General features: G+C 38.3%; 11 protein-coding genes across 24 annotated transcripts in view; 7 read left to right on the plus strand and 4 right to left on the minus strand.

Moving 5' to 3' along the window:
* The window catches only part of LOC129242895 (cationic amino acid transporter 3), a 27,175-nt gene extending 3,233 nt beyond the window's left edge, over positions 1 to 23,942 (minus strand). Inside the window, exons 1-8 of one of the 11 annotated variants that reach the window (XM_054879802.1) lie at positions 23,707 to 23,942; positions 20,224 to 20,549; positions 12,873 to 13,070; positions 1,564 to 1,933; positions 1,206 to 1,490; positions 1,037 to 1,141; positions 138 to 665; positions 1 to 44 (exon numbers count right to left, since the gene is read on the minus strand). The exon at positions 1 to 44 is cut by the window's left edge and continues 59 nt beyond it. In XM_054879802.1, the coding sequence (XP_054735777.1) occupies positions 1 to 44; positions 138 to 665; positions 1,037 to 1,141; positions 1,206 to 1,490; positions 1,564 to 1,804 (1,203 nt within the window). In that variant the 5' untranslated portion in view covers positions 1,805 to 1,933; positions 12,873 to 13,070; positions 20,224 to 20,549; positions 23,707 to 23,942. Of the gene's footprint in view, positions 45 to 137; positions 666 to 1,036; positions 1,142 to 1,205; positions 1,491 to 1,563; positions 1,955 to 12,872; positions 13,071 to 20,223; positions 20,550 to 23,542 lie in introns of all 11 variants that reach the window. The other 10 variants (XM_054879801.1, XM_054879798.1, XM_054879807.1 and 7 more) reach the window with 10 other exon arrangements.
* Positions 23,943 to 31,731: 7,789 nt separating this feature from the next.
* Positions 31,732 to 44,314, minus strand: LOC129242896 (cationic amino acid transporter 2). 3 transcript variants are annotated; one of them, XM_054879811.1, is made up of 5 exons: positions 44,011 to 44,314; positions 34,937 to 35,304; positions 33,917 to 34,177; positions 33,065 to 33,850; positions 31,732 to 32,997 (listed from the first exon to the last, which is right to left on the minus strand). In XM_054879811.1, the coding sequence occupies exons 1-5, from the start codon at positions 44,034 to 44,036 to the stop codon at positions 32,561 to 32,563; spliced, it is 1,878 nt and encodes a 625-aa protein (XP_054735786.1). In that variant the 5' UTR covers positions 44,037 to 44,314; the 3' UTR covers positions 31,732 to 32,560. The 3 variants fall into 3 exon arrangements, with proteins under 3 accessions (XP_054735786.1, XP_054735787.1, XP_054735788.1); XM_054879812.1 differs by lacking the exon at positions 44,011 to 44,314 and adding an exon at positions 38,132 to 38,367; XM_054879813.1 differs by lacking the exon at positions 44,011 to 44,314 and adding an exon at positions 37,427 to 37,574.
* A 3,174-nt stretch (positions 44,315 to 47,488) lies between these two features.
* On the plus strand, positions 47,489 to 181,602 carry LOC129242283 (beta-1-syntrophin). 2 transcript variants are annotated; one of them, XM_054878848.1, is made up of 10 exons: positions 47,489 to 48,374; positions 93,961 to 94,503; positions 94,694 to 94,913; positions 94,990 to 95,224; positions 152,326 to 152,535; positions 161,477 to 161,802; positions 162,089 to 162,174; positions 173,962 to 174,070; positions 177,206 to 177,580; positions 180,125 to 181,602. In XM_054878848.1, exons 2-10 carry the CDS (start codon positions 94,247 to 94,249, stop codon positions 180,206 to 180,208), a joined length of 1,902 nt encoding a protein of 633 aa, XP_054734823.1. In that variant the 5' UTR covers positions 47,489 to 48,374; positions 93,961 to 94,246; the 3' UTR covers positions 180,209 to 181,602. The 2 variants fall into 2 exon arrangements, with proteins under 2 accessions (XP_054734823.1, XP_054734824.1); XM_054878849.1 differs by having other exon boundaries at positions 94,697 to 94,913.
* Positions 181,603 to 200,886: 19,284 nt separating this feature from the next.
* LOC129241858 (300 kDa antigen AG231) lies at positions 200,887 to 202,139 on the plus strand. The gene has a single exon (XM_054878399.1). It carries the CDS (start codon positions 200,925 to 200,927, stop codon positions 202,038 to 202,040), a length of 1,116 nt encoding a protein of 371 aa, XP_054734374.1. The 5' UTR covers positions 200,887 to 200,924; the 3' UTR covers positions 202,041 to 202,139.
* Positions 202,140 to 211,912: 9,773 nt separating this feature from the next.
* On the plus strand, positions 211,913 to 214,963 carry LOC129242230 (tigger transposable element-derived protein 4-like). Its single transcript, XM_054878785.1, has 4 exons — positions 211,913 to 211,939; positions 212,017 to 212,225; positions 212,287 to 212,570; positions 214,818 to 214,963. The coding sequence occupies exons 1-4, from the start codon at positions 211,913 to 211,915 to the stop codon at positions 214,961 to 214,963; spliced, it is 666 nt and encodes a 221-aa protein (XP_054734760.1).
* Positions 214,964 to 227,391: 12,428 nt separating this feature from the next.
* LOC129243037 (uncharacterized) lies at positions 227,392 to 228,132 on the plus strand. The gene has a single exon (XM_054880089.1). It carries the CDS (start codon positions 227,392 to 227,394, stop codon positions 228,130 to 228,132), a length of 741 nt encoding a protein of 246 aa, XP_054736064.1.
* Positions 228,133 to 235,489: 7,357 nt separating this feature from the next.
* Positions 235,490 to 236,264, plus strand: LOC129240236 (uncharacterized). The gene has a single exon (XM_054875908.1). It carries the CDS (start codon positions 235,524 to 235,526, stop codon positions 236,262 to 236,264), a length of 741 nt encoding a protein of 246 aa, XP_054731883.1. The 5' UTR covers positions 235,490 to 235,523.
* A 5,332-nt stretch (positions 236,265 to 241,596) lies between these two features.
* Positions 241,597 to 242,337, plus strand: LOC129240440 (uncharacterized). The gene has a single exon (XM_054876226.1). It carries the CDS (start codon positions 241,597 to 241,599, stop codon positions 242,335 to 242,337), a length of 741 nt encoding a protein of 246 aa, XP_054732201.1.
* Positions 242,338 to 253,366: 11,029 nt separating this feature from the next.
* Positions 253,367 to 254,825, minus strand: LOC129241091 (uncharacterized). The gene has a single exon (XM_054877251.1). It carries the CDS (start codon positions 254,562 to 254,564, stop codon positions 253,512 to 253,514), a length of 1,053 nt encoding a protein of 350 aa, XP_054733226.1. The 5' UTR covers positions 254,565 to 254,825; the 3' UTR covers positions 253,367 to 253,511.
* Positions 254,826 to 262,191: 7,366 nt separating this feature from the next.
* LOC129243091 (translation initiation factor IF-2-like) lies at positions 262,192 to 262,755 on the minus strand. The gene has a single exon (XM_054880207.1). The coding sequence runs from the start codon at positions 262,753 to 262,755 to the stop codon at positions 262,192 to 262,194; it is 564 nt and encodes a 187-aa protein (XP_054736182.1).
* A 22,119-nt stretch (positions 262,756 to 284,874) lies between these two features.
* On the plus strand, positions 284,875 to 285,687 carry LOC129242231 (uncharacterized). Its single transcript, XM_054878786.1, has 4 exons — positions 284,875 to 285,018; positions 285,079 to 285,372; positions 285,431 to 285,501; positions 285,607 to 285,687. The coding sequence occupies exons 1-4, from the start codon at positions 284,913 to 284,915 to the stop codon at positions 285,685 to 285,687; spliced, it is 552 nt and encodes a 183-aa protein (XP_054734761.1). The 5' UTR covers positions 284,875 to 284,912.
* Positions 285,688 to 288,358: the final 2,671 nt, after the last annotated feature.

The following is a 288,358-nucleotide window of genomic DNA, read 5'->3' on the forward strand; positions in this document are numbered from 1 at the left end:
AAGACTGACTAGCTGTTGGAGACTAAACAATCCTGCCATTAAAGCTGAAAAGAAGAAATATTAAGTGCGTGAAACATTTCATTGGAAATGTTTTGGTATTTGTTGTTGTCAAGTGCTTAAAACGGAAATTCGCTTACATGTGAACAATGCCGCAAAGATGGAACCATGCACCGGCACACGAAAGCGTGGACTGATCTTGCCTAAAAAGCGAAACAGCAATCCGTCTTCAGCCATGGAGTACATGACTCGAGGCAATGGAAACAAAGCGCCGAATAAGCTGGCAAATAAGCCGATGAGGCCACCAATAGCCACCACCCACATGGCAAATGTCCATCCGACTTGCTTGAAGGCGAACGGAAGCGGAGCATTTGCATCTTGCTCGTAATAAGGCACCATGAGTGTGAGCACCGTTGAGACGCCGAAATAGCAAAGAAAAATTATCAAGAGCGAGAGCAAAATGGAACGCGGAATGTTCCGCCGTGGATTGCGCACCTCCTCGCCGGTGGTGGCGATGCAGTCGAAGCCGACAAATCCAAAGAAGCAGGTCGCAGCACCTTTTAGAGTACCCGCAAACCCGAACGGGAAGAAACCACCGGACCCGATGTCATTTGTTATGATAGTGGCATTAACGGTCTGCGGATCAATGGACCAGTTCGCGAAGTTGGCTGAAAAAAAACGGATGTAATTTAAATTCCCTCACAACGCAGAAAGCTTTTTGGCTTTTTAATGCAAAATACCACAAGCCACATCATTAGGGGGATTCCCGCAGTCTTGCATATTTGCAGAGTGGCAAGAAATCTAAAGATTCTATACTAAAATATGCAAAAGCACGAAACACACACTTGCAGATTTGTAGCAACCGTAAAAGAAATAACAATAAACAGTTAGTACAGAGTCGGATTTGTCTGTCTACGATTCGTTGCAAGGGAATCTGCATGTTCTGGAAATATATTCTTGCATGTGCTGCCCTTTTTGCGCGACATAGAGAACCCCCCCATGGCAACTGTTTAAGGTGTATACTAAAGTCATAACCAACCTTTGATTGCACCAGCTACAATCACAAACATCAGTATAAAAATATTAAGGCTCGTACAGAAATTGTTCGCAAAAGCCGAAGTCTCTACGCCAAAAGCCAAGGCCACTAAAAGAAAAAAAGAAAAGTTGAAGAGAAGTAGTGGAAATGGCTGTCAGTTGTATACACCTACCACCAAATATGATGACCAGCCCGAAGGCGAAGAAGTCGAAATAACTTCCCAAGAAACTGACATTAATCGGCGCTATCTCGGCAAAGGTGTTTTTAAGCGTATCATTTATTAAAGTGTCCAAGTAGAGGCTTATGCCGCGACAAACGCTCGCCGTGCCAATAATATACTCCAACATCAGATTCCAGCCGATCACAAAGGCAACAAACTCGCCTATGCAAACATAGCTGTATACATAGGCGGAACCGGCCTTCGGTACACGCGCACCAAACTCCGCGTAGCAGATGCCTGTCATGAAATGTTAATATGCGATAAGATGAAAGGTGTTTCCATAAAAATATATTCCAAATATGTATATTACCAGCTAGTAAAGATGCCAAAGCGGCAATCGCGAAGGACAGCATCACAGATGGGCCCGCTTGATCGCGCGCTATTTGGCCGGCTAACACATAGACGCCGGCACCCAATGTCGAACCAACTCCCAAAGTGGTGAGATCGAATAGACCGAGCACACGATTAAGCTTGGTGTCGCCCTCCACACCCTCGGCTTGTAAAATTTTCCGGCGTGTCAGCACTTTCCAATAAGTTGGATGCGGCGCCATTGTGCTGGCAAAACTCGTGTATCACAGATGACCGGCAACAGGCTTAAACTTAATATGAGCTTTGTTGAAGCGGCTCGTTCGGTCAGTGGGCTCTTAAGTGGTACTGCTCTTCGTGGTACTGCGAGTAAACTGGAATAAAATGGAAATAAGCTATTTTCATCTAAATTATTTCTTTTATAAATTTTGATTTGCATCAAATATATAGAAGTACAAGGTGGCGCAAAATGTATTACCCTATCGGAAGATTTATAATTTTTGCAAATGGCGCCGTGCTTCAAGCATATTTGACTCTCCTGAATTACACAGCTGCAGCATACAAACAGGCAAGCAAAGGAGCACGGGAAGTTTAAAATAAAGCTCTTCATCACTCCAAATCAGTTTTCTTATTTAGTAAAAAAGTTATTGAAAAACAAATCGCCAGCTTGTGTATGGCATACACTCATGGAAAGAATAATGAATGGAGTGGTGTGTGTCTGCATTGTTTCGTTGATCGTTTTCTTATCAGCTGTCTCAGAGTTTAATTGTTCTTTTCTTAATTGCATTTGTTGACTCTGCGCTAAGACATGGACTGCTGATAAGAAGAGTTTGTGGAAGTATAAACAGTCTTTAGACAATATTAGTTCAGAGCATTGAGAAAGAAGCCTAGACTTTTTTGTTCTGCAGAACACTGAAGCAATTGATTTAGTTATGGAATTGAGGTCGCATATTATATCAAATATTTCTATCCTAATTCAGCTACCATTTATGTAAGACCATTGCCCCAAAATCGATTCATAGGAGCGGAAATTCTTTCCACAAAAAGCAGGAATAAAACTGGAGAATTTCACAAAAATTAAAAATTAAAGTAGCTGTCGAATTAGCGCATGTGGCCGATGAGGTGAGTAGGTGAGGAGAGTTCTCGGTTAGCGGCTGATTACCACTTTCACAATCCGCACCATCTGAGTAGGCCATGCACCTTTCAATGATAAAGAAGCACGAAAAATGTCCACTCACTATTCCATACCTTTTAGGCCACCCACTGAAATCAGCCGCACTCGATGTGTCAAAAGCAATGGGTATTTTTATTGGAAATACCAATCAAAGCGAATGATGAACGGCAGCTACGTGAATATAAAGAAAGCAATTAAAATTCTTATCAGTATTTTTGGAATCAATGGAGCGGCAATTAATTGTATTTTTATGCAGCTTTCTAGCCGTAAAAGGCGGTTGAGCTCCATATATGAAAATTACGCACCCCCTACAATGAAGTATTTAAAAGCATTCCGTGAGTGAGAGTAGGCTTTAAATTGAAATATTACGAAAACACAAACATCTACGACTTTTATTGTATGCCAAATACTTTGTATAAGTATGGGTGTCTACATTGCCATGGACATAAACAATTACATTACAACAATAAATTTATTAATAACATTTAAATCAGTTTTATAAGCGTGCAGCACAAAGTCAAATTGAACTGCTTACAAAATATGCACTCTTGAGTATGCCACTCAGCCAAGCTTATGCAGTAATCTCTACTGACGTTTTCTTATTTGTGTGTTATGCTTGACAAGTAATTATCCTATTTTAAAGTATGTCAGTTCACAAGGCTCACATTTAACGCTCAGTTTCTTTACGTCTGGATTGAGTTGATAGCCCTTTACAGTTGCACATAGAAAATCTTTGTTAATTTGCTGGACTTTTTCACGCCTTCAAAGAGTTCAAGCGCCCATCCAAGAGACTAAAATCCATTACAATTATTTAATCTGAGGTTTTGGGGTAATTCTTACGAAAAACCTTTTCTACGAACGCTCAAAGTTATTCTTCATTAGGTCTGATCAAAATCTATGCTTTTGTACCTTAAAAACGCCTACAATGGATTAAATGAGCGAATATAGAGAACGATCCCTGTTCGTTGAGAGATCAAACTGGGATTAACGAAACCACGTGAAGGGAGTTCTCGCCTAACCGTTACTTCATTTCTATTGATAGCAGACCTTTTAGTGCTATTCGAATATCGCCCTATGCAAGTAGTACTGCTGTGGTATTTGACAGAAACCTGATTGATCGTAGGTTAACCAAAGCGTTTTTTGTATTTCTTTTCAGCGCACGACTGAAGTGAGGCTGTGTGGCGCTTTTTTCTGCAGAAGTAATACGTCTTCCCAACAGGAGATTGGAGAATTCATTTACTGTCGCCGCGGCAATTACTCTACCACATGAACAGTTGAACACTAGGAGGGTGAAGATTATTAGGCACATTACGAATTTATGCGATGCGTCATCAGAAAATAAAAATTCTTTTTTTTTACTCCATTTTCAAGTAGATGGCTCTGAAATTTCGAAATATATCATGACTATTTATTTCCATGAGTTAGCTATAGTTTAATAAAAAAAGATAATATGTAACATCACTGATCGGACAACGTACATGTTTATATAAATTAGTACGTATACTACTGTGGGCAAAAAGTAAGGGGAATTTGGTTGTAAAATGAAAAATCTTTATTTATTCTTGTAAATCAATTTCAATCCCTTCAAAATAATCCTCTCTCGATGAAATACACTTATGCCAACGATTTTTCCAATCCCCGAAACAAGCCAAATAGTCCATTTCCGGTATAGCCATCAGCACCTTCTGCGATTCAGCTTTTATCTCCTCAATCGACTCGAAACGCGTTCCCCGGAGTGGTCTCTTGAGTTTTGGGAATAGCCAGAAGTCACACGGAGCCTAATCAGGCGAATACGGTGGTTGCGGAACGATATGCGTGGAATTGTTGGCGAAATGGTCACGAAGAACGAGTGCAGTGTGAGACGGTGCATTATCGTGGCCCATACTTCTGGTCTTTTTAGACGAATTGCTTCACGTAAACGACGCATAACGCTCAAATAATATTCCTTATTAACAGTTTGGCCAGGTGGAAGGAATTCATAGTGCACCACACCACGAAAATCGAAAAAAACTGTCATCATGACCTTTATTTTTGAACGACTTTGACGTGCTCTTTTCGGTCTGGCATCGCCTTTAGCACGATATTCGCTTGATTGGTCGGTTGTTTCAGGGTCGTAAGCATAAATCCAAGTCTCATCTCCCGTAATGATGCATTTGAGCTTGTCCTGATAGTCTGAAAGCATTGTTTCACACACATCAATGCGACGACTTTTTTCCAAGAAATTGAGAGTTTTCGGTACCAAACGAGATTTGACTTTTCGTAGGCACAAATGGTCTTTCAAAATGGTTTTCACAGATCCTTCTGATATTCCGATCATATCAGTAAGGTCTTTAACAGTCAACCGACGATTTTTGAGCACTCTTTGAAGTCTTTGTAGCACTTATAAACATTTTTCTGCGACATGGTCGAATCACTAAATGCCTTCTGCAATATGCTAAACGTTTCCGCAGCCGAAATTTCATTCCGCAAACAAAATTTGATGGCATTTTTCTGCTCAATCAAATCAGACATTGTAAAAATCGAAAAATGCACTCTTGGTCGTTTGGTAAACACAATCGTAAATATATTACTGATAATGACATTCACATGAAAATTGGCCCAGATGTTATTAACACTGCTGCCAACTCATGAAAAAAATAACTAGAGCGAAATTTTAATCCCGCGAAGTTTGACAAATAAATTCACCTTACTTATTGCCCACAGTAGTATATGTATGTATTAGGCCGGGTCGATTTGTGGGGAGGCAAAAAAATCGCCCATTGCTCTGTGAAAATCATATTTTAGGGATCAAAATAAGAAACTTTGCCGAAGGAACCATACCTCTAAAACGAATTCTGATGTCCCCCAATTTGGGTCGAACTTTTTAGTTTCTTTTCTATAACTCACTTAAATTAATTTTTTCATTTACATATGTTCTGACTAAATAAATTTCTTAAGAGAAAAAATAGATATTATTATAAATAAAGAAAAAACATAGCCATTTAGCTGATTTTTTCATGTAAAGGCCAAAAATGGTGATATTTTTAAATTGGGGGACATCAGAATTCGTTTTAGAGGTATGGTTCCTTCGGCAAAGTTTCTTATTTTGATCCCTAGAATGCGATTTTCACAGAGAAATGAGCGATTTTTAAATCGAGCCGCCCTAGTATGTATGTATGTGCGGGCATGCGTTCTTTCAAAAGCGAATTAAAAATTGATATACGGGTCTTATCAACAATTAGACTTATCAATGAGATAATAGATTTAACAAAACACAGTTACGACAGTTTAAATAACAATTACATAGAATTAGGAGTAGAGCATAGCCCAAGTGCCGCGATTAAATTCCAGAACAAACAAATAAGTGAGTGTCAAAATTCGGGCATAACTGAACTTTACATAACTGAACGGCGTGCGTTTTTAGTGAAATGTTAGCAGAGTAAAATCACACTTAATCTATATTTTCATTTTTAAAGCTGTTATATGTTGACATTGTGAAGTTGACCTTAATAGAACTAGATATAAAATATAAATAACGAAATTTAAAATAGAAACTCAAGGCTGAGCGTCGAAAACAAACTCAGGTTCTTAAACCAGTATGGACCTATGGCGCCCAGCTGTGGGGATGCACAGCGAAATGTACTGTTGAGATGTTACACCGCTTTCAAATATAAATATAATTAATTTTTACTGTAAAAAAATAGTCCTATATATATATAGAAGTACAAATCACATCTTATGGAGGGGCTGCTCTTTGATTTCAACAACTACTTAGGGGTTCCTTCAACCAGTAGCTGGTTTGCTTATGGGAAGCTTTTCATCGTAGCAGTAATTACTATAGCAATATCGCATTTAAATATATCGATTTTATAAAAGGTACTTAAATCCATTTTCAGCGTTTTGTTCCAATACAGATAAAAAATTGTTTTTGTAAAAAATGCTTCTTTCGCACCGCATAACAGAGTAGACTCCCAGGTTTATGATTGCTTTTGAAGGGCAACCGCAGTTAGAGAGAAAGTTCTTATAGTCTCATATTTTCCGTCTGTTCTGTGAGCATCAAACCATCAAACCAACAGAATGTTGTCACGCACAATCCTATTCCCTCTCGAAATGCTGAGAATTTTGTGCAAAAAAATTGCGGTGCTCAACTGCTCTAGCAATGAGAAACAGTAAGTAAAGGGTCTTTTAAAGGACGCGCCTAGTTGTTTTTTAAGGTTTAAGGTTTCACTATTTTTATTCCACTATTAAAAATACTGCTCTTGACAATTAAAAGGTTGTTAAAAAAGTTTTGCGGTTCGATAAGTGAGGGCGTTGCTACTAGCCTAAATTTCTTTTGCTATGTTGCGCATTTTCTGCAATGAAAAAAGCAAGAATCGTACAGTGATTGAATTTTTTATTTTTGGAAGGTTTAATAGCAAAGCAAATTTATGAATCAATGTTGAACGTGTATAAGTACTTTTCGCCGCAATTAGTACAGTAGAAAGATGGGTTGCTGAATTTAAATGTGATCGTACAAGTCTTGAAGACAGTCCACGCCAAGCACGTCCAAAAACAGCAACAACACCAAAAATCTTAGGAAATATACAGGATATCGTATTGGAAAATCCTTTGGTGACCGAAAGTGATTTAGTACAAGCCCTAGGCATCTCATTGGGCATAGTAAGAAATATTTTGATTGAAGTATTAAGTTTCAGAAAGCTGTGTGCACTATGGGTGCCGCATTCGTTACCAATGGAGCAAAAACACATTCGAATGTGACTTTCTCAGCAACATTTAAAGTGTTTTTGAAAGTATAAAGTGTATTTTGTAGGTCGATTCATCACTACAGATGAGACTTGAGTCTATCACCATGATTCTAATCCAAAACTAGAAGCTAAAGATTGGTATGAAACTGGTTCTTGGGCCCTGAAATGAGTTCGTGTCCAGAAATCGGTCAAGAAGATGTTATCATTTGTTTTTGGAGATGCGAAAGTAATTTTTTCTTTACATGCAAACTGGTAAAACAATAAATTCTGAATATTATTGTAACCTCTTAGACCAGTTGAAGGAGAAAACGCGTGAAAAAAGATCCAGTTTTTCACAAGAGCATTTCGCCAGTGGCTAAAGTCCATGGGTTGAAGTTCGAATTGTTGGAGCACCCACCGTTTTCACCAGATTTGGCCCTAGTCGACTTTTATATTTTTTCGCCAATCTTTGAATTGCCAACTCATTAGGATGATTATTTAAACCAAAAAAATCACGAATTTTACGATTTGTAGTTCCTAAAGATCGACCATTTATTCTTACGCGCTTTTCTAACGCTGCATTGCTCATCTGTCTACTTAACAAATATCAAAGATGACCAATTATATGAATGAAAAAGCTATCGTCGCGGAATTATTCACTACTGACATCTGGGCGTTGCCTTTGAAAAACTCTTTATGTATATCACATGACCTTCTTTGTTTTGATTTGAAGTCGTTTCTTAATACATTTCCATTATTGTGAATAAGTTTTGAATTTTGGGAAAGTAATGCGAGATCAGTGGTCACAAGCAATAACCGCCTAAGTCGAAAAATGATACTCGCGAGGAAAATAACTTTACACATTAGTATGTATGTATGTATATGTGTAAAGCTAAATATGAGTTTAAAAAAACTTGGTTTTGGCGGTACGGATTCCATGTAAATACATATCGCCTATTTTCTTCAGGAGTGTCAAACCCCAAATACATAATATTTACACACACAAACTATGTATGTAGCTTCGCTGTAAATTTGTTTATCTACATACAGTCAGCAGCGCGATAAATCCAGAAAATCGTATTTAATTGCTGATAGAGCGCACTTATTTTAATGGATGAGCGAGAACTTGGCAGCCACGTATTACTAAAATATTCGTCAAACTGAAAAGTCTACTCTTAGGTATGTAAGTAGTGAGAGTGACGGTTCATTCACTGAGATCGATGATGATGAATTGCTTACATATCCATATGGATGTGGGGGGGGGGAGGGGGGAGGGAATGGGTTGTCTCTCGTTGGTGACGCGAGCGAAATTAAATCAAAGCGAAATGCGTTGTGAAATGTTCCATAACATAGCGTAGCAATTATACAAGTATATACTATGCACATACATACATACATACATACAGGTGCTAATAAGACTTGTGCACTTAAGTACCAAATAAACTGTGGCTATTGACTAATTCGATGGATGAGTCATGAGTGTTTTTTAGGTATGTACAAAAATACGGCCAATCAAATGGGGAAATACCTTTAATATTTTATAAAAGCTCCACGTACATACAAATGCACTACATAACTACATATACAAGTTTTTATTAAAATATAATGAGAAATTCATTTAAAATTTAGTTTATCGCCCTTGCTAATGCCATAACTGGCCATTTGTAGCACTGAATTCGTCAATCTATCAAAGGTCTATTATTTTTTTCTAACTGTACACTTTTAAAGCCCATGCGCCAATAAAAATTCTCATAGTTGATTGCTGACTGATACATTTCGTGATTTATTGAAGAGGTCAATAAATTTTATTAAAACTGTGATTTGAATTCGAGAAGCGAATAAAGTTGTACACCGATCAATGCGTCAAATTGTATGGTAAAAAAATAAAATAATTCAACGAAACAAATTGATTTTTCATTATTATTGTAGAATATGCAATGTCTTTGTATGGTTGAGTTTTTGTAACGAAAACTTTGTAAATTGGGTGATACGGGCGTACTCAGTTATAGAAATGTGTTGATCAAAATTTGACTGCTGCCAGCAATTACTCGCCTGATACTCATACGCCGTGCTATCCGCCTACATGAACCGCGCAGGGTTGTGAGTGAGAGTGAGAGTTAAAAAAGCAAAAACTAATGAAGCACTTTACATTGACGTAAATGAGGAGAGGCTCCCGTTTGAGGTGCGTTTTGAAATATCTTAAAAAGAACCTTTTTCATAAAAATAGATTGCATGACACATTTGCTTGCACGTTTGACGACAAGCATTTATATTAAATAAATATACCTATAATATACATTTTATACAAGTGTACACTTGTATGTGCATATGTGTGAGTGTATGAGTGGGTATTTTACGCATTTGAATGTGTGTACTTTAAATTCTGCAAGCAAAAGCTGAATCAGTGCACACGTATGAAATCAAGTCAATAACCGCAGTTGCCACCTAAAAAAACATTTCTTGCTGTACTGGCTCTGCTTGCTCAACATGCTAATATTGATTACCTTTATATTATATTATTTTATACAAAAGTACATAAATTGCGTGGGGAGGAAAGCTTTGTTGATCAAAGATCTTACAAAGACCTTAAAAAAGCTAGATAAAGTGGGAGCATGGATGTGCGCTCGTGCGAATGCAATTCAATCTGTGATCTGCGAGAGACGCAGATGGGATATGCAGATATACTCGGGGGTACATTTCCAGGTGCTGTTTCTTCTGTTTGTATGTCCCGATTAACGCAGCGAAGTTTTTAGAAGGAAAACGTTTTGTGCGTGGGAGAAAGACGGGCAGGGAAGAGAGAAGGGTTTTGTTTCCCGTACTGGCGACACGCTTTGCGCTTCTTATTCGTATTTTCAAACTTAAAGTTAGCTGCCAAACGATTTTTCACGGTTGTTTTATTCGTTTTTCTCATTTGTATGGGAAAGTTCTATGTTCTGTGCTGGTTTTCAATGAAATGGAAGAAATCGACGATGACAAATAACAGAACGCTACTTGGGCAATACAGGATGACTTTTGCTAGCAAAGTTGGTAAGATTTAAAAACTTATAGCATATGCTTATGTTGAATTCTAAATTTGTTTTTCCATTTCTAGATACTCGAGTTCATTTTAAGTTAAGTATCTGTATATAAAGTATTTTTGAAATATTTTTCTTTATTCAAGTACAAAAATGTATATAAATAAGTAATAAAAAAAAATATTTATTATTTAACTAATGCAGTTTGCCTTATTCATTGAAATATTTCAGAAACTGTTGACGAACGTTCTCCGTTTTACATTTTAACGGATTGTGGAATATATCTGACCCAGAAGATGTAAAAGGCGTAAAAGACAAAAAAGAAAACAAACAACGAATGTTGCTGAAAATAATTTTGTGACCGCGCAAAGCAAACATCAAAAAAGAATGTCTTTGTGTGTAAATCGGGACTATGAGCATTAGGCCGGGCCGATTTGTGGGGAGGCAAAAAAATCGCCCATTGCTCTGTGAAAATCATATTCTAGGGATCAAAATAAAAAACTTTGCCGAAGGAACCATACCTCTAAAACGAATTCTGATGTCCCCCAATTTGGTTCGAACTTTTTAGTTTCTTTTCTCATGTAAAGGCCAAAAATGGTGATATTTTGAAATGATTGTATGGGGGACCCCCAGGGGAGTTCCAGGGGGTGTGCCACTGGCATGGGTAGATCGGCCGTCCAAAGTTAGTGGGGGTCGGTCATACATTTGGACTCGATTGGAGCACTCTAAATGGGTCAAAATGGGATTTTTCGTTCGACCCAAATTGGGGAACATCAGAATTCGTTTTAGAGGTATGGCTCCTTCGGCAAAGTTTCTTATTTTGATCCCTAGAATACGATTTTCACAGAGCAATGAGCGATTTTTAAATCGACCCGCCCTAATGAGCATGGAACTAGTCACGATCAGTTATTTGCACTGCAACAATGGTCGGAGGGCCTACAATTTAGATAAGAAAATAGGATATTTGATATGTCATACATACACGAGTATTGTAGAGGGTGGTCCATCTACTGTTTGGAGACAATTGCATACGAATTATTTCCATAATTGCCTTATCCGCAGATCCCTTTATTACAGAAATTACCACCAATCTCATTTCCTTTAACATATTGAAGAGGAAATCAACAACAACAACAAGAGATTTCATATGCTAAAAAGCAAAAATTGAGGAAAGGTTGCACCACCATAAATATTGTTAAATGGTTATTAGATTTTTTTTAATGCTTTTTAGAATTTTTTCTTTTAATTCGAATGTTTTTAATATATGGTAATATTTCCCGATTTCTCATATGTCTTATCGTAACTTGAATTTATGGCACATCACGCACTTTATTTTTGCTTTAAAATACAATAAAATCGTTAGTACGAGTTCCGAGCCCTAAATGAACCACCCTGTATGTTTGTATGCACAAATACTAAATACAGCACATGCGTTGGCACATTTTTACTTTCAAATGCAATTAATCAATTTTTTTTTGTTTTTTTTTTCAAACGACTTTGGCGTTAATGCCAATAAATGTTTGCTTAACGTCCAATTAACACACAATAACTATTTGTATACATGGCTTGTATGTGCAGTTAGTTTTCCTGTGCTGCTTGTTTTATGAATTTGAGGCAAACAAGGCGGTAGTTTGCTAAGCTTCACAAATAGCCTAGCGGAAGGAGATAAGATGGGATTAGTATAATGCATTACCGCCTGCTCCAAATACCGCTACAAGCATTGCTTTCAATTTTACAAAGAATCTCAAAAAGTGCTCCATTGGACATCGGATTCTGGCCAGACTTTTTCGACTTTGGACGTGAATTTAAAATATTTCTATTATAGCTAACGACTTGAGCTTCCAGGTATCTTCTTAAAAATCAATCGATTTCCGGATTAACCTTTTAAAAAGGATACTCGAACAGGACGAAAAAAGGCCAGGTCTGTGTGACCAACCGAAGGTTTTAAAAAAGGTGTCCAACGGAGGGTTAATTATGCGACCACAACTATCGCGGCGTGATCTAGTACGTTGTTGTGTTGGACTGTGAAGATCACTCGACTTCTCCAATACAACCGAATGCCAAACACAAAGAAATGCACCGATCTGGCTGAAACCTGGTGTTTATTCTTCGAAGAGAAGCTATTGTACTAACTAAAGATAACTTCCATACGTGCTCTCTGACTTTAGAAGTACACTTAAAACGACCCTTGTAGTCCATAAATTAAATTTTATTTTAATTTAATGTAATTAAAATTAAATTTATGGACTGTTCGGGTTTTCAGCACTAATTGCCATTCTTAAGGATATACATACATATATACGTAAAATATATTGCTACATATTGAGGTTCATAGTTTTTATATTTTATTTATGCTACTTACATTTAAAAATGTATTTATGTGTATATAAAATATTGTCTGTGTCGCTTTTGCTGCACTTACCAATTTTTGTAGGTTGTTGTCTGGCTGTGAATATTGAGAGGGCTAACTATTTTTTGCTCAAGTTGTGCTTTATATGTGTGTATGTATGTATGCAGTGTAAATATTTCCACTGATTTTTTCTGCTTTCATGATCTCATTATAAAATCGTTTATCTCTTTGCATCATTTAAATTCCATAATTAAAATTATTTTTAAAGTCCTTCGAAAATAAAACAAATAAAGCAAAATAAATCACGTATCTCCGAGTGCACGCATATGAGTGTGTTTGCAGGTACTTGAAATACAATAAACACAAATAAATCGATTCGCTTAGCCACACCGCACTCTGACGTTTTCCCCGCCAGCTCAAACGCAATTTGCAACCTGTTGCCGATCTTTCACTTATTGACTACTGCTGCCGTCGGTGTTCCCGTCTCAACTGTCACTCGATCTGTGTGAATTCGCGTGCTGCTGTTCCATATACCGACATATCGAATTACGCATCAATTACGAACTCAGTCTCAGACCCAGACTCCTCCCGATAGAAGCGACTATCGAATGGAGTGGGCACAAGTTATAACAACAAATCGAAAAAATAGCAACAAAATACAACAAAATAAAAGCATAATCAAATGAGGAAAGGCTAAGGAACATTGTAAGCGTTCTCCTACATTCAAGACTGTGCACGCACACTCATGCAAATGCATTAAAGTAGGTAACCAGACAGGCATTTGAAGAAAAAAGATGCGAAAAATCAACAAACCGAAAAGTAAACAACTAAAACAATGGGACCCCAGATAAGATGCAGCAAATGTAGGGAGCGAAGCATTGTTGTAATTAAGCGGTGCACCAGAAGGAATCAATTTGTATGCGAGCTCTGAAAGCGCGTCGTATCGCACAGTACTGATAAAACACACTCACACACATGCAACAGAAATTGACGGTGTGGTTTCCTGAAATCAACTAGTTTTAAACCACACATTTTGGGACTGGTACAGAAGAGTTGCAAATATTTCAGCTTTTAAAAGTAGTTTGCCGAAAGTATTCGCCTTGCATTCAACACAGACTGTTAATGTGCCTAAATAGCCCAGTTCTGATGCAGTCTGGGAATAGTGCGATTTACTGCGGCGCTGTAACGCCAATTTTTATAGCGGCATGTATGTGTGTGTATGAGTGTGCGACAGGTACAGAAACTGTAAACAGGGAAAGGAAAACAAATTGAAACTTAAGAATACTATAATTAGTATAAACAACAGCAACAACAAAAACAGCATACTGAAGTGCAGTAAAGCGATAATAAAGCAACAACAAAACGAATTGTTTGTCAATCACCTCATGAATCGCCGAGTAAAGATCGCCCGTTCAGGTATTGTCACGCTGTTTGATATAATTTTTTCAGGAAGTCAGTATAACTTCTTTCCATTAGTCGGTTTGTAAGTAGCACTGAATATGAATGCTTGCCAGCACATTACTATACATTTGTACATGCATACATGGGTATGTACATATGTCCGTATGTATGCATGTACGCTAATGTGTTTTCGAGTTGATTTATATTTTATTTCTGCTATGCATTTGTCACATTCTACAAATTATTTACACTTAGACTTATTTTTGCTTACTGGTATATTGCAATACATATATACATACATACATACTAGGCCGGGTCGATTTGTGGGGAGGCAAAAAAATCGCCCATTGCTCTGTGAAAATCATATTCTAGGGATCAAAATAAGAAACTTTGCCGAAGGAACCATACCTCTAAAACGAATTCTGATGTCCCCCAATTTGGGTCGAACTTTTTAGTTTCTTTTCTATAACTCACTTAAATTAATTTTTTCATTTACATATGTTCTGACTAAATAAATTTCTTAAGAGAAAAAATAGATATTATTATAAATAAATAATAAATATTATTATAAATAAATAAAAATAAAGAAAAAACATAGCCATTTAGCTGATTTTTTCATGTAAAGGCCAAAAATGGTGATATTTTTAAATTGGGGGACATCAGAATTCGTTTTAGAGGTATGGTTCCTTCGGCAAAGTTTCTTATTTTGATCCCTAGAATACGATTTTCACAGAGCAATGAGCGATTTTTAAATCGACCCGCCCTAATACATACATATGCCTATATGTACAGATGTACATATATAAAACTTCGTTATAATTTATTGGCGATACATAAATTATCAATACGAAAATCATTCTGTGCAAAATTTTAATTTTTGAAATAATATTATAAATAAATATATTTACTGCTTCCACATCTCGATCAATTGCTTAAGTCTGGCTATTCTATAGTTCAAGACAGTTTCTAATAAAGGGTTTTCCAATAAAAGGTGTTATGAATCGCTATCGAGGCATGATAAACGATTTTTTATGGCCGGAATTGGATGGTATTGATCTGGACAACGTTTACTTTCAACAAGACGGCGCTACGTGCCCCACACGCAACGAAACCAATGATCTTTTACCGGAAAAGTTTCCGGACCGTGTTATCTCTTGAAGAGGTGATCAGAATTGGTCACCGAAATCTTGTGATCTAACACCTTGCGACTTTTTTCTTTGGGGCCACGTGAAAGAGAAGGTCTACGCCAACAGCCCAGGGTCGATTCAAGACCTCAAAGATGGAATTCGTGAGGCTATCGAGGACATAGGGCAGCCACTTTGCAATTTGGATATGTAAAATTTCATGAAAAGCATATTGTTCTGTAAGCGTGGCCTTGGTGGTCATTTGCCTGATGTTATTTTCCACTATTTACGCCATACTTTTCTCTTTATAATGAAATAAACATCCGATCATATACATATGTACATATATTAAAAAATATAATTTTTGGAAATCCCTTTATTTCCCAAAAGCTTATTGTTTTTGAGTGTCTAATCGTGTCTTGAAAATTGTGAAAAGTCATTCCGCTGGCCTAAGATATTATCTCGTTTTTAATTGATTCCAAATCGCTCACAAACTACTCAGAACAGCTGCGTACTCTATGACTAAATTGCTATCGGTGCACATTTTTTACTATGATTACTTATAGGCAAACCTAATTAAATTGGGCTAATAGAAGCAGGTTGTTGGCTTAAAAAGCCGAAATTTACTAAATTGACATCAATTACCGGTTATCAGAAACAATCAGTTTACGATAGTTTCCATACTGCAAGGCATTCATTTCCAGCGTTGTAATGACCATGTTGAGAAACGTGGTCTATGGCGAAATTGTTTTAAGGAGCGTTAAACTCTATTTTCATGTATCATCAAAGAGGTGATGCAAATTCAATTAAACAAATTTTTTTAATCACTAATTTTCAACAAAAAGCAGCATAAGGTGTGGGTATATAAGTACGTAAAAAGTAGCCGGAGTTATAGCAGAGGTCGAGAAATACTGGTCATAATTTGAGGTGCTTTCGCTTTGTTGCGAGACAGGTTCGGGGAGTGTAAAATCAGCATCAGAATCATAGAAATCATCCACGTGTGATTGCAATGTTGGCTAGAAAAAACCTAGTTTCAAGTAAATCCCATTTTAATTTTTAGTATACGTTCAATTAAGTGCCAACCATTTCGAATAGATTATTATTTGTATCGCCTTTGAATAATTACACTGAAATATGTTTTCGCGTGCCTTATTGAAAACTGCATTATTAATTGCACATTTACACAAACTATTTTCTGACATTCTACCACACTCTCCAACCCCTGCAGCTGCTTTTCAAGCGGGTACTTAGCTTGAGAAAAATGCGCATTGCGCACGTAAATAAAATTACAGGTATTCGTTGCATCATTACTTAATTAAAAAGCGGGCATTTCAATTAAGCTGGCTTTTTGCTGTTAATACAAATAGGCCAGCCGAAGGAGAATAGTTTGAATCTTATTCGGTTTTGGCGCTTTTTTCTAACTACAACAAACTCGTTTGTTTAGCTGGTAATCACGTGCCAAGTGTTGTTCTAGCACTCAGTAAGAAATATCTTAAACTACTCGCCCTTTGAGCTTCAAATTAAACACCGGAAATATCTACTAAACTGCTTTACAGCGTTGTGAATTTTTAAGCCAAAACAAAAATAATCATTTATGGCCTACTCGCTTCAGAATGGGCACGAGCGTTATGTGCATACATATATGTATATGAATAGAGAGTTTAAATATGCACATGACGCCTTCTGAAATGGAATTTTGTTACATGGTGTTGCTTAGTGGAACAGGCATATGGTGTGTGTATGTACTACATACTACGTACACACATATCGCTCGTACATTAAAAAATGTTGTAGCTCAAAACAAATTTTGTGTTAGCCGATTGCTTTTCAAATATAAGTTCTGCAATTAGTGGTGCGTCGCCATAAAGCCGTAACCGTAACCTTAACCATTGCCGCAACATTACAGCATTTATCGAATAGTCATGCCGTAACCATGAACAGCTGATATTGAGTAGAATTAATGCCAACATTTGCATTTTGTCATAAAAATACGGCTAATTTTCCACTAAGTCAATTAAATTTTCGTCGTTCCTTTCTAATATTAAATCTTTTATCGCAAATATCAAAACATATGTAAAGTATTTCACAGCTGCCTACGGTTACGGGGAAGTATCAAAATTCAAAAGATTCATACGGCTAGGGTTATGGTTATGGCTAAGGTATGGCACCCCTAACTGCAGTCTTAAGCAGGCATTACGTTCTCTACGATTTGCATCCCCTGTCCCACCCTATGGTAGGTAGGTAGGTAAGATGGCAAGAGTACCCCAGGTATACTATAAGGAGCACTTACGTGCCGTTTTGATACCATAATGTGGACCACTACCTGTGAACGGATTAGGGGGGAGATAAAACCGTCTACAGCCATCCAGTGCTGTTGATGTAGCGGAGGAGAGAAAAGGGATCTAGGCTGGAGAATTTCATCAAGTCATCCCTAAAGGGGACGCTGAGGAATCTAAAGCGCCTAGCCGCCAGAGCCGGACATTTGCAGAGAAAGTGTTCCACAGTCTCTTTCTCTGCAGGATCCCCACAGCTTCTGCAATGGGGGTTGTACGGAATTCCAAGCTTCTCCGCATGAGTGCCGATCACCCAGTGACCCGTGATCACCGCAATGAGTTTGAAAATTGAATGGCGGGGGGTTCCCATCACCTCAAGCGTTCTGTTTATACACTATATTCCATAGTGCTTTTGAAATGGCACACAATTAGACGGACCTCCATCTGTCTTGCGCTTTTCTTAGAAAGAAGTTGTGTAGTTTCCCTTTAACGACGGCCAAGGGGATACCGATGTCTGAGAAGGGGGCAGCTGGATGCGGTTCTGCCGCCCCCTTCCTGGCAAGCTCATCGGCAATTTCATTTCCCTCTATATTCCTGTGCCCAGGAACCCAGATGAGGGAAATGTTTCCTGCACGTCCGAGACGTTTAAGTTCCTCCTTACAGGAGTTCACGAGAAGAGAGCTGCAATACGGCGACGACAGTGCCTTGATTGCAGCTTGGCTATCGGAAAAAATATTAATGTCTCCCTCCTAACAGCGATCCCGAAGCATTTTGCATGCCTGCACGATCGCAAAACCTCTGCTTGAAAGACGTTGCTTGTCTCCGGCAGTTTATAGGAGACCGAAATGCTGGCTGATTTAGAGTAGAGACCCCCGCTACCACTCCAGACTCCATTTTGGATCCGTCAGTGAAAACAGAGGTACCTATATCCGTACCGACTCTCCCCTCCTTCCAGTCTTGTCTGCTCGGAAAGATAGCCCTAGCACAACCCTCAAAACACAGATTGCGAATGGAGAAATCAGTGCGAAGAACAAAGAGGGAAGGGCAGATCTGCTTCAAGATGCTACTATGTCTCCAAAGGCCAAGCTTCTTCAACAATGCAATGAATTTAACCTGCAAATCCACAGGAAGTAAGTGCAGAATAACGTTGAGCGCAGCAGTAGGGTATGTTCTACAAGCACTAGCGATGCCCACACATACAGTTCTCTGCACTCTCTCTAATTTAGTGAAGTTGTAGCCCTTCTGAAGAGCTACCCACCAAACTAGGCAATCGTATGTCAAAATTGGCAGAACCACTAAGTTGTACATCCAAAGTACGACACGTGTCTTGAGACCCCATTTTTTGCCGAACATAGATTTACAGGCGTAGAAGGCTATATTGGCCTTCTTAACTCGATTTCCTATGTGCAGCTTCCAGTGGAGCTTGGGGTCAAGTATTACACCAAGATATTTGACTTCCGATGAAAGTGTAAGACACTCGTTGTTAAGTCTAGGAAGCTTAAAAGGTGGATGCTTGTATTTTCTGGTGAATAGCATCAACTCCGTTTTGTCAGAGTTGACTCTGAGACCGCTACTGGCGGCCCATCTGCTGAGTGTAGCCAGTGCACCTTCCAAAATTTCAGCCATTACTGATGGGAAGGGACCTGAGACCACCCTATAATTCTCGGCTAAATCTAATTAATTTAGAATCTCCAAAAAGAGAAGGACAGTTCTTTCACTTTCGTTTATTTTCAGTCTTGTTAATGCCGTCGTTGACTGTCCAGTTCTACTTGAGCGGATGAGATGAATTCCAGCCTGCTTGATTTCGCTTTATCTAAATCTAATTTTGCAAAAATTTTAAATTCGGTTGCTTAATATTGTATTTACAGGTATATTGATTGCTAATATTTTAGTTCCCAAATTTGGTTTGCTTTTCTTTGTTTTTGTGTAGCCTGCAAGGTAATTTGTACTGTAGATTATTAAAAGTGAATAAAAAAAAACTAATCTGGCTGCTAGCCCAGAGTATATGAACAGGTTTTTTCTAACAGCGGCTCGTTTTTGGTATTCCGTGGCAAATCCTCTCACCAAGTGGGAAGTACTACCTCTGGTATGCAAAAATCGAGGCGCGAACTAGAGCCTGTTGCTCGACCTAAATTTGTATAATATATTAGACATTTGTATTTGTATGTTAGACATTAGGCGTTTTCTAGGATAATAGATTATCAGGTTCGCTATTTAGCTATGGTGCAAAAGAAATTTGTGAGGATAACTTTGGCTGCCACGTCACTTGGGATTCGGCTGCACGACCAATTAGTTGTTCCTCAGACTACAACGAAGTGTCATTGGTTGATTTGTTTCGTATATCATTAACGAAATCTAAGTTTTTTTTTGTAAACCCATCCCAAGTGACGTTAATCCATCAGCTGATTCTGTCAAACTCGCTCAGAGCGGAATAACGGTCTGTAAAGAGCTCACCTTTAAAATCTTTTCCCCATGAACAATTTTAAAAACATTTTATTGCTTTTTTTTTAATTCGAATTCGCTAAAGCCAAAGCGCTACTTTAAATATTGTTTTGTTTTTGTTGTTTTTTTATTGTATTTGTTATTATTAGTGTGTTTGATTTCTGTCGCTGTTGTTGTACATACCTAGCTCAGCTGCCTCGTTAAGTCGCTGGCGTTTCATGTGCGCAACGATTTCTCGCTTTTTATTCGTCTATGTGGTTGTTGTTTATTTTTAATTATTTGCGTGTGTTTGTTGTTGTTCTTATTATTATTGCTTCTCTCGTTGCTCGTTTTTTCCCCTGTTGCTCGTGCTCACTTGCCACCACCCGGTGTCACTTACATACTAACTGGTTGACTGATCGACAGGCTAAGTAACTGATCGTTCAGTGTCTCCCGGTCATTTCAGCGCCAAGATGCATTTGTAAATATTTTCGAAGCATACAGGTACGTACACTCATACATGCAATGTGCTTTTGCGAAAAAAAATTAATAATTGTGCAGTCGTAAAATATTTAACAGCGGAGTGAAGCTTAGCAGTTGTGACGTCCACAAATATCAAAAGGTTAATACGTAAGTACGCGCATGCATACATAGATACATACATACATACATACATACACGTGTAACTGCAAAATTTTTTTATTTGGTTTCTCACAACATTCTGCACGTTTGGAATTTCTGAGGCGTGTATTTGTATCGATTGTTGACGATGTTGTTTTTGTGGCTGTGTGCGAATATGCAAATGCTAATTTCTGCGAATTAATTGAATTTTGATTGAAATTCGCTTGCTGAAAATGCTTCAATTATAAAGCTAACAATTGTTGTCTGATTTGAGAGTGGCTCTGCCGGCTGGCAGGTGCTGGCATACATACATATGTATGTATATACTGCCAGCGTCAAAAGAAAGTGTACACTGCTCATTGATAAGTTTTGATTATTTACTTATATTTTTTTGCAATTTTAATTATTTTTTCAGAAAAATATCGTGCATACTACAACAAAAACCACATAAAGCAAAGTTTCCAACTTTGTATAAAAATGGTGAAAATTTGGCAAAATTTTTTTCAAAATTTCAAATTTTTACTCAGAATTTCGAGAAAAATTCCAAGTGTGCTCATTAAATTTTAATATGATTTTTGAGAATTTTTTTCAGTCGTGTTCTTGATCTTTTCTCCATTTAACGCCTACTCCACACATTTTTTATATTAAAACAAACACCCACCACTGTTGGCATAAAAAATTGTAAAAAACTAACGCGATTTTTGAACTACTTGAAACTGGCACTTTATTATATCAAAATTTAATAAGCTGTAAAACTGCATTCCTTATTTTGTTTTTATTTTTGGTTTTTATAAAAGAATAATTGAAATAAATCAAAACTTGTCAACATATGGTGTATACTTTCTTTTGACGTTAACTGTATAATTGGGCATGAAATCTCGGTTAGTGATCTTTTGGTCGGTACAAAGAAATGCAAAAAATTACATCAATCATCAATTTATCTTTTCGCTGGGAAATGAGGATTGCAAATGATTTTTTGCTGCGTGTAAAAGAACTCTTCAAGGAAGATTGGAAATTTTAGTTTGCAAAGTTAGTCAAATACCAGTTCTATTTATTATTGCGGTCAAGAATTTTAGTCAAAAGTTATGTTCTGTTATTTTGACTTCCAGGCCACATGCTCATATATTTATTTACTCGCATGTATGCGTGCATGTATGTATGTATATATGTATATGTACGTATGTATGTATATTATTAAGTTATGGTCATCAACTTTAGGCCAACTTAACTTAGGTTAATTGCCGGGCCCATATAGGAAAAGATTGCCAGTAATATTTCATTGAATTCCAGTTTTTGATATTTATAAAATTAGCCCCCCCCCAACACACCCACATACACACACACACACACATCTACCTATATTCCAGATCTTTATTCAAGTTGACTTTTAATTTTTGCAAATGTTTAAATTTACACATCTGAAAAAGTAATAAACACATTTTAATTTTAACCTGCGTCAATGGCAGTGAAGTATTTGTAAATAAAACTACCGGTAACACCTGACAGCTGAGTATGAAAATGGTAATATACTATTGCAAATTGTTTATGCTTGCGGCTTAGAGGTTATGTTAAATAATTTCTTTATGTATTACGAAATATTTAAAGTAGTGTCAACTTTCACATACACACATACACTATGCCACTTAAAAAGGATTGGAAATGCGTGAGGTTCTTACGCTTTTGTGAAGAAGAGAGTTTGCCGAATGAGTTGTCAGAATTTGCAAAACTATCTGAAACTATGTTTTTAGGATTTGCAAATGTCTAATAAAATATTTAGGTTTGGCTACATTTTCTTCATGTATTACAGTTAAATATTTCATGGTTTTGTTTCCTGCTTCCTTCAACGCCTCGGAAAAGTTTGAAAATTTCTTATGGAGTTTCGTTGAACATTTTCCACTAAAAAACATACTAAAATTATCTACATACAAGCATAAATATATATGTATGTATATATACATAAATTGGCACGTAAGTCCTCTGTTGTTTATTTGACCGAGCTTCTCCTTCCATTTGTGGGAGTTGTTCCACAAATAATGTGATCTACAGTTCTATGCCGCTTCCGAACGGCATATGAAGAGGTGAGTTTTCATGGTAGAAATACACTCAACGGCTTGGCATTGCCTGCCGAGGGCGACCGCTGTTAGAACAAACCTTTTCCACATTCAGCACTTCCTGCGCACAGTGGGTTTCGATCTGGTGCGCTACTGCGGCCGCCACTTCTATACATACATATGTACGTATAGAACGTTCTTCTTATGCTATCTATGTGTGTGCAGAGGCTCAATTAAGCACACCTTATATACATATGTATATAGCTCGCATGTGCATACAAATTAAAAAAAAAAATAAAGTCATCAATATTTATGCGATTTGTTTGCAAATGTTAATTATTCTCACTTTCAATGGGTAATACGAAACTTATTGTAGTGTGACAAAATTAATGGCGTGCGATCAAAGTTCCACAGGGGTTATAAGAGCAACCCCGCCTCACAAGTCCACATTTACTCTACTCCAGTTCTACTCAGCTGTGCGAAGTAGCGAAAAATTACTTAATGCGAGCATAACCCCGTAATTGGCGTGACTTAGCGCCATCAAACATGTAGCTGTCTCAATAGGCACAAACACACACACGCGCACGAATACTCTTGAACTATACGCGCTTCAACTACACTCTTACATCTGCATAGCGCACAGCCACCACAATTGCAAATCGTCACAATCAGCCTATTAGCTGATAAGGGAGATAAGGATAATCTGGAGAGTTCTTTTCACACTCTTCCACGCTTCTTATCTTCGCTCGCAGTGTTTTCTTGCCACCCATGCATATATGCGTATGCATGTAAGTCCGCATAAGTCAAACATACAAACACACACGACGCCGTTAATACATATTTCTACATACAGATAATATTTATATTTCAGCTTTATTTATTTTATTAGTTTCCTTTGTTTGCAGAAAATATTTACATTTCAGTTCTATTTTAGTTTCAGTTTCAGTTCCAGTTAACAAAAATGTTAATTGCGGCTCAAATGAAGAAACCATCAAAAACAAACAAAAACAACAACCATATATATATGCGAGCAATCCCTGTCTCGAGAAACGACTATCTGTGTGATATCTGAGCGATTTAAAGCTGGCCGAAGCCGAAACTGAAATTGCCACGAACTAACTTTTTTTGTTATAAAACAAAGTACGAATTCATTCGTGTGAGAATTTACGCAATGAAAGTTGAACCGGTAAACCCGATACCGAGACCTCCGATGCTTTCAAACGCTGTGATTGCTGATGTACGACTAACTGATGCCTGCTGCCGAGCACCTGTTGGCGCATGCAGCTCGCTCGCCGCTACATGACGCTAGCGTCACCTGTAATCAAATGGGGCGCGCGTAGTAGTGGCGGCGCTCGCTCCAGATAGGCGCACTTGTGTTGGTGCTTACGCTTGTGCTCGTATTGCTATTGTGGCTGCTCTGGCGTTGTATAAGTAACGGGCGGAGGGCAACAAACGTTAGCGGTGCTGAGGTTTTAATAATTCTGAACAATTTCCGTTCTCTGTTCACCAGTGCGCGCTTATTTGTTGACCTTTTGCATCCTCGGTGAAGAGTTTTGAAGTGGGTTCTGTTGTTTTATCAAAAAAATTAGCAATGATATTTCCCGAATGAGCTACATTACTTCGAAGCTTCAGGGGTAGGAAATACTTGTGTGAGTGTTTATGTGCGTTTCAAAGTCAACAGTTAGCAGTTGTGTTTACCTGTTTATGTGTGTATGTGTGTAGTACTTCTCAGCTCTGCTCTACGTTGCTGTATTCTGCGCTTCTTCGTCTCTTTGTCAGCAGCGATAAGATACGGGTATCCGCCGCTGCTGACTGGCTGCGGGAACAAAAGTGGGAGCTTATCAGCTGCTACGAAAATACCGCATCATTTATTGTTGGCTCGTACTTAGAAATTCATACAAATAAACAAACGTGAACCCACAAACAGGCAATCACATACTAGATGTGAGTTTAAGTAGTTCGAATCTACATACATATGCATGTGTATATATGTATGTGTGAAAAAAAACTACTTTAGAGTCTTGGCAGAATTTGACAATAAATGAAAAAGTGTCATTCACTTAACTTTATTTTTGCAGAAAAAATGTTCTGAAAATTACAAACAAACATGCGGTCGAAATGGGAGTCTGAAGGCTCACCCTTAATTATGTTAATGCATTGAGCAAACATTGCAATGAGTTGCTTGAAATCCCGTAGCTAGTAATTGGATTTTTTTTTTAATTTGCTTGGCGATTCTAAATAAAAATGCTATCATTTGTGTTATCGCAGATTTCAGTTTTTATTCAACAAGTAGACAACAGCTTATCACAGAAAAGTTCAAGTGCCTTCTATTGTTTTATGGGAAATGTACAAATGTAAGTATGTATGCAAATCGACAAAATGGTGCGATATCTTTTTCGGTGATTCATATACAGTCTAATTATATTTATAATACCTTATTTTATTATAATTTGTTACGTGAAAAGAAATAATAATATTTTTTTAAACTTTAAACATTTAATTAATAAACTTGACAGATTTAAATACAGAACCTTCCCATGCAGTGTGTTGCAAAGGTTTTATTTATATTTTTAGGCATCTTGAATGACCTTCGTTTGCGCACATGAGCACCAGTGGCTTGTGAGTCTGAATCAGCCGCCTGTGGCATATCGAAGTGCTCTCCATGAGGTTGCGTAAGATTTCGATTGGGTCTAACCAGGCTTAAGCGGTTTACCTGCAAGTATTTACCTGTATCTTTCGAGCCATCATTCACAGTACGGAAAAGAGGTTTTATTTGATTCTTTGGTTCAATACCAAGTGGATTTTGGTTTTATCAGACCAAAAAACCAAATATTGGAAATGAAAATGTACGAAAATATTATTTCACAATGCATTCTTGAACACTCCCCATATCTCAAATGGCAATGGTTTTGAGGACAAATGTAAGAAAATATGACATCCATAACAAATCTGGCTTTAAAAAGGAGACATTTGTAGAGTGGAACCAAATTAGTCCAGAATGCATACCCAAATTGAGTAGACGTAGACTTCAAGCTGTATTTAGATAATAATAAAGGATGCGCAACAAAGTACTTATAGCTTAAAATTTAAAAAATTAGAAATAAATAGTTGCTTGTTTTAACTGCATCATTTAAGCTGCGCCGTGAATTCTCTGTGTTTTTTTTTTTGTTTTTCTTGTGCATTATAATTAAATGGGTGACACTTTTTTATATTTTATATTGAGAAATGAAATAAAGCAAATTAAATAAGATGCCTGCATACTGTCTTTTTCCATTTTTGGAAGATATTATGAAATATAGAACACTTTACAAAAAAATCGTAACTGCATCAAATAAGGTGTGAGTGACTGTATACATTTTTTTGATACACTGTGAAAATCTGGTTGATGGCATTTTGAACAGGCCTTAGACCGCTAAACGCCAAGCAGTATATTTACTCTCGTTAGAGCTTTGCATCCAATATTAAGCAGGCTTAGTGCGCGATAATTAGCTTTCAGTATCCATTTCAGTACCATTCGATGATATTCTGTATATGAATGGATGACCACGCAAACTCCGTGGCATCATATTTGAAAAGCTCAGTTAGCCCCCACCGCTTCTTCAGTCGCTTTGCTATACACTTTTCTTCATTGTCGTGCAATGAAATCTCGTCAACGATTGGGGATCGGGGTCTTCATCGCGTCCGTGGTTTTCACTTCAGCAGTTGGAAGAAGTATTGCCTCCAAAATGTTAACATACTTTGGACGTCAGCTATACGAAATCGCCACCCTGAAATGCTGACATTTTGCCTACACCCAAGAGTAGTTTAGACCAAGTTCTGCGCTGCAGTAGGTGAAATGGAAGTGTTATTGAATTTAATAATTGGCGGAATATGTGAAACAGGACAAAAAGGACAAAAATTTCCAAAATACAAATCATTTTTTTTGAAACAACAAAATCATATCCCAATGATTTACTTCATTTTCATTTGCGAATGAACCGATCCACTTTTGATATAAGTTTTGATCTTAAGTTTCTTGAAGTGCAGTACTTATTTAGTGCTTTTCTTAGCGAAAAGTTTTTTAAATGCAGACTTTAAAAAATGTTTTACAACCACTATTATCCTTTACTGTTTAGTTTTTTATTTTAATTTCTTCTACAACTTTACAAAATATCTCTTTTCTTCCGTCCAGCAGCGAACTCCTTCCTCATATTAGGTCTAACTCTGATAAGAGCATTAAGATATAAAATAAATAGACACCCAAAAAATGCTTGCTATAAAAATCAAAACCATAAATGTTTTTACTCACTTTTCTTCTGACAAGTTTCATGCGTCAAAGGCCTTTTCTTGTATGGTTTCCTTCAAGCAGCGGAGAAAATATGTAGTGGAGCGCCCGGGGGTTTTGACCTCGGATCTCATGGGGATTGAATGAATTGCCATGTAACCAACAGGATTTTCTTTTGTATGCTTTAAATTGTAACTTCTACCAATATTATATATATATATTGTGCAATTAATTTTTTCATTGTTTAAACAAAAAAATATGAAAAATTAATATATTGGAGCATAATATTTAGTTGGAAATAATTTTTTTTTAGTTCTACGTTAAATTTTACTTAAATAGATAAAGACAAACATCTTCCCAACGTTCCATTTTATTTGAAGGGCCGAAGAGACCTTGAGCAGGTAGTCAAACTTTTCTGGTATTGCAAGTGATCAGACTATTGAGCAGACTTTAATGAAAGGAATGAGCGTGGAAGGGGGTCCTTTTAAACGAGGTGCCACTGAAAGTGTAGTTTATAAATGGATCAGAGGAGTTATTTATAGTAAAGATATTATTGAAAGCATAGACAATTTTTGTGACATATCTTTCAATAAAAGTCATCAACACAGTGATTCTACAGATGCTAGAATAGAAAGGGATGGTATCGATGTAAAAAGATTGGTAGACTTTTTCAAAGAACACAGTCCTTTTCCTGATATAGATGCAATTATGTCAATTGCCACTGGAATTACCGGTGATAAAAGTATACATTTTTACAGTGCTTTTGCAGAAGGTTTAAAAGTTATGAAGAAAATCGAAGGGAAAAATGTACGCGAATTGAAGTTATTAAGGAAAGATAAAATAAATTCTCTATTGGCTAAAAATAATAAAATAAAAATTCATGATCCATTGTTGCTGTTTCAACGTATTTGTGTGTTGAAAAAAACAGATGATGAACTAAAAACTTATATGAATTATGAACTGGCACCATATCCACTTGCTCTGTTTGAAGATAGCCAACTACGAAAGACAAAAAAATCAACTTTCTACGAATTATTCCCAGAAATTCAGATTAATTTGAAAGGCTTAGAAAATGTTCATTATGTTATTGACGGAGGCATGTTGTTATATCGTTGCAAATGGCAATTAAATGAAACATTCAAAATGATATGCGAACATTACGTAAGATATTTGAGGAATAATTATAATAACGCATACGTGGTATTTGATGGATATAAGAAGGACGGTATTAAATCTGCTGAAAGGAATCGTCGCGCACTAAAAAATATAAGTACAGATATTGAATTTGATGAAAATGTGCCGTTAAAAATCGCTCAAGATAAATTTCTAACGAATAAAAAAAATTATTCTCGCCTAATCGAAATGTTAAGAATAAAATTAGCTGATAACAATATTTTTACATGCCAAGCGGAAAGCGATGCAGATAAATTAATTGTTGATACAGCAGTTAGTTTAGAATCTCAAAATATTGTTGTAATTTCTGAAGACATTGTCGTCTTGGTTGTGTTAATGGCATTGGCGCCTACTGATCGTGAAATATATTTTTTAAAACCACCCCGAGGCAAAGTTAACCAACAAATATTTTCATCGAAAAGTTTAGAAAAATCTCTACCAGCATGTAAAGAACATGTTCTATTTTTACATGCTTTCACGGGCTGTGATACTACTTCTGCGTTTTACAATAAAGGAAAAATTAAGTTTATCAAAAATTTTGAGAAGCGGAATGATCTACATGACTCAGCAGCAGTATTTAAAAATGTACATGAAGATGCAAATAATATATTTCAAGCTGGTATTACAAGTATTTTGGGACTGTATGGTGCTTCGGCAAAAATGACAGAATACATTCAGGTTCAATTCTTTCATCAAAGCAACTGCCAAAGACACAAGTGTTCTTTTATCTTCGTTACCTCCCACATCTGATGCAGCATTTTGAACACTTAAGGGGGGGGTAGGGTCACAAAATCGAAATTTTTTTTCTTCACTCATCTTATAGTAAATCATTTCAAGAATGTTGTGTCAAAATTTTAAGTAGATCGGAGCAGAACTCTCAAAGTTATAGCCTTTGTAGGCACTCTACCTCGAATGCGGTAGTTTCAGATGATTCTACGACGAATGCCGATTGGCACCGCAGAGCACCTCTCGAAAAACATATCTCCAAAAAAACTCTGTCATGGGCTTATTTGTCAATATTTTATTATTAATATTTTTTAAAAACTTATTGAAAAGATGTACAATAACATGTAACTGATTTTATTAAAGTATCTTAAGCCATATTTCTGTAAAAAATTCACAAAAAAAGTGTTTTTTTTTAGCGCTAAACCCTACCTCCCCCTTAAAACGGGTTTACCTACAAATCCAGATGTGGTTAGCGAATGATTTAATCATCGAAAAATGGGGATGGAACTATTCCAATAATACCTATCATCCAATATTTACGAATCAATTACCTGCTCCGGAAAATTTATTAAGAATGTTATTTTGCAATTGCAAAAAAGGATGTGGAGCTGCATGCGGATGCCGAAAAAGTGGATTATACTGCAGTGTATCATGCCTACAGTGCAACGACGACAGCTGTCTAAATGTAGCGCCTATGATTAACATCAGTGAAATTGAAGATGATATTTGAAAAAATGTAAATTTTTCAATAGACACAATTTTTTGTTAATTATTTTTTGTTTTTTAAATAGTCATACTTTTTTTGTTTTTAATAATTAATTCGATTTTACTCTTATGCTATAATAACAGAAAATAGTTTTTTATTTTTGTTTTCTATGCTAATTATTTAAATAAACAAATAATTTACATAATATTTTTTTTTTTACATTTAATTATCTATCATCTATTTATTTTTTCAGTTGTTTCCACTTCTGTTACAAAAAAGATAAATTCTACAACGTTATTTGCATTATAGCACATAAGTTATTGCAATCATAAATTGTTGCTATTTAAAAATCAAATGCACAACTTTTAAATAGGTAGAGATTATTATTTATGTTATTCACAACACATTTTCGCAAAGATAATTTAATTTCATCTAGTCCCTAAGGTTCAAGGTCCTAGGTTTTAATGTTTTTAACGCTCCAGACGCTCCACTATTGATAAATTGTGCTTTGCTCCCAAATGGAGGCGTGGCTACGGCTTCTACCCCATAAAGATGTGTAAGGTGTATATACCAAAGGCTGCACATCTGCACCAAATACAGAGATAGAGCAAATGTGCAAAGAGATAACCTGAAACTACTGTAAGTACTTCATAAATATCGGTTGAGTACTTTTGAGCCTATAAAGGACACCCACATAAGTTTTTGTTTGATGCACCAGTATGAAGCAATTACATTTAGATAGGTAGGAAGGTAAGGTGGATGTCGAATTGAAACACTTAGACCTGTCGTAGAGCCATTATACAGATACTCGTGGGACTTTTCCTTACACTATGAGCCATTCTGTAGCTTTTATAAACGAGTAAAAGTTTGCTTAGTTCGCATGTAATCAGGTTTTGACAGTTTGTATTTACCAAGTTGATGGTTTCCCTGTCTATTAGTAATGTACAAGTGGTTATGGGCATAGGTATCTACGCTTTATCCAATTGGACGTCAAGAGTTGTACCTACTCTAAGAAGTTCATCTGCTTTGCAGTTTCCTGCTATATTCCTATGACCCAGTACCCAGATTAAGTTTACTTTAGGTTTATCTGCTTTACTGTCTGAGTAAGAGAAGACTTCATTTGTGGATCATACTCTCGTTTTTGTCGCTGTAAGTTCCTCTTTTATAGCCGCAACTTCTGCTTGAAACACATTGCAATGATCAGGTAGACGAAATGATTGGTTAACACTAAGTTTAACGGAGTAAATTCCTCCATCTCCCCAGAAGGACGGGAGGGATTGTTTTAGTGGCCACGCCACTCGATGCAGTAACCGAAACAGACATCTACTGAACCAGACAGTGTTTAGACAGACAATAAACTACATTTTTCGGGAGACCCTTACCCCCTTCTTAAGCTCCCGACCACTGAATGCCGTAATCGGAGTCCAACCACCAACTACAGCAGATGAAGAGCTCCAGCTTCCCCGTGAGACCCACGTAACACTGGCCCAATTACGTTCTGGATATTGTAGCAGGTTAAACTCCTACTTATCCAGAATTGACCCCGACATACTAAACATATGTCTTGCATGTGAAGGCTCCACTAAACCCACTCATCTAACACCCTTCAACCTCTGGATCCAAGTTTCCTGGGCCCACCTTTAGATGAGTTAGACGAAGACGACCGGTGATATACATTACACGGACAGGGCTTAATATTGCTGCTACAACAACAACAACAACAACAACACCGTAGTAGACGACGGTCGCTGTAAGTGCGAGTGCATTTTGAACCCTACTTCATCCGCCTCTGTAGGTGTCGTCCTAAGTGCCCCGCAGAAGCAAAGACTGGCCATCCTTTGTAAATATTCTATAGCCTTTTTGATATATTTCGTATCTAAAGCCTGCCACCAGACAAGTACACCGTAGTCCTAATATCGCTGGGTCAAGCCAATGTACGATAAATGGGAAAACCCCAAACTTAATCCGATTAACTTTCTGCAAGAGTGGAGTGCCATTGTACCTATTCTACTCCACCTTCGACATTAGACTTCCATCTGAGTATTCTGTCTAATGTTAGTCCTATGTTGCGGGTAGTTACATTTGGGAACTGATAGACATTTTTTTTCAGTAGCGATGCTGGCTGCTTTCTAACAACTGAGCTGAAGGTGAATACGAATAAAAAAAAGCAGTTTCCTTAACATAAATTACAAGTATGTTTTATTGTATGAATTATTACAGGATATTTAGCTTTTCAAAAGCGTAGGAGAATTTGAATAATTTTTCTTTTTAAAATCTAACATATCGTGTAAATAAACTTAGGCTTTCTAAAGTTACTGAGTGAATAAATATTTTCGCTTCACTTAGGCAATCATTAAATACATATTGGCATAAGATTTCCGAATAAGTACTAGTTGGTTGCAAGTAGCCGAGACTTACTGTAGATAATAATAGTAACTTTAACCAAAAAATGTATATGTAACTACATTTTATATCAATTCTATATCCAAACCGCACTCAAACAGTTAAAAAATAGGTGAAATAGTTTTTTTTCATATGTTACAATATTACACAAAAGTGCACTTGAGAGTTTAGCTTGAAGGGAGGTAGGTGTAAGAGTGGTCGTCCTGAGATTCCCTAAAATACGTGCCGGTTAATGAGTCACAATGACTTTTCCATGATAATACTACAAATGTATGTCTAGAACTTAAAACTACGCAATGGGGAGTAGATGCGCACATTTGCGCTTTCGGCTTTTCACTTAATTTTCAAAGTTTTGGTTCTTCTCCCTACTCTTGGTGGTCTCCGCGCTCGTGCGGCTCAATGAGTACATCTTCGCAGCTATTCAACATAACTTAATACTAGGCTTTTAAATAATAACTGTTTCATACACAGGCATCTTCTTTTAAAAATGAAATATCGGTTTGTACTTAGTATTAAAAATTAGTTAATTACTTTAAGATTCTTAATTCTTTTTGCACTCGCTTTCGCTCTTATCTCCACTCGTTCGCTAGTTTCCCTTTAACTTGTATTATTCATGATGATAAGCGGCACCTCATTGTAGTCATGGTGCAGCGGCAGTCCGGATTCGCTGCTCTCGGCTGTGTCGGATAATACTAGACGGGTTTCACGCTTACGTTGCCGGCTATTGCGAATACCGTAACTAAAGTAGATCAGCAAGCCGATGACAATCCATACGCCGAACCGTACCCAGGTCATCACATCCAGGCGCACCATCAGATATACGTTGATGAAAATAGAGAGACCTGGCAACCAGGGCACCAATGGCACTTTGAATGCCAACTGGGTACTGGAGCGTGGCTGACGCGAAATTATGAGCAGTATCAGCGGTAACGGCAAGCCTGTGGCTGCTAGCAGGACAATGTAAGGCGGTGTTATGCTGGCGGGTTCGATTTCCACCTTCTGCAGGAAATGTGAAAAGACAAAGCACCAGCAGACTGAAAGTGCATAAAGCGGAGGTCATCTTCATATAATTATATAATATATAGAATTACAACAACTCACAGTATAGCGTTATCATACAAGTCACCAGTCTGCTGCTCCTCTTGTTGGCCATTGTTATGCTTCCAGTATTGAACAATTGTCGCCAAAGAAAACATTTCGTCTGTCCGTAATCTACTAAAGGGCGCCCATTTCCAATAGAACGACCTTCCCTACGATCATCACCATCGTAGCGCAAGATTAGCACACAACTTGCAACCATCGAGTAGGCCAAGAGTGTACCGATCGACATGATGCTCACTAGCTGACTGAGCTTGAAAATGGCTGCTAGCAGGCCGGTCAGCACGCCCGTCAGCAATGTGCCTTTAAAGGGTGTTTTAAACCGCTGGCTGATGTCGCCCATGCACTTGAAGAGTAGTCCATCCGAAGCCATGGCGAAAACTATGCGTGGCAGTGGGAACATCGCGCCCATCATACTGGCACAGAGGCCGCAAAGCGCACCGATTGTTACCAAATACTCGGCCACCCACCAGCCATAACGACTGAAGACATGTGGAAGTGGCGCTTGCTCGTCCTGCTCGAAGTAGGGCAGCATCATGGTAAGTACAGTTGAGACGCCGAAGTAGGCGAGGAAGACCATTGCGAGCGACGTGACGACGGCAAACGGAATGGATTTTTTGGGATTTTTGGCCTCTTCGCCGGCTGTGGCGATGCAATCGAAGCCGATGAAACCATAGAAACACACTGCCGCACCACGTATAATGCCCGTGAGGCCATACGGACTGAAGCCGCCATTGCCGTAGCCCTCGGGTACTTCTGATTTCGGAATATACCAGTTGCTGAGTGAAACTGTGAAGGGCAGAAAACACTTGTAAATTGGCAATATCTTAGCAGAAGCAACTAATTAAAAATTACCTTTGAAGAGTCCAGCAACAATCACGAAAAGCACTACACTCAGATTGAGGAATGTGAAGACATTATTCAAGCGCGTGGATTCCTTGGCACCCACCGCAATGGCCAAAGCGAAGAGCACCGTAACGATAAGTGCAAAAAAGTCCGGATAGTCTCCAAGGCCCTCGATGTTCATGGCGAAATTCTTACTCAGATAATCACGCATTGCATAGTTCAGTAGTTTGTCCAGATAGGTGCTCAGACCTTTGACGACACTGGCGCCACCTAAGCGTTCAAATAGACGAGTTAGTTGAAATAATTTAAAATTGATTTAGATTTCAGTGAAAAAAGATAAACAAATTTTATGCTTTATATATGTATGTATGTGTACTTGCTGTAATTTGATGAGCCACTAAAACTCGCTCACAAATGAAAAGAATACTTCTTTACCGCATATTTTCGCTCCATAGCCAGATAGTGTTGGCGAAAACCGCTAAGAAACCTGTACATACTCAATATCGCGGGCAGAAATTGTTGTTGGTATAAATGTATGAGTGGGTTGTTGTTGTGAATATGTTTGTACGTATGTATGTACATACATATCTGTCAATTGAGTCTCAAAGATCGAAGTAAGAAGCTGATGCCGGGGAGCACCAATGCGTGCACGGCAGAATAAAACCTAAGGCATTTTCTCATATACATTTAGCTATATAAAATAATACATATGTACAACAGTACTGTATATATGTAAAATCAAATTGACAAACGCGACATAAATTACAATCAATTAAGGGTACGACAAAGTCGATTGAGTATCAGAATCAAATTACGGAAAGGAGTGAAAATGTGCGTGCAAGCTTAGCTAGCGGGAGGGCTAAGGGAAGAAGCTCAAAAAGTAATAATTTATTTCACAGTCATATGAAAAATTTGCTTAACAGCAAAGCTTATTTCTAGTAGAACTATTTTAGAGCGATTCATTTTAGTCTATTTGTACAGCAAAAAAGGCTATCGAACGCAAAAAATACATCTCATCACTTCACTTACCAATGGCATATTCTAATATCAGATTCCAGCCAATAATAAAGGCCATAAATTCACCGATGGTCACATAACTGTAGATGTATGCTGAGCCAGCTTTCGGTACGCGCGCGCCAAACTCGGCATAGCATAGACCGGCGAATATCGAAGCGATGGCCGCGATGAGAAAACTTATGACTACGGCGGGGCCAGCGTACAACTTCGAGACCTCGCCGGCGAGCACATAAACGCCAACACCCAACGTCGAGCCGATACCGAGCGCTGTTAAATCGAAGGCCGAGAGGACTTTGGCTAATTTTGATTCCGTTGTATCCTCCATGGGTTTGCGACGTGTGAGCACATGATATGCACCGGATATGCTGAGCGAGGGCATTCTGATGAAAATGGAGTGGAAATAAGAAAATGAAGGTAAGACATGTTTTGTAAGGAAATAATTCTATGACTAAAATGTAAATTTTTTTTTGCTTATGCGACACCACTAAAAGATAGGGCACGTTCGCTAGGCAAACAAAAATGTTACGTATTTTTAACAAATATTAATATTAATGATGTAAGGGAGGCAGACAATTGCGTAAAAATTGCCTTTTTGTGTAGTTATTTTTTATTATTATTGCAGTTTGTATAAAAGGGTGCTATTAGTGTGCTTTTATTAAAAAATCATCTGAAGTTAAAGAGACACCCGGCGCTGGCTTCCCAACTGAATTAGTTAACTATTCTTTCAACCATCCCTCAGCCCTTTTGCAGCCCACTGTGCACTACAAATACAATTAAAAGGCAGTTGGAAAAGTTGTCTTTTTTTATTGGTTTTTTGATAAATATACCCAATATGAGCATTTTAGCACGTTTTCATGTAAGCGTGAAATTTGCGGCGTTAGCGCGCAGTGTTGGGTAACTGCACTAATATGCAATAAAAGCAAAACGACATGAATTCTAAGTAGCTTCTGCTCAAATATGAACGAGACGGTATTAATAAAACGGTCCGCGGATGACATATGGCAAAAATAAATTTTTTGTTTTTTGGTAGGACTGTTATAAGCTTACATGGCAAATTTCAGCGTGATATGTCACATAGTTTGTTTTCTGTGCTACTGTAAACAAGTCAAGCTCGAGTGTGTTCTTCGAATTCTCTTTTATGACTTCAATTGTCTCAAAATGTTTTCCACGGAGCGGCAACTTGAGCTTGGGAAACAGGAAAAAGTCACATGGAGCCATATCAGGCGAATACGGTGCTTGCGGAACGATATTAACATTATTTTTGTTCAAATAATCGCGAACAAGACGTGATGTGTGAGCTGGTGCATTATCGTGATGCCAGAACCATGACTTGTTGTCCCACAATTCCTTCCTTTTAAGACGAATGTTGTCGCGCAAACGCTTTAAAACGTCTAGATAATATTCAGCGTTAACCCATCGGCCTTGCGGAAGGAACTCCGAGTGCACCACACCTTCGTAATCGAAAAAAAAAACAGTCAGCATAACCTTAATTTTTGAGCGACTTTGGCGTGGTTTTTTGGGTTGATGTACGGCCCTCTTTGAACGATTTGTACCACTGGAAAACACGTGCACGCGATAGAGCAGAGTCCCCATAGGTTGTCTGCAACATTTTTAAGGCGTCTGAAGCCGAAATTTTGTTGGAATAACAAAATTTCAAACAAATTCTTTGTTCAACTTGAATTTCCATCGTTAAATTCGAAGAACACACTCGAGCTTGACTTGTTTACAGTAGCACAGAAAACAAACTATGTGACATATCACGCTGAAATTTGCCATGTAAGCTTATAACAGTTCTACCAAAAAACAAAAAATTTATTTTTGCCATATGTCATCCGCGGACCGTTTTATTAATACCGTCTCGTTCATATTTGAGCAGAAGATATGAACTATGAAAAGCAAAGTAAATAAAATTGCAATTAGTAGCTACGGCTGAACTGAATGATATTGATTTTAAGTAGAATAAAGAGACATCCTACAGAATTATCTGTCGTCACATACATTGACACACATACATAATGATTTATATTGTCTTTATATTTCTACAAATACAACCAAGCGTTTGACCGCAATTATAAAATTTTTTGGATCACAAGATGCGGTGCCAGTTGAAAACAGAGAAAAAAATTCAAAAATTAAACAAATAGCAATAAATTTTCGACCATTCTTCAATTAGCACTTTTGGCAAAAGTTTCGGCACAAAACAGTGAAGTTATTAATTGTAAATTAATATTTAAAAAATTTTGATGCTATAAATAAAATGTGGCCTAATTAGAGAATGGTCGAGTTTCGAATTAATGATCGGCTTATTTGATAAGTCCGAAGACGTCCTCTGAGGTGCTAATAAGTGTCAACTGTACGTGTGTGCGTGGCTGTTCGAAGGAATGCTAATACAATTTTGCTGAGGTAGGGAACTACAACAATCGAGACTAAAACCGAAATACTAAGCAACGCAAAGAAATAGGAAAAAAAAACGCTAATATAAAACGCTGCAAATATACTCACAAGCCGTCGCCATACTTGCGGAAAAATGCAACTCTCTGCGCTATAGGCCTTCAAGAAGTTCTCACGGCCACTACTTTTGGTTGATTTATAAACTTATTTTATTTGGTATTGCATTTACTTTGTACGAATTCCGCTTCTGCTTGGTTGGTTTGGAAGATGTATAACACTTTTGCGCAGTGTATAACACAATACAGATGCATTTAATAAAAAAATCGTATGAAATAATTTTAATTAATTCCAGAAGAATACCCTAAGTATTGGTTTGTTGGTATATTGACGACTTAAAAAGTTTAAAATTTCAGATGCTTGAATAATTTCTCAGTCACTCGGCAGATGTTGGCGTACATTTTTGAACCAGATTTTCGAAAGTGGCTTCTATTGCGAAATTATAGGAATTGGTTTTGAATTCAACGTTTCTTTGTAAATAAACGATAATTTAGTTAAAAGTTACACATAACAGAAAGCATGAAATTAACACGGAAAATAAATGTTTATACACAATTTAGTATTGGAAATGGGCTTAGAGTACAAAGCCGTTTTAAAATATGATATTTTAAATGCCACCGCTTTCATCATAATGTACTTTCATCTAATTCTCAGATTCGTTGGTTGTCCCCAAAACAAAACTTCACCCACTCAGTTCAACATTTTTAAACGCCCCATTTAATTGTTTTTACTTAGTTATTTTATACACCTCAGTCATACCTTTCTTTATATATCAAAAAAGAAAAATTTGCTCTCCCGCACTATTTGCTCTATTTTCGCTTGAATCGCACTACTACACCACGCAAAGTATAAAACGTTTCTGTGGGCGCTTCAGATTTGAGCGTTACTTAAATAGTACGAACAAATGGCGCGCGTTCAAATTCCGAAGCACAACTCTTTTTAATTTTTTCACGATGAATTACAATGTGAAAATGCGATGCTGGCGTATATACGGCTTAGCTTTTGAACGACTGTGAAGATCTGATGTGCAAGCGGCCCAGCTGCCATTCATATTTATATGTAAATTACTGAAAATTTAAAATGTTTGCGCGCAAACTTGTAACTCTACACTTCGCATCGAAAGCTCAGAGTATATGAAAGCTTTTACATGCTTGGATGTGTTTGTGTATGTGTAGAGAAATATGCAAGTACAAATAAATTCAAAATTAAAGGGATGAAAGTTTGAATTTCCTGAAAGGTAAAACGGGATGGTGTTGGTAATTTAAAATTAAAATCAAGGCCAACCGTTAAGTAGGAGTATAAAGAATGGATGACTTCAGAGATGTAGTAAATTTTTAAGTTGCACATTCTATTTTTTCTAACACTCGTTTTTTATTTTAACCAAATGGATGATAAGCATTTACATATATATGTATAATTGGCACGTACACCCTTTTTGGGTGTTTGGCCGAGCTCCTCCTCCTATTTGTGGTGAGCGTCTTGATGTTGTTCCACAAATGGAGGGACCTACAGTTTCAAGCCGACTCCGAACGGCAGATATTTTTATGCCATTGCCTGCCGAGGGGCAACCGCTATTAGGAAAATGTTTAATTAATTTTGGTTTCACCGAGATTCGAACGAACGTTCTCTCTGTGAATTACGAATGGTAATCACGCACCAACCCATTTGTCTACGGCGGCGCATTTACCTGCTCCGTGGTTCTATCGGATGTGTGTGGTTGGCTTAGTCTTCTGTGCCCAGAAGTTCACTCAATATTTATAATGTGCTTAAGGGAGGGAGGAAAGGTATTTAAAGTTGTTTTACCTTTTAAATGAACGCAAATCACAAGATAATTCATAAAGTTATGAGCATTTGACTGCCCGCTGTTTTGGGCCCGCTTTCACTTGCTCGACTGTGAAAAGTTTTTCTGAAACATTTTTCTTTGAAGGCCGTGTACGCCCTAACCAATAATGTACTGAACCAATCGTTTTGAAATTTTGCACAGTACTTCTCATTCACTAGGTATCCCTGTTTTTAGTAATTATTAATCTTAAAATAACAAATTAGCCGATTTCTTTTTAACCAAAATCGTTATCTTGGCTTGCAAGTGTTGCGAAAAATTGAAGAATTGGGAAAAAGTCTTCATGAATGAATTTTCCCTTTTGTGCTTCAAATGATTCTGTTGCAAATTATGATGCATACTGCAGGAGCCGCTTCCGGAGTTTTGCCGCCACTCGCTTAATTACACTGCGTTACAAAAACGAACTTTTTATGAACTATGAACTAAATGTACTTTTTCGGAAAGGGGAGAAGAAATAAAAATAAATGTGTATCGGCGATTTTCATGTACACGTCAGCATTTTTTTTATGTATAAAATATAGAGCTCGTAGTCCGCCTGTGTGAAAAACTTTGGATCAATTTTTAACCCTTTTTCCGTGACCCAATCGCGCTGAATTTCTGCAGGCAGACTCGTGGAAATGTTTTTATTATGTAAAATTAAAAAAAAAAAAATTATCAATTCTCAGATTTTCTTGAATTTTTTTTTTTTCTAAAAAAAAATTTTTTTTCTAAATTTTCGGCATTACTTGAAGAGACACCAAATTTTTAAACAACTTATTAACCTTTAATTTATTGTTTCATACAACACACTCTGTGCCGTTTGTGTGTTTGTTACAGTTCCGGAAGTTCCGCTCATTTGACAGTTGCGCTACTAGGAGACGTATACTTTGACAATTGTTTTAAGTTCTGTTGCGCGAAAACGTCTTTCTGTATATTTCATCTTACGAAAAATGCAGTGCCCGACTCGAAATAACTTTTGTTACGTTTGTGGCTTATTCGCACCAAGTAAAAATTTTAAAAATATTACGAAAACAGTGGTTAATTCCTTTCAGAAAATATTCAAGACTGCTTATGTTCCTTACTTGTGGTATACTCCGGAAGTCGTGTGCGACTATTACTATAGAAATTTATGCAAGTTTACTGATGGAAGGTCAACAATAAAGTACTCTGTACCAACAATTTGGCTACCACGTACGGAGCACTGCAGTGAACTGTGCTACTTTTGCGTAACTTTTACTCAAACTAAAGGATACCAATACTTTCGCCGCAACAAAATTCGCTACGCTAATGCAGAATCGGTTATTCCAGCGGTTCTGTACTCACCAGAAGAACGTATAGCTGCTTCAATGGAGATTTTTGATGATGTTCCCGAATTAAGGGATGGAGAACCAACAGTAGCACCAACAATTTTATCAACATTTCTTGCATCGAATGCGAAATGCGGGGAACCAGAAGTATCGGAATTTGTACCAACACCCAGTGAACTTGGGACTGCAGTGCCGCATTTAGTAACGCAAGCCGACTTCAATGACCTTGTACGAGAAGGAAATTTGTCAAAGAGAACAGCCGAACTCTTTGCATCACGCTTTAAGCAAATGCTTACAAACGCAAAAATAAAAGGCCTAAGTTTCTTTAAAAGCATTAAAATTTTTAATGCAACAATTTTTAATTTTAATATAATAAAATTAATAAAAATATTCGGGGTTTTATATCTCTATTGTAATGCGGAGTGAAATACCTTTCTTTTGACACCCACATCGGCATATCTCATGCAATTTTTTTTTTAATTTCGAACAGGTGGCAACCCTGTGAAACATTGTCAGTGGCAACACCTAGGTGAAAAGTCTAGAAATGTGATACCGTTAAGCTCCTCAAATCCGTTAAGCTAATCCTGAGATCGTGTGGCTATACAGATATGCATACAAGAATTGCTCGTTTAAAGTTATAAAATACAAAAAAAAAAAAATTTTTACGTGTACATGAAAATCGCCGATAAACGTTATTTTTTTTTTTATCCCCTTTCCGAAAAAGTATATTTGGTTCATAGGACAGAATGTGTGTAACGCGGTGTTATCAATATTATGCAATAAAAATTTACGAAAAATTGCTCAATTATCATACGAAAATTGACTGAATAAGCTAACACCATCGTCAAAAAAAAAAAGTATTAAGAAGCGTACTTTTTAATTAACCTTGCATGAAATGCACGACATTTTTTTTATATGAGGAAAATGCGCAACACCGTCAGCGAAAAAAAATGATGAGAAGTCAACGAAAATTTAGAAGCACTTCGAATTTTACTTTATTCTACTAAAATTTAGTGAGCTGTAAAACTGCGAACGCAATGATGTTTGTTTTTTTAGTTCGGATTAAATAGTTTGAAATTTTGATGAAAAATTGCCGAATGTTTATAGTTCTTGTACAGAGTTTGAAACTTTGATTTAAATAATATTTGTTGTAGAGCAAATTTTAATCTAATAAAATATTAATTAAAAGAAAAAACAAAAGGAAATTCGTTAAAACTTGTCAATATATCGCGTTTATAATTAGCTGACCCGGGATGTATGCAGTCATTCACTACAAATGGAAAAATCAGCTGCGTGAGTTTCTAATAAAAATTCAGGATCTTTAAAATTAAATACGATTTCGAAAGCATCAGAGGAACCTATTCCTTAAACAGGCCTTATGTTCCCTACGACTTGAAAGTATAATTCATTATCCAATTCCAGCCTGCTTGATTGCGCTCAGAAAGCCTTAGAGAGGTCGGTATAAACGGTGGCGGAAAGCTTTGAAATAGGCCTATAGTTGCTAATATCATATTTATTACGTGAAACGAAAGTCAATTTCCAGGCGACAATAAAAGTAATTATTAATTAAGGCAGGCAATGGCAATCCTCCGAGTGTATTTCTGCCATGAAAAAGCACCTCATAAAAATATCTGCCGTTCGGAGTCGGCTTGAAATTGTAGGTCCCTCCATTTGTGGACAACATCAAGACGCACACCACAAATAGGAGGAGGAGGTCGGCCAAACACTCAAAAAGGGTGTACGCGCCAATTATATTATTATTATAATTAAGAAAACAGCAGATACTTGAGAACATTTTGATTGAAGTTCATTATAATTAAAATTAAATTAAATTTAAAAATGTGGCGTATGATACATTTTAAAATACTTATGTTTGGACTAGATTTTTTTATTGCTACTTAAATTTTACCAAATAAACATACTTTGATATCGTAAGAGAAATATCTATTAGGCATATGTGTGTGCATCTAGAAACACAGAAACTACGATTTGTTAAAAAAATGCGTTTTCAAACCTCAATGTGATGTTGACATGTAAAATATATTCGAATGTGTCTTAATATTTATTTGTGATGCTGTATGTAGCATATCGTTCGTCATTTTATTTATATATTCATTAAATTTATTTGGTTATAAGAGGAGGCCCATTGCATTAAGTGCAATTATAGAAATTGATAAGCTATTTAGGTGGCTTAATTCATTTCTCAAATAGGTTTAATGAATATTTATTGTTTTTGTTTTTTGTACATAAGTATATTCTATAAGTTATTATCTTTTTAACTTTTTTAATGATAACCAAAACAAAAAATATTAGCTTTATTTTCTTGATATGAATATAAAATAATTGTGAGCAATTTGAATTTGAAATGACCACCCAAGTTGAATATACATACATACGCACATAGATGCAATGTTTTTGAAAGTAACTATAGCCTTTTATAAGCTTTTTTCAGGACATGCAACTGCCAAAGGGTTGAAAAGATCCGCTGGAGAGCAACTAAATTGCAGATTTAAAAACACGCAACGTAGAAGATCACGTTTGTAGTTCGAAATACATATGCATGCTTTTATATTGTAACATATGCGTATATACATATATGCATATGTAAGTATGTATGTACATTTCTCACACCCTTAAAAGTATTGCTATACCAGCGATACCATTTCTGAAGCGTTTGCTAAACACAAATGTATATTCAAGGTCGGAGAAACCACAGGCATATTCTTACGCACATACGTATATACATACATAAGAGTGAACAAAATTTGTAAAGCACTAAATTTATAAATTAATTAGTTTGCATTTTTGAATCTGAATATTTTTACTTTTAAAATTATCATTTATGTGATTACAATAAAAATGTTTAGACTGAAACCCATTCTGAAATTATGTAGTTAATTTTTATAAAATATCTCTATTTATTAATATTTATATTTTTCTTGTTGTCGGTCCGTTGTATGTGCATACATATATATATTACTTATGCACTCTGCATTAGAGAACAAGACACGGCAACTCTGCAAAGCAAAAAACTGCCAACAAAACATTTGATATGCTAACGCAAGCTCTTTACTTCTCTCTTTCTCTGTTCGCTCACTCGTGGGGGCTTACTATGTTGTTGTAGTTGTAGCAGTTCAATGTGGGGCTCACTATGGCTTTCATTGCTTTTTGGTAAAATCATTAGTGTATGACTAAGTTAATTCATCTAAAAATATTGAGTTTTATGCCTACTGTTTACATGGCATAGCAATCATAGGTATGAATGGGAATGGGGAATACGAATTGTAGTTTTTGTTGTTGAAGAGTATACGTCATAGAGACTAAATTGAATTTGACGCGTGCGTAAAAATAGCTACCGTCCCGCATTTTGTACTTGACTGATAATTTTTCCTCGACTACTTGTGGATATGAATGTGCTGATGTATGTACATACATACATATATTTGCGACAACGTGGGCAATTTGATATCCACTAAATTCGCTGAATAGGACTGACGTTTCTTTAAACTCACCCGCAACTTTCTAAGAACTCCTCCATCGTGCAATTTTTTTTGAAATTCAGCAAAACGAAAACACTTTAATTAAATTAAATTTTTACAATACACTTTATTGTTAAAACCGCAGGCTTTTTGTCACATAAAACCATGTATAGATTTCTATTGATTAAGTAATGGATTGTTCACTAAACACGCGACAGCCGGCATTGAGTTCAGCGTTCTCATACTGTGTTTCTACTGTTGGACGGTTCACAAACGAATACCGATTCTATAAGGCAGGCGGCTGTTATGTACGTATGCACGATGTGTGGCAAAGGTGGTGCGTATGTATGTACGTAATACACAGAACAACAAACAGCAGGCGCAGTTACTACCAATTGGATAAATGTGCGACCACAGGCCGTAATGTTGAAGAGAGCTGCGTAAGAGCACGTGTGTGGCGAACAGCTGACGAGTGTCGATTGAAGAGCGTGGCAACATATGAGCGTCAGAGCTACCACACCAACCTAAATTATAGAATATATTAATTTATGTGATATTAATACACTAAATTAAATACAAAAAATTAATGAAATTAAAAATGAAATGTAAAAATTAAATATTATAGAGATCAGCTGAATTTTATTGCATAAAAATATTTGGTTAGTAGTCAAGTGTTTCAGGTTTACATGCACTTTTATATTTACAGCCTTTGGTTCAAATATTCTGTGCCGTTGGCCACTCTTCTTTGTTATGTTCTCTTGTAAATGGCTATCCCTTGCAAAATTCTCTCTGACTACGTAGATATACGTTTTTCTTGAAGTCAATTAACTAATTTGCCATTTGAGGCCATGCAAGAGTTTTGTTTCGGTTGATGATTTATTGGCGGGAATTGCATCAGCAAATGTTGGAAGTGTTGGTGCATATGCTTCATGAATAGTAAATGTTTCTGTGGGAACGAATTACATTGAAATTTGACTAAAGCCTCAAAAAAATTTAAATCGAGAATCTCACTGTCCCATTTGATTGTGAGGACGGCTTAAGTTCTGTTTCTCTCATTATTGATATTTGATTTGGTTGGGGTTATTATTCGTAATTACGATTCGTATACGATTTTCATGCAGTTTTGATTTCTCTGTTATATGAATTTATTTGACATTACTTTTATATACACCACACGAAAAAATTATAATACCAAGTAAATTTCTTATTATTTTAATATCATTTCGGACTAACGATTTATGTTTTTACTCTTTAAACCTTTAGCGGTAACTGTTTTAAAAATATATCCCGAAGGAAGCACACATTTTACGAAACTTAAATCATTTATTAAAAAAAGTAAAATCTATAGAACGAAAGGCCATTGTTTTTTTTTTTAATAAATAAATAAATTATATTAAATGTAAAATAAATAGGTAAATAAACTATATTTAAAATAATAAATAAATTACTACATTTAAAAGAAATAAATAGAATTCTTGGGGTTAGCTAAAATTTTAAAACTTAGTAATTTTGCTGAAGTCATCGTATAATCGATTTAATTAATTTTTTTTAACATTTTGATCAATTTTGACCATTCAACATTAATCGCAATTTTTGGGGCTTTAGCGCTATTAAACTGTCTTCTGAAACTGTCTTTTTTGGAAATCGATAGAGAAAATATTGCCCATACATTTTCGATTGGGTTTAGATCAAGGCCTGCATTATAAATCTGGCATTTTTTTCGCTGCCGAGAACTCATTTGCTTCTTTGGGAGCATGAAAGGCTGCGTTGTTATGCCTGAAGTTCTATATACTTGACACTATTCATTTTTGTGGATATGAAACATGTAGGCGTTTTACCTCTGACACTAATGGCGGCATAAGCCATCACAGAACCTTCTCTGAAATTGAGAGCCATTCCCTCTTCCTTTTTCTTCCGTTTATTATGCCAATACACTTGGGAGCCCCTGCTCCGTGCAGTTTGAATTCTTTTTCATCGGGAAAATATTCTATTTCCAATTCATCATCCCAAAATTGGTACTTTTCTGTAAATATCAATCTAACCTGTTTGTGTGGTGTGGTTACCATGGGTTTAAATACTCGCTTTACATATTCCAGACTAGAGTCCGCTTGCAAAATTTGTTGCTTACGACGTGTAGTACCTTCAATTAAGGGTATGTTTATTTTCAGCAGGGCTATTTGATTTATTTATAGCTAAACGTTTGGTTTCCCGAACATCTCCGGCGCTAAGTTTTGGGTTTCTACCACTTCTCTTGGTACATTCGTACTTTTCTTTCAAGTGGAAGTAATGCAAAGCCACAGTTTCGCTTGTTTTTAATTTTAAAGCAATCTCTCGCATTGTAAGGCCTTTCTACCTCTTCGTGCTGAAATATGTCCCAGCTAAAATTCACAGGAAGCTTTTCCGTGTGACATATTTTTTGCCTTTAAACCAAAAAAACCACATAAATATGAGAGCGATCGAAAGCCGTTATAATATTGTATAATAATTTTAACGTAATAACTAACAGTGCGCATTTTTACATTAAAAACGGACGCCTACTAACCTCTTTGAAGAAAAGGTGTCTTTGCTTTTACTTGGGGCTTACTAAAGTGTTTGACTTTTACAGTTGTGACATCGGGCTGCCGATGTTATCTATGGTAGCCAAATATTGGCTATTCACATGGGTTGTGGCGCCGGCAATCGGGTTCACCATTTCCAGCTGCATACTTAACACCTTGAACACCTTTTTACCAACTGCTAAAATTAAGTTATGGGACTTAATTTTTGCGAAAATGAGTTCGTCCAGAGCGATGTATATGCATGCAGCGAAGCGAATGCTAGGGTACTATGGAACACCTACTTTGCCACTGCCCGGCTCTTTGTAGAGCTCGGCAAATCTATCTCGGATCAACATATTTTTAATCCTTGAACGATATAGCTGACAAAAGGCTGAACGGCTTGTTAAAACTCGCAAAGACGTGCATTGAGAATTACATAAAATAAAATATCCGACTCCAAACACATATCACTGGCAAAGAAAAGGACCGTAGAAGTCTAAGGGAGGTCTTTTTACTGATCAGTCAACATTACATAACCTAACCTACCTTCAACACCGCTGTATTTTCGAGCCGATATTAGCTGAAGGTTGGAATTTTACATTATTGGATACTTTTTGAGAAGATGCCAGAGTTTTCCAGTGCCTCTAGGGATGCCTGACTGTTGAGCTTACACGAATGCTTCTCTGTGGCTGTTCTTCATCGAAACTGTGGAATTAACGCCCTGGTCTTCTTCAATCTGTCGTTTTCAAAAAACACTAACGTGAATTTATGTACCCTTGAAAACTCTATTGGGTAAGCTCCGGATATGTGAGAGCGCCATCAAAAGTCTACAAACTCTGATGTCTCATGTGAAAGCGAATCCAATACTTTCCACTAAAGCTTTCACAAGTGAAGGGATGACTGTAGGAGATTTAAAATCAAACGCACTGGCTCGGCAAGAGCTCAGTAGTAAGCGAACATTCGCGGACCAAAGATGTGCGACTGTATTCGTTTCCATCGCGTCGGGGATTTAATAGTCCAATTAAGTCACATATACATAAACATATATTGACAGGTGGTGCTATGTGTACGCTTGAATGCGAGGCGGGGGCGTGAGCGCCGTTTGGGATCCCTGCACTTAGAGAGCAAATCAGTGGCGATGTAAGCGTTCGTTCGTGCGTGTAACAAAAAACAAAAAAAAAAAAAAACAGAAATAGAAATAGAAGTGAAAAAGTTTAACATTTTGTTGCATTTGTGAAATTAAATGAAAAGTGTGCGAATTTGCATATTTAATGAAGCAACAAAACGGCGTCGCGAGACTTCCGGAAAAATACGAGCTGGTGAAAAGCAAAGAGTGTAGCCATAGTTGTTAGCGTTTAGTTTATTGTGGGCGAAGGCAGCTAGACGCGCGACAGGCTATACGTACAAGTATAAATTGGCATACCAATACATGCAAATATTCTTCATACACACGTACATATGTATGTAGTAACGCGGCGAAACCCATACAAATCGTACTTCAACTTGGAAGCGGCTGAAAGTGGAGGAGTGTGAAAAATTGCGCACGCGCTGTATGAGGCATGACCGCTGCGGTAATTTATGACAAAATAATAATAATATGCGGCAAGAGCAAAGGAAACAAAAAAAAATACAAACAAAATTCATATGAAAATAACCCGAAATTGAAAACTTTAAAAATAAAGTAGAAATCTATGAGAAAACAGTGCTTATGAACCAGTGGAATGTATAAAAATGAAGCCCGTTTGTTACTGGTTAAGTTTAACAGATTAACTGAAGACGTCTAAGAAGTAGAAGAAGCAGCATTGAATTTGACGAGACACTGACGCAAGCTGTAAACAACGAATGCTTAATGAATGAAATGTAAGTAAAGAGTGGAGAAAACAAGTAAAACATTTTTAGTAATGCAGAGAAGTACTTCAGACAGAAAAAGTTAAATTGTGAAGTACAAAATAAGTGAGCGGCTTGTGACAAATTTTAGGAATTTTCGATTAGTGCTAGTTGCTTTTACGATTTTTTTTATTAGGTTCGAGGGCGGCCGGATCTTAGTCGAGAATGTACGACTTGTTTTGAATTGCTGGTTTGAATTTATGTTAGGGAAGGTATTTTTTCTATGAAAACATTAATAGATTACTTGAATAGAATACTTGAAGTACTGGCTTTACAGCTTCTTTTAATCAGAATATTAAAAACTAGAAAATCACAAGTCTTAGCTAAAAATAGCCCAAAGTCCTTGACCATTCAGTTCCACTCCCCCTCTTGAACGTTACCATCCTGCCTGTAATTTAACATATTTTACTCAGCCTTCCGGCTATTGGTCGTCTGCGGCTAATATCGCTTCAATTCTTCATTTATTCATTTATTTTCTCCGCCCCCACCATTTGCCTTATCTATAGCTACATTCCGAAGTATTGTATTTTAAGTTCCTTGAGGCTATTCCACAGTCTGCCAACCACCACCAGTCTACCACAACTGCTGGCTTTTTAATCGTTGAATGCAAATTGCCACAAGCTCGGAGTAGATTTGTTGGCATTTGATGTGTGGGTAGTGGGCGGTAATAGTAGCAGTGTAATAGTGTTGACGGTGGCAGAGCAAAACTCTCCAAAGAGCGCCGCTCCTCAAGCTCTCCAGTAGATGAGTACTATGGCCGCGTGCTGATGGTCGGGCTCCGGAGAAAATACAAATACATACAAATGCTTCCTCGGTCCTTGCGCTCATATTTTTCTCTCACTTGCACACATACATACGTATGTGACTTCGTGCTGGCACTCAAACAAGCGCACAGTTACAGCAGAGCTTTTCATTCAAAATTATTTAGTTGTCGTTGGTGTGCTTACACTGCGTAATTTAGCGTGAAGTCCCTTGGTGGTACTGATTCTGTCTCTACAGTTGTTGTTATTGTTGTTGTTTTATACAAATCCTTCCACCCACTGAAACAGCAATCAAAACTACGCCATGCGGCAGAAACTAAAACAAAACAAACGAATATATTCCTCATTTACTCATGCGAACCACGTTCGGTTGCATCTGCTTTCTGTTCGTCCCTATGCGTTTATGTATGTCCTTGTATAATGTTTTTTTTTACTTATTTTACTCTTCACATGTTTCTTCATTCACTTGCATCGCTTTCCATTACCCGTGAGCGTTTGCCGTTTATACATATGTATGTGGGTTTTCATATTTTACATGCCTCCCGCTATGACTTGGATCCTTGCATTCTTGGCCGTCCACACTCACAGGCGCAGCTTTGACTTCGTCGAAACCTATCTCGTTGCTGATTCTTGCATTGTTTTTTCGCTACCGCTTCAACCTCACTCACCTATAGAGAAGCTGGCAGGAAATGGTAATGGTTGCAGCTGCGTCTGACTGACGGCTTTTGTCCTCGTCGCCGGCATTGCGTTCGTTGACATTTTTCTTTCGCTCTTACGCCTTCAATTCCTTTCCGTCCTTCATCCGTTGTTCGCTTTGTCTCGTCTTCTGCTGCACTTGTCCATAGGTGGAAAGTGAGGGAAGCGGAAAATACGAGACTTGGTGCAATTTTCCATGTGATAGCCGGTTAGTGATTGTTTGGGAAGTCGGGATTGTAGGAGCAGGAGCGAAGGCGCATGTGGGTGGGCTAAATGAGTTGTGTTATTGCGAAAATATGGCCAAGGTTTGGAAGAGTTGTAGGCGATATTTCCATTTGCTGTTGGCCTTGAGCGTTGTTTAGGTATCAATTACTCAGAAAATGCACATTAATTGCTCTACTTCGGTAATGAAAGGCATAATTTCTGTGTTCAATCATTTCGCTTTTTATTGAAAATCAGCACAAGCACTGAAATTCCGATAAGTAGAAGCAGACAATTTGCAGTTCAAATACCTTGAAATTATTGGAAAATAAAAGTGTCTTTTTCGAGTTTCGAAATCGGTTAAGAAGCTGATTTTCAGGAACGGTTAAACCCATATGTCGGGCGAGAAAAGTAAAGAGCACAACCAAAAAACAAAAAGGAAGTTAGTAATTTTTGTCATTTAGTATTTTAGTGCTAATAATATTCCAAGCCCCTATAAATTGGTTTGAATGATCTCTTATACACATAAAGGACTCACTTGGACTGGAATCCTGAGTTTGGCCATTGCGGTGCCATTGAAGGGAAAGAGCAGAGAAAAGTAAATAGAGTAAAATCTCTACGACTGCGGTTATCTCTTCTTGCTAACATCCAGGTTTTCTATTTTCGCTGGCGTTTCTATCTAAGCGGTGAAAGCCAAGTTGCCTGAATTCTAGGTCCGCTACAACAGGGCTAAGAGGTAGGAGATGATTCCACCTCGTCCTCCAGACAGTTGTCGAAGTAATGTCAAGTTTAGCGAACTGTAAACTGCCGAATGCCGCTAGCATTTTTCAGGCAGAAGACTTTACGATCCTGTAGTCATTCAGTATGCTTGGGGAACGCGGGAGCGAGGGAGATGTCAAAATATTTTCCTATAGTCAAGCTGGGATTAAGGCTCTGACGACCAAATATGTACATTTTTGCGCTAAATTCTCGTCATTTGCGGGAAATTTAGATTTCCATTTCCTTCGATTCGAAGAAAACTGACGCTGAAGCTCATCGAATGCTCTTAAGGAAAGACCGTGTCTTGAGTGATATGAACGCTTCAGAGGCGGTGGCTTTGATGTCGAAGAGCGGCATACTCTACATTTCTGTTCTGATCTATTATGTATTATGAACTACCTGTATTTATTAAAATCTTGCGAACTCGCCATAGAGTATCAGTATTAGTATGTTTGAGCTGGGCACCGAAGAAAGGCATGAAAAGAGAGACATGACAAAGTAATCCGGCAGGAAGATAACTCTCACAGTATCCGCTAGACGTTGCCCTTTCTGACTGTCAAAAACAAATAATTTAAAATTTTTAGAAAAAAACGGGAATGCACAGGCGTAGTTCTACAATTATTTTGTTTTTGAACGTATTTGAAATGTACAAAATACTTATTCAAATATTATAAAAAGGAAACGCTTTACTAAAAGCAAAAATAATTAAAAATTCAGACACTTTTTGTTTCACATTGCGCGCTATTATTATGGAATGGTGTCTTATATATCCTTTGTTGACTGAGTGACTCAGCAAAAGTGCTTTTTATGCGCGTAAACACAGGAGGATTTTCTAGTAGCGCAGTAAGCACTGGAATTAAAACTAAATATATGACGCAGCTGCTAAGCAGTAAAGGACAGTTAAGAATGAAAGATTTTAGATTTTAAATACCCCAACATTGCGCAGATGTATTGGTGCATAGTATGCATAAGTATGTGGATATGTAAGCACAAATATATAAGTGTGCATTTTCCGAAAGTAAGCACACTGCAATGCAGTGATGCTGAAGCGCTGGCTAAAAATAGAAATATCACAACGAACGCAAATGCAAATGGATATAGAAACAATGAAACTGAAAAGATTTGGACGACAGTGGAGAAAAAATTGTCGGAGTATGACAAAAACTGTACGAAATAAAATAATGACTGCGACTTAGCATTTAGGGCGCACAGCTGGCTGACCCAAAAGCGAAAGGGGGGGCCAGCGCAACAAATAATGGCAGCGAAATAATTGGAGTTAGGCGCTCCCGCTGCACTGGGTTAAGTATTTTCCATATCCGAGTTATGATATATTTGGGCAGCTTTAGTAGCAGTGTGAGCTAGGAGAAACGGGCGAACGTAAGTCACAGGGTAGTATGAAAGGATTATGCGCTTAAATAATCCGACTCGCAAACGACACTTGGAGAGACAGACTGACAGATGGACAGTGAAATGCACGAATCTTCTAATGCAGTATTTAACTGTTGTTGTATGCCAAATATGTAGATGCCTGTACATACATTTATAAGTATCTAGATAATTTTTGTAATTTAAGTATTGCCATCCAAGTAATGGGAGGGTGACCAAAGTGAGCGGAGGGTGTCTTTGATTGTCGGCGTAAAAATGCAGAAATCAGCAGAAACAGCAGAGTGGCAGTGAATTAGTAACGATTGCGTGGGTTCTTTCTTTATTGTGTGCCAACTGTTGCAGCTATCCTCTTAATTCTCTTGCACCAATAATGATTTGGACAACACTTTGGCTGTAATTATTTGAATAGTAATTGTACTTGGACTACAGCTTTGAAATAAATTTCAATTTGCTATTTACGAATAAACATTAAGGCATACGTTTAGGAGGATTAGAAGCTTTTCAGCTAGGCCATATAATGAAAAGCAAGGAGTCTTATAAAAGGAGCATCTGAGAATGATCTCTGGCTAGCACTAATTTGTGGATGGCTTTGTAAAGGGCTTTTCAATAAGGGCGGGTACATATTGAAATGGAATAAAACAAGCTGTGTGTGAGTTATTGACAAAATTATTTTTTTACTTGAAAGACGCATATATGCCATTAAGTGTGGAATATGACATCATTTAAATACCCGCCTCGGCTTCTTACGGTGGAACGGATCCGAGTGGTCCAATTTTCAATGACTCTTCCGCATAGATCCGGTTGAATTTGAGCGATGGCCTGTGTTATGTTCACCTTTAGAGCATCGGTCGATTGTGGTTTATTTGCATAGACCTGAGACTTCAAGAAACCCCACAGGAAAAAGTCTAGCGGGGTCAAATCGCATGACCTTGGTGGCCAATTCACATCACCCCTGCGAGAGATAACCTTACCCTCAAATCGTTCATGCAGAATGTCAATCGTGGCGTTTGCTGTGTGGCACGTAGCGCCGTCCTGCTGGAACCACATGTCGTCTAGGTCCATATGGTTCAATATGGGCCATAAGAAATTGGTTATCATCGTTGTGTAGCGACCGCCTCACCAAGGTCCTTTTCAAAAAAGTATGCCGCCGGCCCAAAATCCACACCAAACGCTAACTTTTTGAGGATGCATTATCACCAGGTGAACCTCGTGTGGATTGGTGTTGTCTCGTATACGGCAATTTTGTTTGTTAACACAGCCATTCATCCGAAAATGCGCCTCGTCACTAAAGATAATTTTTCGCCCAAAACTGGGGTTCTCTTCCAAACGGATCGAAGCCCAGTCAGCGAACAAACGGTGTTGTCTATGGTTATCAACTTTGAGCTCCTGGGTCAGTTGGATCTTGTGCGGGTGTAGGCTCAAGTTCCGATGCAAAATTCGCCAAGTTGAAGTCCGCGAAAGGCCAAGTTCTTGTGCACGGCGAGGAATAGACTGCCTCGGGTTCTGCTGTACACTTTCACGGACCGCGGCAATGTTCTCGGCTGATCTTGCGTTCCTTGAACGTACGGGTGTTGGCTGATTGTTTACTGACCCGGTCGTCTCAAATTTGGCCACCAAACGTTGAAGAGTCGACTTTGAAAGGCCACCACGTCTACCGAAAAATGGGCGCAATGCGCGCAACGTTTGCGTTAATGAACACTCATTTTGATAATAAAGTTTTATCATTTGAACGTGCTGTTCAATCGTGTAATTTGCCATGATGTTTTGGCATAAACAACTGAATAATAAACAAAAGATTTGACAGATGTCACCAAAACAAAATGGCTGCCACAGGGCGCCAAAATCGACCCGCGCCAATTGAAAAACCCTTTAGTATACGGAAATAATGATGTGAAAAAAGCGTTGATGAGAATTAGCGTTTGAAAAACTTGCAGCATAATAGCAGCAGAAACTTTGTAGGCCCTTTCTTTTAAAGTGATGAGTTTTAAAAACAACTTAAGAATATTTGCGATCATTTTCTAGCACAAAAGTAAGGCAAAGTAGTTAAATCTGCAGTTGTGGCAGCAGTTATGGTAGAAAAACGACAGTAAATATGAAAGCAATACGACAGCAGTAGCCACAGCAAAACTTTAGCTTCTTCTTAATCACTGTTGCTACGCTGTCGTACTCTAATCTTCGCTGTAAAGCGACAGCATAGCACAGCTTCGGATTGCTTTGGCATTGCTTTGCTTTCGCTGCGGAATCTCAACTTTCTTAGCTAAAGTAAAATCGAAAAAACTGAAATGAAAAATTGAAAGCAATTTCAAACGCTGACGCGAATAAAAGAAGCAGCGCCGCACCATTGAACTAGAAACTTTCCATAGAGTAAATTATGCAAATTTAAAATATTTTTTTTAGTTTCTGTATCTGAGTTGGTTTTTTTCATGATAGAAATACACTCGGAGGTGTGCCATTGCCTGCAGAGGGGCGACCGCTATTAGAAAAAACTTGTTTCTTCATTTTGGCCTTTTACCGAGATTCGAACCTACGTTCTTTCTGAATTCCGAATGGTAGTCACGTACCGACCCATTCGGCTAGCGGCCGCGGTTTCGGATATATAGACTAATATATTTTACTATGGCTACCGAATGCTTGCTTTTCATAAAATTTTATTCTAGTTCCCATTTATTAAAAAAAAAAACCATGCCGTTGTGCTGTTATATCTATGAAAATTTATGAAAATGCTGCATACTTTGTGGCGTGGCCCCTCGGCAGACAATGACAAGTGTATTTCTGCCATGAAAAAGCTGATCATAAAGCACCATTTGCCGTTCGGAGTCAGCTGGAAACTGTACGTCTATACGCAGCAATTATTTATTGGATTTTTCACTACATTTTTTTATCCAGAAAAACCCCAATAATTTTTTTAAATTTTACAACAATCAGCTATGTTGCACAGTGATTACCTTGAAGAAGTAAATTGCAATCAATTATTGGAGAACATTCCGCTTTAAGAATTCAATGCGGCTAACTAATTCAAGGGAGAATAATAAAACCTTCACTAACTTTTAAACGACCCACAAACTTGTTTTTGCACATAACAAAAACAAACAGACACCAATAGGTAGTAGTTGCCACAACTCATTTCAAGTGCAATTTCATTAGTCATTTAGTGTCACACTTAAAATTCCTTAAATGAAAAAGGAAAGTAATTCCTGCCGATATCATTACTGCTACGAGCCCTAAAATTACACCCAAGCAAGACACACATCCTCATGGCCGTGGAAGTCGGCAGAAAAATGCGAAACCAGCGAAAAGGACGAGGTATGCTATCTCTTTCCCTCCTCAAAGCCATACACTTAAATATCTGAAGAAGCCATGCATGGGCGAATACGCAAGTCATTGGCAACTAAATAAGTTTCTTGCCACCTACAAAGCTAATGTGGAAGCGCAAAATCCTGCAGAGAAAAATTAAAGCAGAAGTGTTGCAAGGGTCAGAGCGAACTTGCCAACTGGAAGTCACTGTACGGCGTTCTAGACGGCTATCATGTCATACAAAAATGCAGTATGAGAAATCCTCTAGGTTATTTATTTGTTTATCATTTACACGCTGTCCAGCGTTGATTAAATTTATGCGCTGATCTCGTTGTTGAATATACAAAAGAAATTGCATAGTTTTGACTTTTCGAAAGAAACAAAGAGTTCATATATCGAATCTGAAAAACAAATATCGAATCCCTCACTCTGTTAGTCCAAACAAAATGTGATTGGAAAATGAAAGGTGTGTTCTAATTTGCACTTGTTCCCAATTTCCTGTTAAATTGAATATCACCATTGTCTACAAATATTGAAGATGTATTGCCAGGGCATTTGGGCTCACATCCATATGTACGTACTTGAGTGTGTATGTATAAGTATTTAGAATTGCGCTCGAACCCTCGCGTGTATGTAGAAATATGTTCTGATGCTTTCTTGGTGTTTTTGTATGCCAATGCTGCCTCCGATGGCGTAGACATGTGGTTCAGTTGCCTCAGTGTTGATATTTTGAGAGTAAACAAATTATTCATAGTTGATTAATTATGGAAATATGCGAATGCTTACGTACACCTGCATATGTATGTGTTTATGAGCGCGCTGTGCTTACAATCACTTCTGCTACAAATGAGCTTGTGTTTGTTCGGATTATTGTTAATACATACAAACATGCAGATATTCAATCATTCACTGATTCGCACAAGCATAATTGGGTGCTTACTCTTGCATGTTTATGTGCCGTTACTCATACGCCCTGTAGTGCTGAATTGTGTGAGTTCAGCAACACAGCGCCTCACAGACTATAAACAGACATATCTAAGCATGCACGTTTGTGTGCGTACTATATTTAAGTTGACGTTTAGCGCCTATAGTTATGCAACAGTAATTAGACATTAAATGTTTTGCAGCTGGAAATACATTCCTCTCTCACGCTTTCCTTGCTTATGAATGGTAGTTTTGCGCAATTCCATTTTGTTCGTTCAGGTTATGCAGCGCACGTTCACCTTCATACTCGCTGTTCTCTCGCTACATTCCTCTTCTTACGCATTTGATTGTGTCAACACTTTACCCCAGGATTTGCTTAAAATGCCTTCAAGCTGTGAGGTGGCTTTCTGTTGGAATAAGGACCCCTCTAAAGGACTATACGTGGCACTTCACTCTGTGATCGATGTTTATTGTTGCTTGTAATGACGTTTACATGAGTTTTGAATTATTGATAATTACCAGCAGCGTGATTGATTACTTGTGCGTGGCTGAATGCGTACAACTATAAGAGCCGCCGAAAGGAGCAGTCAAAGTAATTGGGGTGACACCTCTGAGTGTTCCGGCGGTTAGAGGTTGTGGTGTAACGCTCGTATTAATCGCCACAGCCACGTCTGAAGTGTCGATATGTTGACGAAAATCGCTGACTAATCTAGGCATTGTGTAGTAGTAAATTTGGAAAGCTTAGCGAAAATTTGAAGGGGTGTGATACGAATTTCGATGAAATTATATTATATTAATATTTGCTTACTTGTATATATAACAAAGCAGGCTTGAAAGTTCGTTATGTGCTTGGCCGAGCTCCGCCATTTGTAGCTTACCGTTTTATGCCGCCTCCGAACAATAGTTGATGTGAATGAGAATTGTTTTCATTGCAGAGATACACTCGAGGGTTTATCAATTAGAAGAAATATTTGACGTTTCGCTGTGCACCAACCCCCGAATCTATTGAATGATAGTCACAAACAACAACACCATTCTTACAACAACAACACCATTCTTACTCCGTATTTTCTTGTCCTGGGAGTTAGAGCTCACCTCATTCCATTCGTTTCAAATCCCAATTCTCCCTAACCGGATAAATGCAACGACCGCTGTACGCAGGTTTCACTTTTCGTAGAATTCCTCGTCAATGTAATAAAAATATATCTACTTATATATCCTCTCACTGAGCTACGAGCTACCGATATTTTGCGTTAAAAGGAGAAATAAGAGTGTACTCATAAAGAAATAGAGACCCCGTAAAACGTGAGCGTGAAAAGCCAATGGAAGATCATTTGACTAAATAAGACAAACAGAAATTTTCTTTTTTTAGAATCCAAAACAAATTAATTGAAAAGTTCGGTCCTTCAAGCATACTTTCTTTTATTTAAAAGTAAACCAACAAGTAAACTTATTTAGAAAATGAAAACTCTATATTTATTATCTTAAAAGGTTCAACAATTTCATTAAAATATTCCGAGTAAACTTGACACGTAATTGCATATCAAACAATAATTTAATTGAGAAGTCCAAAACGTCTAGTCAAAGTGTTTGCTTCAATGCCGAGATGGCAAATGAGTATTTAAGTGCACTAAGCGAATCAAAAAATACGAAAGGCAAAACTGATGTTTGCAGAGTCCATTTTAGATTTAATCTTACTCATAGACAACATTTTTACAAGTTTAAAATAATTTCCTCCTGAGCTACACACCCAATAAACTTGAATGCCTGACATATCAAAAGCGCTCCCACTAACCCAAATTTGGTCAGAGTGCAATAAGAAGAAGACACGAGCGAACAATAAAATAAGAGGAGTCGAATAATATGCTCAGCTTACAACAAACGACCTTCATACATTTTTAATATATTGACAAGTTGTAGCAAGTCAGTTGAACATTCAACATTCAAGGAGGTGAGGGGTTGGTATGTTATGAAGTGGAAGTCTTTGCGCCGAAGGTAAAATACGGGCCTCATTGAAATGCTGGCGAGTCGGGCATAAAAGTCAACTTGCAAAGCTATCAGTAATAATATGATTTATACACATACACACACAATGGGAAGGGAATGAATACAACCGTAGCTGAAAATCGTGTTGTACATTTCGTCACGTATACGCCATGTAGACCGACGCTGGTTTAGTCACACTTACATACACAGAGGCAATATTCATTTGATTTGCTACTTTATGTTTGTATATGCACGGGATTTCGCTGTTGTTTTTGTTTTTATAGCTGCCATTGTATTATGTTGTCAAATGCAAATGGATATGAAATGACAAACACTAAACCGTTAATATGGCATTGAGAACTAAGCGGCGTTCAAGTGAGGCAAGTGAAGCAAGGCTAAGTCAGAAATGATTGGTTGTGTGTGCAAATATTAAAGTTCCCTGACAAATGGAAAATTAATGAGCAAATGCAACTAGGGGCGATTTGTGAAATGGAATAAGAATTGAGAAGAAATATTGATTACCGTGGCGAGCTGGTGGCGATGCTGCTCCAAGCGAGCTGCCGATGAACCAAGTGAATAATTGTAAGCAATGAAATAATAACAAAGACCATTTCCGAGACTGCCGTCAAAGTATTTTTGGCAATATTAAGTAAATTTTCCCGGAGTAGCAAATCGTCAAAGAAGAATAAAGCACACACCTTCTGTTGAAAGTTTGCTGACAAGTCTGAAACGAAATCAAAAAGCTGAGGAAAGGCGTCGCAAAAGCTAATGATTAATGCATCAGCAACAATCAGTAAGTTTTTTTTTGCTGAAAATATTTTGTGCTATTGTATATTTGGACATTTCGGATCAACATTGACAACTGACAAATAATTATGTATGTACGTCATACAATATTCATAACTTAGGTCGCCTCGAAATGTAAATGTCAAATTTCAACTGATATGGAGTGGCATGTGGTGGTTGGTGAAAGGCGAGCTAGTGTGAATTTGCAGCGAAGAGGATAAAAAATGTGCTCAAATATGTCAAAATAGTTATTATGTGCAAGCAGAATGCCAAGTGGGAGAGTGGAGTATGACGAACTGCGATAAAGTAAAAGAAAATGCGGAGAATGCGGAGAAAAACTTCATCGGTAATGTTTATAAGAGACATAGTTACGAATCATATCAAATGTCACTTCTTGCTGGAGCTAATACTCTTTAATTGTCCCACTCGTAACCTAAGACTCAACAATATGTTCTATTTACCTTATCACAAGACCAATTTTAGTCGAAATGAACCGCTTGCACGTTGTATAAGACAGTCTAACCAATTATGCAAACATTTGGATATATTCTCTAACTCACGAGAGACTTTCAAATCAAGACTTAATCTGGAGATACACTTTTTGAATTGTGACTAATGTATCTCACAGTATTGTTATTATATATTATATTTAAGCTTTAATATTAGTAATCTATTTAAGTTATACTTTAATTGATGAATAAATAAATATAAAATGAAAATGAAAATGAAAAGGAAGAACTAAAAGAAAAGGAACTGAAATTGTATGGGAAACATCTAATTGCATAGGCGCCGCATAAAAAATATTAAAGAATTTATTAATTTATTTATTTAAATATAAAGTCTATAAACAACAAATTAAATAGAAATAGAAATTAAATAAGATTATCTACAAGATTTCAGAAGGTTAACGAAGACAATATTAGACCAAGAAAAATCAAGCTCTTTAAGAGATCTGGTTGAACTCATTAAGTGCGCGGGCAATTGGCGCGTTTCGGGTATAATTTGCTAAATTTTGCGCATAAAAAGGGTAGGAATTTCGAAGTTCTTTTGTTGGAAGAGCAAAGTTTATTTCTTCTGGGATGGCAAATCTCTCTTTTTAATGCCATATACAATAATTCGGGAGATAACAGATCTTCTATTTTCTAGGGATTTGAGATTTAAAAGAAGTAAACGAGGGTTTTAAAATGGAAGAGGTGCAGTAAATCGTAAATGCCGCAGAGCATACTTAAGAAAAACCTTTTGAATGTTTCGGTTCTGCTGTCTAAGAATTGTCGTTCAAGAGGCCCAAACCCATACTAAGGTGAGTGGGTCTGAGAACTACGAACTATGCCCGGAATGAAACCAAGCGTCGCATAAGATTTAGAAATGATAAAGTTAATGTGGAGAAGAAAAAAGTTAATGTGGCTACTGAAGGTAAATTTCATATAAAAAAAAAATACCGACGTCTTTTATTTGATTAGCAGTCTGCAGGACATTGCTGGCAATACCTTAGGAGCTTTCAAAAATAAGACGCGATTCTGAGTTAATGACGGGAGAGCATTCAATGCAGTATTTGAAAAAATTTTGCAATACCTATTACCAGCCACCACCATAGCCGAATGGATTGGTGCGGGTCTACCATCCGTTAGTGTCGGGGCTCGAAACCCGAAGCTCATGAACCACCAAATGCTGCCAATGGCAAACCTCCGGCTACATTTCCGGCATGAAAAAGTTCTTCATAAAAACTATCTGCTCTTCGAAGGCAGCAAAACTGTAGGTCAGAGTTGCCAATTTGACGCAAAGTTTGAGCATTACCATTCAAAAATATAAAACATGTGAAAGAATTAGTGAAAAATGTGCCAAGACTTCTGGCAAAGAGGCTAATCAGCTAAATTGAGAGCTCAGAAGTGAAGTTGCACAAATTAAAATAAATAAATATTTATGACTGGAGAACCACATTCAGAATTTTCTAATCTTCGTATACATAGTATAGTTCTCTTTCGGATTTAATGCCTTTCAGTTTGTTAATATATCTTCCCATGCCTTTGGACATGCACAAGGTGGAACGTTTATGTTCACTTCGCAATATTTACACAGCAGATAAGCGCACATACATACCTACGAATATTTATATATCTGTGTGTGTGTGTATCTTCGTGTACAAACCTATTTTTACTGTCACTGCTTTGTTTCCCTTGCTTGGCCAAATTTATTACACATACACATATAATTGCACACACATACACACCCTTAGATGCTTTTCAATATTTCATAAGCGGACATAAATGAATAATGATACAAATTGCAGTCAGCGCCGATGGAAGACAACCGAAGCGATGTTGCCAGACGAGTAGATTGGCAAATATTTGCATGAAAGGTACACCTACCAGTGCGGCTATGCACTCAAACGCAGTCCAATATGTCTGCATGTATGTGTGTACATTTTGTTGCTTACACATGACATGTGGCTATGAGCGCTTGGATGTATTATATAATCAAACAGATAAACGCCATCATATATACACATACATATACATAATGCATAGAATGACGGATTGTTGTTGTGGTTTGTATTGGTGTCTTTATTATCATTGCACCAGTTGCTGTCATCGCTGCTGATGTTTACTGCCATGGCTGCACCAGCAGGCTGTATATCTATGTTCGTGGTTCTTGTTGTTGCACTGGTGTTTTTATTATTACTTTTACATGTCAGCAGTCAACAGTCAAATGAAATAAATGCAAACTTACAACAAATCACAGCTAACAGCAGCCACAGTGGCAGTCGCACACATGCCAGTCAAAAAGTCAACGCCCAAGCTGGGCTGACAGCCGAGGCGCAAGGCGGCCAAGTTGACAAACAGCCAAATAATGCAACTCGAAAGAAGCTTGTGTGTGTGCGGCAAAGAGCTGGCTTGATGTGACAATGAGCAGAGACTGTGCATTTGGCTGGAGTTCGCTCGAAGTATCATTTGCAACAATCCGACAAAAGTCGACAACTAAAAGCCAAGAGCAACAGAAGCCACAAAAAAGATAATAAAGAAAAAGTAAAAACAATGCAACACCAACAAATATTGCCTCTTCCTGCCGACAGTTTCGCCCAGTTTGTGGTTGTCGCCTGTCTCTCCATTGTTGGCTATTGCTGTTGCTGCTGCTGCTGCTGCTCTCTGTCAGTTGTGGCGTTCGACGACGAATCGTTGCTGTGTTTTTCCAAAACAAATTTGCTGCTTAGGCTTAGTAAGTGTGTATAGATGTATGAGTATGCATGTATGTATGTAGCCGTATGTAGCACTTGAGGCTGTGTGAATTATTCTACTGGTACTAGACGCTTTTTCTTACACTACACTTTTTGCTGCTATTGTTGTTTCATTTGCAATGCAAATTTTTTACTGATAGTTTGGTATTCTTTTCTGTGCTATCTCGGTAAGCTGGCCAAAAAAGCTGACTCTGAAGTATAAATGTTTCGTATTTTTTCGTATATTTAAAGAATTATGAATTTCAGTCATTTCGTTTACTTCTGTGCACGCTTGAGAGCCCAAAGATGTCCCAAACCATTGAAAAATTTCCCTATAAATTTCATAGATACTCTTATTTAAGGAGGTATTGTCGTGCCTTCATATAAATTAATTTTCTCTTCGCTTTGGATTTGGCGAAGTTTCAAAAAAAGCCATTCCTTCCTGCAATCCTCTCCTCGTTTAAACAAAATCTTTTTCCCGCCAGCCATTTCTTCAAATTGGGCGGCAAATAGTAGTCCGAGAGATCTGAGGGAGCCAAGCCTGAAGAATGGATGGGATGAGAAACAAGTTGGAACTCTATTTCCATTAATTTTGCGGCAACAAATGCTGAGGAGCAAACTGGTAGTAGTGCCATCTCTCTGACTTTACCCAGGCTTTTCAAACGACCCTCGTAAGTTAGATATTTCCTTCATTCCGCACTTCAAAGGAGTCGCAGCAAACTGCGTTTAGCCCGTTGTTTGTTTCGAAAGTTGAATATTTTTATTTGATGCACAATCCGCTATAAATTACTTTAAAAACGAAAATCATACGGAGTTGTCAGCAGAAGCAATTGCTTTTGGATGTGCCTGTTTTTACTATGAAAACAGTGATGCATTGCGAGGTTAACGCCTGACTCAACAAAAACTTAGAGCCTGGCATTAGTGTTAGCAACACACACACATTACTCATTACTCAATACAAGCTGACCAGAAAGTAACTGGTAGTTGGCCACCTACGCAGGCAGGCAGATGTGTGCGCGCGGTCTGCATACATGTCTTTTGACCCGCAAATGCTAGCGCCAGAACTCAAAATTCTCACATCCAACCAGTATTACCTCGTCTGCATTGCTGCTGCGTGCACTCCGCGCGCTTTGTTTCGCTATTTGCCATTTTTCCACATATTTCACACAAATAGGGCAAATTTGTTCAGCGCTTTGCACGGCATTTTTCACCATCCACCATACACCGTACGTACCCATATACAATTTTCCTGGGCTGACTGGTTGTTTGCATCTGCACAGCCCCCGCTTGTGCCTTGCCACTTGCCGTGCATGTACGCTAACTGCGGCACGTCGACTGTTGTTCGCCACAACTCCCCTAGCGTCTGCAGGCAAAATGAAATGGAATCGTGGAAATTGTTGGTGTGGCAGCTCCAGTAGCAGCGACAATTGAAGCTAGGTGTATTACTCCACTCTTTTGCAACTACCTGAGTATTCATGTTTGTATGCAGTTTGCTCATCTGTTGTTGTTTCGTTGGCTTTGAAATTCTTCGGCTCGCCATTCATTCAAATATTAGACATCGCCTCCATCAACTGAGCTACTTGTATTTAGCCGATGTTGAACGGCAAGCTTCGTCAGCACGGCCGTCGACTGGCATTCATGTTGGGTAGACAGGAAGGAAACGGAAGCGTCTTCGGCACGACACATGAGCTGCACGCAGCAGTGGCGAGCAGCAAATAGGAACTACCAACCACCACATGAGCGGTTGAAGAGGAAATGCTTTTGCATATTATGCGCTGCCATCAAAAAGTCATAAAATCATAATTTGTTTCCGGCTCTTATTTCAAATTTATTTTACAAAATTGTTCTGGCTGCCAATGCCACTCTCGACGTAGCCACCACGCCGTACCTACCACTCTGTGTACAAGACTGTGCTCGCTTGTAGTTTGTTGCTGCTTTTGTGAATTTATTGCGGTTGGCTGGCATATGAAAACTTTATAGAGGGTCTGTGTCTATATTTGCGTCAGTGGCTGTGTATTTTCTAAGGGGAATGGGCAGTTAAGTGCATAAATGGCATTCGTTTTTCATTTCTGCTTATCGGTATTGTTATAACGCCTTGGCATACTTTAAGCAGCTGCAGCGGAATGCGACGAAGAATTGGAATTTCGTTTGTCAACTCAATTTGATGAGAAATTTTATATTGCTCTTAGTAATTTAAGGCTGATGTACAGGAAATCCTTTATCGTTTTATTAAGGTAATATTTGTAAACAATAAAAATTAAAGGTTTCAGCCGAACTTCTTCTCAAATTTTAAATGTGAGCTTAAATTTTGTCTGAGTTATAAAACCTGCAATTTAATGCTGCAGCCGAATGAGATGCAGATTTTTCGATGAGCAGCTCTTTCACGAAATAAGTCCCTTGGAGGTTGGCCATTGTTTGCGTAGGATGCGGCAATCAACGCGGGGATCAGAGCCAAGGAAATGCCGCAAAAAATAAATACATACACTCGTAAAGTGGCAAATCGCAAATACAAAAAGCCCACATTCGAAGAGAAGAGAGCGGCAGCATGAGAAGAGACAGAGATGAATATGGTTTTTATTGCTTTTGCCCCGTCTTCAGCAATTTGTGCAACTTGTTAGTGCACCGTTATGTTGAGCATGTGCAATTTCCAAATTGGAGTGTGTGTGTAGCAAGAGTGTGCGGGTGATTTCCCACTCATGCATGCGTAGTTTTGTTTCAAGTCTGTTTACTTGCAATTATAAGTGCGTCTCAAGCATTCATTTTACTCCCACGCATTCTACTCCTTGCCGTTAAGCACTTTTGCATGTCAGCGTCTTTGCCCTGCGTATTTGCTGTAGCGTCGATAAATTCCCCTTTATTTTTTTAATGCGTTTTGCTTCGCCGTCACAATTTGCAATTCACGCATACAGACTGAACTGAGTACGTACAAGTCGTAAATGCAACACTGTAGTAATTATAAATGTTGCCCAAGAGTGTGTGTGGAATAAGAAGTGACAGCTGCAACAACTACGATAAGTGGAGAAAATAACAGCAGAAATGTGAAGAGACTACGAGTAACAGTAAATAGCTGCGTTCGAAATTTATGGCAAGTTTGAGTTAGGATATGCTGAAGTTTGGCTACTTTCTACGTGTAGACCTAATGAGGTAGTCAAGATTTACACAATTTTTTTTGCGATGCCTTTTAAAAAATATTCCTCTTACAAATTGTTGGAAATAATTGTTTGGTAATTTTTGAAAAACATTAAAAAAAATTTTTTTTTCGAAAGAAATAATATTTTTTGGAAATTACGATGTAGAATAGTGCAAGTAGTTAGAATGTACAGTAGTTTTTTTAAGGTAAATATCTTCAGTTTTTTTAACACTTTTATAATTTTTGTTTTGTTAATTTTTTACGCGTTTATAAAAAATATTCTTGCTCAAAATTTTTTAAATAAAACGCGTTTTTAAACAATTTTTTAGTAGGTTTGCTTTGAACTATAAAGATCACCTGATTCCAAAACGCTCTTTTCTGTAATATAATAGTTAAATTTCATAGAAAAAAAGTCTGAAAAATGTCATACAAATTTGAGATATTTCGCAATAAAAAGGATTATAGGTAAGAAATTTATTAAAACTGTTCGTTATTGTAAATTTTCAAAGTCAAGGATATTATTTTCTGTTTTTTACCGATCTTCTATTGTTTTTAATGTGACCATAAAATTCTAATTTGGCATAGCCACCCCACCAATACACTCACACCATGACACACCTAGGTGTCTGTCAAAAAAGAGGTTGTCTGTAAAGTCGGTTTACTGACGATAGTTTAACGTGATAACGTCATAAGAAAATACTGATTGAATGGTTGCATTTTTCAAAAGAAAATTTTAATTTTATTTGTTTGATAGATATTTTGTATGGATATAGAGAATGAGTTAACATTAACATAACATAACATAACATAACATAACATAACATAACATAACATAACATAACATAACATAACATAACATAACATAACATAACATAACATAACATAACATAACATAACATAACATAACATAACATAACATAACATAACATAACATAACATAACATAACATAACATAACATAACATAACATAACATAACATAACATAACATAACATAACATAACATAACATAACATAACATAACATAACATAACATAACATAACATAACATAACATAACATAACATAACATAACATAACATAACATAACATAACATAACATAACATAACATAACATAACATAACATAACATAACATAACATAACATAACATAACATAACATAACATAACATAACATAACATAACATAACATAACATAACATAACATAACATAACATAACAGAACATAACAGAACATAACATAACATAACATAACAGAACATAACATAACATAACATAACATAACATTACATAACAAATTACCCCGTATTAAAGCACTTATCAACAGCTTTCATTTGATACCCATATTGTACATACACAACCAAAGGTTACCCGGGTCCACGTTTTGACCTATATCTCGAGACCCCAGTCACGGAGCGGCATGAAAAATACTCTGTACTAAAGCATTCACCAACAGCATTCATTTGATACCCATATTGTACATACACGTCCGAAGGTTACCCGGGTCCACGTTTTGACCTATATCTTGAGACCCTATCTACCAATAGGTATTCAAACTATACGGAAATCATCTTCAATACCTACTTAACAATGTGTGTAAGTTTGGTTTAATTCGGTGCAAAGACACGGCGGGTCCACGTTTTGGCATATATTTCGAGACCCTAGTCATCAATATGTATGAAAATTACCCCGTATTAAAGCACTTATCAACAGCTTTCATTTGATATCCATATTGTACAAACACATTCTAGGGCCGCGTTTTGGTCTCTATCTCGAGACCCTAGTCACGGAGCGGATAGAAATACTCTGAACTAAAGTATTCACCAACAGCTTCCATTTGATACCCATATTGTACATATACATCCGAAGGTTACCCTGGTCCACGTTTTGACCTATATCTCGAGACCCTATCTACCAATAGGTATCCAAACTATACGGAAACCATCTTCAATACCTCCTTAACAATGTGTGTAAGTTTGGTTTAATTCGGTGCACAGACACGGCGGGTCCACGTTTTGGCATATATTTCGAGACCCTAGTCATCAATAGGTATGAAAATTACCCCGTATTAAAGCACTTATCAACAGCTTTCATTTGATACCCATATTGTACATACACAACCAAAGGTTACCCGGGTCCACGTTTTGACCTATATCTCGAGACCCCAGTCACGGAGCGGCATGAAAAATACTATGTACTAAAGCATTCACCAACAGCTTCAATTTGATATCCATATTGTACAAACACATTCTAGGGTCCACGTTTTGGTCTCTATCTCGAGACCCTAGTCACGGAGCGGCATGAAAAATACTCTGGACTAAAGCATTCACCAACAGCTTCCATTTGATACCTATATTGTACATACACATCCGAAGGTTACCCGGGTCCACGTTTTGACCTATATCTCGAGCCCTATTTCCAAAATAAAATATAATCCATGTTACTCGTGGATGATGTAGCTTTCGAATGGTGAAAGAATTTTTAAAATCGGTCCAATAGTTTGGAGCCTATTCATTACAAACAAACAAAGTTTTCCTCTTTATAATATTAGTATAGGCAACATATCTTATAAGGTATATGGTAAATATTACCATACATTTTTTCCTTCATATATAATAAAATAAAAAAATTAATAATTATAACATTAAAACAACAGGTATTATTAACAAACTTGGTTTTATTTTAAATTCTTCAAGTGAATCAAATTAATAATAATCAATGAGAAGGCATATGCAAATACAAATACGTGAATTTATATATGTACATTTGCGCATATACATACATACATATATACGCTCACTTAAGTAGGAGAGAGCAAGATATCGAACGTTGCCGTTCGTTTGCTTTGTTTGCTTTGTCGTTCGTTCCGCCCTTTCGCTTGCAGTTCATTCAATGCAATGAGCAAGGTAACGGCAATGAGCAAGGTAACACTAATATGAGCAAGGTAACACTAATGAGCAAGGTAACACTAATATGAGCAAGGTAACACTAATATGAGCAAGGTAACACTAATGAGCAAGGTAACACTAATATGAGCAAGGTAACACTAATGAGCAAGGTAACTACATATGAGCAAGGTAACGACACATTTTTTCGTGCGTGCAGCCTGTTAAATCGAATTATAAGACGTTATCACGTCAAAAAATAGGAAGAAGAACAGTGTTTTTACTTGTAATTTTGCGCAATGGCCATACCACCGTGTGCTCGGCAGCAGAATTGCGCCTGCTCATTTCACTCGTATTCGCACACTCGTGCAATCAGTCGTTGTTCAGACGGCACCGAAGGGAAGCTTCTTTGATTTTTTTCGTATACCACCAACACGATCACATGACCCCGATTGCGTCAGCCAATCAGCTAATTTTTTCAAAATCGCTGAGCGCTGGTTAACAGCAAACAGCTTCTAAATTTTTTTCACCTCAATTGAATGGTTACTGTCAAATAAAAATAAAAGAAATAGTCTACATTATCTATCTATCTATCTCTACCTCTCCCTAAAAATTTTATGGATACAATTTTTTCATCAAAGTTGAAATATATCCCTATTCATATTTCTTATTTTTCAAGTTATATTCAAATACAAAAAAATATTTCTCCCTGCTCAATCTCGCATGCTATCTGCTATAGATTCACCGAAATTAGCCTTCGCCCACCTTTTTGATTACTTTCAACAGAATTATTGACATATTGGCTTTTCGGAACGTTATGTGAGTTTTTTCATGTTTCAGGAGGAAAATAGTTTTATTTTGTAGCCCAAACCTCCATTTGCTTGCTTACATCAATTCTAGTAACGCCCCAGGAAGATACCATTAAGACAAAGTGCTTGATTAAGACTCAACCTTTGCTGTAACCTTCCCTATTTTCTTTTCGGCGCATCAGTACAGGGTGGGTAAAATTTGCTTTTTGAATCGGCTATATAAAAAACTAATCAATATTTTTTCAAACGTTTTTTTCTTTATTTTGAAGATTGAACATTGTCATTCATGAATGAAAAATAATATCGTTCAAATGACTGCCACGACTGGCTTTACAGTAGGCCATTCGATCAACCCAATTTTTAAGCACATTTTCGATTGTTTGGGCTCCAATTTCATGAATGGCAACTTCGATTTCGTGTTTTAAAGCATCAATCGTCTCTGGATGGTTCGCATAGCATTTGTCCGAAACGCCTCCCCTTCGAGTGTAACTTTGGCAGTGTGACACCGTTACATCACCGTCCTGTTGAAACCAAATGTCGTCCGTGGAAGAAGAAGAAGACTCACCACTTTGGAAATAGGTTTTCAATATTTCCCAATTTTGTTCAAGCTTATAGCGTATCATTTCGTAAACTTCAAACCTTTAAGTAAATTATGAACACATTTGACATGCCATTTGTGTTACCATTCTCAAAAAAATAGGTGGTTCAAGACGCAAACCCTGTAGTTCTGTGGCTCAGTAAATTACAAATTCTTCGGTTGAACTAAGTCCTCAATAAAGAATAAACAAATAACCAAAGTTAGTTGAGCAAAAACTGCCAAGTTGAAATATTCGTAGACAACATTTTTATTTTATATTAAACGGAAAAGTGATGAGGCAGCACAAAAAGAAACACGCACACGCACAGTTAGCGATTACGATGTGTGGTGTGTGAATAGGGCAAGGATGCAGCCTGCAGCAGTCGTGTGCGTCTCATGCGAATGTTTTTGCATTCATTTGCATATTGCAATATTTTCATTTGTCATGCTAACTGACTGTTTGTCTGTCTCACGCTCAGCAGACGCTTCGACACTCTGCAGGCTTACACTCACACATACATATGTATGTCTACGTGAGTTTGTATGCAATATTTACGCATGTATTTGTTTTGCGTGTGTGAGCCAAAGTGCTTGCACTTGCAAGTGTTTTTCTTCATTTGCGGCATTTATTGTCATAATCAGGCAACCCACAATATGGAACGCTTGATTGTGGTATTGTTTGCTAGAACTCTCCTAAAATTCTGTTTCGTTGCTTTTCTTGCCATTCAGTCATACGAAGTCGGCTGCCTTTCCCCGCAGTTGAGTTGCAGCTGTGGAAAAACATGACAAGCGTAATTCTACTTGCTTTTGTAATTTCGTGCTTGCTTTTGTTTCATAATTATTATTATTACTCTTGTCTACTGCATGTTTTCAACGCCTTGGTATGCATGAGACACGCTCTTTCATTTGTGGGCATAGGCACTCTTCTTCTTCTTTTTCTTAAACATTTCCCTTTGCATCTCTTGAAATTATTTCCAACTTGTATATGAAAATTAGTCTGCCTGTCTGCTGATACTAAATATGCCGCGTACGGTTGTTGTACTGTGAAATATCGCAGTCCTGTAAGAGCCTTTTTAATTTCCCTGCTGGTGGCATCAATATAAAACCAGTGCTTCAGGGCATACGAAACTATACTCAAATCTGAAACTCCGATTCGGTTTCTTGCGTTTTGCAGAAGGTGAGCATTCCACGAGTTGGAAACGGTAATCTTCTCGTGGGGACCTATGGTTTGCGACACGAAGAAGGTGAATTTTAGACATATTTGCTTTAAGCCAGTGTTGCTTTTGTGTAAGTAGCAGTAGAAATGTGGCTGAGAAAACCTGTTATGAGATCGTACCTGGGCTCAAGTGTCGCTATGTAAGGAACAAGTATTTTTAAATTTTCAATTAAAATTTTCAATTAAAATATGTGAGGCGAGGCCTTAAGCCTTACTGGTCATCGGTTGTATCAGGTCAGTCAGAGTTACCCCACGGGTGGGCCTCTCTTCGGCGAGATTATTCGATAGAGGGTATATTTACCCTTCCTCATTCTTCAGCAATCTTCGGAAGGAAAGATGGTTGTGAGTTATGAGCTCTGCCATCGCCATGGTGACACAAAATTTCTTTCTGTGCTCCTTTGCTGTGAAACCATTTTAGAAGATTCAACGCCGATCGACTTCTAAATAAATTTTTGGTCATTTCGACATGCTCTTTGTACGGAAAGGCGGAATTGAGGAAGCTTGAGTAAATTAAAAATCGGAAAATTATGCAAATTCCAAGTGAAGTGCGTTGAAATACCGAAAACATTTATATATAATATTTAAAATTAAATTTTTATACTATACTTTAAAATTAAGCATAACCGCTTATGAGTATTTACTTTTCTTTTCTGAGATAAAAGAGAAAAAAAGATAAAACTGAGATTTCAAAAATCAAAAAATTCCTTTGGTGACTCTGTGCGTTTTTGTGCTACGTTTCAAGCAGAGCTTATTTTGTGTTCGCAGAGCGCATTACTCAGCTTAAAGCGCAAAATATTCAGTTGCAAAATACTGCTTATTTCTTCCTTTGCGGATTTCTTATTTTCCGCCTCGTTGGTGCGAACACTCCTGTATTAGGGTACTAATTTGTATGCGGCTACGAGTACGAGGGGTGCCTTTTATATTTCGGGATTAGAGAACAAAAACAAATTTTAATCATCACTTTATTGTTTTTCAAAATATTCTCCATGAAGATCTATACACTTTTGCATGCGTTTGAACCAATTGTCGAAGCACTTTTGCCACTCTGAATGAGGTACCTCCAAAACATGCATTCTGAATGCCGCAACCGCTTCTTCAGGTGTCGAAGAACGTTGACCTCTCAGTTTGTTTTTTACGTACAGGAATAAAAAGAAGTCATTCGGTGCCAAGTTAGGACTATACGGCGGATGACCCATTAATTCGATGTTTTGGGTGCTCAAATATGCAGTTGCTTGAGCCGATGTGTGAGAGCTCGCGGTGTCCTGGTGAAGAGTGATCCGTCTTTGGCGATTGGTTTTGCTAATTTCTTGGAAGACAACTGGCAAGCAAATGATTGTGTACCACTCAGAATTTACTCTTCTGCGTTGTTCTAGTGGTACGGTTGCGACATGTCCAGTTTTTCCGAAAAAACGGGCGACCATTTGCTTGGAAGTGCTTCGTGCGCGAACAACTTTTGTTGGATTTGGCTCATCTTGAAACTCCCATACAGTCGACTGCTGTTTACTTTCGGGCTCATACGCGTATATCCATGATTCATCACCTGTCACGATGTCATAGACGTGTTTCGAAGCCCCGCGATCGTATTTTTGAGCGTTTCCTTCGACCAATCGACACGAGCCTTTTTTTGAGCGATTGACAAATTGTGTGGGATCCAACGCGAACAAATTTTTTTGACAGTCAAATGTTTATGCAATATTGAATGTATGCTGGTCCCACTAATGCCTAAGATTGTTTCCATCTCACGATAGGTCACATGACGATCTTGCAATATCAGTTCGCGCACAGCATCAATGGTTTTCGGAACAACAACTGATTTTGGACGACCTTCACGAAATTCGTCTTGAAGTGAACTATGACCACGATTGAATTCACCATACCATCGATAAACACTGGTTCTTGATGGAGCTTCATCGCCAAAAAATGAATTAAGTTCATCCATGCAATGTTGCTGAGTTAATCCACGTCGAAAGTTGTAAAAAATAATCGCACGAAAATGTTCACGATTTAATTCCATTTTGGACCGAGATAAATCTTTTAAGTTACTGTAAACAACACAAATAGCGCTGGTATTTCAAAACGTTCTGCGTACGTAAAAGCTAAAAAATGTCAAACTTTGCGATACAGCTGTCAGTTGCCAGATTGCAACACCAGGGTTTCCAAATCCCGAAATATAAAAGGCACCCCTCGTAGTTTTGCTTGCGCCGGTGTATGAAGTAATACAAAGAGATGATTTGAAATACCAAAGGATGAAACAATTCGTAAATTTTATTACTGAAAGGATTGTTATTATTTAGCTCTTTGGGAATAATTCTTTTGACGTTTTTTGCCATATTTGCTTACTGTAGCCGCAAGGTAAAACTACAAGAAAAACCAATTAAAGTTAGCGTAGAATCGACGCCGACAGTGCAGTGACAGTGAGTCGACAAATCGCCTAGCGGCGGTCGGGCACAACAAGCAAAATTTTAACTGTTGAGTTTAGAAATAATTAAAATAGTTCAACGAACTCAACGCGCGGCTCTTGAATCAGCTACGGCTGTAGGCATTGAAATGCAAAGTCGCATAAAAAAAAGTAAAACAATTGATACAAATGGAAGAGAAGTAATGGCAAGAGAAAATGTATACCGAAAGGTAGGAATGCTAATTTACTCTATTTAGAATTTTGTTTTTTTGCTATGTTGCCGCGTATACCTGTTAGTAAAAATGAAAAGTTGCGAAAATGAACTTGAAAGTTTGGGTCTAACCTTTCGGTGGCACCCAAACGAACTAACGCTAATTTACTTTTGGCTTTGTATCTACGGAAAGATTAAGGGTTAGACTCTGTAAAAGTGTATATATTATTATTATTAGTATTTGGTTAAGCGCCGACTATGAGGCGTATAGTGCCAAAGTCAGTGATTTCCAGTTTCTTCTATCGCTGACTGTTTACTCGTGAAGCCTGCTAAGATTCTTTGGGTCGTCCTCTGTGTCTGTAACCTTGCGGGTTGCGCTCTAAGGCCATCGCTGGTATTTCTTACTGTTTTTAAGAGTATGTCCAAACCAGGCCCGTTCCCTCTTACGGATTTCAATATTGATTGCGTCGCCAAGCGCGTATATTATTGTACGTCATCGACTTACAAAAGTTTGCAGTTTGGATGCTATTTCCCGTGATGTTGCTAAGGTCAATCTCGCAGTTCTTCAATTCTCTGTTTTCAATTCTCTGTTTTTTTAGACTTTGAATATCATTCCAGGAGAGTTGTGCCCAAAGAATCATTAAATGGGTTGCCATTTGCCATTTGTGGTGGTGCCTTTACGCTTTATTTGGTAAAAAAGATATATATTACTGAGGCCAAATAAAAAGGTGGTCTTCCAATTTAAATTTTCCTAGAAAATCGATATAAATAGTGAGCGCAACGTCCTGTGATAGGTGTTTGATAGAACTTTTCTTCCAACTTGCGTTGTGTGTCTTTATGTTTTTCCACGAAGGCACTAGAAATCAAGTTTTACTCTGTTTCCGAGCGATGGAAGCAACTTCTTTCTTCCGTAATTTGCTGCGTATGCCAAGGTGTGCTAGGGTTAAATTTTTTTACACCAGAGCTTTGAATTAATTTCTGTAAACGACAATAAGTTGTTTAATCAGGTAGGCAACCGCAGAAAGGATTACAAATGTATGTGCAGCGGGTTTTGCGTAAGTCAGTTTAATCGACAGTTGCCGTCAACGTACCTAAGCTGGTGTGCAGCGGGCTGTTCAGCGAACGCAAACAACCGCAAGGGAATTAGGCGACTTGAAAGCGGGATATTCTGTGTGTGTGGGTATTTTGACTGGCGTCTGTTCTTGCTGTCTGCTTTTTGCCGCTCTACCAATAAATAAATATAAGCTGCTCGCACACACACATGCAGTTAACCACCAGCCGTATGCTTGCGTGCTTGTGTGTGTGCGCTCTAGCGCCTAAAAGCATTTTACGACAGCCAGTTTTTTATTCGGCTTATGCCCCTCGTCTACTTCGTATTGTTTTGTGCGGATTTCGTTTTGTTTGCTCGCTTCTTTGTTTCAGCGCAGATGAGGACACACATACAAGTAAACATTATACCAGTGCTCTACAGCGCACTAGCCCAGACATGCAAATGTGTAGTTCGCCGTCAATAACGTGCCTCGCTGCCTTTAGCTTATTCTCATTTATTTTCTCAGTTTTATTTTGCATCGACATATTTGCCTTCTTCGCTGTCGTCGCTTGGGAGCTTTCAACGACAGGATGGATGTACGTGTAAATGTATGTGTACATAAGAGAATTAGTGTCGCTTTGATTTGATCATTTCACGTAAGCCGGTTTCCGAGTATTAGTGGTAAGGTAAAGTAAAGAAGCAACAAGGGGCGCGGAAGAAGCGAGATTTTTTACTTTATTGCATTTCTTTCCACGGTGAAAGTAATGATATCGTTCACTTGCAGAAATTGTGGTAAATTAAATAGACACGTCAATAGTGCAGACAACTTTGAGCGAAATTTTGGCTTTCCTGAGCACTTAATAAATTGCAATCGGATAAGTAAGTACCAAACACTTGTTGATGCGCTAACAGAGATCTAGCCAATGACTTTGCAATGACATAACGAATCTCATTTAAGTGTGGCACAATACCTGGTACGAGTAATATTGTACGATAATTCACTGCTTCTGGTGCTTTAAAAATGTTAATGAGTCTCTAAACTATCAAGTACTAGACTATTTCTAACGTCTGTTGAGCAGAGAGTGCAGCTCTTTGTTGTTTCAGAGCACCTAAAATCTGTTTCAACGACAACTCAGCACAAATCATTGATGCAGGCAAGCAAAAGACGCGTTTTCCTAGGAAGACGCTCGCCCAAACAACTATCAAAGGACGTACGTGGCAATAACATATAATCCCAGGTTCGAAATAACTCTCTGACTGGTATGAAAATGTATTTCACTTTTGACGTGATAACGTCTTATAATTCGATTTAACAGGCTGCACGCACGAAAAAATGTGTCGTTACCTTGCTCATTAGTGTTACCTTGCTCATTTGTCGTTACCTTGCTCATTGCCGTCACCTTGAATGAACTGCAAGCGAAAGCGCAGAACGAACGACAAAGCAAACAAAGCAAACGAACGGCAACGTTCGACATCTTGCTCTCTCCTACTTAAGTGAGCGTATATATATATGTATATGCGCATATGTACATATATAAATTCACGTATTTGTATTTGCATATGCCTTCTTATTGATTATTATTAATTTGATTTACTTGAAGAATTTAAAGTAAAACCAAGTTTGTTAATAATACCTGTTGTTTTAATGTTATTATTATTTTTTGACGTGATAACGTCTTATAATTCTATGTAGCTGGCTGCACGCACCAAAAAATGCGTCGTTATCTTGCTCATGCGTCGTTACCTTGCTTGAACAGCATGTTATGTTATGTTATGTTATGTTGTGATATGTTATGTTATGTTATGTTATGTTATGTTATGTTATGTTATGTTATGTTATGTTATGTTATGTTATGTTATGTTATGTTATGTTATGTTATGTTATGTTATGTTATGTTATGTTAAAGTATATTATGCTATGTTAATGTTAACTCATTCTCTATATCCATACAAAATATCTACCAAACAAATAAAATTAAAATTTTCTTTTGAAAAATGCAACCATTCAATCAGTATTTTCTTATGACCTCATCACGTTAAACTATCGTCAGTAAACCGACTTCACAGACAACCTCTTTTTTCACAATTAATGGCAGTCAATTTTACTTTGAAATTTATTTTTAAAAGGTTTGTGTTTAATAGTGACGATGCATCCTTTTTATCCAGCCGTTTTAACCGCTATTATTTAAGTTATATTATTACAAACAGTTATATTTTGCAAAAATCTCTGAGTTCTTCTCTCATCCATTTTGAATTCTCTTAGGATTCTTTTATCATTCTATTCTCAAATGTTTGCCATGTAATTTTATAGACTTGACATAATTTTTTTATGCTGAGCTCTTTCTTATCTCGTTTAACACCAGTGTGTAGATTTTGAAAAACTTTAGAAGGTCTCTGATTTTCACAGTACTGGGATTTTCCAATTCATCAAAAAAATGTTTGCCTTAAAACGGAACATCTACATTTGCATAGAGCAGGACAATGGCACAGAAGGTGCGAGATCGTCTCTTCTTTCTCAGCTATACAGCTTCAGCAGAAGTAATGTGCTTGCACATACATCCTCTGGACCTTTCTGCATATTAGGCAGTGTCTCGTTATAACGGATATCAGTATGATAAGACTGTGTTAATTTTTGCTTGGCAGAGATTCTGTGCATTTAGCATTGAGAGTCAACCCCAATCGTATGGTCGCCCGGGTGATCCTCAAAAGTAAGTTGGTTACAAGCCTTTAAGGATAGGCCCATGTCATTGCCTCTGTACTCATCAGTCATCTTGGTGCTGAGTCTCGCTGGTTAATCTGCAATACAGTTAACCTCAATGTCGCAATGGATAGGAATACTGGTTATCAGTAGGTGAAATGACTCAGTCATTTCGCTAAGAGATGTTCGGCACTTCAGGGCTACCTTCAAGGTTGTGGACTACTTTATGTAGGATTTTATCGCCTACGGCTTTTATTAGTGCCATGAGTTCAGTCAGAAAGACACTACAGTGACCGGAAAGCCGAAAATTAAAGGAGATCGCCAGATGTTCGAAATATACAGCTCCGCCCGCCTTGCCTTCGAGCTTTGAACTATCTGTGTATGCATTCATAAACTCGTCTGCCTTACATAGTGTCGTTCCCACTCTTCTCTAGAGAGTGGGTGGGTCGAGTGCGTTGTCATGGCAATTGTAGGCGAGAGTGCATAGTCCAACAGTCTGGGAAGCTCCGAAATGCCATCCAGGATTTTACCGTGGACGTAGTCCGCGTTTGCCCATTTACTTGACGTGTTCAACCTTATTGTCGCAGCGCAAGCGATATATCTTCCCTGCACATCCTTTGGAAGGAGGTTTAATGTCGCATATAATCCTTTCAATGGTATGGTTGACATTGCACCGGTTATGAGTCTTGCCAGTCTTTGTAACATGTCAACTCTTTTGATATTCACACCCTTCTACAATACCATACCAGAGAATTGGCCTAATTACTGCTGTGCAGAGCCAATGTGTTATTGTGGCTTTCAACGCCCATATTTTCGCAATTACGCAGGAGTACCACGCCGTCATTGCTTTGTCACGCCGTTACTCTGTCTGTGACTGTGAGCCCCCAATTTAGCTTCCTATGCAGTATAAGGGCTAGATATTTAGCGCTTTCCTCTGAGGGATATTACTTCCAGTTCTCGACTTTTACACCAAAGTGATAATCTGTTGAGAGATCTTCGTTGAAGGTCATACAATGTGGGCAGGTGTTTAGCCGGATTTCTATTGCAACTCTGAGTTAACTTGAAAAATATATAAATACCCGGATATAATTATGCCATTGCGTGTATCCTTAGAGCGTTCAAATGCAACTCTGTACTATTCGCTTTAGTTTTGTTCAACCATCAACAGCAAACAAGTGATTTATATAATGTTTACGGTTCTCAATTATTTACTTCTTATTACTGAGTTATTTCAATTTCCGTTTTGCTTCTTTTTTCTGTATTTTTTTCATCATTGTTGCACTGCTACCATTAAAATTTGTTGGCCAGACTTTTCTTCCACTTCAGAACGCATTCGTTCGTTGCTTTTCTTTTCAGGGTTTCCACCCTGTTGCACTTTTTAAGTTGGCAAACATGGCTGGACAACAACTATTCGTTTGTTTTCTAATATTTGCGGTTTCAAGTGTTCAGCCACCACTCTTCGGTTTAAGTGCAATATTTTGCCGATTCACAATAGTTTTCAGAGTCTGTAAATGTGTAGGTGCATAACTTGTATTTAAAATCAGTGAGTATGGGCTAAGAATGATTATAAATGTCAGCAATATTATTTGTATTAAAGTATTTCAAAGCTCCACGTTCAGGTCGGTATTACTTAATTGCATTCTCAGCTGCTTGGAGCAAGTCTGTATTTAGAAATGGAATGCCAACTATGCCTAAGTGAGGACGAGGGAGAGAGGGAGAGAGAGGGAGGGACTGTGTGAGTGTCCCACTTTGGCTAAACTGTGATTAGAATGTTTAAAAATTGTTTAGTTAACCCTTTAGTAAAAATTCGCCCTACAGTGGCATTTTTTCTTGATTAGAAGGTCTGAGGATGACATAGGGGATTGGAATTAGAGTCATGCGATTGAAACGAAAAATATTTTCAATAATTTAATTCTCATGTTCCCCTGTTTTTTGATACGAAATGTAAAATGAATATCAATAAATGCCAATTTCATAACTCATCACTTCGATTTCTCAATTTTCATAGTTTCAAAAAAAAAAAAACGTAAAAGTTCGTCATGTGCTTAGCTCCTTCACTTTCCGTTATCCTGCTTCCTGCCAATTAGTTGTGCCACGAAGAGAGCAAAAGTTGAAAATTATATTACGCCGTAATTTCCTTACCCTTTTGTATTAAGATTTTTGTGAGTTGAAGTTTCTAACACCCGCACTTCCGATTCGAAAAAAAGATAATAGAAAAGTTTTTACAAATTTCGCGGCAAAAAGTTAATTGCATTATTACACAATAAATCTGTGCGCACGTTCTCGAAAAAGGGGAAATATTGTTTCCACAATTCTAATTTTTACTGCACGAGAGTGAATTATGTACAGAATTATCAACGGTAAATAATAAAAAAAAAATATTTTATTTTGATGTCGCACCCACCGAAAAGCAATAAAAAGTTGTAATAAGTTTTTTATTTCTGTCTCCTCCGCACCTTGTGCCATCCTTTCGCTCGCTTTGAAGCACATTTTTTAAACTTCTCCCCCTTTTGTCATCTTCGTCAGAGCTCAGCAATTCCACCGCAATAACTCGGTTGTTAAAAACTTTTTGTACCCAAAAAGCATAAAAAATCACAGAATCTCTCTGCGGTACGAGGGAAAATCGAAATAATAATAAAATGTCAATGTAAAAAATTACAAATGCTCCGAAGAAGGGGAGAATTAGAATGGAACTTTGAGGAGGCAGCAGGAAAAACTTAGTTTTTTTGTGGTGGCGGTGTCAGCAGTATAACATTTTATCAACTTCCCTACGATTGACAGCATTTAATACTTTTTAATAGCGGTAGCAAATGCGCTCGACGCCGTGGGTTTATGAGTTTACTGTCGTTTGGCGAAATCAGACATTTCTGTTTTTTTTTTTTTCTTTTTTGTGATAAATCGACAATTTTAGTCACTTGTCACCCAACGCAAGGTGTACCACGCGTAAAAGCCTGTACAAGCACTTAAACACGCCCACACGCGCGCAAATAGGCGCCCACATTCACATAATTGTACTCGTTTGTCTGTTTGCATTGCCTACTTTTAGGCCGCTACCCATTTTGTTGCTTGTTATCTTTAATGCCTTTTTTCGTATTTCGTTTTCGTCTGCTCTAACTTATTTGCGGACTTTTCAGTAGCAATTTTTTTTCAGTTTTATTGATTTACCCCCTCATCCTCGACAACTGCTTTCTTTCTAGCGTTTAAAAAAAAAGGACTTTTCTTAATTTATTAAGTTTTTAGTTTACTCTTTATTTCCAATAACACTAACACACATGATGCAATGGAGTGAGAAACGATAGAAGCAAGAGAAACTTACACCGACAATAACAATAAATATTGAACTGTTTTGCCCCTGAGTTGAATTTCAGCTATTGTGCGCTACTATTTTTTTGCTAAAGCGTTTGCCCAGTTTTTTTTGTTACTTTACTGTTGAGGGTGTGTACTTGGAACTGGCTACTTGCAGCCCCCCAATCGTTGCTCGGTAAACGGTCTACTGCGCCATGACCGTGATTGTGTTGGTTAATGTGCCGCATTGCTGTTACTAATGATGCTCGCACGCTAATGAACCGTCATTTATCGGCTGCTTATCGGCTGCTGTGGTCAAGTGAAATTTAGTTAAGTTGTTAATGAAAATAAGTGAGCTGAGATGAAATGTCAGAAAAGTTTTGATAAGGGAATGGCAACTGATTGCGTCTCAAAATTGCAGAATATGTAGGTGGAGGGACGGTTTCTGTAAACTAAATATTATTTCTTGTATGAAAGATTAGAAAATGGTCGCAATAAATCTTAATCTGAAACGTGTCCATATGCTTTACGAATAAAGAAAAATTTCTGGATAGAAGCACATAAAAGGAGAGTTTAAAAGAACATCGAATGCAGCGCATTAAGTCGCTTTCGATATGATTCATTACACCGCGTTACACACATTCTGTCCTATGAACGAAATATACTTTTTCGGAAAGGGGATAAAAAATAAAAATCATGTGTATCGGCGATTTTCATGTACCCGTCACAATTTTTTTTTGTATTTTATAACTTTAAACGAGCAATTCTTGTATGCATATCTGTATAGCCACACGATCTCAGGATTAGCTTAACGGATTTGAATGAAATGAAGACTTTTCACCTAGGTGTTGCCACTGACAATGTTTCACAGGGTTGCCACCTGTTCGAAATTAAAAAAAAAATTGCATGAGATATGCCGATGTGGATATCAAGAGAAAGGTATTTCACTCTGCATTACAATAGAGATATAAAACCCCGAATTTTTTTATTAAATTAAAAATTGTTACATTAAAAATTTTAATGCTTTTAAAGAAAGTTAGGCCTTTTATTTTTGCGTTTCCAGCCGAAAGCCTCCGATGCTAGCGCTGCACTACTTTCAGTTTGTATAATAATTTTATTGTTATGTAAACCTTTATAAAATAAAATAAAAAAAAAAAAATTTTGCGTTTGTAAGCATTTGTGTCAGTATCGCGACAAATAGACCAACAGTATTCGCCAAGCATATGCGTAATGTCTTGTCCTTTAAAGCGCTTTTGAATAGCTGCCATATAGAATACTGCTACGTCAATCACGAGCGGCTCTTATTTTAAAATCAGCCGCCACTATATTCCACTGCTTAAAGCGTGATGCAAAGAGTTCGGCCGTTCTCTTTGACAAATTTCCTTCTCGTACAAGGTCATTGAAGTCGGCTTGCGTTACTAAATGCGGCACTGCAGTCCCAAGTTCACTGGGTGTTGGTACAAATTCCGATACTTCTGGTTCCCCGCATCTCGCATTCGATGCAAGAAATGTTAATAAAATTCTTGGTGCTACTGTTGGTTCTCCATCCCTTAATTCGGGAACATCATCAAAAATCTCCATTGAAGCCGCTATACGTTCTTCCGGTGAGTACAGAACCGCTGGAATAACCGATCCTACATTAGCGTAGCGAATTTTGTTGCGGCGAAAGTATTGGTACCCTTTAGTTTGAGTAAAAGTTACGCAAAAGTAGCACAGTTCACTGCAATGCTCCGTACGTGGTAGCCAAATTGTTGGTACAGAGTACTTCATTGTTGACCTTCCATCAGTAAACTTCCATAAATTTCTATAGCAATAGTCGCACACGACTTCCTGAATATACCACAAGTAAGGAACATAAGCAGTCTTGAATATTTTCTGAAACGAATTAACCACTGTTTTCGTAATATTATATTTTTAAAATTTTTACTTGGTGCGAATAAGCCACAAACGTAACAAAAGTTATTTCGAGTCGGGTACTGCATTTTTCGTAAGATGAAATATACAGAAAGACGTTTTCGCGCAACAGAACTTAAAACAATTGTCAAAGTATATGTCTCCTAGTAGCGCAACTGTCAGATGATCGGAACTTCCGGAACTGTAACAAACACACAAACGGCACAGAGTGTGTTGTATGAAACAATAAATTAAAAGTTAATAAGTTGTTTAAAAATTTGGAGTCCCTTCAAGTTATACCGAAAATTTAGAAAAAAAAATTTTTTTTTAGAAAAAAAAAATTCAAAAAATCTGAGAATTGATAAAATTTTTTTTTTTAATTTTATATAATAAAAACATTTCCACGAGTCTGCCTGCAGAAATTCAGCGCGATTGGATCACGGAAAAAGGGTTAAAAATTGATCCAAAGTTTTTCACACAGGCGGACTACGAGCTCTATATTTTATACATAAAAAAAAAATTGTGACGTGTACATGAAAATCGCCGATACACGTGTATTTTTATTTTTTCTCCCCTTTCCGAAAAAGTATGTTTGGTTCATAGGACAGAAAAAAAGTTCGTTTTTGTAACGCAGTGTTATAAGTAAAAAGGCAGTAGGAACGAAGGAAGATTTAATAAGGAGTTTCTCATTTAAAAAGCATAGATTTTTGTGTAGATTGTTGCGTATAATGCCCTTACTAGTAGTATTAGTAGTAGTATTTATTGCAAATAAAGTAAAATATAGAAAATTTAACATTGTACTTATTGTAATATTAAGAAAAAATAAATATTTACAATAATTTAACGACAATGGCATGAGCCGTCTGTCGATTTATTTTTCGTACAATTATTAAGTAATCTCTGTATCTAAAGGCATATTTAATGAAACGCAAAAGTTTATCCCAATGATCATTTTCCCCATTGAGAATCTCAATTAGCTATCATTTAAGGTAAATTTTCCGAAAAAGACTTTTCTAATATAATATATATTCTCTTAATATTGGGCAGCGCACCAGGAAATGTGCTATGTTTTCAAGCTTGCCTAAATTACACTTTCAGCAAGTTTTATTTTCTGTGTCAAATGTATTGTTTTTTAAAATTACCATGACACTTCTAGCCCTCATTATCCACATGCTTGATTCTATATCATATTTTTTAAATAAACCAGACCAGACTACTAGTACTTAAGGCTTTTTGTATGTACATATTCTTCCTAGCCTGGTTGTGGTTTGTTAAAAGCAATTTTGTATCTTCTATCCAGCTTTCTGATTGTATGTTATCTGTTCGCCAAATGACATCGCCCTGACTATCAAAATGGAAATTAGTCTAATTTACGAAAAACCTTGTCGATTATGTATTTTTGAAACAAAAATTTCAGAACTTGAGAAAGCTTTTTTATACATACTTGTAGTCGATGATTCTTCAGGAGGTTGGCTTCTGGAAACAACCTCTCAAGGCGCATGGTAGCATTTCTAGGCACTTAACACCGCATTTCTTTGAACTTCCTACAGATCTCTCTTTCCGCTAACAGGAATTTGAGTGTTGTGCCAGAGCAATGGAATGGAATGAGAGAAAAATGTGTACCAAGGCTGTTGCCTCTGTCTTCACGACGGTTTCAATTTGGAATCGGGAGTCGGAGCAAGGATTTTCTTGATATCAACCAATTTATCTATTTCCTTTAAATCAAATACTGCTAGTGTTCTTTCGGGCAGAAGTGTTTGCGATCCTATGGTAATGCAGAATTCTTATGGAACGCGGGACAATTCAATGTTTAAACTTCTAGCTGTGTTTCCCGGTCATTGGATGATCGGCAAATATGCAGAAAAGCTTGGTTTACTATTTAATCTCCCTATTGCAAAAGCTGTGGGGACCTTTCAGCGAAGGAAACTGCTGACCACTTTCTCTGTAGATGTTAGGGTTTGACAGTTAATCGACTAAGGTCACTGGATACTGCTTTCTTCGACAGCCAGCGCTGTGCTCTAACCTAAATCCCATTAACTTGCTCCGTTACACTAACAGCTCTGGTTTGCGGTAGATATCTGCCTGTTAAAGGTCTCAAAATGGTATCAAAACGACGTTTCAGTGCTACTTGAGGAGTTTCAGACTGGCACTTCCACTACCAATTTAAGGTAGACAAAGCATGTCGTCATAGGAGAACTCTACTGAAGGAGCACTGAGTTTGATGAGCTACCCTCGCATGCGGTGAAGGCCCTTCAAATCACATACCATACAAAAATAAGGAAGCTGTAAATATTTTAATTTTATTTTGCTGGGCAGTAGGCATGAAATTTTGCAATGCTAGTGGAAAGTAGTAGGCAGTTGAAAAATCGTATTTGCTACCTTACGGCGTACAGAAAGCCTTTAAAATGCAACTCAGCTCAAGTCTGAAATGCAGGTGCGTCTTTTGTACGCAGTATAAGGGGATAAGGATTCACCTCAATATGATTAAGGATAGATAAACTCAAGCAGGGATGGGGCTGTGGGTTGTTGAGTTGAATGCTCACCAATGCCACCCCTTTCCTTGGGCGTATGTTGTCGCTTGTTCACCTACGTACACACACACTTATCTACACCTGTGTCTCAGTGTTTGTAAACGCTTTTATGTGAAATTAATAAATTGAATTTTTGGAATGTCGTAAACACGCGCGCAAACGTGACTCTTTGCCTTTTGTTGACGAGTTGATGGCACTCCTTAGGCTGAGGCAAACACCAGAAAGACGAGTATGTGGAAATTGGAAAGGCTCTTTCAAACATAAAAAAAAACAGTGAAGCGCGGCAATGCAGCTACTGGTGGCCTTATAATTTTCTCATTTATATATTTTGTAGAATGCGAAGCTTGATCCTGTTCGTGTACTCACACATGTTGTACTTGTGGCTGCTTGTGTGTATGTCAGCGAAGCTTCTCAGCTTACTGCAAAGATAATTTCATTTACGTGCATATTTTGATTAAAAAATTGCTTAAGGCGTTTTTTCTTTGTTTCGACCTCGTTTTTTTATTGTACACTCGTTGCGCCCGCAAATGCCGTTAACTTGAATTTTATAGTTGACACTCAACGCTGTCCCACGCATGTGCATTTGCCGTCATCACTCAGTCCTTTAGCCCGTGCACCCCGTTTTTTCTTTGTTTACGCTCGCACAACATTGCACTCCACTCAACTTCATATTTGGTTTCGTTGGAATTTTTGGGTGGCTGTGCAACACATTTTGCGAGCCCGGAAGCGTTGTAGATTTTTTTAACTTTTTACACGTTTCGAACGCTTCTGGTGAATTATTTGCAATTCTGCTGGTTTTGCTTTTTTTGTGGGGGCTGAGGAGGCGGTTTTTGTTGCTTTGGTAATTCGACATTTCGACGCCTGTGTGCACCACTTCACTCGCGCAGAATGCGTTTGTTGCAATAAAAGCGCACAAATTGGCAGCATTGACAGTGCGAGGGTAATCAAAAATATTTATAACCGTCATGAAGTCAGCGGCAACTACGATAGGAGCGGCAATAACTTGCCAACTTTTATGACAATGCAATTGTGTTGCAACATTGAGGCAAAACGAAGGCAGTGCGGGAATGAGCAGCATAAAAATTATTTTTGGTCTACCAACAAACTGAACCTGTTCATGTTTTCCACTAAATGGAGACACTTTTTTTTACGGTATGTGGGTGAAGTAAGAGAAACGCTCCCGCAACTAATGACAAAAAAAAGGGGCTTATCTTCCTTAGCTATATACATATTTAAGTACTTGTATATATAAATGGCGCTTACACCCTTTCTGGGGGCTTAGTCGAGCTCCTTCTCCATTTTGCGGTGTGCATCTTGATATTTAGTTAGGAACTTCAAAGATATCAGAGCGGTTCAACGGTTACGATGTCATGAATATCTTCTTCTAGGTAGATCTTAAAATCTGCTTCGTGAGGCCGCAATGCTTAAGGGGTTTTTTTCACGACCATGAATCATTTCAGCTCATGAAATAAAACTACGAAAAGTTTCGTTACGAAAGGTAAAATAGGGAGATAGAAAATAAACGAAATACTACTGTGGGCAAAAAGTAAGGTGAATTTATTTGCCAAACTTCGCGGGATTAAAATTTCGCTCTTGTTATTTTTTTCATGAGTTGGCAGCACTGTGCCGACTTTCATGTGAATGTCATTATCAGTAATATATTTACGCTTGTGTTTACCAAACGACCAAGAGTGCATTTTTCGATTTTTACAATGTCTGATTTGATTGAGCAGAGAAGTGCCATCAAATTTTGTTTGCGGAATGAAATTTCGGCTGCGGAAACGTTTAACATGTTGCAGAAGCCATTTGGTGATTCGACCATGGCGCAGAAAAATGTTTATAAGTGGTACAAAGACTTCAAAGAGGGTCGAGAACGTGTTGATGACTTGGAACGCTCCGGACGACCATCGACGTCAACAGATGACCAACACGTCAATAAAGTGAAGGAGTAAGTGCTCAAAAATCGTCGGTTGACTGTTAAAGACCTTAATGATGTGATCGGAATATCAGAAGGATCTGTGAAAACCATTTTGAAAAACCATTTGGGCCTACGAAAAGTCAAATCTGGTTTGGTACCGAAAACTCTCAATTTCTTGGAAAAAAGTCGTCGCGTTGATGTGTGTGAAACAATGCTTTCAGACTATCAGGACAAGCTCAAATGCATCATTACGGGAGATGAGACTTGGATTTATGCTTACGACCCTAAAACAACCGACCAATCAAGCGAATATCGTGCTAAAGGCGAGGCCAGACCGAAAAGAGCACTTCAAAGTCGTTCAAAAATAAAGTTCATGAGGTGGTGCACTATGAATTCCTTCCACCTGGCCAAAGTGTTAATTAGGAATATTATTTGAGCGTTATGCGTCGTTTACGTGAAGCAATTCGTCTAAAAAGACCAGAATTATGGGCCAACAACTCTTGGTTTTTGCATCACGATAATGCACCGTCTCACACTGCACTCGTTTTTCGTGACCATTTCGCCAAAAATTCCACACATATCGTTCCGAAACCACCGTATTCGCCTGATTTGGCTCCGTGTGACTTCTGGCTATTCCCAAAACTCAAGAGACCACTCCGGGGAACGCGTTTCGAGTCGATTGAGGAGATAAAAGCTGAAGAAGGTGCTGATGGCTATACCGGAAATGGACTATTTGGCATGCTTCGGCGATTGGAAGAATCGTTGGCATAAGTATATTTCATCGGGAGGGGATTATTTTGAAGGGATGAAATTGATTTACAAGAATCAATAAATATTTTTCATTTTACAACCAAATTCCCTTACTTTTTGTCCACAGTAGTATATGATAACAGTCACAGACTATTCAGGATCACAGATCATAATCTTTTAGTTTTTACAAACTAGAACACTGCTTTTCGATAGACAAATCTTTTTGATGAAGAAAATTTGCCATAGTTCGAATAAGTGTGCAAGCTCAGCTTCCTTTTTGAGGTAAATGGATTTATTTCACCTAATAAGGCCTTCTACTCTTCGGTCATCCCATTTTTTACAATTATCTTTTTCGACATTTCCTGTTTAAGCATTCACTTTCGGATTGGATTCTGGTGAATTTGTGTGGGCCAGTTTTATGAAAATTGAGTGGCAAATCTATGAAATACCAGTTCATGTTAAGGCAGGTATACCACCGTGATCAAAAAGTTCCCGCAACAATCGCCACGTGACGCTCTAAGCCAATTGATTTGAGTTGTGTTTTTTTTTCTTAAGCAAACAGAAGGTCATGAGTAGTATAAACGCTTTAGAAGAGATGGTGATCCCATCGAGGATGCCGAACGCAGTCGCAGGCCATCTACATTGGAAACTGATGAAAACATCAAAAAAGTGAAAGAAAAGTTGATCAATAATTATTAATTGTAAGCGATTATAATCGCAAATGAACCATCAGAGAGCTAACAGAAGACTTGAATATTGCTTATGGATCCAATGACATAATTTTCAAGGTTGCATTGGACCCAATATTCATCAAACGCATCACTACTGGAGAGGAGTACTGGGTTTATGAGTAAGACACGCAATCCAGAGATCAGCGGAGTGAGTGGAGGAGTTTTAACAGCCGAAAGGACGTAATGGAAAAATTTTCCCTAATGGCTATTACCGCAAATAGAGTTTCACAAATATTTCGAGAGCTGGGTCAAACACTGGCATAAGAGCGTTGCAGTTGAGGGAAAATACTTTGAAGGCGTCACTTGTATTATCAACTTTTTTGAATATATCCCTGGACATTTTTTTGGTCCTGGTGATATTAAGGCTTTTGCTTGAAGAAAAGTGTCTTCGAGTTTACATAGCTACGTAAAATTATTTGCGTCAATAAGCGGTGTGTAAGGTATAGACGTTATGTTATGTAAGTGAATAACCGCGTTGGGACTTGAATGTAAAGGAGCGCATTTCCACAGAACGGATCTCTGATAACCTTCGACCGAAAATAAAGGCCTTTTCATTGTTACCCCTTGCACTACTGCACGGGGATCTCCTCATAGAAATTTCAAGACACAGTTCAGTGCAGTGCTACTAGGTGTCACTTCTTTGGTTTGCTTTCTTTCATCAACGCTGGCTTAGATTTGCGGTACTTTAATCAAATCTCATTGCAAAAATAATACATCAGCTCAGTAGACGGACGCATCTGCCAGCAGTGTCGCTAACGAGTAAACAGTTTTAATGGGAAATTTTTGCAAATATGCTAAAGGAGATCACACATAATAAATATACGCACACATGTGTGTGTGTGTATATCACATGTATGTGTGGTTACATGCGTCAGTACGCGCGTCAAGGCAAAACAAGAATTTCCCAGGACGCTGACGATACGAGCAATTTGCCATCATCACCAAGGGAAAGTTTAAAATGAAACGAAGTTTGGCTTGATTTGTGTGGATGTATGTACATGTATGTATGTATTTATGTTGATATACTACGTATGAATATACATCATCAAAATGTGTGGAAAAATTGTGGCAATTTGTTTGTTTCTTTGCATGTCGCATTACGTTTCTTGACATTTTGCGGAGAGCAAAACTAATTTGACATAATCAGAGTCGTGGGAATTCACAAGCCACCCAAAATTTATATTCGTTTATACTCGTATACATATATTCATATGCTTAGATATGTGTGCCCATAAGTGTGAGTTGTAGCCAGAAATCGTGAAAAATAAATTGAATGTGATTTACGTAACATAATTTGGGATTCGCGAATAAATTATTTTCTACGTGCGTACTCCAAAAGGCATTTGTTTATATGGGTTAAAAGTACTAATAAGCACAACTGCTTAAGTTATGCGAAAATTTATGCATATTTTTGTACATAAATAGTAAAATTTTAAATTCAAATTTTTTTTTAAATTACGTTACTGCCGCAATTTCAATCAGCTTTTGAGAATGAAAGTTAAGTTTTAAGTTTTTATAATTTATTTGTGTGTTGAGTCCACTTTTTATAGCTTAAAATAAGTTCCAGCTTCTACGGCGACGTTAAACTGCGTGGAGACGCCAATCATTAAAACATAAAAATATTCCGAAAATCTTGCATAACTTTAGAATAAGTTATTAATATCACGAATGGTTCCTACCGCACAAAAGTGTAGCACCTTAAAATTCATTAAGAACGTGCAACACAATATTGGCTCTGCTACATTTGTACCTGGTTTAATCGTTCAAAGTTCTCGACAATAAGCCAGTATTCATGTTTCAGCGGCGTCCTCTGCTCCCCCACTACTCACCACCTCTTAATGATGTGCACTTATTGCACACTTTCTCCCCATGCGTGCTTCCCCTTTCTTTCACTTTTCGGCCCTTACCTATTCTTTCTGCCGCCACTCAGTGCTAAGCAACTGCAATGCCGTACCCTGCAACATTTCTAATGCAACAAATTTAAAGTGGAAAACGTAAGAGCAAAAATACCAACAGGAATTCCCATTTGACAGCGGAACAAAGTGTGGCATTTCGCAGTGCTGTTTTGTTATTGCCCTGGTTTTTGCTGTAGTGGGTGTTGTTGTGCTGTAGCATTTCAAGCGGTTAGCATTGTTGCTAGTTTTGTCGGCAACACAATCAAAGTGTGTGAAGTGTTTGCTGAAATGTACAGTGACATTCGAGCCCACACACACGCATACACAAGCAGACACGAGCGCATGCACAGATTCAGACTATTTCCGGTCAGTTGGCCGGATGGTGAATTTGCTGCCGTATGAGCGCACGTTTAGCCTTGCCACATTTTATTGACAGCCGGCGCGCTTTGCTTTTAATTTCATTTTATTGCATTTTGTTTTCACTTCTAGTTTTGCTTTATTGCATTTTTCAACTCCCCCCTCTTGGGCTGTCTGCTGTGTGTGTCTGACAACAAGTTTGTGATTTTCTGAATTTGTATACTTTGCAATTCGTTTGTGAGTTTTTTATGCATTAAAGTAAATGAGTGTATGTATTAGGGCGGGTCGATTTAAAAATCGCTCATTGCTCTGTGAAAATCGTACTCTAGGGATCAAAATAAGAAACTTTGCCGAAGGAACCATACCTCTAAAACGAATTCTGATGTCCCCCAATTTGGGTCGAACGAAAAATCCCACTTTGACCCATTTAGAGTGCTCCAATCGAGTCCAAATGTATGACCGACCCCCACTAACTTTGGTCGGCCGATCCACCCATGCCAGTGACACACCCCCTGGAACTCCCCTGGGGGATTTCCCATACACACATTTCAAAATATCACCATTTTTGGTCTTTACATGAGAAAAAAAAAATAAAAAGTTCGACCCAAATTGGGGGACATCAGAATTCGTTTCAGAGGTATGGTTCCTTCGGCAAAGTTTCTTATTTTGATCCCTAGAATATGATTTTCACAGAGCAATGGGCGATTTTTTTGCCTCCCCACAAATCGACCCGGCCTAGTGTGTATGCTTGTGTGCTGATGCGGTTTTCCATTTGGTTGTTTTGCGTTTTTATTTGCTCAACAGTTCGCATTTCCTGTTACAACTTCGCCTAGATTTGTCTTTTGCCGGCTGCCCATATTTCAAATCCATTTCAGGCAAGTGGAATTTAATTATTTGCCCTTTCAGTTGGCTGCATTTTCGATGCGGCCACCACCTTTGCTTTTTTGGTTTGTGCGCTGAACTTTAAATACGAAAATTTACGAAATTTGTAGAAATTTGATTATTTAATGGAGGAAGATGGAGTGGAGAGACACTTAATGTCAAAGGGTTGATCCATCTTCGGCTAACGTTTCAGAAGAGGAAATATTGAAAAACCTTTTCATGGTCGCGCCTGGATATACATTCCATAATGTGAACTTTTTTGCATTTATCTGATAGATACAACTGTATCTACTCTACATATCCCTCCCTAAGGATAAACTGAGAATGCTCAGGCACGTTCTCAGACACCATTGCAGATAGCGCAGTCATCTGCACAGAATTAGGATATAGTTCACCGGCTCTTGTCGTTCCTGCGACCAATCCCCGGAGACCTCGAAGCACCTTCTCCTTGCATGCTTAGACATATAAACCAATTGCAGTCAGAAGAAAGACAAATACGCTCAGTCCAACCCAGCTCTGTCCTAAGTTTAGTAAGGGAACTGAGCTTGGATGATGTACAGCGATGAGTAAAGGAAGAGATCGAAGTGCAAACCTCACATCTGTCTGGCTATCTATTAAAATAATAAATTTTTCATGTTAAGCTCTAATTTTATGTTTTTTTTTTAATAATTATATAAAGGGTTTTTCAATAAGGGCGGGTAGATGTTAAAATGGAATAAAATGGCGTTTGCCGTGTGGCACGTAGCGCCGTCCTGCTGGAACCAATATGGGCCATAAGAAATTGGATTGGTGTCGTCCCATATACGGCAATTTTGTTTGTTAACACAGCCATTCATCCAAAAATGCGCCTCGTCACTAAAGATGATTTTTCGCCCAAAACTGGGGTTCTCTTCCAAACGATTCGAAGCCCAGTCAGCGAACAAACGACGTTGTCTATAGTCATCAACTTTGAGCTCCTCGGTCAGTTAGATCTTGTACGGGTGTAGGCCCCAAGACATATAAACCAATTGCAGTCAGAAGAAAGACAAATACGCTCAGTCCAACCCAGCTCTGTCCTAAGTTTAGTAAGGGAACTGAGCTTGGATGATGTACAGCGATGAGTAAAGGAAGAGATCGAAGTGCAAACCTCACATCTGTCTGGCTATCTATTAAAATAATAAATTTTTCATGTTAAGCTCTAATTTTATGTTTTTTTTTTAATAATTATATAAAGGGTTTTTCAATAAGGGCGGGTAGATGTTAAAATGGAATAAAATGGCGTTTGCCGTGTGGCACGTAGCGCCGTCCTGCTGGAACCAATATGGGCCATAAGAAATTGGATTGGTGTCGTCCCATATACGGCAATTTTGTTTGTTAACACAGCCATTCATCCAAAAATGCGCCTCGTCACTAAAGATGATTTTTCGCCCAAAACTGGGGTTCTCTTCCAAACGATTCGAAGCCCAGTCAGCGAACAAACGACGTTGTCTATAGTCATCAACTTTGAGCTCCTCGGTCAGTTAGATCTTGTACGGGTGTAGGCCCAAGCCCCGACGCAAAATTCGCCAAGTTGAAGTCTGCGAAAGGCCAAGTTCTTGTGCACGGCGAAGAATAGACTACTTCGGGTTCTGCTGTACACTTTCACGGACCGCGGCAATGTTCTCGGCTGATCTTGCGTTCCTTGAACGTACGAGTGTTGGCTGATTGTTTACTGACCCGGTCGTCTCAAATTTGGCCACCAAACGTTGAAGAGTCGACTTTGAAGGGCCACCACGTCTAGCGAAAAATGGGCGCAATGCGCGCAACGTTTGCGTTAATGAACACTCATTTTGATAATAAAGTTTTATCGTTTGAACGTGCTGTTCAATCGCATAGCTTGCCATGATGATTTGGCATAAACAACTGAAAAATAAACAAAAGATTTGACAGATGTCACCAAAACAAAATGGCTGCCACAGGGCGCCTCCTGCACACGTAAGGCTTTGTATTTAGGGCATATCTGATTACTAGTTTTTAAAATAATTTGCAGAATAGTTGTCATTCAAACATTTTTCGCTGATGTGCGGTATGGAAAACGTAAATTCGTAAATTCAAAATTTTGCCAAGCAGACATTTTTAACCATCAGGGCCTTGCTAAGATTCGCGATGTTTATTAGTTCTATGCCGTTTAACTAGAAACAGAAAAAATCGGACCCTTCATGTTATATTGTAATATTCTTAGTATCTCACAATGAAATATGACTTGTGGTTTTGTTTAAATAGGTAAATAAAGAAAGAAATAATTAATGAAAAGAAATAAATAAAAATTTCAGTTTGAAAATGCTCTAAATTTGTTGTATGCAACGCCGGTCGTCTTAACCATTTACATATCTTCTACTTTCAGCGGTTCCATGTGATCTTATCAAACCACTTACCCATCGCAGAGCACTTGCTGATGAGCGTATCAAGCAGCGCATACCAAAAGTGAAAGCATTTACCGAATTTGTTGTGCGTTGTGGTGAGCTTCTATTACTCGTTTCACTATCGTTCATCCATCAAAGCACTGACAGCAAGAGCAGCTAATCATAGATCTGCAGTATCATTGCCAATATCTTCTTGCCACCCATCGTCAAACTCAGTGACAGTAATAGCCACACATTGACGGCTCAGCTGCTGCGGCGTGCGACGCCATGGTGGAATCGTCGGCAATCGGCCGGCCACTGACTGGATGTGTAAATCCACAGCAGCCGGCAACAGCTGCCATCACCGCCGCACAGCACTCGCCATCTGGCATGAGAAGCGGCACGCTGGAGACGCGTGTAAGAGGCGCCTGGTATCGGGTGCTGGTGACGCTGGAAACCGACTTTCTGGCAATTAGTTTGGACGAGTCCTGTGATGCGGCGGCAATCAGTGTGGATCAATCGACCACACTGAACGGCACTTTGGGGTAAGTAGCTAGTAATAATACTAAGAATACATACATAAATAAATATGTTTAAAAGCCGCATCATCTTCCATTCTGCTATTTGTATTTTATGAAAATTAGCACATCAGCCTTTCGTTGAGCGCTCGTTTGCATTTTGTAATGAAGTGAATTTTTAATTGTGTACTTTGTTGTTATCGTTGTACTTTTGCAGCAGCAACCACAGCGGTCATAATGGTTCCATACCTTCGTCAGCATCCATGCAGGGTATGGGCGGCGTGGGCGGCTCCGGTGCCGGTAGTGGCACTGACGCGGACTGTACAGATAACGGCTGCAGCGGCAACAGTGGTGACCATTTGCTGAACAACAATACCATGGACAATGGCCTGGATATGTGCGATGTACCTGATCATGTGGCAAATCAAAAGAGACATGTAAGTGTGTACGCAAATGCTGTTGTTGTTGTATGCGGTTGGCGGTATCTTTAGTTTTTGCTCATTTTGGTGGCAGGTACGCATCATTAAATCAGACAACAACGGCCTCGGCATTTCCATTAAGGGCGGTCGCGAAAATCGTATGCCTATACTGATATCGAAAATATTTCGTGGCATGGCCGCGGATCAGGCAAAGGGGCTGTACGTGGGTGATGCCATATTGTCGGTGAATGGCGAAGAGCTGCGTGAGGCGACACACGATGAGGCGGTGCGTGCGTTGAAACGAGCCGGACGAGTGGTGGATTTGGAAGGTGAGTGAGAAAAAAATTTCATCGAATATGCAGGTGGGAAATGTAGGAATATTGATTGCACAGCGGGAACAGTGAGTGAACTTGAAGTGTTGGAATGAAGAAATTTTGAAAAATAGAGTGCCATTGAAACTAAAATGAACTTTTAAAACGCACACACAGATCCATGGCAATATTAAAATAGGCTGACAGATATGAGGCTTCGGAGATTAATTAAAAAAAATCAGCAGTAGGTAATAGAGAAAAAAAAATATTCCGTAAACCACATTTTTTCCTTGTTTTTTATTCTTTTATTTTTATAAAAATACAATTTGCAACAAAAATCATATAACGCAAAGCTTTAAACGAAGCATAGAATTTAAAACTTCGTTAAAATAGAAGAAAATGTACCTAAGCCCAAAAAGTTTGTCAAAAATCAAAGCGAATTTCGGGCCACTTGGCGATTGAACTTTGCACCCAAAAGTACAGTTGGAATTTCGTTTTTTTGTTACATGAAGTAATGACATCGAAAGCAGTAATTAGATTTCACTTATTCATTTTAATTTGTTGGCCGTAGCTCAGAAAATAATTACATCAGAGCAATAAAGGAATTTGAGTCTATTTCAACTTAAATTTCCGTTGGCAGGCTTCTTTTTGCTCAGAATTTTTGCCTATACATTGCAGTAAATACTTGTATGTTTGTATATATATACCCAGTATTTGTGCACTGGCGATGCGTCGTGGTCGTAATTTCAGCTTGAATTTTCAATCGTTTTGCTTATGCATTCGGAACAGGTTTATTGCGCCATTTCAAGTTGTGGCAGTTGGCTGATTGGTGATTGCTGTTCGCCGCACTCTGCTTGTAAAAGTCCTTCATAGCATCACGAATAGCAACAAATTGCGTGCTTTGAGTACTTCACGGTGCTATGTGACCCATCATCGCCACCATCCAGAAATTATCGACATAAATGTGGAGCTGCGTCGCGTTCCACATCCGCTCCCCGGCGTTTTATTGCAATCGGCGCTTGAGTCCAATTCATTCATTCGATGCTGTCAACGGCGTTTGAGTGTTGACATTTACTGCCGTTACGCCAAGTTGCGATGTCAATGTGCCCGCTACCCCCGAAACCCTACTGGGTTTAGTGCTGCGCCATAGCTTCCGACACTTGTTTCGCCTTCACAGCGCGTAACACTTTCAATAAATTGTGCTAGCGTTGCAGCAGCATATCTGTGAGTTGCTAGCCGTGGTGGGGGTGTGGCGCACATTCGATGTGATGCACGTGCGCATGAGTATTTAGCCGAACTGGTCGTGGAATTAAATTTTTGTTCTTTTACTTGGACCACACACATACATATATGTATATATGTGTGCGGTGGTGGCGTTCGGGAGCGAGACGGCGGCAACAGCCATTTTCAAGAGGACCGTGAATGTGCGGCTGTGTGTGTGTTGCCTTTAAACGCGATTTGGCTGCGGCAGTGGCAGCAACAAATGTGGGCACTTGAGTGACAAAAGTTGCCTCTGTGGCAAAAACACAGCTTGTTAGCTGCCAAACAGTCTCGAGGCTGCGCGCTTGTTGGCAGCAATCAGACACTAAGTTCTGCTAAGCATCTCCCTGCGCCTTCCATGAATATACAAATGAGTTTGGGATCGATAGTGCGGGCAACAGATATACTACTGTCGCTGCTGTTGCCCTTATTTCCTCAACTCCTAATCCTCATGCTGCTCACAAAACTCTCGCCGTCTTTCACCGACATTTGTTTGCCAGCAGTTCGTGCGCAATTATGGCGATATTTGATGGCAGCAACTTTTCAATGACAAGCAAAGCATGCAACCACTACTAACTGCCACATGCGGCGCACTTTGTTGAAATTCATTTACGTTCCACACAAGCACAAATGCTTGCATATTTTGTGTGTGTGTGCATGGCAGCAGCGGAAGCTAACCTTGCATGTGCGTGTGTGGGAGGATGTGGCTTAGCTCTGTGGCTTAGTCCATGCTGACAGTGCTGTGCGTGCGTGTGTGGTGTTTAGTTCGTTTCCTGTCGTTCATTAAGCATTAAAGCGGCGTTGAGGGCCACAGTTCAACAACTTCAATAAATTTCTGCTTTCGGGATATTGTTAAAGTTGGAGCAGTACACGTGAGTGGAAAAGATTTTAAGGGAGAATTCGTGTGTGAGTTGCCTAATTGAAAAACAGATTACTAGCAGAGTGAAATTGTTTTCAAGAGACAATCAGGATATAAGAATGAAATACAAGTATATCTGTATATCTTTTTTTCTTAAGAAGGGCTTTTGACTGTTTTGATATGAATTCCAATCTTCGCTTTGAAAAATACGAGGTGTGCTTAAAAAGTAAGGTGACTTTTCGAATTTCATGTAGGTACAAATGCCCTGAACAAATGTTTGCAGTTTCAACAGTGTGGCATATTTAGTTCGTTTTTGAGAGATGGAAAGGTTAAATGTGTTCTGTAGTGCTCAATGGTTTTCTGGAAAAAAAAATTCATAAAAAACTCTAAATATTTCGTCCAAAAATAAAACGCAGCTTGCCCTTGTGACCTTTGTTTTGGTAGAAGGTATTAGCCGAATGGGTTGGTGCGTGATTACCATTCGGAATTCACAGAGAGATCGTTGGTTCGAATCTCGGTGAAAGCAAAACTAATAAAAACATTTTTCTAATAGCGGTCGCCCCTCAGCAGGCAATGGCAAACCTCCAAGTGTATTTCTGCCATGAAAAAGCTCCTCATAAAAATATCTGCCGTTCGGAGTCGGCTTGAAACTGTAGAACCCTCCATTTGTGGAACAACATCAAGACGCACACCACAAATAGGAGAAGGAGCTCGGCCAAACACCTAACAGAAGTGTACGCGCCAATTATTTTTTTTTTTTATCTATGAAAAGACGGAGGTGAAGTTAAAATCAGAATCATTGGAAAAGCTCAGGCTATACCAAAGTGCGTTTTGGACAGAGGTTGTTCCAGGATTGGAAAATACCGCTGGAACAAGTGTATTATATTTGAGCTGATTGAGAAGGGATACTGATAGCTACATGAATGTTTTTAGAGAAAATTAAAAAGTCACTTTACTTTTTGTACATACCTCGTATATTTTCCAGCCACTACGGCCGACGTATTGGTTACTGGTATATTGTACTGATCAGAGAGATCAGAGGAACATGTGGAGTTTTACGTTCCCATGACATTTGGGTTTATAATACCGGAACGGTCAGGACTTACCGGAATGTTAAATACTACCGTTCGAATAACATTAAAAAAGGGTAGTTTAGGAAACGTTAAAGGAACTCTGGCAACACTTCCTGGTTGCATAAGAGAACACTCAAGGCATGATGATTTCTTTATTACTTCTTCAATACTCAGTTTCTGTGAAAGCTTTTTAATACAATTCCTTTTAAATAGGCGCTTCCCCCTTCTTGCTCTTCTTGATAGGCCCGATAACGGCTTTAACAAACTGCGCCAGTCGTTTTTCTCCTCAGCTAACCGGACATTTTGCTTCTCAATCTGATATTTTCAAAGCAGATGAGTCCTTCTTCTTCCTTTGCTACCAGCAGCTGGTACCACATCGAATACTTTCAGAGTCGACGACGTGATGAAGCCAACGTAGCCGCTGGATCTTTATTCGCTGCGCTATGCCGATGCCGTCGTAAAACTTATACAGCTCATTGTTCCATCGCCTACGATAATCACCGTCGCCAACGTGCCAAAGCCCAAAAATCGTGCGCAGAATCTTTTTCACAAACACTCCAAGCGTCACTTCATCGGATGTTGTCATCGTCCAAGCTTCTGCGTCATACGTTAGGACGGGCATGAGGAGAGCCTTGTAGAGTGTCAGTTTTGTTCATCGAGAGAATACTTTATTACTCGATTGCCTATATAGTCCAAAGTAGCACTTGTTGGCAAGAGAGATTCTACGTTGGATTTCAAGGCTGACATTGTTATCGGTGTCAATGCTGGTTCCTAAATAAACAAAGTCTCTTACAACCTGGAAATCATAAATGTCAACAGTGACGTGGGTGCCGAATACGCGAGTGCGCCGACTGTTTGTTTGATGACAGAACGTACTTCGTTTTGTGCTCGTTCACCACTAGACCAATTCGCTCTGCAAAACCCAGTCTCGAACTTGCTATATAGTTTCAGTATAGTTTGCTATACAACTTTGATAGATTTCAAAAATGTGCGCCAGTATTTTTTTCTTTCACTAATAAACTGACCACATAAACTAACAGTCTTTTCAGCGCAGCAAAACCTGTTATTTCATTTAGAGTAAAGAAATACTTTTTAAGGTAAGTTTCCTAAATCTATTCGAATGGCACGCCACGGCAAGCGGAGTTACTACATCTTAAGTTCGCATCAATACGTCTATTACATTGAAAAACTCTAACACACCCACTTTTGCACCATTTGATGTCTTCACCTGCTTTTATGAGTTGAAATCCATATAATTTTCCAAGAACTTTCGGTCAAATACTAAAGGGCCGCCTCATCTGAAATGAGGATTAGGTAAATAATTTATGAAATTGGTTCAGCCCTTCAAGGTTGGCGTTTTATATTTCCTTTAGAAGAAACGGGACTCTAGTAACCTTTTATTGGGTAGGGGACACTTTTAAATGTTCTATATCAATTTGCATACTTCCTCATATTACTCCTCTTCAGAATATTTTTAAATTCTCAAATAACTCTCTGTATACAAATAAGTGAAAATATAAGTAAGCAACGAGGACGAGACTCAAAGTCATATTCGCTGGTGTGAATCAAAAGCATGGCGTCGGCTTGTGATCCCAGACGTTGGAAGCAGTTGCTCCTTCGGTAATTTATATTGCACACAGACCACTCTTAACAATCAAAAAGTTGAGTTCAACAGTTCCTGTGTACTTATATACCAGTTTCTCTGTCTGTCTGTCTACACAACAGAGTAATAAAAGTTAGACAGTAAAATGTGAAAAAAGGAACGAACGACGATAGTTAAAGCATATAACCCAACTGGTCAGGTAAATCCACAACATTGAAAGTTGTGACTGTGGAAAGTTGCGAACACTGGCGACGCTCAATGATAGACTGAATGGGCAACCACCGGACAATGGCAACAAATTCATCAACACAAATCCACAGTCAGACTCATAACGAATATTCACATAGAAGTTTGCGTTTCGTACAGCGAATGACTACAACGACGATAGTTAAGACAAGAAAATAACAACAATGTTTAATGTTATGAGACAAGGATTTTTGGGGGGAATGTTGTTACTATTTTTTTTCTTTATTCATTTCGGACATTTGTCAGAAACGCCAGCTAGCAAGTCCCGGCGGTATGAGTTGGTGGGTGAAACCACAGCCAATCCAACCAAGCATGCCGCAAAGTGTTTGGATGTCATTAGAGGGCGAAGGAGGGTGGTGCAGTCAAGGCTCCAACACCTGGAGCCGGGTTGAGGTTGCAAGGATAAGTAAACAAACAAAAAAGCGAAAGAAAACATTGCGGCCACTGGCAAAAAAATGTGGCGAAAAATGAATGTAAACAACCAAACAAGAAAAACATCATCAAACCAAATTTGCTGGAAGGAGGAATATGCAATCGCAATCAAGTGGATGTAGAAACGTAAATATGTGTATTTTTGGACTAACTTAGATTTATCAGTGGGAATTCGACGTCGGAGGAAGAGGATTACTGGGCAAAGCATAAGGACATGCAGGTAAAGCAGCATAAAGGATTTTGCGGCAAAAATCCAAACACACACATCCGTACACACTCCCACTTCGCTTTGTAGCCGTCAAAATAATGCGTTTAAATGGTTTATCCAAGTTTGCGAGTAATAAAAATGGCAGCCGACGCTATCTGACTGACTGACTAGCTAGCTGGCTGACAGTGAGTAATGAAAAAAGTTGTACCCTTTAGCGTTATTTTGTTTCAGTACCTGATGGACCCGTTTGAAACTCCTAGTTGACTGTGTTGGGGCTCGGTTGGAATTTTTATGTCGTTTCGTAAGTTAATGGTATGCAAAACTAACTACGAAAATCAAAGCAGCTATGAGCAGATCACCGAGCTCACCTTTAGTGCTCAGTAGCGTTGTAGAAAAGGCGGGACTTTTTCTTTTCTAAATAAGATGAACTTGTTTTAGAAAAGAACTAACTTCTCGAACGTCAGGTCCAAGTCGGTGGCTCTAAATCTTATCTGATTGGTTTAATATTCAAATTTGGTATGTTTTGGGTAACTTCATATTTCTAGAGGGTGTCCCGATGAACACAAAACAATTCACAAATACCGGCCCCATTGATGCACATGTGTATGTATGTATGTAACTTAATTATGTCCACATCTATGAGTAAATTTGCATATTTCGTGTTATTTTGGGGAACTCAACTTTATCCATTTACATATTTGCTCTGCCGCTCCGAAGTTGCTCATTTAACTTTTTTGTGTAAGCATTTCAACCAACACAAAAATTTTGATCGATTTCAATTACTCAGTGATGTGTAAGAGACGGATAGGAAAATCACATTAAAATGGAAAAGGAAGTACGTAGACGTAAAATCAATTGCAAACATAATAAAAAGCAAAATGTTTTTCCACTTCAACTGGCTATCTAATTAAAATTACACACTCATACACTACAAATCTATTTATGAATGTATAAGTAAATTAAACCGGGCTGACCGTTTTGTATCATAGTCGTATGCAGAATCTCAGCAGCCATGGGAAAAAATAGCAAATACTCGTACGTGGTGTAGCTGAGTGGGCCTCTATATGACTGTGCGTACGTTCAGGGAGTCGCAGGCTTGACACCCACTTGCCTTAGAAACATAAAACGGTATACGATAAGTCAAGTTTTGTTATGTGGAATAACCACATCTATGGTACAATAGGCAAGGTCTATGGTATGCTACGATCATTATGGACTAGTCAGCACTTTGCCCCAGTAAAAATTCGACTGCTTTTAGCAAGAACGTTCTTAATACTTTATGGTTGTGAGCTGTATGTCGATTGTGATAGTCTATGTCGTAGTAAGCTTAATTCCCTTTACAAAATGTTGCTAGATACGTGTATTGTATAAAACGCCATGAGCACATATCCGCTTTTTCTAAACTAATATACTCCATACGGTTTAATGACTTGCTAAAGTTGAAGTGTTTAACACTTCTCCACAAAGGCATTACTTTCTGGAGCCCAAGTTCCTTATGGACCGACTTCAATTTGCAAAATCGTCTCGAGCTCTTAACTTACTTAGTATGAAATAGTTGCCTAGTATCAGAACGTCAGTTCTTGTGCTTGCTGCTCGCCTTTGGAACCTCCTAGCACTGAAAATCAAAATAATCAGGAGCACACCGCGCTTTAGAAGTGAACTAATGCAATACTTTGTTGCCAATAGCTGCTAATATATACGCATATCTTTCTTTTCTTAAAGAGAAGAGCCCTAATAGAACCGCTTACGGGGTCCATCCAACTTCTTTGGGGGATGCAAGAGTACAGATCACTTCCTATGCCGCTGTCTGGTTCTCATCAGATTAGATGGTATATTTTTGAATGGGATGTATTGAGAATGGCCGAGCCACATTCTCTTTCCTCGCCAATCTGCTAATATTCTAAAAAAACTCTGGTAAATTTAAAGAGAAGTAATGAATCCTTTCACTTTTACCTCTTTCTGCTTATCCTTTAAGTCGTCTCATGCATTCCATTTTACCATAGTCGGAAAAATGCGAACTGTAGTCATAACAAATTTTCGCATTGGTGGCATAGAAATTTTATTTAATCACAACTATTCATATGTAATTATATACAAAATTCTTCAAATTGAGAATAGTTTTTCGATAAAAAGTTCTCTTTAGTCATCGAGGATGATTGGAGTTCTCTCAAAGCCAGTATGTGAATACCGTGACACTTCATTTCACTATTAGAAGATGCCATGAGGAAGCTACTTTTGTCAGTTTTTGTTCACTGCCTTCAATCGGAGGAAAATCAAGGCTGCTGTTATGAGCTCAAGCTTTCGCGTGGCTACTGCATTGTCTCGTGATTTTACTAGGGCAGATGTGAAGTGCCATGAAAAAGCTCCTCATAAAAATATCTGCCGTTCGGAGTCGGCTTGAAACTGTAGGTCCCTCCAAAGACGCACACCACAACTAGGAGGAGGAGCAATTATTTGTTTTTTTTTTGTGTGAAGGTTATCGTCATTATACCACTTCAGGATTACTGGCACTATTCGCCATAAGCGGTTGTAAAGAGTGGCACCTCTTTTTAACGAAAAGACAATCGATATTATTTGACTCCAAGTGAATTGTTGAAGATAAAATTGATAACGAAGCGAGCTAAGTTCAGTCGATATTACTGTGGATGATTCTGCTGATAATTTTTATTCATATCTAACATATATTAGAATTTCGAAGTTAAGTCAAATTCTTCTCAGATCAATGAACTGATTCCGCACTTGCATTCCATGCATGAAGTCTCCACCCACGGAATGTCTTTTTGCTAACGGATTTATCCAAAGTTAATTTAGAAAAGTGGCTCTTGAAAAAGAGATAAAGAATAAAAGTACATAAAAAAATTCAAGTCAATTGTGTGGCAATCGGAAAAAACGAAAGGCGAACAAATTCAATAAATGACAGACAATGTAAAAACACTGCAAGATTCGCCTAACATATTTTGTTGCAAAAGTGGAAAAGGAAGAATTTAGATGAAAACCATCGAACTGCAAATACACGCTTATTGCATGGTGAATGGATAAACAGTAGCACAGAAAAATACGTGTACGGAAGGAAAACAGCTTTCAGATGATGAAGACAGATGGCGGCGCTTGTGAGTGGTCTGCTGTTGCGAGGCGAAGAGAAAGGACGATGGTGCTAAAGTGTTGTTGCAGAAAAGCGAAAATGTTGCAGCTGCTGGCAATAATTCAGTAAACGCTTCGAGTGCACAAATGCACACACACATACACAGACACAAGTCCACATACCACATTTTTTTGCTTGCAACGTGCGTGTGAGGGAATGCACACAGATTGAAAATGAAAGATAGAGTCAATGAGTGTGGCAACAAGCATTAAATAAAAATTACGAAAAAAGAGCGAATAAAAAAGAAAATAAAGTAAAAATTCCGAGCAAGCGGAAGAGGAAAGCAAAAATTCGCATGCGTACCCAACACTGGGAGGAAGTGACCGAGAAATATAGCCTCAGCACTAACAATCAACGACTGCCGGCTATTGCGGCATCCCCTGTAAGCACGGTTGCCGTTATAGTTGTTGCATGCCATACGTGGCGCCGCCAACTGGCCATAGGGCAAGTAGCGCCGTCAGCAAGGACAGCAGATGAAGAAAAGAGCGACTGCGACATATTGCTGAGCAAGGACGCGAAACATCGTTAACAACTGCAACTGCAACAACAACAACACGTATACGCGCTACAATTATACGAACTAACAAATAGCGGGCTTGTTGTTGTTGTGAAACAAAAAGAGAAAGAGCACTTTCAATCAACTGGCAATGGCATAAAATAGCAACAAAGCGGGTGCAAAAACAGAAAAAAAAACAAACAGTGACAACTTCGAGGCGCAAAACAAAAACAAGTGCAATAATATTATACTATTATAGTTGTGTTGTGTTGCAAGTCTGGCGGAGTGGAAGGTGTCTGTGTGAATTGATTGCAGAATTGCGAAATGAAATTAAAGTCACTGATAATGAGATACACGTCACAGAGCCAACAACAACGTAAATAAGAGTAACAAAATCAGTGGAAACACTCACGCAACGGTACCCATTCTAAGAGGCGCAATTGAGGCATTGGTGGTGCAGCAGCCAGATATGAATGCAACGAACTGCAGCTTAAATATTGAGTGCTTACGAATTGGGAGGAGAGCAGGACGCAACTGGAAGGGCAATGTTGCCAATGTGGCAGGAGCATGAATTGCATACCAACGCCAATAAAATTGATTACTTTGCTTGTTGCCGCAACAGCCGACATTCTTGCACCGCTCGCCACCCTTCGAACTCTTCGCCATGAGGCAATGCAATGCCATTTAGCTGCTGCTTCGACTTGCTGGCCATACTTACTTTTGGCAGCTCATTCAAGGCAATTTTGATTTGTCATTGAATAAGCCAAATGCGTTTCGAATAATGATCGGCTAAGGCAATGTGAGAGTCGTAATAGAGAGCTGCTGAAACATCTATTTCGCTTTTCCTTCTTTGTGTTTGTGCTTGTGCGGTAGCAAAATTTAATTAAGTTAACATTGCATGTCCGCTGATTTCGAAAAAATAAGGGGGCTGGTGCAGAAATTTATTTAAAATTTATAACTGCTCGGTGGTAAGAAACATGGAATATGAAGAAATGGCATTCGCTTGTTCGAGGTTAGTTCCTTTGGCAGTTCTCAGGACAATTAGGAAAAATTTAAAAATTTTATATGAAAAATTTTCTTGATAGGGCCAACATTTGTTAAGTGGCCAAAAAAGAGGCACTGATATTTTTGTTTTTAATGGGGACCCTGAAAAAGAACTATAACTTTCTCTTGTTTTTTGAGTCTTCCTAGTGCACATATTGTTACGCGCGAATGAAATGATTCATCTTAAGGGCTTCAATCTTTTCATCTGCATAACATCGATCGCTCGGTGCATCCCATTTCAAGAGTTCAACCGATGGTTGGGATCAGATTGTGCAAGTCTATGCTTAAATTGTCGACTTACTAAAATTTGTTTGCAGCACCCATTTTTACGGAATTTGCGGTTGCTGCAGCACGGCTATTTTTTAGATCTTCAGATGTGAAACTTTATTTCCGTAGTGTGTATGGAACTCAGTCTCGTCTTCCTGTATATGCATGTATGAAGCAGAAGCACGTTCTGCCATTATTTTATTATTACACACATATACACATTCCTAATGAGCAAGTCAAATTAAGTTCGAAGTTCTTTGTTTCTGTATAAAAAGTGGCAAAAAAGCTGTACGCTTAAATACCTGCACTGGAGCAGCACGCACTTAACAAAAAGTAAAAAAAGAAAGCGAGCATGAAACGTTTTGCTATAATTCAAGTTAGCGTTGTAGTTGGTGTTGCCAGCGTGAAAAAGTAACTGCCGACTAAAAGAGAATTGCCACGAAAATTTTTGGTACGTGATATTTGCTCTGGAATATGTGCACATTACACGCTACCCGCTTTCGAGTCGGCTCTGGACTGGACTCACATACATGGGATACGTGCATGCATACCTTGTGAGATGAAAATGAGCAAGAAAATTTCCTACTTGAGGAAATATTTTTCACTTTTTGCCAGCAACTCACAAACTCTGAAGCCACACGTCTGCGGAACAATCAAGCATCCTCCTGCCACATGCGAGTACACACACTCTGTCATAAAAGTACCGGGAAGGAGTTTAAAAATTCAAAAACAAAACATAATGTCAGACGATATTTCTTCAAACAAGGCCAGACTGAAGTAAGTAAACGCATGCGTTCTGTTCCACGAGGGCACACGATTTAACCAAACTCAAGAAATAATATCATAAAACCTCCTATTCACTTGATTTGGTTCGAGCTGACTTTCTTCGCTTTCCGAAACTCAAATTAACACTTTGAAGCAACAGCTGTCCATTGGTAGAAGACCAAAGGGAATGTGCGATGAAAACTGACATCGACTCCGGAAATTGCGTTCGAAAAATATTTTGACGGCCACTATTAACACACATTATTAACACCCACTATTTTTTTTATAAAAGTATAGTTTACACTATAACAAGAACTATATATCGCAAAGTTTTAAATTCTGTACACAGATTTTAAAATTTTAAAATTTTTAGCTAGAAATTGTTTGAGGTTACAAACTTTTGACACAATTTTTAAATTTGTTTTGAAAATTTGATCAAATTTGTTGAAAATTGTATCAATATTTTCATCGCAATACCTTTTTAAAAAAAGTAGTCGTTGTTTATAATCTTTTAACTGGGCGTATGCGAGGAGAAATCGTAGGGTACCAATTAAGCTTAAGAATTACGAATTAGAGCAAACACGTTTAGATAGATAATAAATATATCCTCTCCCACCAAGCGATTCCCGTTACTTTTTTGACAGAACGTACCCCTACTTGTCGGTAAAATGCTAAACGCTACACGTTGCCATCGTGCTATGGTGCGTGCGTGTGTGTTTGTATGCAAATAAGTATATGATCCTTGCTTCTCGGCCTCCCGCTTTGCTGACATTCGAAGTTTCTAAGCGACCATTGGGAATTTTCTAATGGAGTTCTCGATACCTTTTTTGCGCATTTATTCTGCCATATTTTTGCTTTAGACATTGTTATTGCTGTAAAAATTAACTTAGCCATCAGGGAGAAGAAAGTTGAAGTAAACAAAGAGACTAAGCATATTTGGGAGGGATTAAAAAGTGAGTGAAATAGAATATATAACATTTACATATGTAAATGAGCGGTGAGCGGTGAGCAAAAGCAGGTGCGATGAGGTCGAAGATTATGGTAATTTATATGCGCGAAGGCTCCAAGAAGCGTTTGTTAAGCGAAAAAAGATGAAGTGGGTTTTGTGATTTTTAAATGGATTTGTAAAACTAAATTAACTCAGTGAAATAAAAACGATTGCTTTGCTGATATTGTTGCTGAAACACTCCCAATAGAGGCTGCTTTGATTATAAAGGAATAGGATGAAAAAGGTAAGCAAATAAATAAAATTCCGAACAATTAAAAAAAATGCATCATTAAATGCCTAAACTATGAAATCAAGTGACAGGTCTACATTGTGGGCAGAATGCATCGGTAGTTTCAACCTTAGCTTAAAAAAATTAACAACATCCAGCAGCCAGCTTGTTACGAAACGCTTGCGTGCGTTTGACACGCCTTTCAATTTACAGAAATTATAGTCACGTGCTTGATTTGCAACCCAGCACAGAACAACAACCTCATTGCGCAACAGAGCCAACTGTTAAAATAGATGAGAAAAACACTCAGTAGAGCAATAAAAAATGGTCACAGTTGCGATGCCGCCAACGAGAAGCGGCAGCAGATTTCTAACGAATACGGTGACTGCCTGACTATAAACCGCGGCTTTGAGGCAGTTAAATATGCCACGAGTGCTGCGCTGAAAAATGTGCGTCTTAGTGGAAATTCAGCCATTAGGAGTACGTTGTATGTGGAGCGGCGACGGAACAGGGGGAAAAGCACGAGCGGTAATGAAAGTGAGACAGTAGAAATGTCACTTAAGAAATGAAATATTTGCTGCACTCAAACACTAGCATGCACTTGGCTATTGTTGCTGTACAAAAACAACGACAGCTCGACTGATGCCATGCATGCTTTTACACTCGTTACATTACTTCTTTTTCATTCTTTATTCCTTTTCAATAGAAGTGTCGCCCTTTGTGAGTGCTGCATTATTTGCAATTTTTTGCGCTCTTTCATTTGGCCATTTGCCGTTCATCGCATCACGCAACATCAACTAATGGTAAATGACCCAAGTACTTATCTCGAATTCGTGGTGTATATTCACATGATCGGGTGTTCATGTATTATAGTAAAATAAATAAATGAAAATAAAAATGAAAAAAATGGGGAAAGTTTGTAATGAAAAATTACTACCCTACAGTCGTTTGTATTTTTGAGTTACGTTTAGTACCAGTAAAATTTTACTATTTTATAGCAGCATACGAATTTCCCTCTGGCATTTTCATGCCACCTATAAAGTACATAAATGTATAAAGTCATTTAATATTTAGAATCGCCTCTCAGGAGTTCTATTACTAGTAGTCACTTAAAAACCGAACGTTGACTTTGCCAAGTGCCAAATTTTCCACCAACTTTGGGCTACTCTATGTGCCACTACCGCTGACCGCTGGTGCGTACATTTATGTGTTTAACGAAGCTGCAACCCAACACATCAAAAGCAACTTTGTCCAAGCCAAACGCCGCTGAGCTGCAGAAAGTCACATTCTGAGAGTTAATGGCGAAGGTTCTCATTACGTCGATGTAGTGGAACAGTAACGAATACTTGAGGGCTCAACTTTCTAGGTGGTTGCAGAGATAATAAAAAGTAAAGAAGTATAGCAGTAGCATTGGCTGCAGCCGAACGATGTAGCAGCCTCAAAATGATGAAAAACGAGTAGAGTGCATCGCTCGCTTATGAGAGGAAGTCAACTCAACATTGCAGGGGAAATCTGAGCTGGTTAGTAAGAAAAATGTATGGCTTACAATTATCGATGTTTTGTTTAAAGCGAACTAGGCTTCATTGGAATAGTTTGTATCCAGTTTAAAAAGGAATCAGGGCTCGCCGTATTAAAAATTGTTAGTGAAATGCATTGAACATTCAGGCTAGCTCCGAAATTCGGGTGAAATATTTTCAGGTTCAAATTAAATACTTAAATGAAAATATACATATTTATGGATACAAAAAAAGTATTTCAACCAAAATGAGTTGGATCACTTAAAGGTTTTTGATATTCAGATGAACTGAATTAGTATTGGTTTCGAATTTACGAGTAGCCGAACTAGTTTAAAACCAGCGAAATTCCACGGTGGAGCTGTTGCACGAATTTTTACAAATATTTCTGTTTTTTTGCATACATGCATATGCAGTTTTGCAATGGGAAAAGGTGTTAAAACAAATATTCGACTTTTTATGCTCCGCTTAACGTCCGTTAGCGCTTCACACCAGCTTTCAGTTTTTCGTGTAGTTTTTGCCTTTTGAGTTATACGTTTTTGTTTTCTTCTTTGCGTTCATTCTCTCTCACTCTCTATTTTGGCTGTTTCTCCTCGCACCGATTAAGTGAATTCTATTGCTCCATGCCAAATTTCATATTTTTGTACACTTCCAAATCCCACTTTTTCCACCATACCTTTTGGACTAACAAGTTCCTGGTGGCTTAGGTTGCGAAAGATTTATGAATGAAGATGGCAGTTGGATTTTTCATTCCTCACTACCGGCTCCTTCGCACACACACACCTTCGCATATGCCACAGCGTGTGTTTGTGTTCGTTGTGCGGGCGTGCCTATGAAATATTTATGCTCGCATGGCGTGAAAGCCAAAAAATGAATACAAGACTGTCGTCTGCATTTGGGCAAGGTAGTAAAATAGTGGAAGTTATTGCTGTTGTTGCAGTGTGCGGAAATTATGAGAAATGTACTCAAAACTACGACACAGATTTATTTAATGCTTTCGTCCTTCCAGTTCGTTTTGCTCGTTTTCTTCGCTCCTGTAGTTTTTGCAAAAGTGTCGTAACCGCCAGACTGAAGTAAAGTGTTGGAGAAATTTATATTTTAGGACACTAACCACTACATATTATTACACTCTGCTAGAGCTCGGTTAACTTTCAAGGATCTGCTACTCATTTGAAATACCCCGCAGTAAAGTTACAAACATTTTTATTTTTGCACGTGTGTATGTGTCCACATCTATGTATGTATATGGGAGCATGTGCGCCGATTTTTACAGAAATTGCGTATTATTAGGTCTAATGAGCGCACACGCTTACGTGATTGGTCGCATATTGGATTCTGCTCAGTTAACTAGTATGAATTTATTGCAACACTCAAAAAACCACAGAAACCTGCTTGGATTAATTTAACTTACCACGACGAATTCCTCAACCAGAGTTGGTACGTGGAGTCAAAAAACCTTAATTTCTATAGATGCGAACGTTAAGTGTGATACGCTCTGGTCGATAAACATTTCGTTTCCAAGACTCCAATGCGTCTATAGCTTTTGTGTACATCATCACTCCCTGGATCTTGCCTCAAAGTTGTACTATACCCCGGAAGGTACTATTGAAATAACAGGTGGCGCTAAAGTAATCCTCCTATCAGAAAATGCTATACATTTTGCGAGTGACCCCTAATGTTAGTTCTGTTTTGACATTTGGGTAGTAAACACATGCGAAATACACGTTAATAAACAATGTTATGCTACACTGCTCCAGAACGCGGAATATTGCTGACTATTTATTTGACCAATAATCGGTCGGTGACTTTGGCACAACGTGAATTTCGTCGCAGATGTCCTCGCCGTCCAACGCCTACTGGTGAAACACTGCGACGTTTAGCCGCTCGCCTCGAAGAGACTGGCCCAACACGAGATGCTGCCAGGCGTGGCAGACCCCGGAGTAGCCGTTCTGCAGAAAATATTGCTGCTGTAGCCGAGGATGTCATGGAAGCGCCGTCGACATCGACCAGACGACGTGCCACGCAAATGGGTATCAGTCGACGGTCTTTACAGCGAATTTTGGTACAAGATTTGAAGATGTTTCCGTACAAAGTCCAGACGGTGCATTAGCTGTTAGCTGCTGACCGCCAATCGCGTCTAACATACGCTCAAGCCATCCTTAATCACCACCAAGAGGAAGATGATTTTTCATCAAAAATAATCATGAGTGATGAGGCCCATTTCCAACTTAGCGGGTACGTAAATAAGCAAAATTTACGCTTCTGGGGTATTGAAAATCCGCGTGTAACGCACGAAGAGCCATTACACCCGCTCAAAGCCACTGTATGATGTGCTGTTTTCGCTGGAGGAGTCATCGGACCTTTTTTCTTCGAAGACGTCGCGGGCCAAACGGTTACTGTGAATGGTGAGCGCTACAGAGTAATGATCAACGAGTTCTTTTTACCGCAACTTGATGAATTGGGATTGGAAAACATGTGGTTCCAACAGGACGGTGCAACGGCACACACTGCACGTGCCACAACCGATATGCTGAAGGATGCATTTCCCGGGCGCCTAATCTCCCATTTTGGCGATTTGCACTGGCCAGAAAGATCGTCTGATTTGACCGCTCCAGACTTCTTTATGTGGGGCTTTTTGAAGTCGCGGGCTTATGTTAACAAGCCTCAGACTCTTGCAGCTCTTAAAGACAATATCCGTCAAGAATGTGAGGACCTATCGCCGGAAGTTTTGGCCAAAAGAGGTTCACTACTAGCTTTTTCGTTCACAAAATAAGTGTTTCAACTTTCGTGTATCACTGGATTCTGTCTTGGCGAATACCTAGTATTGGGCCTCGGCCCTCCTTAGTCCGCATAACTCTTTGCTATGGCGGTTATGATTTCTTATTGGCTGTCAGAAAAAAGCCTTTTTTATTTGGTTTTTATATCCGCCAACACTATGCCATTTTCCAAATATTCCATATTGAGGAAATAATTTGTTCATAGCCGTTAGCTCCTTTGCTTAACACTCTTAGCAATTTTTGTATATTTTTCTTGTTTTTTTTTATTAACACCAATATTTAATTACAAGTACTACACATTTACAAAAACAAAAGAATTACTTATTCTATTTTATACGAGCATCAAACGCCCACTCTTATTAACGCGTTGCTGTTGGGGCGACGTGCCGAAGAATATCTGACGCAGATTGCTGCCATCGGAAGGCACAAAGATTAGGCGGCCGCTCTGTAACTCCCTAAAGCCACTGAGCAATTCGATTTGCTCCGCTGCTAAGTCAGCATCTTCGGCTGCCGCCACCGGCTCCAACTCGTTTAGTTCCACACCAAAATCTTCTTCCTCTACTTCGGGTGGCGCAACAGCACCACCTGGTGCACCATAGGTATCCGCCGGCAAGTGTGCGATTTCGTTATCGACACTGGTTGGTGGGCCGTAAGTGCTTGCAGGTTCGTGCTGCTCTGCTGCCTCTGCCGTTAATTCACCGCCTACGTCGAGCGGCATAGCGCCCGAGTCGTCGTAATCAATAGCCGCCACGGCAGGCGTGACGGCCTCCTCCGCAGTCGGAAAATCAGCAACAGGCTGAGCGGGAGCATCAATGTCAGCACTATTGGTAACAACATCAGCATCAGCAATCATATTTGTTTCGGTTGCTGCTGAGGACGGGGCGAATTCCTCGGCGTCACGGTTGGGCGGCTGAAAGTGTCCGACTGGCTCTACAACTGTTTCGTCATCACCTTCATTTGCATTGCCATTGACGGTAGGTGGACCATACTCGATTGCGGGTGTGTGGGACTCGGTTTCAGCTCCTGGATTTTCTTGCTCTACTTCTCCCTCAACCTCACTTTCACCTTCGATGCTCTGTTTCGGGGCTTCGGTTGTTGCCGTTGTCTTCTCGACTTCTTCACTAACTTTCTCTTCTTCGCCACCCCTTTCGATGATCACTTCTACATCGATGTTTACATCACCGGAGCCAGCTAAGCCATCTGGCAATGGTGTCGTAACTTCGGCTGCGGCTGGCACTGGCGTACTGGTCGCAGCTGGCAACTCTTCGGGTTTACGTTCATTTGGCAATTCGAAAGGTATGTGTGGCCGGAAGCCGGCTGGTGGGTAGCCCGTTTTTGCTTGCACTGACTGTGTGGTGGTGGCTTCCACCTGACGCGCTGAATGCAGTTGCCGATGCTGGCGTGCATTTTGACGTTTAAATGGAGTTGCCACAGCAGTGGCTACTGCCAGCGACAACAGAAGAAAAGTGGTTAGTTGATTCGAGCGCATTTTAAATGCTTCACTTTTGCCTCTTTGCTAATAATTATTTTATTATGGTTGTTGGCTTTGAAGCTACGTGGTGGAGCTACCAAAAAGGCTGCTTTCGTACTGTGGGATTTGTGGCACCCAAACTAGGCTTTTATAGTATAGTATAAAAAACTATCAGCTTTTTAGGTTTCTGGTGTTGTTGTTATTGTGTACTCAAATTATGCGCTGTACAACCTTAAAATAATGTTTACTTTATTCAATTTCATATAAATTATTTCTCCACCGCTTCCGAAATTTATATTCCTTTGCGGGTTTTTATATTTTGTTCCGAGTTTCGAATTTCGAATTCTTTTTGCGCATTCAATTGACATTTCCGGTTGCAAGGTTACAAAGTCAGAAGCAGTACAACCACAAGTGCAATAGTCAAACACTCATTGCTGAAAAAAAAGTAAATACAATTTACGCGGCCTTTAAAGTGACTATTGATTCAGTAGTTGAAGTAATCGAAAGAGCGCCGAAAACAAAATCAGCATACAATTCAGTGTTAATTTCGCTTTTTAAGCCGGATAGCAAAAAAAGAATATAAAAACTGTGAAGAATATCATGAAACAAAAAAAAAGTAGAAAAAATCGTTGCTCACTTACCCGTTCTTCAATGAATTTCAGATTGCGATCATTGTTTTCATCTACATATTTGCTGGCGTTTATTTTATTTTATTTTATTTTATTTTATTTAAACAAATTTTTTGCGCATATTAATCGTGGTTGTTGTATTTTTGTTTGTTGAAGAAATCGTCTCGCCCACTGAGCTATGCTGACGCACCCGAAATGCCAATCACGTACAAGCGGCGCAGTGCGAATTTATTGCAATATCGCCGTATGGGGCTCTCAATTTTTTAATTAGTCTCTTTTTTGCGTGTAAATTCGCTTTGCTACCACTGAGCGCCTTCTCACTGCGTGAACGGAATTCTATGCACTTTTTTGCATTTACATTTGCTTTTTATAGGCGCACTTACTTTTATGAAAGGCTTTCAAAAACGCATCAGTCGCATTTGGTTTTCAATTTAAACCAAATTCTTTTATAGAAGCTACTCAACAGTTTGTTGGTGTGGGTGAGCTGTTGCTCTTGTTAGTGCCATCAGCACAGCTGTTGTCTTTATGATAAATTATGATTGTAATATCATTATTTGCCACCACTGCTGCAGTCACTACTGCAATTCCTGACGCAAATAACAACAACAAGGAGTGCTTTTGCTGATGCACGCAGCGCCAGTGTTGCCAGACATGCAGCTGCATAATTCCATTTTAATATGCCGCTATAAATCGCTTAGCAGCTGCACAAATTGAAATTTTTTTATCGTATTTCAAAGTTGGCAGTTGATGGTGGCGTTTTTTATTCCTTATTTGTTAGTAGTATTTGCTGTAAGCTTTAAGTGTGTTGTAATTGTTTTAACTGTAAGCCGTTTAAGTTGTTTAAACGTCATTCATTTTAACTCATCGGTATAGATTGATGCCCTTTAATAATTGTATTAATTTGTGGGAAAAGAACTCCATTAATTTCTTGGTAGGTGGCTGTAGTAAATGACTCGTTGGCAAGGTGACATTTCACACTAAAAATTTATTTTGCTGTTTCTTGTTCGTTCCATTCAATTGCAGGGAATTAACAGCGGAAGTCAACAGAGAGAAAATTCGGTACATTTTACAGTTTTTCTTTGATAAAGGCGACAATGCATACCAAGTCGCTGAAATTGTGAATAGTGTTAATGGGGCCGATGCTGTAACAGCTAATTACGTGCAATTTTTGGGTTTGTCGACTCCGTCCAGGCATTTTTTTAAGTTAGAGAAAATGTCGATAATGACAAAAATGTTTATAAAATCACAGAAATATTCGAATTTGACCGGCATGTTGGTAGTCGCCACAACACCCATATTTATTTTCTTCACTTGAAACTAGAAGCGATAGCTTTCACTGAAAACTTGAAATTTTGAAGCGACTCTTGGGTTGGACGTCTTGAATGCTCCTTCAATGCTATATTTCGCTAAGAAAAGGAAGTTGAATTTCTTTACCATTTTTCGCACTTCTGAAAGGCTTTGCGTTGTGTTTTTATCCAGTGAGTCATACTATTTGCCCTTTCCGCTTTTGACAATTTTTAAAGGAGAAATGCATGCGTGAGTAATTGTAAATATGCAAATTAAACCCTAAAATAATTAAAATAGTACCAATAAAATTAAAAAAAAAATCAGGTGTAGTAAATTTCAGCTAAAATTGGAATCTGTTATTTGTCACAAAATGCTCGCCCACAATTGTGTTAAGCAATTGCGATTTATGCATTCACATACATACGAGAATATGTACGCACACTTGCAACATTTTACAAAACTAATACATTTCGCAAATTATTTACAAATAATTCTCTGTATGTACGCAATTATGCGACACACCCGTTGAATTGGCCATACCTCATTATGACCACCATTAAATGTGGACAGAGACTCACATACATATACATACACATATACGCACATATCTGTGGCATAGAAAATTCACCACAGGAACTGATTACACTTTCAAACAAAATTTTACAATAACAAATGAATTTTATTGCCACAGGCTGCAATCACCACAAACGTCACACTCACCCTCACATCCACAATCGCATACTCGTATACCCCAGTTTATATATTAGACTGCAATTTCGCTCAACTAAATTTTCATTTCGAAAACAGTGAAAATGCACCAATTAAATGATGCTGGCCAGTGCTTAGTTTTGAGGTTCCCCAACTTTATTTTCCAATAGTGTTTATGGTGTGCATTTGTGTAATATTTGAGTCTCCCAGCTTCATACTACAAATACTGCATGTGAGCTTATGATGTTCGCCTCGGGTTCGATACCCACTATCGGCAAGGAACAGAAAATAATAGTAAAACACGTTTCTTAGTCGACTCGTAATTGCATACCCATCTATGTTAATACGTACTTAAACACATACACCTGTGTTCACAATAATAGCAGAGCGACATTACACAGAAGATTTAACCAATTCTTCCTTTTTTCATTTTTTTATACAAATAAAGTTATATTACGGGAAAAATATTGTAATTTAAAGCTTCAAACTTTGTATATAATAAAAAAAAAAATAAAAAAATTGCCATCCGAATTTTTAGAAAAATTGCAGTGCAGTTTTTTGGCATATTGAATTTCGGAGTGACACTGTGCAAGCTCAAAGTATCCCGCAATTGCATTGAGTTTGAATTTTTCGTTTGTTGGGGGTCGTGCCCATATATCGGGTGTTTTTTAAGAGTTTGAGAATGTAAAATGATACTACAAAACATATATATAGGGTTTTTCAGTAAGAGCGTTTCAACTTTTGAACTTTTTTGAATAAAACACAAACGGTTTGAATTTTTTAACTAATTTTTTTTTTTATTATCGAGTTTGAACATGTACATTTAAGTATGAAATTCGATTTCTTTTGCATGACCACCGCGTGCACGTTTTACGAAGTCCAATTGTTGAACCCAATTTTCGACCACTCTTTTGCATAAATCGGCCGAAATTCCAGCAATTTCGCGTTCAATATTGGCTCTGAGCTCACAAATCGTCGCCGGCTTGTTACTGTAGACCAATGACTTCACATAACCCCAAAACGAGACGGCTTGTTAAATGGACCGTAAAATGGCCGTAATGCTCTTAAAGTAGCAGCAACAGAACGATTATTTTCATAAAAAATTTGCACGATTTGCAATCGTTGCTCAAGTGTGTAGCGTTCCATGATGAAATGTATACTAATGAAGTTTACAAATGACAAGCGAAAAATAAAAAATATTGCGTCGTTCGCCCTCCCTATCGGAAAAAAGTTGAAGCGCACCTATTTAACAACCCTATATAATCTGCTAGATAATTTTATGACATTTATTTTTTTAATATGATATCCGTAAAAATTACATAAAATTTAATACATTACGGCGTCTTCTTCAACACTTCGCTCCATTAGCCTCGTGAATAGATTAAGAATAGGATTTTAAGTAAATTTCCACAATTTGGAAGAGTTGTTCTGGCGTTAAACGATTCATGATGACTTGTCGAACGTAAAAAACAAAAAATTGCCGATTAGCGCGTACACCTTTTTTTTTGGATGTCTGGCCGAGCTCCTCCTTCTATTTGTGGCGTGCGTCTTGTTGTTGTTCCACAAATAGAGGGATCTAAAATTTTAAGCCGATTCCGAACTGCATTCAATTTTTATGAGGAGCTTTTTCATGGCAGAAATACACACGGAGGTTGTGTATTTATTATAAAAACGTTTCATGGAGATTCGGTGCACTTCCCAATGGTAGTCATGCACCAACTCATTCGGCTACGGCGGCCGGTGTAGTTTGAACTATAAAAAAAAAATAAATAAATCAAACGAAAAATAAATAAATAATAGTGTCGAGCTGCTATTATTGCGCACATAGGTGTACATATAAGTATGTACATACACGCGTGCCTATGACTGGTTGTATGAATGAATTTGGAGGTTAGCCTTCTTGCGACGCGTGTGTGCGTGTTATTAATGAATTGGCCATTTTTTATGCATCCGACGTCCCATAAGGCAACTAACCTCATACAGGCAGCAGCAACAACTACAGCAAGAGCTTTTTTTGCATCCTCAGCAGCTTCTGCTTTTGACTAATGAACTTGCGCTCAGTGTTGAGTTCTTTCTTGTTTTGCACTCTACATGGTTTCTTTGCTATTATTTTGATATTTGCAGTTTTTCCTTCAAACTGCCGTTCGATATTCAATTATGTCACCAAGCACTTTGAAAGCGTACATGGACACATATGGATATGCATATGAAATTTTTTGCTACCCTCGTTTTTTTGCGTTCAATGAATAACTTGTTTGCTTTGTCATTTTTTATTATAGATAATTTCTGTGTTTTGTATCTGAAAAGTCTTTGTTATTCCAGGCAGTCGCCTATTGAGTTCATTTCAGTTCATTGGCAGCGATTTTTGTCTGTCAGTCTGATTATTTATACATTCGCATCTGTTTTTTAAACGCGTGTACATAAAAGCATGCAAAATTGTTTTTCGAAATAAAAATCACTTCTTCAAGGATATTTTTCTAGCAAATAGTTATTGTCCTTTGAAAATTTTATCCATAACTTTTACGTAATTTATGCAGCCTGAATTGTATGTATGTATGTACAAATATATACTTGGGTATGCAAAATGTAAAAACACACTTATCCTTCTTCGTTGCCTGCGCGACGAAGATACCAACTCGGAGTTCCTTATTTCTGGGGTTCAAAGCACGTTTTAGTGCGTCTACGACAACTCATTTGAAGGCAGATGACGCGCATTTACAAAGGTTCCTGCTTTTCTTCTTCTCTACCTAACGCAACGTTATAAGTTGAACTCGAGTGCAGACCACTCACACACAGTTGCAATTATGCCCACATACAGCCGAGCGAAATCACACATACACTCACACATATATTTACAAGTGACTGAATGAGTGCAATAAAATCCATTACCACCTACCTTTTACGAGTACACATCACTGGGGAGCTGAGTATGATTCATGGCAATTCTCCTACAGGGAAGAGGAGAAGGGTAGGATAGGTGAAAATGGAAAATGCAAAAGTTAAGTGTAAAGCGCGGAGTGAAGAAAGCAAATGCACTTGAGCCGTATTGACCGCCAACGAACGAACAGCGTACGAGCAAGCAAAAGAAAATATTATTAAAGAAAAATTGTGAGCAACGGGAAAAGTGCTGAGAAAATACGTGTGGAAAAAGTATGCATTAAAAGCGTGTATCCAGACAGAGTTACGTAAAATTACACTTTTATTTAGAAGAAATGTTGGCATGGAAGTTCATCTCCCGCTTTGGAATCTCCATCCGTGTTAATGCATTTGAATACGACCATACGCGAGTATACTTTATAAATATGTATGTGTGTGTGTCTGTATGTGCTGGGATGAATAATTACGTCAAGCCACATTAAGGTGCCATCAAGGTGCCTGAGGGCATGGTGCATGTATGCCAATGCATATCAAAAAGTTGCAGAAGCTGGCGAAATGCAGAATCTGGTGTCAGAGTGTTTCTGAGAAGGTGATGCCGTTGATATTCTACAAGTGAGGCGTCTGAAGGAAAACACGCGCTGCCGTATGAGTACGAACGCAGCAATTGCATTAAAATGTGGATAAAGTGGTTGGCGGCAATCATAATTAGTCTGATTAGTAGTTTTGCCGCAGCACAGGAAAGTAAAGGAATGGCAAAAAAGTTATCGTAGCTTGTGTGCCCCGATCCAGTAATACAGGTACTTTATTAACACAATTTTTTTAAGTACTGAGTAATTTTTGTACGCGATGCCTTGATGGAGGTACTCAGGTTGATATCGAGTACATAGAGGTTCAGAGAACACTAATGGCATTTATCGGCATCAATATTGTAGAAAGGAAAGAATGAAACTGCGTGGAGTGCGTGTAGACACCTCAGATTGAGGAGACTCCTCTGGTGCGAAATCAACTAGAGATGTGCGTGGCGAATTCGGGATTTTAAAATTTTCTAATTGGCATTATTTTCAGCAGTGGAATATATAAATATTTCAACTAAACGTGGTTTAGTGGTAGCGACAACATTTTTAACTATCACCTCAAGTAATATTAGTGGAAATATTTCAATTAAATCAAAAAGTTATGTTAAATTATTATCAATCAAAAGTTTGTCCCCCTCTACACAAAGTTAAGTGCCAGGTACTTGAGAACTTAAAACGACACTAAAAAATATAAATATTGTTGGAATGATTTTTTTATTATAATCTAGTAGATAATTTTATGGCATTTATTTATTTAAATATGATATCCGGCATATCTCCCCTACAGTTACGAGTTACATGGTCCATTCATTTTGACGTGAAAAACATCAAATATCATTTCAAAATAAAATTAGAAAATATCGCTTGAGTTTAATCCAAAACGTATAAAATTTCAAAATTAAAATCTATGGTCATAAGCAATAATCGCCTAAGTCGTTAACTTTGCTTCCGAGATAAATAGCTTTTTATATTCAGAAGCGTTTCTGAGAAATGTAGAAAGGAGCTTTAAAAAACTGTATATATAAAAACAATTATAATGAAACTTGCCTTTGTTTAGGAGATATTTAATAAAAAGAAATAAAAATGTTTATTGCAAACATAACATATGATATAAGAATGACTATGTTGACTAAGGCTTTTATTGTAAAAGAATTGGTTGCTGTTTGTGTGGCACATATTAAGTTAAGGAACTATTGCATATATAAATTTACCAAGATAAAGAGTTAGTCCATTTCACTAATACGAGTTTATTAAAAAAAAAGGAATTTTACAAATTTATTATTTTAAACTAAATGACATTTTCCGAAAACTTATTTTTGTAATATTTATACAAAAATACATTAACAACTTTTGAGGAGATAGTGCATGCTTATATATATTATATTTTCAATTTGTAATAAACACTCACCTTCACGTTGGCTCTTATGCCAGCTCTCTTGTGTATGACAAACTTAAAAAAAATTTAGGTGCAAAAACAATATACATAAGTTATTATAGGCCATTTAAATATAATAGTATTGTAATTGACCATCTTCTTAAGTATACTTAGACTCATATAGTAAATGCAATAGCGCTTCGTTGCTAGTTAGGCTAATATGTTTTTATTAAAATTTACTCAAAAAAAAAAAAAAAAATAGTAAGAATGATAGGAACTTCGCGTAAATATACAGTTTTATTAGTTGGATGTGCTAGTATACATAATTCATTTCTTTCTTAAGTCGACTTAGGCGATTATTGCTTATGACCACAGAATGTTTTGCTAATTTGCTATTGTAAAGAATGAAAAAATTCTATAACATATATTTATTAGGTTTTCTTTTAGACCTTTAATAACTTGACTTATGATTCAAAGGTAGAACACTTGCAGAAATTATGGAGCAGCATCGGCACAATATTTCTTTAAACTTGAAGCGATGCAACTTTTAGGCGGGTAGGTCTTTTTTAGTAAGTTTTATGTACAAGAAATAAACCTAAAAATAAGTTATGATGCATTTAAATACATGTAAACCCAGCCAGCGAATGGGTTTGATGGTGAACAAAACGAAGTACCTTCTGACATTAAACAAAAAGTCGGCGCACTCGCATATCGGCACCCACGTCACTGTTTACAGCTATAATTTCGAGGTTGTAAAAGACTTCCTTTATTTAGGAACTTGGCTTCACTTGGTGTATCCAATTGGCGCCGGTTAGCACGAGAAAGAAACGACTGGCGCGCTTTGTTAAACTCGACCAAAATCGCGTAAGCGGTTATCGCGCCAATTAAGAAGAAGGAAAAGAAACCCATATATTACATTCAAAGTCAAAGTAAAATTACATTTTACGATGTAGAACATCGATGCCCATCGACAGGATGCGATATAACTTATCTTTATTTTTTTATTTTCACATTTCCGCAGCTCCAAGTATTTTTTAATCTCACTGAACTCAATTAGCTTGTCTCTTTGACAGTATTGTGCTCCTATTCGGCAGTTTGTTGTTGTAGGTATACAATAAATATACAAAATATAAATTCCAATCAAAATGAAGCCGAAATCATTTGTAATTTTCAATAAACTGTAGATCACGTGGATATACATGAATACGAGAAACAAAAACAAACGTTACACATTTGCATAAATGTGAAAGTGATTGGACCACATAACCAATGAACCGCATTCGCAAGTACAGCAGTTACAGTAATTAGTAGTTGGAGAGAGAGAGCCCGTAGTAGAGAGGTAGTGAGGCGACAGTTTTAATGGACAAAAGGTGGGGAGAGATAATATGTAGGAGAGCGTATAATTGACGTGTGAGTGCGAAGTAAGTGTGTGTGCCCTACAATGTGAACCAAAGTGCAGAGAGTGTGCGACACGCGCCAAACTTGTAGACACATACCTACTTACAAATAAATAGGTTCGTTTTGCCAATCGTTTTAGTAGTCTCTGCTGTAATCGGAGCACAGCTAAGTATGTCCTTTGCAATTTATGCAAATACAACGGCCAATGTTATTGCATTATTAATGCTGCTGTTGTTATTGTTATGTTGTTGTTTAGAACTAAAGTCAATGGTAGAGGACGGGCTGAATGGGTAGCTGGTTGGTGGCTGCTGGCGGAATACATTGCTATACGATGCGCTGCGCTGGCTTGTGGTAATTTGAAATGATTGAACTGACTGCTGCATGCAATGTAAACAAACACTGACATGAGTATGCACACACATACATATATACAAAGCACGCTGCCATTTACCGACGGGCATCCCACTGCCGCACACTCTCTGCAATCCCGCATCTAAATTAGCAATATATTGTTATTTGTTGCCGCGTGATGTATTTGCTGTTGTTGTCAATTGCATTTCTGCCCTTGCCATTGTTATTCTAATCAACGTATGTGTGCGTGTGTATGCGTGAGTGTGTTGTTACCAAAATTGTTTGATAGCAGTATTTAACGCTGTGGGACCCTCGTGCCAGCTTCTGCAATTAAATACAAGACACAGTCGTCGATTTTCGCAAACCATTGTAGCCTTGGCGAACGATGCTTTTGCTCTATTGCCGCTTCCACGTCCGATAATATGTCCAGTGTGTATATGGCATTTATTTATGAGACAGCTAGAAATACAACCACAGCTACAGGCGCAGCTATATAGTTTCGACTGAACGAATTAAGCAAACCATGATTGAGTAAATGGCTGCTATTTGCCAATATATGTTTGAATGTGTGTGTGCCGGTATTTGTCTTTGTTTGTTTAGTGCTTTGACACACTACCAATGTGGTCGTGTCAGCACATTATTAGCACAAATACAGCAACAACACCACGCTGAAGCAACTGAGTACTGGAAAATTCCTTGTGGAATTGTTAATTATTTATTGGGCACAGTCTTGAACGGTGCTAAGAGCCGCTAACAGCATGCCCAGGTATTCGGAGAGATGACAGCGCTCTTCGTTTTAAGGCAGGGAGTTATTTCCCAGTAACTGTAAAAATAAATAACCCAGCTTTGAGTTTTTGTAATACATGTCTTTATAAGATGAGCAAATATGGTTAAAATAACAGTTGAACGAAAATGAAAACGCAGAAATGAAAAGTAAAATTAGCTCGCATTTTCTTTCAAATTCCATGATTAGTTTGAAAATTAAAATTAATTCGAATAGAAAGTAAAAATTCGGTCTGAACCGGTAGAAAAAAACCGATATCATATTTTACTTAGAGGACTTTCGCTGGCCAGTCATCACATTTTCTAATCTCAAAAGCATGGTTCGACTTTTCAACTAATCCATTAACCACACTAATTTTGAACATCTTCAACTAGCATATGCAATGACGACTATAACTGGTAGTAATCAGCAACAGTAAAGCCAAATAAAATTCAGCTGGTAGCTAAGGATAATCCATGCCAATGTATAAAAGTAGGTTTTTATTGGCGTTGCAAGCATTGTAATATTTAATAACTACTTTGTTTCCTTCTGCTTTCGTACGCGCAACTGTCTAAAAAATTGGCAATGTGTCGCCAATTCGGCTGAATAAATTCGCTATATTTACATATCCTTAGAATTGAACAAGGCTCTTACTTAAACTTCATTAATCTACATCTCTGTACTTTAATTTCTGCTTTTATAGCTCACTTCCTTTAAATTACTTAATTTATATGCCATTTCATTAGTTAAATACTCAAATTTAGACTCCCTCAAATGCAATTTTCCATCAAAATATACCCATCCAACACTTTTGTGCGCTCAATAAATCACAGTTGTTGCAAGAAAACCAATTATACTCGTACACGCGCAGGCAAACGCCCACTCGTCTACCTAAATGCGGTAAAGTGTTTTAATGAAAATGAATCGCATTGAACTGGATATTCCACTTCGCGTACAAAAACTTTAACAAAATTTAATTTTAATTGCAATTCGCGAAATAAAGTCAATTTTAGACAAGCTCACCAAAGACTTGAGGAAATTTTAATCTAAACAACATCAATTAGAGAATGAAATGAATTTGTTAGTGTAGAATTCATGTTGTTGTTGTACACTGTGTACTTACGAAACTCTAAATGGTTTTCAAATTAAATCGCACTCATACGCACTGGCGTACCGATTTGCAGCCAAGCGAAAGAGTTCCGTCGAGGCATTGGGGAGGGTGCGGCGGAGATGGCTCAGTTGGCTGCTGAGGCGAATGGTGATGTATGGTGCGCATAAACGTTGAATCACTCTTGCAAATACAATTTAAAATTGTGCGAAACTTTAACTAAACAACATCAATAACACGACGATTAAAACAATGCACTCTATACACACACACACACACAGTATATATGCGCATATTTAGCAATTGTTCATAAGTATAAGTTTTTCTTGTTCGGTTGTAGCGCCAATTGCATGTTGTTTTTTTGCTTGTTTTTGTTTTCGAAATAGTTTTGTGCGAAATTTCACATTGCACTTAGTGCACAATGCAGTTCATGCTGCTGGTTGTTGTTACATTTGTTTATCGTTGCTGTTAGTTATTGCTGTGCGCTGTTTGTTTCTGCATAATGTCGCTGCCGCTGTTGTTGTTGCTTCTGCAGCACTTAACCTGCTCTACATCAACATTTACATAATATGACTACACCGATGCGTTCAAAGTTTAAAACCCTAACAGCATAAGCAACAACAAGAAAAACAATAGCTATATGAAAGCGCCACTACTACTCAAAATAAGTAACTCTGCAGTTATGCGTTGCTGTCGTGACTGTATTTGTTGCAGTACTTCAGGGTGTTTGACACTACAATGGCTCACTGCAACAGCAACTAGGCAAGTAGCGGCAATAATAACTTGTGTAAATTTGATGTTTTGCATGAGCGGAAGGTAAAAAAATGTAAATAACTTGAACTTGTTGGCAACTTTTTGGCTTTTTACCATTTTATTTGTTGTCATTTTTTTATACAGATTTTGCCATTTCTCACACAGATTTCCAAATCACTGCCTGTACGCTTGGCTGCTTTGAAATAAAGTGAGTTTCCGGGGATAAAACTACGTTTCCACTTCAGACAATTAATTTAGTTTTTACTGCTTTGAAGTTGTTACCGCAGCTAATTTGTTACAAATCCCTTCGTAAATACACTCGTGGCCACACAAATACCACCTCACCTCTTGAACTTTTTCCTCAATTACTGGTGCATAACCGACCAAACCTTTCTGAATATTTCTGACATCTACAAAATAGAAAATAATGCTTCATATTTTTTGAGCAAAAAGTTATTAATTTTTAACAAAAAGAGGTTGTCTGTAAAGTCGGTTTACTGACAAGTTTAACGTGATAACGTCATAAGAAAATACTGATTGAATGGTTGCATTTTTCAAAAGAAAATTTTAATTTCATTTGTTTGATAGATATTTTATATGGATATAGAGAATGAGTTAACATTAACATAACATAATATACTTTAACATAACATAACGACGCATTTTTGGTGCGTGCAGCCGGCTACATAGAATTATAAGACGTTATCACGTCAAAAAATAATAATAACATTAAAACAACAGGTATTATTAACAAACTTGGTTTTATTTTAAATTCTTCAAGTAAATAAAATTAATAATAATCAATAAGAAGGCATAGGCAAATACAAATACGTGAATTTATATATGTACATATGCGCATATACATACACATATACGCTCACTTAAGTAGGAGAGAGCAAGATGTCGAACGTTGCCGTTCGTTTGCTTTGTTTGCTTTGTCGTTCACTCCGCGCTTTTGCTTGCAGTTAATTCAAGGTAACGGCAATGAGCAAGGTAACGACAAATGAGCAAGGTAACGACACATTTTTTCGTGCGTGCAGCCTGTTAAATCGAATTATAAGACGTTATCACGTCAAAACATTTGTCACATGCACATGCAAATTTGTATTAGGCATTCAACATTTTCCAACATTTGAGTAAGTTTTGCGTTTGTTTTTATATAAAAAACTAGCTTTAACCCGCGGTCCCGCTCGCGTAGTTTTGAGGGGTTTAAGATATGTATACAAAAGAATTACAAACAATAATTTCATAGAAAATATTTTTTTATTAATAGCCATAATACTACAATACCCGGCATCCGTTGCTATGTCTCGTTGAATAAAATTAAAACAACCAATCAGAAAAATATGAAGCAAAATTATTTTGACGTGATAACGTCTTATAATTCGATTTAGCCGGCTGCACGCACGAAAAAATGTGTCGTTACCTTGCTCATTCGTCATTACCTTGCTCATTTGTCGTTACCTCGCTCATTTGTCGTTACCTTGCTCATTTGTCGTTACCTTGCTCATTGTCGTTACCTTGCATGAACTGCAAGCGAAAGCGCAGAACGAACGGCAAAGCAAACAAAGCAAACGAACGGCAACGTTCGACATCTTGCTCTCTCCTACTTAAGTGAGCGTATATATGTATGTACAATATGTATATGCGCATATGTACATATATAAATTCACGTATTTATATTTGCATATGCCTTCTTATTGATTATTATTAATTTGATTTACTTGAAGAATTTAAAATAAAACCAAGTTTGTTAATAATACCTGTTGTTTTAATGTTATTATTATTAATTTTTTTATTATATATGAAGGAAAAAATGTATGGTAATATTTACCATATACCTTATAAGATATGTTGTATACTAATATATGTATATAAATATGCATATACATATACAATTTGGCGCCTTTTTCAAAAAGAACAAATCTATATGTAAAGATGCATACAAATCATATAGACATATCAAATGCACGAATCTATTATGTACGCAAGCAAATGTAAGCTAATGTGCTTGAACTGCAAACGAGAGCGCGGAACGAACGACAAAGAGCACAATCGGCCCCGCGTTCGGCAACGTTCGACATCTCCTACTTGAGTGAGTATATATATGTTTGTATATGTATGTAAATGCGCATTTATATATAAATTCACATGTGTCTTGTGTTTGCATATGCCTTCTTCCTGTGCGCATGGTAATGAACCATTTCTCTGTTGAGAATAGGACGATGATAGGAAAGGTAGGAAATTAAAGGGGCTGTTTCGGGTGTAATGTGTCTTGAAAAAGGCAAATCGATAATGTTGTCTCTTAGTGTTGTTGACTTATTAACGTCTGATGCACAATCGTAATTGAACATATCTTTCATGAATTTGATAAATGTTTCGTCATTTTTCACGTTTGTGTAAATGTAACTTGACCTATTCCATTGCGATTCCATTTACCTCCTCCTCTATATCCATACAAACTATCTATCAAACAAATAAAATTAAAATTTTGTTTTGAAAATTGCAACCATTCCATCAATATTTTCTTATGACGTTGTCACGTTAAACTATTGTCAGTAAACCGACTTTACAGACAACCTCTTTTTTTATTAATTTTCTATCTCAAACCGTTTTTGAACTTTGCATTTGGGTCATAGTTGAACAGCTTATGCGGATTATGAAGTCTAGAGTGTGCTATAAGTAGTGGGAAACAGGAAAAGCTAATATTTTTTAGATTAAATTTAAGCAAATATTCGATTATTAGTGACGAATGAGAGTGGTGGCGCGGCTTGGGGGCTGTAGGAAGGGAGTTCCATCATAAAAACATGCCTATAACCTTCATTGGGTGAAAATATGAATGCACACAAATTTTTACGTCATTTGGTGTTGTCGTTTCGTAGTGATGCTTTATAGTATAGAAGCATTTGTATAGAAGGCATTGAAGTAACGAGGTTTCAAGAACTTCAGTCGGAATTTCCCGTTTCCATACCATAGCGATCTGTCTTAGAACTTAACCCCGGTTGAGCGTCTAAGAAACAAGATGGTGACAGATGACACTTTTTACTAACCATAAACATGAGAAAATATCGTTGATTACAACTGACTACAACTACAGTTGAAATGCATACTTGCACGAAAAAACTGACTGGTAAGGTTTGCGTGGCCACGAGTGTACTTCACTTTGTTTGCTTGAGACTCATTCTACATCACATTACGCTTAAAATCTATGCATGCCTTCTGTTTAGGATTTTGATTTTTAATTTGTACCAAATTTACGGAACGGTACATTTTCCCGAAGGGAATTCAAAGCATTGACGGCATAAGTGAATATTTTATAACATAAAAATAAATAATAAAAAGGCGCCTCATTTTTATGGGCGCAGAACTAATTTTGGGTAGCATCAGAGAAATGAGATTGTTTTTTGCGTTATCCTAATGTGTATGGTAGATATGGCGTGTCTGTAACTTTTTTCTGTTAGTAGCCTCAATAAATATCTAAGCTCCTTTACTCAAAGGTAATCACTCAAATTTGGTAGCATTTTTTAACTTGCACATGCTCCTGATAATATAGAACTGCGCTTTCATGCGCGAGACGTTAAGTTTTTTACTCATCCGTTTCAGAGCTTGGACTTCCAGGACAGTCCTTTTTTTGTGTAGGTACGCGGCGAGGATACACCTAACCTTCCACACACATGTATATGGCCCGCCATCTATCGTTACGGATTTGAACTAGGTATTATTTGAAGAATGGTAACACTAAGCTGTCATCTGATTTGACAGAAAATTAGTTTTATTCTTCCGCTGAACGAAAATGGTTGTGTGTACGCTCAAAGAACGCTGGGAAATATTGCGACATTACTTTGAAAATCATGGTAATGTTGCAGAATTACACAAAATTACGTACGGCAATGGGAAGAAGAAAAGCACTGAATGAAGTGTATGTGCGTTACTTTGCGAAAACAGTAAGATAAAGTGGGTTGCTTATTGACAAACCAACGCGTGACCGACCAAAAACCGTGCGTACACCCGAAAATATTGCTGCTGTGGCCGAGAGTGTTCGTGAATCACCAGGAACATCAGTTCACCGTCGTTCTCAATAATTGGATATTTCGGAGACATCATTGAGACGAACTTTGCGTAAAGACCTTGGTATGACGCCGTACAAAGTCCATATGAATGAAGTTGTGTTCCATCATTAACCGGAAGGATTGTACTCCAAAATAAAAAAAAACCGTTTGGAAAAATATTGAGTAGTTTCTTTTTTATAGCATTGTTAATTCCGTAAAGTTATATGGCGGACCCTGTAGATACCAGCAAATGCAAAATTTCTATACTCACAAGCATTAATCGCGTACATTGAAAACCATTCAGAAGCCAGTATGTTTTATTCATTACTTTTGCGAAAATATTATATTTTCAGGTAGCTGAAGTAACTTTCACAAGACTGTATAGGTTTTTTGGTATAACACGATACATATATATAAATACAACAGTGCATTTCATAGTTATAGCGCAGAGGCTTCCCGACAAGTTAAGATAAGTTATTTGTTTTTTTTTTAAATAATTTTTTATGAAAATATAGTAGATTCCTCTATTAAAAAATAATGTAAGTCAAAGTGTCATACTCTGTGCAAATTCTTGTTCTTCCTGGCGGTCTTGTACACTTTCTCCATGTGACGACTACTCGATAATTCTTCCTTCAGTCGTCTTAGGAGATTTATTGCTTTAAATTAACCAGATCTATAGTTCAGTTCTACGGAACTCCTTTCTTTATTTCAAAAAATATGGCAAAACTTCATTTTCGTAATTTTAATTAATTTGTTTGTTTTTGTATTTACTTCCTTGTCAAAGCATTACGTGCAGTTACCTTATCAAACGCCCCTTGGCAACATTTGTTCCAACCACTCCCATTTATTCACTTCTTTCTAAGCAATGGCTTTCACTTATATTTGTAGCTCCTTTTATGGCGCTAAAATAATGGCAAACATTTTCGTAAAAATTACAGCATAACAACATAAACAACAAGCACAAGTTGATTCAACAGTGCAACAAAGTTAAATAGGAAGAAGAAACAGTAAAAAAGTTAAAATAATTTTAGTGTCAGAGGAAGTGAAGCGATTATTTAGGGAACATAAACTCCGCTGAAAAGCAAAAAGAAATAATAGCGCCAGCTTCCAAGTGACGCTGAAATTTCTAAGTGCGAGTGCGAGTCAAAAAAATTGACTGCTCCTAAAAACTAAAATACAATTCTTAAGCAAACACATCTCCAGCAACTAAATAAGCTGTTATATTCGCATGCACAAACACTTACACAAGCACAACATTCAACAAACATAAAACGGCGAGAGAACTGCAAAGAACCAACTTTCGAGAAACCCCACAATTTACAACCAGCTCAGACGACGCTGTGGTAGTGGAAGCCTAAAAACGCCTGTGCCAAACTTCCAGTCGTCCACTCTAAGCTCCTTTGGGGTACGCAAGCAACTAACTGCTCATTGGTGCGTTGACGCACATAAAAATAGCGAATACGATAATACGCAATATTTCGCTTTATTTTGTGAGCTCATGTGTGCTTGTATGTATGTATATGTGATTATGTGTGTACATATGTAGGTAAGAAGTGAAACTTCTCAAGAATTCCCTCTGTAGCTGTCAGTAAGGAAGTTATTTACTTGTTTATATGTAATGTGAGGTTTTTATTTTTCCTCATTTCGCTGCATTTGACATAACTAATGGACTTCTGATCGATTTACGATGCGTATAAATTTTCAATGCGCAATATTGCAACAAAGCTGCGAAGCTGAGGTTAGCGTTGAATCGTAGTGCGTTGGCGCTATTTGATATTCGCAATGGGAATATTTTCAATTTTGCGTGTGGGTTGAAGAAAAAATAAACCGAACTATCTTAAAAAATAGGTCTAGGACGTGAAACTAGTAAATGAGTGGAAGAATTCGAATTGAATTTTGTCTACCTGCCTTCGAAATATTATTGGCAGCTGGCGGTAGTAATCGATACTCGTAAAATACCGATCCAACAATTTAAAGTTTATGCTCATTATCAAGGTGACATTGCACACTAACATTTTTTTTGTATTTATTGTATTTTTTTTTCCGTTCAGTTTTGAGATAAAGGGTGTTAACAATGGGAGTCTACAAAGTGAAAATTCGGTACATTTTACAGCTTTGCTTTGACAAAGGAGAAAATGCATGCCAGGTCGCTAAAATTTGTGAATGGCGTTTATGGGGCCGATGCTGTAACAGCTAATTACGCGCAGTTTCGGTTTCGTCGTTTCCGGTAAGGCATTTTTGTGTTGGTAGTCGTAGCTAAATATCGACCATAAGACAATTTTAAACCGTTTGCGCAAACATTTTTTACGCAAAAATAATACGCAAAGATAACATGACATTTTAATTTTATTCCACAAAACAAGTTCTAAAAAAGTTGGGAGAAATATCATGAAATTAAAATATTTTGCAATTTCCACTAAATTAAAAACTACTACTGTGGGCAAAAAGTAAGGTGAATTTATTTGTCAAACTTCGCGGGATTAAAACTTCGCTCTAGTTATTTTTTTCATGAGTTGGCAGCACTGTTAATAACATCTGGGCCAACTTTCATGTGAATGTCATTATCAGTAATATATTTACGCTTGTGTTTACCAAACGACCAAGAGTGCATTTTTCGATTTTTACAATGTCTGATTTGATTGAGCAGAGAAGTGCCTTCAAATTTTGTTTGCGGAATGAAATTTCGGTTGCGAAAACGTTTAGCATGTTGCAGAAGGCATTTGGTGATTCGACCATGTCGCAGAAAAATGTTTATAAGTGGTACAAAGACTTCAAAGAGGGTCGAGAACGTGTTGATGACTTGGAGCGCTCCGGACGACCATCGACGTCATCAGATGACCAACACGTCAATAAAGTGAAGGAGTTAGTGCTCAAAAATCGTCGGTTGACTGTTAAAGACCTTCCTGATATGATCGGAATATCAGAAGGATCTGTGAAAACCATTTTGAAAGACCATTTTGACCTACGAAAAGTCAAATTTCATTTGGTACCGAAAACTCTCAATTTCTTGGAAAAAAGTCGTCGCGTTGATGTGTGTGAAACAATGCTTTCAGACTATCAGGACAAGCTCAAATGCATCATTGCGGGAGATGAGACTTGGAATAAAGGTCATGATGATGACAGTTTTTTTCGATTTTCGTGGTGTGGTGCACTATGAATTCCTTCCACCGGGCCAAACTGTTAATAAGGAATATTATTTGAGCGTTATGCGTCGTTTACGTGAAGCAATTCGTCTAAAAAGACCAGAATTATGGGCCAACAACTCTTGGTTTTTGCATCACGATAATGCACCGTCTCACACTGCACACGTTCTTCGCGACCATTTCGCCAAAAATTCCACGTATGTCGTTCCGCAACCACCGTATTCGCCTGATTTGGCTTCGTGTGACTTCTGGCTATTCGCAAAACTCAAGAGACCACTCCGGGGAACGCGTTTCGAGTCGATTGAGGAGATAAAAGCTGAATCGAAGAAGGTGCTGATGGCTATACCGGAAATGGACTATTTGGCATGTTTCGGGGATTGGAATAATCGTTGTCATAAGTGTATTTCATCGAAAGGGGATTATTTTGAAGGGGATGAAATTGATTTACAAGAATAAATAAAGATTTTTCATTTTACAACCAAATTCACCTTACTTTTTGCCCACAGTAGTACTTAGTGATTTAGTGAAATTATGTATACACCTGCCGGAACCATATGTAGATAAGTTTAAAAGCATTGGGTGGCGGCTCGCATGCAGTTTTAAAAATAATAATAATTACAAAGTAGCGACCGATATACGGATAGACAGCCACATGCCATGCTATCAATTTCTCGTAATTTACTTCATTATTGGTAGTATTATTTCAGCTTTAAACAGCAAAAGTAATTAAACGTCACTCATATCTGTTCACATCTCACTAAGATCCACACAAATCCCGTTACGGGCTTGCATACTAATTACGCACATTATTTCAGCAGATACAAACACAATAAACGCACAAAGTCAATGCCAATATATTACCAATTGAATAAGCCAAACAGTCTTTAGCAAATGAAAAAGTAGGACGGAAGGAGGTTGGACACCAGCAGTGGACCCAGCTTCAGTAGCATCAAATGATAAGCCATGAGATATGCTTAGACTTGCATTTATTAGCTGAAAGCAATTTATAAACAAAGCCTGTCAGAAATGCTCGTCCACATACACAAATATTAGTTCAGCTTTTCGAAGGCTAGCACAGCCCCATCTACTACTTCTTTCGAAGGGACGTGCTTGCATTCCTCTACATAAACACTTTCGTTGAGCAGCCTAGTAAATTATTATAATAAATTTCAAGCGGCATTTAATATGATAAACCAGATTTACATGTATATGTGCGGTATAGAAGACACACATACACACTCACAGTGCTCGGAGAGACTTGGTGTGCACGCACAAGGTTGTCAAACCACAGCAGCCGCGCTTCAAACCGCACGGCTATTAGCAAAATATAGTTTGATAACTTTGGCAGTCGTATGCCTGTCTATTGGGCTGCGGCTGGTAGTTGGTGAATAGCGGCTAGCCGATAGTGGCTTGCAAAGGCCGATCATCTTCGCCTTATTAAAATGTAACTTAATATGCTCGCCTGCAGAAATACTCGTATAGCCTGCCGGTAATGTGCGTGTGTGTATAAGTAGTATGTGGAGACATTTATGTAATCTACAATGTCTATGCAGGAATACTCATCGCTTAAGAAACTTTGATTGACATGCAACACAGACTATTCAAATGCTTTCTTGCGCACGCCAATACGAATTCGTGTACGGTTCGTGATTGCTATTTAAAGCGTTCGTGAACGTGCGCGGATACTTCCGCAGCAGCTAACGCATAATTAAGGCGTATTACGCTGGTAGTAGGCAGGGTTTAACCGTGGAATTTCAGCGGCTAGTTATGCGAGTACTATCAGTGCTGCTATGTTTAGCGATTTGAGGCGATTCCAGTCGACTGCCACGCCTTCGCACAGCCACTATTTATTCATAGGCAGCAGTGAAACTATAGGAGCGACAACAAGCCCAAGAACAGCTATCTATGTATGTGTGTGTGTGTGTGTAGGTACGTCGTGTGGTTGCATCTGCGATAGTTTGAGTGCCGGCGTAACAGGACAATAATTTATGGCATACATTACGTACGGCTATTAATTATTGCATACTTTTGGTCGAACGCTGATAGATCATACATAACGGCGCTTAACAATAATGAGTAGGCGTAGTCATGTTGAGCGATTAAAAATAGAAATGAAAATGTAATCAGTTTAGTTAAAGTATTTTCTGTTAGTTGCAAAATCCTGTTGATATCCGCATTATGCGGCTCAGTTATATCGAAATTTGTGCCAATCAAAATTAAAATATAAACTTTATAAACTATAATTTAATATTTTTAATAATATAATTATTTCTTGTTAGTCCAACTATTTAGAGCATTTAAATTATTGTACAAGTTGAAGTGGGTGATATTTTAGAGTTCATAGGTATACTTAGAGTTGACTACTTAGACTGAATTAAAATGGGATGCTACCGCAGGAAACTCCCCAGTGTTTTTTTTGCTGGAAGTAAAATCACATCCTTGACAAATCAGCATGGCACTAATCACCTCTTCATATGCCCACTTAAACCTACCCATCTAACAGACCTCCTCCTTTGTTTCAAAGCTTCGAGGTTGCCCTTGGGAGCATACCTTTAGAAGTTAGTGGTTTTACAATTCTAAGCAGGTATTTGCAACCTTCTACGAGGACACAAACTTAATCAAATATCTTACAGTATTTGAAAAACTGCAAGCTTAACAGCAGCATTTGCTTTTGCTGTGCTGGGAGAGTAAATCTTTTACTGAAAACTGCTTTGCTTTGCTGCGCGTACGTCAATAACTAACCCACAGCATAGCTGAAATGTGGTGCTTTGATTGAAAATTTTCAAACAGTTTAGCCCCGCCGCAGTTTCAAATACTCGTATTCCTTTCGCTTCGTCTATGCGTTGGCTTCAACTGCCGTTTACAGTTTTATATCGTTATTACTATTATTCTTCAAACGCATATCTTCACATACATGGAGTCGTTGAGAATTGTTCAGAAATCTGAGCAAAAGCAAAGCCAGAGCACAGCAATGGTCGAAATTCGTAGTTCATAGCACAGCATCAGTCGAGTTGCTTTTTTCTTCGGGCTGCTTTCGCGCTACTACTATCTTTGTAGCAAATCGACAGCCCAGCTTCTTTTGTTTGTTTCCAATTCCGCTTTGCTGTTGACTTTGAAAATTTGGGCAGCCACAATGAAGCCGAAGCAAATGAAATAAAAAATAGGTAAAGCATTTTCAACCGCTCGTATATTCAAATTTAAAATTTTGGGCTCTTCGAGCCTCTTTGAGCTCTATAATTTATTCTGTTTCATATCTTGCAAAGCCATATACACTCAGTCCTGCAATAAGTTCTGTTACAAGCTAAGTCCGTTATACGAAATTATAATACGTTTTTGTTAATGAAGTAAGTTTTATTTAATCATATAAATATTAAAAAAAAATTTAAATTTTCATTCAAAATGGTCACCATTTGCTTTTACATATGTTACGTATCGCCTTCAAACGATTAGGTCATTCAGCTATTGCAGCACGCACGGTTTCCATAGATATTGACGTCGCTGCTCGAAGCAGAGATTATATGAGGTCATCGACAGGCCATGTTCTCCAATTCTGACCGCAAACTGTAGTCCAATGGATTCAGATCTGGACTTCCGGACGGTCAATCATCTGCGACTATGAACCCAGGCTTATTGTTTTTTGGCCACTGCTGGGTAGTTTTTGTCTTATGGAGCCTTTGAAGAGAGTAATGTTCAACTGCTTCACCATACCGTCTAAAACATCCTGCTGGTACACTTTTGCCCCGGTCTTAACCCCTTTTGCGCACATATGAAGAGATGTAACGCCTTTACAAGACACTCCGCAACCCCTACAGAGGCTGTATGGTGGCCACGGGGAACAACATTTTTTGCGTCTTTAGAAGGTTTAGCATAGATTTCGACGTTTTGCTTATTAAAAACTTATTGCACAGTGAACATTTTCTCATCTATGAAAAGGATATTTTCATGGCCGTTGACCGCGTGCCACGGAAGAAGCTACTTGTATCTCTCGAGTCTAATTTTCTGGAAGCGCCTTGTCAAAAGATGACCAGTTAGGCGACGGAAGGCTTTCATGTGGAGATCATCTCTAGTTAGTCTTAACATGGATCAGGCCGATACATTAATTTCTCTGGATATAATTTTCTGCTTTCTAACGACATTTCTACGAATTCTACGAACGGCTTATATGGCTTCACTGGTTCGAACCACGCGAGGACGACTACTTCTTTTTCTGTCTGTCACTTCAGACGTTTGGGAAACACGACAGGCGGCAAAGTTATACCGCCTTTACTCGGTGGTCAGAACCTCGTGCGTTTTAAATAGGGGACACCACGTGAAGGTGAGGTGGACAGTTGGGAGGGATAGGCTGCGAATTCGCGTGACCAATCCCATTTTCCTCATTGCATATTATTTTGCAGACCCCATTTATATAGTCCTTATCCACATTGGTCGCTCGATTTCGTACAAAAACTATTCCTTGTTTTCAACAGTTTTTAGCTTTACCCTAAGGTGATGTGCAAGTGTTGTCCAGCTGTGACTCTTTATTTTCGGTGTGAGGCCATGTTCTTTGTTTTAGGGATGTTATTTTTAATGATTATAATTATTATTTTAGTTCATAAAATGTGCCAACTTCTTCATATTTGACTGGCTTTTTCACTTCCACGCAAATCGGTAAAGATTTTTTACACCCCTACACTTTGACATTTTCCATGTAAAATCGTTGTGTGTACTTTAAAACCAAAATTAAATTTTTCTGTTTTCACCACTCTTAATACTTTTTGGTAGCGAAATATTGTTTTACCTGATTTAACTTGGCAAATATTTTTACTCAACACTTTAAATATTAAAAGCGTCTCCATTGCTTTACTAAGCTCTTGCGGCGGTGGGCAAGCACTGCACTGGCTTAGCATTAAATAAACAAAAACGAAAAAATATATAGGAAAACTGAATTTGAACTTTATATTATTCTTATCTATTCCTTACTCTAACGCATTGAATTGTAAATTTCACAACAAACATTCACAAATCCTAAACTATTTCGCAACACAATTTTGAAGCTTTCGGCTGGCGCTGCTAGGCCACTGGCTTAAGATAAACTGAAAAGTTTCAATCTCTGCCTGACCATCTACTGCATTCTCTGCTCTTGTGCAAGCATTTGTGACCAACCTGTTATCCTGACACCCCCGCTCAGCGCCAATGCGCGCCATTCCGCCCGGAGCGGCGACAAAGTTTAAAGTGCAACAGCAAAATATACTTGAAGCAGTTATTAATATGCAACTGCAATTCTCATGCTTTTTCCGAGAATGGCTGCGGCACAACTCTTCCAATAATAAACAAACTCCAAGCGATGCAACAACAATAATAATGAAAATGCTTAGACGAAGCGATAACAGCATAAACTACATCATAAATTTGGTAAAATGTCGGGTGGGAAGGTGGGGCAGCAGCAGCAGGAGAACTCTCGGCAAACTAAGTTTTTGTCTGTGCTGTGGTTGTTTTCTCCTACTTATTCCAATAGGTTTTGTTAGGGGAGGGGTGCTGCAGTTTGATGAAGGCGTGAGCAGTGGACTGCGGCTTCTTTTCGCAAGATTGCTGCGAGTATTTGGTTGACATTTTTCAGCTGCTTTAAGGGGCAAAGAAAATATATATGTGTGTAGGTATATAAGTTTACTTGTATGTATATGTGCGTATACATATACTATAAAGTATATCATTTGTCTATGCAAAATAATTTAATAGTGTGGCTGTGGTTGTTCTTCTTTATCCCCACTGCTCAAGATACTCACGAAAATTGCATATAACATTTTACTGCCTCCGCCTCTCGGTTGCTTATTTGCAAGCGTTTGCGGCGTATGGGTAGCAATGCTGGAAATGCGGAAAAGGGCGAGAGGGAGGCGGTGTTATAAAATTGTAATGCAAATTTTATTTTTATTCAAATTTGATGTGGTTACTTCGGCGAATGGATTTTAAAGTGTTTATTTTGGCGTACTTTGCAATCCCTTCACTTTTGTGAATATCTCTGCCCCGCTAAAGTAGGTTGCTAAGGGAGGCGGTTAATGTTTGCATGTTGAAATAAACTCATACACACTTTAGGCATGTTGAGATATTTTGAGTTTCAGCAATAAGAATCGGGAAGAGAGCTAAGCATTTTCGTATGAAGGCCATTCATTGATGTGGCTTTGGGAAAGAAGCATTGTGGCTCATTCATTTAATACATATCGCACCGAACCACTGATTTTCGGAATTTTAGCGTTATCTTTATTTTATTTGAAAATCAGTATTTGCACCCAGATGGCAACAGTCAGGTTAAGTTAGGTTAAATGTGTACCCGAAGTAGGCCCACTTGGATGAAAAAAATCAATTTCTATGGCGACAGTTAAAAACCAAGAATTTCTAAACATTGCCCATCATGTGATTTTGTGATTTCTACCTTTGCTAACAACATCCATTCAAAATCACTTCTTCCAGTATTAATTAAGCTTAGACTAAAGAGGCTGAGAAAATCAGAGCAGGCCCAGCAAATCAAAGTGGGTTTGATTGACGACAATACACCGAGCAGCGCCTGCTGAGCCAATAGCAAGGATGCTTAGCTGGGAATTAGTGAATTATGCGATTTATTCACCAGCCATAGCTCCGTCTGATGTTTATGAAAATAGCTCGATTTCTGATTCTACTCAAAAGTCGACCAAACATTTGCGGCAAATTCAACTTCTAATTACGCTGTGTAATGGTCAAATTGCTTGAAAACATAACGAATTACCTATCAATTATTTGTCTCTTTCTTAAGTTTGATAAGGGAACTGAGTCTGGATGAGGTACTGTGATGAGTAGAGGGCACAAAAGGCCATGAGGTCGAAGTGCAAACCTCAAATATATCTAATCTTACCTTATCTTTTTTATAAATTTAGAAATTTAGAAACTAAAATAAATACCCTTAACGGTTTAACGGCAAAATTAATAAAAAATAATACAAAATGTTCTAAATGAGTAAACGGTTCAGAGGAGATAAAAAAGATTCCAAAAAAAATCAAAAACAAAATTGAACTCTATCCACTGATATTTCACTGCCACATTCAACAATAAGGGCTATAAAGCTTGCAACAAATGCTGATGACTTGAAATAAAAGGGCATTGATGTCATGATGTTGTCGTTGATGCCTCCGATAACAATCGTTGTTGCTGCAGCCACTTTTGCTTTTGACGATACGATCTAAGTGAAGCACATTGAAGACACGATGGTCTTGATGAAGTCATAGCTAGTCAGCCAGCCAGCCAGCCAGCCGTATGTTACACGTTCCACTTAACAAACTCACATACTTACATTGCATCCATGTGTGCGTGCGTTATGTATGTGTAAGTGCACATATTGCAGCTCTTTAAGGCGGTATCGAGTGGATTTTCCAGTGCCTTTCAGCTTTTAAGTTGCGACAGAATAGTGAATTCTCAGTTGAAGGGTTTCGCATAAGCCCAAGTGCAGCTTCAACCAGGCAATGACATTGTTAGTGCTCTACACAACAGCTAAGGAATGAAATGCATAAAAATTAAAGCAATATAGTACAGCTTGCGCCAGTTGCAGTTAGTTAGTTAGCCCCGATAGCTGTAATTTTTAAATTAGAGTCTGGGTTGCACTTATTTCGAGTAAAAAAGCTATTGAAGGGCTCAGCCTGCAAAGTCACTTCCTTATTGTATTTGCATAATTTGAGTGTGGGACAGAGAAATGGCTTAATTAATAGCGAGGTAGAGCCAGTGATGAAGTTTAAACACCTCGGGGTGGAGATCTCCAGTGACCGCATGATTTTTGAAAGAGATGAGAGAAAGATATGTTCAAGGGTGTAAGGTATCAGGATGCCTTAGAGACATAATATGGAGGAATAAGTACTTAAGGACGGAAGGAAAAACCCGAATATGCCAGTGGGGCAGAGACGCGAACTGAAAATGCAAAACTAAAATAAATGCTACGCACTTCAGAAATGCAAATTTTAAGATCCATCGCAGGAAAAACTCGTTAGATTGCGTAAGAAATTAAGCAAAAAGGGTGAAACGAAAGTTACTGAAATTCTTAAACTTGTAAGGACTAGAAGACGAGCTTGAAATGGCCGTATAATAAAAGCACCCCAGTGATCAAATAATAAGGATTGCTGGATATGCTAAGCCGAAGGGAACACGGGCACCGGGAAGAGCTCCGAAATGATAGAAGGAGAGCGGGATATCTACGTCAATTGAAGACACGTACAATTCTTTTTATTGTATTTTATTTCTATTTTATTATATAGTAGCTGTGATTTTAATGAATTTTATGTTTACTCGTGGAATGAAATGTAATACATATTGCGTGAAGAAAAATGTAAGTAGCCGAATGGGCAAGAAGCCTATAATAAAACACAAAGAAGAAAAAGAACAGCGAGATATTTTCCAGTTCTCGCCTGCATTAAAATGAAATCAATGGGAATCAATCGGCGCGGCAAGCCAACTGAGTTTCGAAAATATCCCATACATGTACGTATGTATGGATACTCATTGTTATTATTAATATAATTTAGACTTAAAATAAATTGTATGTACGCATAATAAATTGCTCTCCGTGAGTTTTAGAATATCTGCCTTCAAGCCCTATGTCTCTGCCCACTCAGCCATGAAATTCTCTTGTCTAATGACTTACTCAGTTACTACTCAATTACTCAGTTATACCGCTGAGTTTCTTTCCTAAAACATACCTGAAAACTCTCTTATGCAAACCTTTTTCACACATACATACATACATTTGAGTATCGCTATCTACGTTATGCTGCTAATGCCGTACCAACAAGTCTAAGCCGCTTAATGCAGTTCGCGGATGGCCTTCTACACCGCACTAAAATAAAATCAGCCGTAATAATAGTGTGAACACAACAACAATTACAGCGATTTGCAATTTGATATCGTTTGCTGGTAGCGCAAGTTCCGCAATGGTTGCGTATTAGTGTAAAAGTGTGTGTGAGTGCACACTGCTATTGTAATGAGGCATTAAAAATGTGGAAAGTAATCGAAGCGGTGCTAATAAGCCACAAATCGCTTAAATGCACAAAGCAACACCGACTGAAACGTGCAATGGCGCGGCAAAACTGCTGTACACACCCACAATAGTCAAACGCTAGCGGGTGGCGCCGCCTGAACAGCGCATTAGGGCAAAAGCGGCGGCAAGTAGCAGCAGAGACGAGTAACAGTGCAGTAGAAGCAGGTGTGCAAACAGTAGCCGTTAAGCTGATTGCATAACTATTTAACGACACTACGCACTACCTTCAAACCGCCCCTCTGCACTTACCTCGAGCTGTCTGCTTCAGCTTGCTCCCTCCAGCATCACAGCCCACAGCGCCCATTGCCATTTTGCAATAACCGAAATTAATTCACAACGCAATCGAGCATGCAACGCAACTGCATTTACTACGGCGGAGCAGTGCAGCTTAACATCCGTTCCTCCTATTCCCATGCAGTGCCCCACCGAACGGGATGCTCGCCTTATGCTACTGCAGTACTAGACGTGCAACAGTGTTGACGATAATGCGATGTGCGCGTGCTGACATACCTGCACCGCCGCTCCTGCATATGAAGCAAGGATGTTGCCAACTAATTTGGCAAACCAACTTCCGTGTTTGTATGCTTGTATGTTTGTATGTTTGCGGTAGTGTTGGCAAGTATGTGCTAATGCAGCATTCCAACGGTGTATCGACTTGCAGCACTTGGTACTCCTCTGAAACTGCCAGCCAGCCAGCTAAGATTGCGGGGGAAGCAAGAGCAGGAGTTGCAGTAGTGTTTGTTGTTGTTGGTGTTTGCCGATTCTTGGTTTTTGCTACTCCGCTTATACAAACATAGATTGTGTGTGCGTGTGTGTGTTGGTGCAATTCTGGCGGGAAATGTAAATTGTGTTAGCAACACTTAAGTTCACCTGTTGGCAGCGACTATTACACACACACACACACATGCATGTGTGTGCAGGTATCTACGTCCACGGTGGCAGCGGCACTGAAACTGACAGCAATTGCGGAAGCGAAATAAATGAAGTGCAAGTCGATTTCGAAGTGAAAGTCAGCGGATGCTGCAAAATTTTACACACTGCCAACGAGCGAGCAAAATGAAGATGCGATTGTCAATTGCTTGTCAAGCATGGAAGGATGCGCACTCTTTCTCCATACTTCTTGTGTGCAGTTGCCACGCTTGTGGGTTCGTATGTTGCAAGTTGTTACATTTAAGTAGTCACTTTAGAATGCTGATGTGGCAGAAATTGCTGGCTGAGACAATGTTAATAATGATAAGTATGATGCCGCTAATGGTGTTGAAGGCGGGTGGGAGTATACGGAACTAATGGTGAGGAAGCGCAGTAGCTAGAGGAAGCATCCCATAACAATCACTTAAATTGACTAATAAAATATTAGGGATGCATGCAACAACCCAGTACACAGTAAAGGGCAACTGATTGGGCACAATTTTAACTATCTAATTAATATGGAATACCAAAATATATAACACACAACTGATAAAAAAAATATTTAAAAGACCGCACAATTTTTGGCGTATGCCTAGAAATATCACGTAAAATCTGTTTTACCAGATTATGTAGGCAATTGAGTAGTAAAGTCCTCTCTCGACGAATAAATTGAACCCTTTTTCGGCTCTCATCAAGCCCGTTCCAAAGTATGGCGCAGACGCTTGGACGATGGCAACAACCGATGAGGCGTCCCTTGGAGTGTTTTAAAGAAGGACTCTGCGGAAGATTTTTGGACCTTTCTACTCGTACGTTGGTATGTATGAGATTCACGGTGACATAGACATAGCGACCGCGGTAGCCAAATGGGTTGGTGCGTGACTACCATTCGGAATTCACAGAAAGAACGTTGGTTCTAATCTTGGTGAAAACACCAAAATTAAGAAACACATTTTTCTAATAGCGGTCGCCCCTCGGCAGGCAATGGCAAAACTCCGAGTGTATTTCTGCCACGAAAAAGCTCCCCATAGAAATATCTGCCGTTCAGAGTCGGCTTGAAACTGTAGGTCCCTCCGTTTGTGGAACAACATCAAGACGCATACCACAAATAGGAGGAGGAGCTCGGCCAAATACCCAGAAAGGGTCTACGCGCCAATTATATACAGGGTTGGCCATATTAAACTGACCCATTGAGTAACCCTATAACTTTTTACTGTAATTTGAAATCTAAGGTTTACGTCAACAAGCCAAAGACACTAGGCGCACTTAAGGCCAATATCCGACGGGAAATAGCCGCCATATCGGCCGAGACGCTGGCCAAAACTATGGAAAACGCCGAAAAACGGGCACATTACGCTATACGAGCTAAGGGCGACCACTTGCGCGATATCATATTCAAAAAGTGATGTAAACGAATCTCCTTGAACTAAATTAAATGTTTTTCACAATGAAAGACAAAAAAATGTTTCTTTTTCCATATTTTTTTAATAATCACATGGGTCAGTTTAAGATGGCCAACCCTGTACATATCCAAATACGTGCTAAGGGCGACCACTTGCGCGATATCATATTCAAAAAGTGATGTAAACGAATCTCCTTGAACTAAATTAAATGTTTTTCACAATGAAAGACAAAAAAATGTTTCTTTTTCCATATTTTTTTAATAATCACATGTATTAAGTTTAAGATGGCCAACCCTGTACATATCCAAATACGTGCTAAGGGCGACCACTTGCGCGATATCATATTCAAAAAGTGATGTAAACGAATCTCCTTGAACTAAATTCAATGTTTTTCACAATGAAACACAAAAAAATGTTTCTTTTTCCATATTTTTTTAATAATCACATGGGTCAGTTTAATATGGCCAACCCTGTATATATATATATGACATAGCGAATAAAGATCCAGCGGTTCGTAGCAGGGGTAGCAGTTGGTGGTAACAGAGGAAGGGGAAGACCTCCTCTGCCTTGAAAAGATAAGGTGGAGAAGGACTTGGCTTTATTTGGGGGGTCCAACTGGCCCTCGTTAGTACGAGAAAGAAACTACTGGCGCGCTTTGTTAAACTCGGCCAACTGATATGACTCATTAATTGAGTTCAGATCGTTCGACTACTTAAATTCCATGGCAAGAATTAATTTTAGGGAATAATTCAATTCTTAAACCCTCATTTACCTCTAATTATTTATTCACACTCTAACTTAATCTTATAATTTCTAATTTTAACTGATTTCTTACATTATCTATTGGATTAGGTTAAGGTGACAGAGAAAAAACCAATGCCCAAGCATCAACTAAATGGCCAAATATAGTTGAAAACAGTACGGAAACTATTTGGGACATTTCTGCAATGCTTCACGCCTCCATAGAGCGAGCTGGTTTGCTTCTGGCTCATTTCGGAATCAGTTGCAGAATGATACACACCAGTCTTTTGACGTATAAAAAAAATACGATAATGTCAAAAGAGAAGCTGCAACATCAAACATTTCGCGCACGCATTGCCGTTAACAAATAATAAATGTTTTCCTCTTGCTCACTCACAGCTTATCCATTATTTCATTTAGCTCTTCGATTGCTCTGCTGATTGCTCATGTCCACCCGTGGCTCGATGTTCTTTTGTTGTGTGTCTGCAATGCGTAAAATTGAATTTAAATTTTTAAATGCATCAGCGTTGGCGCTTTTCTTGCAACGCGTTGCAACTGTTTTCGCTTTCGGCAATCACTCCGGGCTGGACAGTTCTCCGTTGTGTGACATTTATCTCCTTTACGCCTTTTAACCTTTCTGTATGTTGCCTCCGTGTACATTTACACGCACTGCCGTGGTCCTTTTTTCATATTTTATGCTGATCAATCGCCGCCCTGAGGCATAAATTTACAATTGCCGGATGTACTACTTTTGCGTGATACAAATGCGCGGCTATGTAAGTATGCTACTAGTGTGCATGTGTGTGTGTGTGTGTGTAATATATTATGTATGTAGTTATATTTTATTGTTAGATTTGTAGATAAAGAAGCTTCTTGGAAATATCTTTCCATAGGGACTCACACGTACTTATATAGTCACATACATACACACATGCCTACTTGTGTATGTGCTTATCGCATACCTACTTGCGTTGTTCTTTCACTAATCGATTGATATACCTCCAGGAATTCGCATAAATTGTTTTACGCCCGTTTGTTCATACGCGTTTTCACATTTTCATTTAATTTTAATATCCACTTCGGCTTGCCGCTTTTGGTCGACATCTGCACAGTGAAATCAAATAAATTGAACGCGCGTTTTTGTGTTCGATAAATTACATTGGATCGATATATTATTATTTTAATGAAAAAATCTCATTAACTCATGCGAGATATATGGAAATTTTATTTGTAGGTGCCACGCAGCCTAATTGTAGGCAGACAGGTGTACATTTCAAACGAATACAACCTTAAATTAAATTTGAATTAAAAATATGTACATATGCCGGTTCTTTCAGAATATTGTGTGAATAGTTATTTAAAAAAGTAAGTAAAGTGTTGAGGGTAGTTTTTAAGAATAAAATGCTACTCAGTACTAGAATTGCAATGTAACCGTTTTTCAGTTACTATATCAGTTTTATTTTATTTATTAAACAACAAACAGGATGCCCACCGACTCTGTGATAGATACACACAAACAAAGTTCTTATGACAAGAGTTTCATGTGCAACTTCATGTGCAAAAAAGTAGACTTAAAGTAAAAAAAAATCAAAGTCTAACGAACAAGAATAAGCATTAAATTGGGCCAGCAACCTCCTAACAAGAGCATCGATCCCTTAAGGGGGTCTTCTGGTCTCGAGGCCCTGAAATGAAGGGTTTTTTTGGGGATTGATTGTGACAAATCCTGTGAATATTTAAAAAAAAATTTTTTTTTATTTTAAAGGTACTTGGCTTTTAAAAAATGGTTTTGACTTTGAAAAAAATTAACACCCGCGACCTTGAAATGGCGCTGAAGACGTCCACCTCCAAACGAAACAGGTCTCCATTTTGGTCACGGTTTTTCCACCTGGGTAATCAGAAAGCAAAAATTAGATATGCGTTGTCTTCAGAGTTGCCCTGGTTAAGTTTTTCCGTGACAGATTTTTTTTTTAAATTTTTTTTCAAAAGTTATGCAACAATTTGCAAAAAAAATTTTTTTTTGCTCATTTTTTGAACTTTAAAAGGTTATAAAAACGGAATGAAAAAAATTTCAAAAATCGTACACGGGGAAACTTAGCGGTAAGTTTTCCGAACCTTTTAAGACCAAAACCATTGAAATCGGAGTATAACTACTATGAAAAGTGTGACCAAAATGCTTAAAAAACACGATTTTCGGGAAAACGCGTTTAAAGATAAAGTTTATGATAAAACGGCCGGAGGAGGGTACACTTCGGTGCCCAGAAAAATGTGAAAAAATGCGATTTTCAAAAAATCCTTTCTGTGGCGTATTCTCGCATACACATACAACAAAATTATGCAAAAAAAAAAATCGATTTTTTTTTCGCTGGAGTCCAGAAGACCCCCTTAAACAGTTTAGCAATACGCACAAAAAACAATTAATTCCAAAGGAAAATGCGTAACGGAACATTAAAATGTATTTTCTTGAGCAGAAGAAGAAATTGGGCTCGCACAAATTTCAAAGACAAAACACATCGACAACAGAACATGCCTAGACTCACATGAGATTTATTAATAAGCAACGAGAACGATATATCGGAATGAGATCAACGAATTGTAAAGCTCTCTGAACAGACACAAATCTTTTACAACATACTTAATGCAGTGGTCTCCACACGATTACCGGGTATTATAACGTGGACCGAACTAAGGACGAGTACAACAATTTGATGGATCAGAAAACGAAGAAGAATTTCGACGAATAAAGGACAACGTTGCGAACGATTGAGAAATAATGTAATTTATATGAGTGATGAAGTTTGGCTTGGAGTCCAAATATTGGGTAGTCGAAAAAGTCTTTTCGTATTTCTAATCAAACTTCAACTCATTTTTTTTATATTTATAATAAACTTTATTAACCATTTATTGTACCATTTTGGTCGACCACCTTTTGCCATTTTTCTTCTAGAGACATTATTCCATCAGTGTAAAACTTTTGTGGTTTCTCGTCGAAAAACTGCGACGAGTAATTTTCACAGACTTCTTTTCAAGCGAACTTTACCCCTTTAAGGGAGTTCTGCATTGACCGAAACAAATGGTAGTCCGATGGTGCAAGGTCAGGGCTATATGGTGGATGCATCAAAACTTCCCTGCCAAGCTCTCCCAGTTTTTGCCGAGTCATCAAAGATGTGTGTGGCCTAACGTTGTCCTGATGGAAGACGACGCTCTTTCTGCTGATCAGTTCTGACCGTTTTTTTCGATTGCTTGCTTCAATCTCATCAGTTGTTGACAGCAAAGTGTAGAATCAATCGTTCGAGCAGGCTGGAGCAGCTCATAGTGGATGATTCCTTTCCAATCCCACCAAACACACTGCATAACCTTTCGAGGCGTCAATCCTGGCTTTGCGACCATTTGTTGAGCTTCATCACTCTTGCAGCATGATCTTTTTCGTACATTATTGTCGTATTTGATCCACTTTTTGTCTCCTGTTACCATTCCCTTCAGAAATGGTTCGATTTCATTTCGTTTTAGAAAAGAATCGCAGATGTTAATTCGGTCCATTAAATTTTTCACAGAGAATTCATGTGGTACCCAAACATCGAGCTTCTTTTTGTAACCAGCATTTTTTAAATGGTTCAAAACCGCTTGATGATGAATGTTTAGTGCCTTGGCGATGTCATGGCAGCTTATGTGACGGTCCTGGTCAATCTTTTCCATAATTTCATCGACTTTTTCAACGATAGGTCGACCGGAGCGAGGTGCATCTTTCACATCGAAATTTCCAGAACGGAAGCGAGCGAACCATTGTTGTGCTACACGAACTGATACAGCATCGTCCCCGTAAACTTCACAAATTTCATTGGTGGCTTGCGTGGCATTTTTCCCTTTTTTATATTTACAAAAATTTCAAAATATAGCAAATTTCTTCATTATTTTCACTCATTTTTGAACAGCTATAACTTTTTTTCAACTTGTCCGAATTTAATTTTTTTTTGGTTAAATGAAGCTTAAAATGTCACCTTTCTAACACCGTATGATATGCCACAATGTGATTGGTAGCACTGGAGATAGATGACTCCAACAACATCTATTGACATAATACGAAAAGACTTTTTCGACTACCCAATAGATACGCAGTTCTTTTAAAACATTAATTGAGTGGCTCAGTGCCTTGCCTAACCCTCGAAATTTCATATTTGGAGTTACTATGCGACACTACTTAGAAATACTCCAAACTATCCGTGCTAAAGTTGCACATCCCTAATTTTTGAACGAGACAAGGCTGACATCTATGGGCAGTTTTGGCAATCTCAGTATGACAAAAGTTATTTGGGCCATTTCTGCCTAGCCATCAAAACATGGCATGCTGTTTTCGTTATCCGACTTTTCAGGTGACGATAGTGATAAAGACAAAGACTACTTACCTTCAGATGAGGTCTCAGGTATTATAGTTTCATTTATTCTTAACCAAGTTCATGGCTTACAAAATATTTTAAGTGTTTAAGTTAGGTTATGTTCCATGGGAGAGAATGACGAGCAGCTCGTGGAGAATAATAAAGGGCGAAAGAGAGGCAGGCAGCCTCACAAACATAAACAATATATTAGAAAACTAAAGCGTGCACGTGGTGAAAAATATCTATCTACAAAAGGTCGACTCATTCCACAAAAACGGTGTGACTTATCAGAATGTGGATGTGTACTTCACTGTTCTCAACAGATTTCTGAAGACCGAAGAAGAGATATTTTTAAGGGATTTTACAGTATGGATGGGCCCATGAAACACTCTTTCTTTGCAGGTCAAATTGGTTACATATATTAAAAGAAAATATACCAAAAATGAAAACAGTCGTAGGGTTAAGACAAGAATCTACAGGCTTCGAGATGAACAAGGAGAAGACAAAATTGTTTGCAAAAAATTCTTTAAAGGGACACTGACTGTATGCGACGGAACCATTACAAATGCATTAAAGAGAAAGCAGCAATCTGGTACGCCGAGAGGTGACTTAAGAGGAAAACATACTCCACATAATAAAACTAGCTAGGCAGATGAACAAATGGTTTGCGATTTTATAGAACAATTTCCATCGTACGATAGTCATTATTGCAGGCGAAATAGTAACAGAAAATATTTAAATCCAGACCTAAACATGAAAATGATGTATGATATGTATAAAAATTGGTCCATTGACAATAAGCACCATACAGTTTCCCTATTTATTTTCCGACACATTTTTAATACAAAATTTAACCTGCATTTTCACCAACCGCAGAAAGACACTTGTCAAACATGCAACGAGTTCAAGCTAAAAATAAATACTTTGCAGACAGAAGCTGAAAAGCAGACTCCCAAAGTGCAACATGACATTCATTTACGACAAGTAGATGTCTTCCGGGATATGAAAAAACGAGATGCCGTTGCAGCCAGATCTAGCAATAATACAAAGCAAGTAAACGTTTTCGACCTACAAAAGACATTACTTACTCCAGTTTTGACTACCGGAGTTGTATACCACAAACGTCAACTCTGGGTGTATAACCTATGCATACATGATGAAGTAAATAATGTTGGACACATGCACGTTTGGGATAAACATATTGCATCAAGAGGCGCACAAGAAATCGCATCTTGTCTTTTGTACCACATAAAAAACTGCTTGCCGTCAACTACAGAAGAAATCACTCTTTATAGTGACAGTTGCGGGGGCCAAAACCGAAATATTAAAGTGGTTTTGGCTCTTTCTTATGTTCTACAACATTCGAAAATTGGAAAAATTGACATGAAATTTTTTGTACCAGGGCACAGTTTTTCAACATGCGACCAAGATTTTGGAATAATAGAAAGGGAGAAAAAGCACCATCCCCATATTTTCCATCCCGATGATTGGTTAAATGTTATTAATTCCGCTAAGAAAAAAAGTCCTAAATTCAATGCTCATCAGATGAAAAAAAAGATTTGTTTTTTAGTACAAAAACTTTGGAAGAATCTATTACACATAGGAAGGTTTCAACTAAAAAAAGGGAAGGTCGAATGGCTTAAAATTAAATGGATTCAGTTGCGAAAAGGAGAGCCAAGGAAATAATATATTTTATAAGTACAATTATGTTGAAAATGATCTACTTTTCAGTACACTAGACCTGACAAAAAAATCTGGTAGGGGTCGCCCTTCGCTTTATTTTCCATCTCAATTACCGGCCCTGTTTCCAAATGGACGCGCTATAGCTAAAGAGAAGAAAAAGGATTTGATACATCTTTTGAAATGTGTGCCTCCTGTGCGTCATGACTTTTACCAATCACTTAATGCAGGGGTTGTTGAGCAAAATGAAGAATCAGAAATTGAAGAAAATGACGAACAGCAATTTTTCTCATCACTTCAAGGATGCCTAACCATCACGTCCTATTTGCTTAGTAAGCGCCAAAAGTGCCTATACGTTTGTACCACGTTTGTGATGATGAGACAATAAAATATTTATTTTCTTAAGTTAATTTTTAGTATTCAAGGAATGTATTTTCAGTTTAATTAAATGTTTCAAACCTTCCTAAAAAGGCTGTTTAATTTTTAATTACCTATTAACTTTGTCACTAATTATTAGGAAATGACTAAATTGAGGCTTAGGCAAGTATGGCACTGAGCCACTCAATTGTCTTTAGCAGTGGGCTTGAGATGCAGTAAGAGGCTGGAATAATATTGAAAACATTCGCGAATGTAGTACAGTGACAATTATTAATGTTGAGGATCAAACGCATATGCACACACCAACTATATAAGTACTGATGCACTGATACGACAGGAGTGGCTCTCTCATACAGAGTCTATTATCAAGATAGGATGTTTTACACTTTAAAAATTTTGAATGAAGCTGAAACCCTAAAGTTTAGCTATGAATATTGGGTAAGATGTCCTATCAAGTGCCTCAGAAAAACATGCGTTAATAGCATCCATTTGATCCAAACTCTTTTGAAAGGTATCCCAACTATTCTCCGTAAAGGCAGCTGATTTAGGTAACTAAGATCTGTCCGGAACAAACCCATGTTGATTGGTCATAACAAATGTTTCACTGCAAAGTGTATTTTGTCCTTGACTGTGCACTTACGCAGTTCAGAAACTGTGTTTAGCTTGGAAATTGGTCTATAATTTTCAATATCATTTTTATTGCCACTTTTAAGAATAGGCGTCATAAGACTCCATTCCCAGTCATCACGAAAGACTACAGCAGAAAGTGGCATGTTAAAATACGTCTTAAAGGCGAATTAAGACAGGACAACTTTTAATTAGAACGAACAATAGGTCATCAACATCAGTATTAGTGGATGGCTTAAGCTGATTTATGCCAACAATGACATCATCGCAACTCGAATTTATTTCTCCCAAGCTAAACAGGAGATCTTTAGATACAAAGTCAGCATCAGTATTGCCTAAAATAAAATGCGAAGAAGCAAATTTGGACAAAATATTTTTGTGAGCCTCATGATGTTATCCTTTAAATTAAGTGGTTTTTATAATAATATTGTCTAAAGCTTTCGAGGCATTTCAGACTTATGAGAAGATTTTTTATGACACCGAGATGCAAGAAAAAGTTTAATGTTTAATCTCGCCAGTAAGAGGTTCAATTGATGAATGATATATTCTTTATATGTTTCTCACATTTCGTGTTTTTTGTTTATCTATCTTTTTAGTGAAATTTCTGCGGGAAGTGACACCATATTTTCGAAAGGCCAGCATAATTTCCGAGGTAGGCTGGGAGTTGCAGCGAGCCTTTCTATGTCCGTTGGGACCTGGTGCGCCCACATCACCGCCAGCGCCGAAAATAACTCCGCGCGCCGATACGCGTTACATACCCTTGCAGTTGACACACTTGGCGCGAAATTTGAAATACATTGATCCGGGTGAGTAGGACGCAAGTTGAGCCGTTTAAGTATATAAATTAGGTATATTAAAAATTATATTACTTTTACTTAAAAAATACATTTTGCTAGAGGAATAACAAAAGCGCCTAAAAATATGTAACATCTAAAAGACTGTACTAACAGTTTATCAGTATGAGATTGACGCTGTATTAAGACGGGGAATCTTAATATTCAATTTTGCATATTTAACTCAATGTAAAAACATACTTTTTGCTTAAAATTTATTTCAGAATCGAACGTATTAATTTTCATATTCGATGACAGCTCATTTGCAAGGTTTTAGTTCGTATCCAGTTTTAAAGAATCAAATATGGTTTAGTGAAAAATCGCATGCCACACTTAAATTTAAGCAAATATGGAAATGTGTACTTACCGACATAAATGAATCCACAATTCAATCACGCAACAAAACCAGCTCGCAAAGTCGACCTAAAATCCCTAAAACCCAACTGCATAGCCCAGCGCAGTGATTAAACAGTTCATGCCGAGTGCCGCCCCTATATGTGGCACACTCTGTGTCTATTCAGCAAAGCGGCACAAACGCACCCGTCACCGTCACCGTCACTTGCAATATCCGTAACAGTAATGGCAATAGAACAGCAAGTGCAAGTGAGGGCGGCTTGTCATTTGCATGTGGCAGCAAGTTATATGTGCAACGATAATGACAACATCAGCAAATACGATGGATTGCACCAAACTGCCAGAACAGAATACTCGCTCTAAGACAGTGATCTGATGACAATGAGTGTCGGCCCTTTCCGCCCGGGGCACTGCCTTATTACTTGGGCTGGAGGCTGTGAAGGTGGCAGGCATTGATTGCATGCAGCGTTGTGCTGTCTTCTTTGCCCTTGTCGTAGTTGCCACTATTTGTTGCACTAGTTATTGCTACTTCTGCTCTTCTACATGCTTTTAATCACCAGCCTTTGCATCCTTTCACTCGGGTGCCGGGCCCCACCTCGACCACCTCCATGCCGCCGACTTTTATTTCCCTTCACAATGGCAGCGTATGCACTCAGCTTGCAACGTCTTTGCTCTTTATCCAACGTGACTCGAACACAACCCTTCGTTACAACCTTCCTTGCTGCAATACAATTCTGCGCCCTCATTTCTTTAGTTGCAATGAGTTCAGGGTTTTTGTGGTTAATCTTTCCGCCACGTTGATTTAATGCAACGCTGGCGTTTGGGGGCAGCAAACGCCTTCGTTGCAATTGTTCAAGCTGATGGGAATGTTTCCGTTGTTGTTGTTTTTGTTGTTGTTGGTGTTGTCAAGACTATTGTTTAATCACTAGGAAAAGTACTAACGGCATCATTGTTATTGTTGGCACTCATTGCCGCAGATGAAATGCTCCAAGAGAGATAGTTTATAGAGAAGCGAAAGAAGAGTGGGAGGCGCGGGAAGGAGAATGCAGAAAGTGGCAAATGAGTATGCTGCAAGTGTTGCAGTTATTGTAATGCCTTATTTGTTGATGTTTTCTTTTCTTAATTTCTTTGTGCTGCAGCTATTGTGAATGGCAACAAATGGTGACTCTCACTTTGCCATTTGCACACTGCCCTCTTGTTGTTGGTGCGACTTCCAAACTATATTTTCGCTATTACGCTTTCTAAGTGCATTGTTCCATGCATCTCTTGTCAGTTTTTGGCGCTTGTGGCAGCGATTTTTTTATTATTGCTAAAAAATTCTAGCAAATTGTTGGTCAAATATCCACGCACTGAGCAGAAAATGAGTTGCTTTCACCGAACTTTGGAGTAACTTTGTTCATTTGCTGTGTTTTCAAAGTTGGGTATCTTTAAAAACCTAAGGGCGCCCAGCGGATGGACGCTGAAAGCCGAGTCGAGCCGAGTAAAGCTGATACCGATCGGTGCTGAACGTGAGAATCAGTGCTGGATCTGGCGCGTACTTTAGTTCTTGGGTGTTTGGACGAGTTCCTCTTCCTATTTGGGGCATGCATCTTGATGTTGTCCCACTTACAGTTTGAAGCTCACTCCGAACGGCAGATTTTTTTCTAAGGAGTTTTCTCATGGCAGAAATACACTCGGAGGTTCTCCATTGCCTACCGAGGGGCGAGCGTTATTAAAAAAAAATGTGTACATCATTTTGGTGTTTCATGCACAGAGAACCTAGGAGAGAATCGAGATGAGAGAAAGAGATTGGGTAGAATAAAGATAGGGATAGCTAATCCTGTGAGAATTCGTTCCGCTGAAAATTATTAATAACCACATTGTATGAAAAAATTACTGAATAATACAATGCCGTTATAGCGGGAGTGAGCGACGAAAAACAGTGTCAAATTAAATTTTTCGCATTGATCATTTTTACTCCCGGCTGCGGTCGGCTACCACTCCGCGTTATGCACCCAATTTTAAAGCGCTCGCACCTATCGTCTTTGTGCTCAGCTCGATCTCCAGCACTCACTCTGCAGGTGCTCGAACATTCGCCATCTCGAAGGCTTTATCGCCTCGTTAATTGCTGTTGCATACATTTAGGTGCTTGGTAACTAACAAGTGAATTTTGCAACTGCGAATTTCCGATATTCCATAAGTCAGCTATTTACTGCAACGCTTAGAGTTTTAATATTTATCCTATCCTATTCCATCTCAAACTGACACAGCAATAAAACATTCGGAATCGATAAAAAGTTCAGCATCAACTCACAGTCATTAGAACAACAACAACAATCACTGGTGAAGAGCTGAAATAAGCATCTGGATTAAAACACATTTTGGAAACGCAGAACCCTGCTCTTTTATTGTAGTTGCTTTTACTGCTATATGCATGCTACAATATTTTGAATAGAAAAAAAGCGGATTTGATTTTCAAATACCATTCTTATCTGCGAACGCAGCCATATGCGCGTGTGTGTGTGTGTGCTAAGCCAACTCGAAATGCAAATGCGCTTATTGTTTACACTTTTCTTGTTACATTTGTTGTGTATATTTCTGCTTGCCGCCCTGCTCTGCCACATGGAAATCCGCGTATTTGTCAAAATTGTGCCATATCAGGTGTCGGTGCTTGGCGGCAAAAAACCGCCCGTTCTAAAAACCAAACAATTAAACAAATGGGTAGTGATTTATTGTTCAGACAAAATCCATATATATTTACATGTGAACGAATGCACACACACATATTTATGTATATAGCCAATGTACCTATAGCTAACTTTTAGTTGATATTTTTTGCTGTGATAATAACGTAAAAGTACAAGCAGCAGCTGCAAACCTGTGAATATAAATCTGTGAATGGAAAGAAAAACGGAACAATGCAGCTCGACAGGAAAGAATAAAAATGCAAATGGTGCTACTCAAGCCAGGAGTAGAGGATGCAAAGTATTTATTTTTATAAATAAAGTAGCGACTGACAAATTTTAGAAAGTTTAACTCCGTTGAACTAGTCGCTTTAGAAGTTGCTGTTTTTGTATATACATATATGTAAAGAGGATTGTAGGCGTTGTGAAGATAATTCCTCTTCTTTGTTCGCACATTTTAAATGTCTAAGGCGCTACCGCTTCTACTTTTGAAATGTGCGTCAATTGCGTTTTCTGCATCCGACCTAGAGAAAACAGATGAAACGGGGAATGATTCAGTTCTGCAGGCTGACCTTTCTTTTCTCGTATTACATTAAACACGTCAAATAGTAGAACTTCGAACTGTTTGTAATCCCATTTGGTGTCAAGTGACTCGAAGAGGTCCTGCTCAACACCGGCAGAGCTGGTAATTTCGATTGAAATAATTTTACATAGCCGAATAAGTTTTGCTGGAAGACCAAACAAAGGGTCTTATCAATGTGACGCCTAGATGACAGTAGAGAATAATTCCAAGCCAGCGTTTTTTTTTGTGCGTCATATTTGACATTTGTGAAGCAGGCAGATGTACAATATAACGCGTTAAAATTATTATGAAAATGGACGATCTTTAAGAAAAAATATCGCAAAATTGGTAACTATTTTAGTGGGCCTTTAAAGTGGTCCTGTGAATAACAAGGGGCATTCGCAGGCTGTGTCCTTACATTCCGGTTTCGAATGACTTTTATAACTCGGGGAATTCACACTTTGACAATCCTTATACGATCATATGTCCATCTCGATAGGACTGGAAAAATGGTTTAGTGTTTTATGAAAATGAGTCAGTATAGGTACTTATATATAAGTATCTATATTAGGCCGGGTCGATTTGCGGGGAGGCAAAAAAATCGCCCATTGCTCTGTGAAAATCATATTCTAGGGATCAAAATAAGAAACTTTGCCGAAGGAACCATACCTCTAAAACGAATTCTGATGTCCCCCAATTTGGGTCGAACTTTTTAGTTTCTTTTCTAAAACTCACTTAAATTAATTTTTTCATTTACATATGTTCTGACTAAATAAATTTCTTAAGAGAAAAAATAGATATTATTATAAATAAATAATAAATATTATTAAAAATAAATAAAAATAAAGAAAAAACATAGCCATTTAGCTGATTTTAGCTACCCAAAAGTTCGAGCCAAATTGGGGGACATCAGAATTCGTTTTAGAGGTATGGTTCCTTCGGCAAAGTTTCTTATTTTGATCCCTAGAATACGATTTTCACAGAGCAATGAGCGATTTTTAAATCGACCCGCCCTAATATATATATTATAATAATATATATATATATATATATATATGGTATATATATAAGGGATGAGGTCTCTGTTCGGATACTGTTCGCATCAGTATACGTTTCCGCTTATCTGATCATAGCAGCCTATTTCAAGCTGAAGTTTGGCGCTTAAAGAAAGCCTTTTAGAGCCAATTAAAGACGCAGTTACACTCAGAAATAGTTACATGTATTCCGATAGTCAGGCGGCTCTGAAATCGCTTCAATCATGTAAACACTCCTCGAAAAGAATGGTAGAGGCCTATGAACTATTAAGAATACTCGCACAGTTTTTCTCTATAACTCTACTTCGGGTGCCGGACCACAGTAACGTTGAGGGTAGCTGTAAGGTGGATGAGTTAGCTAGACTGGAGACTGCACTCCGAACTACTCAACGCAAAGTTAATATACCTAAGGGCACTGAAGGATGCAACAGTGAGACAACATATTTTGACTTTTGCGAAGGCTGTTAGGATGCAGAATAGGAAGAGACAGTTGAACATCTTCTACGCCGGTGAATGGCTCTGTGTAGAAGAAGCTTGTCTTTGCTCGTAATCGCTTTCTGGACAGCATCTAATTAGATTTTAAAGTCCACAGGACGGTTTAAAGAGGACCAAGTAAAGTGAGGATAGGATAGCTGCGGTGGTATCACATGGGGACAGCCCCTTTAACTAACTTAACCCTGGAAATAATCGTCCGAATAAGTCGACAATTCAAAGGTCAAAGGTTCTGTCATGAATAGAAAAAAACTGGCAGATCCAAAACTGCACGAATTATTGAGAATATTAGGTCAACTTTTAATAGAGTTTTTGTTGCGAGCCTAGAGCTTTCCACATCTCCACACAAAAATTGGCTAGGATTAATCATCTGTAATTATGAAAAAAAAAATTAAAAAAACGAAGGTTTACCTGGTGAATTATGCGAAGAAGTACTGTGGAAAATTTCAAAATAATTGGCCTCCAAGGTTTTGACTTATCCCATGCACGGACTTCAAAAACAACAAATTTAAGAAAAACGCTTTAAAAACGAGGCGATAAGTTACCTGGTGTGGGTTTCTGGGCAATGGTGGTTTAAATACTTAGAACTTCGTAAATCATGCTCCGATCGACTAGATAATGAGGACACAATACCCTTGAGATATTTATAAATGAAAACTTAAAAAAAAGCCCTGGAAATAAAGTTACCTCCCTAATTCAAGCACCCCATGAGCGTTGCTTTTAGTGTTACAGGAGTTTCGCCTGTATTTATTTGCAGTTTAGTGCAACTCTGTGCTGCCAATTTCGACTGCATTTTTAATTGCGCTGAAAAGTAACAGAAATTCACAGTTAAGGTGGTAAAAAGATAAATGCTACAATTAACAATAACAAACTACACCAGAGTGAAACGATTTTGTTTGAGCAATTTTTGTAAGCACTTACACACACACACACACATATATACACATACACACATACTCTCCAGAATAGCGAATGGGCAACGTAAAGCGTAATTATGCAACAAAGTTATGGCATAAAAACTGTTTAATTATAAATAAATGGCGAAGGGTGTGCAAAGCGGTAATGAAGCGACCAAACAAACAAAAAAGATACAGCATAGAAAAACACAAGTTGCACAAACTATTTTGCCAGATATTTACCTAAGCTATAACTAAGAGCAGTGAAGAACGGCGTATGCGCGCAGAAGATAGTGAGCGTAGCATGCAGAAAGTTTGTAATTTACTACACGCTCGGCGTTTGCAATGCAATAGCAAAAATAAACAAAGAACTGCACAACAACGGGATACCGAATTTTCGTTATAAGTTTGCGTTGCACGAGCGGCCAACTTTGCCTCCAAAATAACCACAAAAGTACGATTACGCCGCTGAAATTGTAGGTGTTTCAGACTTCGCCGCCAGCCACCATACTTACGAGTATACATGCCTATGTGAATGTGCGCGTAGGTTTGCTTAAGCAGCAGCGCCGCCTACTCACTGCTGGTGTTTTCTGCGCTGTGCGCTTCACTCATTTTCATATAAATTAAAAAAGGAAAGCAGCAAAAAATAAAAAAGGAATCGCACTTCCGCTACACGCCACTTCATTATGTGCGCGCCATCGCTTTTCGCCAGCGGCTCACTGTGAAAATATTTCGCAGTGGGCGGAAGGCAATGACAGCTGGATTGGTGTGAAATAAATTTGCGGTAGTGCCTTTCTCGCGCTGTCATTTGTTGTATGCAATGTTTGATTTTTTCTTCGTTTCATCAAAAATTAAAAAGGAAAATAGAAAATAGAAAAAAAAACGTGAAGCGTGAAAATTTGCATTTATGGTAAATGCTGCCGAAAAAAGCACAACTTTCCTCTGCCAACCCGGTCTTTCTGCCCCGAACCGTCTTTTTCTCGCAATTTCTATTCAGCGTTGAGATTTAATCAAAGTTCATTTCCATCCATATTTCGCGTGCTTTACGCAACATTTTTGCTTCTATGCTTCGCAGTCACTTTGCAATAATGATGAGCTATAATTTCAGCGCTGCGGCGGTAGGTGCGCCCTTACGTATGAAGGGGCAGTGCGTAGGTAGTATGTAGTCAGAAGGGAAGCGCCGTAAATGAAAATATGTATTCTAGAACTGTTTCGCTTTATATTACTTTATTAAAAATGTATGTTTCACTGGATGCACAAACAACGTAACACGGCGGTAACGCTAGTGGCTGGGGCACAAATTAAACAGCATAAGCAGCAGATATGAAAAGATTACTATATTAGTTTGGGGAAAAAGGAATCCAATATTTTTGAGTAAAACTTTTTCGCAAATGGTTTAAACTTGTTTTATGGTCGATCTTTAGTTCCTGGACGATGGCACGACTACTAACATGCCCGTCAGCTTCGATTAATGATTTTATCGATATTTATAACATTCTCGTCATTTTCTTTAACATCAAAAAAGCCTGAACGGAATCAACGGAGCCAAAATCCGTTGCAGTATCGGCACCATTCAAATTTATCAAAGAAAACTTGAAAATGTACCAAGTGTTCTCTTTTTGACTTCCATTGCTGGCACCCTGTAACTCAAAACTTAAAGGAACAACCAAAAAGCAGCAAAATAATTTTTTTAGTGTGAAATATCACCTTGACCACAATACCGATTTGCTGTTTTGATCTTAAGCGAATGCCTTTCAGTACCACACAAAGAGAAGCAGAAGTTAAGGAATTACTCAAATTCCAAAGAACTTCAAAATATTTATAGAGGTAGGATTTAAATTAAAACCAAACTAACTTTATATTTTTTGAGTGATTGCTTAGTTGAAAGTCCGCTTCATGAGGCCTGCAAGCAGCCAAAGTTTCATTTTACCCAAAATATTGGCTATTCTATTTTAACGAGACCTTATTTTTTATACAAGAATAATTATAAAAATTGGGCATTTTCGGAGATAATTTTATAGCGTTTCGTTACATTCTGCGCCTGTACCGCACTTTTTTGGCTATATTTAAGGTGGTGCATCACCAAGACCGAGTAGTTCGCCTTAACTCGATGATGAGTTATTTTCAAGTTTCCCGTAGTCTATCTTTCTCTGGAATCAATTTTCCAACTCCATTAAATTTCCTTATCTTTAGCCATGGTTCATTTTTTTTTTTTATAATATAATTTATTTTATATTTAGAAGGAATTTTGTTACAGGAGGAAAGATTTTTCTGCACAACTGGGATCATCTACTGGCTAATTTTTTGATTCCATAATTCGTACATTTACAGAGAATATCCAATATTTCTTGCGAATTCTTATGAACTTATGCTGCTGGAGAGCCTAATCCCTAGTCGTTTTTGTCTCAGAAAGGCAGGTGGCAGTTCTGGGAGTTCTATTTTACTATTGCAGAAGACTTTTGCGTGGCCACTTACTCCATATTCGTTTTGTTTGGGTGCATTTCAGTGCTTCTAAAAATTTTACGCGGGGAGAGAAAGTTTCAGTTGCCACATAATTTATTCTTTACGAATATTTTTCTCGTAGTTTGTACTTCTTTTTGCCCTTAACTTCGTCCCTTCAACGCACATACCCACGTCACCTGATAGGAGAAAATTCCTCATCAACTCTTCATCGAATCTATAGCCTTAATTATGCCAATTACCGCTTTTATATATCCGCGTTTACGAGTATACCGTCAAATCCCATGCAATACATTTCGGACGAAAATATTTGCTCAGCGTCTCCTCACATGCGTTCGTTCATTAAATTTTGCATTAATGTCTTCCTTTTTCCATTTTCGCTTTTATTACGCTCAAATAATGTTTGCCATTTTCATGATTACCATGGTTGTTTTTGCTCTGTTTTATTTGCAGAAAACCGTTGTATCGAACTACATTCGCCGGACGGTGTGCACTCGTGCATTCTGCGCGCCTCCGATTCGGCCGAGGCATTGGTCTGGTTCAATGCGCTGCACTCGGCCATGTGTGGCAGCACTCAACGCGCCCTCACCGATGCCAATCGCGCGCTGATGAACGTCATCGGGGAGCTGAAGCACATCGGCTGGCTGAGTAGGCGCTTGAATGGTGGCAGCACCAGTGGTGGCGGAGGCGCAGGAGGTGGCGGCGGAAGCTCTGGCAGTGGTGGTGGTGGCGGTGGCAGCAGTGCCAGTGCCACTGGCGGCGGCGGGGCAGCAGATTTGGTAAGTGGTTAACAAAAGACTGGCTGGCTGGCTGACAGGCTCACTGGCTCAGTGCCGCAAGCTGCGGTGACCGACTGATTGATTTTCTCTGTCGCTACCCCACCTACAGTATCTTTCTAGCCTTTATCCACTATTTTCCTTTCTTTTGCCTCGTTGAATTTTTAATGAAATCGCTTTATTTACAATTCTTTTCCGGAATGCTGCTATTGCTTCATCGGTTTCTCTTTTGTTTGTTCTTACGATGACCTTGCAACATGCAACGATGACAATGTGCCTTGCATCACAGCCAAGTGGACGTTCCAGCTCGGAGAGTTCCGATGAAAACGAAAAATGGCAGCCAATTTTTGTCGCAGTAACCGAGCGCGAATTCAGGTAAGTGATTGTTCCATGATGGGTTGGCCCGCGCTGGCAGGGGTGAGTACCAATTGCCAGGTGGCACAATATGTATACTTTATAAGGATTATTGGCAGATTTGGCAATGCCAACACGACTTGGCAATAATAACAAAAACAAATGGTTATATTGAATGAGTAGTTTTCCGCTCTTTGTTGGAGTATTTTGGATGGCATGGCCCATAATCTACCCTCTGGCTTGTTATTGTTATTGCTGTACTGTGCTTGCGCGTTGTATGCTAAATTCGAGTGCAGCACAGACATTGAATCCAATCCGCCCGATTGCTGGCGAATGAAGTGCTTGAGCAAAGCTACAGAGGAGCGCATACAACTCGTAAGATGTGTGGCATGCCACAAAAAAAAAAGTCTGAAAGATACTCAAATGTAAATATTGCTTTCCATTATGCGCACACACTTACTCATACCTATACATGCATGTGTTTACTGTTTGCAAAGGGAAGTTAATACTGCGCTCCACTGCACTGCTTATCGAAGGCAAAAAATAAATCTCATAAAGCAAAAGAGATTCATTTTGTGGATTATATCAACATGTTCGAGTGAAACTTTCGAAAGAACACATGTTTAAGGCAATTTCTCAAGCAACGCTTATCTCTCTGTGTCTCTTTCTCAGGTGTTCTCTCCAGCTTAGCTGCTTAGCTCACTTCAAATTATAACCGAAATTTCTGCTTTACTTCCACAAGCGATGCAGGGGGTGCAGAGTAATATATAGCAAAATCGCCGCAAAGTGATTACAGATGGTGGTGGAGTAGTGCGTTGGTGTATCGCTGGATGATGGATTATTGTAATCACCGTAGATGTTTAAACTCGTGCGAACCTGCTTCCCACTTTACCTTTCATTACATACCCACATACATTTACATATGCAAATACGGGCATCTTTATGGCATTCCTCTACGTCGATGGTGCATAGAAACACATTTCTATGCATATACAGTGCGATTCACAATTATAGGTTGGTTGGTTAAAGTGGTGATTCATGCGGAGTCCAACTGGCGTTTTCGCACCATTTCGTTGGCATATCTTCGTTACCAACTTGTTTAGCGGTTATTTCCGGTCTGACTATATCCTGTCAGTGCAGGTTTATGGACCCTATTAGGTTGTTGACGACTAAGCTAGACAGTTGTTCGTGACTGTCGCACAATGGTTTGACCAGGGCTGATATTCTCTCCTTCCATAAGGCAGGACATTCATAGAGCAAATGGAAAATCATTTATTTTTTATTTGGTTGTTTACACCTACGGCAGTGTGTGTAGTTGTAGCATAGGGACTTTTTGACGAATTTAGACATTTTTTTTGTTTTTATTTAATTTAAATAATTTTCTATGAAAATATGTTTCATTCTACTACAAAAGACATATCAATACATATTTAAAAGTTAGTGCAAATTGAAAAAAAATCCCAATTTTTTATTACAATTTCAAACTTTTATTGCAGAGGTTTTAAAAAAATTTCATGTATGCATTGAAATTCGATATGAAAAAGTGCAAGATTAAAATAGCTTAAAAATCCTGTGTATTTTGATATGATTTTTTTGCTGACAGCCTTATGCATTTTCCTCCTAGGTATTAAGAGGGGAGCCTGGTTTATGAGGTCTAAAAATTGCATCTCTTTGCGATTTTTTTTTTTAAGGAAAAAATTAATTTAGCACTGCAAAGTGTTTTCTATCTTTTAATGAACATTTAAAAAGTATAAAAAATTTTTGTACTGGTTAAAATAAGTTGAAAAAAATGTGTAACATAGAAATTAGTAGAGCGCTGCAACTCTGGAGTTTCCAACTGGCGTACAAGATACAGCTCGTAATTATTATCTAAAGCAAAAAATTCAAATGGATTTCTAATTATCATGATTTTTTATTCTAGATGAACTAAGAAAGCTGAGAGAAATTTCAAAATTTCAACTTTTTGGGGTTTTAAAGAAAAAAATGCCTTTCTATAAAAAAAAATTCACTTCAACTTGATATAAAAATCTTGGACATTTTTTTTTTATCTACATATTTTGTCAGTTCAAATAGAAGATAATTTAATACTGAAGGGAATAAGCTATGATTCATTTCAAAAGGTTTATTAGCTTTTTTTCATTCATGTACGCCAATTCAAAGAAATCATAAAAATGAAAAGTCGAGAAAAGAAGGTAAAGTTTGTACTATTGCTGTCCGGTCACAGCGTAACTACCTAACGCTCGCCTACCTTTGGCTTTGTATCTACGGAATTATTGAGAATTAGGCTCTGTAACTTTGTGTGAATATTCTGAAATATATTAGGAATCGCTTAAAACGAAAAAAAAATTGATTTTTTTGACCTTATAAACCAGGCTCCTCCCTTAAATTGGAAGAAAACACATTGCACACTAAATGCTATCACAATGCATACTCGAACCTTTTGAGAAAATTCTTGAATTGAAAGGTAGAAATTTATATGGAATTTGTTTTCAAATTTGAACAAAGTTTAAAACTTGGATTTATATGGCTTTTGCAGTATGATGAACTATATATTTCTTAAAAAAAATCAAAAATAAATAAGCAGGAAATAAATTGTCAAAACGCGCCAAGAAGTCCCTGTGCTATAGTTATGAAACGCACTGTATTTTGTAGTATGTAAGGGTAACTGCCATCTCCTCATCTATATATTTCACTTATGAAGCTTTTCCTAGATTATGTGAATGATTTGCGGCACATGTGGCAGCTGATTTTCTTCTTCACTAATCTACGAATATAAAAAAATTACTTTGTGAGCAGAGGAAGTGCTTGTTGTTTGTGTGAAAATGCAAAATCACAGCTAATTTGTTACTAAATGGATATAAATATAAATATGTACATACGTTGAATGAATGCGTTGCAACGTATTGCTTAGGTTAATGCATGATGTCACTTTTTGGAGAAGTAGTTGTAACTTGTTTAGCTTTATATAATTTTTTCTTCTTACTCCAAACATTTAAGCTTTATCGCTTATTTGACTTCTTTGCCCAAATTGAAGTCAATTCTCGTTTCAAAGGCAGAGAAGTCTTAGACGTGTAGGACTAAAGAAAATGCGCTTAATTGATTGCTCGCTATGAGAGAGAGGAAGGGTGAAACTGGAATTCCAGGTCTAAGTGGACCCTTCTACACCCTCATGAAGCGTTCCCACGGCAGTCGGTCTACGTTACCGAAACGACCTGGATTTATATCCGGCCAAGGGCTTTCACACCAGCAGCATTTCCGTACATGTATGAGGAATGTTTATGCTGCTACAACAACAATAGCATTTTAGTGGAGAGTAGCAATCTTTTAACCAAAATTGCATGCTTTGCTATGCAAGGTTGGCTGCGCTGCCTTAGGTAGCCTAATTTTGTAGTCCAATTTTTGTAATTTTTCTTCCTACTTATGGCCTTCCTAAATGGCCTATTTCGGTTAATATGTTTTCCGTGTTGCAGAACTGATTCTGTGGTTTAAAGATTTCGACGCTACTTATGCGTAATTTTCGATTTTTGATCAGCACGACCAAAATCAGATTTTACGAAATTTCACTGTCTTGTCACTGTGGGCTTACTCTTAATCAAACATGGACAAATCATTGAATCTGCTGCTATGAATCTGACCTCTAGTTAAAAGTCTGCTGTTTACCAAACACTCTTCCCTTTAAATGCACTATGAATAGTTAATGACTTTTTTCACCCAAGAATCAGATGATCCAATTCTTATCTAAAGTTGCTCGATGAGGTATAAAATCTAGATTTTTTTTCTGTGAAGTAGTTTTCGAGATGTCGCTAAGCAACGGTTTAGGATTAAAGAAAAAGAGATTATCATACAAATTTCAAATATCTAGGAGTCCGTTAACCGGCTAAGATAATATACATAAACAACACATAAATCTTCCACATAATCTTTCTCTCAAATACTCCAATATACGCCTCATCAGATGTTATCATCGTTCAAGCTTCTGCGCCATGCGTTAGGACGGGCATGATGAGAGTCTTAGAAGTGTTGGTTTTGTTCGTCTAGAGAGAACTTTATTACTAAATCGTCCACTTTGTCCAAAGTAATACTTGTTGGCAAGAGAGTTCGAGCGTTGGATTTCAAGGCTGATATTGTTATCGGGGTTAATGCTGTTTTCTCTTAGTCTCTTACATAAGAGCACACACCGATACGGTACACACCGATACGCGAGTGTGGCGAGTGTTTCGTGTTGTCGTCGGTCCCAGTTTGGAAAAGGCAGAACTAACAGCGCGATAGTTTACAAGAGGGTAAGACTCCGTCAGAAAATATGAGATTTGCAAGTGGTCTTTCGATTTCTTTGAAACTTTGGGAAATATTAGTTCTAGGTAAGATACATTCGAGCCTAAAAGGATTTTGAAAAATTTTCAAAATTGAGTCATCTACGCCATGTTGAAAATCGGGACCGTGTTTTTTTCAAAAATCAATATTTCTTGAACCGGTGGATGGATTTCAATGCAATTTACAGACAATATAGAAACAAATAAGTAGTTTAAATTAGTATTATGTTAACAAAAAAATTTCGAAATTCTGACCAAAAAAAAGTCAAAAAAATTTTTTGAATCAATTTTTAGTTGATTTGGCCAGTTTTTTAGATTTTCTGTTATACACGTAACGATTCCTTATGATTTAACCTTTATTTTGAAAAAAAAATTTTATGGTGTCTATAATAGTTCTCGAGATATTGCGATTTTAGTGGAAGCGCGCAAGCACGGTTCGCGTACGCACGCACGGTTCGCGCTGCGTTATGTGTTCCTGTATGAAGTGACTGGAGCAGACTGCTGCAGGTCTGTGCGCGTTTTTCTACTCCCGCGCTGCGTAACCGCGAACTTCACGGTGCGCGCTTCCACTAAAATCGCAATATCTCGAGAACTATTATAGACACCATAAAATTTTTTTTTTTCAAAATAAATCCTTTTAGGCTCGAATGTATCTTACCTAGAACTAATATTTCCCAAAGTTTCAAAGAAATCGAAAGACCACTTGCAAATCTCATATTTTCTGACGGAGTCTTACCCATGACTTAAATACCAAAACATGTTTTTCTAGTTGAAAACTCATTTATTGAATTGTACTTGTACTTTTTGGTGCGACCAAGTAAAAAAAATACTCCAGTCGCTTTCGATCGCAATTGTCACTCTTTTTTAGCGAATAAATGTTCTTCTTTCTACCCCTTGCTGTTTGGAGTTATGTAAATCCATTTCGTTGGCTCCCGAGACTACCCGAAAGCTTCGTAGTCCGGTTTCATGTACGTAGTTAATCACAAACGATTTGCCGGACATTCATGTTTATTGTTGTTGCTATTACTGTACATATTTTTTAAAGCGCTCCCAATCTCGCTTTTGTTCTTCCTCGAAACGCAATGAATGCACGTCGCTCCTTTCTTTCAAAGAGCCCATTTATTATTGTTTGAAATTGTGTTTCTCATTTATTTATTTTTTTCTCTTCTCATTTATACTTTGTGGCAACATTTCGCAATATCACATCATCAATCAATGACAAGCGACTTTGGTAACCCTTTTTTGTATAGTAGCTTTGTTCCTTCTCTCTTTTGGCGGGCAGCAGAGTCCAGCAGTTCGTACATATGTTGGTGCAGTGGATAGTCAAATGGCTATGAAAGAGGTGCAGGTCTGTAGTATGGCATGTTTGTGGGAAGAAGGAGCGTGAAGCTTGAATGTATAAATCGGGTCGCAACGGCAGAATAACGTTACTGGTGGGACTTAAGTGGTACAATACATTTTAATTGGATTGAGATATAACGAGGCTCTTCGGAGCGTAGAGTAAAGTAAAGTGAATGAAAAATGAAGTATGAAAAATGGAAGAAAAATGTAATTAAATATTCATAATTTCAAATGCAAGGTGGGATAAAACGCTTTAAGCCAACGTGCCGGAGTTGATAGTAAAAAGCAATTTTGACATTCGCAAATTTATTCAAAATTTTGAATAACTTCAATACAACGCTTTACAGACATACACATACATATATACACAAGCATATATAGTAAGAACGTTGTTGTGCAATCAAAAGCAACAATCACGACAGTCTGTTGCATTGACGTAAGGGAAAATCTTCTTCCGGCATTCAGGCAGGATGCAGTTTTCTTAACATCCTGTGTTTGCATTCGAAGCTGGAGGAAGGAAAAGCGAAGCTTTGCGCAAGACCAACAACAAATGAGCCGGACAATAGACCAATAGCAGATTCAGCTGAGGTGCACAGAGGGGAAATGCATGCGTGCTGTCTCCATCTTACACCCGGCCAAATCGTCTACCATGGCCAAGATTGCATTTTCCTGCAAATTTCTGCTTTGTGCGAAGGAGATATCTTCTGTGACTCTCTACTACAAATATTTTTATTAATATAAATGTTTCTGTTTTCGTCTCGTGCGCAATCATTGCAATATAACAATATTGCTTGCAACGAGACATAAGAAAATAACAACAACCATAGTCACGAAATGCAGCTCCAATGCAATGAAAGTAACTGCAACTACAGGTGCGGATGAAGTGGCAAGGCGAGAAGAGAGTGGACGAACAATGGATGACAGAGCAAACGTCAAGCACTCCGCAACACAATTTCCGCAAATTATTTCCGAAACTGTTCATAAAAGTGATAGCCTGGCTACAGGCAAAAGGATGCAGGATGCAGTGCAAAAGGGCTAGATATTCGGGTGTACACACACATATGAACATAAATATGTGTGTGGAAATATTTAAGAAGAAGGAAGTGCTAAGGTCTAGCAATATTATATTACAAGTTTAACCGAAATTTGGGATCCCTGCTTTCGCAATTGACCACAAATTAATTAGACAAGTTTTATTCCACCCTTTAGGTGGATCTGCATGGCTATTGTCAACTCGAAACTAATCAAGAAAACTGAATGCAGTAATAAACATTGGGATAAAAGGAGGTAATCAACAGGAACCCTTCAAGGAGCTCACTAAGATGAAAAGGCAATCACATGGTAGCATAAATGAGGTATAGAATTTTTCTTGCGTTGTCCGTGGAAGTCCTTTGGTAACTAACTTTTCATTCATATCCAGTGGGGAGGGTGACGAATTGGTGTATTTTGACTGAGCTTAAGGTACTCTGAAGCCATGAGAAAATACAGGCTTTTAGGCAAAAACATGCAGTTCAATATCAGGCGCAATTACCGTGAACGGAAGATTGCAATCTTGTCAGAAAGCCTAATGTGGCCCTACCAACCTACCAATTTAGGGCACTCCAGAGAACTTTCGGGCTTTAAAGATTGCACGAGTTTACCTAAATCACCGGAAAGATACTGAAACCGTTTAAAATCTCGCGTTCGATGGAGTTACGGAGGACTTTTATCTGAAACTTTTTATGAAAGTTTTTCGAGAATTCCAAATTCAGCCAAAGCGATATATGTATGTTACGCTTTATTGTGTAGTTTATTATTTGAATACGTGGAAGCTGTCGGCGCTACATTAAATATACAAATACAAATATAAATACCAACAGTAGTAAAGATTCATAATAAATGCAGTTTATTGCAAACCTGTGCATTTGTCCGTGTCACAAAGCCAAAAGAAAGTGAGCTTTGTGTGGTGGTTGGGTGGGCAGTGCATGCTGATTGCTGACTGCTGTGGCAATTGGAGCAAGCACCAGTCGCCTAAGGATGGCATTTGGCATTTGCAGGAAATTAGCAAACCGAAATGAAATGAATTCGCATAGAGCAGATGATCAAGTCAGATGCGGAAATTTCGAATATTCTGGCAAATTGCAAAATTGCAAACGGAAATTGTTGCTTGCCATTTTCTAATTTGAGATTTCGCATTTATTGTGAATGCTTAATTGTATTGATATTCGATTATCGTGCAATGCATGGGATTCAATTGAAGTGAACTATTCTCTTTTAATGAAAAACTAAAAAAATATCGCTTAAACTTTTCTAAATTTTCGTCAAAATTCTCAAAATAAAGAGCGCTTAAATTTAATTAAACAAGTGAACGATTTTTAGAGCTCCGTAATTTACATGCAATGATTCCGGTTGGCAAAATGGAATGAAAAATTACAAGAATTCGATATGGCCATTATGAAAGTGAAAGCGTCAAAGGGTATTGGACCACCTGCCATTTTGTTCATATATGTCACAATTTTTCCCACTGTATTGAAGTTCTCATGGTATGGTGATGAATCAGAGGTAATGAATCAATTAGTTTTAAAGCTCTGATGACTTAAAAAAGCTTTAAACAAGTTTTCCATTTTACGTAAATCGGATCTAAAAAAGTGAGTATTATTGATTCAAAATTGAGTTTTTTTATTTGCTCAGAAAAATATTCAAATTTCTTTGTGTAATGACTTATCAGGCCTTCAACAGTGTTTTTAATATTTCCCGGATTGGGAACAAATAAACAAAAAAATTATTTAAAAAAAAACAGATTTCTATTGCCGCCGAGGGGCGTCTGCTGTTAGACAAACTTTTTTTATTTGGTGTTTCATGTACGAAGATTCGCATCTGCGCACTTCCGAATGGTGGACCAAAGGGGTTTTAACATTATTCTAGATTTGTGGGGGGTTGGACAAGTCCAAACACAACTGATAAGTTATTATTTTCTAGTATTGGCATATCAGCAGTGCCTTGTGGAACTCCGGCCTTTTTTTTTCGTAAATATCGAAAGTTTGTCCCGAAATAATAACATAAAAATGCCTCTGCCTCATATTAGTTTGGGGAAAAAGAAATTCGATATTATTTTCTCGTAGGGTTTTTGGGCAAATGGCTTAAAACTGTTTTATGGGCGATGCTACGACTACTAACATGCCGGTCAACTTCGAGTATTTCTGTGCTTTTGTCAACATTTTTGACATTTTCAAGAAAGAGGATCTCAGGAAGAGGTAGAGAGGAGTGGGTTGTATCTCTTTCACTTTATATAACACTTCTGAAGGCCAGAAGAAAACTTTTTTTAAGTATACTTTTTCTCCTCAAAATACCCAATTATGATTTTAAGAGCCCGATGACATTGCTCATTGACACATTGCTCATTGGCACATTGACATAAGAATGATATTAGCCTTTCAACAACCACTCAGTGAACACAGTTACACTATTCTGACACATGTAAGTAGTTGCTCATGCAAGCCAGTCCTAGGCGATAGAATGGCGAAATTGTACCAATTCAGTATGTAATACATTTTTAAATTAATTTTAAAATAATAAACACTTTTGAAGAAAATGTGTTCAAAGGCCTGGTGACAAACTTGAGAAGTTATTCTCTACTTCAGTTGCTTAATCCAACTTGAAGGTAACCCTTAAAATTTCGTAGTCTCTTGGCAAGAAAAACTGCTTAAATTGATATGAGTTTTATTCAACTTTATCTTTTGTTTATAAAAAATTCAATATTAATAAATTTTCAGGAGAATTTTCTCTCAAAAACGTAAGTGTAATTAGTTTAGTCTTCTGCCTTCGCATGCATTAAAAATTCTTTTGGTTGTTGTCGGCATTCCTTTTGGTGTGCAAATTTTCCAGTTCTTTCTACTCTAAAAAAACTAGAAACTACAATTTGAGTTAGTAATTTCAAGTATTTCACTGAATGCTGATGCTGCAAAAAATAAAGCAAACAAAAATTTTTACAAATTCGCAATACAATTACATAAATAAATCAAAATGAAAACCAACCGAAACAAATTGAATTAAAAGAAAACAAACAAACAAATAAACTAACAAACTTGCAATTAAATAAATAAAGTGAATAGCGAAAAGCCACAAACTTTCCAAACAAACGGCAAATGCCAAAAAAATATATATGTATAGAGCAACTTTCGCAAACAAAAACAAGACTCAGCGACTATGCGCCAGTGGTGTGCAAACTGTCTCATGCAGTGGCGGATATGGCAGCACATTATTGCTAAACACGTCTGATGTTAAAAATGGTTCTCAAAAAAATCTTTCTTGAGGGAGTTTCGATTGTAAAATTATTTTATTTACGGCAACTTTGGTTTTTACGAATCAATTAATCAAGTTTGAGGTCTCAGGCCCCATGTTTCGTCTGGGTCAAGTGTCGCTCAGCGCCAAGCCGGCCGCCATGGCAGTTTTCAAATGTTATGTAGCAAACAATGTTGAAGAATCGCCACGCGCAATTTACGCCCGAGCAATAATTCACACTTTGGTCCAACCTCTCACAACCCGCGGCACGAAAAATATGCTTCTTCTTTCTCTTACTTTTTTGCATTGCATTGTAGTGAAACAATATTTTGCGTTGTTGTTGTTGCTGTAACTATTGCTGCTGGTTTTTACTTACAGTCATTTTATGTGCCGTTTTAGTTTTGTTGGCCGTAGATTTTACGTCCGGCTAGCTCACACATAAGCCACACTTGTATGTGTGTATGTATGTATATAGATATACGCGCGCATACAAGTGTGACGAAAACCGATGCGGTGAGACGAGTTACTATTTAACTACAACTAGAAATGTGAACAGATGGGGAGTGGTTAGTGTTTCACTGGTGAAAGGAGACCAAAATGGGGCCACTTAAAAAAATATTTACTTCAAATTACTTATTTTTCACTGTTTCCAATTACAGTGCGCACAGTGCAGCCAAGTTGTGGCTACCAAATATGAGTGTTGAGAAAATATACAAGAGTTCATTGGGCAGAGCAGCAGAAAGTAATGAAATGCGTTTTTTGGTTTTCTTGCGATCTGTTTGTTTTATTGCTATTTTGTATAATTCTGACTGAAATCTGGAAATTCAACGCACAAAACTGCAATGAAAAATTAGCATATGTCCCAAATGTTGTTTTTGTACTGCTGAAATCTCCTCGAAATTACCAATAACATCCGAAATGAAATTTTGTCAGCCGATTTAGAGCTGATTAATTCGCGATTGCTTCACAGGCAAAGATTGGAGTGGCAACTAGTCATGTTTTCCAACTCGCTAGAAGCGTTTCATTTCGGAGCCAGTTTACTTCGCTGCAGGGATGCCGCTGCCTGTGTCGTTGAATTAGTTGCCACTTCGTGTTGAGCTTTTTGCTTTTTTCATTATCCAAAATCGCTGAGAATGGACGGACGCTGGTGCAGTAGAGTGCGGCCGCATAGGTCAGAGAGACGCTGGGCAATGAAAATCGTTGTAAGAAGTTCTGGTAGCGGTAGTTGCTATGCCATCGTTGTACAAATATTATTTTTTATTTGCGCTCAACTATTCTACAAGTTTATTGGTGTTGCGATGATCCGCATTCGTGTGCCTACACTAACACACTCACATGCACGTACGTATAAATATTTTTGCGGGCGTATTTGCGCTGTTTGGCTTTGTGCATCCTGCATATCCACCGGAACACATTGTGGTTTTGCACTTCCTTGTAAGTGTTGTTTTCAGTTTTGTTTTTGTTTTTGTGTTGCAATTCTTTTGTGCCGGCGTCCATTTATCTTCTACTAAAACTGTTTTTGCTACAAATTTTGCTCAGATTTTCCAAATTGCTACCAAATTTCCACGCCAGCAGCCCATTAGCGTTCGAACCCTTCCATTCGTCCACGATTTTGTATACCACTTCCACCGAACATACAGACATGCGTACATATTGGGTAACGCTATTTCGCGCTGCACACATCCATAACTCTCGCTTCTTTGTTTATTTTAGTCAACGCCTTTCCTTTTCGCTCCCGCTGCACAATGTTTTGTTCTGATCAATTTCAGGGGCCCAACAATTTAACACTTCTTTTGAAGTAATACTCTTACTCATACTCTTATTTTTGTTCTTGCTTTTGTGTTGTTTTTTAATTGCTTTTGCTTTTGATAAGTAACGGTTTATTTTCTTTTTGCAGGATTTACGAGTCGGCTCCTTGGTCAGTGGAAGCCTGGGGACGCCCGTTGGAGAGCTTCGCATTGGCAACGACTAGACTGGCTGGCGCTGGCAATAATTCATCTTTGAATGTAAGTGTTGCAATTTATGCCCTCACAGACGGCCATGTGTGTTGTTTTATTTTTATTTTCCTTTGGCGACGTAGAGCGAGCGGGCGAGGTCAGTGTTTGAGTAGATCTCTCAGATGCGATAAATTTAAGCGAGAAGCATACGCTGTGCATAAATATAATGAAACGGATTTAAGAGATGACCGCAAAAAGGAAAACTTTCCGCTATTGTCTTCGTTAATTAAAAGTGGTTCCATGTTTTTCACTAACTAAACAAAAGCTCACAAAACACAATGCACTAAGCCCTGTCCAAAACCCAATATTTCTTGGAGGCACAAGAAGGGGAGACAACTGCATTTAATGTTCCATTGCTTTTCAAATACATTTACTTGCATATTAAAATTTTTCAACAAAATAATCCTTGCATTTGGATATGTATACAATGCGAATTTCTAGAACCCTGAACACTTAGCCTCTTCATGAAACCTCGAGCAGGTTTTACTACCTAAGAATACATTAAACTTTCCTGCGCAGTGCTGAATTTGTGCGCGAATGTCCGGAAAGTATAACCTGGGTCTATACCCAAGTTGCAGATGCGATACGATTCATCTAAATTACAATAAAACGCAAGGTGTGAAAGTGAAATGCATGCAAGCTTAGGGTATTCTTAGGAGGAGCCGTAAACTGCTTCAATATTTTATTCAACTTTACTTTTTTGCTCTAATGAGACTGAAGCATATTTTCCACTGCGCGAGAAATTCAAAATCAATGGAGTGCAATTGTAGAAAATAACGGCATCGAAACAGCTGGCACAGCCAAGTATTTGCTGCAAGATATTTTGTCGGCGTATTTTCTTGTTAAAGCATAGCACTAAGTTTGCGCTTCACATGAAATGGTCGTCAAAATCCATACAAATTGCATTGGCGTGAAATATGCGTGAAATTTCCTGTATACCTCACAGCAAACAGTACTCGGTTCACGCCGTGGAGGCCCTGCCCAACATCCCAGTAATATTCTTTCACACCTATTTAATATCTGCATTTCATTTAAAATTGAGCGAAACCTGACAATTCGTTTGGGAGTGAAATGCTTGAGTGCGAATACTCCGAAAACATGACATTTTAAGCGAATTGTTTTCGCAAAGAGTGGAAGAAAAATTTCTTATATTTTTTTGTGTGCCTATATAAACGTCCATTAACTTGTTTAAGAACACTTTTCCTACCAAAATTGGTCAATTGCTTTTGAGGCGATGCTCATAGATTTAACGTTGTTTCTAGCAACATTTCACGGCAAGCCAAATGACGGCTGTGAGCTTAGTCCTAACCTTAATATTGAAGCCTGATGTACTGTGGGCAAAAAGTAAGGGGCATTTATTTGTCAAACTTCGCGGAACTAAAATTTCGCTCTAGTTATTTTTTCATGAGTTGGCAGCACTGTTAATAACATCTGGGCCAACTTTCATGTGAATGTCATTATCAGTAATATATTTACGCTTGTGTTTACCAAACGACCAAGAGAGCATTTTTCGATTTTTACAATGTCTGATTTGATTGAGCAGAGAAGTGCCATCAAATTTTGTTTGCGGAATGAAATTTCGGCTGCGGAAACGTTTAGCATGTTGCAGAAGCCATTTGGTGATTCGACCATGGCGCAGAAAAATGTTTATAAGTGGTACAAAGACAAAGAGGGTCGAGAACGTGTTGATGACTTGGAGCGCTCCGGACGACCATCGACGTCAACAGATGACCAACACGTCAATAAAGTGAAGGAGTTAGTGCTCAAAAATCGTCGGTTGACTGTTAAAGACCTTACTGATATGATCGGAATATCAGAAGGATCTGTGAAGACCATTTTGAAAAACCATTTGGACCTACGAAAAGTCAAATTTCATTTGGTACCGAAAACTCTCAATTTCTTGGAAAAAAGTCGTCGCGTTGATGTGTGTGAAACAATGCTTTCAGACTATCAGGACAAACTCAAATGCATCATTGCGGGAGATGAGACTTGGATTTATGCTTACGACCCTGAAACAACCGACCAATCAAGCGAATATTGTGCTAAAGGCAAGGCCAGACCGAAAAGAGCACGTCAAAGTCGTTCAAAAATAAAGGTCATGATGACAGTTTTTTTCGATTTTCGTGGTGTGGTGCACTATGAATTCTTTCCATCTGGCCAAACTGTAAATAAGGAATATTATTTGAGCATTATGCTTCGTTTACGTGAAGCAATTCGTCTAAAAAGACCAGAATTATGGGCCAACAACTCTTGGTTTTTGCATCACGATAATGCACCGTCTCACACTGCACTCGTTCTTCGTGACCATTTCGCCAAAAATTCCACGCATATCGTTCCGCAACCACCGTATTCGCCTGATTTGGCTCCGTGTGACTTCTGGCTATTCCCAAAACTCAAGAGACCACTCCGGGGAACGCGTTTCGAGTCGATTGAGGAGATAAAAGCTGAATCGAAGAAGGTGCTGATGGCTATACCGGAAATGGACTATTTGGCATGTTTCGGGGATTGGAAAAATCGTTGGCACAAGTGTATTTCATCGAGAGCGGATTATTTTGAAGGGGATGAAATTGATTTACAAGAATAAATAAAGATTTTTCATTTTACAACCAAATTCATCTTACTTTTTGCCCACAGTAGTACTTAAGCAGCATCAGCTGTTAGTTCAAAAGCTTGAGACGTCAAAAATTTGATAAGACTAGCCGACTATCACCTGAGAGGATTAACCCTGTTCGTCAACGGAACACAAAATAGCTCTTTCACTTTTTAGAAATGTCTGTGAATATCTTTTTTTATTGTTGTTGTCCTTGGTCGAATGTAAATGATTGTCGTTACGGTTAACCGAGTGGCGTGGGAGCGTCCTTTTTGTTGTATTTATAGCTGCTTGGTTTTTCCTTTTTTGTCGTCGTCAGTTCTTTGTCGAATTGGAACTTGCGTTGCTAATTAAAACTTTAGCTGCAGATGACATAAAACTTATGAACATTAAATGATATTTACAAATTTATAGCAATCAATCCAATGCTTTACATTTATCCCACTTTAATTTCAATCATTTACAAAGCAGTAGTGCATCCATTTTTGTTTGGCTACTAAACTCAAATTTGTAGTGTTTGTATATTTGTATTAAAATTCATAATTATTTTGCAGGGTCAACAGACGACAGTTTTCTGCGTGCGCTGTGGCACCACCCGCGGCGTTCTTGTCTACTGGCTGCGCTCGGAGACGCATCGCGATATGGCCACGTGGGCACGAGCCCTCGTGCAGGGCTCCCACAACGCCGTCAATTATCAGCGGGAATTCTTGTTTCGCTGCCTCTACCAGGGCAGACAGTGTCAATTGGTTGTGCATTTGAATCGCGGCTTCTGCCTGTACGACTGCAGCGGCTATGCGGCGGCGGGGGTGGTTGTGCCACCCAATCAGACCAAAACTCAATTGTGGCAATTTCCGTTCGACAAATTAAAGGGTTCAGCGGATGATGGCATACGAATGTTGTATTTGGATTTTGGCGATGACGGCGAAATTGTGAGTAAAACTAGAAAAATGTACTTTTCTGAATTGTAGTTTATAAAATAAAGCCACTTTTATATAATATAAGCTAAGTTTGAGATTTGCTAATACAGATCTAGTGAGTGGTCAGAAAATTTTATTTTTATGTTGTGAATCTAATTATCTGTAAACATTTTTTTGATTTTATTAAAATTTAAGTTTATCATATCATTTCCATTTAATAACTTTTTATTTTTTAACATGACTTCACGTTTCCTTAACGGTTGGCTTTTCTTTTAGTTTCTGGTAATGCATATTAATTAAATTAAATTATATTCATTCCATTTAGCTCCGGTTTCCTTCGACTTAATTTTACATTCCGCACCACCAGTCAGACTGCCCTTCGCTCCTCTTGGATCCTCTTCACTTCCACAATATTTCCTTTTTCCATTTAACGCCTTTCGCCATTCATTGCTCAACAAAGTGAAACGCATTAAATTTTCAATTAAAATTTCACACAACGCGCCCCGTGCCCCCAGACGCCAGCCAAGTGTAAGCAGTGCTGTCAACTGTCATCACCAACAACACACAGTCTCAGCAGCGGTGTTGGTAATCTGCAGGTTGACGATGGTGTTTTGTCACATCTGCCTTATTGACTGGCTGCCGCATATGACATAGTGACCTGGCTGCGCCCACCCAATAGCCCACCTTTGTGCTCGTCAATGTCATAATCAATGAATGGCTTCTTTTCTTCGACACACCGCTACGCACCTCTTCCCCTCACACGCCTCTCCACTAGGCCGACTTTGCTAACGTTGCAATTAATTTTAAGCCAGCCTTCACTTCGTTTCTCGTCTGCCTTTCGCCAATTTCTCTCCCCTCGCGCTTCGTCACCTGCTGCTGCTTCTGCTGTCAATAGTAGCTGAATGAAGGACGTGGCAAGTGTTGCTGCTGCTGCTACATACTTTGTGGCACGATGTCAGGTGTAATTAAACTGCTTTCCACTGGCACCTTACATTTCTTGGCCTTCAGTTTTTGCTGCTCCACATTACTTACCCAAGATCTGTATGTATATTTAGCTGTAATTATTTATTTTATTTCTAGAAATTTCCATTGCATTTCGTTTCGCTTTTTTGTCTGGCTTAACTCAATAAACCATTTTGTTGTCAATTGCGTCTCAGTCTTGACACAATTTGAAGCTATTTAATTGCTGCACTACAAACATTTCGTGGCGATATGTAAACAGTCTTCTGTTTCGCTTATGAAAATGCGAAAGGTTAAATATATTTGAGTAGAACTTGAAGGTGAATTATCTGCTTTTGTGGAGAAAGAAGTGTTGAATGAGAGAAAACGCGGACGGTAGCTTAATTTAAAAAAAGTGTTATAAAGGAAATATTAAAGAAAAGTGTGTTAAAAGACATACTTCAAATTTGTATAGATAAGGCCAAGTTTCTGCAGATAACGTTAGTTACAGAGAGTGTAGTTTATTCAGTCAATTTCCATTGACGGCCATTTTTTCAACCCCTCAAAAAATAGGATTGGTCGAGCTCTCTAAAATACGCCTCTGTCTCGGCGATGACTTCCTCGTTCGAATTCCATTTTTTTCCCGCGAGCCATTTCTTCATGTTAGGGAACAAGAAAAAGTCGCATGGAGTGAATACGAATCGTGCGGCAGCAATTCGTAACGGAATTCATGCAGTTTAGCAGCAACAACTCCGGATGATTGGGCTGACGCGTTATCGTGGTGAAACAGCAGCTTCTTTTTCGCCAAATGCGGTCATGTCTCCTTCAATTTTTTGCGAAAGTGGTCCAATAACTCACTGTAGTATTGTACAGTGATCGTTCTTCCTTTTTCTAAAAAATCCATTAGAATAACGTCATTCGCATCCAAAAAAATCGTCGCCAGGAACTTTCCGACCGATGGGACTGTATTCGCCTTCTTTGGAGCAAATTCACCGGGAGAAATTCATTATTTTGATTTTTGCTTAGTCTCTGGTGTGCAATAATGAACCCAGGTTTCATCAACGGTGACATCTGAACGCCAAAATTCACATTTTTCTTAAATTGCTGCGAACACTGCTTCGAAGTTAACAGCCGCATCCGCTTGTTGTCTTCCGTGAGCAATCGTGACACCCATCGGCCGCCGACAATTTTTTCATCGCCAACTTGTAATGTAAAATATTAATTGCCGTTCCGTTCGGCACACCTATAACCTCTGTTACTTCGCGCACTTTCATTCGGCGATCAGCCCAATCATATCATCGATCCTTTGATATCAATAAAGACCTCATAAGTTTGTTATGGCCAAAGTATGCTCTGTTAGCTGCCTGAATAGGGTCTTGTATTGATAAGGACAGATCCTTATTTATGCTGAGTACTACACCTTAGTTATTAAACACTTGTATGAGCTCAAAAAAGCCGATTCTGATGTGACTATCATGAATGAAATGTTAATGAAATGGAACATGAAAAATAATAAAATTAACTTTTATTAAACCTTTATTAGAAATCGCCCCATTTCATTTTAAAGACCTTTCTTAATATATTTTTTCTGTTTTCTCTTTTAACCAATCATTACAGGAGCTCGACATGGAATGTTGCCCCAAGCCGGTGGTTTTTGTGGTGCATAATTGCCTCTCAGCGAAGGTGCATTCCATTACCTAAGAGAAGGCGAAACTTCAAGCTGAGCCGTCAGGTAGAGAAAAAATACTTGAATTAAAGTTAAATGTAATTTAATTGAATGGCAACTTATCCATAAGCAAATAGAAGAGGAAAGAAATTTCGTAGCAACAATTTTTGTAATTTCATACCAAACAGTGACGAGTGAATGGAATATATCAAATTTATTTAGTACTTGTGCATGTAATTATAAAGTATTTTCATTACAGAGTAGGAACAATAAGTAATTATGTACTTATGTATTGCGTATGCGGCAAGCGATGTGTGTGCTTCCTTGTTTTAGAAGTGGTCGCAAATCAGTCTTCAAAATCATAAAATAAAAAAAGCTATAAATACTTGTAAAAGTTGAAAGAGGGGTAATATAAGTAAATCACTGTATTTTCAGCACTAAACATGTCCTCAATTAATACATACATATATACACACACATATATATGGTACTTTAAGGTAATTGCATAGACTACTTTTTTACTTCACTATCTGCAGCAGCGAAATGCGTACTGTTTTAGAGTCGCAAGTTAAAAATTATGAATCCGACTAAAATTGTGAATTTTGAATTAAAGCGCACAAGAAATGCATGGAAGTGATTAAAAATTCGAATCAAAAATAAAATGAAAGAAACAAGTAAAAAAAAAAAAAACAAAAAACACAAAAAAATTCACTTACAATGTGTAAAAAATATCTCTTTTTCAAATCTATACAATTAAATTGCATATTCGGACAAATGTTTAATTAACAAATGCAAACACAAACTAAAGCCAATTGTTTTCCCAACAACAACAAGAGCACGTGTTATTTACCACAATAACAAACATATTTGCAAATGTTTAAAGTTTAAATGCAGTGTTTGCACGTTTGTACATACACACATACACATTCGTATATTCGTATTCGTATGTATAGTCAGAATGCATACCGAACAAAACAACCGACGATAATAATTATATTTTAAAGCTAAACAAAAAATATTAAATTTAAATTTACAACTGCAAACAAACTACATTTACCAACACTATAAAAAGCAACAATTACTGCTAAAAAAACATATCTGTCAGCTGCATCTGTATGCATAAGTTTAATAATATTAATTACAATTATCATAGTGTACGCACAGATAAAATCAAATAAATAGAATTAGAAAGGAAAAAATTTAAATTTCAGAAGATAAAACAAAATGAAATAAATTCGTTTTTGGCAGCAATGAAAGGACAGTCACGAAAATGTGGAACACTTTTTTCTCTAATTGTAAGCTTCTCTATACATATGGAAAATATACAAATCTTATCAATTACCACTTAAATACTAACTAATTATATTAAAAACATGTTTAAAAAATATCAGCCACACACTTGAACAGCAAAGAAACAAAGCAGAAACACGTATTGAAATAGCATGGCGCAAAAGAAAGAAACTCTTTTGTTAATGAAAACAGGAGAAAGTAAAAAAAACTCTCGATGAAATAATAGGAATAATAAATAAATGTAAGTAGCGTTGATAATTATGAAAGAATTCAGAGAAAAAGCAACAATGTAAGTGGGAAAATTATCTAATGAGCATAAACAAAAATAAGTAATTAAAAGATGAAATACATAGTATTTAAAGGGCATACAATACAATATTATACAAAAACGGTGAACGAAAAAACGACATTTTGTGCAATATTATATCTCTCTCTTTGAACCGGTGGTGTCATACATAATAAATTATTATGACGCGGATGAAAATTGTAAAACGAAAAAAAGTGGTTTTATTTTGGCTGGGAGGTATAAAATTATTTATGAAATATTTAATTTCCATCAACCCTCCGATTAGCGCTAATAAAGGGTAATCAGATTGGAGCTACTCTTTCCAATAGGGCTTTTTTGGCCGATCACGCATGACTACTGTCAAACTAAATAGGTACATAATTTTTTTCAGTATTCATTAAAATTTCAACGTAGAAAGACTTACGTCTCAACAATCTTACAAATCGTTTAAGGGGTTAGTCTACTTTGTCACTTTAAAATTTTTCAATTTTTTTTTTTTGCATAATTTGAAAGTATATATATCCAGAAATATTGTGTAAAAATTTTAAGAAAATCCGAGCACTCTAACTATTTTTTTTTTACCTGAACATCATTTCGTCTACCTGCGCGTATAGCGTGCATTAAAAACTTTAAACGCGTTTTTCTCAAAACAACGTTTTCAAAATCTAGCTCCACTGTATCTCAAAAACTAATCAACCGATTTTCATAAAATTTGGATCACCTATTCTAGACATAATTTGCACCAAATTGACGCTCGGGGGTTTTGAAATTTTAAATTTTTACTATATATTTTTTTTAAATATGCGAAAAAAAAAACCGTTCTATCAAAAATTTCCCATTTTTATCAGCCATTTTTTTTGTCTTCATTAAAACCTAATATCCGAGGGTCATTTTGTAGCCAGTATCTTACTGAATCTGAAACATTTTGATTTTTTTGTTTCAGACAAGCCGTTCTTGAGTTCTGATGGAGCTGCCTCACCAACCCATGTTTGAGACGTTACGCTTCACTGCTATTTTTTTACTAAAAATACTATAAAATTGAATAAAAAAAAATTTATTTCTGAATTTTAAGACTTTATTTAATAAATCAAACAAATTTTATATTACTATCATTTATAGTTTTCTCAAAAAAAAAATCACGAATATAGCCTTTTTTTCGAGTCTCCAAAGTAGACTGACCCCTTAACTAATATAATTATATTACGAAAATCGACGATCTGTGAAAAGTCTTCATCGCGCCCGAATCTCCCGAATTTTTTCAGCGATGAGGCCCTTTTTTGTTTAATGGCTACGTCAATAAGCGAAATTGCCGTATTTGGTCTGAAGAACAACTCGAAGCTATTCAATAACAGTCACTACATCCATTGAAAAAAACGGTTTGGTGCGGCCTATGGGCTGGAGGAATCATCGGCCCATATTTCTTCAAAGGCGAGGCTGGCGTCAATGTAACAGTGAATAGCTAACGAATGTGAATGAATAACGTTATCGTGCCATGTCAAACTACTTTATTATGCCGGAAACTGGAGCCCGTGATCTCCGCAACATTTGCCTCCAACAACACTGCGCTACTTGCCATACAGCCATAGAGCCTCTGAAACAATGGATTCACTGCGTCGTCGATCGTCGTTTGGGTGAGCAATTTATCTCTTGTCTCGGACCAGTGGATTGGCCACCAAGATCGTTTGACATCATTTGTGAGGGTATTTAAAGTCGAAAAGCTTTGCGGATAAACTAGCTTCGATTGAGGCATTTGAAGTCAACAATACTTAAGCTATTCACGGCATACTGGCCGAAGTCCTCCGGCGAGTCATTCAAAATTGGTGTTTACGGATGGCCGAATTATGGTGCAGTTGCGACCAACTTTTGAAAGGATTTCTCTTTAAAAATTAAAGTGTCATACATGGTTCTACACAAAAATAATAAAGAATGCTCAATCGATTAGAATTTTTCCTTGTTTTATTTCAATTTAAAACCGATGCCTCTAAATTGATCACCCTTTATTTTCTCCATTCGTGTGGACATGTAAGTAATTTTTTTGTATTTTATGCTTGCTTGAAGCACTGAACTCAGTACTGCGGTATTAATTGAAATACTAAAAAAGAAGCAATTTTTATTATATTATACTTTTTATTTTTTTATATTTTTAATATATTTTTTATATTACTTTATTGGAATAATTCAATTAAAAGTCAATTACATATAAGGTTGGCCAAAAAGTCTTGCGGTATTTCGGCAAGCTTGTCTTTGCAAGCGCGTAATTCTAGTTGTATTCGTCGCATCGGTTCAAGCTAGAGCTTTTTGGAAAGCTCTTTTCACGTGCTTACACGTGTTTGATTAATTGTTGTTTGCTTTTAGTCGTTCGTGAGTTATAGCGTCGCAAACATGGAGCAAAATAAAGAGAAAATACGGCATATTTTACAGTACTACTACGACAAAGGCAAAAATGCAACTCATGCTGCCAATAAAATTTGTGCAGTTTTTGGACCCGATACAGTTTCCATTTCCACCGCACAACGATGGTTTCAACGTTTTCGTTCTGGTGCAGAGGTGATCGAAGATGCGCCACGGTCCGGAAGGCTTGTCGTCAAAAATTGCGATAAAATCGCTGAATTGATCGAAAGAGACCGGCATAGTAGCAGCCGTAGCATTGGCCAAGAGCTGGGCATGAGTTATCAAACCGTTATAAACCATTTGAAGAAGCTTGGATTCAAAAAGAAGCTCGATGTATGGGTTCCACACGACTTGACGCAAAAAAACATTTTTGCCCGTATGGATGCACGCGAATCGCTTCTGAATCGCAACAAAATCGACCCGTTTTTGAAGCGGATGGTGACTGGCGATGAAAAGTGGGTCACTTACGACAACGTGAAGCGCAAACGGTCGTGGTCGAAAAGCGGTGAAGCTGCCCAGACGGTGGCCAAGCCTGGATTGACGGCCAGGAAGGTTCTTCTGTGTGTTTGGTGGGATTGGCAGGGAATCATCCACTATGAGCTGCTCCCCTATGGCCAAACGCTCAATTCGGACCTGTACTGCCAACAACTGGACCGCTTGAATGCAGCACTCATGCAGAAGAGGCCATCTTTGATCAACAGAGGCCGAATTGTCTTCCATCAGGACAACGCCTGGCCACACACATCTTTGGTGACGCGCCAGAAGATCCGGGAGCTCGGATGGGAGGTTCTTTTGCATCCACCGTATAGTCCAGATCTCGCACGAAGTGATTACCACCTATTTCTGTCCATGGCGAAGGAGCTTGGTAGTCGGAAGTTGTCCACAAGAGAGTCCTGTGAAAATTGGCTCTCCAAGTTTTTTGACAATAGGGAAGCGAGCTTCTATAAGAGGGGCATTATGAAGTGGGCATCTCTTTGGGAACTCGTCATCGAACAAAACGGCGCATATTTGACTTAAATCGCATTATTATAACCAATTTTATGAACAATTGAAAATTCAATAAAAATACCGCAAGACTTTTTTGACAACCTTATATAATACACTATCAAAAAAAAAAATTAAGGAAAACTATTTTTCATATACTTCTATGAAGGATCGGAATCCATCTTTTTTCCGTCGAGATTGCATATTAAAAACACTGAAATTTTTAAAATTGAAAAATCTATTAATACATCAAACAGTCAACCAGTATTTTATCAGGACAAATAAAAGTGGTATTTTAACAAATTAAACAGCATCCGAAAAAAGAAGTTTTGTAGTTTAAGTTTCTAACTTCAGTTTAAAGCATCGGAAACCTGAGCCTCCAAAGCAATTTCGATTCAATACGTCAAACACATTTTTGAAAGTCTAGTTTCTTGTAAAATTTCTTGTTCGCCTGTGTTTTTATTGTACACTAGCAAACCCCGCCCCCTTCGCTGGGCACACTAAAATAGAATAGATATGGTTTAGAACAGAAAATATGTATATGGTTTTCATATTATTTATTTCTTTATTCTTTATTCAATCGCTTTGGCATAAACAATATTTTTTGTTTTTCTATTTGTTTTTGAGTAAATATAAAATACAAATTGAAAATCAGGAAAAAAGAAGATTGTTTTTAAATTTCAAATCAACGCAAATGAATAACTAAGAAACAACCGTCTTTTTCCTGATCATCCATGAATTTTTCGTTTCAATTTATATGTTTTATTAAGCATTGGAGCTTTTTTAACCATTATCCATTTATATTTTTCAAAAAAAAAAAAACGAAAAAAATTGTTTTTTCCACGAACACATAATTTCATTCGGATTTCACATTAAATTCTCAAATTTCGTAAGAAATTATTCACTGTTCCAAAATCCACTCCAAAAAAATTCACAAACAATTTTTACATGTTGCACTTACGCTTTTTCCTTATGGCATCCAAATCAGAAAGAAATATTGACACATTGTAACTCACACTGTCAATTTGACAGTTCAGTTCTGCCCCAAGCGTTAAAAAAGTAAGCGACATTATGGCTGGCTCAAAAGAACGCTGTACCCGTTGCCAGTGCTCCGAATTACAACCAAACTTTACGAAACCCATTTTCAATACTTACTTAACAATGTGCGTAAGTTTGGTTTAATTCGGTGCAAAGACACGGCGGGTCCACGTTTTGGCATATATTTCGAGACCCTAGTCATCAATAGGTATGAAAATTACCCCGTATTAAAGCACTTATCAATAGCTTTCATTTGATATCCATATTGTACAAACACATTCTAGGGTCCACGTTTTGGTCTATATCTCGAGACCCTAGTCACGGAGCGGATGGAAATACTCTGAACTAAAGCATTCACCAACAGCTTCCATTTGATACCCATATTGTACATACACATCCGAAGGTTACCCGGGTCCACGTTTTGACCTATATCTCGAGACCCTATCTACCAATAGGTTTCCATACTATACGGAAACCACCTTCAATACCTCCTTAACAATGTGTGTAAGGTTGGTTTAATTCGGTGCAAAGACACGGCGGGTCCACGTTTTGGCATATATTTCCAGACCCTAGTCATCAATAGGTATGAAAATTACCCCGTATTAAAGCACTTATCAACAGCTTTCATTTGATACCCATATTGTACATACACATCCGAAGGTTACCCGGGTCCACGTTTTGACCTATATCTCGAGACCCTATCTACCAATAGGTATCCATACTATACGGAAACCATCTTCAATACCTACTTAACAATGTGTGTAAGTTTGGTTTAATTCGGTGCAAAGTCACGGCGGGTCCACGTTTTGGCATATATTTCGAGACCCTAGTCATCAATAGGTATGAAAATTATTCCGTATTAAAGCACTTATCAACAGCTTTCATTTGATATCCATATTGTACAAACACATTCTAGGGTCCACGTTTTGGTCTCTATCTCGAGACCCTAGTCACGGAGCGGATGGAAATACTCTGAACTAAAGCATTCACCAACAGCTTCCATTTGATACCCATATTGTACATACACATCCGAAGGTTACCCGGGTCCACGTTTTGACCTATATCGCGAGACCCTATCTACCAATAGGTATCCATACTATACGGAAACCATCTTCAATACCTCCTTAACAATGTGTGTAAGTTTGGTTTAATTCGGTTCAAAGACACGGCGGGTCCACGTTTTGGCATATATTTCCAGACCCTAGTCATCAATAGGTATGAAAATTACCCCGTATTAAAGCACTTATCAACAGCTTTCATTTGATACCCATATTGTACATACACAACCAAAGGTTACCCGGGTCCACGTTTTGACCTATATCTCGAGACCCCAGTCACGGAGCGGCATGAAAAATACTCTGTACTAAAGCATTCACCAACAGCTTCAATTAGATATCCATATTGTACAAACACATTCTAGGGTCCACGTTTTGGTCTCTATCTCGAGACCCTAGTCACGGAGCGGCATGAAAGATACTCTGGACAGCTTCCATTTGATACCCATATTGTACATACACATCCGAAGGTTACCCGGGTCCACGTTTTGACCTATATCTCGAGCCCTATTTCCAAAATAAAATATGATCCATGTTACTCGTGGATGATGTAGCTTTCGAATGGTGAAAGAATTTTTAAAATCGGTCCAGTAGTTTTTGAGCCTATTCGTAACAAACAAACAAACAAAGTTTTCCTCTTTATAATATTAGTATAGATTTAGGGCGAAACTAGACGAAGAAATTAGATAGACATGCTCATGGCGGTCGGTTCTTCGTATCGGAATGAGTCTGATATTTCCCGACCAATAGCTCCCTGTAAACTAGCTCTACTAAGCGTGCTGAACGTCACTCCTCAAGCATTGTCACTGGAGCTGCTCTGTGCAGCAAGGTTGCACCAAACACTTCTTCTGAGGGCTTCCATCGAAGTATAATCCTGAGCCCAAAGCTTATATCTGCTGCGTTTGCCGAACTCAACTTCAGAATGCAATCAGTGATTTCGGGTGGTGCCATCTGAAGACCAGCTCAGACCTTAAGACTTATTGTTGGGACCACAGGATTTGTGGCCACATGTTGCTCTCGCTATCAGGTGCCCTCAATTACCACGATCTCTACTTCGCGCAATGTGGAGATGCTTCTCTTAAATAGCGGAGCCTCTACGGCTCCCCAGACGTAACTATAGCAGCAACACTCCCAACCTTTATCCCATACCCCCAACCACTTTCCCGTTCCAGTTTCTGCGTGAGGAGCAACCAGGTACAACCCACTAATATTGGTCCCCAATATTGTCTGCTCTGTGTGTCGACCAGAGTACCTCGGAACTTGACTCAGTCAAGTACAATTCTAGCTGTGCCTGGTGCCATCTTTAGAGGTGTTCTGGCCTGTGCACCGCAAGAGATTAGATAAGTGATCAAATTGCCCCATTTGGTGCTGCCATCTCTAAAACGAGGCTACAACGGCAGAGTTAACATAGGAAACTTCGCTCCCCGCCAGGATATCAAACTAATATTGGTGCGCTTATCATAGGTGAAAACCGACTGCTGGTTGGTGACTCCAACGCGCATTTAAATCTTCCAAATAGTCGTAGGGATACATTTCGGCCGAGCACATAGACGATTTTAGCATAATAAACGAGGTCCCACTAAGACAGTGGGTCACTGCAATAGCTCGCTTGACTTAACAACTCGTTACCCATGCTATGTCTTGCATTAGACCATCCCATTATCGTCTCGACTGATAGGCCAGCTGACTGTAACTTTAACTACTTGGGTCCGAGAAATAGCGAACTCGAACTTACATTGAAAGAAATTTTTGGAATTTAACCTTTATTTCTTTAGCAAAGTTCCTTTGGAATAGCATAGATAACTTTTTAACATAAGTTTCAACATAATGGTTTTGGTTTGAAATAATTTGAATATCTCTGGCTCACGGCACTTTCTGCTACTTAGCAGTCAGTGCATACCAATATACTTCGTTGCGTTTTACAGACAAGTCTGTTTGTTTGGGGTACCAGGTTGTGCAACTCGATGTATAAAAATCACATTTTCGTAGTACGAAAATCACTAGGTGCTCATAATGTTGCAGCACGCGAAAATGTTAACGCAACATTCTAATGTTAAGGCCATGTTAATGATGAATCAATATTAGCTACAGTACCTAGTTTCCTCTGCGGGCTTACATATCAGTCATCGTGCATGTGTATGTGCTTCGTAAAGCAGCAAACTGGGAAATGAGTTGGCAAGTGCAAATGAGTGTATGTTCGGTATGTCTACACACATGGAAGTAACTTGAAAATAAATTAGAGAGAGCTTTTCTGTGCATCTTTTGTTTGGTGCTACGAATGTAGCAAAATATGATTTAAGCGATTTTAATGGGCTACAGATATTTAGTTTCCGTATTTTTATTTTGATCACCACTTAACAATAGATAAAAATTCAATTATTGCCGCAACAACAAAATATGCGATTTCATTTTATCGAATAAACTACTATGTTGCAGATGGATTATTTTTCTTCAATGATTACATAATTACATATTCTCGCCGTTATACTTTTGTAGAATAGTATTGCTTTGAGTTTGATAGAAAATTATATCAAGTTTCTTAACAGAAAGTCTCTACATTAAATAAGAGAAACACATTTTGCGCTATTCTTTTTAAATTCCCGTTCGTTAGTTTCTTTCCAAACTTTAATAAAATCTTGTGAAATATCTCTCATTACAAAGTTTTTGATAAGTGCATTAGCTAAAGTTGAAGCCAAATATGTATACATACAAATATATATATTATATATGTATATATCTGTATGTGTTTATGTTCATTCAACTCGGTAAAAGTGACGAGAAAAAATATCAAAAATCCATACTGAAACTTGCAGGAAAAAACGTCTACTACTTTAAGGATTTCTCGCATTTCAATTGCATAAGCCAACAAAAACCAACATTAACTAAGGGCTAAGTCAGCAGTTCGGCTGTCGGTGGACGGAAGAAAGCACTTTGCTTGAAAGGCAGTAACATTTTTTATAATTAAAATAATATTTTTCTTCAACCGCCAGTTAGTAGAGTAGTAGTAGATATGTATGTGTATATGTAAAGATCTACATACATATTCCTTCATGTGGCTTCATAAAATTTACTTGACAATTTTCGGATTTTCTGTGTGCGAGACAAAAGCAGATACAAGTGAAATAATCTGCTAGGCGCACTACGGTGCGAGCGCACTGTTTGCCGGCTCTTCACTTTGCTGACTTGCAAATGAGTGTAAATAAAACACTCCAGTGCCACAGACAGTTCCAGACAAAAATTTTAAAATTAATGCAGCTCTCAAAAACCATTGCAGTGAACCGCACAATGAACGTCTACACCTCACACGCAGTCAAAATCGACAGCGGCCGCCGGCAAAAGCTCTGTCGTCATCTTCGCATGTTTACTCTTAAAATAATTTTTTAAATAAATTAAATTATAAATTTTATTTAACAGGCAAACAGCAAATTACTGCCAGCGGCCACAGTGCACTCTGTATAATGGAAAATATATTTAAAAGCGTTCTGCAAGAAACTTTCAACAGCAGGGAAGTGATTCGGCGTCACAAAAGCGATAGCGCGTAGTGGTTTAAAAGCCAATTCGAGAGATAATGGACTACTCGCGTGTTTGTTGCTGCTGGTCAGACAATTCACGCGTAGACAGACAGGTTGATCGGTAGGAGTGAGCGTCGTGAAGTTATGTGAGCGGCAGAGAGTGAGTGTGGGTGGTGCGTAAACAAAGCAACAAAAATTTAAAACAAAAAATGTACGTATGTACATATTTATATAAGGCAAAGCGGCAGCAAGGTCGAACTGCGGTCGGTCACTTGGTTGCTGGAAAACAAAGGGGAAATAAGTCAAAGTTTTTGCAAAAGCACAAAGAAAAAATATACAAGTGCCTGAGCTAAGAGCGAGAATCAAAATGGCAAGAGGCAACGTGATTATTGCAAGTGGTATTTATATTATAATACTTTAGTTTCTTTAAAAATAAAAAATGTAGGTTTTTTATATCTTTCTATATAGTTTTGATCAGAATTTATAATGGGCACCGCTGCTGATGTTTACTTTTTAACCAACCAGATGTATATATGTATCAGGAAATAGGAGCGGAGGGCCAGCAACTGATACAACAACAATAGTATGACACCTATGCCCACCTACGCTACAGTCACAACAGCGTAGATCAGTAGCAATTAAGTTGAGCCCGTTAAAAAGATGAATGTCAAAGGCGAAGCCAAGTTGAAAAGCCAAGCGTTTAATTTCTTGGGCGGTAGATCCCGCAGCATTTGATAGGCTTGCAGAGGTTTTTTACTTTTAAAATAATTTATATTATTTGTAATTTAATTAAAAAATAAACTCAAATATTTAACACATCATGTGTATGCATATTTTATTTCATTCATTCATTTTTTTTTTTTACTTATTACTCAAATATGTTTTAATAGTACTGCTACACCAGAGGTGGGTATCCTCATCCTATTTCCTCTTTGCTTATGGTGTAGTGCAAATGGAGAATTTTGCGATGTAAATTTCTACCGTGCTGCAAAATATATTTTTGCTCTATTATTCATTTGAGCAAAATGCCAAAAAAATGTTTTATTTTAATAATCCAAATGTAGGTAAAGCAGGGGCAGCCTCAGAAAGTCTCAGTATCTCAATCTCATCCTGCAAAAGTCATGTTTGGTATACTAAGTAAGTAGGTAAAGCAAAACAACTTATCTGCATGCGTGCAAATGACTGCCCACCAGGTCCCTACATAATTTTTTACAATAATTGTCAAACTAAATTTTCTATAAACAATAAAAGTTAGTTTTTTTTCTAATTTTAAACACCACTTCTTATTAATAAATACTATTTCGCATACATACGTAGCCAACAGAAGACATAAAGAAGTTATAATAATTAGATAGTAAATTTTTTGGTTCACCCGAAAGTCTTTAAAATTTTATCGCAGTGCCCACTACAATCACACAAATACAATATATTTCGTCTCTGGAGCTTAATGATCGCAGCTTATCCATATTAAACATTTGTTTTTTCTGCCGAAAATATTTGTTTACTAACAGTATCTCTTACTCTTTGCTGCTCATTTCGTTTTATTCTCTCGCTCGTCGAACGCTGATAAGGTCTGGTGTGATTTCGTCATTTTTAGTACAGCGTGCGGAACTGGACGTCACAAATATACATTTATAAGCTATTTGTTGTTGCAGCTTTTGGATATTTTGTATTATTGCTTTCGTATTGTTATTGTTTTGCGTTGTACGACACCTTATTGTCAGCTGTTGTTTTATTTTAGTCATTCACACTACAGTCCCATACTGAGATCCTGTTACTTAGTAACAGAGTAGAGTAACTTGTGAAAAAAGTGAGAGTGGCCAAAAAATTTCTTTACTTTTTGGACGAGTTTAAATAATTTTTTGAAAATGTTAGATAACCTAATATTTTAAATATTTTATTTTGTGTCTTTTACTATTTTTTCCAACCATTAAAATAAAATAATAATCAAATAAAAAATATTCTTTTCAATAAGTACTTACAGTACAGTTGAGGGCCGAATTAAAAAAAAAACACACACACACACAATTTGCTTGGAAATTTCAGTCGGCCATGAAACTTTTTATGAAGTCGAAATATCCCTTGAGCTCAACTTCTTAAAACTAATTTTTAAATTTTGAATGCCAAACACAAAATAGACAAAATAAACAAAAAATACGAAACTAATTAGTCCAATATTCTTTCTATTAGAAAATATTTTTACATACATACAATACATTAAATTTTGTTTCTTAACACAATAAAGCTGATATGCAATTTGACACTTTATTCAATTTCTTCTCTTCTCCGTAATTGGCGCGATAACCGCTTACGCGATTTTGGCCGAGTTTAGCAAAGCGCGCCAGTCGTTTCTTTCTCGTGCTAACCGGCGCCAATTGGACACACCAAGTGAAGCCAAGTCCTTCTCCACCTCATCTTTCCAACGCAGAGGAGGCCGCCCTCTTCCTCTGCTACCACCAACTGGTACCGCATCGAATACTTTCAAAGCCGGAGCGTTTGTATCCATTCGGACAACATGACACAGCCAACGAAGCCGCTGGATCTTTATTCGCTGCGCTATGTCTATGTCGTCGTAAAGCTCATATAGCTCATCGTTCCATCGCCTGAATTATGTGTGTCCTTAGGGAGCAAATTAAAAAAAATACAAATAAGGTTTTCGTCACACTCTTTATTTGGTAAAATCCAAAAGAATAATCTCATACATTATTTTAAAGTACTTATATTTATAGTTCCTTATTGCTGATGCATAATTATTTTCTACTACGGCGTCGCCAACGTTCTCACATATCAGAATACTTATTGCCAAAGTGTTATCGCAATACTTGCTAAGTGTCGTTGCACTTATATTGAGTTACTTCGACAATGCATTGCGATGATACTTTTATGAGTAGGGTAAATTTATGCTGACCAATTAACTTCGACTTTGTCGATTGAATGGTCAGGTGATATGTTTTCGGCGGCATGGTTGAGTGACGTAACTCCTGCGATATTCGCCGTTGCCAACGTGCAAAGGTCCAAAAATCTTACGCAGAATCTTTCTCTCAAACACTCCAAGCGTCGCTTCATCGGATGTTGTCATCGTTCAAGCTTCTGCGCCATGCGGAAGGACGGGCATGATTCAATTTATTCAATTTATCTGCGGAAAAATGGATCTGTCTTAACCCCGTTGAAGAATACATTTACATTCCAATTTCTATCTCAACTTCCCATTTTTTGAGTTTGGGATTATTTTGAGTGTTCTCGCGTTGAGTGTCATATGGACCAAGTATTTTGGTCAATATCCAGGGGCAGCTTTGAAATCCAATGGAAAAAGTGAGCAGAGATACCTATAAGAAGAAGAAAATTTCTCTGGACGATCGAAGCTTTCATTAGTTTTTCGTCACATTTATCCTAATTGACAATACCAACACCTAATGAGGCGGCTCTAAGAGTGTTTGAGAAATAGGTGTTTGTTAGAGCATAATCGCTCACTGAAACTGAAGGTCGCCCCCTAACCACCAGCGGGGGTTTAACTGGTCTCCTATGCTGGCGATTGTTCTTTAATGGCGTCCTCAAATGGCATCGATGATTTGTGTTCCAAAGTGAACATTTATCTCACCCGTCTGTTTCGCTTTTTCACTGCGAGGAATCTCTAGTTTTCCGTCACTAAATCCACGGTGAGATCAAACTGCAACTAAAGGAAAAGTCGATGGCACACCATTACTGATCGTTAATAAGAACAAAATTTTGGGTGTCACCTCCAACATGTTCTCCTTTTTATGGCATACAACCGTAAATGCCACCAAGGTCCCGAATGTCAACAAGGTGCTCAAATCGCTAGCCTGCAGCACTTGGGGCAAAGATAAAGAAATGTTGAGGCGATATTTAAAGACCTTGATTCACAGTGGACAAAGCTCAATACCTGTCAAAATACTGCTATCAGAACAATCATAGGATGCCTCCTGACGTAAACTGTGCAACACCTTCTCCATGGTGATGTGACTCCCGGTGAAGGAGGACAGAAAAATGTTCAGTAAGCAATTGCCTTCGACTATTCAAACGTTGAAATAGAACTTCGAGGCTGTTATTGAGAACATATTTTAGTGGTTTAACTCGCAAAAATGTGTTGAACAATTTTAACTTGGCTTCACGTAATGACCTACTGTAAGTCCGGCAGTGAAAGTCATTTAAATGCAGTTGTGCTACCTGTTTAGTAGCAGATTTACTCTTTCTATTAAAAAATATCCATGCGTCGAAGGATCGATGGACCACCCTGTATTTAGTTTACCGATAAGGTATGCCAGACTTGGATGGTTAGGATCGTATCATGGAAATGAAATCGAGCACTTGAGCTTCGATGAAGAGCATGCAATGTGGAATCAACTAATATCGGAAAAAGAAAAAGTAGGTTTTCTCTGTGCTGGAAAGACTAAACGCACTTGGCCTTAGCAAGAGGGAGCAGAGCCAACGACGAGTATGTTTAGACTCGGCTGTAATCGCTTTGGGTAATATAACTCTCATCAAGGGGAGCTATTCAAGAAATAAATGGGACAAACATTTTAAGTACTAGAATTAGAAATTTTTATTGTAGCGCGCAGCACATTTTCAGTGAGCGAACGGTTTTATATACTGGATATTTTACATAAAAGAAAATGTAACTATAAAAGTTTAATTTAATATCTATTTACATACATATGGCATATGCGCACTATACTTCATTAACTGCCAGCAAACTATTTATACTTAGGTGGAATAATTGACATTCAGGTTACGTCTCCACAAATCCCCACTTGAGCTAGAAACATCGTAAAATAACATGCACGTATACGCATGAAGGAATGTAACGATTTACATAAATATTTTTAAACTATGTACAAATATATTCTCAGTGAAAAGAGTACTTAGCGCACTGCTCTACTTGCATGTCGTAAATTTAAATTTGAGAATTAAGAGCTTAGAGCTTACAAACTTAATCGATAAGCAAATGATACACCTGCATATGCTTCTGAGAAATTTAATACTCACTTTTATTTATTACACACCTTGCAGCCCCTGCCCCCGTATAGATAATGTTCAAATCATCCGCATCCACACCTTCATCCGCTGCACTTCATCTCCCATTCATGAATAAATCTTTCCCAGTCCAACTCGAAATACATCACTTTTTATGCTCTTCGTTATCCTTCAGCATTAGGAGAATTGCAGATTCTTTTGTTTTAAATATCGAACTTATCGAAGTCGAGTGAAAGAGGAAGCAACGAAAAATTGCGAATTTCCACTTTATCGATGCATTAAACTTTTATTACGTAAGAAACCAGAAATAAAAAGAGGAAAATGCTTGCAATCGTTAGCAGATAAAAGCACCTAGAAAGCAAAGAAAAAGTGAAAATCCATTGAATCGTCAATGGAAAAATTGCAAAACTATTAAGGAGCAAAAAAAAAGAAAAAAAATTAAAATGGGAATAAAAACTATATAAAATAAAAACAAATGAACAAATCAAAGCATTCTAATTTATAAAAGTGAAAAAGGCTAAAATGGGCGAAGAAGAATGTTGCAGAAGACATATTATGGGAAAAAGTACAAAAAGCACTTAGAAGGACGCAATGCCAAAAACCAAAGAGACCAATGCACTTGCAACAGAAATGTGAAGCAGAGCAGTAAAAAAAATCAAGAATTTTTGCGAACAAATCGAAAGTTTAACGCTCGATTGCAGATGGCAACCCACAGGACCTCACCAAGTACCGGTCCACCACAGTCAGCAAAGCGGTGGACACTTGCTAACAAGTACGTACATATTATATGTGTATATGTATATGGGAATACATATATATATGTATATTAGGGTGTCCTAGGCTACAAGGGGGATTTTTTTTTTTTGAATTTCAATACGCATAGCCTTTATTTTTTTTCCATTTGACTCTAAAAACTTAAATATAAAATATTATTGAGACCGGGTGTCATTAACCCGTGCCGACTTGATGTCAAACTTTAAGTTTAAAAGTTAGTATGAAAGCTATAGGCTCACAATAGAGAAAAGTTTAACTGAATTTTTAGATTAATTAAATAAATAAAAATAAAACACATGTCTCGTATTTATTTTCTTTTTATTATAAAAGGGACATCAATCATCGATATACGGGATATACCTGGCTGTGTTCTTGTACGCAACGTAATAAAAATTGTTTTTGCTTCTCTTGAACAGTGATCAAACCATGGAAGTCTTGCATTAACTTAACCGCTCTTTCTGCCATATCATTATCTGCTTTCAGTCCTAGCAGCTTCCGTTTAGCCTGTAGAAACAAATCATCATTTGGCCACGAAGAGGGGCACTTTTTCAGAAAACTGTCGTCAATCTGGAGTCGATTAAACAGAAACTTGCTTTTGACAGAAACGAAGTCATCAATGTTTTTCTCTGAAATTAAAACAGATAGATCAGTTATCAATTATACCTATTAGCTAACTTAGTAAAAGAACAAAACCAAAGCTTAATAAACGTACCAAAAAGTGGGCCACAGAGTTCTTCTTTGGATGCAATGTAACGTTTATTGTGGGCTGTTGGGTTTTCTCTAGTTAAGTTAGCAATCATTTTTACTTTAGTTTCTAGATCGACATCATCATCAAATAAAGCCAGAATAGATACTTCATCTCTCAAATACCACAAATGCTGGCGAAACTTCTGCAAAGCTGCTTTTGAAATGATTTTTTCTATTGTTTCGTAATTTTTCATGGCCTTCAAAAAACACAAAGCCTGATACGACGCCTTTACTGCTAAAATACATTGGAGCCAGGGTTTTACGTAGGATGTCACGATGAACAGACATACGTCCAACAGAGCTGCCTTATCCTCGATTGCAATTCTGAATTGAGAGCTAAGTAACGATATTTTTAATGAATAAATGGCTCTCGCCATCCATCGAGCCTGGTGCATAGCACCTGGAGGCCGAATCTTAAATTTCTTTGTTCGAGAAGCACACATGCTCCATTTATGCGGCCTGTGTTAGAAGAAGAGAGAGAGATGTTAGAGAATCTGCACTTTGTCTTCAAGGTTCCAGTTAGTAATAGCATCCCAAACTGCATCTGCCTGTTCCCTTCCTGTCGAGCTATGAAATTTAGGAACAGCAATAATTTGTTCTTTATTGTCGTATGTAATAACTACCGGTAGGCGTTCTTCTTCACTTTTACGTGAATCTAGAGCTGGCAACAGTTTTCCGTCCCAGTGGACAGTTATCGTGTCCGGGACCTTGTTTTGAAAATACATTTTTATAGCTTCAGCCCGTTCTTTTCGCATTTCCGTACGAACTCTATGGATGGAGGACTTGCTTATAGGGAATTCATCCGTATTGTGCCCCAGAGCCTCAATAGTAGCTTCAATTATAAAGACAGAATTCCTCACACTTAACTGACACCTGTGTAATGCGGCAACTAACTTGAGAGTTATGATATTTTTCCGCATAGAAGTTTTATCGGGCTGAGAGGAGGCTTTTCTTGCGCTTCTAATTCTATTTTTTCAGAATCAGAAGATGACTTTTCTAGTGGTGGTTCACAAGATGACGTTGATGGTGCTAAGGAAGAAAATTTTTAGCACGTCGCTTTTCCTCCTCGATGATTCTAAGGCGCGTCCTTTCCTCTTTGTTTGTTACTTTTTTGTCCACTCCGGCTTAGTGACCAGGCCGACCTGGTTCTCTTTGGCGCTGCAAGAAGATCTTATCTTCATTTATTTTAATCAATTGAAGGGCATCGGCATGTGCGATGTCAAACGAATTGTTTAAGTTTGAAACAAACTCCTGTCGACGCTGTTCAAACACTTCTTGAGTTTTTTTGCAATTCTCTCCAAACTTGGTATAAGTTAACTAGTTTCTTAACACAGTTAGGTATTGATCTGGTCGGTATACGTGCCTTTTCCCAATAAATAATACACTCACGAATTGTGAGATTTGCACTTTCATTGACACTTAAGTTCACTTCACGAATATTATAGAACAAAACTGCCAGTACTTGCCCGTTAGAGGGAAGTTTAGAACCGGTGATTTGATGTTTTACGTCCCCTATTAAAAATATCTCCTTTTTGGAACTTCGTAACTTCACTGACATGTTGACTACACGAAAAAAACGCGATTACCAAGGTGGATTTATTAAGGTGACAGCATTCACCCAGCTGAATTTTTCACCGTAGGTATGGCTTACGTCAAAATGATATGTTTTGTTTGTATGTATTGGTATGTTTACATTCGTATGTTTACATTTGCTTGCTGATTTTGACGTGATGGTTGGACCAAACGCAACAACAAATACATGTAGGGTTTTACTTATATGTGTTTGCTGTCACCAATAAAACAAACAAGTAATTACACGCAATCAATCTGACAGTTCGCGCGCGCCCGGTTATACAAGTACCGACAGGTTTCCACGCAACTCGGCACGGGTTGCCGTTGCCGTGATTCTAAATAGACGAAACTTTATTTTTAGATGTTTTGAGACCATTCAAACAAAATAAGAGGATATGCGATAAAAAAAAAAACACTTTAATTTTTTTGGGACACTCTAATGTATATGTACCGATGTCATATATAAGTAAATATTTGCAAGTAAGTCTGTGTATGAGAGGATGCGGCAAGTGAGTTTGAATGTGCGGAATACCTCTGAGGGTGTTGAAGTGGTTCACTTCCGTAGGCCCTGCTCAGTTGATTGCACATCTGAAAAGTGAGGAGTCAGTGTGGTGTGCAGAGTAGTGGGAGGGATGGTGGGGGAGGGCAAAGGTAGTCTGGTAAGTGGATAAAGTTGCAAATAACTAGAGCTGAGTGAGCTGATATTACAACGGAGCGATGACAACAAATCGGTCAACTGGCATTAATACGACTGACAATCCAAAAACGAGGCAGCTATCAAACAAAAAACAAAAACCACTCAAACGGCAGAGGCAGCTATTGCCATCGGGGCAGCTGTTTTACGAATACTGAACAGTAAAGAATGCAAAAAAAATCGCACACCAGCAAAAGGTAGACGGGGATGAGCAAACGTAAGTTAGTGTCAAATGATGCTATGACAACTGGGCGTTGCTGGGCGGCTAGACTAGAGTGCAGTGGAGTAATGTGGTGTGGTAACGGTACCTGCTAGTTGATCTCCCACAGACATACATAAAACCCAAATGAAATGGAAGTAAGTGACGCGGAAATGAATTTGAATTGCATTTGGAGCGGTGAGTGGCGGAGTGAAAAGGACTATGATTTAGAACATCTATTTGGATATTAAGCAGCTGGGCAGACGGATGAAAATGTATTTAAAACACTTTCAGTTGCTTAGAAGATTTAAAGGCAGTACTCTAAAATCAAGTAGTTGCACGTCGTACTCAGGTAGACGAAAACAGGGTGCGTAGACTTAACTTAATTTATTTGTAAATATTAATTAATAATTCCTGAAATTTAAAATCGACGCGCCGCACTGAGACATGCACACAATTATAGAAAACGTGACAAAAATTAATAAATGACAGCTGGCAAGTCACAGCTGCGCGCTGACTGGATGTAAACGACCGCCGTGCTAAGGTGGCCATCAGAAGCTGACTTACATACGCACAAACGCCTGTAAGCAAATAAACTATAAGTTGCTTAGTGTAAGTGCTTCACTTCATTTTCACAGCTCAAAACAACAACACCACCTGTGTAATAAACTATCAGATGAAATTTTGATGAATTTTTCGCTCGCTACGCACACAAGTTTGGATTTCTATGCTTTAACACCATTCCTAGTGCGCAAATACAAGGGGGTGCTTTCCATACGAATGCATAAAATTAAAAAAAGCAAATGCGAGCTTAGTAAATAGTAGTCACATACTTAGAATTTCCGGCCAGTGAACGAGAAAAAGCGCGTTCAGCTGCCAAGTTTCGTAAACAAACTCGTTCGTGAGCGCCAAGACTATCAAAGTAAAATTGTCGACCGATTGGCGAATTCTACGGAAATACATGAAAATAATTCCAAATAAAAAATAAACAATCGAAACAAAAATCCCCATTGGTCAATGCCAGGGTCAACCACGCATTGGATGATGTTCGGCAAACGACTATTCCGCCCGACTACACACTCAGCTGTGGGTGGGAGCATCAGAATCGTAGCGTTAAACTTGGGTATAAATACTTGATTATTTGGCAACGAAAAATTAGTTGCTAACTACAAATCGAATCGTCAATAACTCCATATACTGCACTAAATAGCCTCAAAATGTCGCTCAAACTTTTTGGCTTGGCAATATTAAGCATCATTTTGTACACAACAGTACCCACACAAGCTGGCGTCATACACCCTGAGAAGTTGATTGAGTCACCCGCAACAGAGCCACAAACCATTGCAAGCGATCTGCCGGAAAGCAGAACAATCTCGGTTAATGTGACTAGCGACACTCCCAGCAGATATGAAGATTCGACTCTTAGAAACGCCGTAGCTTCTCTAGATCCAGCGCCAGGCACAATTGAGGGCATTGAGATTACTTTGGACACAGTAGAAGACAAGCAAGAGGAACCAAAGCCAAAGAAAGATGAAGAAAAACAGTCGGTGGATGAGCAAAACACAGAAGAAACGGAAGAGTCCAATATTGTAGCTAATGAAAATAAAGATGAATCCGCAATAAACAGAGATGAAGCGACTAACACCAAAGTTAATGCTGACGAAAGTGATAGCCTTGCAAGTGATACACCGCCCAGCAACGCACAATCCGCAACTCAAACTCAAAAATCTTCCAAGCTGCTACTCCTGAGCACGCCGCGCATCCGCCGCGAGCAGGAGGAGAATATTGCAGAGCCCGAGGATGTTGATATCAATACTGCAGTATCTACAGACGAAACCACCGAGCTGAGTATTGAGATTCGAGCTAAGGACGAAAAGTCAAGCGAAGAGAGCGTGGAGAACGACAAGAAGGTGGCGACTGAAGAACCCAGCTTCTTTACACGTGTAAGTGAGGCAATCTTTGGTAAAAAATCAGCGGACGAGCCAGCCAAACCAGCTAAAGATAATAAGGAGGAGGAGGCGCAGAAACAGAGCGATGCAGTGGAGCAAGAGGATAAAAAGGAGATTAAGAAAGACGACGATATCGTCATTCCAGCCGCTGCTGAGCAGACACCAGAGACGCATAATGACAATTCCGGTACAGCAGTGTTGATCGAAACCGAGCCCGAATATGTGCTCATCGACTCAGATGTAGAGCACCTGGAGCATATCGGCAGTTTCACACATGCCGACAGCGCTGAACATCTGCAGCCCATTGTGCACTCAGTGGAAGTGGTGCCATCGCATTTCGAAGAACCTTTACTCTTCACAAGCAGCTACGTGCATGCCTGGTAGTCGTTTGGCGTAGACTGAGAAAGGATTTATTGTTAAACTAATTTTAATGATATTCTTTAGTTGCATCAGTTTATAATTCTTCCTCTTCTTTGCTCTCCTTTCTGCTAATAGTCACAGCATTATTTTACATTTTTTACATATCGCACATAGATTGTTGTGTGCTTTCATTTTCGAATTAACGATTTTTATTACACAAAATGAATATTTTGATAACGAAAAATTGTGTTTGTGCTCGGCTCTCTAATCATCACGTGACACCAGCCTGAATCCAATTTCGCGAATCTCATTGGCTTACACAAATATTTAGTTTCCGTTAGTTAGTTCTTTACTGGCGCGCGCTATGCCGCAATGGCGAAATTGCAAAATTTCATTTTGTGTAAATTTTGCAGCCACAAAGTGGATTTCCTCTCAACTGGTGGTTGGGGGAGAGAACCGTGCTCCCCATATGCTTCAGCTGCATACCCAATCACCAGATAAAGAGCTTTATCCGGTAAATTTACTATGAAGGTTGCCGTATTTTTCCAATTTTGGGTTTGAAAATTTACAAAAAAAGGAATTTTTCAATGTATGCAGAGGATTTTCTTGAAATAAGAAGCAGTTTTGAGATAGAGAGCATGTTTTTATAGCCAACTAAATAAATGAGACAGTACAATCTAAATGCTGCTGGCGGCTGCGGTAGTCGTATAGCGGTTGCTCCCCGGCAGGCAATGGCAAACCTCCGGGAGTATTTCTGCCATGAACAAGCTCCTCATAAAAAACCATTTGCCGTTCGGGGCCGGCTTAAAACTCCATTTGTGGAATAACATCAAGACGCACACCATACATAGGAGGATGAGCTCGGCCAAACAAGAGCTCAGTCTAACAGAAGTGTATGCGCCAATTATTATTTTTTATTTAAACACTAAAACGTGGAAGGATACATTAAAAGTATTCAAAATTAGTATGGCAATCTAATTAAGAGGTGAAAGGGAGTTACTCGCGAATTTTCAGGAAGGAAGTGCACCCTCGCCCACTTCGATATGTATTGCAATGATAAAGGGTTTTTCAAAAGATGCTCCTAGAGGTGATATTAAAATAAAATATGTAAAAATTTTGATTCTTTCACTTTTTAGTATCTATATTCAAAATATGGCTCATAAAAATTATATGCAAAAACTGGTATCATTTAAACATCTACCATAAACACGCCTACAGACTGTCATACGAGAATTGAAATTTTCAGGGTTCCGCTCACACATTGTCGCAGTGAGCTCAGAAATCTCTATCCGAATGCTATATTTAAGCTCTGGAATCGCTGTGGGATTATTCACATGATTTTACATTTCATAAAACCACAGTCTGGTCTGCCAGTCCTTTTTCTATCTTTCTTTTCTTTCTCTCTATCCCTCAAATTTTTCCACCAACCTTTGAATTGTTGACTGATTTGGACAATTATTTTCACTAAAAAAAATCTTGAATTTTGCGATTTTGTTCCTAAAGATCGAGCATTTCCATAGCAAGTTTCAGTAATTGTAATGCGTAGTTCTATTGTGCAAAATTGTCTACTGTCTGTCTACTTGACAAATGTCAAAGATGACATAAGAAAAGGTATGATCTAGGAATAACTCCCTACTGATATCTTTTGAAAGACCCTTTATATATTAGCCATATCTCGGAACCTACGTTTTAGATTTAATTTAGTACTGTCGTATCGTTTGGCAACCCTCTTCTATGCACTTTCGGTCCCTTGACGTCGACCTCGCCACGTAACATTTATCTTACTTCTCGGCACATATAGTACTTACTTAGGTGGCCCACATTTGCGATTTTTTTTGTGACAACAGAATAAGCAATTTTCAATTCAAACACTTTGACAGCCGCCAACATATACAAATACACATGCAAGTGTGGAAAGAACATTTTTGCGGCTACATAAATTTGGCCTAATGTGACCAGGAAACCGCGTTACCACCATCATTACAACAACAAAATGCATGCTTGCTAGAATCACAAGGCTGTAAAGCTGGCCAACAGCAGTTTGACGGGTCAGCAGTATGGAGGAGAGGAGGAGTAGGCAGGGACAGTGGTAGTAAAAATAAAATGTCATCAAATAAAGCTGCCCAAACTTACCTGGAAAGTGGAGCAGGTAGAGGATGAAAGTGTAGAAAGGTCGCTCCGCCGTACCACCGTTCAGCTGTTCAGCTGTTGAATTCTGCTGGCAAGCAGTAGTGGTCTGCGGCTACAGAAGGGCTCCGGAGTGGCTGAAGATTTAGTTGAAATGGACTTGAAAATAGTTTTCGCAGCCAATGATGAGCTTGGCGCTGGGCGGCAGCAGAGTAGAAGTTGGCGCAGCACTGTCGCGGTCGTGTTTTCCGCTTTGGTTTGAGCGGCAACATATTCAATAAACTTGAGAACCTACTTATGTGCATTTGAAGGGGTACTACGTTGTCTGTGTGTCGGTGTGCATGTGCTTATTTGAACATACACTGCACTTACGTCTGTATGTATTGAAACATACAACAGCAACAGCAACAGCGCAATCTGCGCTTGGGTTATTTTCGCCCATTTGCCCCGTCCGTCTGCGCAGCAGCTCTTAACTACTGAGTCGCCAAGCTTCATTGAATGTGCAAATCCGCGAAAGTGGTGAAAATGTGGGAATGTTTTGGCAAAGCGTTGAAATGTGTAAGAGCAGCAGTGAAGCGGCATGCATAGTAGCCAAAACGCCACAGTAGAAAAGCTTTTGCCCCAGGGGTGTCTACACATGAAATGTGGAAGAGGATACTAAAAATTCCATATGTTTTGGCAACATAAGTTGGCGCTGCACTGCATGCAAAGCTAAAGCTCCAGCTTGGCATAGGGAAATGCAGGAGATGATGATTAGCGGAACGCAGGAGCGGAGGAAGGCGGAGTGCGGCAAGTGCGGTTAATGTGCAACATAGAGTGCCACATCATATGCTGTGTTTAAGTGCAAATAAATTTTGGTCTGTGCAAGTTTGTATGTATTTCAGTACGCCAGCACATGGGAAGTGATTCAAAGCAATGAACTGGTAAGTGAAGGCAAGGGGTGTTGCCGCTATGGTGAATGGTGAAAAGGAACTGTAATTGAATTTTCATGAGGTAATAATTTCTGAACTGTAATCTATGCATGTGTGTGCGTGTGCTTTGAGGCACCTTACCACTGTTTGAATCCGTTTCCTTAGCTTCTTCCGAGCGCCAAAATTGGTGAGTACAGTCAAGTTTTTTGTGTTGGATCCTATAAACAAACCAACGAATGTCGCGGTTTCATAAACATATCGAAATACATATAAATTTCCATTGTAAATTTATTGTGTGCTCAAATGAAGCGGAGGTAACAAAGTGAATTTTTAGTGGTGGTTTTTCGAGGAGGTGCAAGAGAATTTTTTTTTAGATTGGAGTAAAAAACTTGTGAGCATTTTAAAGAATTAAGGTGTGAGCAAATGTATGTGAAGGCATAATGTGAAGTTTTCAAACAAAGTACTCAATGAAATTAATGAAAATAACTTTAAAGGTTAAAATGCTATGCCAGCTCAGTGCCACTTTTTAATACCAAACTAAAAAATTTGTGCACAGTTGGAGACACCCTCGTCTTACTTGTCCTCGTGGCATTGGCCTACACGTAGAAATACCTCAAGCTTTATTTTACCTCCAAAGGCAAATGAGGTTTACGTTGTCTTAAGAGGCTTAGGTAGTGCTGGTCTGTAAAACGATCTCACTTAGAAATCCAGGATCCAATGTGTTACCAGTGCGATGTATTTGGAGTCGAAGATTTTATTTTAAGCAATTTTTAATGCACGTCTTCGTTAGTTTTAACAAGCCGTTCAGACTTTCAATATTGATCAAGGATGAAACATATGTTGATTCTGGTATATTTGTCGAGTCCTACCAAATGCCGGGCAGTGACAAAGTAGGTTTAAATCCGCCTACCTATTAGTCAATGCATTGGTAATTATATCTAAAGCATATTCAGATCGTAAATATAATGCACAGGCAGTCTTGAATGAAAAATCATGTAAAAAGATTCGATATGCTACTTGTTTTTATAACTTTGTTTTTATCAAAATTACCAGGTCAAAATACTAGATGACGTAGCGACAAAGATAGCTGAAGAAGTGGCTGAAAGCAAGGTCTCGCTGATACCTCACGAAAGTGAAGAGTTCGGCAATAAATATTTATTTATTAATAAATAAACAGGATGCTTACAGACCATACGAAAGATACATACAAACAAAGAACTTATGACAAAAGTCTTATGTGCAACTTTTTAAAAGAGGGCATAGACTCTAGGGATATGAGATTTATTAGTACGCAATAGGAGCAATAGGACAGAATGGGATCAACGAATTTCATCAATCGCAGAGCGAAACGCACAAAAGTTCTCTGAACAGACTCTATTAATATAGAATTCATGAAACTTGACAGTGAGCTCGAGACGTTTTGGCAACTCGGAAGATGAACTGTCAAACATTTGTTGCCATCGCGCCCAAAAGCGAATAGCGATTGGCACTTAATACAAGTTAAATCACCAAATGAAAATTTCTTTTTAGTATCCTTTTATGTATACCAAGTGCAATTGTGCAACCTACCTACTTAGTCGTCTTTATATAATTTCCAACCATTGACATACTTCAAATGTCATTCAGCTTGAATTCTATTTAGCAGCGTCACATTTTTTCATAACACTTAATCGGATGTGTCATCAGTGGAAATGATTACATGATATTCGTAATAAAATGCACTTCCCCCACGGCATTAATATCAACAGTTGTAATAGAAAATATTTCATTTTAACAAGTCACGAGAAGAATTTAATTTGCGCCACACAAAGGACGTTTTCTGCCACACACCTCCTCCTCCTCCTCCTCCCTGTAGACTTGTTCATTTTGGCGATTTATATAGAAAAGGAAAGAAAATAGAACTTTTGAAAAGTTCCACGATGGCAGCGAACTTGTCATTGTCGTTCGTTTTTTATAGCAAACTTGTTGTTTTTCTTATTATCATTGTAGCTTTGGCTATTGTCGTTGCGAAATGCCCTTGCGGCAAACATTTATTGCTAAGTAGCACCAAAGTGCATTTAATCATTTGCAAAGTCCCCGTTTTACGCTCCACCGCACACCTCGTCAAAAGCTGCGTGTAAGTTGCCTTTCATTCTTCCAGCGCCAGTAAGCCGTGATATAACTTTTTTCACTGTAGCGGTCACGCTAGAAATCTGAGAATGCAAAATAATGATAAATAATGATTTCCCGTTGTCGGAGAAACGTAGCCCATTACAGGACACTAAGCAGTTTTTACTTACTACAACAATAAAATAGTAATTTTGCCACCGTTGCAACTCCAAACCCAACTGTGAAATTTGTGTTACTTTGCCACATAATGTCCACCCACATCAACGTACACCAACCAAAACCTACACCTGTTCCACAAAATGCCATGGCGGCAGCCTGAACTGCTCATTGCCATTTCGTCACTTAGAATTTTTAAGCTCCTTAAGCAACAAACAGCTCGCACAAAAGATGATCAGAGCTTCCGCAGAAGGAAACAATTGCAAATGGATGTAAAATAAAGAAGGAAGTGGGAGGTAATTCACTAGCGGCAACAACGTTAACAACTTCATGTCTGCTCCCTTGCAGGAATAGCCGCTGCGAGGGACCACAAAGGAAGCTGCCACCGCACAGGATTTGCGCCCATTACAATTGTATTTGTCTCTGCTTTTGTGTGTCGCGCTGTGGTGAGTCTTCATCACTGCGGCCTTATTAGATGACTTACAAATTCAATCCCAGCGGAGAAGAACTCAAGATGACTGGCACCGAATCTCGGGACACTACGGGCGAACGCATCCAACTCAAAGGCAGTATCAAGCGAGAGGAGGACAGTAAAAAATGCATTTCAGGATTAGGGGGGTATAAATGACTAGTAGATGCTGTCGACAACGACCACTAATGGGACTTCGAACTACGATAATTGGATGCCCGCCAAGCAAGTGCGCATATACAAAAATACAAGCACACACGCAGGAAAGAATGACACAGCTAGAAAATATTATTGCAGTTGAATCAATGACCGCAAAAATAGAACGAAATGGAAATAAGAAAATAATAAGCAAAGACTAAACGAAACGGTCAAATAGTGGTTCAGCAACGCATGCAAAAGTGAAGCGAGAGGATGCAGCACTTCGAGAGAGAACAACTGGCTTAGGCAACTGCGGTCAATAAAATCTGTTTTCTGTTTTTTTAATTTCAGTTCTTATTCAATGCGAAGAACTGGATGTGTATGTGGAAAAGTTTTGTAAGAATCAGTAGATATTTTTACTTACTTTAATGCCCTAGCGTCGCCTTAACTTAAGGAGGTTTCACCGGCGGACTCCAAAATCTGCATGACACTATTCCTTACGCGCTAATGAAATTTAATATGCCCTTTAAGCTGTTGTAATCTTTGTAAAGTGAGCAACACATATTAATTATTCAGTTCTTTGCAGCAGCAGAAGTCTTAAATTTGTTACAAAATTCTTGGTGTCTAATATTCAAGCAAAGGCAAGAAAAAGATTGTGGAAACAAAAAAATATATGACACAATTCTTTATCTCTTTGACTTGGTATTTTTTAATAGACTATAAGCGCTCATCTCTTAGCTCTGAGTGAGAGTCAAAACCTGGGTGGGTGATAATGTGGCGAATGGCTTTAATTATACTGGGTGTTTTTTAAGAGCTTGAGAGCTTAAAATGAGAATACAAAATTGAAATATTGTTGAAATGAACTTTTTTAATTATAAATAATCTGGTAGATAATTTCATGGCAATTGTTTTTTGAATATGATATCTGGCATATCTCCGCCATAGCTACGAGTTGCATGGTTCATTCGATCGACAAGTTGCGAACGACCACGAATCGATATTTCTTCTAATCGGCGTCTTCTTCAACACTTCGCTCAACTTTGCGAAAAGATTTATGTTTTTCAGTAAATTTACACAATTTGAAAGCGTTGTTCTGGCATTAAAAGATCCGTGATGCCTTGCCAAAGAGTTAGAAAACTGAACAGAAATGCCAACAGAGTTTGCCATTCTCAGCCCATTCTCTTAGTTATCGATATCGATATTTCTCATGCAGTTAAAAAACACCCGATGCAAGCAGGTTGTTTTTGCCTATTTTATGTGATCGGTAAATCATTCGCTATGGAGTGCTGAATCTGAATCTGACACTGCTCAATTTTCACTTCATCCGCATTTTGAGAAAATAGGGGCTTGAAACTTGTAGTTCACCCTTAGATGAATGGGGAAAAATAGGTATAATCATTTCGAGGTTAAGATTTTATGTGATCTTTACTCTTCATAATACCTCGTGTAGACACAGTTTCTTTCTCTATTTTTTTTTAATAAAACTCCTTTTATCACAACGAATGTGTCAGCCGCACTGATGCTTGCTTTATTACCTTGCACCTTCCGACCATTAGAACTCCCCCTTTTAAGGTCATACATATATGTATATATAATTGGCGCTTACACCCGTTTTGGGTGTTTGGCCGAGCTCCTCCTCCTATTTGTGGTGTGCGTCTTGATGCTGTTCCACAAATGGAGGGACCTACAGTTTTAAGCTGACTCCGAACGGCAGATAATTTGTATGAGGAGCTCTTTCATGGTAGAGTACCTAATGGTAGTCACGCACCAACCTATTCGGCTACGGCGGCCGCTGTTAACGTCATACCCTAAATATTTTCTTCACTCACTAATCCCGTTTTTATAGATGCATAGCTACTACCAGCGGTGTTTTCATTTTATTTTTGCCTTGGCGTACAGTGGTTCGATTTGAGCAAATTGTCACACCGATTTGTACATTCAAAGTAGGGAGAAGAAATAAGACGAAACTACACAGTTTTTGTACTCAATATTTTCAGATAAATGAGTTTAAAGTTTGTGGTACAGGAGCGCGCGGACCGCTCCTAACCTAGTTAATGGGATGTAGAAGCTATAATATTGGGAACTTCCGCATGAAAATTTCACAGTATATTTTTAAGATATTATACTTTTGAAATATCGAAAAAACAAAAAATCGATTTTTTGAAATTTCTAGACCCCTTTACCATACAGAGGGTCTGGCTCACAATACCTAAAGTTGCAACAGTGGTTAAAAACTTCGTGTGCATGACAACAGGAACCTCTGTAAGATAGGGGCACAGCCATCTACAATTCTTGTCATTTCTGCAGTTGACCTTTTGGTCAAAATTTGTTTCGCCAGAAAAAACCATAACATCTCAGACGCTTCAGAGTATTTAATTTTGTTGAGAAGGTGTTTTCATCGCATAACTCATGGTGCTCGTTTGTGCTCCGACATAAACTGTCTTCTGCGCATAACGTGGGATTTATATCGGAAATTTTCATGGACAACTCGAAATATAAGATCCTTAGAAATATTAAAACCCCATGGATTTTGAAGGGTCCTCTGTAATGATCGCTTGTACTTGTTGAATACATTCTGCAAATCAGACAATGTCAGAACGTCCCTCGTGTTTTTTTTTAAATTTCTGCAATAGAATCTGCATCGCCGCTTGATGCTTCAAATTCACGGCGAACCTTATGAACAAATGAACGGGCGCTCTTAATAACTGCACTCAGGTTTGCTTAAAGTTGTGGAGCAGCTGCTTAGGTTTTATATTGGGTTGGCAACTAAGTAACTGGCAATTGGTTTGAAACTCAGTTGAATTTTTAGGTTTGCAGACGTAGTACAAATGTAAAACACATTTTGTTATTTGATAGTTGGCAATTCAGCTGTCAATCAGTAAAAACAATTGTAATATCGACTGCGTAGTTTTCGTTTGGCGTTCGTTGAAAAATGGAAAATCAAAAGGAACATTTTCGTCATATTTTGCTTTTTATTTCCGCAAAAGGAAAACCGCATCAGAATCTCGTAAAAAGTTATGTGCTGTTTATGGTGTCGAAGCCTTAAAAGAACGGCAGTGTTAAAATTTTGATGGTGATTTTTCCTTCAAAGATGAAAAACACTCTGGTCATCCAGTTGAAGTTGATGACGCCCTAATCAAAGCAATAATCGATTCGGATCGTCGCGGTACTACACGTGAGGTTGCAGAGAAGCTTCATGTATCACAATACGAAATTAAACAATGCAGTTGAAGAAAAGCGGCCCGAATTGACAAATCGAAAAGGTATTGTATTCCATCATGACAATGCAAGACCACACACATCTTAGGCCACTCGGCAAATATTCTTGGAGCTTGTTTGAGATGTTTTACTACATCCACCATATAGTCCTGACCTTAAACTCCTTGAATGGTAAAAATTTCAGTAATGATGAAGATGACAAATCGTACCTAATTCAATTTTTTGCTAATAAAAACCAGAAGTTTTATGAACGTGGGACTACGATACTGGCTGAAAGATGGCAAAAGTTATTGCTCAAAATGGGCAATACATTACAGAATAAAGTTATTTAGTTCCATGAAAAAATTGTTTTTGATTTTCTAAAAAAAATCCGCAATTACAGTCGAACCTCAATAAGTCGAACTTCGATATCTCGAATATTTGATATCTCGAATCAAATTGCTTGGCAATGGCGTTTAGAGTGAGAATTGTGTGTAATTTTTACTTGATAACTCGAACTTCTATTAGTCGAATATCTTGATAACTCAAACAGAATATTTGGCGCCAGCTTTGATAAGTCGAATTTCCGGGGAAATCTCCTTATTACGTGCTCCTTATTTTATAGCAAACAGATGTCAGCAGTTGGGTCGCTGCACTGTTTAAGTCCACAGGTATTTTATTAGTAGTTCTTACGCGAAAATAAACTCTGTTGACATGTGATCAAAACGTTGTTTAAAAACTTTATCTATTGATGAAAAATTTAAACTAATAAAGGTAATAAAGTAGAAATGGGTGCGCGAAAAAAAGATATAGCTGTAAAGTATGCTATTCCGGCAAATACAGTGTCAACTATTTTAAAAAATAAACAAACGGTTATTAATGCAATCGAAAGTGGTGGTGCAAGTGGGAGTTCAAAGAGGGTAAAAAGACAACATACGTAAATGTGGACAAAGCAGTTTTAGAATGGTTTAAATCGGCAAGAACACGGAATTTGCCTATATCCGGAGGATTACTTAAAGAAAAAGCATTGGAATTTAGTCAAAAATTAGAACAACCGAATTTCAAGGCAAGCACTGGTTGGCTCGATAATTGGAAACGAAGGTATGTACATTCATAAAATAAATGTGCAAGCTGGCACCTAAAGTTATTTTTTTTTTCTAAGATCTGGTATATGTCATAAAAAGGCGTGTGGTGAGAGTAATGATGTAAGCGAAGAAGACTGTATGAAATGGCAACGTGATGTTTTACCTCACTTATTAGAAGGTTATCAAGCACGGGACGTATTCAATGCAGACGAGACGGGCTTATTCTTTAAATGTCTTCCAGATAACACCTTAACTTTTAAAAACCAGAAATGCCATGGAGGAAAGCACAGTAAACAGAGAGTTACGTTGATGATTGCCGCAAACATGGATGGATCAGAAAAATTTAAAATACTCTTGATAGGTAAAAGTAATTAACCCCGCTGTTTTAGAGGTGTTAAATGGTTACCTCTCGACTATAAAGCAAATTCAAAGACGTGGATGATGGGAGCCTTTCTTGAAGAATGGCTTCTTAACTTAGACAAACAATTTGGAAAAACCGGAAGAAATATTCTACTTTTTATTGACAACTGCCCAGTAAGGTGTCATACAAAATTTAAAATGTCATTATCGTCGCAGAATTTTAAAAAATATATTACTATAAAATGCTTTGAAATAAACAAAAATCTTAACATTACATTAATGGACTGTGTTGATGAAATAACTAATGCATGGAAAAACTAATGAACATACAACCGATTCTCTGTACAATGGTTTAAATAATATTGAAGCTTTTTTTGAAGATCATAATAAAAAATCCTCTCGTCAATCCCAAATAACTAACTTTTTTACTTTAAACGAATGAAAGCTATACATCTATTCATACAATGTTATTAATTATGTATATATAATTTTAAAATATACACATACAATATTATATAGCAACTATACATAATTTGAAGCATGTACTGTTTTATCAATAAAATTGTTTGCTAACCCTTGAGTTTTATGGATTGTTTTATTTTTCCATCAGTTTTTATTTTGTTTATGGATTTTTGTGTATGTATGTACATATGTATATTATATTTGATAACTCGAAATCTTGATAGCTCGATTTTTTTTGTGGCATGTCATAGTTCGAGTTATCGAAGTTCGACTGTATTTAGTTGCCAACCCAATATAATTCAAAACAATTAGTCTTCCGACATCAATTCTTTAAAGTTTTATTTTTAAACGTTGTTTAACCGATTTTTCCCTTACTATATTCCAAATGGAGTGCCAGGAAATTCAGCAAGGCGACAGTCGACTGCTATGCGGAAATGATTTGTTTTCCATATTAATTTTGTATGATTACCGAGTTCATACTAGTATGACCTAATCTGTTGAAAATTACTTTCAAAAATCTTAATACTCATATTCTTAAACTTTTTCAAAGCCAAAATGTCTCAATTCTGCCTCACCGTCGGTTCGCGTTGCAGCATTTAATCGCAAAAGATGTCTGCGACCACAGTTCGGTATTTAGAGCAGACTTTTCAAAAACATCAAATAGCGAAACAAAGGCGGTGCGGTTGTGATTCTTTACCTTTTTTATTCACCTGAATCGCTGAATGTAGATTGCGCAGACAGCTAGGCGCCAAAAACACATAAATCTCGAGGGCGTTGGGCAGGAGCAGGACGTAGTGTCGCTCTTGAAGCACTAAAGCGGATTTTATTAAATTCACGTATTCGCACAGCAAATACAGTGCCACCTTCGCCATTTCACACCTCCAACAGCTGCTTTTCTTTGCTCGTAGTTCGCCCCGGCCCAAGTGTAATCCAAGTTCACAGTCAACAAAAACGAAAAAAAATTAAATTTATTTGAATATTTTTGCTTGACTTTCATTTCGTTTTTATTTCTTCTGGTTTTTAACTCATTAATTTTACGTGTTCCTTTTAATGTTTCAATTTGTTACAGTTTTTTCCTCCGACTTTTACCCTGATTTTATTTGCCGCTCGTTTTTGTGCGCTTTCTGTCTTGCCTTTGTGCCTAATTGTAAACGCTGCCACGTGTTGATTATGTGGCAAATGCCAAATGCCAAATGCAAAAAGGTTGAAATGCCATTTCGGCCATCAGTCGTCGCGACGCCGCTTACGCTGCGCAGATATTTATGTGTTTTGTCGGCTGTACGCCAATTTTTTTACGGATGCCCTTTATGCAGATGCGAGCGTGCAGAATGGCGTGTTTTATGAACGTAAGCGATGCTTTGCGCGGAGTTAAGTAGGTTAAATAAAGACACTATTAACCGCAAATTGTGGCTGAACTTTTGACATACATTTTTCTCTCGGCTTACCTAATTGATTTATGAGGAAATTTGTTAGCAGATTAAGTTCTATTTGTGGTTCATAAAATACTGTTGGCATTTGAGTTAGCGGTAAACTTCAACCTGAGGCTAAACGTTACTTTTGTTCAAGGGAAATACAAGATATATAGTGCGCTAAATAACTACAACACAGGGGGTTGTTGACATGCTTTGATTATTTATTCGCTTCTCAATTAATTTTCATGAGTTTTTTATAAAAATGTAGTTTATTCTCCTACAAAAAGCATATCAATAAAAGATTCAAAGAATTGCAGATTAAAAACATTCAACAAATTTTTGTCACAATAACATATCCTTACTGATCACTGCAGATTTCGAAGCCATCTGCACAGGCTTGGGATATACTCTAATGGCGCTTGTCGATTCCGCGACTCATCCAATACCTCGCCTGGAACGGTTGGAGAAAAAACTGTTCTCATGTTCTCAACCCAGTCTAACACCACCTAAGATTTCTTAAAGAACCGTGCAAGAGCGAGGGCCTGTTAAGTAGAACGCACAATAGGCCCTAAAATCGAAGTGAATTCCTTGACTTTGAATTTCATTTAGGAATTTCAATAATATAATCTAGGCGCGTCTTTTCAAATACCCTGTTTGAGCACCAGGTTAAAGTAAATGATAGTTTGCGGTTCATATGGATTCAATCAAAAACTACTTATCTATTAGTGTATATCCGGCAAGTACTTGAGCGCCCAGTAGTTCCTCCCTGACCAGTAGCTCGTTCCTTTATTAGTTGAATATTAATTCCAACTCCTTACAAGTAAAACATCGAAAATTATCAGCTCTTATGCTAAGAAACGTCTTCAATTATGTTTGGTTACTCGAGCATTTAGCATTAGTTCCGACTAGAGTTCGTGAGTGAGAAGAAGAAGCGAGTTACTACCCTGAGACTAAAGTGGTTTTCAATCAAGTTTTTGAGCTTTAAGTCACATGCAATTCGAAATGTGTCGGCCCGTTCCGCTACATATCAATGTGTCTAACTCTGTGGGCAAAAAGTAAGGTGAATTTGGTTGTAAAATGAAAAATCTTATTTTTTATTTATTCTTGTAAATCAATTTCATCCCCTTAAAAATAATCCCCTCTCGATGAAATAGTCCATTTCCGGTATATCCATCAGCACCTTCTTCGATTCAGCTTTTATCTCCTCAATCGACTCGAAACGCGTTCCCCGGAGTGGTCTCTTGAGTTTTGGGAATAGCCAGAAGTCACACGGAGCCAAATCAGGCGAATACGGTGGTTGCGGAACGATATGCGTGGAATTTTTGGCGAAATGGTCACGAAGAACGAGTGCAGTGTGAGACGGTGCATTATCGTGATGCAAAAACCAAGAGTTGTTGGCCCATAATGCTGGTATTTTTAGACGAATTGCTACACGAAAACGACGCATAACGCTCAAATAATATTCCTTATTAACACTTTGGCCAGGTGGAAGGAATTCATAGTGCACCACACCACCAAAACCGAAAAAAACTGTCATCATGAACTTTATTTTTGAACGACTTTGACGTGCTCTTTTCGGTCTGGCCTTGCCTTTAGCACGATATTCGCTCGATTGGTCGGTTGTTTCAGGGTCGTAGGCATAAATCCAAGTCTCATCTCCCGTAATGATGCATTTGAGCTTGTCCTGATAGTCTGAAAGCATTGTTTCACACACATCAACGCGACGACTTTTTTCCAAGAAATTGAGAGTTTTCGGTACCAAACGAGATTTGACTTTTCGTAGGCCCAAATGGTTTTTCAAAATGGTTTTCACAGATCCTTCCGATATTCCGATCATATCAGTAGGGTTTTTAACAGTCAACAGACGAATTTTTGAGCACTAACTCCTTCACTTTATTGACGTGTTGGTCATCTGTTGACGTCGATGGTCGTCCGGAGCGCTCCAAGTCATCAACACGTTCTCGACCCTCTTTGAAGTCTTTGTACCACTTATAAACATTTTTCTGCGACATGGTCGAATCACCAAATGGCTTCTGCAACATGCTAAACGTTTCCGCAGCCGAAATTTCATTCCGCAAACAAAATTTGAAGGCACTTCTCTGCTCAATCAAATCAGACATTGTAAAAATCGAAAAATGCACTCTTGGTCGTTTGGTAAACACAAGCGTAAATATATTACTGATAATAACATTCACATGAAAGATGGCCCAGATGTTATTAACAGTGCTGCCAACTCATGAAAAACAATAACTAGAGCGAAATTTTAATCCCGCGAAGTTTGACAAATAAATTCACCTTACTTTTTGCCCACAGTAGTAAATAAACACTCGGAAGTAATCGTTTGAGTAATAATCCAGAAAATTACCTACTCCACTTGCAAATCATAAATTGCAAGCATTGCTATTGCTGGATTTGGTAAGCAAACTGCCGGTAGCCCAACCGCTACCAAAAACCAACAGGTAACCGCAATAAAATGTGGCCAACACAAATCACGCATACGACCTGTTGCACCGCAAGCAAAGCGATACGATTGCAAACAGTGGCTAAAGTCTTTGTGGAGAGCTGGTTGTAAGTTTCAAATACAAATCTTGTGAGCACTTCACAGAAATTTTGCATACTTTCTATGCACATACACACACACACACACACACCCCTACATATGCACAGAATAGAAGAGCGCTCCTGGCTAAAGTTACCCAGTCTACGCTCATGTATGCAGCACCCATATGGGGTAAAGCCCTGATACAGAAAACATATGCGAAGAAGGCGGAAATAGTTTTTAGACTTATTTCCCTTAGAGTTGCCTGTGCTTTTAGGACAGTGTCGTTTGAAGCAGTATGTGTCATATCAGGTATCATGCCACCAGACATAATGGCCTCTGAACTGGGTAGAGTGTACGACAAAGCCAAAAGCCTAAACAGGCGATTAACGGCGGAAGAGCGTAAAGAAGAAAGACGGGGGAGCATAACTGAGTGGCAAAATCGCTGGGACTTAGCGACAAAAGGGAGATGGACGCATAAACTTATCAGAAGCGTACAGGCTTGGGTTGAGAGAGGACATGGTGACACAGACTACTACCTCACACAGTTCCTGACGGGGCATGGATGCTATAGAGAGTATCTCCAAAGACTCGGCCACGAGGACGCAGCTGACTGCTCGTTCTGCGGCAACGGTAGCGAGAACGTGGAACATGTCTTCTTCTCCTGCCCGAGATACGCATCTGAAAGAATGTGCATTGAAGAAATCATTAAAGAAAAAATAACCCCGGGCAACATTGTAGATCACATGCTGCAGTCGAAGTTGGTGTGGGCCAAGATGAAAGAGTGGTCCGCAAATGCGCTACAGGAACTGCGGAAAAAGGAATGGGAACGCAGTAAAGAAAGAAGACTAAGGAGTAATGAAGGGTACACGGAAAGATAGATATAAATGAAGAGCCATAATGGCTAGCTTGGCCCTGCGATGCAATGCTTAAACGGCGGTACCGCAGGGCAAACGAAAGCTACAGAGGTCGGAGTTAGGGTTTAGTACGTAGGTGTACTGTTTCGCAAGTCCAGCTTAGTAGTAATACTGACTGTGCGTGGTCCCGAATGAGGTGCACCCTTAGCGATCAGTATGAATCGTGCATGCCGTCTATATTGACGGTATCTATGTAAGATTCCCCCTTCGGATAAAAAAAAAAAAAAAAAAAAAAAAAAAAAAAAAAAAAAAAAAATGCACAGAATAGTAAATAAAATACTGCTGCAGCAATTAAATAGTAAAATCTCGATATTTCATCTATTTTCGTGATTGCTGCACTCGAATGTAGTTATTGTGTGTTTGTCCACTTCAAAGAGATTCTCGCATTATTTTGCATACTCCGAAACTCAAATCTACATATAATTGGCTCGAGTGCACGAGTCGTAAGCAATGCATTGGGCATAAGCCGCTTATGGCGAACGTGCCAGGAAGGAAAATAAAAAGCGTTTGATTGCAACAATTGTAATTCTATTTGAAATTACAAACGGAACAGCTGTTGTTGCAAGTGTATTTTAGTTCATGCACAGCGTTAAGCCGATATATGTATGTATTTTAACCCTCCTCCCTCAGCGGCACGCCTAAAAAGCGAACTGAAATGTATACTCACCAGGGATTCGTTGTTGGGGATACCCAACTTTTAACCTCCTTTGGCTCTTACCGCTTGCACGGCGACGGCGGTCATTTGTGTCACGGTCAATTTACACTGACAACAAGCTTTGGCAATAAATCCCCACTAAGCTGCGCTGAAATGTTTGATGCTGCTGGAAAACACACACCGGGAAGTACCATCGGAAGTGGATGGGCAAGTGGCGGCAAGGAATTGTCATATTTCGCAAATGCGCCCTTCTGGATGTAAGAATGAGAGCCGTTTGTAGTCAACGGATTCAATGGTAACCTTTTGAATGTTCCTGTAACTATTGAGAAAAGTACGGAAGTAGGAAAAGAAAAGAAATGCGTATTAAAGTTAGTGAAAAGTAGGAGGCGATCGAGTATGATATAATATTTTGGGCTAGTTTTAGTAATCATTAATCTTACAAGAAAAAATTAACCCCTTTTTTAGCAAGGAGACAGGAAAGACTCTTGAAAATCATCGTGCATCGGACTTTAAACTTTTATTATACAATTCTTGAACAATTCACTTCAAATTATTTTTGTTTTAGATACTTAAACGCATGAGGTCCGCCTCCTTGATGTTATTCCACAAATGGGGGAAATCCGAACGGCAGATATTTTGTATGAGGAGCGGTTTTATGGCAGAAATACTTCGTAAAACTCGAACATTTTTGGGTCATTGTGAAGCTCCTTGTCGGACCGCAATACAGAAATTGGTGGAAAAATTCGAGCTGTTGGGCAAGTGAGTTATGTGAAGAATAAAACCCGTGCACGTCGCTCAAGAACAGCCGAAAATATTGCTGTTGTTGCCGAAAGTGTTGAAGAAAACCCAGGTTTGTCCATTCCTCGTTGTTTTTTGGAATTAGGCATTCCACAAACGTCATTACATCGTATTTTGCACAAATATTTGGGTCTTAAGGCCTATAAAGTCCAGTTAACATAAGAACTCAAGCTAGCCGTTCATCAACAACGTCGTGTCTTTGCTGATTGGGTCGTTGAAATGTATGAAAATAATCCATTCCAGGAATTCCATCGAAAAATCATCTTGAGTGATGAGGCCTATTTCCACCTCGGTGGCTTCGCCAACAAGCAAAATTGTTGGATCTGAGGCTCAGAAAATCCAAGAGTTTTTGTTGAAAAGCCTCTCTATCCTCAACGTGACTGTTTGGTTTATGGTCCGGCGGAGTCATTTTATTTATTCAGTTTATTCAGTCTACAAATAATTCTTACAGACTATATTAGACAATTTTTAATTATTAGTTAAAGATTATAAACAATTGTTGGCTAAAATTATATAAACTTAGTCTAAATTCGAGGCTAGGATAATTGTTGCAGAATCGAATGCATCTCACCATTGGTTCATTGAGGGCATAGTTAGTTCTATACCGTTAATCTACAAATAAACGAACCTGCCTTAAATCATGGTGCTTTGTTTGATATGTAATTAATCTCTGTAACTCACAGCAATTTATATTGAAATTTAAAAGATTATACACGAAGAGAATCGAAAAGTAGATTCGTCTGTCCTCAAGGCTTTGCAGTCTAATCAATTTGCGTCTGCCTATATAACTAGGGAGCCCTTGAGGCCAGCGCAGCTTACACAACGCATATTTGGTAAAGACTTTTTGGACTCTTTCAATCTTATACATATATATGACAATGGTAGAATGGGTTCCATATTAGAGAACAATAATCTAGTCGGCTTCGAATTAAGGAGACGTAGAGTGCTTTCAAAGTCAAGCGATCTGAAAAGTCTTCCGTATTACGACGTAAAAATCCAATCATAGCTTTAGAGATAATATAATCAATATGTTTCGAGAACGTAAGTCCTGAATCGAAGATTATGGACAAGTCTTTGATTTCCTCTTTCCTGCTAAGTATAATATTGTTCAAAAAGTAATTATAGATGAATGGATTAGGTTTCTTCCTGTATGAAACCACGCAGCATTTGTCGGTATTCAAGTGTAGGTGGTTCATGGTACACTAATCTTGAAAATGTTTGAGATCCTTTTGAAGATTAGAACAATCTTCAATACAGCTGATTTGTAAAAATAACTTAACATCATCTGCAAACATTAAGCGTTTTACATATTGAAATATTTTAGGTAAGTCGTTTATGAATATTAAGAAAAGAATTGGCCCACAGTGAGTCCCTTGGGGTATTCCAGACCAAGCATTAATTAATAATGTAGATTTAGACGATGCTACTTTAACAAATAATTTCCTTCCCGTAAGGTAGCTTAAAAAGAATTTTAAAAGTGTTCCCTTAATACCGCATGCACTCAGCTTCTTAATGAGGATAGAATGGTCGACTTTATCGAATGCCTTTGAGAAATCCATGTAAACTACATCTAGTTGTGCGCGATTTACAAAAGCGTTAATAATATTGTTTGTGACTAGTTCCAAATTAGTACAAGTGGATTTTAAGGGGACAAAGCCATGCTGGTACTCGCAGATAAGATCACTAATACGACTTAACATTTTAACTTTGAGAATAGAATCAAATAATTTCGAAATGGTGCTTTGTTTAACTATTGGGCGATAGTTGCATACGTCATTTCGGCTTCCTGACTTATAAATTGGCGTGATTGAGCATATTTTCCAAGCATCTAAGAAAATCGATTTGTTTAGACATTTATTGTAGAGAATTGAAATTGGTTTCGCTATTGAGGTGGAGATGAGTTTAAAAAATACGGGGCAGAAACCTTCATGATCGGTAGATGAGCTATTATTCAGTTTTGAAGCTGCTTGTACAACATCATTGGTTGAAATAGTAAAGTCATCATAAGATTCAGAAGAGGATACATTAAAGTTAAAAGTGTCTAATTTGTCAAATTTTTCATAAACTTTTTGGAACAATTTTGCAAAGAGGTCACAAGAGTCTTGTTCATTATCCGAAACAATGACAGCGCCTCAACCGCTTAATCGTACATACTCAATGCTCAACTTTGAAACAGAAATAAATAAAATAAACTACCACTTCAGTATTTAGCTGATCTGTCGACCTTTTTTACGAGGGATGCCTTTTATATGTCGGGATTAGAGAGCAAAAACTAATTTTAATCATCGAAAATCACTTTATTGTTTTTCAAAATATTCTCCATTAAGATCTATACACTTTTGCATGCGTTTGAACCAATTGTCGAAGCACTTTTGCCACTCTGAATGAGGTACCTCCAAAACATGCATTCTGAATGCCGCAACCGCTTCTTCAGGTGTCGAAAAACGTTGACCTCTCAGTTTGTTTTTTACGTACCGGAATAAAAAGAAGTCATTCGGTGCCAAGTCAGGACTATACGGCGGATGACCCATTAATTCGATGTTTTGGGTGCTCAAAAATGCAGTTGTTTGAGCCGATGTGTGAGAGCTCGCATTGTCCTGGTGAAGAGTGATCCGTCTTTGGCGATTGGTTTTCCTAATTTCTTGGAAGACAACTGGCAAACAAATGGTTGTGTACCACTCAGAATTTACTGTTCTGCGTTGTTCTAGTGGTACGGTTGCGACATGTCCAGTTTTTCCGAAAAAACAGGCGACCATTTGCTTGGAAGTGCTTCGTGCGCGAACAACTTTTGTTGGATTTGGCTCATCTTGAAACACCCATACAGTCGACTGCTGTTTACTTTTGGGCTCATACGCGTAAATCCATGATTCATCACCTGTCACGATGTCATAGACGTGTTTCGAAGCCCCGCGATCGTATTTTTTGAGCATTTCCTTCGACCAATGGACACGAGCCTTTTTTTGAGCGATTGACAAATTGTGTGGGATCCAACGCGAACAAATTTTTTTGACAGTCAAATGTTTATGCAATATTGAATGTATGCTGGTCCCACTAATGCCTAAGATTGTCTCAATCTCACGATAGGTCACATGACGATCTTGCAATATCAGTTCGCGCACAGCATCAATGGTTTTCGGAACAACAACTGATTTTGGACGACCTTCACGAAATTCGTCTTGGAGTGAACTACGACCACGATTGAATTCACCACACCATCGATAAACACTGGTCCTTGATGGACCTTCATCGTCGAAAGTTGTAAAAAATAATCGCACGAAAATGTTCACGATTTAATTCCATTTTTGGACTGAGATGAATCTTTTAAGTTACTGTAAACAACACAAATAGCGCTGGTATTTCAAAACGTTCTGAGTACGTAAAAGCAAAAAATGTCAAACTTTGCGATACAGCTGTCAGTTGCCAGATTGCAACACCAGGGTTGCCAAATCCCGACATATAAAAGGCACCCCTCGTACTACATTTAGAAGTCTTGAAATATTTTCTACCACATTTTTACATACGTCTGGTGAAATATTGCACAGTTCGCTTTTCTGCGCTTTCTTCAGTTCATTTGTGCTCTAAAAAACTTTATTTTATATTGTAGTTTTCTGGACATTTCTGCCAACCACTGAGTTTTGCTAATAGGAAGCAGACTGGTGTAATGTACTGATCGTTCCACACTTTGTCGAAACATTAGCTTTAAGGATGTTCAGATATTGAAATTTATCCGTGTTGCCTTCTACGAAATGAATATTTCCGATACCTGCGCTTGAAACCATCACAGAATCAACTCTATGCTTCCCAGTCAACTTTTTATTCAAATTCAGTGTTGAGTTTCCCGCAGCCCAATGGGCTTTTCATTATACGCTTTTAAATTATATTTGCTGTGAGCTGTGCCTTCAATACCTTCAAACAATAAAATCAGTACAAAAAGTAATGATTTAGTTGATTTTAGTGTTTTCCAGTAGCCTCTATCCTTAGTTTTAAATTCAGTGGCAAATTTTATATGGGCGTTTTTTAAGGCTAATAAGGAGCTTATTTCACCCAATTTGCAAATGGCAGTTATGTTTTTCAACACATATCGAACTTTTTCATTACAACCCAATTTATTAGTATTTTTCCTAAATATTTTAATAAGTTCTGTGGCTGAAATAAAAATAGAATCAAAATTGCAATACGTTACATGGGCTCATATCCGGTAAAGGATTAAAACCGTGGAGTTTTGATGAAAATTTGTGGATTTTGTTCAAATGGTTTTTATGGTCAAATGGTCAAATGGTTGGGACTTATCGTTTTGTCGCGGGCTGCACGCATGCGTAATAATACTTCCTACTTTCAGAAACTATTTCTTAACCTTCCAACTGTAAGGTGAGTTCATAGAAAATTTGTTGAGCCATGAAAACGACGGAGTGGCTCATGTTTTTTGGTTAGTAGTTTTTTCCATAAATTAACTTCTAGTACCGATTTCCTACTGTTTGCCCTTTTAGGAGGCCTATTCATTCGCAGATCTCAAAGAGCTCATCATATCAACATTGCCGTTCCAAAGTTCTTCGAGGAAGCTAAAGATATGATTTACTAGTATATGTATCCCAATAGACCATGGATACCGAACAAGAGAGATGTAGTCGGACAAATAAATAAATATATTTCTTAAGAAAGAGTATAAACCTCAGCACCACTACCTAATAAGACCAGAAGCGAGCACTGTACCGCTAAGGAAATCAAAGCCACAATTCTCGCTCTTTAATTAACAAACTTGCCGAACATTTGAAGGGTGAGCACAAGCAGATGCACCACAGGCACCTACTCACGCACTAAGGACCTATGCACTCCTACTCATATATGTACATGGGTGTGTATGTGTATGTTATGTATACGTATATCTGAGCACAATGTTTTAGAGACTGACAGTGAATGAATATTGGAGGGGAAAGCAGCTAGTTAAGTTTGGCCAAAACTTTTCCACCGACTGACTGAAAGTACGTTTTGCCAGCGACAACATACAGACAGATTATAGGGGGGCAGCACGGTTGCAGCAGCCAGGTAGAAAGCGAGTTTTGAGCCGGCACATAATGTAGCCACGTTCAAAAAAGGTTTAACATGCTTCTCACCATACCTCTCGGTGCAACCTCCTAGCAGATGCTCGCCTCCAGCGTTAATTCTTTGGTTGAACGGCTGTTGTGCTGCTGCATTTCATCACTACCACGGCCACATGGCGTGACCCTAAAGCAGCTTCATGCAACTACTACTGCGGCCGCAATAATGAAAACGACGGTAGCAGTTGCAGTTCAACGATGGCCGACAAGGTGCAACGGTCTGTGACATTGTGGCACTGGCAGTGGCAGTGAAAAAGGTGTCAGATTACTCACCTTAGATTATGGTGACGTATTGCAAAGAAGAAATTCTGTCACAGCGCCGCACACCCTCACTGACGCCCACTTGCACTGACAGGCAATGGCTACAGCCGAGTGACTTACAGCCTACACCTACAGCTTTTGCTGCTGGCAGTGCTCTATGGTTGTGACACTTTTGTGCACCAGCGGTAGGGCAGTGTGGCGGCTTGTGGCTATATACTCGTACGTGCACATTTGTAAGGGTGTGGGTCCACGCTTTCTACTTTTTGCCGCAATCGATAACTCAAAGCAATTTTTTTAATGCTTTTTTTAACTGCATTGGAGAGGTAGCTAACAGTTGCAAGACTAATGCTTTCTCACCCAAACGTACTTAGGATATACCTAAAAGCTGCTGCCCACTAATACAAAGGCGTGGAGCGCACTCACACTCGCACTTGGGGTATGCCTTTGCTGTTGATGCTTATATCTTTATATCTGATTGTGGCAAAGGTCATGTTTAATCTGTCAACCTGATTGATTTTCCTCCATGGTTTGAATTTTTGGTTTTCTTGGCCTCTTAAATTTACGCTTGTATCCATACATATATACATTTTTCATGTGGCTGTTAACATTTGAAATTCAGACTTAGGATTTATTTGAAAGATGCGAAACGGTTTTGAAAAATTTCCATTTCTTTTGCAAGTAAATGCTAATTAAACTTTAGATTCATCGTTTTTAGAAATTCTTGCTTCTGAAATTTGTATTTAAAAAAATTATTATTAGTAAGAATTGTACGGAATGAGTAAAAGTTTATAAATATACTTTTGAAAATAGATAAACTTAATTAAATAAGTAATTTTTATCAAATATTACGTTTTTGATTTTGTTATCGTTTTTTACACGGATGGAATAATCAAAAGCTATATGAAAACATACTTTTATTAAAACTCATTTGGGTTCCCGGGAATGGGCTTGGGTTCACAGTGGCATAGCTGAGAAATGCGAAGTGGGACGAGCGAGATTCCCTAGGAGAACCTATGGTCTGCTCCTGGAAAGATGGACCTCGCGTCAACTCAGTGAGTCGGGAGTTAGTGTGCAAATGTGCTAAGTCGCGAGATCATTCTGGCCACGGGTAGATCGGGGGCGCTCGAAGTAACTTCTGAGGCTAACAAAGCCGTAGCTCTTGGATTTGGTTGGCGTCCTTACCGGGCATTGTCCGTTAGGTATCCATGCGGTGAGACTTGGATTCAAATACTTTCTGCAGAATCTGTGTATTTAGGATGTGGCCGAATCGTCTTAGCGCCTTCTTATCAGCTGCACTGCTAAGATTCAGACTTCTGGGCGCTCACTGTTTCGTTACACCTGCAAACCGAGCAAGATTAAGTATCACAAACCTGTAGCTTGAAGCGGTTAAGACAAATAATTTCTCGACTTACTCAAACCTCCTTATTCTTGTTCTACTTCAAGCACATCCAAACATGTTTCAATAAAATTTGTTCATGCCTTATTTAGAATCAACGCGTCTCTGTTGTAATTTACGACAGTTAAGTTTTTTTTGTCAAGGATTTATTACTAAATTCTGAGCGTAAAATTTTATCTTTACCTCGGCGAACTTTTATTGGCGAGCTTAAGTAAATGGCAGATTAGAGGCAAAAATGCTTCGAATGATCACAGTTCGAATTCCACTTTCAATAATTGCTTGTAAATCCTATACCTCGCACATTCTGACTCGTCCAATGCGATGTACCTCACTAGCATACCCAGGGACACGTTGATTGCGCATAACAAAATTTGTGTAGCACGTCCATAAGCACGAATGGCACACCCACACACCCGCACACACACTTAACTCAACTGATGAGCGACGTCATTTCCAATGCAATAAAGGTGAGCAACATTAGATATGAAATTAATGACTTCACTAACAACAAAACAAGCAATCCAGCAGCGCTTTGTGAAGTTTAACGAGATTGCATGGCATGGAAGAGGGGGGATGAGGTAATAAAGTAATTTTTGAAATGCGAATGAAATGTGTTTGGAATTAATCCAATGCAAGCACAGTGGCGAAGTGAACTTAAGGTGAATGAAGAAAAGGAAACAAAAAACAAGAACAAGACGTTTTGCTGTGTGTGTGTGCGTGTCCTGAAGTTGTGCGGAATTATGATTAGAGCATTTCTGACGCTATTGCGTCACGTACTCATCGAATGGCGCCCGACTGCATAAAAACAGTAAAAAAAGAAACAACAAAAGTAAACTAGAAAATAGAAAAAAAATATAAATCGAATCGAACCCGCGTGAAGGTAATTTCGTTGGCTAACGGCCACTGGTAATTACGGCTCAGACTATTTAGTTGGCTTGATTATGCAATGCATGTCGTGGATGCCCCTCAAAAAGGTAAGAACACTGCCGAAAAATTCATAGACAAATAGCACAAACAATGACAAGCGAAAAAATACCAAAAAACTTGAAATAGCCAAAAAATAAAGACTAAAATAATATCAAGAATTATGCAGCAGCAAAAATACGCTAACAAAATAAGTACTAAAACTTGAATAAAACCTTTAAAGGTCTCTTGCATTCATTACAAACTTAAGCATTTACATAATTTTTTTCGATTGTATAAAAACGTTAGCGATAGCAACAAACGGCATCAGTTCACAGCTACCTAAGTTCGATACAGCAACTAACTCAATTAAAACAATTACTATGACTCGCTTCTTCCAAATCCTGTTCGTTGCCTGCCTGGCTGTCGGACTCTGTGCCGCTGAAGCGCCACGTTATCGCAGTCGCAGTGGCCGCTTGCAACTCTCCAAGCAACGCAGTCGTTTCCTGGCACGTCAGGAGGCCGCCGAAGAAGCTGGTGTGACCCCATACCCCTCCGCCAAGGAATTGATCCCAGAGATACCATTCGATGAAGCTGCCGCCGCTGCTGCACCAGAAGTACCCGTTGCGCCTGTAGATGATGTAAATGTATCTGTGAATGCTGATCTACCTGCTGAGCAGGAACCAGCTTTCGAACAAGAAGAGGTTGATGAAGTAGCTGTCGCTGATGATGCCGAGGGCGAACACGAACCTGACCTAACCTATGGGCCACCAGAGGCTGAGGATGTGCCAGCAGTGAATGAAATCACCCCCGTTGAGGAAATCGAAGCAACCGTCGCTGAGGAAGAGGAACAAGCTGAAGCTGCTGAGGAGGGAATTCAATCTGGTCGCTTGGTGTTCGGTCGTCGCATTAACGCACGCAAATCTGCTCGTCCAGCAAAGTTGCGCGCTCCAACTTCTGCCCGTGGTCGCGTCACTTCAGCCAAATCGGCCCGCATTGTCAAAGCCAAGACAACGACCAAAGCTCGTCCCGCTCGTTTGCAACAGTTTGCACAACAACAACAATACATTGTTCCCCAACAGCCAATGTTTTACTACACCGCCGGACAATTGCAGCAGTGGTAAAAATTGGTCCATACAGAGATTTACAAAAAAATTGCCCCTCAAAAACCATATTTAGTATAGAAAATTGTTAACAATTATAATTAAGTACGTAAAAGAAGTTTAAGGATGTAAATATGTATGGATGCATACGCAAATTGTTAAAGATTTTTTTAGACTGAAAACAAAGTAAATACAAACAAAATAAATACAACAACTAAAAATCAACTTTTATTTCAACTTTCTGATATGATTCAAAGCAACACTTAATAAAACGTGCACAGGACCTTTGGTTGGTTAAAGTGGTGATTCTTCCAGAATCCAACTAGCGCTTCCGCGCCATTTTGTTGCCACATCCTCGTTGCCAGCTTGTTTAACGGTTTTTTACAGCATAACTATATCCAGTCTGTGCGGTTAAGGAATCTTATTAGGTTGTTAACGTCTAAGCCAGATAGTTGTTCGAGATTCTCGAACAGCGGCTGGCCCAGGGCTAATATTCTGTCCTTCCATAGGGCAGGGCATTCACAGAGGAAATGGAAGATTGTCTCCTTTTTCTCCGGTTGTTTGCAACTGTGACAGTATGTATTGTGAGGGATATCCATTTTGGCTGCTTGTTCTCCGATAGACCAAAAGCCAGTTATGACTGCCGTTAGTCTCCAGGCGTCGCGTCGTTTCATTCTTATTAATGCCGACGATTGCTTGAGGTTGTAGGTGGGCCATAACGTTCTGCTAATTTTGCATTTCGTCTGGACTTTCCACCTACAGTCTGCGATTCGGAGGTATTTTTGGGAAATTGTGCTCTTGACTGCACCTAATGGTGTGAGCACCGATTTTGCAAGAGCGTAATTCATGGCAGATCCCCCTCTTGCCAGTTCATCTGCTTTTTTGTTACCTTCAATGTTCCGATGTCCCGGGACCCAGATTAAGGTAACTTTATGGTTTTCACTCAAGATGGTGAGGCTATTCCTACTTTGTTCCACCACTTTAGAGGTTGTTGTAGCCGAACCCAGTGACTGGATTGCAGCTTGGCTATCAGGGAGAATAGCGATATTACCCTTAAAAGAGAAATCTGCGATTAGTAGCCTACAGGCTTCCCCAATTGCCAGTACTTCCGCCTGGAAGACACTGCTGGTATTAGGGAGACACACAGATTTCTCAATTTTAAGTCTGTGAGAATATATACCAGCTCCAACACCGCAGCCCATTTTACTTCCATCTGTATAGACTGTAGTGTCGAAGTTGTTTAGAGAGAATCTCATATTCCATTATTCCTTAGATGGAAAGAGAGTGGCAAAATTCCTATTGAATGTTACTATCGGGACGATATAGTCAGTTCTCACCGAGATTAGCTGAGTTTGTCGCAATAATAGACTAGCATGACCATAAGTTTTTTCTTTCCAGCGACCCGCTTCATTTAACCTAAATGCACTCATGGTTGCCGTCTTCTTTATATGTAGGTCTATTGGAATAACGTGTGTCAGTGCATTGAGAGCCTCTCTAAGACATGATCTGATTGCACCGACCGTTATTGCACAGGCTGATCTTTGTATTCTGCCAAGTAGTTTGGTATTGTACTCTCTCCCTAGAGCCTTTCACCAAACTACCGAACCATACGATAAAATAGGTCGTATAACCGTCTTATACAGCCATAATGTATGCTTAGGTTGAATACCCCATCTTTTTCCAAGCATACGTTTACAGGCATATAAAGCAATTTCTGCCTTCCAGGACCTTTAGCTGGTGAAAAGTTTCGCAGCGCAAGCTACTACGCATTGGCATTTACGAAGATACCAATTAGGGATGAGAATAATCAACCAACTCTCTTCTGCTATCATAACAGATTTCATGGTGAGTTTTCTCGAAATTAATCTAACATCAACGTCCAACAGCGCTCAAAAGTTCTAATTAGTTACTAGCAGCACTTCGCATTTGACTCTATAAAACCAGGATATAGAGCCACTTAGGACATAAATATCTGATTTAATATAGTAAATTTTTCTGCGCTGTGGCCCATGTTTCCCAATGCGATTTTACCGAAAAATGTTACCGAGGGTCTTCTTTGATTCTTAGCGTAGAATCAAGGAATGGAAAACTGTTGCACAAATGTCTGTAGAGCAAACATAGGACTCTACTTACCCATCCATATAATTATTAGATGAAGATGCTCTATGACGAAGTAAATTTAGTTTATCCGTTTTAAGCATCCTTTTTTCTGGCTAATTTTTAGCTACTGGACAATAGAATAAATGCTCACATGTCGATCCGACTTTACGATTTCCATGATTTTGACGATATTTTCGACGAGCTCCATCTTCCAGAAAGCGAATTTGCAGCATGCAAATGGCTTGCCAAGCTCGAAACTCTTTAGCAAATGTTTAGCAAAGGGTAATACCACTTTTTTATTGCTCGTGTTTAGTGCGAGTTTTCTGTCCAATGGTGTTTGGGTCAAATGATGACCTCTATGCGCTGAGAATGCCCGTCAATTCAGAAATGAAACGAAGAAAATGGAGCTGGATTGGCCATACGCTTCGAGAAGACAACACGAATATTGCGAGAATGGCGTTCGAGTGGAATCCACAAGGGGAAAAAGCGCGTGGTCCGCCAAATATTACGTGCGTGAACGGTGCGTACTGAAAGTGAGAGTTTTGATTCGCGGAGTTAAATAAAGATTTATGCAGATTTAAGATTTATAATAGAAGACGTTGGAAGAGACTAGTCTCCACCCTAAGCTCTGAATAAGAGCGGAACATTTTTAAATTTGCACACCAATTTGAACTACACATTAATTAATAAATTAATTATTGAATGTATTACTTTGGATTGCTCCAAGGAATAAATAATAATGATACCGCTTTAAATTGTCATATAGTATGACCAGTGGTTCACTAAAAATATCCATCTGAAGGCGCTAAAAATGTGTACCTGCACAGAGTACAATCAGCTGCAGTTCGTTTCCAGCATACCTGGGTTAGTTACTAAATTTTGAGGTAACGGTACTCTTAACTACCATTAAATAAAATTATATAGGATGATTTCCACTAAATACTCTGAGTAGAGGAACCCATGATTTTAAAGAAGATAAAAGGTTCTCTATTCAAGCAGCTTTCTCGTTTCCACAGAAAAATCGGCTTCTTACTACACGCCGGTATTATTAGGATTCTTGAAATCCAACCTTTTCTTCAGCACCACAGCCAGTCAAGATTAGGCACAGAATTAAATCCGCTCTAACCGTCTTGATCAGCAGACAAATTCCATTACATAATCTTGGTGGATTTGCATTATTAGGAATGCAATTTAACAAAAAAAAAAGGAAAGTGGTAGATCCCACAAAACGGGTGTAGTTCGCACACTGCACGGCGAAAAACTATAAGGCAGTAAGTAACAAAGCAAATGAGGAGATACGTGAACGCATATCTTCTCATCTTTCCTTTGGCTACTTATTTTCACAGGTCCCAGCTCGGCACATTTGGCACACAGCGATCATGCAAACAAAAAGGTTCTTTTGTGGAAAAGTCCAACATTTGCTTATCAAATTTTGGCTAGATTAGAAAACTATTAACAGGTTTTATTGGTGCAGAATACAAGTAAGCATTTCAAAGTTTAATTACAAAGAAGAAATGATTGATTAGTTTTTGATTGAACACCAACTATTTATGATTTCTTGACCACATTTCGGCATATTACGATGCCCCTTTTATGGACTTTAAATTATATTAAAATTAGCCTTCCCGGATAGCTTGACTTTAAGGTTCAAGAAAGTCGTTCCAAATGGGAACGTTCTATATGATATTATTAAAATAAGGAAAATTCACTAAGGTAGAAATCGGGATCTTATTTAATCCTAGGGAACGACCAAACTTCGTCTGTGGCTTTGCCCGTGTTCATCCGTAAAAGCTCAGGTTGGTATCAAATCCCAAATTTTCTGTTGGATAAAATTATTTTGGAATATCTACATATTTACTCCCCTATTCAATGCTGCGAGTCAGCTCTATACCCAAAAACGGCGCCGTTAGTGAAGTGGAAATACCGATAAACAAAAATGCAAAAAATTATACTTTTTTTTCTTATTAATTTTATACACAAGAAAATATATACTGAGAGCTGAAATTAATGTGATTGAACTTTTTCGTCAATAAAAATATTAAATTCTGAAAAAGTTTTACTTTTTACTCCTTCTGCCCTTGAAGGTGTTTGGTTCGATTTCAATTTAATATAGTTTGCGGGATGAGAGTAGCTTGTGGGAGATTATTGTTGTTGTTCGGAAATACATAGGATTATGATAATTTATAATGCGATGACGTACTCGAAGCCTCTGATATTTGCTTGTACGAACTTACGCCATTTATGATACAGGGTGGCTGATGAATTTTGCTACATTAAGAAACTCAAATAACTTTTTTTTAGTGTATGGAATTCATTTATTTTTTTTTTTCAAGTTGAAGGTCATTAAATTTTATTAAATGTAGCTTTACTAGTTTTAAAAATAATTGAATTTAAATGCCCCTCATCCTCATTGACACAAGTGCGGCATCTTAGTAAAAAGTTGTTCATTGCTGCTTTGAGAGTTGCGACAGGAATAGCCGCAATTGTTGCCCGAATGGATTGTTTTAGTTCATCCAAATTTGTTGGCTTTGTTTTACAAACTTCTTGTTTACATAAACCCCACAAGAAAAAGTCAGGTGCAGTAAGGTCAGGCGACCTGGGGGGCCAACGAAATTCGGAGTTTCTTGAAATCAGTTTATTGGGAAATTTTCGTCGCAACTCTGTCATAACAGTCTGGGCTATGTGAGACGTTGCCCCATCTTGTTGAAACCACACAGAGTTGAAAGGAATTCTCTTTCGGCGTAGTTCTGGATAGAAAAATTCTTTCAGCATTTTCAAATAACGGTCTCCAGTAACCGTAATGGTGTGACCATTTTCTTTAAAAAAATAAGACCCGACAATACAGCGTGAAGAAACCGCACACCACACTGTCACGCGAAGAGGATGCAATTCCGTCTCGTGGAGTATCTGTGGGTTAGAAGTACTCCATATTCGACAATTTTGTTTGTTCACATTGCCGTTTAAATCGAAATGGGCCTCATCAGACATGAAAAGGCAGTTTAACATGTTTTGGTCTTCTTCCACCATTTGCAGGATCTTCTGGCAAAATTCCAAGCGAATCGGCAAGTCTGCTGCATTCAGTTTGTTAACCATTTGAATTTTGTAGGGAAATAAGTCTAAATCTTTGTGCATTATTGTTTGCAAAGACTGTCGGCTGACACCAAGTTGAGCAGATAAGCTTCTTGTTGAAACCCTTGGATTGCTTTGTATAGCTGCAGCTACAGCAGCGATCGTTTCCTCCGTCCGAACTGGTGGGTTTCGATGATAAGGGCTTCTTGCGACTGTTCCTTGCTCAGCAAAATTATTCACCAGTCTCATTATGGTCCATCTGCTCGGGGGATCGCCGCCAAACATCCGCCTGTACTCTCTCTGTACCAAAACTACGGACTCCAGTGCGTGATAGCGGCGGACTATCCAAATTCTTGTTTGCGTGTCCCAGTTATCCATTTTAATAAATTCTAAAGATCAATCTGCAAATTAAAACAAAAATGGAACAGATAACTTAAAAAGAAAAAAAGTTATTCAATTTTTTTTTGGTAGCGGCTTTCATCAGCCACCCTGTATTTAAAACCTTTATAAGTCAAGAATACTTTGATGAGTTTTGCTTTAGCAGCTTCAGTGCATTTTTATTCTTTATTTTATACTTTTCCTGCTTTCAGCTTCAAATAAATGCCATAATTGCATGCAGCATCTTTTGTTTAATGGTGCGGACTCTTCTTGAATATTCCAGTTGGCTCCGGAACACTTTTGCAATTTTATTCGTGCTAGACAAGTCCCACCAGACGAGGCAACACAAGACGGTACTTAACTTATTGTATCACATAGTGTTGTTGTAATATCTATAAGGTGGGCCGTTTAAAATTTGCTTTTTGAATCGGCTATAAAGAAAAAACTAATCAATATTTCTTGAAACTTTTTCTTTTATTTTGAAGATTGAACATTGTTATTTATGAATGAAAAATAGTATCGTTCAAATGACTGCCACGACTGGCTTTACAGTAGGCCATTCGATCGACCCAATTTTTAAGCATATTTTCGATTGTTTAGGCTCGAATTTCATGAATGGCAACTTCGATTTTGTGTTTTAAAGCATCAATCGTCTCTGGATGGTTCGCATAGCATTTGTCCTTAACGGCTCCCCTTCGAGTGTAACTTTGGCAGTGTGACAAGGTGCACCGTCCTGTTGAAACCAAATGTCGTCCATGTCATCCTCTTCAATTTTTGGAAACAAAAACTCGTTGAGCATGTCACGGTAACGCTCGCCATTTACTGTAACCGCTGCTCCTCCCTCATTTTCGAAAAAAAAATGGCCCGATGATGCCGCCAGACCAAAAACCGCACCAAACAGTGACTCGTTGTGGATGCATTTGCTTCTCTACAGTAACGTATGGATTTTCTAAGCCGACAATTTTGCTTATTTACGTAGCCACCGATGTGAAAATCAGAAAAGAAGAAGAAGACTCACCACTTTGGAAATAGGTTTTCAATATTTCCCAATTTTCTTCAAGCGTAAGTATTAAGTAAATTATGAACACATTTGACATGTCATTTGTGTTACCATTCTCAAAAAAATAGGTGGTTCAAAAAGCAAACGCTATATGGCCCACCCTGTAGTATAAAACACTCCCTAAACCTTTCAGAAAATTCCAAAGTTCTTAAGCGTCTATAAATCCTTTTCGTTTCAGTAATGCGAGCCCCGTTTTTTTTGGGAACGAAAATATTTGAGTTCTTGTAGACCTTTCAATCATTTGGATTGGTCACGGAAAGGACGGTATTCGACTATTGGTCATGTCTATGCACCCACAAAAATACAGTGTTTTGGAACTTTATTTTAATTTAACATCCTTGTAATGTCCTGTTTGAAACATGCAATGCTTCAATGTAAGATTTTTGCATTGCACGCGGAACGGATCTCGCATAATTTGAGCTCTACCAACACTTCCAATTTTGCTGTAAGGTGCTATGATACGAAACGAATTTTCAAAATGTAAGCCGTGCTAAATTCAACTATAACCAAACGACTACACTCGCTCGTAAAGAAATAAAGCAAAGGAAAACTGAAAAAAAAAACAAAAATCAAAAGCAACTTTGACCAAAAATCCAAAACAAAGAGAACTGAGAAACACGGTAGCAGAAAACATAAGAAATCATTAAATATTAATAAGGCGTTTTGTGAACTCTTAAGGTCTTCACCGCTAGGCTCGAATCAAACGCTTCTGTGACAAATGAATTGTATAAAAGCTTGTAGCTGCGAAGCAAAACGGTATCAGTACTCAGTTTTCCCAACTTAGTCAAACACAAACCAAATCAAAATGTCTCGCTTTTTCCAAATCCTGTTCGTTGCCTGCCTGGCTGTCGCACTCTGCGCCGCTGAAGCGCCACGTTATCGCAGTCGCAGTGGCCGATTGCAACTCTCCAAGCAACGCAGCCGTTTCCTGGCACGTCAGGAGGCCGCCGAAGAAGCTGGTGTGACCCCATACCCCTCCGCCAAGGAACTGATCCCAGAGATACCATTCGATGAAGCTGCCGCCGCTGCTGCACCAGAAGTACCCGTTGCGCCTGTAGATGATGTAAATGTATCCGTGAATGTTGATCTACCTGCTGAGCAGGAACCAGCTTTCGAACAAGAAGAGGTTGATGAAGTAGCTGTCGCTGATGATGCCGAGGGCGAACACGAACCTGACCTAACCTATGGGCCACCAGAGGCTGAGGATATGCCAGCAGTGAATGAAATCACACCCGTTGAGGAAATCGAAGCAACCGTCGCTGAGGAAGAGGAACAAGCTGAAGCTGCTGAGGAGGAAATTCAATCTGGACGCTTGGTGTTCGGTCGTCGCATTAACGCACGCAAATCTGCTCGTCCAGCAAAGTTGCGGGCTCCAACTTCTACCCGTGGTCGCGTCACCTCAGCCAAATCGGCCCGCATTGTCAAAGCCAAGACAACGACCAAAGCTCGTCCCGCTCGTTTGCAACAGTTTGCACAACAACAACAATACATTGTTCCCCAACAGCCAATGTTTTACTACACCGCCGGACAATTGCAGCAGTGGTAAAGATTGGTCCATGCAGAGACTTACAAAAAAATTGCCCCTTAAAAACCATATTTAGTATAGAAAATTGTTAACAATTATAATTAAGTACGTAAAAGAAGTTTAAGGATGTAAGTATGTATGGATGCATACGCAAATTGTTAAAGATTTTTAGACTGAAAATAAAGTAAATACAAACAAAATAAATACAACAACTAAAAATCAACTTTTATTTCAACTTTCTGATATGATTCAAAGCTGTTGGGATGAGAATGATCAACCAACTCTCTTCTGCTAATTTAAGGGGTTAGGTGGGTTTGAAATTTTAAAAAAATCGATTTTTTTTTGTCTTATTAAATAGTATAATATGTTTAAAATATTCTCTTAAAATTTCAAATTGATCCGAGTAAAATTCTACGAGATAGACCCTTCAGAAGCTCCGCCCATCAGGCCATGTCAGTGCAGCGTTCCGCAGGTATACGCGTTTATCTCAAAACTCGATTTTTTAAGTCGGTGGACACGATTTCTCGAAAAGTTATGAAGCGATTTTGTTCAAATTTTGCACACATCTTTGGAATAACATTATCAAGTTATTGAACGAAGGATTTTTTTTTTATTACAACTAATTTTTTCGAGCCAACACATGACGAAAATTTGACCAAAAAATGTGTTTTTTTGTTCAAAGTCTGTCAAAAACTCCAATTAAATTTTTTTTTTTCCTTCGTCCAGTAACGAGATTTATCCATGTGCTAAAGAAATATTTTTGGTTTTTTGATTTTAGATGAACCAATAATGAGTTATGCTGTCCACGGCAAGAGCATTTTTTTGTGAGACGTTAAGGGAGATGAGGTACCAACGGCTGAGTTTTCGGAATTTTAAATAAAAATTTCACAAAATACTGTCTAAATATGTATCTTTGATATGCTGATTTGTTTAAATAAAATATATGATTGTATATATTAGAAAAAAATAGTAAAAATACCCTTTTTTTGGACCTCTGTAACCCACCTAACCCCTTAAGAGATTTCATGGTGTCTGTTCTCGAAATTAATGTAACATCAACGTCCAACACCACTCAAAGCTCAAAAGCTCGAAGGGCAGCGTATCGAACACTGGTACTTTAAGCTACATATTAATGTTCGATCGTCTTCTGTGATTTTTAGCATAGAAATTTAGAGCAAACGTGGGTCTCTACTGGCCTTTCAATGTACCATAATTATTAGATGAAGTAACGAGATCGTTCCTTTTTTGAAGTAAATTTAGTTAAATAGTGATTTTGCTGATTACTTCTAGCTTCTGGGTAATGGAATAAATGTTCACATGCCGATCCGACTTGACGATTTCCATGATTTTATGGCCATTTTCGCCGATTAGCCTTCCAAGGCGTGGGTCATCTTCGCGTAGCGAATCGTTGAAGTCACAGCTTTGCGACACACATTTTTTATCGAATTTTTATATTTTCAACTCCAATTTGGGAAATTGTGGCACACAACTGACTTTGCGAAATAAAAAACTGTTCAACAAATTTCTTGGAGCTTAATACCACATTTACGTACGGCTCGACGCTGAATGGAAGGAATGGTGGGGGAGTATTCTGCGAGGAATGTAGGGTTCCGAACTACTGTAGTGTTTTCCAAACGGAGACAACCGCAATTAGAGAAGCAGGATTGGTTGCTTCCACCTGTAATTACTGTAGGAGGATAAATATCTACTCCGACAAGCAAGCAGTAATTAGAGTCCTGGGTTCGTTGTTTTGTGCGTTTAGAATAAGTCGCGGAATACCTGATTTCTCTCTCGACTGCATCCTAATACTTTAGGCTCATTTAGGTTCTCGGTCACAGTGGCATTGCGGAATACTGCTGGGCTGATGAGCTGGCGGACTTGAGGATGAGGTGGCATCCTCGCAGCCAACCTACTTTCATCGGGCTAAAATTCAGACATTTTGGCACCGAGAGTCGAATGGAGCAAAGGGAAGGTGATTGGTAGACTCGACATTGAAATCTACGCTGACGGTTCTAAGATAAACTGTAGTGTGGAGCTGGAGCCTGTCAAATTAACCAAACAAATTCGACTTCCTGACTGTGACAGCGTGTTCCAGGTTGAACTATTAGCAATCAGAGAAGCATACAAATCGCTAAAACACTACAAAGAAATTCGTGCAAGAGTAGCTAGCTATCTTTGCAGATAGTCAAGCAGTTATCAAGGCCTTAGATTTCAGTTCAATTCTTCTAAGCTAGAGAGGAACTAGGAATGCTTGGTCATTGGCCTCAAAGTACTCTGATGTAGGTGCCTGTCAAAGGAATATAAAGGGTAATGAGATAGCGGATGAGCTAGCAAGGTTCGGCACTGAACATAACAGAGACGCTGGCAGTTGCTACCCCATTCAACACAATAAAAACATCCATTGCTTTACACTACAATACATACTTTAACCGAAAGAAGTTGGAACTAATTAACTACATGCACCACAAGAAGAAAAACATTGCCGTCGCACAACACCCAGAGGACGAATTACCTGTCAGGATACTCTCGCCCAAACATATCACTGCAATTCTTAAAGGCCACTGGGAGGAAGGGGATCATGCAGCCAGACTTGTTCTTCCTTTCAATCCCAGGAAGTGAAAAAATTGGTGGATCTTCCACAAAAGTGGTAAAGTCCGCACACTGCACGGCATCGCCAAACTCAAAAAACGAAAAGCAGTAATAGTCCAATAAAAAGAGACCAAAAAAATAGCCAAGTAATTTTAGGAGTATGCGAATTTATGGTCTTATTATGTAAAACCCATCACTGTAAACTTAAGTTTGAGTTTTCGCGGTCGGGGGTTGTGTCCCCCGGCCGCCATCTTAGAAATAAGAGTGCAACTGGTTTTTTGCGTTTTTCTCGTGAATTCCGAGAGTTACGAAAATTTCGTAAAATACTTTTTTGTAAATAATAATATTCTCTACAACTTTCATTTAAAACTTTTTATTGTAAAATTAATAATAAAGAAGTTATAAACAAAATTACACGAAAAATTAAGGGATGAATTGTTTTCAAGCGTAATAACTTTTTTTTATTGATTTTATGGAAAATATACATTAGTGCTTTTTTATAGAGCATTCTTTTGTGAACATTTTTGTCTAAAAGTTTTTCGCGCTATCTTTATTTAGTCTTATGATTTTGAGCTGCTAAGCGGAGCAACCACTACATTAGCGAAGCGCATAAGCGTATACGAATATCCTATACATTGCATTTACCTACATTTCTTAGTGATGTTATTATGTAATTATTATTGCATTGTTAATTTTGTACGCAATTATATTTATATTTTATATAAATTATTGAGACACCGTTACGCACCACCTAAGAGGTAGAGTCAGCAGCGCGTTTTTTTTTTTATGTGGTCTCCCCTGTAGGCCTAATACACAAATTTTTTATTTATTATTCAAGTCTTGATTTTTTGATGGTCCAGGTTCTGCATCGTCCATGTCAATGTCAGGTTCCACCTGTATGTCGATGGGTGAGCTACTATGTGGTGCCGAGCTCTTTATGAATCGACATGTAGATGTAAATCTCTAATGTATATTTTCCATAAAATCAATAAAAAAAAGTTATTACGCTTGAAAACAATTCATCCCTTAATTTTTCGTGTAATTTTGTTTATAACTTTTTTATTATTAATTTTACAATAAAAAGTTTTGAATGAAAGTTGTAGATAATATTATTATAATAAAACCCCCGAACCTGAAAACTCAAACTTAAGTTCACAGTGATGGGTTTTCCATAATAAAACCATAAACTCGCATACTCCTAAAATTACTTACTTAAATCTTCTTTTTACTGGACTATAAGTAACAAAACAAATGAGCAGTTACCTGGCTGCATATCTTCTTATACGAGTATTTGCCATGGCTGCTTATTTCCTCTGAACATACAGTGAATATACACACAACCATTGTTGTTTTTTTTTAAGTGCAACATTTGTATCACAAATTTTGGTTATGTTAGAAAATAATTAACTGAATTTAATGGTGCAGAACGAAAGTAAAAATTTCAAAATTGAACTAAAATTAAAAATATTTCAATCGATTCATAAGTTTTTGATGTAACAGCAAAAATTTATGATTTTTTTACACATCTACACATTTCTCCATATTATCACGACCCTTTTATAGACTTCAAATTATGTTATTGTAACATTAATCCTCTCGGCTAGCTAAGCTTTAAGATCCAAATCGGAGCGTTCTGTACGAAGTCATCATTATTTATCAGTTACATTGGCATTACAGGATTTTATTTAATGCGATGTATAGATAATTTGAATGTTTGGCCGATCTTCTCCTTCTCTTTGTGGTGCGCGTCTTGATGTTTTCTACAAATAAAGGGACCTACCGAACGGCAAATGATTTTGTATAAGGAGCTTTTCATGGCAGACCGCTTAAAATCGTACCCAAAATCCTCACAAACGGCAGTATTGGTGTGGAGATATACCACTTTTTTCTGCGTATTTCATCATCAGTGGCATAGCGCAAAAAAGGGCGCTGATCCTCGAAAGCAATAAAACTAACCGAAAACTAAGAAATATATTTGAGATTTTATTTGTTACATCTAAACACCTAACGGAATTAATCTATATAATATTCTTACAGTGAAACTATTTCCATCTGTAATCTATTCAAACCTGATGATGATGAAGTAAAGGAATTGTTAGAAAGTACTGAGCACTTAGAGCAAAGCACGACAAATTATTTTATGGATCCTTACGCAACCAGCCCTTTCTATTGCCACTCCTGAATGCTCTTGGGTCTAAGTGTTTTCTACGGAAGCGATTTCCTAGTCTATAAAAGAGGTAAAACTCACCGAATTTACACACATTTAAAAACGGTTTCAGGAAAAAGACGGCTACCTTCAAAATTAGCCTCAACGATACTGTAATATTACACTCGCTAAGTTTTATAAAAATTCAAAAACCAAATCACATTAAAAGTTCCACAGCGTTTGAAAATTCAATGCAGTTGGTCAATTTATGATAATTACAATGCTAACAATTTTAAATCAAAATCCAACAATCAACTACGTATAACCACACGACTATACTCGTTCGTAAAAAAATAGAGCTAAGCAAAGAGAAAACTGAAAACCAAAGCAATTTTGACAAAAAAATCGAAAACAGAAAGAACTGAGAAACACGGTAGCAGAAAACATAAGAAATCATTAAATATTAATAAGGCGTTTTGTGAACTCTTAAGGTCTTCACCGCTAGGTTCGAATCAAACGCTTCTGTGACAAATGAATTGTATAAAAGCTTGTAGCTGCGAAGCAAAACGGTATCAGTACTCAGTTTTCCCAACTTAGTCAAACACAAACCAAATCAAAATGTCTCGCTTTTTCCAAATCCTGTTCGTTGCCTGCCTGGCTGTCGCACTCTGCGCCGCTGAAGCGCCACGTTATCGCAGTCGCAGTGGCCGATTGCAACTCTCCAAGCAACGCAGCCGTTTCCTGGCACGTCAGGAGGCCGCCGAAGAAGCTGGTGTGACCCCATACCCCTCCGCCAAGGAACTGATCCCAGAGATACCATTCGATGAAGCTGCCGCCGCTGCTGCACCAGAAGTACCCGTTGCGCCTGTAGATGATGTAAATGTATCCGTGAATGTTGATCTACCTGCTGAGCAGGAACCAGCTTTCGAACAAGAAGAGGTTGATGAAGTAGCTGTCGCTGATGATGCCGAGGGCGAACACGAACCTGACTTAACCTATGGGCCACCAGAGGCTGAGGATGTGCCAGCAGTGAATGAGATCACACCCGTTGAGGAAATCGAAACAACCGTCGCTGAGGAAGAGGAACAAGCTAAAGCTGCTGAGGAGGAAATTCAATCTGAGCGTTTGGTGTTCGGTCGTCGCATTAACGCACGTAAATCTGCTCGTCCAGCAAAGCTGCGCGCTCCAACTTCTGCCCGTGGTCGCGTCACCTCAGCCAAATCGGCCCGCATTGTCAAAGCCAAGACAACGACCAAAGCTCGTCCCGCTCGTTTGCAACAGTTTGCACAACAACAACAATACATTGTTGCCCAACAGCCAATGTTTTACTACACCGCCGGACAATTGCAGCAGTGGTAAGCTGATAGGGAGGATTTCGATGTGGCTGCCGTCATCCAGCACATGAATTCTTATTGTTATGATTGTAGTGTAGAAAATTGTTAACAATTAAATACCTGTAGAACTGAAAAGTTGTTAAAGATTTTTTTAGCCTGATAAATATAAACCGATAATTTTGAAAATATACAAATCCAGTATTTACATCTCATTTATATCGAGAGTAGTATGTTGTGTGTACATACTTAGATATGTCCTTTACAGAGCGTTGGGTAAATGTAAGTGCATGCACGCAAATATTTGTATGTACCGTCAGCATCAAAATAAAGTGTACACCACTTATTGATAAGTTTTGACTGTTTATTTATTTGTTTTGTAATTTCATTTATTTTTTTTTTAAACATAGTTGATACCACAGAAAGATACCAAAGCAAAGTTTCGAACTCGCATACTCGAAATTTTTCTGACAATTCTGATTTTTACTAATTTTATACAAAGTGCGAAACTTTGCTTTATCTTGTTCTGTTGTATAGGGTTGTTCAATAGGTGCGCTTCAACTTTTTTCTGATAGGGAGGGCGAACGACGGAATATTTTTTATTTTTCGCTTGTCATTTGTAAACTTCATTAGTATACATTTCATTATGGAACGCTACACACTTGAGCAACGATTGCAAATCGTGCATATTTTTCATGAAAATAATCGTTCTGTTGCTGCTACTTTAAGAGCATTACGGCCATTTTACGGTCCATTTAACAAGCCGTCCCGTTTTGGGGTTATGTGAAGTCATTGGTCTACAGTAACAAGCCGGCGACGATTTGTGAGCTCAGAGCCAATATTGAACGCGAAATTGCTGGAATTTCGGCCGATTTATGCAAAAGAGTGGTCGAAAATTGGGTTCAACGATTGGACTTGGATTGGCGTAAAACGTGCACGCGGTGGTCATGCAAAAGAAATCGAATTTCATACTTAAATGTATATGTTCAAACTCCATAATAAAAAAAAATTAGTTAAAAAAGTCAAACCGTTTGTGTTTTATTCAAAAAAGTTCAAAAGTTGAAGCGCTCTTACTGAAAAACCCTATAGAATAATATATATATAAAAAGAAGTTACATTTCCTTGGTAATCTTATAACTCAAGAACCGCCAAACCGATTGACACAAAAATTTTAGAGTTCTTTTCTATCTTTGAGGAGGTGGTTTGTGTGAAGTTTGATTGAAATCGGTGCAGCCGTTCCTGAGTTATGACATTTTATGTGAGTAATGGTTTCCTCTCATACGAAATGCCTGTATGGGAAAAACATCAACAAATACACAGCCGCTTATGAGCGTTTCTGTTGTACTGTTGTGGTTGTAAGTGTATTATGTTAATATTAATTTTGGACGAAAATATAATAAAAACTGGATCATTCAAGGAACTGGAAAAACATTTTTAACTTTATTTATTTTAGCATAATTTATTTAGCGTAAAAAATTGAAATGGAAATTAAAGAATCAAAGTTTAATTACAAGTTTTTATCGGCTCTTTCACCTTACCTGTATATAGGTAACCACCACAATCAAATTTTAAAAAAGTACAGAAAAGGCTATTGTGACATCTTTAGAAAGTATGTTGAATGAAAAAAATCAACTAATTCAACTGTTTAAACATTTTACGAGTTCTATAAAGAAAACTTAATATGAAAAATTTCTTGCGATATAAAAAAAACATTTTATGTATGGTGGTGCGAAGCCCACTGGAAAATGCTAGTATATCTATATATATATGTATAAAAGAAAGTCATGTTAGTTATACTATTTATAACTCGAGAACGGCTGAACCGATTTGGCTGAAAATTGGTGGAGAGGTAGCTTAGAACCAGGAGACGGGCATAGGATACTTTTTATCCCATTCGAACGCGTTTACGTGAAGTCACTATAAAATGTGGTATAACAAAAACGCATCTGATATGGAATAACAAAACGCAAATGACAGCTAAACGTAATTTTGTCCATGGTTAAGTGAAAAGTTTGATAATATAAATTTTGTCAGAAATATATAATCACAGTAATTTTTGTTATCTTTGAATCATCATTATCAATGCCGCGACCAAGCCGTTCGAATCTTTCCCGACAAAGCCGACTGAAGAAGCACAAGGAATTGCCCGTGAAGAGCGCCGCGTTAGTATGGCTCGACTTCGTGCTTCTCAATCACAAGAGCAAAGCGAGGCAGCGCGTGAAACGGCTCGGTTGGCAATGCGAAATCGTCGAGCGAATAACCGAGATGAACAAGTAGATCATTTTCGACGCAAAAGAAGAGAATTATCAAGTGCTGATTTGAATCGAGCAGCGTTTCGATATGATTGCAACACTGATTACTGCTAGCATCCTAGCGTTTGCATTGGGCCAATGAACGTTGTTTGCGAGTATTGTGGCGCATTGAAGTTTTCTGGAGAAACGCCCGGATTGTGCTGCCTTAGTGGAAGAGTGAAATTGCCATTATTGCCACGTGAAGAAACTACAAAGAAAGTTAGCTCGATGAATTATTACGCATATCGTTTGATGATTCGTCAAAATGCTGACAACTATTTGCTGCGGTTTCGTCGATTATTTCAGCAGTATTGCGTCGACATGTGCGGACAGAAACGGAGCGTTTAACTTTCATTAGGTTGAACCAAGCCAAACTGCGTTCTGAGGAATGTACATTTACTTGATGCAATTGGTACTGAAGTAAATGCAGCTAATATTGGTCGATTAACTATTCTGCCGGCGACGTACATAGGTAGTGAAAATGCGCAAGATGCAATGACAAATGTTTGTCATTACGGTAGGTCAGATCTCTGTATTACTTTTACCTGTAATTCAAAATGGTTAGAAATTGTTCAATTGCTGCTTCCCGGACAAACATCAAGTGATCGACACGTCATCACAGCACGTGTATTCAGACAAAAAATACGATCCCTGATGAACTACATTGCTAAACAACGCGTCTTTGGAGATACTCGATGCTGGATGTATTCAATCGAATGGCAAAAACGAGGCCTGCCGCACGCACACATTCTTATTTGGTTAGTGGAAAGAATTCAAACAGACCAAATACATAGATGATATCATATGTGCCGAGATTCCCGATCACGAAGCCGATCCAGACCTACATGATGTTCTAATTACAAATATGATTCATGAACCGTGTGGCGCCGTCAATCCCCAATCACCTTGCATGGTCGACGGCAAGTCTTCCAAGCGATATCCACGGAAATTAACGGCTTAGACTGTTACTGGCAACGATGGTTATCCACTGTATCGCCGTCGATCACCCGATGATAACGGCCGAACTATTGCAACAAAAGTGAAAAGAATGGATTTCGTTGTCGACAACAGTTGGATTGTTCCATATTCGCCAGTTATTTCCAAAACGTTCAAGACACATTGCAACGTTGAGTATTGCAATTCAGTAAAGTCCATAAAATACATTTGCAAATATGTCACGAAAGGCGGTTTTTGGCATCCAATCCTCCAATACCAACGATGAAATTGCGCGCTATTAAGTTGGTCGTTATGTGAACTGCAGCGATTGAAGCGATTTGGCGTATATTCGCATTCCCTATTCACGAACGTCATCCTACTGTTGTGCATTTGTGCCTGTAGGGCGGAACAAAGTTCGCCGGGTCAGCTAGTATCTTTATAAAAATTGAAATTACAAAATAAATACATAAATAGCCAGAACTTATCAATAAGTGGTGTGCACTTTAATTTGACGTTGACACAAATCGTTAGATATGAAGCTGAGCATCTCAGTATTGATAAAATAAATTTTCCATTCCGGCGCATAAATGAATTCTTTGCATCAAAATCCCTCTCTCAATGGGTGCTTGCTCCCTCTACGACTACGTAAGCTCATTTTATGCCTTCCCCCCAGACGTATATTATTAAAAATGTGGAGGAATGCGCATTTATTAGGGTGGCCTATTATTCGACTTTTCTGTCAAGCATTTTTAACAGTTTTTTTTTACATAAATCACAAAGAGCAAAAAAAGGGTTGAGAAAATACAAAGGAACTTTTCTCTTCTTAAAAATTGAATAAACAAACTTACATGAAAATCTCAGACTGAAGTCGTTAGTACTTAGAAATCGGTTTGCAAATACAGCTTTGTAGATTACAACGGGCTTTTTGGCTTTTAGAAATTCGAAAATGTGCAGCTCTGTGGAGAATTTAGTAAGAGACAACAGAGCTTGAATAGATGTGTACTACGCTGTATGCAGTAACTTCTTTTATATGCTGTGTAAGGGTATACCTATCTATCGCTTAACATGTATCTTTACGTTTTACTTGGGGAACCATAGCGAATTAAAAATTTCTCCTCTGTTCCAGCAAGCGAACGATATACAAAAGTGCTTTTGTGCGCCACTGCATGCCCGATGCTATCGAGGTGCAATAACAATTGTGTTGCTCTTTTGGGCTACCATCGACACGTGCACTAATTTTATTTATCAATTAATGCAGCAATAAAAGAGAGCGCACAAACTAGGTGTACTGCACACATACATACACAATTAAGATAAGTACTCAATGCTTCTACTCTTTGTAGACTAAGTTCGCGTTGTTGGTAACGTTATTATTAGTGACGCTGTTGTTGGTAGTCGTACGAGTTTCTACATTTTTAAATGAATATTGACTCTAATGTGACACCAAACGGGCACCCGCGTGCCTTTGGAAAATATTTCTTGTGAAATTTCTTTCCGTTCGTAACAGATTCTATTATAAAAAGGGTTACCGATTTTTTATATTAAAATATGTATGTATTATATATCTCCGCCTTGGTATCGCTTTCATTTGCAAAATGCGGTTTTCAGTTTCGCCTTCACCAAGTTTATTCAATGAGAAATTTTACATTGTTTGCATCCCACGCAAAAACTCCAGCGGAATTTCAAAGTTCTCTATTTTATCCTCCTTCTCCTGTTTGCGCTGCGCGTCTAGCTTCGATGGCGTTGCACCGACATATTGTTCCGATTGTTGTACAGTCGATTTTTGGTGTTTCTGTTGCACTCCCGGCTGTTGGAAGTCCTGAAAGTCTTCCTCCGGATATTGCTCGTATTCATAATCGGTGCGAAAGCCACCATCACGGATGTCATCGTCGGATGTGTTGGGAGGCAACTCGGCTGGTGGGCCGTAAACGTCGTGGGGATTGGGCTGTTGTGGTCTCCCCGAAGGTGGCCTCATTGGCCAGTTGACCGGTGGTGAGCCATAAATGTCAACTGGCCGACGATGCTGTTGCTGCGTTAGCACTTTGTCCTGCATGTGACTATTGCTTTGTGTGCCCCATGGCTGACGGTTCTCGCTGGGCAGCTCAAATGTTTGGGATGGTCGATAGCCAGATGGTCGGTAGCCATCTTTGCGACGGATCTCGCTTTGTTCGTTGTCGGGTTTAAAGCGGAATATTTGCGGGTATCTGTGGTGTAGCACGCGATGACGATGTCGCGCTAAGCGCGTGGTATCTTGTCCGGTACTTAGAATGAATGCCAGCAGTAAAATGACGGCTATGAGCATTAGTTTTGGCATTTTTGCGAAACAAACCGTGGCGTTCTTTTATAAGTTGCCTGGCGAATTTATGGCTCTCTGATTTGTTGTAATGCTTTTATATGCGAAAACTTGGCAAAGTATCAACTATGTAGCAAATGCGATTGAATGTGGATTCCTTTTTTGAAAATCTTTGTAAACATTTCATTTAGAAAAATATTGAACAAATGCCAATTTTCCACCTGCCAACTCAGGCTGGTTAGAGACATATTGGCTGTCGTTGTAACCTCCAGTGTGGGTATGGATTTGACTTGGGAGCACGTGAACCGATTACTCGTGCGACCTCCAATGGTAAATTTAGTTTATGATTTATTTTTATCGCCTACAAATTTGCAAATGAAATTCATATCACTTTTTTGTGGCATCTCACATTGCACTTTGGTACAGTGTTTCGTTTTTGGATATACGATGTAAAAAAAATGTTTTAAATAAAGTCACTATATTGGAAAGTCCCACGTTGTGCTAACGTTCCAGAATGTGGATGAACTCTCCACGACACAAAATTCGGACTAGCGCGGGATTCCTCTACCTGCTGCCGATTGTGCTTATGGGAGATACACCATAGTAGATCCCGTCGATTTCGAACCCCATTGCGTGCAGTATTAAAAAAAATGTTGTTGAAACAATTGCTGAATAAAAAATGTAAAATTTTAGTATATTTCTGCCATAAAAATTTTTCCCATTAAACAATATCTGTCATTCGGAGGCGACATACTGCAAGAGTGCTCTCCATTTGTGTTGCCATATCAAGGCAAACACCACAAATCGGATGAGAAACTTGACCCTAACTCTTTTCACGAACTTATGCACTTACCTATTATTGGTTTGGTGTTTTACATTTGGAGTTCAGGTATTTAACGCTTGCCAATTTATTAATGGTTACGTAAATTCGGAAGACGAATTTTTGAAAGTTTTATCACCCACTTTTAAATAGCATTTGCTAAAAGTTGAAGTCAAGCGAATATATTCAAAGTGATATTAGTAGTACAAGGCACATATTCTTCACACCCAATTGAATATAGCTTTGTGTGTGTTTTCATTGGGGGGAATTTATAAGTGGCGGGGCCCAAACCCAGCGCACAACCAGCTATCCTGGAATGCTTCGCCTTCTCACGTTAGCTCACTTCCCAGGATAATTGAGTTAATCCCGGTAGTTGTGAGCTGCTTGAATCATATGCAGAAGAATCGTGCTGGCCACTCCCAAGTGAATGGCGATCAGTAATTTCCCACTTACGTAGACTTCTACACATGGAACCATCCTTGTCTTGTAAAAACTAAAAAAAAAAAAAATAAATATTGGGAAAATATGTTCCCTTACAAGAACCCATACGAGAAACATACAAATAAATGAAGAAGTTAGGTTGGAACAAGTAATAAATAATTAAAAAACGATATATTACGGAGCACTGCCGATACTTACCGACCATAGTTCATGTGTTTGAAGCGGTTTTTTGCTAAAAAACGATCGGAATGGGTTATTGATAAGAGAAATCAATTTCTCACCATTATAAGGCCAAGCTTTTATGACAGAAAAGTACAATACTAGGTGTTAAAATATTTGCCGAGTTCACCAGGAATATATTCTTTCCCTTTGTTCAAGCCTGAGACAGCACTGCTGTGGACCCCTGTATTTGCTTGGCAGAAACGCAAAACGACCGTGGATCATTCGAGATGAAGTTTACTCACCAACGATTAAATGATGCACCAGATGTTACACGCATCAACGTTTTTGATGCGATTTATGTGCTGAAATTTTGAGAGAAAGGAGCGATACTCCATGAACTTAAAAGAAAATAAGCGATTTGTGCGCTTTCCTAAATTCGATTAAAATATATTAAGTTGTTTAACCCGCAGTAAAAGAATATATTCAGACCAAGCAAATATATTAGCTGAAAAATCGACTATTTGGCTTACCTTTGTTTTCCTATATTATAGTTGTCTAACTTCCCTACAAAAACAAGTTATAAAACCTTATTTTTTCGATATAAGAAATATAAATTAAAGAAAACAAAAAAAAGAAAAATTAAAAATGGGGAAAAAATAAATTAATTCAATATTGAACACTGTATCGCCATTTGTGTGCCTACCTAATCGCATTCAACAAGTGTAAGATTTGAACTTCAAACAACAAAATGTACAACACCTGCATACAAAGTAGGTACAACAGCATACAATAACAAAAAACATTATATCGTGAGTTTCAATTAAATACATATGAACAACCTGAGTAAGAAACATTGATAATAGGAAAACAACAAATAGAAATAGAACGGTTGTGTGCGCTCTCCCTCTCTCTGGTGATGCATTGGCGAAGAAACGTGGGGTCTTTGGTGCTGGAAAAGCGGGTAAAATGCACCTCAAGTAGAGTTCAATGTTCTCGCAATTCAATTGAAAACATTTAGGGTACTTTTTTTAAGTTTTGTGAATAAAAATAATAGCAACAGTTAGATAGAAAAGTTTGCGATAGAAACTTTTCTCCGTATAACTTCTCCTTCTACTTTTACTTTTAATTTTTTATTTGTTTTCATTTTATTAATTTTGTTTTATTTTGCTTGTGTTTGGTGTTGCTCTACTGCGATCTCTGGCCCCTGTCAGTGTCAATGGCTTTGGCTGTGGTAGGGTCTGAGCGACGGTCAGCCAATCATGCATGCTGAACACGTAGCGGTTGGCTAAAGCGACGCTGCTATTGGTGGCCGTTTCAAATCGAATTTGTGTGCGCATTATCCAAATACAAATACTTGAAAAAGTGTGTATGGTGACCATAATTATTAAATTCATTCTCACGTACCTTACCTACTCATGCTTGTATGCGACACTGTTTGGCTGCACGTTGGCCTTTCTCGCTAAGCTATGGTCTATTTTTGCTTTACAAGCATTGAATGAGGGGGCAACGTGGGTGGTGGTGTGTAGGTTATTTTTATTTTTAGTCTAACTTTTTTTGTGCCATAGCCCGTAATTATCCGTATGTATTTGTTGTTGTTATTGATAATTTTATTTTCTACTTGATATTCATTTTGCTGTTGTTGTTTAATATTCACAATTGTTTACTTTTGTTTTCATTGGATCGCTAACAGCTTGTGATTTGTTGTTGCTGTAGAAGAATTTATATGCATATGGTGTACATATATGTGTGTGCTTGTATGTATGGGCTTGTGTTTGGGCGCTTATTTGCCGAAAATTCAATTTCCGACTTCCGCTTGTTGGTAAATACGCATTGTTGCTGGCTACGTGGTATTTTTGCGGTTTTTTCTTTAGTCTATTCTCAATTTTTTTGAGCATATTTTGAGCTGCGAAATGTGTAAATTTATCGAAAATATTCATCTGCTTATTGTTTAATTCATTTAAAATCCATTTAAAATCGTTTTTGCATTCCATTTGAGTTGAAGTTTTTACTGAGTTATTAAATTTTTATTGGCTACTATTTGTGTAACTAGGAATGAATGTGTGTATGTGTGTATTTACGTTACTTTTATGTGTATAAGGTTCTAAATTTACATACGTATGGTATAGGTAACTATTTTTAGTCTGCTGCACACGTTTTTTTTCATATGACATCACTCTTTGTTGACCCAGAATTTTTTTTTAAATATTTTTATGACTTTCCGCGCCCCGCGCGAATACCAGTTAAATATAATTTTTTATGACTTTTCACTTAAAAACAGCTCTTGCTTAAGTTTTACGCCTATTATTTACTATTCCCGTCACAAATAAACATACACACACATATGCACATATGTATGTGTGGGCATATAGAATTCCTTGTAAGCGTTTGTTAGAAGTTTGTCCAACAATTAGAGGTCAATAAATGCGTGCTACACTATATTATAAAAAAACCAGTAATTTGCATAAATGATGTCATAGAATTTGGATCGATTTCAACTTTTGTTAGCATAATGAGTATAATTTACTGATTTATTCCACTTACAAATTGTCTACCTTTAATATTGTCTCATTACTCATCAGAGGAGGCCTTCCACTGCTACCAGCAGCTAGTACCGCATCCAATAATTTCAGAGCCGGAGCGTTTGAATCCATTTGAACTGTACAAGCCGATCTGTGTAGTCTATAACAAAGTAGATCTTAGTAAATAAAGCTGCTTGCTTCAAGATTTACATGAGATTTCACTGGCGACGTCGTCTGCTTTAGAAGCCCCTAAATCAAATTCGCTTAAAATGGTCTTATTAAAGCACTTTCTCTCTTAGCCGTGGCTCAAGGCTCCGCAGACTTGCGCATCTAATACATGAGTGTCTTAGAGTATTGCGGTGCATTGCACTCCAAAATTTACTTTGGTTCACTGAAACAAGTAATTTTGTTAGTTACGTCCAGTCGTTCATTTCATGAAAGAAATCGATGTTTTTTCATATTTCAAATAATATAAGTGTAAGCATACGTATGTATGTATGAGTAATTGAAATGTTACAACAGTTTCTAAATAGTCGATAAAGCCACAAAAAGTCTTTGAATATCTGAGGCGCATCGAAGTCATCTAATGAAACAAGTTGTAAATTATGCTGAGTTCATTTCAGACACGCAAACCAGTGCGCAAGTATTTAAATACATCCTTGCATCCACTCATATATGCCTGCATACGATTGCTGTTAGGCAGAAGCAAAAGCAGCAGCAAAAGGAAGCAATAATCAACAAGTAAAACAAACATGAGCATCAACAGTGGCCCCAAAAAACGAAAATGGAAGGCACTAAAAATATGAGAAACAGCACAAAAAATTGCAGTGACGTCCATGGCAGATTACTGACAAATATATTAAAAAATTGGAAGAAATTTATTCAATTATTTAATCACATAAATTTAGTCTATGAAAATACAAGTTTCCTAAAGACTAAAGGCAAATAAAAATTTTACTTCTAAAAGCCCTAAAAATTAATTACAAAAAGAGATAAAAAATGAGAGCTCAAAGTATTACAAAATTCATATTTCGCTGAAGAAAAATCAGTTGATATAGAAGTCGCTGCCTTATTTAATTCACTAATTCACTAAGCGCACGCAAAATTGGGCATTACGCGTATACTCAGACCTCAATTGGCTATATAAAAAGAGGCGCTAGGCTTACATAAAGTATTCTCACCAAAATATTGCTTCAAATCTTCAATCTATACGTATTCACCTGCTCACTCCATCATTTTGAATAGTTTTTTTTTTATTTTTGGCATTCGTAGTTGTTGGCTGACAATAAAGAATAAAGAACGGAGATGATGACGACAGTAAGGCAAGGACTTCGTAATTTCTGCTCAAAGTGCCAAATGGAAGTAATTAAAACTTTGACAGCCAAGCAACCAACACCAGAAATTAAAGCAGAGCAACAAAAATAAGTGTATGAAAAGTTCTGTATGCTTCGTAAATATGTGCTTGGGTGTGTTCGTAGAAGTTTCAGCAAAGGGATTTATTTGCAGTAATTAATTAGAAGACAGTTACATTAAATGGTTATGGAGTTTTAATCTAACAAGTCTAAGTAAGAGAGCAAAAGTCGAGTTTGGTTGCTTTTATTAGTTTTTTTGCATTTTTGATTTTCTAGAAAGTTTACAGCGTACACATACATACAAGAGAGCAGATCAGCCTTACAAATATATTAGTTATAGTTTCATTAAAGACCCAAATTCCATAAACACTAATTTAATGTGCGCACCTTAGCGCCAGCTCTGCACAACGGCGGAGTAGGCGAAGGGACGATCGGCCGGCACGTAAATGGGCGGTGACATAAGGCGTTGGGAGCGTAACACCACAGGCACTGTGAGCGGCGTATCTGCTACGGCCGGCCCCAAGTTCGCCGAAACATAAACACGCTCCGCATCCGGATTCTCTTCGGCACCCTCTTCGGGCTTCGGCGCCACTGGATTATCACTTACACCGCATGCTGGATGACCAGCTTTGTCCGCTGGCGACACTGGCGACTCAGGTTCATTCACTGAAATGGTTGAATCTTGATTGGCGGAGACTTGGATTTCTGTGGGCAGCAGAAAAGCGCGGCTAGGGCGCCAACCGGAGGGTGGATAGGGTGCTTTTGAGGGTTTGGCATTCGCCAGCTGAAGATCTGTGGTGGCAGCAACATCATCTAGATCCACTTCAGTAGCGGCCTCGATGCCGGGCAGCACTGTTGTAAAAGGTGCAAGTGGAGTTGCAGTGCTGGTTGGGAACGCATCGACTATATCCCTATCATTTTGTGTAATCGCCTCTGCCTCAGCTTCTTGTGCGGTTTTTACTTCATTAGGCAGCAGAAAAGCGCGGCTAGGGCGCCAACCGGAAGGTGGATAGGGTGCTTTCAGTGCACGTCCACGCTTGGCGACGCGGTCGTTTAATAGCTCAGCAGGTACCAAATTGTACGGTGTGGTGTTTTCACCCTCAATAGGCTCCGTGGTGGTGGTGTAGTCATCTGCGGGAAATTCGGTAGTGGTGCTGGTGGCTAGGCCGGAGCCCTCTTCTTGCGCGTCATCAGCAGCGGCCTCCTCATCTTCACCGGGTAGATTGAAAGCACGTCCTGGCCTATAACCTGCGGCCGGGTACGGTGTTGGATACACTTCCTCCACAACTGCCACTTCTCCACCAGCATTATCTGCATTCTCGATACGCGCTAAGAAGCGATTGTTGCGCAACTGGCCCGCCTGCGTAACGCTGCTGAGCAACGAGATAGCGAGCAGCAAATGAAGAAGCAGCGAATGCGTTGAGTGCGACATGTTGCACATAAATTATTATAAAAATATATTCGATACTTAAGGCTCTATTAGCGAAGTCCTTTAAAGGCTTTTTGTATTATGAATTATGTTTTATTTTTTTTTAATGTACTCCGCTTGAATTTCGTTTAGATTCGGCCAATTAATTAATTCAAATACTGAAGTGCGACTGTTTTAATTAGAGATGCCAGCAATCACTTTTATATCAAAAGTCAATTTGACGATCACGTAATCAATCGTGCGCCCGTTCACCGAATTGAGTCCTCTCCAACTCAAGTGCTCTCCCGAACTGCGCTCTGATCAGCAACAGAATACGCAGGCACCTAGAAGTTGCGCATACGCCCCGTTGACGCCCAACCCGCCAAACATCTCCAATCAACCAAACCCATATTTGAATTTGATTTTCAAAATTAATAAGCTTACACAGCCACATATGCACGTATCCAGACGCTAAGTGTAAAAAATCGAGAGACCCAAACAGGTGGAAACTTTGAAACTTTGCTTACAACGGACTCATTTAAATTCGCTTGTACTGGTGCACAAACGCACACTCACACATGTACACATGTTTGCTGCCTCATCATTCTCGTTCTATAGATTCCTTATGCTCGTAAATCGCTTTCAATATGGTTCGAAAATAAAACAAAATAAGAAAAAAATGCAAATAAGTACGAAAAGTAAAAAGTAAAGACATAATCATCAACGATTTCAGCAAAATGGAATTTTTTACGTGTTTAGAATTATAACTTCTGATTCTGATGTCTTTTTTATGTTCTTCACTCTTAATATTTTTAATTCTTTTTTTGCTGTTTATTATTATTTTTATACTTTTCCTTTGTACTTCCATTCATAATGCCGCCAGAACTTATTTTCCTTCATATTTGCTTGCATACATACACACACGCATAAGTAGGTAGCTGTGCATGTGTGCATATGAATATCAATGGCCGATGAGGCGGCCGTGTTTGGCATATTAAAAAATTATATGTCGTTATTTTCATCTTTTTTTCGTGAAACAAAAAGGGCTTAATGGGGTGAATTCCTGTGCAAGCAAGCGGAATTTCCATATTTTCGTGTACCCAGTTGTCACTTACACTTAGATGCAAACGATTTCTGACGCTCTGGAAATATCGAATGTCTTTTTTATAATTTGGGACTGCATTTTCGGCCTAAACTCAAAGACCTCTACATGTAGGAAAATAAAGCGAAAACCCCCATCAAAAAATTTATGTATGGCGGCGCAAGTAAAAATCACAGAATATCAATAGTTATCGTAGCAAATGTCAGAGGCGAAAATTCACTGCAGCTAATGGCGTTGCGCTGTCAACGCGAATGTCCAGCAATTGTTGCACAACAAATGCCATGAGTGCAGCGGACAGCAGCCAAACAGCAGACAGCTGCAACAATACCGTTGGATGTTCGGGAAGGACAATGGTGAGGACATCACTTGATTGCATTAATTAAGTCACACTTATTTGTCTTCAATAAACAACAGCAACAACAACAACAATAGCAAGAACAACAGCCCCAGTGCAGCAAAAACAATTGTCGGTTAGGGCAATTACGGTGGCTAGTTGTAAGCCAAAACAACAACAACCAACCGAATATGTACAACAAACAGTGACGACAAAATTGCGAACAAGCAAGCAATGTATTCAAGCAACAACAATTATGTAACACATACACACTCAGCAGTAGCATCAATTGTGCCGACAACAAGAGCAAATAGCTCGAGTAAATAACAACAAAATCGCGCAAATTTTATGTCAACAACACTGAGCATGAAATGCCGCTTGTGGGTAAGTGCAATGGGAAAAATAATAGCAAACATTTTTGCAAATGTAAATTTTATTTTGAACTGAGGCCGTTTGACAGTTTACCAGCTTAATTTGATTTCGAATATATTTTTCCGCCTGCCTAATTACACTGCCTCGGGATTTCAATTTTTGTTTTTTTGCACAGGCTGTGATAGTTGATCCCCAGAACTAGGGGTTTCTAAATTCAATGGCATCCCCTGTTCGCGAGATATTAGTATTTAGTGGTAAAGCTTCTCTTAGGGCCGCTGCGAGCTCATCCTAAAATGAAAAATCGTTTAAATCTTAATGCATAAATATTCGACCGAAGTCCAAAGGGATTACATCCTACAATTTTTGGCTAAAACTATAATAATTAATTTAGAATCTCTAAAAAAGCGAAAGAGTCCTTGCACTTTCGTTTATTTTCAATGTTGTTAATGGCGTCGTTGACTTGAGCAGGTAAGCTTTAATGCTTCACAAAGAAGTATTCACAAATTTTACCCTTTTTATGGAGAGAATTTTAAGGCTTCGCAAGTAATGCACCCCCACTGCTTGCGCACTTCGAGACCACAAATCTTTATCCATTTCCAGCCTGTCTGATTTCTGTTTACCTAAATCTAATTTTGTAAAAATTTTAAATAAAGTTGTTTAGTATTTTATTAATATTGATTGCTAATATTTTAATTGCCAAATTTGGATTGGCCGCCGCCTCTCGACAGACAATGGCAATCCTCCGAGTACACTTCCGTCAATGAAAAAGCTGCATTTATAAAACCATCTGTCATTCGAAGGTGGCATGAAACTGTAGGTATATAATATATATAATACCTTTTAACGTGTTTTTTTTTGTTTTTTTTTTTTTTTTTTTGTTTTGCACAATATGTTTTTGACAAATTTGCTTAAATTTAGTTGTTTTTTTGTAAATAACTGTTTGTTAAATAGCTAGCAGTTCAACTAAAGTTCCTTATACAACCTCAGTTTTTTCTAAAAATGGTAAATATCGGATCACCTTAAGGGGGGAGTCTGGTTTATGAGGTATAAAAATTGCATCTCTTTGCGATTTTTTTAAGGAGTTTTTTCTATCTTTTAATGAACATTTAAAAAGTATAAAAAATTTTTGTACTGGTTAAAATAAGTTGAAAAAAATGTGTAACATAGAAATTAGTAGAGCGCTGCAGCGCTGGAGTTTCCAACTGGCGTACAAGATACAGCTCGTAATTATTATCTAAAGCAAAAAATTCAAATGGATTCCTAATTATCATGATTTTTTATTCTAGATGAACTAAGAAAACTGAGAGAAATTCCAAAATTTCAACTTTTTGGAGGTTTAAAGAAAAAAATGCCTTTCTATAAAAAAAAATTCAAAAAATTCAAAAAAAATTTTTTTTATCTATTTTGTTAGTTCAAATAGAAGAGAATTTAATACTGAAGGGAACAAGCTATGATTCATTTCAAAAGGTTTATTAGCTTCTTTTCATTCATGTACGCCAATTTAAAGAAATCATAAAAATGAAAAGTCGAGAAAAGAAGATAAAGTTTGTACTATTGCTGTCCGGTCACAGCGTAACTACCTAACGCTCGCCTACCTTTGGCTTTGTATCTACGGAAATATTGAGAATTAGGCTCTGTAACTTTGTGTAAATATTCTGAAATATATCGTCCCCTTAGTATTAAAATAGCCTATACATTTTTTGATGTTTTGAGAAAATGAATTTCAAACTTTCTGTCGAAAGTAGCTGCCACTCAAATCTCGTTATGTCTGTAAATATTTATTATTTTTTGACTGACGTTTTGACCCACTTTGTGGAACTAGAATTTGACAAAATTTTGACCACATATAAAATCGACGATGGAGAATCCAAAAATTCAATAAAAAAAATAATAGCCTATGAGCACATAGGCTATTGTTATACTAAGGGGACGATATTAGGAATCGCTTAAAACGAAAAAAAAAAAAAATTGATTTTGTTTACCTTATAAACCAGGCTCCCCCCTTAACTTTAAACTTCCAGAGAACTGATTGTTCCGTGAGATAATATTTTTTAATATCCGACAAAAAATTAGAAAAAAACATAAGATGTACTGAAAACGGGGTTTTTAAACGTATATTGTAAAAACATTTAGATTTAAGTGGTTATCTAATTCAAAATTCATGACAAGCTCGCGGTTTAATTAATTAATTATGGCAAAAAATCGATTTTTTTTTGTGAACATTGTAATGATTATTTAGATAGACTGCGAAAAATTGTCGTCAATTATCGAATATGCTCGATATACGAGGTGTGCTCAAAAAGTATCGCGAATATTGTGTTTTTTCAAAAACTGTTTATTTATTCATTAAATCTGTTTGGTCCCCTTCAAAGTAATCCCCATGAGATATTACGCACTTGTGCCAACGTTTTTTCTAGCTTCGAAACACTTCAAAAAATCATTTTCTTTTATCTTGTTCAGCTCCTCCTTCGGTGCCGTCTTTATCTCGTCAATCGTAGCGTAGCGTCGTCCTCTTCAGTTTCTGGAACAAGAAAAAGTCACATTAGGGCAGATCTGGGGAATACGGTGGCTGTGGCATCATTAGTGTGTTGTTTTTGGCCAAAAGGTGTGAGCAGGGGCGTTATCCTGATGCAAGAGCCAATTTTTGTTCTTCCACAAATGCGGGCGTTTCTGGCGGATTGTTTCGCGCAAATTGCGCATAACTTGCAGGTAATAGCGGTTTTGAAAGAATTCACCTTGAAAGGTTTCCAAACAAAGGGCGCCCTCAAATTTCCATTTTAAGCTTTCAAAGCCTACCTGTATCTTGTTTACGCTATTCAGTATTTGTTAGTGCGGTAGATACTGAGTTTGTGCCATGCAGGATAAGGCAACGTAAGGCAAGTGTTGCTTTGAGAATGAAATTCTCTTCACTACTCCGCCAACTGTTGCTTGCTTTCTTCTGTTTTTTCACTGTGTACTTCTTCTGCTACGCCGACCACAACACCGCCATTTTAAAAGCGATAAAATGCTTATAATTGCATTGCAGTGCGTGCACAGCCACAGAAGCCAGAAACTTAAAGCCAGAAACAAAAAACAAAAAATTGCCAAACAAAAAAAACAAACTCAGCATAATAATAATAAAAGTACGGCAGCTTAAAAATATTGTAATAAAAGTATTGCCACGGCCGTACGTCAATTCACTTCCTACGCCAGCCCTCAGCCAGTCGCCAGCCCAACCTCGACGCCTACGCTTTACATGGTCGATTTCGCATGTACTTCGGTAGAAAAGACCTGTGGCGATACCCGGAATTTAAGCAGTTTGTTTGTGTTCCTGTTTTATCTTTCGTTTTGTTTTTGTTTTTGTTTTTTGTCAATGCCGAAGTGTTGTCAAATACTGTAGTTCGTTTTCACGCAAACATGCAAATGTGTAATTGTAGTTGGCGTATGAATGTGTGTGTGTATGCAGGCATGTGGGCACAAATAAGTACTTGTAAATAACTCTGTAAATAAGGCTTTGTAAAGATTTGTTTGTGTTCAGCAAAGCCGAGCTGTGTTGCAACGAATTACAATGTGGTCGCTCACTTCGGAGTAGCTGTAACAAACGCTGCCGTTGTTGTTGTTCAAGTGCATTGTTAATGCAGTGTCGAGTACTGCGAATGGACTGGCAGTAAACAACTCAGCATAGCTGCATCTACTGAAGTAGGTTAGTTGTTCTCAAAATATTTGCTTAGCGAGAAATTAAGTTGACCCACAAGTACTTGTATAGGTGTTTTAAATGCGTTATAGTTGCCGAATTCTCCATTTGCAGTACTGCGTCCCCTCCCCCTTTTCCACCTACAACCTTTCTGCTATTTTCATTGTCCACAATTCCATACTATCGACGCCCCCAAAAACTCCCCGTGAAATGATTCATTGAGGAGTCATTTTCGTGTTACCCATTCGCTATTTCTGTTCAATCAGCTATAAACACCGTTTTTGGCACAAAGAATTTTCCTCTTATTCGGGGCCTGCCATTCAATTTCCACTCATTTGCGTTTGTGTAAAAAAACTCAGCCCTAGCTTAATTGCATTCCACGCTTTTTCTCAAATCCCCAGCCGTAATCCCGCATATTGATTTCCAATCTTTGATGCTCGCGCCAGTCATAGCAGCCAGGCATTCACAGCATTCACTTTTCATTGCGCTGGGACATTGGCTTCCATTGCAACTGGTGTGCATTTGCTGCATACTTTTTGGCGCTTATGAATTTCGCTATCGGCTTGAAAGGTCACACACTGCGGTTGCATTGCAAAGTCATTTGCCTGCATGCATGTGCTAGCCCGTTTTTCTGACGGCGCGGAGCGGGATACACAAATGAACCTCACGCGCACAGCCGACATTTTTGGAGCATGTTGTTGTTGTTCTCTACCAGCAATTCCATTTGAGTAGTCGATTAAGCTACCTGCAGCCGTTAACTTGTTGGAGAGTGCGCTTGGAATTGGCTGAGAAAAAGCTTGCCCACAAAAATTGACGCAATGCGAAGGGGGACGCCGAGTGCACGGATGAATTCGCGCGGTCACGTTGCATGCATTCATTTTAGGTGAATGGCATGTTGCATGTGGCATGCGCCAATAGACGCTTTGTTTGCTCTCCCTTCCTCTGTTGGCCAAGGAGTGGTTGTTGCTGCATAATCGGGCATTCCAATGGGAATTGAAACAGAAAAAAACAACCGGGAGAATCCAACGCAATTGCGTTTCAGGCACTTCGTGTGAGTACAAGCTTGTTCGAATACTTGTTATTGTAATGATTAACACACTTTTACCTTTGTACTGCCATCAAGTGTGCTCCGAATGCCTCTTCTCTTCAAAGTGATTTTCAAAGCTGATTTGTAGCCTTGCAGTCATTTGTTTGTATTTGGAAATGGAGTTGACGTTGAGCGACGTGATTGACTTTCGCTGTGATGCGTTGCTACGAAATTTCGATGATAGGAATAGCCAGTTACACCTACAGTGAAGCCAGAGCACCCGAAAAGGCACACAATTTATATGCCAACAATCTCAAAAATAATCTCAACGCTGAATATATTTGGATTGCGTGCATGCCGATGACTGCAATTTCCTGCGGTTCTAACTTGCGCGAGGAATTTTGCGCGATTAACTTGGAGTTACCGGATTTCGTGCAAGAAAGATTGTAAGGCGCTTTTTCGCAGGTCGGCGAGTAAGCATCTTTATTTGCTAAGAAATGCCGGAAAACCAAACGATAATTGCAGGGACCTACCATTTTATTCCGCCTCACTCACGCAGTTTTTTATGTGAAACCTTTTTATGAGAATTTTTTTAAGACAGAAATATACCGGAGATATGCCGAGGGACACTCACTATTAGGAGCAACTTTTTCCATCACTTGCTGTTGCATGACTACAGCGGCTTGCAATCCTGGCACAACTCTTGAGTTCTTTTAACTTAAATTTATTTGAGGCTTCACTAACCAGTTTTTTATAACTCATTTTATAACGTAAAACTAGAGCTGCAAATAATACGCATAATTTTTGTTGCAAGAAAACCTTTATTTTCATCAAACAGTTAACAAAATTAAAAATAAAATAATTTACAAAAGTTGTGTCTTCTCCTCATAGTGTCGGCTGAGTGGTGTCCTTGTTTTAGGTTCATTGTTTAGGATTGCCTGTGAGGTGCTGTGGGCGCAGCAGTAACTTAATATACACACATACATACATACATACATTATTTATAATAGTGGAAGCACTTTTTATGTTTTTTATGTTTTTCTGTTTCAAATTAAGCACGAAAAGTTGGTAAAATTTTCTTAAATTTACAAAAATTTACAACTTTTTGCAGCTCTTCTGCAGCACTCCCACTCCAGCATCAGCGCATTCAACTCAATGGCGGCGCGGGGCCACTGCCTTCAACTTGAGTGGGCGTGCGGCGGCGCGGGCAGCCAACGCTTGACGGTAAGCAGCCACTTTGCGCTGGCGTTGACGTAATGCAGCAGCGCGGCGAACAGCTACCAAGCGAGCTTGCTGTTCATCCAAAGGCGCAGGGAAATCTTCGGCAGCTGGGTCAGCCGCTGGCGCCTCAACGGGTGCATCGGCGGGCAACTCGTTGGCATCGACCTCAGGTGGGCCGTATATTTCATCGGGCTGGTTGGCTTCTGGTGGGCCGTACACTTCGTCAGGAATGTTAGTAGCGGGAGAACCCTCATCGAAGGGCACAGCTGGTTTCAGTTCATCCGCAGAAGGGTATGGGGTGACTGCTGGTGCCTCAGGCACGGCGTCGGCTTCCTCCTGACGGGCCAGATAGCGAGTGCGTGGACGCTGGTAGCGCGCAGCTGCAGGACGATAGTATACGCGTTGTCCGCGTTGCTGAGGCTCCGCTTCGCTGATGGCTATGCAGGCGATGAAGGCGAGCGCGGCACACAGGACGACAATTTGCAGTTTAGCCATTTTCTGTTGTTTTTGCTGACACACGAGTGGAATATGGAGAAGTTTTAAGTTCGTTTAATTTTTCGAGGATATACTTTTTTATTTAATTAAAAGTTTCGCGATAAGTTTGATTCGAATTGTGCAATTTAACTAGCGTTAAGAAAGGAGAGTCTGTGTGTGTGACTGGGTGTGCGAACACTGGGAACTGATATCGAAAGACAGTGGACACTTAGCTTTTATATGCTGCGCCACCGCGAAACTACTGCCTCGAGAGCACGTCCAGCTGCCAACGGCTTGGCGTGCAGGAACTGCTTGGCGACGTGGACATCCTTATTTGGAGCAGACTTGTATGGTAAAGCCGTCGCTATGCTGACTACTGCCTGCCGCCTGCCGCCTGCTGTCTGCAGTCTGCTTGCCTGCCAGCATTTTAGAATTATGCTGATTTTATGACTGGACGTGACGAACATTTTAGCGGCCGCAAGCCAAACTATAAACTTTGTTGGCTGTTGGCGGTTGGCTGTTTGGCGAGGGCAGAAGCGAAACTTAAGCAGATAAATTTGTGTTAATTGACACAATGAAAGCGAAAACGATAATACCAATTACCTGTTGTTGCTTTTCGATCCACCAATCGAGAGACTAACTTTCAGTCACTGATAGCTGGCCGGCCGCCGTTGAATATCCCCATACCCGGTAGACGAGTGTCGCCTGCCGCCTACCGGCTGTCGCTTGCCTTCTACCTGTTGCCAGCTGCGGCCTATGCTAATTTTTTAGTTCCGCACGTACTTTTTTCCACAAAAAGTGCCTTTGAAATATGGAAACTCCATTGCAAAGCGAATTGGGCAAAAGGCAATAAGCGAAATGGTTTGAGATGTTCGAACCAGTGAATTGATTAAGCCGCGTAGTTTCAATTAAAAAGTTTTCTTTTGGAATATGGGCGGATTTACGTTTTTGCACATCAATAAGTTTTTGCGAAAACTTTAAATTCTTAACATGTAAAAAGTAAATGTGAATATGCAGATTGTTATTCTGACGTCATGCGCAGAAGGCGAAAAAAACATGGTAAGTAACAACACTATCGAAAAGAGTACAAAAGCCGGGGAGTGATTGTAAAATCACAAGCAGTAGCTTGTGTTAGAATTTCCAAAAAAGGCGCCTCCTTTGATTTTGAACGCCGTTTTGTCAAAAGTGCCGCTATGTATTACATGTATGCGTGAACTTGTACTACATGTATCCGATGATAGAAAATCGCACTCGCAGAATATGTGGTGCAAGAGCCTGCGGTAAATGACGGCACATCAACATTTTGACCAGTTTGGCTATTTTTTTAAATATTTTTTTAAGGTTCACTATTACTTACACGAAAGTACTGCTCATTGTCTAACAAAAACAATATGGATCCAAGTTTCAAACTTTATACAAAAATTTGAAAAAATTCCCAGACGTCTCATCCCAACTCTGGATCAACTACAGCCATAGTTTCAAGAAAGTAAACCTCATTGGCCAGAAAATACAAGCCTCCACCCTTTAAGCTTCCTAGACTTAACAACTAGTGTCTTACACTTTCATCGGAAGTCAAGTATCTTGGTGTAATACTTGACCCCAAGCTCCACTGGAAGCTGCACATAGAAAATCGAGTTAAGAAGGTCAATATAGCCTTCTACGCCTGTCAATCTATGTTCGGCAAAAAATGGGGTCTCAAGCCACGTGTCGTACTTTGGATGTACAACTTAGTGGTTCTGCCAATTTTGGCATACGGTTGCCTAGTTTAGTGGGTAGCTCTTCAGAAGGGCTACAACTTCACTAAACTAGAGAGAGTGTAGAGAACTGCATGTGTGGGCATCACTGGTGCCTGTAGAACATGTCCCACCGCTGCGCTCAACGTTATTCTCCACTTAATTCCTGTGGATCTGCAGGTTAAATCCATTGCTGCTCAGAGTGCTATTAGACTGAAGGAGTTTGGCCTTTGGAGACAACTTCCTGTAGGACATAGCAGCATCTTGAATCAGATCTCCCCTTCCTTCTCTGATATTCGCACCGACCTCTCCATCCGCAAACTGTGCTTTGAAGGTTGTGCTAGGGCTATCTTTCCGAGCAGGCAAGATTGGAGAGAGGGGAGAGCTGGTGCGGACATAGATGCCTCTGTTTTCACTGACGGATCCAAAATGGAGTCTGGAGTGGGAGCGGGGGTCTACTCTAAATCAGCCAGCATTTCGGTCTCCTATAAACTGCCGGAGACAAGCAACGTCTTTCAAGCAGAGTTCTTTGCGATCCTGCAGGCATGCAAAATGCTTCGGGATCGCTGTTGGGAGGGAGACTTAAATATTTTTTCCGATAGCCAAGCTGCAATCAAGGCACTGTCGTCGCCGTATTGCAGCTCTCTTCTCGTGAACTCCTGTAAGGAGGAACTTAAACGCCTCGAACGTGCAGGAAACATTTCCCTCATCTGCGTTCCTGGGCACAGGAATATAGAGGGAAATGAAATTGCCAATGAGCTTTCCAGGAAGGGGGCGGCAGAACCGGATCCAGCTGCCCTCTTCTCAGACATCGGTATCCCCTTGACCGTCGTTAAAGGGAAACTACACAACTTCTTTCTAAGAAAAGCGCAAGACAGATGGAGGTCTGTCTCATCGTGTGCAATTTTAAAAGCACTATGGCCTCAATACGATAAAAACAGAACGCTTAAGGTGATGGGAACCCCCCGCCATTCAATTTCCAAACTCATTGCGGTGATCACTGGCCACTGGGTGATCGGCACTCATGCGGAGAAGCTTGGAATTCCATACAACCCCCATTGCAGAAGCTGTGGGGATCCTGCCGAGAAAGAGACTGTGGAACACTTTCTCTGCAGATGTCCGGCTTTAGCGACTAGGCGCTTGAGATTCCTCAGCGTCCCCTTTGGGGATGACTTGATGAAATTCTCCAGCCTAGATCCCTTTTCTCTCCTCCGCTACATCAACAGCACTGGATGGCTGTAGAAGGTTTTATCTGCTCTCTTAATCCTTTCACAGGTAGTGGTCCACTTTATGGTATCGAAACGGCACGTAAGTGCTACTTGTAGTGTACCTGGGGTACTCTTGCTATCTTACCTACCTACCTACCTAAACCTCATTGGAACTCCTCTAATTCTACCTAAGATTACCAAAGTGGACGATCACAGTAGAGCGGCCTATGTCAAACAAACAGTACAACGTCAGGCGGGCCACAGGACAGATGGCCGCGGTATTCCTTACGGAAGTCTATGCCATCTTGAATCTTGCGTACTGGCTAATTGAGAAAAAGTGGCGGAGCAACAGTATTGGAATTTGTAGTGACAGTCAAGCTGCACTGAAAGCCTTTGGTAACCCACGCTGCTCTTCGAAGTTAGTCGGTGAATGTAAGACAAAACTGAACAGTGTTGCAAAACACAACAAAGTTAGTCTTATTTGGGTGACTGGACATTGAGGTATTGCAGGGAACGAGTTAGCTGATAAATTGGCAAATGAAGGCTCTGCAAGTATGCCACTAGTCCCTGAACCCTTTCTAGGTGACAATTCCGCATCGATACAACTATGGATTGACGACTTCATGAGGTCTACCCACAGAGGTCGTTGGCCGGAGTTGAACTCGTGCAGAGTAGCCAAGTGCTTTGTGAAAGAACCAAACAGGAAAACAGCGACCTTTCTCCTAAAACTCATCAGTAAGGACCTGAGAGTACAGGTGGGTGTATTCACAGGGCACAACGTCTGTGGTCAGCATATGGCTAACATGGGGATCGTAGACAGCCCGATATGCCTATCCTGTCTTGAGTATGACGACACTGCAGAGCATTTTCTCTGTAGCTGTCCTGCATTTTGCGGAATCAGACTTAGGATATTAGGTTGCGATACACTGAGTATGGACAAAGTTCATACTCTTCCTCTTCCATCAATGAATCCAAGAGATTTGTGGAAGAGTGACCTCAAACTAATTTATCCGTTTTTACCATCCACTTTTTATCTTTCCTATCTCTATTCTTTCTACTGATATCTACCCGGGTGTAGTACAATGGTCTACTGACTGAGTGCTTGGACTTGTCCAACCCCCCACAAAGCTAATCTAATCTAATCTAACGTCAGGCGGCTACAGGCATACATCGCAGGAATAACTGGCGCTACGAAATCGTTCCCAGTAGCTGCTCTATCTGCTACCAATGGACAACTTACAACTACGTCTAACAGCAACGAACATCCCCTTCAGAATATAATAAGGTGGTTTTTGGAATGCTAGGATTTTTGGTCATAGGGTTATTTTAGGCAGCCAAATGCTTACAAGCAACTCATCAGATTTTACTACCGCTACCCTAAACTTTAGAATAGAGTTTAAGGTAAAGTTCCCCACGCAAAAGGAATGGGATTTGAATACAGAGCGACCTTCTCGCTATTCCAGAAGCAGGCCTTTGGCAGATGGACACCTGCAAAATAACTAAACAAACGTGGCCCAATTTCAACAAATCCATAACTGGTGAGTTGTTGAGAAAGCCACGAGCAGACACATTCAGAATTACGTCAACAATAATCGACCACTGGCCTCTGTAAGTCAAAGCCGAAGGTGGGGTGGCCGTACAACGAGGTGTAGCAGCTGCAATCAAGAAGAATCTAAGGAAACTGTTTTTCACTATTTGTGAAGGTGCGCAAGTCAGGGTGCTCTACGACATAGAATGCTAGGGAAATTCTCGATGGTTAACTTAAAAGATGGTTAGCAGAAAAGAAAATAGACGTCAAAATCAGATTCACAGTCAAATCAAGATCGTTCGACTAATAAAAAGCAGTGGTTCTACGAGTGGTATGTTAAAATGTCATCTTTTGTGCTAATCGGGTTTGGGTTGCGTCACTCAGACAACACATCCACCATCACAGCGAAACAAGAAAAAAAATTGTATCTCAAAACCAGTCACATAAAAAAATCTCCGCTCAGAGCGGCATCTAATTTAGATGGGTAAATCTTGAATGGGGTATAGACATAGGGGCCGGGCACCGAAGAGGTGTAAAAAGGAAGGTAACGTTAATAGATTCACACTCGCTTATGCAGCACATACCTGTTCATATGGTTTTGTGGGCGCCCGCTGATATGCTACCTGTTGACGAACACACTGAGCGACGTGAGTTGATGTGATAACAACGCGAAACAAAAAGCAGAGCTTTAGAATGCTATGATGTTGATATGCTGTAATTTTCAATTGAAATTTCATTTGCAAACTCACACTCGCACAGAATAATGCATTTATGCACACAGATATGTTTGGCATTATTTGGCAGCGAAACAGTGGAGATTTGGGTGTCCAACTCGACAGCTTTTGAGCTGCGCCCAACTAGGCATGAAGCTGCTGCTGTTGCTTATGCCTCAGCTCCAACAACCTCATTGTCGCTTGCTTATCGCTTTATCATTTGTTTTCCAGCTCACTGAACTAAGCGTTTAAGCCACCAATGGGGAGTTATTGAAGTGTTTGTACTGGGAAATTGAAAAGTGTAGCATTGTTAGACAGCCAAATACAAGGAAGAGGAGTTTAGAGAGCAGTGTTGGAAAATAGGGGCGCAAAGGGCTTAGGACTAGAAATAAGTGCATGTGGACCGCACAAAAGCATCAGATGTGGCTGTAATAGTCAACTGTACTGGTTGTACAACGGAAATGCTGGCATTCAGCTACGCACAAAGCTACACTCTCTCAAATGAATAGACGCACATACACACACACACATAATGCACTCTATTCGCTATCGTTTAGGTATTTCCAACAGTCCCATTGAGTGGCGTGTATACGAAATATATGTAACTGTAATATAGTTTCATCTACAGCCAGTGCAAGTCAAAGCAAGCATGCGTGTATTTCTGGATTTACCTACAAACATACCGTTATATAATATATAACATACAATTCATTCATATAGTATAATATACATTCATACATATTTACATATACTAGGGACTAACAAAACTTCGGTACGTCGATGGTATTTTTGTATTTTTTTTTTTTTTGATAATTTTAAAATGCTATTATTTTTGTTATAGTCTTACGATGTTTTATTCAAAATTTTACAAAAGTCGATTCAAAAAGAGACGAGAAAACGTGAAATGTCAGAAGAAATTTCGCCACCAACGCAGTAGGAAATTCGCTACTCAACACTTTACGGTTTTCGACGTCAACTCAAACCGGTTGGAATTATCAGTGAGTTCCAAGCTACATATAAAACGGACACCCGATCTCTTAAGACTATTTGTGAGTGACATCAAAGATTCCACACTGAACATTTTTGTATGAAGGACAAGCCCTGGGAAGGACGGCCAAAATCGTCGACTGAGGAGATAAATGTCGCCCTGGTGAAGCGAAAAATTGACGAAGACCCATGAATGGCACAGGAAATTATATGTAGTGAGTAGGGTTCTACAGCCATCAAAGTCACGGTTAGCAAACCGCTTACTTCAACCCACAAGCGAGCTTGGCAGGCTGAGAAAGGCTGCAGATGGACAAAACTGATGCTACCTGTCATGTCGGAGCGGCTGTCGCAGATTCCCTTGTCATTAAGCAGAAGGAATGGCTCCAGGACCGAGCACGGCTCCGGCTCTGGGGTCTACGTGGAATCCAGCAGGACAAAACTGCATTTTGCTCTTGGAATTCATGCATCTATATTTCAAGCGGAGGTGTATGATGTTCAAGAAGCGATGATATATGTGTCTTTAGCGACAGCCAAGCTGCGCTCATGGCCTTAGACAGCCCCCCAACCACATCAGGGGTAGTCAAGTCCTATAAATCCAGGCTGAACTATGTCGGTAGACATAATAGCCTGATGCTAACATGGATCCCGAGACACGTGGGTATCGTGGGTAACGAGACCTCTGACTCCTTGGCTAGGATGGGCTCTGAGGCCAACTTCTTTGACCCAGAGCCCGTCTTGCCACTCCCTTCTGCAGCCATCAAACCCACGGTCAGCAAATGGGTTACTACAACCCACAAGCGAATTACCTGTCATGTTCGCTCGACTGTCGCAAATCCTCCTTTCAAGAAGCAAAAGGGAGTGCAGAGAGCTGGTTGGACAGATGACGGGCCACTTTCTGTGGGCAAAGCACATGAAAAAGGTAGGCAACTAGAGGAGGATGAGATGGTGGACCACTTTCTGTGCGTCTTCCCGGCCTTCGCTCGAATAAGGCTTGAGGTGTTTGGCACTGATGTGTTAAGAAGCGACCGCCTTGGCTTCTTGCAAACACAAGATCTACTCCAATTTTTTCGGAGGTCGGGCAGACTTACATAACATTAAAAAGGCAACCCGAGTGCAATCCAATAGACTTAATGTTGTCTGAGGGCTTACTTGCTCGACAAAAAAACAAGGGTCTGAATGCGAGTATGCATAATAAAATTTCGCTCAATATTTTAAGAAAATTATTAAGAGCTAAGAAAATTCAAAACCGGAGAGTCTAACAACTTAAATGCTATCGTAATAGGAGACGAAGCTTGGTTTTTTAAGTATGAATTTAAAACCAAACAGCTGTCCATAGTATGAAGCCCGAAAGGAGCAAATCCACCTGTGAAAGCCATACAGTCAACAGCAAATGTGATGATCTCGGCTTACTTCACCAAAGCAAAAATTGTTGCTGTTATTCCGTTAGATTCTTCCCAGGCAGTAACTGCCAAATAATATGCTGAAAACTGCTTGAAATGTGGTTTCTGATTATTTCCAGAAACTAAGACAAATTTGGGAGAAAAAGTCTTTGGTAGAAGGCATAATGAAGAGTTAATAAATAAATGCAAAAACGCGTGGTGAAAAAATGTATTGAAATTAATGGCGATGATGTAAAGAAGATAAAAATAATGGAGATTAAAAAATGGGAATAAAACAGAGGTTGTCTGTAAAGTCGGTTTACTGACGATAGTTTAACGTGATAACGTCATAAGAAAATACTGATTGAATGGTTGCATTTTTCAAAAGAATTTTAATTTTATTTGTTTGATAGATATTTTGTATGGATATAGAGAATGAGTTAACATTAACATAACATAACATAACATAACATAACATAACATAACATAACATAACATAACATAACATAACATAACATAACATAACATAACATAACATAACATAACATAACATAACATAACATAACATAACATAACATAACATAACATAACATAACATAACATAACATAACATAACATAACATAACATAACATAACATAACATAACATAACATAACATAACATAACATAACATAACATAACATAACATAACATAACATAACATAACATAACATAACATAACATAACATAACATAACATAACATAACATAACATAACATAACATAACATAACATAACATAACATAACATAACATAACATAACATAACATAACATAACATAACATAACATAACATAACATAACATAACATGCTGTTCAAGCAAGGTAACGACGCATGAGCAAGATAACGACGCATTTTTTGGTGCGTGCAGCCGGCTACATAGAATTATAAGACGTTGTCACGTCAAAAAATAATAATAACATTAAAACAACAGGTATTATTAACAAACTTGGTTTTATTTTAAGTTCTTCAAGTAAATCAAATTAATAATAATCAATAAGAAGGCATATGCAAATACAAATACGTGAATTTATATATGTACATATGCGCATATACATACATATATACGCTCACTTAAGTAGGAGAGAGCAAGATGTCGAACGTTGCCGTTCGTTTGCTTTGTTTGCTTTGTCGTTCGTTCCGCGCTTTCGCTTGCAGTTCATTCAAGGTAACGGCAATGAGCAAGGTAACGACAAATGAGCAAGGTAACGGCAATGAGCAAGGTAACACTAATGAGCAAGGTAACGACATATTTTTTCGTGCGTGCAGCCTGTTAAATCGAATTATAAGACGTTATCACTTCAAAAATATATGCTTTTTTCCATTCAATTTACCGAACTTTTGTTAGTGCCCCCGTATGTAAGTATTTTCAAGAGTACTCGCTGTAGCGGGCATTGCGCGGCAACATTTTGTCATAGAACTTTAACATTTTGTATGCAGGCGCAGCGTCTTCGCACTCCTTACAAATTTCTTCTTCTTCGCATTTCCGTTGCATCCATTGTTCACATTTCAACTCGCATGAATGTGTGATTGCGAATTTATTTCGTTGCAATTGTGCGCAATTTTTAAGATTGGTTTCCCAACAGGAGCTCGAGCGCTGCGCTGGGGGGGCCGGCTTTCTTTGGAATCTCATGGCAGGCACTTGTCATCCGCTTTTCCGACTCGCATACTAAGTTTACCGAATCTGTGCATGTGTGTGGGTATCTGTGTGAGTTCGCATACTCTGTTGTTCGAAAAATGACTGAACGTCTTTGTTTATTCTTGCAAGTAGGTGTGAATGCAGATTTGTTTGCATACTCGTACATGAATATGCAAGAGTGCACCTACACATATATGTGTGTATGTGTGCGAAATTGCGCAAGGGAGAGTTATTGCTATTTGTTGAAGTTGCGCATTATTCGATATTGCTTTTCATGGAATTCATATGAGACTCAATATAAAATATATATTTTTTAAACATCAACATTTCGCTGCTTTTTTGTCACATTTTTGCATTTTGCTCATAGTAAGTAATATTTATTTATTCATGTCTGCATGTATGTATGTATGTAGATAAATCAGGTGACTTTAAGGAGGTGAATGTATTGTCATAGCGCTTCGAGCGCAATCAGCCCACTGGTTGCTGGTGATAAAATGTTGATGTTATGCGTGATATCTAGGAGGAAGGTTTTAGGTTCAGTCGCCACTTTGGGTATTGAAAAGATTTTATCAACATCGGTGACTCATTGGCAGGCAGAAGCATAAGCAAAATGGATGCCCATGCGCGACCCCGTTTTGTCCATTCTGCTACCATTATGGGAATAAAAGGGAGAGAGACACGAAGGAAAGGACAAAGGAGAGGGGCAGGGAGCTATGTTTAGACGATATCGAGAGAAATTCCAAATGATTATTAGTCACGGTTGTGTTAACCGCTTCATCCTACTGATGAAATTCATCAGGTGCAAAAACTGAGAGCCAAAATGTTTGAATCTCAGCTGAGGAGAAGATGCTGAGATGAGTCCACCTCCTCCTCCAGGCAATGCCATACTTCTGAGTGAATTTTTGCCATGTATATACAGCTATGGTCAGACATTTAGCGCACTTTATATTATACTGATAAATAATGCAATTACTTCTAAGAGAGTGCAAATTTGAAAAAATAATATGGAACCTTTACCAAATGGGGACCAATCAAGTGAAGATTTCCAGAATAGTGCATTGTTCAAGAAAAATGGTATATAATGCCATCAGAGATGTTAAGTCGGATGCTAATTTATTAAAACAAAAAAAATTCGTAAAGTTCCGCCACGTAAAAGTTCCCCCCGTGAGGATCAAATAATTGTAAGGAAAAGTTGATCGGACCCTTTTATGTCTTCACGAACGATAGCGGCTGAAGTAAGGGCAGAATTAGGCTTAGTCGTGTACAGTAAGCTCGTGCGAAGGCGTCTGAATGAAAATAAAATATTTGGTCGCATAAGCAGAAAAAAACCGCTCCTATCAAAAAAGAATATTAAAGCGCGTTTATCATTCGCGCGTAGGCACCTCTTTGAAAAGACAGAGTTTTGGAAACGAGTACTTTTTACGGATGAAACTAAAATAAACCGCATCGGTCCTGATGGAAAAACGTATTTACATCGTGAAAAAAATCAGGAAACCAATCCACGATATACAAAAAAGACGGTGAAGCATGGCGGTGGGAATTTAAAAGTTTGGGGGTCTTTTTCGTGGCGCGGGGTTGGGACGCTGGTCAAGATAGAAGGAAATATGGATAAGCATATGTATCTGAATATACTTAGAAATAATATGGAGCTATATTCTTTCGAGTTTATGCCAGTTGGGAAGGTGTACAGGAAGCAGGGAACTCTATTCCTTTGGACAGGTGCCAAAAGTTAATAGAGAGTTTACCACGCAGGTGTGAAGCAGTTATACAGAATAACGGCTATTCTACCAAATATTGATATGGTAAATAATAATAGTCAACAATCTTTTCCCAATTCTTACAAATATTTCATATTTTTTACAGAAATCAAAACTGCGCTAAGTCTTTGTCCAAATCCCACTATGACCAAATAAGAATTACTTCTATGTTATCATATTTTTACTAGGGAAAACTGTCTACTTTAAGTTATTTTGTCTTATAATAAAGTGTTAAATATATTTAGTTAAAAAACCTGGATTTAATTTGCTGTCATATCATTTAACCGATCATTATATTGAACTCTTTTTAAGTGCGCTAAACGTTTGACCATAGCTGTATGTATTTTGAAGGAATTTTTTTTGAGCTATTTCAAATGTGGCATTACACTTATGATCGCACGAGGAACATTTGAAAAGTCCGCCAATTCTAATTAAAAAGTTTGAAAATTTAATGAGAATTTGTGGAATTTTTTAAATTTTTACAAAATTTCAAACTTTTTATTTCTGATTTTTGTTGAAAATTTAAGAACATTTTCATAAAAGATTACTAAAATAAAATACAAAACAAATAAAGTGTCCTAACATGTCATTAAGTCTTGGTGCCACATTTGTTTAACGCACTGTATACCTAAATAAGATGTAACCTCTTTTCGATTGCCATAAATTGGCAAATGCAAAGCATTTCACATCTACGCAGCCAAACACGCCAACACAAATAGACACAGATGTGAGTGTGCACCTGACGCCAAGCTTTGAGTTGTCTACCCCAACGTTCACACGCCCACATTTGTCACTTTACCATTCAGCCGAAAAGTTGGTCTGCTTCGCCGAGTCCCTTAAACACCTATAGTTGAACGCACACACACAAGCAGCTGCATACATTCGTAAATGACTTTTGCTCATTTGCTTTTTGCGCATTTTAAACACTTCCACTTCCACTTTTGCTCCTATTTTTGATACACCCTTTGCTTTTTCCTGCCTAGCCATTTTTGTTTCTTTTCTTTGCGGAGTTAGCAACTTGCACTTTGCCCTTGGTTTTCGCACCAGTTTCAACAACGTCACACGAATCCAAAACTGGAAAAAAGAACTAAAAGCAAAAACCGTCACACCGCTCAAACGCAAAAACAATAAAACTGGTTCAACAAGATTGTAAAGTTTTGGTAAAACATTTAACTGCCAAAGTTTTAGCTTTTTCACCTATAAGTGAGCACCTTCTGTGGGCGTGTCTTGTGCATGTGTGTATGTGTGTATGTTTGCATCTGCATTAGATAAAATCGCACTCCTTTGAACTTCTGCTAAAGTATATGTAGGTATGCATCTGGCTGCACTGGAAGGTGTGTACGCACACACAGATCTACATTTATTTGTGTTACATATATTTGCATCTGCGAATCTACAGCAGTGTCACCTTTGCAGGTAATTAGCCTGAGTGCGCTAACTGATGGGCTAAAGCTGCATTTAATTTATTTGCGCCTAAGTATTCGGTTGCGAATTTCACATTTGTGGCAACAAACGAAATTCCAGTATATTTCTTACTTAGCAATAAATTCCTGCATAATATTTTCATGCAAAAACCAAATTAATTCGTCTATAGTGCGATGAAAGAAAATAGGGCAGTTCCATTAATATTTTCGGTCATCGAGTCAAGCGACAAATAATGCCATTTCGTGATACCATACCTGGCGAAAAATATTTATATTTGGATTTTATGTGGTAATTATTTAATTCTTCAATTGAAAAAAATAAAACATAGTAGGCATCAAACGAGGCTCAATATGGCTGGCGTTGAGTCCTTTACGATAACTTCGAACTAGCAGTGCTCCACAACGGCGACCCATTCACCACCAACGCAAGCGTAAGGCTCAGTTGCCCCTGTCGCCCCTTCTCTTCGCCATCGTCCTAGACAACGTTATGAGCGTATTGAGCCTGCACAAAAGAGGCAACGTATGGAGTTTCACCAGACATCTTTATGATCTGGACTTCGCCGATGACGTCTGCCTCCTCTCTCACAAACTCACTGACATGCAAGCGAAGGCGGACAGACTAGTCCCTCTGGCACGCACTGCCGGACTGGAGGTCAACATTGCCAAGACCAATGCTATAAGAGTCAACCAAAGTAAGACCTACAATGGTTGACAGGTTTCCGGTGGAATTTGTCGAAAACTTCTGCTAACTCGCCTGCACTATCACAGCAGACGGCGGAGCAGATGAAGATGTCAACTGTAGGCTAAACATAGCAAGGGAATTTCGTTTCCGCGTCGTGGTTTTTATTAAAAAAAACTAAATTGCTTGACAACTTCTTGACCGAACAGGAGGAACAAGACTGACTTTATTATTTCACTTAAGGTTCAATCAAAGCTTACATATGTGTACATATTTGCTTACTCGGTATATTTTACAATTCTGTTTTCTTACTTGCTAAATTACATTGGTTTAATAAAATTGCTGATTCTGTTTTAGTAAAAAATTGTTATGTCACTTATGAATATTGCATTTTCGTGTGGGTACGGAAATGCCGATTTGACAATATTTATTACAAATTGCTTTCTTAGTAAAAAGTTAGTTAATTTGGTATGGTTGCAATTCTTGGAATTGCGACCGAAAAATAGTTTTGATTTATGGATTTAATCATAATTTCTTTAAACAAATCGGAAATGGGTTTAATATTACGCTTTTTCTTTATTTATTGGTAATTATATTCGCAATAAATTCATCTATATGGTCGTTCCTAATGTAAGTGTTAGTGCTTGGTTTTATATACTCAACTAGGGCGACGTTCAGCCGAATGCATACAGTATGGGCGAGTTCGCAAATCTTCAGCAAATGACCTAGCAAATTTCGTTCCGGGGATCTGAGCCTTCAAGAATGTGATCGATCTGGTCGACCATCCAAGATCAACAATGATGTTTTGCGATTCATGTTGGAAAATAATCCACACTTAAGTCGAGAAGAGTTTGGCATTCATCATACAACTGTTGAAGATCACATTAAATCTCCTTGGTTAGTGATAAAGCAAGTGTTTCGGTCCCACATGAATTAATGGAAAAGAATTTGTCTGACCGTGTAAGAATGGGTTCATCACCACCGTATTCACCTGACATTTCACCATCCGATTATTACCTGTTCAGATCTCTGCAAAATTTTCTAATGGGAAATAATTCAAGCCTTTTGTAGGTTGCTGACTAATTTAACTCCAAGAATGGCAACTGCTACAAAACAGGAATTCACAGGTTGCTTTAAAGTTGGCAAAAGTTGTAACAAATATAGGCGCATAAATAAAGGGGTTTTCAATTGGCGCGGATCGATTTTGGCGCCTTGTGGCAGCCATTTTGTTTTCGTGACATCTGTCAAATCTTTTGTTTATTAAAAAAATAAAAATAAATAATTGGCGCGTACACTTCTGGTAGGTGTTTGGCTGAGCTCCTCCTCCTATTTGTGGTGTGCGTCTTGATGTTGTTCCACAAATGGAGAGACCTACAGTTTCAAGCCGACTCCGAACGGCAGATATTTTTATGAGGAGCTTTTTCATGGCAGACATACATTCGGAGGTTTGCCATTGCCTGCCGAGGGGCGACCGCTATTAGAAAAATTTTTTTTATTAATTTTGCTTTCACCGAGATTCGAACCAACGACCTCTCTGTGAATTCCGAATGGTAATCACGCACCAACCCATTCGGCTACGGCGGCCGAATGTTTTTTATGCCAATCAGTTGTTTATGCCAATCATCATGGCAAATTACACGATTGAACAGCACGTTCAAATGATAAAACTTTATTATCAAAATGAGTGTTCATTAACGCAAACGTTGCGCGCATTGCGCCCATTTTTCGGTAGACGTGGTGGCCCTTCCAATTTCTTATGGACCTATACGACATGTGGTTCCAGCAGGACGGCGCTATGTGCCACACAGCAAACGCCATTTTATTCCATTTCAACATCTACCCGCCCTTATTGAAAAACCCTTTATATAATTGAGTAATATTAAGCACATATTTTTATAAGTGAATTTTAATATTTTTTTCAAAATATGACAGAACTTTCCCTCCAACCCAATACTTTATCCCTCTCATTGATCAATATAACTTCCGCTCTCTTCGAAAACCTTCCAATAGGGCAACACTTTGCCTTATACTTTCATGCGGGAATATAGATATTACAAAATCTGTTGTAGTGGAGCCACCTTTTTTCTTTCATTAAGCGTCCATGCATCATGCCCGCACTTATATTGAATAACACCGTTACACAAAACGAATTTGAATTCTGATTTCATTTTTCCCTTTGAATGCTAGAAAACTTAGAGTTGTGTATTTGTCAAATCAATTATAATTATTTATACTCAGAATCGAGACCCAGCTTTAAATGTCACAAAACAAAGCTGTTTACGTTTTCACAAAACCTTAATTACAGGTGTATGTATATAGTCGTATGTATGCAATTATTTCTAAGTGACTGGCATTGGGCTTGAGCATTCACCCTGTGCACCCTTCCAAAATATTTTGCTGCCTGGCGTTGGTGTATTTTATCAACCTAGTCAATCTACTAACTTGAAAGGCTTGATGGCTTTTAAAATTATATTTATATTACTACGCTTACGTACATACCTATGATACATATGCACGAGCTTGTGCTTTGATGCAATTTATTCGAGCAATATTTAACATTCATTGGCTATAATAATTTCGAATTTACGAGCTTCATTTCGTTGCATTTATTATACGAAGACTACGTACTCCATTTTCGCCTTCATGGCTATTCGGAAGAATTTATACGAGAATTCGGCGAATATGCTTGGACGTCTTCTAGGCGATAAAGACCCTTTCATTATATGTTTATATGTATGTATTTGGCTATTATTGCTGGAACCATTTGTTTAAACTACCAATCCTGTAGAAGGGTATATTACGAGAAAGTGACTATTAAAATTCATTTTATTACTTTGAATTGCATAAGAATGAGTTTTGCTAGCAAATGAGGCATAAGTAAAATTAATAAAGAAGGAAAGCGAGCGAAGGCGTGTAAAACGAATGAGCAGAACTCGTTTGTTTTATTGTGGGTATAAAAATTTAATAAAAATGAAAACAAGAATAAAAATATGCTTGCAGAGGCTTTAAGAAGGCAAAGTGCAGTATATGAATATTAAGTATTTAAAAACAAAATATGTTATTAATGTGTAACTCATTCTATACAATAGATATGCGGAATGTCTGTCAACTGATAAATCATTCTAAAATTTAAAATTCAGCTGATCGGCGAGTGCGAAAGAATACATTGTTCGTTCGTTGAAACAATGTCATAGACCAAAAAGAAATTATTTTGACATAAATGTGCAGAATTGACCACATTAGAGACGTCTAATAATACGATCGCATTCGAAAAAAGTCATCTTTGTTTTTATTAAGATAAATATCGTAAAATAAAAGCTTAATATATGGTTTTCCATTTATTTCTGTGTTTTTTTTTTTTTGTAAACACACCACCTTGATCAAAAGTTCTCGAAACAACTACCAGGTGACGCTCTAAGTCAACTGATTTGAGTCCTGTTTTTTTTTCTGGTTGACACATCGGTGACTAAGATCTGTTGAGGACATGAGTCGAAAATACAACCCTACCTGGCCACCAAAAGGGCAACAGGACTCGCTCTTGCGCGATGTTAGGCATCGGCGGTAATTCAATTTTAAGGCTTTAGTTTTTTTAAGTTACGCCGTGTCGAGTAAATCTAGTTTTGCAAGTGTTTTCAATTATTTGCAGTTTTGAAAATGGAATTGAATTTGTAACCACGAGTTGGTATTAAATTTTTTTGTTAAAAAGAGGTTGTCTGTAAAGTCGGTTTACTGACGATAGTTTAACGTGATAACGTCATAAGAAAATACTGATTGCATGGTTGCATTTTTCAAAAGAAAATTTTAATTTTATTTGTTTGATAGATATTTTGTATGGATATAGAGAATGAGTTAACATTAACATAACATAATATACTTTAACATAACATAACGTAACATAACATAACATAACATAACATAACATAACATAACATAACATAACATAACATAACATAACATAACATAACATAACATAACATAACATAACATAACATAACATAACATAACATAACATAACATAACATAACATAACATAACATAACATAACATAACATAACATAACATAACATAACATAACATAACATAACATAACATAACATAACATAACATAACATAACATAACATAACATAACATAACATAACATAACATAACATAACATAACATAACATAACATAACATAACATAACATAACATAACATAACATAACATAACATAACATAACATAACATAACATAACATAACATAACATAACATAACATAACATAACATAACATAACATAACATAACATAACATAACATAACATAACATAACATAACATAACATAACATAACATAACATAACATAACATAACATAACATAACATAACATAACATAACATAACATAACATAACATAACATAACATAACATAACATAACATAACATAACATAACATAACATAACATAACATAACATAACATAACATAACATAACATAACATAACATAACATAACATAACATAACATAACATAACATAACATAACATAACATAACATAACATAACATAACATAACATAACATAACATAACATAACATAACATAACATAACATAACATAACATAATATAACATAACATAACATAACATGCTGTTCAAGCAAGGTAACGACGCATGAGCAAGATAACGACGCATTTTTTGGTACGTGCAGCCGGCTACATAGAATTATTAGACGTTATCACGTCAAAAAATAATAATAACATTAAAACAACAGGTATTATTAACAAACTTGGTTTTATTTTAAATTCTTCAAGTAAATCAAATTAATAATAATCAATAAGAAGGCATATGCAAATTCAAATACGTGAATTTATATTATATATGTACATATGCGCATATACATACACATATACGCTCACTTAAGTAGGAGAGAGCAAGATGTCGAACGTTGCCGTTCGTTTGCTTTGTTTGCTTTGTCGTTCGTTCCGCGCTTTCGCTTGCAGTTCATTCAATGTAACGGCAATGAGCAAGGTAACGACACATGAGCAAGGTAACGGCAATCAGCAAGGTAATACTAATGAGCAAGGTAACGGCAATGAGCAAGGTAACACTAATGAGCAAGGTAACGACACATTTTTTCGTGCGTGCAGCCTGTTATATCGAATTATAAGACGTTATCACGTCAAAATGGATTCAATGGTGCGGAAACCTCTGAACTGTTAGGAAATTGTTTCGGTAATGATACTCTAATGGAAACTGCCGTTGACGAGTGGCTTGAACCCCTCAGAATAGATTGTGGGTCCATCGAAGATGTTGAATGGAATGGCTGGCTGTCGACATCGAAAACTGATGAAAGCATCAAGGAAAGAAAAGTTGATCAATAACCGCAAATTAAACATCAGAGAGCTTGCTTTTGCATCTGTTCAGGGCATTGTAGTTAATGATTTAGGTTTGCCCCGTGTGGCTGCAAAGTTGCTCCCAAAGGACTTAAATTTCATGCAAATCAGGGACCGCGCTAATATCGCCGCGCTTAATCCGACCCAACATTCATTAACGCAGACGAGACGTGGGCTTATAGTACGACGTAAAACAAATATGAGGAGAGTGAATGGAGAACTCCGACTGAGTGATGCTCACTGCTTTTATGGATTACAGCAGTATTGTGCAGCACAAATTTTTGCCAGGAGGTCAACCAGTTAATAAGGTTTGGGCATTATAAGACGTTTACGTGAAGCGGTTCGCCAAAAACGAAAGGTTTTGTGGGAAAACAACTCGTGGATTTTGCACCATGATAACGCACCGTCGTCCAGTGCCATTATTCAGCAGCCATTGAATTCACTTGATATGGCGCCCTGCGATTTTTTTTTTCTTTTTAAGCGAGTCAAAAAACCACTACTCCATCAGGACCGCGGCAGGATGTCTCCTGATGTCCCCTATCCAACACTTGCATGACGAGGCTCACATGCTCCCTGTTAAGGAGCACAACAGAATGCTCGGCAAGCAGTTTCTGCTTGGGTGTCACCGTAGGCCTCACCCATGCAGACACCGGCTCGAGCCTGAGCCACCTCCCAGGCACATCAGGAGACACTTCCTCAACTACGTGGACGAGATCCAGGACAAAACGGACAGACCACTCCAGGATCAGACAGTGTACAGACAGGCCATTAACGACATTCATTGGGAGACCCTTACCACCTTCTTAAGCTCCCGACCCCCGAATGCAGTTATCGGAGTCCAACCACCACCTATCGCAGACGAAGAGCTCCAGCTTCCCCGAGAGTCCCGCGTAATCTTGGAACAATTACGTTCTGGATACTGTAGCAGCAGACCCCGACATACTAAACTTATGTCCAGCATGTGAAGGCTCCCCGCACGACACTAACCACCTCTTCACATGCCCCATCAAACCCACTCATCTAACACCTCCCTCCCTCTGGACCCAACCCATCGAAACAGCCAGTTTCCTGGGCCTACCGTTAGATGAGCTAGACGAAGACGACCGGTAATTACACTACACTGACAGGGCGAAGATACTCCTACAACAACAACAACAGCCACTGCTCCGCGTTTTAACAGCCGAAAGGAAGTAATGGAAAAATCGGATATGGCTCGGCTCTGATGGCTATACCAAAAATAGAGCTCCAGAAATGTTTCGAGTGCGTTGCAGTCAATGAGGAGCACTTTGAAGGCGATTATGCCACTTTAGAAGAATAAGCTTGTATTTTGAATTTTCGGATTGTATTCCGGGAAATTTTTACTTAAGTTGGTACGTATGCATGAGTATATATTTTCCAAAAGATAAATGAAAATGGAGCCATATATACAAACACATGTGCATATGGAAATATATTTCGTGTTTATTTACTTACTCAGCGCATTCTTACCCCGCACTAACCTACCTCAACTACAGTCATTTGGAAATTTACAAAACGCAAATTCTTTTCAGGGTATTTCCGAGCAAGCGGATTAATTGAAAAGTGCTTATCGCTTTTTTCAAAGAACAACAACGCTTAAAGCAATTAAAATTCACTTTCGTCATCTTTCAATATTCTGGAAATGCCAATAATGAAATCGGTAAAAATCAGGAATTAAAATATTTGCATTCATACATACATACACATGTACATATACATATACTTAATTGTCATCATGAACAGCGGTCGTGGTTGCTAAAAAGTGCAAATTAGTAAATGGCTTGCGCACGTAAATATTTAATAAGTAATGTCGGAAATAAAAATGGCGTAGCACCAACTTTTGATATTTTTTATTTCTTGAAAACCAGTATAAATGTGTAGGTACCTAAGTAGAAAGTAAAATATATGATAATATATGAACTTTTACATATGTACATACATACGTACAAGAAAGTTATTTATTTATTTAATAATTTTTTAAAACAAAAGGGAAAAGTACTAAAAATACCGACTGAAAAAATTTAAAAAGTATTAGCTAATACCTTTCGTTTTGCAGAATTTAATGAAACAACTTGTCTTTTTTTATATTATCCATTGATTTATTGCGATCTGTTTAATAACATTTAACAATATTTATACTTAAAACTAAGATACTCTACGAGACATGCATGGAAAGCACCCAGTTCTCCTTCATTCCTCAATGTTCGCTTTTTAGCACTTGAGATCCAATGTTGATTTGAAGTCTTATATTGTGTGATGAGGTATACTTTTTTTTCTTCAGCTTTTATGGGAACTTTCAGATCACGGTGAATTTGGGCATTTGTGATCATTCTGAGAGTTTTCGATTGGAATCTTTTGAGTACCCCCAGAGTTGTACACAATATGTCCATACTGGTTTTAGGATAGCTGAGTAGAGCAAGAGCTTATTTTCGAGGAAAACATTTGAATTGCGAGTCTATTTTGGCCTTCTCCCGGTGTTCGGTAATGAAGGCTTCAGCCCACGCTTTGGAGTCTGACTGTTCCTCCGTCAAATCCTCTTCTCTAGTGTCCTTCAGTCTCTCCAGGATTCTGAAGGCCGATCGCCTGGTACGATAGTACGTTTCTGACGCACTTATATGCTTCCGGGGGTGGGTACTACCCGGGGCAGTGATAGTGACAGAAGAGCAGACATCAGAAGCCATTGGCTTAGCCATGTGGTCCGATGCTGCCGACGTTGGTGTGGTTTTTTCTCCTTTCGGAGTTCCCGTGCCACCTGGAGTGACAGGGACAGCAAGGTCTGCTTGTCTTTTGACAGGGCAGCTCTTGCTTCCCAAGGATTTTGTTGCGAGGGGGGGGTCTATTGCTGGCATCAGACGTAGATGGTGTGTCATCCTCAACTTGTCTTAAGACAGGGTTGGGATTGTTGCCAGTGAGAGGTCTCGCTGCTGTAGAGGCAGTCCCTGAAGGGACGGAGCGGGAGTTATTCCCTGGCTTGGCCACAGGCTTCACTCCGCTTACATTAATGGTCTTCCTTATTGAAAGACCTGACCTTCCTGAGGGATTTGGTCTAATTGCGATTTAGCAGCCAGCAAAGACTTCGGAGTTTGAATCCTAGTGCCTTGAGTTTAGTAAGCTTGCAGTCAAGATTCATTCCGACATATTTAGTCACATTAGTTTGAGATATGATTGTGATATTGAGTTTAACAGATGGGCAAGTGTTTCGCTTGAGTGTAAATGTAACTTGAACAGATTTTGTCCATTTGATTTTATTTTCCAGTCTTTGACACATTGAGTTACTTCATCAAGTTTTTTTTTTTGGAGTTTAAGAGAAGCCACATCAAGGAGGGAGTCAGTTGTGAGTAAAGCAGTGTCATCTGCAAAAGATCCGACGATAGTTTCCTCAGTAACTGATAGATCTTGAGTGTAAAGCAAGTATAGTATGGGACCCATAATACCGCTTTGGGGTACAACAGCTAAACTTCACCATATCTGAGATTGTTCTTCATTTTGTTTTACAAAAAAGTGCCGATTTGTTAAGTAACACCCCATTTACACACGGAGACATCTGGAAGGGAGACACTGGAAATTCTCTTTTCAAGTCTCATTCGCGGGCAAAAATGTTTTCGGCAACAATCGTTAGCATATTTTGACGTTTCTCTCATTCGTATAGCCGTGATTTGTTTGAATTTTATATTGTGAAGAAATATATTAGTTTATTGCGATTAAATATGGATTACGAAGAAAAATGTGAACTGATTAAAAGCATATGGGAATGCATTGGTGAGGCTGCGGAATTAGACTCTGACGACAGCGATAAAGAAGAAATACTTTTAGGTAAGCATCTACATGCTTGTAAAATGTGCGCATTAAATTGTTAAAGTATACTCCAATTAGGATTAGCAAATTTGGGCGAAAAAGTTTCATTGTGGCCTATCAAGAGGACCAAGCGGCAATGGGTAAAAGAATGGCGAAAAAACAGATGCGATCACGGCTCGTTCGCTTTTTTAAACAAAGAGTTGCTGGTGCACGATGAGCAGAGCTATAAGAATTTTCTACGGATGTCAAATGGCCAATTTCATTACTTGCTATCGCTAATTGCAGATGATATTCAACGTTCTGATACTTCAATGAGAAACGCGATTCCCGCAGCAGAAAAATTGGCAATGACGCTGCGGTTTCTCAGCACTGGTGAGTTAAAAAGATGGTGATATGTGTAGTATTGTTATAAGAAGTTATTTATTTTCAGGAGAGTCTTACGTCAGTTTGGATTACCAGACGCGAATATCCAAATCCGCAATTTGCAAGATAGTTCCCGAGGTATGCAGTGCTTTGTTTAACAAATTAAAATCGTCATATTTAAAGGTGTGAATACATTTTATATTATAATAAATATTTCGCAATTAATAACAAATTTTTTCGCAGTTTCCGAGCAGCAAATCCGAATGGGAGGCTATAGCAACAGAATTCGCAAGTGGCAATTCCCCAATTGCATTGGCGCATTAGATGGAAAGCATATAACTTTCCGTCCCTCACGCACTGACGGAGCTTTTTATTATAATTACAAAGGCACTAACAGCATAATTTTATTAGCCCTGGTGGATGCTAATTGTAAATTTATTTTCGTTGACGTGGGTTGCAACGGTCGCAGTAATGATGCTGGAGTTTTTCTACAAAGCAAATTAAGTACTCTTCTTCAAGATGAGAAAGAAATACCAAAAGCAGCTTTAATTGGAAACAATCGAAGCGTTCCGTATGTTGTAGTCGAAGACGATGCATTTCCTCTGCAGGTGCATTTAATGAAGCCATATCCTTACCACACGCAATGTCAAGAAAAGCAAATGTTCAATCGAAGACACTCCCGGGCAAGGCATGTGTCGAACCGATTTCGCGTTTTTCTTGCTTCTATAAATCTAAATGTGGCCACTGTAGAGAAAATTGTACTAACGTGCTGTACTTTACATAATTATCTAATTGAAAATGGCGAAACATATAGTGATGGTAGCGGAAATGTAGAAACTGTAAACAATAACTGCCCAAGTGGATCGAATATATTATATAATCCGAGAAAAGGTGAAGCGGAGAATGTTCGTCAAAAATTTCTTAAATATTTCAATGAAGAAGGCAAACTGGATTGGTTAAATAATAAATAATTTCTTTTATTTTTATTAACGTAAATGTATATAGGTATATAAGCTTTCGTACTTCATTAAAAAAATGAAATAAAATATACTTCATGCATAACTAATTTACTTAAACTACATAAGAATTTGACTTATAACACAGTCTCATATTTTTTAGTTCCTTTTTTTTTAAATCCATTTGGATTTTAAATTTTTTTAAATGTATATAGGTATATAAGATTTTGTACTTCATTAAAAAAAATTAAATAAAATATACTTCATGTATAACTAATTTACTTAAAATATTAATTAAATTCTTTCGTCTTAACTTAAATATATTACACAGTCTTATATTTAATAGGCACTTTGGTTTCCGGATTTGGTGGCTTTTAATGCAGTATCACTTTTTTGGCGCTCAAGTATCTAGAACGGAAAAAAATGTCTCATAGGTTTTATGAATTATACCTACTTTGCTAGCAAAAATCATCCTTGTCAAAAACTCCATCCATAGACAGCTGCAATAAGTCCTTGCCTGATGATGATGATGCAGTTGCTAATGATGAAGGAATGCGCTGATTGGATTCGTCAATAAATCTTTTTAAAACCTTCTGAATTTCCCAAGCAGCGCTCTGTTGTTGGTCGTTGTCTATCTCCTCCATTTGATTTGCAACCAAAGTGCCCAACCAGGAGTATTTTCGGGAGCTTTTCTTTTTCTGCATCATTTCTTTAAATAGAGAGAACTCCTGCTACATTTCACTATACTGCTTACTTTTCTATAAAAAAAAAAACAATTATATGATATATTTTTTTTATTAATCGTAATGTTATGTACCTTTTTTCGTATTTTCTATGGCTCGTCGTTAACGCTCGAGCTACTATTTTCTGCACCCGTTAAACTGCTATTTTCAATATTCGTATGCGTTGAGGTACTCGAAGAAGAAGGGATCTGAAAAAAAAATTGTAACGTATGTTAATTATTCTTTCATATCAGTTATATAGTATACGTCTGACGATACCACAATTTGTATTTTCTTAAAATTTGTAACACATTGCATTTTAATATTACCTCAATATTGTCTTGGCTCTGTCTGGTTGCTACATGGCCTTCTAGAAATGAGAGCTGATCAAAACACCAAAGCTTTGTTTGGTATACCTCATTGACACCGCTTCCACTTTTCTTCGAGTTTTTTATCAATCGTAGCTCCCTCATTTATTGGCTACGGAGGTTTTTCCATTTTTTTTTTTGATGTCGTCTTGTTTAACTCCAACCAGTTCTGTTGCCATTTTTTTATGAATTTCCGCAAATGCCATAGCTTTTTTGGCTCGGTTCATAAATTCACTACATTTTATGCTGTATAAACAAGCATTTTCTTGTATATACACTATTAGCTTTTCTATGTTTATACGATTCCACTTGCACTCCATTTTCAAAATAGGTTTATATTAAAGTACTTTCTACCACAAAACAAGAAAACGAATGAAGCAACTGTCAAAAATTGTTTTGCAGCCAACTTCACAATTGGAAATACGAATAAGAAGCACAAAGCGTGTCGCCAGTACAGGAGACAAATTCCCTTCTCTCTTCCGCGGCCGTCCTTCACCCCCGAACAAAATGTTTCCCTTCCAGTTGTCTCCTCGTGTAAATGGGCACTAAGACTTGATAAATATATAATAATTTGAGGGTAGATTAGCCTTCATTTTACAAAATAAGCCATCATGCCAGACATAGTCGAAGGCTTGGGATATATCGAGAAATGCAGCTGTGCAATACTCCTTCTATTCAAATGCTTTGTGAATATTATTTACGAGCCTGTGTACCTGTTCGATGGTACCTTCCAATTTCTTAATTTGGGATTCATTTTTGGTCTTCAATTATGGGCATCATTCTTTTGAGAAATAGTGACTCCCAAACTTTAGGAGTAATCGGCTACAAGTCTGAACTTATTTTTGTAAAGTCAGCAATAAAGTTTGACAGTACTTTAGGGATGACATAGATCTGTTTCTCTTATGATGGAGACGTCCATTAAAGAAAATCAATGGCGTCAGAAAGCAGA

Source organism: Anastrepha obliqua, chromosome 3, assembly GCF_027943255.1.
Source record: "Anastrepha obliqua isolate idAnaObli1 chromosome 3, idAnaObli1_1.0, whole genome shotgun sequence".
Taxonomy (NCBI): Eukaryota; Metazoa; Arthropoda; class Insecta; order Diptera; family Tephritidae; genus Anastrepha; species Anastrepha obliqua.

Coding starts and splice junctions, on each gene's coding strand:
- LOC129240440 (XM_054876226.1), top strand. CDS start 241,597: ATGTCTCGCTTTTTCCAAATCCTGTTCGTTGCCTGCCTGGCTGTCGCA.
- LOC129240236 (XM_054875908.1), top strand. CDS start 235,524: ATGTCTCGCTTTTTCCAAATCCTGTTCGTTGCCTGCCTGGCTGTCGCA.
- LOC129243037 (XM_054880089.1), top strand. CDS start 227,392: ATGACTCGCTTCTTCCAAATCCTGTTCGTTGCCTGCCTGGCTGTCGGA.
- LOC129242230 (XM_054878785.1), top strand. CDS start 211,913: ATGGGTGCGCGAAAAAAAGATATAGCT. Junction 211,940..212,016: donor CGCGAAAAAAAGATATAGCT/GTAAAGTATGCT, acceptor TGCAATCGAAAG/TGGTGGTGCAAGTGGGAGTT. Junction 212,571..214,817: donor ATTTAAAATACTCTTGATAG/GTAAAAGTAATT, acceptor TGATCACTGCAG/ATTTCGAAGCCATCTGCACA.
- LOC129241091 (XM_054877251.1), bottom strand. CDS start 254,564: ATGTGCAACATGTCGCACTCAACGCATTCGCTGCTTCTTCATTTGCTG.
- LOC129242283 (XM_054878848.1), top strand. CDS start 94,247: ATGGTGGAATCGTCGGCAATCGGCCGGCCACTGACTGGATGTGTAAAT. Junction 152,536..161,476: donor TTTGAAATACATTGATCCGG/GTGAGTAGGACG, acceptor TTTTATTTGCAG/AAAACCGTTGTATCGAACTA. Junction 162,175..173,961: donor GTAACCGAGCGCGAATTCAG/GTAAGTGATTGT, acceptor TTCTTTTTGCAG/GATTTACGAGTCGGCTCCTT.
- LOC129243091 (XM_054880207.1), bottom strand. CDS start 262,755: ATGGCTAAACTGCAAATTGTCGTCCTGTGTGCCGCGCTCGCCTTCATC.
- LOC129242231 (XM_054878786.1), top strand. CDS start 284,913: ATGGATTACGAAGAAAAATGTGAACTGATTAAAAGCATATGGGAATGC. Junction 285,019..285,078: donor TAAAGAAGAAATACTTTTAG/GTAAGCATCTAC, acceptor TACTCCAATTAG/GATTAGCAAATTTGGGCGAA. Junction 285,502..285,606: donor TTTGCAAGATAGTTCCCGAG/GTATGCAGTGCT, acceptor ATTTTTTCGCAG/TTTCCGAGCAGCAAATCCGA.
- LOC129241858 (XM_054878399.1), top strand. CDS start 200,925: ATGTCGCTCAAACTTTTTGGCTTGGCAATATTAAGCATCATTTTGTAC.
- LOC129242896 (XM_054879811.1), bottom strand. CDS start 44,036: ATGGAGGAGTTCTTAGAAAGTTGCGG. Junction 35,305..44,010: donor GAGTTCTTAGAAAGTTGCGG/GTGAGTTTAAAG, acceptor CATTTTCATCAG/AATGCCCTCGCTCAGCATAT. Junction 34,178..34,936: donor GATATTAGAATATGCCATTG/GTAAGTGAAGTG, acceptor TTGAACGCTTAG/GTGGCGCCAGTGTCGTCAAA.